The sequence below is a fragment of the Anticarsia gemmatalis genome, chromosome 27 (genome assembly GCF_050436995.1).
Source record: "Anticarsia gemmatalis isolate Benzon Research Colony breed Stoneville strain chromosome 27, ilAntGemm2 primary, whole genome shotgun sequence".
NCBI classification, from domain to species: domain Eukaryota; kingdom Metazoa; phylum Arthropoda; class Insecta; order Lepidoptera; family Erebidae; genus Anticarsia; species Anticarsia gemmatalis.
The window spans coordinates 4,566,333-4,771,415 of NC_134771.1; the positions used below are offsets into that span (position 1 = coordinate 4,566,333).

The window sequence follows — 205,083 nt, forward strand, 5'->3', positions numbered from 1 at the left end:
GGCCTTGAAACCACGGCAAGTCTCTTCTCAAAAGTAGAAACGGATTGGCCTTCGAGACCACCACGCTGACCAAGTGCAAGTTAGGGACTTTGCATTCCTTCATAGAGTAGTTTTTATACGAGCAATGCCAGATAATATGCATAATATATACCCCTTACCCAACTAGCACACAAGCGCTATAACAAGCTGTACAATGGCCGGTTAAAGGATTTTTATAACGCCTTAGGCTCCTTAGTAAGAAGTATAGTGGTTCTATAAGCGGCTACAGATCTCTTGTAGCGTCAAATAGGCCCATACTGTCCAGCTTATAGCTCGACATTGGATCTACAGTGGTCGTAAATAGTAATTATAATAGTACGTAGTATAGTAGTAATACAGGAGCGCTAAAATAAGATGAAGGTGGTATAATCGCGCTACAAGAGCTTTTTCGCAGCTTCGTGGCGCTTACCAGCTGTTGTACAGAGGTGGTTAGCGCCACGAGCGTTCGAAAAAGCTCTTGCAGCGCGATTATACCACCTTTACCTTATTTTAGCGCTACTGTGTAACGGTTATAAATGCTAACGCTCTAAATTAGTAATATAGTCGGTTTATTATGGTGTAAACTAAATATATATTTTTAAAATGAATCATCAGTGACAAATGAGGAGACATTTTATTTTTACGGATTGGATTATTAAAATAACAAGTAGTCTATCGCTTTTATTTCTTTGTGTACGTGATATGAAAGTGCGAGTTCAAGTTTGCTGTCAATATATATGTATATTATCGTCAATATTTTCATGCGCCCTCAAAATATTCAGTTTTAAGTGCAAAAATTATATAGATATGTGGATTTGGAAATTGTATTTTAAACATAAATAAGACTTTGAGGGTTACAGATAATTTAATTAGGGTTATAGGTAATAAAAAATGATTTTAATTATGTTAACGTTACCAGGCTATAGATTTATATGATCTTGAAAAGATCGTAATAACCTCAAAAAATATGTTTACCAAATGCTATAATGGCGTCTCGATCAAGCAGCTCTCAGAGTTGGTTACATCTGCTCTAGCGCCTTAAGCTGTACAAAGGCTCTAGTGTTTGCTGTTGTAGACCTCAAGGTTTTGCAGTTGTGGCATAGGAGTGCTTCAATATAACTGTTTTGGTCGCACACCAGCATTTTACTCGTACTTTTAGGGGTCAGTCGTTGAATATTAAAATAGTTTGAATGAAAATGAGTTTTTTTATTTTATTTTATTTTATTTTATTTTATTTTATTTTATTTTATTTTATTTTATTTTATTTTATTTTATTTTATTTTATTTTATTTTATTTTATTTTATTTTATTTTATTTTATTTTATTTTATTTTATTTTATTTTATTTTATTTTATTTTATTTTATTTTATTTTATTTTATTTTATTTTATTTTATTTTATTTTATTTTATTTTATTTTATTTTATTTTATTTTATTTTATTTTATTTTATTTTATTTTATTTTATTTTATTTTATTTTATTTTATTTTATTTTATTTTATTTTATTTTATTTTATTTTATTTTATTTTATTTTATTTTATTTTATTTTATTTTATTTTATTTTATTTTATTTTATTTTTTCTTTAAAAACAGTTGACAGACTGAACCACCACTGCACCTATGTAAATATATTATTATAATAATTTTAAGCTTTAGTATAAAGGTACATTACTCGGTTATAGCGCTTTAGGTGCTTAACATAATTCTGTAATCCCCATGGCTGTAAAAATGTTTCGAATGATACCTTATACATCTATTTGCCGTACAGAAGCCATATAAATATCTGATATAACGCTCAAGGCGCTATTAAAGACCTACGCAACTCTTTTATAGATGAGTAATACACTAGCCCTAAAAAAATCTGTTATAGAACCTAAGGCATTACAAAAAGCTTATTTACGCTCTTGAGCGCTATAAGCGCAACGCATAACTCCGTTTAAACTCCTTTATCTCCTTAAGTCCCCTTATACAGTTAACGGTGTTATAGAAGATTCCATTAACTCAGTTATACTTCCCTAGGCTGTCTAGCGATGCAATTACATGCTCATATATCACTATAAGTCATTAGTTTCCTACTAAACGGCTACTGTCCCGCCTAGCTGTTAAAGGGTTTTTTAAATAGCTAGTATACAACTTATAGAGAATTGTACAGCATTTGAACGACTCTTATGCAACTATCAGGCTGTATAACGACTGTATAAGCAGCTTGTGTGCTAGTTGGGTAATTATTAACACTTTTAAAGTTACCGTCCATAACCAAGAATATTTAAAAATATTACTTTTTCATGACATTACTAGCGTTAAGTTAATTTCAGTTAAAATTTTTAAGTTTCTTTAGAAGAAATCTTTTACATTAAAGTGACATTACATGTTGTTTAAATGACTAAATGCTTTACTATAACAAGGAATCCAAAAAGTGAAATCCTAGATGACATAATTGACACTTTGGCCTTTGGCATAACAGGCATAACAAATTGCATTCAGTTATGATAGTTTAATAAACATAGATGAAGGAAATTATTTAAAACCTAGTAGTTTCAAGTGGAAACCTGTGTATTCCTTAATAATGGGTAACTTAATTAGAAATATAGTTCAACAACTAAGTACAGAGTCTTGTATTGACTTGCAAGGTTCGCTGCTGTCGAAGGTAACATAATAATATTTAGGACTTAAAAACCACTGAACTGCAGGAATATGCAGCTTTGTTTCAGCTGTTTGATAGATAGCTACCTTATTTTGAAAATACACAGTGTTATTAGTTATAGCCACGGCACGCCAAGGCTCTCTAACTCTTTAAGTTGTCAGACTATACCATTTACTAATAATTTAAACATAACAGAGTAAAATAAATAGTAAAAGAATATGAGCATTTAGATATTCTATTAAGGCTATTCAAATCTCGGCAGTCAGGTGTAGTGATTTTTCGCTCCGTAATATGAAGCAAAACTAAAACAAAATATTTCAAACATCCGCACGTCTGTCTGCTAAACCGTTGTACCGATTGTGATGAAATTTAGCATTCTGATAATTCATGGCCCGGACTCAAACATAGGTTACCTTTACAAACATTCGCACCTGATAACTTATACTATACTCAAAATGGTAGCTGAAACCGCACGGATCAGCTAGTAAAAAATAAGATTTACATAGCTAGTGAGTTTTAAACTCCTCTAACTTACTCTAACTGGGATTACATTTAGAAACACATAATTAAAACATTAAACCTAGGGCTGTCAGTAATCGCAGAGAGAGCGATACTTATGTACTGTACACAGTATATACTGCTATGTACATATTGTACATGCATTCAACTTACAGGATATGTTATATACGGCACGCACTTTTCAAGACGAGTGAGCATGTCCATAATCCAACGTTTTTTCTAGCAGATTTTTGCTTTCAGAAGTCGAGATTTTTGCAGGACAGATCCCATAACAATATTATAAAATGAGAATGAGTGTTTGTTTGGCCTTTCTTCACAAAAAAGGGGATACAAATTTTCAGAAAGGACACAGTCATTTTTTTCTTTATGTTTTAGATCTACTACTTTTACCTTCACTTAATGGCTAGAATTCGTTGATCTAAAACAATCTTTTAAGACTTCTTAAACAATAAATATTTTAAAGTGTAACCATAACTACACAGCAATTGGCTTAGATTGACAAAACAGTCCCTCATTTCAATGAGTTTTACGCATTCTAACATTTCTTAATTAATACCAATTCTCGTAAAAATATAAGTACCATTTCTGATTATCCGATAACAGTTGTTGCATAAAATTATTTCGAGTTAAGATGACCAATTCACCATTATGCCTTCACTTCACCACTATTTCACAATTCACCACTATGTCTTCACTCACACAACCTTTAAAGTCAAAAGTTCAGCCAGTTTGCCACGGCTAGTGTTATCTACGGTGAAACGTTCTCGTTTAATAATTAATGAGATAAAAAATGTTGGTTAAAAAATCACATGAAAATTTACTTGTCACACGACTTTTCTTCAAGACAACGGACACACACACCAGTCATTCTTAACGAGCTACCTACGCTCCCCTCTCGCACACACAAACGCACGCACTCATGAACACATACGCACTTTACAGACGGGGGACATTTCAGTGCGTTGACTTATGCAATATTCACGACCTAGTTCTTCATTATTTTCACTTAAAATCTAGATATTTTTCTTCTATTTTTAGCTAAATAACAGTGTTTTTAAATAATAACGGCCAAGTGCGAGTCGGACTCACGCACGGAGGGCTCTGTACCAAAAAAATAAGAAACAAACGCGTTTATTGTATGGGAATCCACCTTAATGTTTTTTTTTATTTGTTTTTATAGCGGCAACGGAAATAGGTACATCATTTGTGAAAATTTCAGCTTTCTAGCTATCGAGGTTTATGAGATACAGCCTGGAGACAGACAGACAGATAGCGGAGGCTTAGCTTTAACCCTTTGGGTACGGAACCAGGGAATAAGGCCTTGTCTATTTTTAAACCTAGGCCTTTAACTACCTCCAAGAAAGACTTCATTCAATTAAGCCGTTGGGACGTAACAGACAAAAAGCTAGATTAACACATGTCATAAAGATAAGCGAAGACTTGGTATCAAAAATAGGTAACTTTTTTCAAAATCTTTTGACCGACTGAAATAGGAGCACATACTTTTTGCATGTCATCTTGTTAGAAATAATTGGTCACTTGCTTTAAGTAATCAATAACACCGTGATCTGCATCTTGCATGCCTGAAAGTTTCTTGAACCAGTTATTGAAGGAATGTAAAGTCCCCAACCTTCACTTGACGAGCGTCACGAAAGTCTTACGTATGTATTTCTCATAACGAGATGGGCCTTGTAACCAACAACTTTTAAATACATATGTATAATCACATCTTTTACCCACATAGCTACGCAGACACCAAAGAACGTCACTTGCCACGATCCTTACAATCTTTCTTCGATTCTCTCACATCCATACATCTTGTCATACAGGACCGCCAGTCACATTGGTGGGTACAGACCAAAGAACACAACTTGTTACCTTACAAACTTTTCTTCGCTTCATTCACATCCATAAATCTTATCATACAGGACCACCGGTTACGAGTACTACGTACCTGAATTTATAACTACAAATACCTAAGTAATGTTTCACAAACTGCATATTGAACCAGCAGTAGGTTTAAAGTCAAAGGTACGGGCAAAGGTAAGGCTCCAATTGCGTTTGCCGTCGGTCCTGCATCCTGTGAAGTCAACTAGTGAGCGCGCACCTTTATATTGACTTGTATTTACACTGAAATGTAATTCTTTACTTTAATATTATTTATTGCGAAAATCTCACTAAAATGTTAGATGCGAAAGTATAATATTATGAAAATGAAACAGGCGATGCCTGGTGTGGTTTAGTTACTCAATTTATTTATATACAATTACGAGTACTTACCTATGGAAAAAATATTTGCGAAAGAAGAAAAAAATATTAACAGTAAATTACTATAATTATTTGTCTTTTTAATCTGCATTAAGACAGAATCATTTTTAGCAGTGGTTTAAGTTGGTACTTTCCATGTAAGTGGTCACGGTTGGTACCCAATGACTTTTTCAAGTTATGTGTGTATTAGAAATAATTATCACTTGTTCTACGTGAAGTACGGTGAAGGAAAACATCGTGATGTAACCTTACATGCCTAAAAGTTCTTTTACGTCCCGCACTGGGTGGACTCAAGGCCTAACTCCCCCCTCATTCTGGAGGAGACCTTTACCCAGCAGTGGGACAATCATGAATTAAATGAAACAAACACATAGTTTAATTTAGATATATTTTTATTACTTTTATGTTACGCATCGGTGTGAGTGGCAGCCCACTTTCAGTATATCGCGTGTAAAATGTTGTTTGAACACATTTTTCATTGCAAGCATTGACGGAACTCATCTACTCTACCGAGATGAGGTTCCGGTTCGACTCCCGTGCGTGTTATTACAAATACATCGTCGTTATTCTGCATTTTTCTACGGTAAGGTAAAATGGTATGTTAGTGTGAGTTTGTATGGCGCAATGGTTAAGATCGTCACCACATCACTACCAGTGTTTTGAGAGGTCGTGGATTTGATCCTACACTGAACAAATATTGGTGCGATCCACAATTAAATTGTTGTTTCGAGTCTGGTTGTTCTTTATGTCCGTTGTTTGTATGTTTGTAAAAGTTCCCACGATACAAGATCTATTTTAGCTACGGGAGTTGTCTTTTAAATAATAATAATTTAACTGCTGCAATGGTTTATAGAAAACATAGATCGCAAAGTCTCATATTCGAGTCCCAGGTTTAGTATTTTTTCAAGTCGTCATTTTAACCTATACCGATATTATAAAATTGTAGTTTGTTTGTTTGGTTGAACGCGCTAATCTCAGAAACTTCTGATGCGAATTGAAATATTTTTTTAGTTTTGGAAAGTCTTTTAATTAAGGAAGGCTATATGGCATCACGCTACAACCAATAGGAGCAGGGTACCAGTAAAACATGTTACTAAAACGGGGAAAATTTTGACCCATTCTCTCTTATGTGACGCAAGCGAAGTTGCGTTGGTCAGCTAGTTTCTTATAATCATGTATTATTTAATACCATATTGTCAACGTTACGCCTATTTTAACACAACAAAAAACCTATTTATCAAATAATACATAACAAGGAAAATCTTTACGAATTACTAAAAATACATGAGTTTCGAAGTTAACAATATATGTTCTGAAAATTAAATTTGATATACCATAGTGATAATATTTACAGGGAGGTATTTACTAACACATTAAGGAATACATAGACTGTCGGTGAGGTAGGTAGCGTTTCCGAATCTCAAAAGGTCTCGGGTTCGACTGCGTGTCGTGCTAAGTGCTATAGTTCTTTTCGAATAAGGACTACTCTACTTCCATTTACCGGGCACGTTACCAAAGTCCGGACTATAATTGAGAAATATTATAATGTTATTTTGAGAAGACAAAAAGCATTTGATCTGACCCAGGATTCGAATAGTATTTTTATGTTGGATAGCCTATTTATTGAGGAAGGCTATATAACATCATGTTACGACCAAAAGGAGCAGAGTAGCAATTATAAAAATTACAAGAATGGGTAAAATTATGACCCAATCTCTCTTATGTGGCGCAAGGGAAGTTGCGCGGGTCAGCTTGTTTTAAATACACACATAACTTGGAAAAGTCATTGGTATGTGCCTCAAGCTCGAACCTGCAACCACTTTTATGGGAGGTACCAACTTATACCACTCAGACTATAGCTTGATATAAACTTGAATGCCTCCCTGTTAACAATCAGTTGCATTATAATATAACTGGAAATCGTTTAGTTCTTTATATTATTAGCATCTTTGATTCTTTACTAGTAAGACGTTACTTTAGTAAATATAAAAATGAAATATATAAGTTTTCTGTTCTTTTTGGTCGCTGCTATTGTAGTTAGTGAAAGCAAAGGTATGTATAAATTACTTAAAATCTAATAACTTTTTGACTTAAAAATGCATTCGTCGTATTGTTAGTGGTCAACCTGGAGTCAAAGTTGTTCAAGACGCGAGCCAATTGTTGTTTTAAAAGACAATTCACGCACTAAGAATTGTTCTTGTATCGCGAGGACTTTTACAAACATACAAACAACGGACACAAAGTACAACTTGACCTGGAACCACAATTTGTGGATCGCAGAAATATTTGATCAGTTTGGAAATCGAACCCACGACCACCCAATGCACTGCTAGTGCCATGGCGACCACTTTCACCACTGCACCAGGGAGGCCGTCAATTTGAACATGGCTTAACAAATTTAGAAGAAAGGCTAGGCTGATGGAATGTACAGTCTCCAGTACACACTCGATCGGCGTGGTTTTTTTTGCTAATTAGGGTTGCCAGATGGCCGGGATTGTCCCGGAATTTTGCGTATAGTCCCGTGTCTCGTTATTTTACTTTTATGTCCCGGAATGAAAACATACTGGCTTTAACTAAGCCACGATGCTTTTTTATAGGTCATCCTATTAATGAAGTTTTGGGCCGGAGACCAACACTCTCATTTCGTCCGTGGCCCCAGAAATGTCCCGGAAATTATCGGCCTGAATCTTGGCAACTCTAGTCCTAATCCGCGCCATTCCATTATTATTTGCCCAACAGTAGGACAGGTATTTTAATTTTCTATGTGTATTTCAGAAGAAAGATGTTATCTGCCTATTGACGGAGGAATCTGCATGGCTCACATGGAAAAGTAAGTATTTATTTATCTCATCATACATACATACATGCATACAGACAAACACACATACATGGATTATGGCCGTTATATGGATACAGGCCATAATTCTATAAAGTTTGAAGTAGGTAAAATAGGCACTAAGTAATATGTGGGTACTTTTTCCTATATGGGTAGGCAGGGAACAGAGAACGCCACTTGTCAGAATCATTATAAACTTCCCTTGCTTCATTCACATACATACATTGTCATGTTGTCATACAGGACCGCCGGTTACGAGTAGCACCTGATCTTTTTGCAAGACATCACCGATATGATCTGTGTATGTCTTTCTAGGGCGTCCCCTCCCGGCGTTTCTATTTACAATTTCCGTAAAAGTAAATATAACCCATTATTGTCCCACTGCTGGGCAAAGGACTCCTCCCGTAATGAGGTAGGCCTTGAGTCCACCACGCTAGCCAAGTACGGGTTAGTGACTTTGCATACCTTCAAAAACTATTCTAAAGAACTCTCAGGCATGCAAGGTTGCATCACGATGTTTTCCTTCACCGTTGGAACAAGTGATCATTATTGCTAATACACACATAACTTGGAAGTCATTGGTGTGTTGCCTCGGGTTCGAACCTGCAACCACTTTCGTGTGGGGTACCAACTTATACCACATGGCTATCACTGTACATCTTTGTTAAACCAGTATCAATTTTATGTATTATTTTTTTGTTTTTAGATACGCCTACGACGTAGTTGAAAAAAGGTGCAGACTATTTGTCTATGGAGGATGTACTGGCAACGATAACAGATTCGATTCTCTTGAAGAGTGTCAAGCTGTGTGTGAACTGACAGATTAGTGCTGGGTAAACTATTGCGGCTTGTATTAATATTAAAAATGGTTTTAAAATATGTTATAGTATTTTTTCTTGACATCTCGGCCCATCTGATATCTGGTATTTCGAATGTCACAATAAACTAAATATTATATCACTCTAAGGTAGACTGGAAGAAAATTCCCCTGGCATTAAGTCCGCATTTATACAGCAGTATAATAATATAAAGTATAAAATAAATAAATATGTCCAGTCTCACCGGACTGCTTATCGGACCTCCAAAACCCAAACTTTCAAGCTTCTGACTACTGTTAACGACTGTCAAAGATCTTTGAAAATGACAGCTGGGACCCACAATTTTTCGTGCCTTCCGAAATACAGAGGAACTCAGTATGTAGGTATATGATAGATAGCCGATTTATCGAGGAAGGCTATAGGCTATATATCATCACGCTACGGCCAATAGGAGCAGAGTACCAGTGAAAAATGTTACAAAAACGGGGAAAATTATGATTCTCTTATGTGACGCAAGCGAAGTTGCGCGGGGCAGCTAGTGTAGGTATAATATGGTAGTTTAACACGAAAGTTGAGACTAAGTCACTTTCCCCGTTTTCTGAGGTACATTTAGCGGTAGTTTATCTATTAAAGCGTTTAAACTCATACAAAAAACGCAATTAAATACAAAAACCACCGCTAAATGTACCTCAAAAACCGGGGGTTAGTCACTCTTCAGAAAACCTATTTTATATTTATCAGTAAACAATAAATAACAGGGAAAATCTTTCAGAATTACGGAAAATCCGATGCTTTAAGAACTGTTGATAAATATATGTTATCAAAATGATCTTTGACATAATATGACCCCAGAGATAATGTTTACAGGGAGGGACTTACCAAAGTATAGAATACTGGTCGGTCGAGTAGTGAGCTAATAGCTGAGTGGTCTATGCTTGCAACCACCACACAAGCTGTTGCAGGTTCGAACCCAAGGCAACACTTCAATGACTTTACCTGGGTACACGATACCCTTCGGTAAGACTGGTTGTCAGACTTTCAAGCTTCTGACTACTGTTAACGACTGTCAAAGATCTTTGAAGATGACAGCCGGGACCCACAATTTAACGTGCTTTCCAAAACAACCGGAGGAACTCGATATGTATGAGATGGTCACCCATCCACAGGAAAACCTCGGCAAACGTGACTCAGCTTCAGAAATCGATCCGCGTGGCTGTTGTTAACTAAGTCACGAGCTCTTCCACGAGTTAGATAACAATCTAAGTGCATCCCTGATAACTAGTAGTTGTATTATATTACTTGCTGACCCGCGCAACTTCGCTTGCGTCACATAAGATAGAATGGGTCAACATTTTCCCCGTTTTTGTAACATTTTTCGTTGCTACTCTGCTCCTATTGGTCGTAGCGTGATGATATGTAGCCTATAGCCTTCCTCAATATATGGGCTATCTAACACTGAAAGAATTTTTCAAATCGGACCAGTAGTTCCTGAGATTAGCGCGTTCAAACAAACAAACAAACAAACTCTTCAGCTTTATAATATTAGTATAGATATAATATTAGTATAGATAAGTACTTAGAACTCATTTCCTTATTCATATTATTAGAACCGTTGATTAGTTTACAAGTGCGACGTAATTATCGTAAATACAACATGAAGTTTATAAGTTTTCTGTTGATTTTGGTGACTGCTATTGTATTTAGTGAAAGTAGAAGTAAGTAAATTATTGTAATTAAGTATATCTAATATATAAACTTCTCGCGTCGCAGTTTTCGTTGCCATACTCCTCCGAAACGACTTGACCGAATCTCATGAAATTTTGTCAGCATATTGACTAGGTCTGAGAATCGGCCAACATCTATTTTTCATACACCTAAGTGACACATTTTTTTTATATGGCAAAGCAACTTCTGCTGCGTGAGCTATTAACTTATAGTTATTTGTTAGCCTAGTGTCAAAGTTGATAAGGCGACTCGCGCTTTTTACGTGGCATAACGACTGTTGTCTTAATCTATACTAATATTATAAAGCTGAAGAGTTTGTTTGTTTGAACGCGCTAATCTCAGGAACTACTGGTCCGATTTGAAAAATTCTTTCAGTGCTAGATAGCCCTTTTATCGAGGAAGGCTATAGGCTATATATCATCACGCTACGACCAATAGGAGCAGAGTACCAGTAAAAAAAATACAAAAACGGGGATAATTATGACCCATTCTCATGTGACGCAAACGAAGTTGCGCGGGTCAGCTAATTGACAATAACCGGGGCCAACTTTTATATTAACATTATTTTATTAGCACTTATTCTTACAGTGAAGGAAAATATAATGATATAACATTTCTTGAAGGAATGCAAAGTCCCCAACCCGCACTTGGCTAGCGTGTTGGACTCAAAACGTAGCTCCTCCCTCATTCCGGGAGGAGACTCTTGGCTAGCTGTAGGGACAGTAATGAGTTTATATTTTTGTTGTGTATTTCAGATGAAATATGCTACCTGCCTATTGAATCAGGAATGTGCTACGCTTACTTGGAAAGGTAACATAAAACATAGATAACTTTGCATATTATTATGACCTCCTCCTGGTCGATATTGTGCCACGGTGGCCAGTTTTATTGAAACCAGCCATCGAGACATTGTTTTTAGTGTCAAAGTGTGTGCACGGTACACAGGTACACTCTCTATTCCTTTACTCTCATAACCCGGTGGGACGGTAGACACGACCAGTGAGGATTCAGGCGCAGGACCGACGCTTTTACGTGCTCGCCGAAGCACGGTAGACTATGACCTGAAACTTCACTAAGCACTTCTTTTCAGAAAATGGACATATCTTTGGTCCACGTCGGCAGTGCTATACATTACTTATAAACGTATATTTATGTACTTATCGCGCCACGAAGACGGTTCAGAAAGCAAATACTTACCCTCTTATTCATAACATATATGAAGTTATAAAGTGTTTTGTTTCGTTCACTCCTTAGCGAAATGAAAAAGAGAAAACATATTATAGTAGCTTATTAACTAAAATAGGTTTATAGTGTGTTTATGAATAAGAGGGTTAGTTTAACCTGGATTAACAAAAAGAATACTGTCTGCCGCGAAACTACTTCTGTAATCAAAAATATACCTAAGTATGTAAACCTACTTATTTAAATTTTATTTTTATTTTTAGATACGCTTACGATGTCGCTGAGAACAGGTGCAAGAAGTTTGTCTTTGGTGGGTGTCAAGGCAACGAGAATAAGTTCGATTCTCTTGAAGAATGTCTAGCTGCATGTTATGACTAGTTTAACCACAGTTAACGGCTTGCAGATAAGTACTGGATAAATTACGACGACGCATAAACGTATATTCAAAATGGTCTTCTACAATATTTTTCGAATGAAACAATAAATGTACATATTGTTTTATTAAATTTTTAACAAAGCATAACCTTGTTGCATTTATTTATTTTAGTTAAAATATTAAAACGCATAATCTTGCCGTAATTATATTCGTATTAGCGCCATCTATCCAACGTCTGCATAACTACAAGCGGCATGATCGTAACTGTTCTGTATAATTATTAGTATAGAGACTGGCCGGTAGATGTCCCTAAATAAAGAATATTTAAAAACTATTTTATCCTAGGATAATGTGATGTTTTGAATTTATTATGCACTGTATATTTTTTCGACCTCGCAATAGTTACCAATAATGAAAACTATTTGTCCGTCCGTAGAACTCACTTTTGCAGTCAATCCATCATCCATTTATAACCGAAATACTTTTTAAGAAGCAATGTAATGTATTTGCTTATTTGTAGCAAAATAAAGGACGAAAAATAAAACACAAAATACATTTTTCTAATGGTATATTTATTAGAAACATAGCAACAATATCTTATTATAATCTACATAATTACAAATGGCGGCGGCTACAGGGCCTAAGCTTGCTCGGGTGCAAACTGCAACTTTTTGCACCGGGTGCTAATGTAAAACTCAATTTCATTATTAAATTTGGTGCAAAACAACTTGCACTTGTTATTTCAACAGTATTTTTATAATATTGATGGGATTTAACACACCAGATGCCCTTTAAACTTGCGGCTGTCATTTTCAAAGATCTTTGACAGTCGTTAACAGTAGACAGAAGCTTGAAAGTCTGACAACCAGTCTTACCGAGGGGTATCGTGTTATAACCCAAGTAACTGTGTTGTGGAGGTCAGATAGGCAGTCGCTCCATGTAAATACTGGTATTCAGCTGCATTCGGTAAGACTGGAAGCCGACTCGAACATAATTGGAAGAAAGACTAGGCTGATTTTATGCTCTTAAAAACCTTTGTTTTTAATTATATTGGTATATTTTTTGTACATTGAATATATTGGGTGCAACTCATAGCACTCAGTGTACGTACTTCGACAAACTTAGAACCGTAATATTATAATGTAAAGGGTCTTAAACACGATTAAAAATTAAATGGAAATGCCTTAATTGTTTACCCGACGTTTCGATCGAATTGCATCGACCGTGGTCATAGGATGACTCATTGAGACATTATAATATTATGTGTACAAGTCGTGAGAGTTTAAAATCGTTAAAGTTGTAGTAAATGTATGAAGAAATCTGTCCATTTTACAGTTGTTAAGTTAAACTATACTTATTCAGGTATCTTAGTATACTGGGTGCAAAATATTCAGTACACCGAGTGCTTGAGCGCATTTTGCACTTAAGTGCAAACATAATAATGATATTGTAATTCAATAAAAACAATAATACATTAATCATTCGTTAACATGGAAATTAGTATTTATATATACAAACATAAATAAATTATAAAGAACAAAATAATATAATATTTAATATACATGATTATAGTGTATTGCACAAAATAAAAACTTTTTATCTATTTAATTATAAGTATGGTAACATATTGGTAACTAATAAAATCATAAATTTGGTTTAGACCAGGGTTTCCCAACCTTTTCTTAGTCCGGGACCACTTTTATATTATTCTTGTTAGCAGGGACCACTACGTAAGCATATGTTCCTCCGAGTTACGGAAGGCACGTTAAATTGTGGCTCCCGGCTGTCATTTTCGAAGATCTTTGACAGTCGTTAACAGTAGTCAGAAGCTTGAAAGTCTGACAACCAGTCTTACCGAAAGATATCGTGTTATCCCAGGTAACTGGGTTGCGGAGGTCCGATAGGCAGTCGCTCCATGTAAAACACTGATATTCAGCTGCATCCGGTGAGACTGGAAGCCGACTCCAACATAGCTTGGAAGAATGGCTAAGCTGATATATGTATATATTTTGACATCCACGGAACACTGGTTGGGAGCCATTGATGTAGACAATCATTGTCTAAATATAATAGTGGCTTTAAAGGTATTGCCAAACTAAAAAAAATAATGCGGTCGATTTGACAGTTGTTCTATAACCTATACACTTAACAACTAATTTTATACATGAACACAATACGAATGTAACATCTAAATTATAATAGCATACGATACATTTAAAATATAATTGTATTTTCAAAATATACAAACAATTTTTACTAGGGGCTTTTGGGTAGTAAAAAATATACGTATAAGTCCACTAATTGGTCAGCGTTGTGGACTCGAGGTCTTTTTTTCGTCAGGAAAATGCATTACTGCATGTCCCGCTCCAGGGAGGTAGCGGGGGTCTATCGGGCTCTCCCGCCGGCTAGGCGTTCCGGCTTTTAAATTTGGCCATACCGCTTAAAAACCTGACGGTGTTCCTTCAACTGTCACCATAAAGTGGCCAGGACGCGGTACCTCCAATTGGATACTCCGCGTCCCAGCCGGTGTGGACTCAAGGCCTAAAACCTTATACCGAAAGGACCTTTGCCTAGCAGTGGGACAGTAGCTTCAGTTTTTCATTGATATAAACGTTCAATGGTTCGATTTACGAGTCAGGCAATTAGTGTTTTCATATTTCTTATAGATTTTTTTTAAACGACTTTTATCCTTATTGACAACAACGGGAACCGACTTTTTACGTGCCCTCCGAAGCACGAAGACGCCCAGCTCAAATACCACGATGCGGTCACCCATCTACGGAATGACCGCGCCGAGGGTGGCTTAGCCTACAGATCGTTTACCGACCGGTGAGCGCATATACGTTTTATAATATAAATTGATATATATATTTTACTACCCAACAATCACTAGTAACACAAATACTGATAATTTTTACAAGCTAATTAAGTCACACATTTATTTTTTTGTTTTTGCTTTTTCTATAACAACAACATATTTAATTATAGACATCGAAATAATATCATATTAAAATAACATTGAATTTCAGTTTCACGTTCATATGTACAGACAGTATATAAGACAGACGTAAGTATATAAGCAGTGATAGCCGAGTGGTAAAAGTTGGCACCTCCCACGCAAATGGTTGCAGGTTCAAACCCGAGGCAACCAATAACTTTCCAAAGTTATGTGTGTATTAGAAATAATTATCACTTGCTCTAACGGTGAAGGAAAACATCGTGATAAAACCTTGCAAGCCTAAAATATATTTATTGAGGGCATGCAAAGTCCCCAACCCGCACTTAGCCAGCGTGGTGGACTCAAGGCCTAACCCCTCCCCTCGTTTAGGAGGAGACCCTTGCCCAGCAGTGGGACTAAATGAAAAAAACTAATGGATTAAAAAATGTATATAAGACGGATAAATGTATGTACGCGCGGTACGGCTACGTGCATATACGTAATGTATGTACATATGAACAGAACATCACAGATAAGTGAAAATTAACGATTTTAATTAGTTTTAATGTATAAATTTCAGGTTTTGGTCAAAATATAGTTTACTTTAAAATGGTACTTCAGAATGGCACGAACGGATCCAGGAGAGAGGCTTGAGAGGGCGCAAGAGTACTCCATTTTTCTAAACTATCACACCCAAAATATCCCTAGGACAGATTAATTTCACTATACACTCTCTCATCTCTTTATTAACCCTTTGACCGCTTAATCGGCTATACTAGACAAACGACGCTTTTGTCGGCAATTGTCGACAAAAATATAGCGTCAAAGGGTTAACTTTACCCCCTCCACCCTCAAGCATCCCCTTCTCTACCCCTCTCCAAGGAAAAATTCAGGATCTACCGACGGATACAACACAATATCGGCTAGTAACCAAACCTATCTAAGTTTAACAATATAGAAACCGGCAGTAATGTTATACCAACTGAATATTTATACAAGCCTTGTTTTACAATAATTTTGTTTATAATACAACGTGTATAACCGCCATTATTCAACAAATAAATTGCATACATACAATTACAAATTTTTAGGCCAATTTTTTCTGATACGATTTTGTGGGAAATTAATGAATAAATAACAGGCGTTTCACTTTTGCCCAGCAGTGGGACAGAAATCGTCTAGTTATTTTAAAGTCAAATTATAAATTTCATTGCCCTTTTTTAGAATTAAATTTTTGGTTTACTCTTATAGGAAAATGCATGATTTTATGTATATTGTATATCAGAATTTATAAAAGACAACCCCCGAACTAAGAATTACCCTTGTGTCGCGGGGACTTATACAAACATACATACAACGGACACAAAATACAACCCGAAACAATATTTTTTTCGGATCGCAGTAATAATTGTTCCGTGTGGAAATCGAACCCACGACCTCCAAATGCAATGGTAGCAGCTTGGCAACCTGAACCACTGCAGTACAGAGTCAGTCACTAACCTTTAGCTGACTGTGAATAAATTGAAATTGACCTTAAGGTCATTAATTTCCCACAAAATCATTCACATGTTATGCCAAAACGATTCTATAAGTGCACATTTCTTCTACATGAAACATCGGCTCTATAAACTTACAATCTTTGTGATTTATCTATTTATTGACAAACGTTTTTTACTAGCATTTTTAATATTTCGCATTTGTATTTTGTATAATACAACACGAGTAATACAATTGAGTTGAGTTAATTTGTCTTTCACTATTCTTACGCCGGCCCCAACGCTTGTACCAACATTGGACTGCAATCTCGGTGAGGTGTACACACGTTAGCTTATAAACTAGTTCTGTCCCGTCAGATCGCGAGCGTTGGCGCAGATTCCTTTAATGAAACCGACACGGGCCGGCCAACTACCAACGGTCGCCCCAACGTTGGGACCAATGCCATTTTCTAGATTCAAACGTTGGACGAATAGCGTTGGGGCCTATATTGGGGCCAACGTGTGGCGCCGGCGATATCGTATGGTTAGTGGTCAACCTAGTGTCAAAGTTGTTCAAGCCGCCCGAAGGATATTAGTTTAATGATTGTGTAAAACCGTATTGTATTATACGAAATTCTTACTAAGTTTAGAAAATCATCATCTTTTTGGTTAACTCTTCACAATGTATTTGTTTATCGTATGGTTAGTGGTCAACCTAGTGTCAAAGTTGTTCACCTAAGGCCTTAGACATGGCTTAACGACTGTTATCTTAATTGATAACAGCCGCGACCGAATTTTACCTAACACGCAGACGCTTAAAACTCAAATATCATTAAGCGACCACCCATCTATATAATATCTGCGGCGAAGTTTACTTAACCCACTGATTGTTTAGAGCGCAATGATAAACTCTTTAAGTTACCAAAAGATAATGATTCTCTACGTTTCGTAATTTTATCATGTCTGCTTAGAAAACACGTTTTTATACCAAATAACCGCGTTTGAATAAAAACCGAATTGTGACGATCGGACAAGAACTACCCTATCGGCAAAATATTGTGCCAAAACTTGTTTTTGTTCTTTTTTAAAGACAACTCCCGCACTAAGAATTGCTCTTGTGTCGCGGGGACTTTTATAAACAAACAACGGACACAAAGCACAACCAGACTCGAAACAATTATTTGTGGATCGCACAAATAATTGTTCCGTGTGGTAATCGAACCTGCAAGCACGACGCAATGGTAGCGGCGTGGTGACCTAAACCACTGTGCCACGGAGGCAGTCAAAACCGAATGTAGTTATTTGTGAATTTGACAAAGCGTGTTTTCTAAACAGCCAAAATAAAAATATGTTCTACAAAAAAATAATCACCTTAAATTTATTTGTACCAAACTATTTTAGTGTCACTATAACTGAACAACACTAATCGACTAGTAACTCTCTCTCAGCGTCTACACTTTGATAAGAACTCCACCAAAGCGGGTCAAGCATTTTTATAGTATATCTTTTTAAAAATCACCGGTTGATTTAAAATGTTGGACGATTGCGTGTATTTTGCTGTGGGTTTTCATAATCTACTGACGGTAATAGAGAGGTCTACTATAGTTTAATAATTAAGTATTTTACATCCTTCGAAACAAGTAAACTATAGTAAATTTGTACCTTACTGGCGATAGATTATAGAAACGGGCCATGAGATTAAGTAAACAAAAATTGTGTCGGTTTAAGTAAACTCTCAGGATTCATATATGCCAAGCATATAGTATGCAACAAATTTATTTGCCAAGTATACAGTTCGCGACAAAACATTTGCTAAGTTGCAGCAGACTAAATGCCCTAGACACAGTGGTACATCGTTATCAAGCTTACAGTTTGTCACAATCGAATTGCCTAACATAAAATCTGCCGCAAACTATATGCTCATCTTACAGTATGCCTTAAATTTAGGGGCGTCTCAGGGAAACTTCCACAGCAAAATACTATCACAATCGCAAATTGCACTGCGTTATATTTTTCATACATTTTTTTCCATACAAATTCACCATAATTATTACCCCATACATACATTTTACCTTTCATACATTACATAAAGCAACCATTTTGTCTAACACTAATAAACGCCGCGGTTCGTTTGCGTCGCAACTGCGGGGTGTATGCGTCGCAAATGCGTTGATGTTGCGTGGTAATTGCGTTGTATGTCGCTGTTTTTTTATTATAATACAATTGTATTTGCTATAGTAATGTAGAAAATAATATAATTTATGTGATATTTACAGTCCCAATACTGCGAAATTTTTGTTTGATATTACATAGTGGTGTATGAACTATAAAAAAACTTCGATTAAGTTTTATTGTTCAACTATGATTTTTGTTTTATAGTTTAAGGCGAATATACCAATCGCTTATTTAACTCAAAAACAATTGTAATGACAACTGCGTGACAGCTGCGTATCTACAGCGCTTTAATAGCGTGTCAGATGTACCTACATTAACTTATAGCGTTACCACAACATTTCGTCGACGTATCAATAGCTAGAGTATCCACTGGAAATCAATTGCATCACAACTGCTTGGCTACAACGTGACAACGACGTATCAACTGCTTGTGACATGCGTGTCACCTGCGTGTCAACTGCGTGTCATAAGCGGGTCACGTGCGTGTCATACGCTTGACAACTGCGTGTCATACTCGTGATAACTTCGTGTCACAAGCGTATTACATGCGTGTCATCTGCGTGTTACTTGCGTGACATTAACGTTACAACAGCGACACTCCAACGCAACTACCCACAATTCAACGTTTACTATTATTATTACGATACATTATATGCTAGTACCTATAGTAGTTAGGTTTGAAAGGGCCTACTTTGTTAAGTCCTAGGTATTTGGCCTGCTCGTCCGTTAGTTCTGTGAGGTGAGCGTCGAATGTGGGCAGGTGCAGGCTCGCTACGTACTCGTCCATTTTTTTCGGTAATAGGTATACGTCAGCCTGTAACAATAAATAATTTTAGCTAAATAACGTCCATCATTAATGTGGCTAGAAACTTTTTGGACTGAGCACTGTCTCCCAGAACACAGGCTTTTGTATCGTTGATGTTACAAACGCGGCAAATAAAGGTTATTTTGTCATTTGAGATATTTTTCAGTATAAGTATTGTAAATACTGGTTCAATTACATATGGAAAAAAACATAAAATATTGACATGACCCAGATCTCTATGAATAAACTTTCGAAATAAAAAATGACTGTCTTCAGCGACCACTTTTATTAAAACCAGCCAACGTTCCAGGCTTTGTTTATGTCGTGTGATAATTGTCTATGTTGTTCTAGTGTCAGGCCAGGAGGTCTACGACATCAACGGTCATTTAATCTGAACATATTATATAATACAGTGTTATAATTATATATTTTAATTGTTAATTTATATATTTCTTCGTGTACGCGTTCGCTCAGCACGCGGTGTAACCTAGTTTCAATGAAACAGAGAGCGTTGTGAATGAACAGAAAAAAAAACAATCAAACTTTTCATACCTAAGAGCCATTTAAACAAATCTGGCAATTAGCAGGTGATCAAGTGACCTAAACCCTCTCTCATTTAAGGTCAATTGCCCACCAGTGGGCTAGTGGGTTGCATACCTTGTACCGATGGTGCGGCGCGTTGTACAGCTCGATGAGCGCGAGCGCCTGCGTGGCGGCGGTGACGGACACCACGAAGGACGGCAGCGACGAGCAGCACAGGTTGGCGAGCCGGCCCTCCGCCAGCAGCACGATGCGCTTGCCGTTCGCCCAGATTATGTGGTCCACCTGGGGAACAAATATACGGTTTGTTATACCCGAATTTTAGAAAAGAAGCTACCTCCACGGCCCCGTGGTCAGAATAATTGGACGTAGTATGTAGCGGATCGCTACATACAGCGACATCTACTGGGACCAGCGCACAACCAACCACTACGCGCAGTGTGACTGACGTCACAAGTCCTAGATCGCGCTATCGAAGTTTGCACTGCAACTGACTATATATACAAGTTCCCGACTACAACAGTCGGGCAGCCTAGGCCCACCAGGCATGATCTCCTCGCCTGGTCGGAGGATCCTTCCTTTGTGTTGGAGGAACATGATCACCTCGTTCTTCCACAAATTATTTGTGGATCGCACAAATAATTGTTTCGTGTAGGAATCGAACTCCCCACGCAATGGTATCGGCGTGGCGACCTAAACCACTGCGCCATGGAAGCAGTCAAATTATTGTCAATTTAAAATTTTATGAGACTGCAAGCTGACTCGCGCAACTTCGCTTGCGTCACATTAGAGAGAATGGGTGAAATTTTTCCCCGTTTTTGTAACATTTTTCGTTGCTACTCCACTCCTAATGATCGTAGCGTGATGTTATATACCCTAAAGCCTTCCTCGATAAATGGGCTATCTAATACTGAAAGAATTTTTCAAATCAAACCCGTAGTTCCTGAGATTAGCGCGTTCAAACAAACAAACAAACAAACACAAACGATCAATCAAACAAACAAACAAACTCTTCAGCTTTATAATATTAGTATAGATAGGTAGTATACCTGACTGCGAACTCTCTCCCACAGCAGATCAGGAGTACGTAGCGCGTGTACATCTATCTCAGTGTTACTATGTCCCATGTTGCAGACGACGCAGCCGTTCTTCATGCGCTCCATGTGTTCCCTCGTCACCACGCCCTTGTTGCCCGTGGCTGTGATCACTATGTCCACTTGACGGATCACCTGGGTAAATAAAAAATATATTTTGTTAAGTTAAACTATCAACGTTTGTACATATTATACTAAAGGGTCTAAAATTTTATGTGTCAAATCAGCTTCTCTGTATGTCAAAAACATTTTAGTACAGAAATATAGTGTAATGATATGACACGCCCGTATTTTTGTTGGGAGTGCCTGACATCCATTTTCAGTGAGTACCTAATAATTTTAATTTCATAATAATTATCGATAAAAATACACAGTATTTTGGATGAACCTTATACGAGTACAAGTTATAGAGAAACACAAATTTCACTTACCGGGTCTATCCCACTAGTCCCGTTGAGTTGTCCCGTGACGGGACAACTGGCACTATTTTGTCTCAGTTGTCCCGTGGCGGGACAAGTGACACTGTTTTGGTGCCAGGTGTCCCGTTGCAGAAAAATCACGGGACTAATGGGACAGACGGAAGGGACAAAACAACTGGTTCCATTGAATTGTTGTGTGACAACAGGTACTACTACAGGGACTACTGGGATAGACCCCACTTACCTCATTCAATTTGACAACTCTAAAACCGTCCATGGCCGCTTGTAACGCGCATATAGGGTCGATTTCTGTTACGTATACCTGAAAAATAAAAACACATTGTTACAACCGAAATCTTATGAACGACGATATTGACAATATATCGTCACTATTCAAATAATAGTGAACGACATGAAATCGTGCTATTCTGTATAAAAACCTTCATATAAATATACAGGCCATGACTATCCGGGGTGAATATAGAAAATATTATTAGTGAGTATAAAAGAAATAATTCCTTTTCAACGACGTTTAGGGCCATTTTCACATCTAAAAAGACAGTCAGGTAATATAACTGTTTAGTAGTAACGGTGAAGGAAAACATCGTGATGAGACCTCGCATGCGCAAACTTGTTTTACACATTTATTGACATGCAAAGTCTCCAGCCCGCACTTGGCCAGCGTGGTGGACAGCCTAACCTATCCCTCTTTTGGTACCCTTACCCAGCAGTGGGACAGTAAAAGGGTTAAAAAAAACAGTCAAAAGTATGATACTTATTTCAGTGGAGTAACTGGATGTTAGTATTGCAAGTTCTCACCACACATCCTAAAGCTTTGAGTGCTTGGCAGCACCCCTTCCCGACTTCTCCATACCCGCACACGACTGACTGCTTCCCGCCGAACATCAAGTCTGTGCTGCGTTTTAACGCGTCTATTATACTCTCCCTGAAATTAATAGTAAAAATATATACTAAATAATAATGGTTAAGTTGGATCCCATGTCAGAGACAGTTGTTGTTGCTTTGGCGTTAAATTCTCCACCATTTGAAAGCCATATGCTTAAACATACGGCTCAGTAATAAATTTTAAATATTTAAACATATTGGTCTCATTTTCTAAAAAAACTTTGCTATGTAGTAATAATGACTTTTTTTCAAGTAACTCATTGTGTTAGTAACAATATTCCTTACTTCTATAATAGTAATTCTATTCTAATCTCTTAACCAAGCCACAAATGTATATGAATCACAGCAAACCGCCTAACCGATGTTGATCTTATATTTAATATCTACAACTTACTCTTTATAAAAAAAAATGCGGTTCTTCTTGTAATATCCTAAGTTTTCTAATTCTAGTAGCCCCTAACCCGCATATTGTCAGCGTGGTGTACGCAGAACCAAGTTCCACCCCCAAACCCGGGAGGAGTATTTGCCCCAATAGCAACACAGTAATGGCTTACAGTTTATATATTAATAATACAGGTTAACATTATAGTTGTAAGACTCACCGACAAGAGTACAGATTATCAAACTTGGTCTTGGTAACGGAATCGTTGACGTTCATAGCGGGCACGCACAACTTGCCCGCTTTACTCAGCTGGTACAGTCTGTGTACGCCCGTCACGCTCTCCTCTACTATACCTGAAAGAGACAACAATAGTTAAGATAATCAGTTTTATGTGGCTTTAGTAGAGTTAGCTTGGCCATTTTTGTTTGAAAACCACTACCAGTGAGGCTTTATAGGCCACAGATTATGGAAGATCGACTTTTCGCTATAGGTGTTAGGGTCTGTATGATGGTACAATAAGCCCTTTCTGTCATTTGACATCTCATCCTAAGTTACTCCTTAGATTATCAACCAAGTCCGTATATTTCCTTAAATTCTAAATCGCTAGTGTCTACTATGAATTTCAATTTTAGAAAGAAGTTACGGTCATAGACCACCTTGCCTCGAATAGCTCGTACAGCAAGCAAATCTCTCACTGGTCGTGTCGGTTATCCGTTAAACGAAAATTAATTTTTTGGACTACTTATTTTCTCAGCCAGCAGAAAATTGCCAATTGTCATCCAGGGAACTGTTCTAGAAGGAACCAATGGGGATTTTTTTTCCTAAGCCTGTTTGAATGTCCCACTGCTGGGCAAAGGCCTCCACCCTTCGGCGGCAAAACCCAACATCGGGCATGTTTAAGAAAAGGATAATTACAAAGTTGCCTTCCTCTGTTACTCACCCTTAATATGTTTGAAGGCGGCGGCATGTTTCTTAAGCATGAGATGCGTGGCGTCTCCGCCGTCGTCCAGGATCATGTTGGGCTGCCAGCTCGCCGTGGGCGTGCAGCACTGGTCTATGCACCACCAGAACGCCTCCTCGCTCTCACCACGCCACGCAAAGATCGCGTACCCTGGAGAAGACGAACAAGAAATTGAAGTATAATAAACCACCTATAAACTTGATCCCCTCAAATAAGATAAAAAATTGTTAAGAATCTACAGACTATCAAAAGACTATTGCCTAAAAAAGGTAACTTAAGTTTGCAAAGGGGCACAGAATATTAAAGTTTTAAATCACTGAAAAATGTTAAAATTCCATAATACCTGTTAACTTTAAGAAAGCATAATAAAATAAGTAAGTAAGAAGTAAAATAAAGGAACTCATACTTAACACTAAGCAAGCAACGATCAATAAGCAAACCTAAACTACTACGGAAAACTTTGGCAAAAATATGATTGTAAATTAGGAACAAATACATGTGTTTTAATTTGTGTGCGTATTTTTTTTATTTAACAACCTGTTGAACCAAGACAAAAAGATACCCGTAGGCCGTAACCACTCACCAGCATGTGCTAAAGCAGCGGCCACCTCGTTCTGAGTGCTGTAGATATTGCACGCAGCCCAGCGGACCGTAGCTCCCAGCGCGGCTAGCGTCTCGATCAGGACTGCCGTCTGAGCGTTTATGTGAGTGCACCCTACGATCTGGAAAGGAGGAAGAAAAGCTTTAGAAAATATGTTAAAGAAACCGTAACAACCATAAGGAAAGGAAGGAGCTCTCTCTCAGCTTTAATAGGAAGCAGCTCCCAGCGACGGGTACTCGCGCGGGTGGCCGCAATGGAGCATTTTTGTATGAGACCGCGCGGACTTTATGTAGTTTCAGGTCTTAAATATAATGTAAACCAGCGGAATCGTGGCGAAAATTCTGAGATTTAATCAATTTAAAGCAGCTAACCTACCATTTTTTTATTCACATGTAATAGGAGTAGAGATTTGAAAATGATTAATAATAATCAGTATCTTTGCGCGCCTTCGATGGTATGCGTTGCGCCTTGCATGTCCATATCTAAATTCACACAATCCATCCATCTTTTTTTCAGTCTTCCTCTACTCACAACGCTACAACTTTTTTCTGATGAAGTAGATGGCTATCATCTACTTCATCAGAAAAAAGTTGTAGCGTTATAATAAAAGAAAAACAAATTTTACTTCTCATTTCCTGCAAAAACTACAAACGCAAAAGCTATTCTGAAGAAAGATAGCCTTATCCCGCCTTTAACACGGTCTCAAGACCTTCATTTTCGTTAATATTAAATAAGGAAATCTTTAGTAAGAAAAAACTGTAGTAAGTATAAGTAATACTGTACCTAAATGTTACTAAAGATACGGCCGGGGAACTCCCGGAGGTCGTAAAAGTGCCTCCAAACGATTGTAATCAGTAGTAAATCGGGCAAGTTCATATATTTTTAACAAAAGGGAAGTTTTTTGTGTTGAAAACTTGTTTTAGAAGTATTTTTGAACCTTAATTTAGGGAATAATAACTTTGAAATGCTACTAAGTATTGTTAATTAACTGATTCTTGATCTTAGACCACCGTACAAAACCGTAAACATATTGTGCAATACGTCAAATTGTGTCATATTATTAATCGTCTAGGGGGCCTTGAATAGACAATAGTTAACTTGGTTTTTAAATAGTCTCTGAAAAGGTGCTCAAACATGAACCTTCTGCCAAGCAGTATTGCGCGGATAGAGCCAGACCAGTAAGCCTTTTTTTTCGTCAGGAATATGCATTACTGCATATCCCGCTCCATGGAGCAAGTGGGGGTCTGCCGGGCTCTTGCACCGGCATGACATACCGGTTTTAAATTTGGGCATACCGACTAATAACCTGACGGTGTTCCTTCAAAAGTCACAGTAAAATGGCCAGGACGCGGTACCTCCAATTGGATACCAGACCAGTAAGTCCTAGCAATGTGACAGAGTCCTAGCAATGGGACAGTACAAAAAAAATAATACCTTAGCATCCTTCAAAGGCTTATCATCCTTAGCCCTGGCCCTCAGCGCCATGATGCCCGGCATCTCCTGCTCAGCGATCTCAATCTCCCGTCTCCCGAAGGCATGTTGTTCGATGTTGCGGACACAGTACGCTGGGTTCGGTTGTCCTCCTGCAATGGCCTTCTCGTGGGGCTGGACTCCTTCATCTTCGTCTGATGATGACCCTGGAGACAAGAAGAGGAGGAGGTTAGAAGGTGGATCACAGAGAGTTCCTATTGGTAGTCATGGTTTTCGCGAAAAAGAGGTAGACCTCGCAAGGTAGACCTTGCAGAAGTCATTAGCAGCAAAATAAAAACGATTTCTAATTCACAGTGGTATTGTGGTAAAAATCAATGAGGTATAGATAGAGTAGCTTTTTCATTCGGTTCAGTCGGTTCCGGTTGATATAGAATATTAGCTACTGCATTTACAGTAGTATAAAAGTAAAAAAAGTAATTAATTTCGCGAGCTGCTGCTGCCAAGGCGCTCTCTATCTATTAAACATGTATTTGACAAGGACATTCTAAACGCGAGAAATAAAGAAAAATTCTAAAAAGAAGGTTTTTTTCACTATTTTCACATACTTACAGAAATCACTTCTCCCAGATATAATAGAATGTCGTTTCTTCACTTTTTCACCTTCTTTAGGCTTTTGTCCTTCAGAAATTATCTTCATTTCGGATGACATTATATTTCTTACTATTTTCTATACTTCACAAGAAAATATATCCCTACCAAAATAAACAACGGTTTTTAAAATTTACTATTCCGGCTTGGTTATCGATTTCATTTATGGATGGAGTAAATACGGTTTTTTATTACTTTTCGTCATTCACACTTAAGTGTATGTAATGTAACGACTACATACGAGCTGCATCGTGACGAATTTCATGACTGAAATATATTTAGGACTGCACATATTTGTGTAATGAGTATATAATTTTAGAGATTTGCTTCCGGAAGGTACAAGTGTCATATATTTATTTATCTATTTGTACAAACAGACATTTCAGTAAGCGTTGATTGCCAATAAACTCGCCAAACTTTGACGTTTGATTTAGAGAAAGCCCTTGCAAGAAGTCTTATGTATTTCAGCGAAAGAAGAATATGCGTGTTTTTTACGACTATTTCATTAGTAGCGAAATTTCTTTGAAATTATAATATTAATAAGGTAAGCTCATCCGCTGCTGCCATGCCCGAATTCGTGTACAATCTAGTACCTTTTTTTTTTTTTTTTTTTTTCGTCAGGTAAACCCGTTGGAGTCGATTAAAACGACCCACCGGCTAGGTCCCCGCTGCACTGGGACTGCGCAAACGGGGTATGTGGTCCGCCGTAGAGCCCACTAAAAACCTGACGAGTGTCCAACCGCTTCCGCAAAGACGTGCGCCGGGATAGCCGCTATGAGCTAGTACCGCAAGACGCACGCCATGCGCGGCTCGCCCCCCTGTATGAGGGGCCCTACCCTGGGTGATGCCGCCTGGGTGGATAGTGACGGCATCAAACACCATAGACGATGGACGTGACACCATCCGCCCATCACCTATCTTGGGAACCTCACCTCTCCTGTGGGCGACGGAAGTCCCATTCCGCCACCCGGAGGTTCCAGTTAAGGAGGAAGGCGGCGCAGGTGCGCCGCCCGCCTGCGCTCGACGCGGCGTCGGCGGTTTGGATCAGCGAGGAGAGTACAATCTAGTACCTAATGACTTATACGGATAATTCTTTCTTTAAGGTTTTTTTTTATTGAACAACGACCTCTACATACGGTCGCTAATTTTGGGATCGGGGGCCTTTGGGACCAGGCATATTATGGTCCCTGATAATCTTTGTACTGTGACTAATAACAAAATGTTTGGTACAAAATACCAGCATACTACCATTACCTAACTGCTAAATAGTTTTTGATATACTACAAATGAAATCAATAATTTATAACCATCAGTATGCAAAACTTCTAAAGCATGCATAAACAGACACAAGGCTAGAAGAGAGACCGGAAGGGGGTAGTTAAGAGTGGGGGGTACTATTCAGTTAGTTAACTAACGAGCCGCGAAGGGTAACGTGACGTCATATTAATATCCTCTCAATTTACATGTTAAATAATGTTTGTGGTATCATCCTGTATAAGGAGGAGATGGAGAAAAGGTTATGCATATATTTATCATGAAAATTGTTCTAAGACCAGCGGACCTAAAAGACAATTAGTCTAAATTCGCATCCCACTATAATTTTTCATTTTAGTGCCTAACAATTTACAAAACATTTACCCCCGGTTTCTGCGTAAATTTAGCGGTGGTTTATCTATTCAATAGCCTTTTTTATGAGTTTTTACGCTGTTGAATAGATAAACTACCGCAAAATGTACCTACCTCAGAAAACAGGGGTTAATGATTTTATAACGAAATCTTTTTAACAAATCAATCAGTCTATAGGTGGAAAGTTGTTGAAAATCCGGTCGACTTTGATATTAACGCAAACATACCAAATGATAGTCAAAAGTTTGAATTTGGTTAGCAAACTATCATCGTAAAGAAGTAAAAAATAGTTAAGACAAAATCACGGACATATGGATTCGTGAATACCTTCAGCTCAAATCTACACTAATATTATAAAGCTGAAGAGTTTGTTTGTTTGTTTGATTGATTGCTTGTTTGTTTGTTTGTTTGAACGCGCTAATCTCAGGAACTACTGGTCCGATTTGAAAAATTCTTTCAGTGTTAGATAGCCCATTTGATAAGGAAGGCTATAGGCTATATATCATCACGCTACGACGAATAAGAGCAGAGTACCAGTAGAAAATGTTACAAAAACGGGGAAAAATTCACCCATTCTCTCTTATGTGACGCAAGCGAAGTTGCGCGGGTCAGCTATCCCATACAAAACGATAATCCATCTAAATACCAACCTTGCAAAGCTAGCTTAACTAAATCGTTTAATAAACGAGCTCATTTAAAATCAATCGTATTTGATTCATAGCCATGAACTCGGCTCCATCGAATATTATCTCGTGACTCATTTATAGAGTATATAATACACCATAAATCATAGTCCATTAGGGTTGCCGATACTGTTGACCTAATTTGTGTGAGACTAGTGTCTACCCGCAACTATCTGTTATCCCTTGACATCCCTATTTATTTTGATAGGAGATAGGAGAATAGCCGCCTCTACACACAGACTCTATCACACGTTTTTAGGAGCGTACAGGATTATGCGTGGGAATGCAGATCTCCTCAACAAACTAGACCGTCTTCTTAACAACTGCATTCGATTCATCTTCAACCTCCGCAAGTATGATCATATATCTACTTATCGCTCCCAACTTAGGTGGCTGCCTATTCGTGAGCGTCGTCACTTACGTGCACTCACGACTCTCTTCTCTTTTCTCTCTTCTTCTACTCCCCCAGCCTACCTAACTCCCTACTTTCAATATCTGTGCGACAATCACAACCGTAACCTCCGTTCCTCAAACAATCTTCTTCTTCTATGTCCATCTCACACTTCTGGGTTTGTCAACTCTTCCTTTCCTGTCCAATCGGTTTTATTATGGAATGCGCTCCCTCTTGAAATCAGGATGTCCACTAACCGTCATACGTTTAAGAGCAAAGTGCGGAATCTCTTGTTAAAACAAGTAGCAGAATCGTCACACTCGTCTTAGTTTTTATTTATGTATATTTATTATTCACTAGCTGACCCGTGCGGCTCCGCTCGCGTGTATTTCGTACTGTTGCTTATTCGTTTGAGCACGCGAATTGCGAAGCGCTCGATACACCTACACATAAAAATGCTAACAACTCTTTTGTCATCTAATGGTTATTTACGAAAGGGACCCGAAGGGCACTCAATGTGACACAGGCTCAGGTAGGCCTGATTTCCTGTGGTTACCTTCTTTTCCGCTCTCGTCTGTATCCGTACCAGTTTACAGTGTAAAATATAATACCTTATTATAGACTGACCATTGCTTACCCGTCTGGATTCAGAATATTATTATAGCTACAGACAGACCTATCTGCGCCGGAGCTCTTCACACGCGTAATAATGTATACTTGAGATGATACGTCCGAAACCGCGTAACCCGTAATTATTTTATATACAGGGTGTCCCAAAACTCAACGATAATCCGAGACAGGATGAAAGGCCAAGTCATACCGGCTATAGGAAAAATAAAAAAAAAAATCCATATCACTTAGTTCAGCAATAATAGACACTTTTCAAAAAAGTTGAAAATCCACACCCTTGGTCGCATTTTCAAGTCCTGTGATCACCAATTTCACAATTTCGCTGTGTTTTTTTGAATTTCGTGATCTTAATTAAATATGCTATTAATCGTATAACAAATTAATGCACAAAACATTGTTAATTTAATAAAAAAAGTTAAGTTTTAGTGAGTCATCTTTTTCAAAAATATCGTTAGTCAACTTTGACGCTTCATACTGAAAAAAAAATGTACTACACTACCCTTGGCAAGTTGTTTCAAAAGTTGGCGCATTTAATCAAAATTTCAAAATAGTATAACACTTGCCACTTTTCTTGCCATTAAAAATGTTATTTTTATTTGAACGAAGAGTATCCTCGCAAATGGATCGGACACAGTGGTACAATTTTATGGCATCCTCGTTCCCCCGAGCTAAATCTAGTAGATATTTTTTACTGGGAATGCATAAAAGAAAAAGTCTATTCAAAATCAATACAAAATCTATCAGAACTTCGCCAGAAAATTGACACAGCGTCAGAAAAAATAAATGCAAGGATTTTGCTTGACTGGTGAAAAAATCTTTTGTACGTCGTTGCAGAGCCTGTATTCGTGCCAGAGGAAAGCAATTATTTTTAGTAAAGATGTAATTGAGTCAGTCCATAACAAATATTTAATGTAATAAACATAATAGGTTATAATAATTTAAAAAAAAAATGAACGATCCATCGATCTTATTTAATTATTCTCCTGAAACTAAAGTAATTCCGAATTGTTTTCCTCTAGCATGAATTCAGGCTCTGCAACGCCTTACAAAAGACCTTTGCACCGGTCAATCAAAATTCCTTGCATTTATTTCCTCTGACGCTGTGTCAATTTTATGGCTAAGTTATGATAGATTTTGTATTGATTTCGAATAGACTTTTTCTTTTATGCATTCCCAGTAAAAAATATCTACTGGATTTAGATCGGGAGAACTAGGAAACCATAAAATTGTACCACTGCGTCCGATCCATTTGCGAGGATACTCTTCGTTCAAATAAAAATAACATTTTTAATGGCAAGAAAAGTGGCAAGTGTTATACTATTTTGAAATCTTGATTAAATGCGCCAACTTTTGAAACAACTTGCCAAGGGTAGTGTAGTACATTTTTTTTTCAGTATGAAGCGTCAAAGTTGACTAACGATATTTTTGAAAAAGATGACTCACTAAAACTTAACTTTTTTTATTAAATTAACAATGTTTTGTGCATTAATTTGTTATACGATTAATAGCATATTTAATTAAGATCACGAAATTCAAAAAAACACAGCGAAATTGTGAAATTGGTGATCACAGGACTTGAAAATGCGACCAAGGGTGTGGATTTTCAACTTTTTTGAAAAGTGTCTATTATTGCTGAACTAAGTGATATGGAATTTTTTTTTTATTTTTCCTATAGCTGGTATGACTTGGCCTTTCATCCTGTCTCGGATTATCGTTGAGTTTTGGGACACCCTGTATATCATCATCATAAAACTTACCACATAGTTGTTTCATAGCTATCCAATTTATTTCCTTATTGCAACCAATTAATTTGGTTATGTGTTTCGAACAACAGCGCCATCTGTTAGTTGCGGCGAACAACGACAACAAACGAAATTACTCGATTTGCCATCTGATCAAGGATATCCCGACCGCACCGGACCCACGTAAACCAACATTTTTGTGTAATATATCATACAACATTTATGTTTGAAAAATGTATAGCATGTTTCAAAGGTATTTTTTTTACAATAAAGCCATTAAAATTAATTAATTAGAAACAACATGCTTTGTTGCGCACTATAACGCCATCTATTGGTTGGTGCGAACAACAGGTATCGATACGGCGGGCGCCGCGTTTACTTTATTTATGCGAATGTTGTGAAATGGATTGTAAAGCCATCTATGGTCTCTATAGAGAAACGCAGGTTCAAACGATTTAATTACGTATTTTTTGCAATTTTCTAAAAATCTTTGAAATTTTATGCTATAAAAAGTATCCTAGAAACTGCTCCACTACTTATTCTATGCATATACCAAATTTCAGTGCATTCTATTCGGTAGTTTTTACGTGATAGCGACACATACAGACGGAGGACAGACAGACAGACAGACAGACAGAAAAGAAAATTATAAATTGCAGATAATATATATTTATATATATATTGTATAATTCAGTATATAGTTTATTTTATTATTTATTTATGTATATGGGTATATATATGTATTTAATATTTCTTATTTGTTAATCATTATGTATGTATAAACCTATCTATATTTAAGTACACGTACATACATGACCTTATTTTTATTTATTGGTCAACCTGGTTCTTAACGTCCTTTATTTTTATTTTTTTTAAACACCTACTTCTTTCAATCTCTGCATCACCCTAAGGTAGACTGGTAGATAATGCCTTTGGCATTAAGTCCGCCTATATACACATGTATATGAAGTTTAAAATAAATAAATAAATAAATAAATGCAGCGCGCTCTTCGCTCGCGATTTTCTTCGCGGGCTTGACAGATGAGCGCGTTCAAACGTACATATGTAGTTGTGTTAAAGTTATGTCATTTAGTATGAAGCATAAACGTCGACGTTGTTATGATAAATCAAGAAAGATGTGCAGGAAACCGCTAGATATAGAAACCGATGAAAGAAATACCGAGATCTTGGTCTAACAATTGATAATGTCTTATGCACAGCTCGGCAAAAGTCTCACAAATACGTAGGCTTTGTACTGCGAATGGGACAAAGTACCAATGGGATACCCCAAAATGCTACAAACTGCGTATAGGACGAACTGCAAAAGGACGAACTGCGAATGGGACGAAATGCGAATGGGATGAAATGCTAACGGGACGAATTGCGAAAGGACGCACGACGCATAGGACGAACTGCGAAACAGATCAATTTCGAACAAAGACACAGAGTGAAAAGGACATATCTTTTTCAGAGGTATTTCGCAACTGCGTCTAGCTGTCTAACGGCCAGTTTATTTATCAAACTTAACAGTAACTGTAACTTTTGATAAAAAAAATCTTTGTAAGTGTAATAATTACAATAATCGACGGAACGGCAAAAGATTCAGTACCCTATAAACATTGGTTAACATGAGCATCAGATATTCTCCAGCCCTATGTACTGTATGACGAGAGCGGCACATAAACAAACAGTCAAGGCCGAACTGAAAATAACTACAGAGTAACTACCAGCATGAATCAATATCACGCTATTTCCATCGTTACGTACTTCTGTCACCTAATTCGTAAGCCGTGTGGAAATGCAGCTGGGAAATGGATATTAACACATCACACACGACTTATGAAGATCCATGCTATACTCAAACGGTTACATTACTCGCTACGTCATAATCAAAAGAATCTTAGGCATATGACAATGTGTAAGTGGGAGCGACTCTGATAAAACTTAGCTCGTACGTTTGAAATGGTCCCAGCATAACGAAAATTGGCGCTTCACACTAGTACCTTCAGGAGAAATGGAAATACATACATAACATCACTCATGTTATACCCGAAGATGTACGCAGAGGTGTATAAAAATCACCTACGTTTCGCCATTAACAATGTTGGTCTCGTAATATTTTTTACATTAGATTCTTCTCACATTGAAACCCGTAGTTTGGTAACATTGCCCAGAAATTAACTACAGAGTAACTATCAGCATGAATCAATATCACGCTATTTCTATCGTTACGTACTTCTGTCACCTAATTCGTAAGCCGTGTGGAAATGCAGCTAGCAAATGGAGATTAACACTTCCTTCACACAAGATTTATGTAGATCCTTGCAGATGAAGATTGGAGCTTGAAACTAGTACAGAAAGGATAATTGAAGTACTTACATACATACATGCCTGTTATTAATAAAGGTTCGTTTATTCGCCATTAACACTGTTGGTCCCATAAAATGTTTTATATTAGATGTTTCTCAAATAGTAGCCCGGAGTTTGGTAACGTGCCCGGTGTCCATATGGCAATAGACTCGCCCTCTTTTATATAGACTAGCATCGTCAAATGCGAAACGTATATGCATGTCGTACACCTCTGCTAACACCTTTGGGTACACCGGGCGTGACATTAATTATGTATTTATATGTATATGAACTAGCTTTTGTCCGCGACTTCGTCCGCGTGGTTTGTGCCTTAGGGCAGAATTTTCATACAAACTTACATTCCTTATTTTATCCCCTTGGGGGTAGAATTGATCAAAATCCTTCGGATGCCTACGTCATAACATCTACCTGTATGCCAAATTTCAGTCCGATCCGTCCAGTGGCTTGGGCTGTGCTTTGATAGATCACTATGTTAGTCAGTCACCATTATATTTAGATAAGTATTAAACACTTAATTGAAGGGCAACAAATATTATATAAAATGTAAATAAACAAGTCCGCAGCCCTGTGGTTACGTAAACTGTCACAGTGACGGTTATAGGTCAAACAGATTATGTGTAACTAGGCATTTATAAACGACCACTAGCGAAACTGAATCAGCCTAGTTCATAAAAGGTGTTAATAGCATTTAGTAGTTTGTAAATATTATGCAAACTTTTCAATTAAATTTGAAATTAATAAGAGCTTTTATCTTAGTTTATAGGGATACCGCGGGAACCGTAGCGCCGCGTGTGGTGAGTTCGAATCCCACCCGCGACAAATCTTTGTGTGATGAGCACGAGTATTTGTTTGGACGAGTAGTTGTTAGTATGTTTTCTTAAATTTGATTTTCTAAACTGTCGACAGCTTTAAGCTGTGACAACAGAGTATTATAAACTTTGGATTAAACAAGTGTACAGATCTTTTATTTGCAAAAATTGTCGACTTGTCAGTATAATAATCAATATACTTATATTTTCTTTTTCATATTTCTATTCCTTTATCTCGCTAAACAAACGTTATCAATATTCTAGACGACGCCAAAGTGTATTGACCCTGACCGGATTAGGTCTACGACCGCCAAAGCCGGCGTCAAATTTTTTTGAAAACTTTTTATAGCTTATCTATGTTTTTTCTATTGATTGACGTATGGTAATGTACCGAATTAAAATAAGAAGAATAAAACAACTGGTTTTAGTATTGCGAGTGGCCGAAAATGTAATTCCCCTAAGTGTAATTGCGTAAAAAGAATACACCTTTGGTCTATCTAAATGTGTACTTAACAAAAAGTATGCTTCATAGAATACATCTTAAAAGTATGTACATACATATTATTTCATATAATATCCGTGCCTCGGAGAGCACGTTAAGCCGTCGGTCCTGCGCCTGACCTCTCCCTGGTCGTCTAGGTTTTGCGCTCCCACCATAAACAAAATACAGTTGGCTGGTTTCAATGGTACTGGCCGTCGTAGCCATAATCGGCCAGGACGTCAAATCACGCCTGTTATACTTGAAGCTGGTAACCGATATGTATTAAATACCCCACGTTTCGTATTTAATAATGTTAGTCCCATGTATTTCAGTTAAGCTCCATTGCTCCAGATAGGTATACGACTGCGAGTTATAAGGTCCTATGTTGGTTACTGGATTGGTCATGTTATTGGATACTTAACCAATAAATCAGCCTAGCCTTGTGCCAACTATGTTACAATCAGCTTCCAGTCTCACCAGATGCAGATGAATACCAGTATAATATCACATTACATTATATACATGAAGCGACTGCCTATAGAACCTCCACAACTCAATTACCTGAGTTATAACACAACACCCTTCGGTATGACTGGTTAATGAAAAACACTATCACTAAAAGTAATACCTTTTTAAATTCGTATCCGTAGCCTTAATTAACACGCTTTAATTACTTCTCCCAATAAAATAAGATCCACTTAAATTGTTAATACCGCCTGAGGGGTGAAAAACACTTCGAATTTAATCCAGACACGATACGTGTGAAATACCAACGCCTTTTATAAGCAGAGTGATTTTTCTCTTTTAGGTACTTTCCTATACGCGGACTATCCAATTGGAGGCACCGCGTCCTGGCCACTTTATGGTGACTGTTGAAGGAACACCGTCAAGTTTTTAGTCGGTATGTCCAAATTTAAAAGCTCCTTCCTCCCTGGAGCGGGACATGCAGTAATGCATTTTCCTGGCGAGGAAAAAAAAGGTACTTTCCTATCAATCCAATTTTCTACTGTACAGCATGAATTATAAATGTTTTAAAACCTCCTGTGGTGTAGAAAAATCTTTAATGACTGGAAGTCTAAACCCTTAAGTCACGTTCGGTTAAAGTGGTGGACTAATAAAAAAAATATTCTTGGTAACTTTGAGGCAAAATATTTAATATTATTATTATTAATCATCCCTTAACTCGGAAGGGTCCCCAACCCACACTTGGCCAGCGTGGTGGACTCATGGCCTAACCCCTACCCCTGATTTTGCAAGAGACCCTTGTCTTGCAGTGAGACAATAAAGGAATAAAAAAAATCCCTTAACTGTCAAACATTTACCAGAACGAAGTCTATCAACATAGTTATAATAACCGGCGGTCCTGTACAACAAGATGAATGAAGCGAAGAAAGTTTGCAAGTATCGTAACAAGAGGCGTTCTCTGGTCTCCGCCTGCATGGGAAGAAGGCGCGATTATATACATATATGTACGTATGAGGTCTATCAAGTCGGCTAGTAACTAATAAAATGTCACTACAGCTATCTGGTCCTCCCTTGGCCCTATTCATTGAGGAAGCCGTTATCTAGGGCATGTTAATTAGACCAACTTGAATGGACTTCAACTCCTTATAAGTTAGTTTTAAATACCAACCTTTGCCACAAGGTGGTCGAGCTTATAACTTAATCTAGCATTCATTAACTTTAATTTTATGTAATAGTTTTCCCTAGCAACAAACATTGGTATATCGAGTACCTATCTGAAAATACAAGCATTGAGGGCAATCTCATTGCTCTAGTCTTTTTCTTGTCTTTATCCCACTTTACGTGGCATTAGCACAATAATGTTTTATTCTGTCGGCTGTATAAGATATAATTAATTATTCTAGTATGAAAATATTTATTCTTCTGCTACATGCTACCATAAAATCCAGCCATTTTCCCTTAAGGGTAGGCAGAGACAGAAGAACGCCACTTGTTAGTACCCTTACTTCCTCTCAAATAGAGAACTAATTAATTTTGTGAAAAAAAAAACAAAGTAAAATACACACACACACACACACACAATTAAAATTTGGGCACCCCTTGATTTCGATTTTAACATATCCAGTCTTTTAAAACAACTATCAAGCTGGCTTCCTTAAGACAACAAGACCGGAAAAAAAACATAATTTATCAAACGCTTATAAATATTTTACTCACGTACAAATATTCAAAGTAGTTAGTACGAATTTAACAATGCAAATAAGATAAAAAAACCTTCTATACAAAATACGGTGAAGCACTAAAACCACAAAACATTATGTATCGCAAAACATTAATGTGTTTGTTTTTATAAAACGTTAAATCTACAATGATCTTAACGCAAAAAAAAGGTTAACGGTTATGGAGTTGAAGTACTATTAATAAAAATAATTTATTTTAAAGCTGACTCCGTGATCTAAGCCGTAGTCTATACGACTGCCAATCATGTTTTCGATAACCGAGACAGGCAAGGACCTATAGGATTTTTCAAAAAAGTATTGGGTCTAGTACCTAGCCGGCTACATAATCTATCAAGCGAAACCTAAAAAATTGAGTTGCTGTAAATAAAATTGGGCATTAATTGTTCAAGTAATCCCTGAAGAAAGACTCTGCTTAACGACTTCCATCTTAATTAAGAGAACCGTAAATAAATATGTAACGACTTTTTACTTCTTGCATTCTGAGCTCTGATTTGAAAAACTGCGGCCACCCATCTATGTCTACTCCGCATTAAAACCCGCTTAACCTACAGATCATTTACCGACCAGTGAGTGGAGTACTTGGAGAGATATTCGTTCTAGATTTTAAGTAAATATAAGTTTATTTTTCCTTTTTCCTTTAGCGACCAAAATTGACATAGGTATTCTTAGAAGGATCAATCGCTTCTAACTAAATGTTTGTGTACAATTCAAGTGCGTTTAGTATGTAGTAGGCATGCAAAATAATATGCCTTGTAAAGGGTATCACAGATTACATTATGAACGACCGTTTTCAATGATTATTCTTTAGTTATTAAGGGATAGAAACATTTAGTACCAAATACTGTTTTAAACAGCTCGGATCAGCTTGCAGGCTTGAAATCTGAATGGGTTTAATAGGTCCAATGCATGGCATCTTAATCCACGGACCTCTTGGTCTCAATAGCTATAACAATATCTCAATCTCAGGCTACAGCAGAAGATGAAAGCAACCCAAGCATCTAATTGGAATCAGTCAAAAAAACATTGCCCTCGAAAAAATGTACCAACATTTTTATTCCAGAAGAAATGGGGACACTATAAAAAAATCTCGCAACACGAATGAAATAAACAAAAGCTATCAAAAATACAGTGTCATACACCAAAAATTAACAGAAACAATGAACAGTCTCTTCAAAAACATACATGCTGATTAAAAACAGTGACAAAAAGCAACAAAAAGTCTTCATCAGATATTACGAAACAGGTTCGCTGAAATATTAGACATAAATAAAAGACTACTTAAAAAGCACGCGCTTGTTTGAACTGTGCAAAAAATGACGAAATTCGTATTAGGGTTCGTTAGAAACTTATTATTTTAAAGCCATATAAAAGACTTTTAGGCAGCAACAAAGTGGTGCAAGCTGTGCCGTCCTCTAACTATAATGCCGTTATCTACAAAAACAATTTTGTAGATAACGGCATTTTGTTTCGAAATATTCGCGAAAAGACGCGAGAAAAGAAATATGCAATGCTGTTTCCAGATGCTGCTAAATATAGTTAGAGGACGGCAGAGCTTGCACCACTTTGGTACAAGATTCACCACTAACTTTAGAAAAGAAAAAGCATAATTAAAATAAACATTTTAATCTTGCGAGCGAATGTTCTAAGTTCAAGGAATTTTTATGTTCATCGTTGTCCCTAAGACTAGTTTCATGGAAATTGGTGATGGTTGCTATTAGTTAGTATTCCTTTACAATACTCATAAGTGCATTCTGTCAATAGTCTACCACCTTCCATAGCCCCAATTGGACTCTTAAACTATTAAATGTAGCGTGGAACTGAGTCTAGATGATGAACAGGGGAGCCTAAGACTAAGGTGTTCCTTGATTAGAAAAAGAGACTGTTTGGAGAAATTGTTGATCTCAGTAAAGTCAAAGTAGCAAAAGGAGACCTTACTTGTTATCTCCAAAAATCATTTTAAAGAAACTCTCAGGTATAAAAGTTTCTTCTCGTTTTCACCGTTAAAACAAGTGACAATTCGATATCTGTCGGACATTACATTAAAAGTTTAAAATTATTGTGTCCTGGATTTGAATACGATGCTTCTTCGAGAGAAACTGATTTGTTTTGGGGTTCAGCAGAGCCGGTTGAAAAACGGATAAAGCACGGGTTGCCACGGGGCGCTACCATTCGTCGGGAGGTCCTGGGTTCGATTCAAATTCTATTTGTAGGTTGAATAAGAGTTTTGGGTCTGGTTGTACTTTGTGTCCGTTGTTTATATGTTTGTAAAAGTCCCCGCGACACAAGAGCAATTCTTAGTGCGGGACTTGCCTTTCATAAAAAAAAATAACAAAAAATAACTCCATTACTGAGTGACTGGCTGACTGATAGACAACGTACAGCCAAAACTACAGAGCGTAAAATTTGTTATTTAGTATGAAGATGATGATCCTTTAGAAAGTGTAGAGGAGCACTAAGAGACGATTTTTGGTATTCCACCCCGAGGGGGGTGAAATTCGGAAATTAACACGGGATAGAAACTAGAGGCCTATATATAACTTAACTTATCGCCATGATACATAGGCAACATAAAAAAACTTTATACTAGAACTCTCGTTAGGTAATCTAATAGAACATAACTCGTTATAATAAATAGAAGTAGGTACACGACAGAAACAGAATTAAATTATAATGGAAAATCACGTTACAAATAACAGCTAACAACAAGTGACTGCAATAAAATATGGGTATTGAAACCTATAATTAATATTTTTCCTAGCAAGTTACATCATCATCGATTGTTGAGATATTCATCTAGATTTACCTACCTAGAAATGAAATAGCCTATAGACGATACGGCGTTTCTGTCGGCTTTCCCCCGGTTTCTGAGGCACATTTAGCGGTAGTTTATCTATTCGATAGCGTTTAAATTCATATAAAAACATCGCTATTGAATAGATAAACTACCACTTAATGTACCGCAGAAACCGGTGGTTAGAAATCTATTTTCCTTCACTATAATATATCAGTGTGGTTCTTCAAAAAACGTTCAAATTGCGCTCACCAGTTGGTAAACGATCTGTAGGTTAAGCAATACTTGATGCGGTTATCCTAGATGGGTGATCGCATAGTGGTATTTGAACTGAGCATCTCCATGCTTTGGAGGTCACGTTCAAGATGATCCCGTGTGTATTATAACAGTAGTTAGGCCATGTCATTGCCTTTCGGAAGTCCACCCATCTATGGAATATTCGCGCTAAGCTTGCTTAACCCACTGACCGTTTACCAAACAGTGAGCGAAATTTGCCATGAGCGCTTTAAACTGTTATCGACTTGGACTATAATACCAAGAATTAATAGGTTTTGCTCTACATGAAAAAAATGTTGTAAAAACATAGGAAAGAACATCGTCCAAAGATCGCGTACTATACAAGGTCCAACGGCATAAAACGGAGTTAAGTATTGGACATAAATAAACACCTTTTACTTCCAAGTACATTTAAACAAATTTCCATGCGAATTATTTTTATACAGGCTTTTTTTAGATGTCATACCTTCACCATTTATGTTTAAATGCGTAAGCATGCGAGTAATACAATATAGATTTTAAAAGGATGCTGGATTCCCTAGCCCTGCTTACGCGCATATACCACTTTTGGTAACTATTCTTTTTTTTTCTTGCAAATAAATTACTTCTACGTGCGTCATTCTTACAGCGCTAAGTTTTTCTAAAACAAATCTCACCTTTTTTAATAACATAAGGTTAGCCCTGTGTAAAAGATATTAGCTCTCATGAAGAGCCAAGCGTCTGAATCTACACAGCCTAACTCTACCGACACTAAATTCACAAATGCTACAAATCAGCAAAAATGTATGGCTTTGTCGTTTCGCTAACGTCGTTGAGGTGATGCGAAAATTTAGTTTTTGAAGGAAGCACCTATTCACCCTAGTAATAAACCCTTGCCAAGCAGTGGGATATGAAACAATTAAATTTATTTTCATTTACTAAGTATGTACGGAACCGTGTAAATGTGTTGTCGCGGCCACAGCGCGGTGTCGCCGGTATATAAAGAGTGTCGCGCGACACTGACCCACGCACTCTCGCACAACACACTCACGATGCAAGCCGTACTACTCATCTGTTGCCTCGCCGTCACCGGGATTGCGGCCCATGTGAGTTATATACTATATACATTACACTAGTGTCTTTAAATATTTTTTAGTCTTTATTTTGACGGTAAACCTATTCAATGTGTCAAGGAGTGTACTTTTAAAATTAACGTCCATAAGTAACATAACAACAAAAATACCTATGCTACTGCGGGTGAAATGACATAGGACAGGCTGGGGTTTATTAAAATTAAAAACGGGACTCTTTCTATGGCACAGTCGGGTAAATACACTTAAATAGGCGCTCGCATAAGGCAATTAGAAACCTAGTTGCTGTCTTAATTATCCGAATTCAGTCGCTTTAAATTACACGGGATGTTGTATATCGTTTTTTAAATACTAAAAGCCTTTTCAATATGAAATCTTAAGTATAAAAAAGCCTATAACAAAGTAGAGTATATACTATACGGAACCGTGTAGCGGTGTTGAGGCGGCCACAGCGCGGTGTCGCCGGTATATAAAGAGTGTCGCGCGACACTGACCCACGCACTCTCGCACAACACACTCACGATGCAAGCCGTACTACTCATCTGTTTCCTCGCCGTCACCGGGATTGCGGCCCATGTGAGTACCTCACTGATTGTTCCGGCGATTTTTTAGTATTTACCTAAAGAATAATTCGTTAGAAAGGGGGTAATTTTGGTTTCTATCAAGTGTCCAAAGACTTTACTACGATTAAGCTTCCGAGATAACAGGTCAATAAAAACTAAAAGTAATTGTTTTCACAATTTTTTAACATGTATAATGTTTTAATAAAAAAAATAACATTTGCGCTATCAAAACATCCTGTGATATAAAAATTACCCGGATTTTCCCTTATTTTTAACCGACCTTAAAAAGGAGGAGGTTCACAATCACTGAAAAAAGGAGTAGAAGAGGTTGGAATACGGAATTAAAGATTGTAAGAAAGCTCGTCATTTGAGATCAAACCATTAAACTTTGTATTTTGAGCACTTGATATATTCGACAGGTCTGCTCAGTACATTATTAGGACACATTTTATAAATTCAAATCGCGAATTGAAAAACCAAACAAAAAGTAGCCTTTTGACAGAGCATCAACTTCCTTTAGGTTAATTCAAAAATTTTCAGTTTCTGATATTCGCACGACTAATAATAATTAATCAAACAATCTCTCTAAAACATTTTAAGTGTCATTAATTAATTCTATTATTAATGATTATTACTGTCATTAACGTCCCGCTGCTGCGCAAGGGTCTCCTCCCTTAGGGGTTAGGCCTTGAGTCCACCACGCTAACCAAGTGCAGGTTAGGAACTTTGCATTCCTTCAAGAACCGTGTTAAAGAATTCTCAGAAATGTTATATTGAAATCTATACAATTTTAGCCGAGTAGTATAAGTTGACACCTCCCCCACTCAAGTGGTCGCAGGTTCGAACCCGAGGCAATACACCAATGACTTTTCGAAGTTATGTGTGTATTACAAATAATTATCACTTGCTCCAACGGTGAAGGAAAACATCGTGATGAAACCTTGCATGTCTAAAATTTATTGAGGGCATGCAAAGTCCCCAACCCGCACTTGGCCAGCGTGGTGGAGTCAAGGCCTAACCCTTCCCTCGTTACGGGAGGAGACCCTTGCCCAGCAGTGGGACATTAATGGGTTAAATTTATTATACAATATACTATTTCCACCACCTGGCACTGTGTCGATGAACACGTGTAATATAATTAAATATTATTATTATCTTAATTAAGTCATTGTTCTTCAGTTATGATATCTATAAACAGTAATATATTAACTACTAAAAGAGAACTTTAATTACATTTGTATTGTAATATACACTGTAATGTAATTTATTTGAAAGATTAGAAATTTAATTTAATTAACGGGTATGCAAGTCTATTAAGTTTCCATAATTTGTTTCAACTACTATTATTCTACATTAAGGGCTAACCTCCTCCCCCAAATCAAGAAGAACATTGCCCGGCAGTGAGAATGACACGGGGAAATAAAAATGAAACCTTTGATTTAATCCATTTCCATATACCTAGTTTTAATAAACTTTTGAACAATATTTCCACAATTAAATCATTATTAATGTTGCATATTACTGAACTTAATTGTAATATCCCGGAAATATATCTATCTCCTTGCATTTTTGTTCAGCTGTTTAGCAGTAAAAACATTACAGACAAACAGACTAAGAATTTGTTTTTTAACCCATAACTGTCCCATTGCCGGGCAACGGTCTCCTTCCGAACGAGGGAGAGGTTAGGCCTTGAGTAACAATTATTTTACAAATTATAACAATAATGCAAGTCTTATTTATTTATTTAAGTTGTTAGGTAGATATCGTTACGGATATTTAACTGAATTTAATTCAACTACGGCTACCGGGATTTAATACAGAATTTTTTTTTAACTATAAACTCAGATATTATTTTTTCATACACTCTTGAAACATGAAAACATTTGTATATCTTTTCATATTCTTCTTCTATTCATATTTTTATATAAAAACAACTAAACACTGAGTTTCCGAGTCAGTTTCAGTATACATTATAAGATTGCTTATTTTCAGATTAGTTAGTTAAAGTTAAGTATTTTATATTGTCAAAATTATGCATAAAACCAGCCAAGGATGTAATTACTAATTACAATAAAAAAAAAATTTAATGTAAACATACACATATACATATACACATGCACATATTTGTTTATTTGTTAAAATAAAATATAATAGTGATGTCACGTATCACTTTTCTCGGAAAACACCGGTTTTTAAAGATGTTACGATCCTTAAAGCCGTATCAAACTTTTTTATTTTATGAGGCTTGTGCAATATTTGAAGAAGCCCAAGTTTGACTGTATAAAGAGATTGAATAAAAAGTTTTACGTTCAACGCAATAATTGTCACCATTGATTAAATTTTATGGGAATATAATCTTGGAATTTTATGTTTTAGGGACGCGAAATGAGTTTTAGGGGTTTCAATTATCGATTAAAATTTTATGAAATGTGACCACGGTCGGTGCATCTCGATCGAAACGTCGGATAAATACAATTGAAAATTAAACGTGTGATACCTTATCTTAGACCCGTGGCGTTATAATAATATGTATAACTAGCTGACCCGCGCAACTTCGCTTGCGTCACATAAGAGAGAATGGGTCAACGTTTTCCCCGTTTTTGTAACATTTTTTATTGCTACTCTGCTCCTAATAGTCATAGCGTGATATATCCTTCCTTTAGCCTCCTCCTTTAGCGTATAGCCTTCCTCGATAAATAGACTATCTAACACTGAAAGAATTTTTCAAATCGGACCAGTAGTTCCTAAGATTAGCGCGTTCAAACAAACAAGCAAACTCTTCAGCTTTATAATATTAGTATAGATTAGCAAAAACCAGACAAACAAACATTTTAAAGTGAATATTAATCTTTAATTAAAGTAAAATGCAATCAAAATAAAAAAGTCAAAAGCAATACAAAATTGAGAACACAAACACTTCACTGTGATTTTTAATTCAACATCCATCTAAATTAATTATTTACCGGTTATAAAATCCTCGAAGCAATTAATTTTACGGTTTTAGGATAGGTCTATTTGTAGTTTGTGATCCCGAGAGGGCCTTTATTCATGAGCAGAGACTGTTCGCGTCAGGTGTCGGCCTCTCAGGACAGTTTTAATATAAATTCAAATAATATTGTTCATTGTACTTTATGAAAATAAATGGCTGTTGTTGTAAGGAATATGGTATTTGCTGACTTTATCAATGGGTACATTAAATCACGCCTTTTTGTCTGAGGCACACAGAGACCAGAACTTTAACTTCATAATGATTACTAATTAAATAGAATTCACAAGGAGTAATATTTACAACGAGTGTGTTTATCTACTACTAGTTAACCCACACAGCTCTGCTTAGGATTTTTTCGCATTTTTTTTTATATTCCTCTACATAAAAACCTTTCTGTGTCATAAAAACAATTTGTAGAATTGGTTGAGCCAATCCTGAGTTTTGCGCTGAGCAACATATTTGGCGATTCATTTTTATACATACAATTTCCTGGGACACCGTAGAAAAAATCTAAAACACAGTATTTTTATATAACCTCCCAGCTAGGGCACAAAATCGGTGCAAAAATTTGTGTAGACATTTTTAACCGATATCAAATAAAGCACGAACTACTTGAGAGATTTACTTTTCAGAATCTCTTCACTATCAGGCCTTGAGGGTCAAACATTAACAAAAGGTCGTAGCTCCCATCTAGTCCCTCACAAAAGGACCACTAAAAGATCCAAGATTTGAATAACACTACGTGATTTGCCTAAAAAAATACATTGCGATTTTGTCTCGATTTCTTTTGATAATGTAAATGAGCAAGCAGCAATTTTTGTGTTTACAGTCGAAATTGGCATTTGCATTAAAGTTAAGAGATCTTTTACAAGAATATTACTATAGTACTACATAATCTACATATTATTATAATCAAGAGACGTTCTTTCATATTTGTGCATTTTTCATAGTATGCCTGAAAAGCAGTCTTGCCTAAGGGTATCGTGTTATAACCCAGGTAACTTGTGGAGGTTCGATAGGCAATCGCTCTATGCTAAATACTGGTATTCAGCTGCATGCAGTGAGACTGAAAGCCGTCTTATTTTATTATTTTTATGTACTTAAATTATATGCTAACAGAAAGCGCGGGTCAGTTAGTTATACCATGATTTGTACTAAAACAATATTCTGTCTCTATCATTATAACATTTAGTGGCATTGTGTATCAATGAAATATTTATCGTACACTCTCATCTGCCCTTGATAACTGTCCAGTTACCTTAAACTCAATTGATAAGAAACACCTTATGTTACTCAATAATGTTCCAATTTTCTACCGGTTAGAAGTATTGTTCAAATCGAGTGGTATTTTTCATCTGCCTGTTACATTTTCATAGCTAAATAGTTAAACAGATTTTAAAGAAAATTTGCAGGATGATAGATTGTAACTGAAGGATATATGTACATAGATTTGTTTTTCACAAAATAGTATATATGAACGGAGCCATTATAAAGGCTGTTTCTTTTCATTGATTTTGAGATACCTAGAATTTGTAAAGTGCTTGTTGGGTTTTACAACTATTATATACCGTTACATAGTTTTATGCGCGCTTCGAGACTAATTGCCCCAACATAAATGTCCAATTAAATATCATAAGCGTTTTGTAGGTATGCGAATTAGATGGTCATAAAAATAATGGTTATTGTCTAATGGGAGGCTTAAGTGGTCTGCAGAGTATACTAAAATAATAGTCTAGAGAGTATAGACCAACCCTCTTATTCATAAACACACTATAAACCTATTTTAGTTAAAAAACTACTAAAATATGTTTTCTCTTTTTCATTTCGCTAAGGAGTGAAAGAAACAAAATTCTTTAAAAGCCTTTCATAACTTCACATATTTTTATGAATAAGAGAGTAATATTTTAACACTAAATTTCTCGTTTAGTTTTTTTGGAATTGTAAGCATAGAGGCTGCCGTAGTCGTGGTTCGGCGCACCTACATTTCCCTATGCAGCATCTTTCACCATTTATCAATGTCTGAAGTCCAAACGGTAACAAGATTGTCAATGAAACGAAATGGTTCTAGTTCGATAGCCTAGTCTGCAATCGTAGTTATTAAGTATTAAAATAATCATTGCAGCCACGCATAGAATACTTTTTACATTGGAAAGTCGCAAGCCAAATCTTGTGTACAATATTATTAACTAGAGGCCGCCCGCGACGTCGTCCGCGTGGAAACCCTTCCCGTGTAAACCCCAATCCCTCGGAAACTCCGGGATAAAAAGTAGCCTATGTGTTATTCTGGGTCTTCAGCTACCTACATACCAAATTTCATCGAAATCGGTTTAGTAGTATTTGCGTGAAAGCGTAACACACATCCATATATAAATACTAACAAACTTTCGCATTTATAATATTAGTAGAATAGTAGGATAAAACTGTTTCATAAACGGGTACTAGTTTAACAACTTAATTCAAAATCATAACAGTTCAAAATTTCCACAGCAGAAGTGTAAATAGTTTGCCAAATTGCATTAAAATCGCTCGTTGACTGCAAACTCTGCATCGACAATAATGGCGCAGTTTTGTTCCCGGCTGCAATAAGCAGCAAATACGGTTCATTTTATTTGGCCATTTCAAAGGTTATTTGGTCAAGCGTTCTTGTGGGATACATAATAGTAATGTTTTCTACCTTTTTCGCATTTGGGTGATCTTTGACCGTTATAAATAGTTAAGTAGGTGTTTATTTTGGCTAGTAAACTCAAGGTGCCTTTCATTCCAGAAGACTTGTAGCCGACATACGGTTTCTGAGGTACATATAGCGGTAGTTTAGTAGCGTTTGAGCTTATATAAAAATGACACCTTAAAAAGATTAGAGAACTTTCTGGTGACAAACAGGTTTCTGAGGCACATTTAGCGGCAAATGTGCCTCAGAAACCGGGCAATTGAGACGGTAGTAGGTGATTTCTTTTTTGCTTATAAACAATATACATATTATACCGCCTTTTCCCCATAGGGCTAGGCAGAGAACGAGCAAGAAAGTACGATCCTTATAAACTTCCTTTGCCTCATTCACTTCCATACATCTTGTCATACAGGACTACCGATAACTACAGCGCTTTTTGCTTATAACTACGCCATTTTATTCGTAAATAACAATGGCTCAACTGTAACACGGCCTCTGTCGTCCGATCGGCATTGTATGTAACACAATGATCACGAGGTCTCGGGTTCAATTACAAATACGACCATGGATGCATAAAGTATACATCAACTTATACAACATGAGTGTTGTTTTAAAGAAAACTAATAAAATTACGCCTTTTTTCCTATAGGGGTATAAGCAGAGAGCAAAGAACGCCAATAGGTTCGATCTTTACAAACTTCCTTTGCCTCATTCACACCCATACATCTTGTCAAGACTTAATTATTCTTTAAAAAACCCTTTAAAAGATCAGTATTACCATATAATAATATAATAATAAACAATATTCTATCTCTTTCACAGACCGTCCAGCTCACCCAAGCCCAGAAAGACAAAGCGACACAAATCTCAGCAGAATGCTTGAAAGAATCAGGAGTTAAGCCCGAAGTCATTGCCGAAGCCAAGAAGGGACACTTCACAGACGACGAGGGTCTCAAGAAGTTCACATTGTGCTTCTTCCAGAAGGCCGGCATCGTAGGATCTGATGGAAAGCTGAACGTGGAAACAGCTCTATCCAAATTACCCCCTGGTGTCGACAAAACTGAAGCAGAGAAGGTTCTCGAAGGCTGCAAGAACAAAACTGGCAAGGATGCCGCTGACACAGCCTTTGAAATCCTCAAATGCTACCGTGCCGGAACTAAAACACACATCTTCCTAGGTTTTTAACTTCAAAACACTACAAAAAGCTTAGCAAAGCTCCTAACGACCTACATTTGTGACGCAACGTAATGACCTGGATTTCTCTGGACTAGTAAACCTTTCCTCGCATTTCAACTGTTGGAGATACTAAATTGTGTTATTTAAAACACTAATATCACAGTTCAATTCCTATAATGGAATAAACACATTATACAAAACAATTTAGGAGAATGGATACCCATATTTATAATTCAAACTTTTGTTTTACATAACACAATGATATCCAACAAAAATGTTTCTCAATATACGTTAATAACACGCGATTAAGGCACTTTATTAGCACGCAATCGCGAATGCGTGCGTCTAGCGTCGCGGTTAACGTGACACTAACGTATGTGATGCATCTCTGTAAACAAACGCGTGCAACGCGTGCATCTTTCTGTGTTAAAGTGATGAATCGCGTGTTAATTAATGTGAATGCATTTCTGTTACTGTTAAAATTTTAAGTTTATTTTCAGCCTTTCAAGGGCGTCGGGATGTTTAATATTAAATTACTGTTATGTCAACTTTTGTTGTAAGTTATTTAAATGAATTTATTAATATCTTTCATATTTATGGCTTTTATTTACTTCCCAAATTATGTATTATATTACGAATATCGTTTTTTGTAGATTATGTAGAAAAAAATCATAAAATGCAATTTATATTCTGGTAATTTCGTTAAATAGCTACTTTTTTATCAAATTGGTAGTTATCGTAAGTATTTAAAAAAACCGTATAAAATTATAAACAAAGCACCGATGCAGTATAATTATATTCGTTCCACTTTCACACTGGTCTCACAAATCGATTTACTGCATAGTGGACAAACATATAGAGTTATATATTCCCATTAAAAACACATATTTCCAGGAAAATATGAATACGTAACCATAAACGACGTGCTGTCTCTTTCACTCTTACCAAATACAGGGAATCACTGTTGTACTAATACTGCTTAGTCATAAATGTTAATGGAATATGTCGTACATCAATTTTTGACATTAATTGAGACGGACAAAGAAGACACATTAAGTGACAAGTAATAAAAATGTATATCCATACGTGTTACTTTTTAAATAATTGCTGAAACGTGACAGAACTTGCAATAAAACTAAAATGTAACAACTATTTCGCTGACGGAACACTGTAAATAGACCAACTAAAATTAACACGCAAATATTAATTTAAACACTCAATAAAAACAACAAAAAAACCGTATTTACGATTCACCGAAATCGATATCACATCACTAAACACTCACAGACAAAAAATAATACGCGAGAAAAAAATAAAAAACGTTCGAAAATCAAACTTTAGAATACGTTCGTCGCGTTTAGCGCGCACTCCAAATGTGTGGCGAGCTCGTCTCTATAATCACGTGTGCCACAATATGGAAGCGGCTTTTTTAATAAAAAATATTATAGGTATAGAAAAAAACTGTAATAATATTGCATTATGGATAATTGTATTTAAGTGCCTCCGTAAATAAGTAGTAATTACGATAACAAAGCATGCATGATGGTATTCAAGGTTCGATGCTCGAGCCGAGCAAAATGTGAAGTAGAAAACTTTAAATTACACCGATTTTCTTGAAAAGATTTTCTTTTACTCCAAAAATATTTTTAAAGAAAATTAGGTTTAGCTATTTCGAGACCCATAAACATATTTTATGTCTTTATAAAATCAGTCGTAGCATAAAAACTACTGATCCGATTTTAATAAAAAAAATACAGAACGTAAGCCTGTAAAACGGTCTACAAACTGCAACATATTCCATCAAAATCGGTACAGTATTACCAGAGAAAACAGACAAAGTCACGTACGTCAACTAGTCGCAGAGAAATGTGGACGGTAATAAAATTTTAATTAGTTTATCTCGACGTTTTTATCTGAGTTAGTTTAGGTGGCTATTTTAATAAAATACGTATTCAAGGCCGTTCGATATGCATAAATAATATTTCTTTTAACTCCACACCTGCTGCATACAAAGGTGTAGGCAGATGTGTATCGAAATAATTTAATAATTCTTTATATTTGTTGTTTAAAATCGTTAGTCAGGTCAAAAAATAAGTCTTTAAGCCATGTCAAATGCTTGAACCACTTTCACACTATAACCACTAACCATACGACGGCAAATATACAAAAAATCACACCTCTTTCCCATAGGGGTAGACAGACGCCAAAGAACGCCACTTAGTACGATGCTTACAAACTTCCCTTGCCTCATTCACATCCATACATCTTGTCATACAGGACCACGATAAATCTATACTTCTATACTATAATATTATAAAGCTGAAGAGTTTGATTGTTTGTTTGTTTGAACGCGCTAATCTCAGGAACGACTGGTCCGATTTGAAAAATTCTTTCAGTCTTAGATAGTCCATTTATTGAGGAAGGCGATAGGTTATATGTCATCACGCTACGACCAATAGGAGCAGAGTAACAGTAAGAAATGTTACAAAAACGGGGAAAATGTTGACCCATTCTCTCTTATGTGACGCAAGCGAAGTTGCGCGGGTCAGCTAGTAAATAACTAAATACATAAATGCATCGAGTTATTATGTTCTAGATTTTAAATTGCATTCAATTACTTCATATTGACCTACATGTCTCGTACTACAGCTGTGACATTTAACAACATACTATGTCGCCCTGCGGCATTGCTTGTTGTATACTTTTTTCTATTTTCTGCTCAGATGAGGTTATTGGCTGACCTAGATAGCCAGTTCAATATGTATAGCTGTTATTATCTGAACATTTTTATGTAAATTTCAATAAGCAATATTCTACTGTTTAAACACTTAGATCTATACTAATATTATAAAGCTGAAGAATTTGTTTGTTTGTTTGAACGCGCTCATCTCAAGAACTACTGGTCCGATTTGAAAAATTCTTTCATTGTTAGATAGCTCGTTTATCGAGGAAGGCTATAGGATAGATATCATCACGCTACGACCAATAGGAGCAGAGTACCAGTAAAAAATATTACAAAAACGGGGAAAATGATGACCCATTCTCTCTTATGTGACGCAAGCGAAGTTGCGCGGGTCAGCTAGTAAGTAGATATATTTGTAACATTACAGATTAGTTTCATGACTTATGAATAAGTTCAAGATCTAATAGTTAAAGCCAAAACAAATGTGTCAATATTCCTCTGGATAACCTAACCGATACTTACTTAATACACGTAATGTATGTCGTTACCTAGTTACTAGTTTACAACAAAGTTATCTAAAACTGAATTTTGGCCGTTAGAGAGCCTGCTATCGATTAAAATTAAAATAAATTAAACCCATTAATGTCCCATTGCTGAGCAAGGGTCTGATCCCGGAACGAGGGAGGTGTAAGGCCTTGAGTCCACCACGCTAGCCAAGTGCGGTTTGGGGACGTTGCATACCTTGAAGAGCTGTTCTTAAGAACTCTCAGGCATGCAAGGTTGCACCACGATGTTTTTCATCAACAAGTGATAATTATCTCTAATACACACATAACTTTGAAAAGTCATTGGTGTGTTGCCGCGGGTTCGAACTGTCGACCACTTACGTGATAGGTGCCAACTTAAACCACTCGGCTATCATTGTTCCCGCGGATAAGAACCTTCGACCACATGCGTGTGGGAGGTGCCAACTTAAACCACTCGGCTATCATTGTTCAAAGTATTAACAAGCAATGAGGAATCAAAAAGCCCTTCGGAAAATTCAAAATAATCCGCCAATGCAGTACCTCTCAACATACAACATAAAATATTCGTGTTGCCATGGCAACAATGGAGAATTCGAGAAGAATTGCTCTAATCTGTTGGCAGTGTGCCACCTAACTACTTCAAATACATCCAGGTGTCGTATGAAAGGTTTATCGAGTATGCGCCACTTTTATTGTGGACATTTCTTCTTATAAAATGAGTGATGAAATGTTACTTGAATAATGTTCATTTATTTTACTGTCTCCACGGCGCAGTGGAGCCAGTAAAGGCCGCAGGCGAGCAACGACACTACCATTGCGCTGGGAAGTCGTGGGTTCGATTCCCACACGGGACAATTATTTGTGCGATCCACAAATAGTTGTTTTGGGTCTGGTTGTACTTTGTGTCTATTACAATAACTATTTCAAGCTTAATATTATAATCTAACGGGTCTTAAAACCAATTAAAAATTAAAGTTTAGGGTTAACGGGTCTTAAAAGCAATTGAAAATTAAAGTTTACACCTTATTTGTTTACCCGATTTCATATCAAGCTTAATTATTTACGCAGGTAATTATTTTAAACGCCTAGGGTGCCCCGGTTTAGATAAACAGACCCGAGGCCAACACTTGTCTATGTATTGACAAAGTTGCTCACCTTTAGCTAACGTCCGGTGATTGCAACTAGTTAGCACTAAGTAACACGATTGGGTACAAACCAAACGCAAATGTATCTTGGTAGTCCAAGGAGCAGTGTTACATGGATTTGGTCAAATAAGACACATGAAGAAACTAGCACTTTTTGGGTGGTAAAGTAGAGAAAGAGGAGTACGTAGAAGAAATTTGAAGAAACTTCTTGAAGAGGCTCACCTTTATTATAAGAGATAACAAAAAAAACACTTCTTAAAACTGCGGGCCAGGAAGTAAAAGAAATTAGACGAATTTTATCAAAGGAGCTCATTTGTACTCACTCATGTGTATAACAATAAAAAAATAATTACAATTGCGAATTATATTTTAGTACTGCTTCCTGCTTTTCGTAAGCAACATCGAAATACAATCCCACTTAGTTATAATAAAGTTAACGCACACGCGCGACACTAAAAACAAACTCCCGCGCAGTTGCAACATCTGTCAGGACATTACCCAAAAACCGGTGTTTTTAAAAAACCGTAACTTACCGTCAATAAATTCCAAATCACTGGCATCCTCACTAATCACTTTTAGAGTTGACACTTTTAATTTGGACATTGGCATTTTCACGAGTTGCCTAGTCTAAAGTAGGCTGCAAACTAACGTGGTCGTAGCCTTGTCACTCACTGCTTAAAAAGTAAATGCTATTAAATTATGTTTGAATTAGTAGATAGTGTGGCTTATGTAACATATTTTGGTAGGTGTTGTGATGCTCAAATATTGTTTTGACCCCATGGGGAGCTATGGTGTAGGTTGCAAAATAGACGAACTTTGTTTTATCCTATAGCAATTGCAATTTTCTTTTTTTAATGTGACATTACCTTTCCCTAGAATCTAAAATTGTAACTTAAATTCTTCTCTTTCTGCTTCTTCTTTTTGAACAGTTGTAAGGATATTTAAGGGTAATATTTACTTAGCAAGTAAGAATTAAGGCTTAATTTACTTTTATTTATTTTAATTCTATTACAGCATTATCTATTAAAGCCTCGCAAGTTTAATGATGCCACTTTGGCAACCATAATAGGTAACAGACTCTATTACGGGGACAAGTTGAGTCTCTTAAACCTTCATCATTCCACCATCACCAATCAGTACACTTATCAACCAACAGTTTTTAAAAGGGGGTCAAAGCAGCTTAAACTTTGAGTACCACCGTCACGCCTTTCTAATAAACATAGTGACGTCACAGCCCACTCTCCGTACATTTGCACCACATTCGCACATCTATTCAAATCTATACTAATATTATAAAGCTGAAGAGTTTGTTTGTTTGTTTGTTTAACGCGCTAATCTCAGGAACTACTGGTCCGATTTCAAAAATTATTTCAGTGTTAAATAGCCCATTTATTGAGGAAGGCTATAGGCTATAATCATCACGCTACGACCAATAGGAGCAGAGTACCAGTAAAAAATGTTACAAAAACGGGGAAAATTTTGACCCAATCTCCCTTATGTGACGCAAGCGAAGTAGCGCGGGTCAGCTAGTCTAATCATACATACATGCTGGCACTTGACCCGTTTGAAGGACTTAGCTTGCGTTTAATTGCTATTAACAACAATTCATTTGCAACAGCAAAGTACTTGGGCTGACATCTTGTCTAGGAAACTATTTGGATTCATGGAGTAAAGCTTTAGTCATAACTAGAGACATGATCACATGTTACAGAAAATACATAAAACTATTAAACATGAGCACAGGTATCATACACACACACGTAACATCACGACTGTTATACCCAAAGGTACAGGGAAATGTGTATGAAATACACCCACATCTCACCATGTACTGTTAGTTCCAAGAAACAGGGGGCGAGCCTATTGCCATATATAACTACAGGCTACTTTTAACAATATTATAATACAAATCACAAAAGATCAATACCTTCGTTCCCGGTAAATGCCAATAGGCTTGCCCCCTATTACATGAGACTCATATTGATATTGGCGAAACGTGGGTGTATTTTCACTTTGAGGTAAGTATTTACATATGCATGCAAAATAAGATGTAATGTCCTACAATCCTCTGCTGTCTGATACATATTTTTGTTCAGCCTATCAACCAATAGTACTTATTTATTGTTAGGTAATAAATTTCATAACTCCAAATAAAAGACTTAAGTACTGTTTAATGAGTGACAATCTGTAAACTATACATTAAATATTGTGTTACGGTAGCAGCAGAAGATTTATAAGATAAGATAATGTGTCATACGTTTATTTTAGTAATTATTTCAATGAGATGTGTTTACATTTCCGCTGTTTAAGGTTGTTGTCACAGCAGGCGTATTTTTGGTGGTTACAGACAAATAAGTCTTTATCACTGCCCACGAACACAACACCATAGGTATGGAAAACGTCGCGTCGTGCCATATCGCACTACCTAGAACTTTTTTTGCATTGTTACCTATGCCGTAAGGAGCATGCTTTAAATGTGTGTAAACAAGTATAATGGCTTAGTTAACAGTCAAACAATACATAGGGTGAAACACTACACTAGAATTTGATAGGTACTACGGTAAAAATAATTAGAAAATAAGCAAGAAATACACTCTGAGAAAGAAAATTTGCACGAAATGCGCACACTAACTGACTAGGCGTATAGATCTGAATTGTCGGCAGAAAATCATACACGCGCAAGAAAACTTATTTACCATATTTATTGACTTAACACCCTTATATAATATACAAGATTATTAATATTAACATAAACATTTACTATAAACCGGGCACATTTCCAAGTGACGAGCTGAAACTCCTTACAGATTCTAATAGCACTTCGTCTAAACGAAAAATCTAGCTCAAATGTCTTCTGGCGGTAACTTTTCACTTAGAAACACTACATTTTATATATGTAAATACATTGGTACTACTATTGCCTCCGACTTTGCGTATGTGGCGTTGAGGTATGTGGATAAAAAGTATCCTGTAATTATGCATTATTTTAAATAAAAAACAGTGAAATTCGTTTAGCCGTTTTTGACCTATTATCATTTGTATATGATGTACCTTTACAAAAAAACACTTGTACGTCGATAAAATTTAACTAATATAAATACAAATACATAGTCGTATAAATAGTCGAGTAATTTCGGGTTCTGGTTGTACTTTGAGTACGTGGTTTGTATGTTTGTAAAAATCCCCACGAAACAAGACGAGTTATTGTTATTCTTAAAAAAAAGTATACAAAAGGGCTTCAGACGCTTTATGGCAATTTTGATCTCTAGAGGCACTTTTCAGCATTTAACTGATATTAAAAACACGTATAAAACCTTAAACAATGGCCCCAAATAACTATCCATTCAGAGACTAGAGGTATACAGACTATACAGTGCCAAATCGTTTAGTATCTAAAGGATACTAAATCTTCTTACTGCTGTGCCAAATGCCTGAATTCTGTGACAGTCCGTGCACTCCTAAATACGATTTTCCCAGTTTTCAATGAAACTCTCTACACAATATTTTTAGACCATCTTTGTCCTCGTAGTTTTAACTATGAATTGAAAACATTGGGAGAACTTAATATATATTTCTTTTATTTTTAGTATTTGTTGTTATAAAGTGGCAACGGAAATACATAATTTGTGAAAATTTCAGCTTTCTAGCTGTCATGGTTTATGAGATACTGTCTGAAGACAGATAGACAGACAGCGGAGGCTTAGTAATAGGGTCCCGTTTTACCCTTTGGGTACGGAACCCAAAAAGTACTCGAAGGATTGGCAAATCACCAGCCTCGATTTGGTAAGCATGGTACACCCAAGGACGGCTTCTGTCTTATTCTGGATTCTAAAAGACATTCCCACGCTCTTATTGTCATTTCTCCCTTTCGCAAATCGCATCAGTGAACGTCCCATTGGCTAAGTGATGGATTAAACATTGTAACTAACTACCTGTTTTCAGCACACGCTTGGAATCTAAACACGTCATCACTTCTCATTACTATTACATAGTCACGTTAATACAAAAAAAAACCCAAATTGAAATCACTGCATCCGTTCGGAAGTTATGATGCCACAGACAGACAGACACGTCAAACTTATAATAACAGCCCTATCGTTGTAATTTAGTTCACGAAGAACATTTTTATCTAGAACACATAACAGTGTCTTAATTTGCTGAAATGTAATAATTACTACTGATGATGTAATTACTATTGAATATCGAGCTTCGAGCTAGGGAAGAACAATGCCATAACAACGATAACCCGACCCACAATCGCTATCAAAAGCTAACAATATCTACTACAGATTACTGTAAACCATCTTAGCTGTATATAAGCTGTATAAATCTTTATATACGATGTAACTGAGACTATTGACGTTCAACAATGTACCATTTGTTTGTATTATGGAGTGGTGGATCCGTTTCAATGTGTCGGATTACGAAGAGTATTTGAATATGAAATACTCTAGATAGGATATACAGTAGACTAGTACTATTATTGTATGGACTCTCAGATTCTTTGACCAGAATTTCTTGGTGATTATCCGAATTTCGATAGCCATAGACATACGGTTCCTAACCTTTTATGGACTACAGCCCCGGTACAAAGAAATGAAACCCTTATCATATAGGGGTATGAAAAATAGATGTTGGCCGATTCTCAGACCTACTCAATATGCTCACAAAACTTCATGAGAATCGGTCAAGCCGTTTCGGAGGAGTAATGTAACTAACATTGTGACATGACATTTCTCGGAAAACACTCTGAGTAGTCTACTTTTTGTCAGGTAGTCTATTTATCGTGCCACCAAGTTATCAACATGATGGAATAGAGACTGTACCTGTTTTGCGAACTCTGAAGTAAATGTCCTAAGCATCCATATCTCGGAAACCACGTTGAGTCGGCTGCTTTTCATCAGATCCCTCGTCTATCTACCATGCCATCGGCTTATCAACATGATAGAATAGACACCTGTTTATCAATGCGAACTCTGGAGCGACACTATTCACCACGGATCAACTGACACGCAGTTCCCTAGTTTCAATGGAATTGATTTCCATGACCGAATAGCAGTTTTGCATCTTGTGACTTTTGAAAGGTGATTTCAACTTTGTAAATCAACATCTAAATACTGTTTTAATACATACATACATATCACGCCTTTTCCCATAGTGGTAGGCAGAGAACTAAGAACGCCACTTGGTACGATCTTCACAACCTTCCTTTGCCTCATTCACATCCATATATGTTGTCATACAGGACCGCCGGTTACGCGTAGCACCTGACCATTATGCAAGATATCGACGATGATCTGTGTATGTTAAAATACTTCAAGAATATATAGAATTTTCGAAAAATATGTTTATAAAAATCCTTCTATATACTTGAAACGTAATCTCAATATATCTTTCACCGTTATATCCAAGTTGATCCTCACAATATTTGCATAAGACTCGAAAGCTTCTAAAATTGACGTATAGGAGCCAATATTTGCTGAAAAGGTCAATGACTGGACGTGTCGAAGATAGTATTATCTGCAGTGGATAAAAATGTATATCTTATGTAATATCGGAGTTAAATGCATCTGCAATTTTATAAGGTTGCTATAGTATTTATTTTCAAAACGAAAGTTTGCATCTTAAACTATAATAAAGTCTCAAAAAAGGACGAAAATGTATCTAAATATTGACCGATTGAACGGAAAATTGCTTTATTATTGGCCGTTTTCAAACTAGGAATCTCAGTAAAATTTGATAGAATCAAAGAAATATTTTCCATAATATTAATACTCTTCAAATTAAGCCTTTCAATTAATCTTTAGTAACTAACTACTTTCAGCATGGGATAAACTTAAGTTAAATTTACTTGAGCGATATTATCTGGCTTACTAAAATGTATTATACTAATCCTACTAATATTATAAATGCAAAGTGTAACTCTTTCACGGAAAAACTACTGAACGGATTTTTTAACGCAATTTAATACATAAATAGTTCATAGCCTAACACGTATGATACTTTTTATCACGAGAAATTTCCACACGAACGAAGTCGCGGGAGGAAGCTCGGTGATAAATAATGCCGTTAGACGTTAAAAACGTTTGTAATTAATCAAGAGATCTTTTCAATTAAACAAAAACCCATTGATCTCTCATCCAGCTTTTACAAAACCTCCCAAAAAAACCCAATTACCGTCGATTACATTAATCAAAGGCCAGCAAAATAACATGTTTGTGTTAAAACATTTTAAATTGAATTAATTGTTAATCCATCATAGTAGCTGTTATACGTCCACCGGGAACAAGCCTTCAAACTTTGGACTTTTCAGAGACAGTTTACTATCAAAAGTTTTGTAGGTCATGTCTCAAGTATCTGCGAATAGATTAGTTTGTTAAAGGTCAGTTGGGGTCCAAATATAAGTGTAAATGGTGAATATTTAGGGTTTCGTAGCCAAAGGGTGAAAATGAAACATTGTTATTGAGACTTCGCTGTCTTTCTTTTACTAGGTTGTATCTTATAAACCATGATAGTTAGATTAGATTAGAGTTGAAATTTTCCTAAGTGATGTATTTCTGTTGCTATAACAACACACACTAAATAGAATTTTGGTTTGCCTAATATAATATTTAAGCCCCCACACAAAAACATGATTTTTGGATCATTTTTAAATAACGGTACGAAACCCTTTGTCTTCGAGACCAACTAGCACTTGAACAAATTTTGCTACTTTTTGTGATCCAGTCTCTAATGTTTGTTACAATACGATGTGTGCTGTGTCTATATTAAGGTACTAAAATACACAACCATCACCACACATGCTTGTAAAAATCTTGCGCGCATCTATCCCATTATAATTACCTATCATTTTCAGTGTCAAAAATAAACAGAGTTCCTTTTGATACTACTCAAACAGTGTTTCTTTATTGAACTATCGCTGATCAATGCACTTGCATCTACACTGATATATGAGTTGTCAATAGGTTAATAGAAACCAATCGCACAATTATTGGCCTGCCATGAGCAATAAATATAAACAAAGTGATCATAAATTATATAGGTACAATGCAAATTACGTTACAATACAAAATATACTATTAGGTACTAGCTTTTGCCCGCGACTTCGTCTGCGTGGTTTGTGACTTAGGACAACATTTTCATACAAACTTTCATCCCCTACGTTATCTCCTTCGGGGTAGAATTGGTCAAAATCCTTTCTTAGCGGATGCCTACGTCATAAAATCCATCTGCATGTCAAATTTCAGTCCGATCCGTCCAGTGACTTGGGCTGTGCGTTGATAGATCACTATTATTCACTATGTCAGTAAGACACCTTTGAGTTATATATATTTAGATATGGACAGAAACCACGGAAACAGCTCATTGGCTCCTCCATTAGGGCTTACCAGAATCTTCAGCAATGCATAGAAGATGAACAAGCATATGAACTGTAGCGCGATTCTCTCTACAGTCGGTACTGTCGAGTATCGAAAGTTTGACATTTAAAATGTACTGCCAAAATAGTTCCTACGACGCCCGTTAGAGGCGCTGATTAGATATCCATACAAAATTTCTCGATAGCTAGCCGGTTGTCGATTGTCGATAGTAGTAGAGAATCGAGCTACTGCTCAGCAAAGTATAGCAAAAAATACTTCCAACTAGTACGGCCTTGTATAATCAACTTTATCAAGATGAGTTCAAATATTGATATCAGTTTTTTTCGATTATTATTCATTCTCATTGACATTTTCCATGTCGAGTGTTACAATATTGAATACTGAAGTGGTGTTTCAATACAAATTGGCACAGATATGCTAATCAGCTGCAAATTAAGTCTAATGATTGCGAAGAATATTGACTTATAGAATGGACAAGGAGGCATTCATGTAGTCTTGAATATTCGAGAGTAATTGTACTTATTACTTTTACAGATCTCGTTCCTTTTCTTAGCTTAAAATCAACTTCACGTTCTTTTTGCGGTAAAACCAACTCCCAAAGTAGTTTGAGCTGAATGTAGTTTTTATGAATACACGTAATAGATATAGAACCTAATGGTTAAATTAAGCAAATAACTGTTCTTCTCCTTTGTTAGATTCCACAGTAAGTATTAAAAAAAAGTCCAGCCCTGATGTTACAGTAAACCAACATCAGACAGGGTGTGAACGTAGCTGACATATAACGCAACAACATTCTTCAAAGAAAGAAAGAAAAAAGGATCTAAAGCAGTAAAAGCAGGAGTCCCATGGAGCGTAAGAACTAAACCTTTCAGGCCCAAAAAAACCTCCCCAATCCACGTTATAAAACTTGGTACTACAATTTATATTTCATGTATTGCTACTCCATAAGTTACTCTGATTATCCCCCCAGCAACTTTTCTATTGAAGCCTGGCAGTACTTTAGCAAACTCTTTCAAAAATCTTTGATCTCCATTCTGCTACTCTTAAATCCTTCACAAAGCAGCAGCATCATAAACTCAAACCATTTCCACAATTTTACTACAAAACCCAAAAGCCCGTAATAAACAAGAATATAGTCAAATACCTTTGTTGCCCAACTGGTGAGAGATCAGATAATCTGTACAAATAAACAACACTACAGTATACGGTTATCTGTTAAGATAACAAGTGTTGTTGTGACTTATGTATTGATACAAGATGATACGAAAAATAAAGTTTTATATCCGAGATTAAGAAAGACTACGAGTAGCTTCTGTCTTTTGATATTTTTTCCTGAGGTTAAAGATAGGTAGGATTATCTCCAAATACATAGATAAATCGCCAAATGTATTGCTTAGGGCTAAACTAAAGAACGGCTGAACCGATTTTAAAAATTCGCAAATACACAAATTTTATACTTAATCTTAATGTTTTCATACAAAAACAACACAATTTCTACAGTGTAGAACGACTGATAAACTATCTGTCAAGTATCAAGCGCCTGTCAAAACCGTCTGCGGATTAGAAACAAAACGATAAGTTGTTTGACCCCATTTAGTTAGAAAACAAAATGCTTCTGCTACTTTTATCAAGGGATTATATATTTTGGGTGCTTTCCTACTTGGTGAAGTCATCTCTGGAACCTCAAATAGCCATTAAGCGAAAACTCTATCACTATAAGAACATAATACCAGATGCATATTAAGTATCTACTGCTAAATTAATTAACTAATGCCCGGTTTTTGAGGCACATTAAGCAGTAGTCTATCTATTTAACCGCTAAATGTACCTCAGATATCGGGAGATAGGTACATTAGCAAAAACAAACGGACATTGTTGTACTTATATACTTAAAATAAATCAATGAAAACTGAAAACTATCTTAAAATCTGTTTGATAGTTTTTGAGTTTCTCGCGAACAGACAGACGCCGCAGAAGACACCATTTTATAATATGAAAGTCATTTAGAATCTGGTGTATTTTGTGTCCAAATTATTTTAGCTTTTAAGCTTCTCTCAACGGAATAATTTTATATGTTTCGTCCGCAGCAACGAGATAGTTAACTAAGTATTTTAACCATTTACGTATGCTGCAAAACTGTCTATATGCCCACTTTTGAGACATTTGCAGGTGCCAGAAAATGTTGAATATAATAATATAGCTTTTATACAAAATAACAACAGCTATGTCTGCCTCTGTAACCCAAGAAGTAAAATGTTAAATAGCAGAAAGACTATTCTAAATAGTAAAAACGGGACCTGTAACGTGCCAATAAATGGGCAACCTTTGAATTCAATGGTAAGACTTCGATATCTATAGTCAAAACTGCATACGTTGGACTGAATAGAATCCTGAATTAGGGCCAACCATTAAAATATAATATTTTCAATAAAGCTAACAATTTTTTTAACTGTTTTTGATGACTCTTCCATATCCCTCCATAGGAATAATAGACAATCCCTATTCCCTTCAGACGATTATTCTAGTACTATGTAGACCAATAACCATTCTAAAATGGCAATGGGCATGGCACTTGACTAGATGTGAAGACGGTAGGTGGACCAAACGGACTGAGAGCCATGGAACGGGCGAAGATCGCAAGGAAGGCCTCCAACTAGATGGTCGGATGACATCGTGAAAAGTGTAGGTCTGCAATGGATGAGAGAAGCGCAGGATCATAAAATAATGGCGTACTGAGAGGTAGGCCTAAAGTCAACAGTGGGTAGAAATGGGCTGAATAGATAGATGAAAAGTCTAGACATAGACCTTACACACTCGTCAAAACGACCTACATAGAATATATTAGTCAATAAACAATTTCATAATAGAGCAGAAGCTATGAAAATACTTCCACACATCCATTGAGTGCGTGACAGCATTCGACATTGAACTTAACCTTATGTAAAGCTGTATTAAATACCTCATTTATTATTAAGAGACATACATTCTTTAATGTGAAATGGCTATATTTATGCGTACATTAGGTTTAAATGTTTATAATTATAAAATTCATACAATATCAGGGTCTCCGACGAACATATTTATGAAAATGATAGAAGTGATATAAACATTACCTACCCTACACATATTAAAAGACGATTTTTATAAAAACGGTTTCTTAGGGATATTTACTAGGGAAAAGACGTTCTCTGATCACTTGTTCAGCACGGTGAATCAATACCCGCAGTAAATCATTAGTGAATCCAAGAAAGCCTCTTAAGCCTGGAACCCATCACGTATAACCTAGGTTTAAGATAGATTCTAGGTTCTAGTTATAGGTTATAGTTATAAGAGCTTGCATTAAAAGCCAAAAATAATCCTGGATGCACCAGTCACTACTTAACTTACTATTTCATCCGTGTACTACGAGTACTTTCAACCAAACTTAAGTAATAACCATTTATTATAACTATTACTATTATTCCTGAACTACTAACATGATTACATCTATAGAATATCAATGAAAAGCAGATATAATCGACTGAAATGTTACGCGGGTACAATGTGTATGAATACTGCTATTATTTCAAGTGGTGTGAAGGGAAATGTGTCTAGCTGTTATATAAGTAAAGTGTTTAATAGAATGTTGCGTATATAGAAATTTAGTTTTTGAGTGTAATGTGGAAATATAAACAAAATTTCGTTTCTTTTCATTGAATTGTTACTTTGTTATGGAGGATTCAAATTCTATTTCATAAACGAATAGAATTTGAATATAAAGCTACTACCAGCATATCGCATATTTGGAGTTTAAAGTACAACTTGTACAAAATTCTTATCAATATAAATAACAATGAATCACCGAAATGTATGTACGCGCATAACTTTTCAAAAACTAAACTAAATTGAACAATTCTTTTTTTAATACGTTTGTAACTATCGGCACAAGGTTTGTATGGGATCGACAGGATTAAAATTCTCACGGGAATGGAATCAACGGGATAAAATTGCACTATACCCAGACGAAGTCGAGCCAGTTCGCTAGTAGCAAATAAATAAGTAGTTACGAATTCAAATTCGCCTTCAACAAAATAGTTTAATAATCTTCTGGGCACATTATAAACAAAAGGTAGTTATTGAACATCACTTAGCTGAAAAATACTAGGTTTGTATTCCCTTTTTGCATAAAATCGGTTAAACGTATGGTTAATCAAACCTATAGATAAAACAATATCAGTTCGTTTTGAATACCCTAAATAGCTAACTCTCAAATCTTGTAAGTGGAAAAATTTCCATCAAAAGATTACAAAACGGATTACGGGTATCGTACTGGATCAATACGTCCGGTGAATCAGCAGTATTTCTAAAAGCGGTATTCACGTGCTCTGTAAGACATTAGCTTTTTTAGGTCCAAACTACAGAGGAAAAATATAAGGTAACATAGCAACACAAAGTGAATGACGAGACTTAATGAGTAAAAGATTATTATAATTCTTCCTCCTATCGTATGGTTAATGGCCAACCTAGTGTCAAAGTTGTTCAGACCGCCCTTTGATGTGGCTACAATTAAAACAGGTCTTTATATAAAAAAACCGTAGCGTTGCTGTCTTAAAGGGTAAAATCCACGCCTGATCTATTGTAAGCATATTCTGCATTTTTTTAATATTTTAAATCAAAGATGCCAAATCAGGACCTCCTCTCCGCCGTCTCTTCATAGCTTACGACCAGCAACTTTAGCTTCTAATCGTTCTTTTAACTTCTTCAATATGAAAATCGCTTTCAATTAAAAATACGCCGTCTTGTTACTTCACATTGTCATTCCGGACCGTCTCATACATCCATCAATTTTCGAGACACTAAAAACAATTGACAATTACCCTCCCCATTTAGCAGAAAGCCATCCCAGAGCTCACAAAAACATTGGGGAAAAAAAGCCAAAATGGGTAAAAACGTTGGATAATTCCACCCAGAATCCATCTCCACATTTGGCTAACATATCCGCAATGCACTCGGCTGCATATAAAATTTATTGGCTCCACTCGGACACATACTGTACACTGTTAACGTAACAAGGGCCCTATTTGTAGCACGATATCGTTACTGTATTTATGAACACCGATATTGTACCGGGAGGTGTGACCCTGAAATATACTTTACTAGCCTACTAATAAGGCGTCTATAGCCAGTTGCGCTCACCAGTCGGTAAACGATCTGTGGGTTAAGCAACCATTGGCGTGGTCATTCCATAGATGGGTGACCGCATAGTGGTAATTGAACTGGGCGTCTCCGTGCTTCGGAGGGCACGTAAAAAGTCGGTCCCGGTTGTTGTCTACTAAGATAACAGTCGTTAAGCCACGTCAAAGGCCTCTCGGGCGGCGTGAACATCTTTGACACTAGGTTGACCACTAACCATACGACAAACAAATAAACAACTAATAAATACGAAACTTTTACGCATAATCCAATGATGGATTTTGACTAAGTTTACGCAGATAGATAGCATACAAACAAAACCTGGATAAGATATATTTACTTTTTATGCTACGTGGTATACTTATTCCACCCCAATTATTTTCATTCAGACAAAGTCGCAGGTAGAAGCTTATACAAAGTGAAACGCAGTATCAGTATCATAATTATCAAACATCGTGATACAACCTTGCATGCTTGAGAGTTCATGAAGGAATACAAAGACCTTAACCTGCACTTGGCCAGCGTGGTGGACTCAAGGCCGATCTCTCCCTCATTCTGAAAGAAGACCCTTACCCAGCAGTAAGACATTAATAGGATAAGTTTATTTTAAATTTATTACTACTCTTATTTCTTGACGTTTCGGTCGGGATAAACCAGACATTAGACCTTCTTACCTTCAATAGTGTGAGTCCTGATTCGAAAACACATCCCCTAATCAGATTAGTGACAGTGTAAGCAGACTCGTCCAACCGGTTTTCTGAACCCCTATGAATACCAAAAACTGACTCCTGTCCACAAATTTCACACCCTTACAAACTACCCCTTTAGAATTTGTTTTTTATTGTGTTATTCTTTCGTACTATTTAAATGCAAAAATTTCAAGTTTTAAAATTTAGCAGTGAAAGTCCAACGTTACATAAAAGTTAAACACTTTAAAATTTAATTGCATTTAAAACCATTTTGAATTGTGAGTGTCGACTGACGAATTTATTTTTAAAATGAGCTTTAGGGATTCGAATTTCAGCTGGTAAAACAGGGACACCAACCCGCTATGTCATATTATCATCAACATAATCTTTAGTCTAGCCTATTTTCCATCTTAGTTGGAGTCGGCTTCCAGTCTCACCGGATGCAGCTGAATACCAGTATTTTAGATGAAGCTACTGCCAGACCTCCACAACCCAGTTAACTGAGTTTTAACACAATACCCCTCGGTAATTTTGTGAGGCTTAAGCTTCTGAGTACTGGTAATGACTGTCAAAGACCTTTGAAAATTACAGCTGGTACCCACAATACAACGTGCCTGCCGAAACACGGAGGACTCGGTAATCGGAAGAACGTCAAAAGTTTGTACGGATCGTAGCAAATGGCGTCCTTTGGTAAAAAGACATAATTTTATTTGTATCATGTTTATTAGTAAGTTCGTCAAAATTACCATATTTACTCCGCAAACACAGCTAACAACCTCAATGCCTACCCTCTACAAAATAACGTAACGAGCCATGTCCTGAATACATCCCGCATAATATTTACAAATACAACAAATTGTAATAACTGATTATCATAATGTGTTTCGTCAAAACAACTTTCGTGACGAATATGAAAATGTTGAGGTGGATATAGATTAGAGCATTACGCAATAGATTATTCGCTATACTTTTTTCGTTGCTTGGAAAGGGTCTCCTCTCGAACAAGAAAGAGGTAAGGCCTACGACGCTGGCCAAGTCCGGATTGGGAACTTTGCATGCTCTAAAGAAATGTATTAAGACTTTTAAGCATGCAAGGTTTCATCACAATGTTTTACTTTGTAAACTTTCAAGCAGTTCAGAGTTCGCTAAGTAACTTGGGTAAGTAAGAAAAAGGTAAATATAAATAGCTTTATAGAAAGCAGCTGGATGTCTTTTATGCTCAACGGATACCTCAAATTGGCCATGGATAGATGGATACTAAATAAACTGATCTTGAGTCAATCAACATCAAAAATATTTCATAATTTTGAAAGAAATTAGTTGAATTACTGTTATTTGCTTTTGTAAACGTTGACAAGATATATTTATGTTAATGAGGCGAAAGGCGTAAGTAGGGTTAGCGTAGCAAGTGGGCTTTTTTGGTCTCTCCTCACCACTAAAAAGAGTTTCGTAACTATTATATCCTGTCATGAACATTGATTTTAGTAATTCACTGTGATCTCTAAAAGTGACGCATAAAACAGACGCTCGCTAAGTCGCGTGGATAAGACTCGACCCGTCTAACGAACCGTATAGTGAGCACGACTTCACTCTATCAAATATAAGGAACGGGAACGAAAAGGAAATGGTACATGCTTGGGAATCGCCACTCAACACTTTATAATAGACTAGCTGACCCGCGCAACTTCGCTTACATCACATAAGAGAGAATGGGTCATAATTTTTCCCGCTTTTGTAACATTTTTAACTAATACTCTGCTTTTATTTGTCGTAGCGTGGTGATATGAAGCCTATAGCCTTCCTCGGGCTATGTAACACTGAAATAATTTTTCAAATCGGACCAGTAGTTCCCGAGATTAGCGCGTTCAAACAAACAAACTCTTCAGCTTTATAATATTAGTATAGATTTATGAATACGAAATAGCATTTAAAAGTACATATTCTAGAATTCGTAATCAAACATCAAATACTATGCTCGATTCTCGGCTTATCAAGGCTATTCATAACAAAGAATGCTCATATCTGCACGCACCTCAAACAGTTTATGAAGTAAGCCGTTTTTGCGTAAATCGATCTGTCTATTTATATACTAAACGACGTTTCCTTTCGTGCGGCTGAAGAATAAGACCTTGGGTAGACAAGGGTAGCTTAGGACCATAGGACAGTAATGACCGTACTAATTGTTTGTGGTTGAATCGCTAATTATGGATAACTAGCTCACCCGCGCAACTTCGCTTGCGTCACATGAGAGAGAATGGGTTAACATTTTCCCCGTTTTCGTAACGTTTTTTACTGGTACTCTGCTCCTATTGGTCGTAGCGTGATGATATATAGCCTATAGCCTTTCTTGATAAATGGACTGTCTAACACTGAAAGCATTTTTTAAATCGGACCAGTAGATTCTGAGATTAACGCGTTCAAACAAACAAACAATCACTCAAACAACCAAACAAACAAACTCTTCAGCTTTATAATATTAGTAGGTATAGACGTAATATGTCCCATTACACCTACATACGTAATCGTGGTTTGCTAGAGGCCGCTCGCGACTTCGTCCGCGTGGAAACCCTTTCCGTGTAAATCTCGATCCCTCGGAAACTCCGGGATAAAAAGTAGCCTATAGATGTGTTATTCTGAGTCTTCAGCTACCTACATAGCGTGAAAGAATAACAAACATCCATACATCCATACATACATTCTCACAAACTTTCGCATTTATAATATTAGTAGGATAGTAGAATGCATAATAGTGTAAAAGCATCAATACAATACAAACTATGTTTCGTATTACCTATAAACTATTCTGGGATATATGTATGTACAGTGTAAACACATTTCCAGCTTGCAGTGCGCGGCCGCTTAACAAAAATAGCCCATGAAGATGCATATACTGCACATGGCTTCTAAACGATTTTGACACCATTCTTCTATTGCATTTGCATTAACGTGGTTAGTATTTATTTCTTTACAGGGAAATTTCAGTGAGCATTCAGTAATTTTTCACATACTTCTACATGCTTCTCATTATAGATAAAATACAATCTCTCTCTCATCGTATGGTTAGTGGTCAACCTAGTGTCAAAGTTGTTCAAGCCGCCCGAGAGACCTTTGACGTTGCTTAACGACTGTTATCTCAATTGACAACAACCGGGACTGACTTTTTACGTGAACTCCGAGCACGGACACGCTCAACTGAAATACCACTGTGCAGTCACTCACAGCAGTCAGATGGCTAAATTATGATGAAATACAACAATGAAAAGGCATATTGCGACGAAAATACGCTACGTGCTAATATACGTAAACTACTACGAGTCGTACAAACATAAAAGCTTTTTTCCGTAGTGGTACGATCCTTACAAACTTCCCTTGCCTCATTCACATCCATACATCTTGTCATACGTCCTTATACTAAATGCCAAACAAAAACAATCAAAACTGTCGCTTTTCATAGCATATTCTCAATTTATGCATAACATACCACAATAAGGATCCCCATCGAAACTCTGATACTTCATCACTTGAAATCCTCACTAAAGTCCACGTTACGAAACTTTCAAGCAAGCAGTTCTTTCAACACTATTTTAAGCTTGAAAACTCCACGATAGCGTAAGCTTAGCTTAACAGCTTACAGCGAGCTTCTGCTTCTACAGCGCACGCTATACTAAAACTTTATGCTGTAACCAAGCCCTTAGAAAAACCATGGGTTCCCAATCTTTTTGAACTACCGCCCCCATTTTCTAAAAAGAAGCAAATACAGCGCCCGTTTTACTCGATATTTACATACATTTTACGTGATTTACTGTTCCGTACCGAAAGGGTAAAAACTTATAGCTATTACTAAGCCACAGCTGTCTGTCTGTCTGTCCGTCTGTCACCAGGCTGTATCTCATACACCGTAATAGTTAGAAAGCTAAAATTTTCACAAATTAGATATTTCCGTTGCCATAAAAATTAAAAAAAAAATACATTAAGAGGAGGTCCCAATACAATTAATGTATTTCTTTCGTATTTTTTTTGTACAGAGTCTTTGTCCGCGAATCGGACTGGCAATTGGCCGATTTTTTGTTATTTATCATAATAATACCTATGTTTTTGGACTCCCTCGTGAAATGCTTCAGCTCCCCCTAGGGGGCGGTAACACCCACTTTGGGAACCTACGCTTTAAACGGTAGCTCGTCAATATTTTACGAGCGGAAACGGCAAAGCAAATAAAAGTTTACTATCCTATTAGTTCCGTTCCGCACTACCTGATTGAAAACCGTTTAACAACGGAAGACTCGTGGTAAACGACGCGGGTAATTTATTTACTTATGAAGAGTATTATGAACTGCCCATAGCTAGTTGTGCTCACCGTTCGGTAAACGATCTGTGGGTTAAGCAAACCTTGGCGCGGTCATTCCATAAATGGGTGACTGCATAGTGGTATTTGAACTGGGCGTCTCCGTGCTTCGGAGGGCACGTTAAAAGTCGGTCCCGGTTGTTGTCTTTAAGATATCAGTCGTTAAGACACGTCAAAGGCCTTCGGGCGGCATGAACAACTTTGACACTAGGTTGGCCACTAACCATACGATGAGTGAGTGAGTACTGCCTTTCTGGCGCGGTCAGTAGTCTATCCGACAGCTGACTGTAGATCTCGTGTTCGATTTTCAGGTCAGGCGACTATGGGTGTTTTAAAATTTATACAAGAATATTCCTTAACAGTTTTAGGTTTGGTAATATGTCCAAATTTATATGAGGATATTTCTCTAAAGTAGCCCGGTGTTAGGGAATATGTCTGGAAAATAGCAATAACGTGGGACCAATTTGAGAATGCCTAAATTAATACCTTCATTTTTTTTTATTATTTCCGTTTTAATTGCCAAGGTCAAATATAGGGGAATATTTATGAAAGAGTTATCAGGGGACCCCGAGCATCCCTAAAGTAGATATAATAGGATATAAAATATGATCTCCAAGACTGAAAACTATACTTTATTGTGTCATAACAATCAATAATTTTTACTTAAATAAAAGTTTTACCCACAGTTTCTGAGGTACATTTAGCAGCAGTTTATCTATTCATTGGCATTAAAACTTATACAAAAAAAAACGCTATTGAATAAATAAACTACCACTAAATGTACTCAGAAACCAGGGATTAGTTCATTACATATATTTTAAGTACATATACAGTTATGTTAAAGGTGACCTTCGCAGTGATGGACAAAACTTAATAATGTTTTATAAGTAATAAAAAGAGCTCTATCAGAAAAACAGATTGCAAGTACCAAGAATATCCATTAAATATTATTAATGGCGCTTTTAATTGCACTTGGCAATTAGCCATAGTAATGTTAAATTTAATTATACCTAATAAATGTATTTCTAGGATGAAATAATAATATAAATCATATTTGTAGCTTATGTAAACCTTATACTTGTTATTAAGAAACTTCTAATGTACCCTTACATGTGTAATAGATACTGTTAGTGTAAGGTAGTTATAAATACATAAATAAAAAAATACAGGTTTCTTGGAGCTTAATGGCCCTAATTAAATATTTTAAAAGCTACTAAATAATAGAAAATTATATATAAATATATGTAAAAATTATTAGCATCCTACTGGAGCTTTTTGGATACTGTCCAATCGCATAGAATTTAATCCTGGGTGAAAATGTATCTCTTAAGTTAATCAAAGTATTAAAATGCTTCATTCCTATAAAAATTCTAGCTCTAAGGACAGTCTCAATAAAAAATAATTAAAAAAATAAAATCTTATTTATGGTTTAATTTTTTTAATTATTAAAACGTCACATCCCTAACTCTATGATATTTTACCACCTCTATATCAAAATGTGATTAAGTCCAGTGCTAAAAATGTCCATGGATAAATATATTTTTTTAATCAAAAAATCAGCTTATTTTAAGGGGGCCCTTTAGGTATCCTCCAGGTCCATGACCTACGAGATTCTGCATCACAACGGTTCCGAAACGATTTCTTGGCAGAATACTATAAACATTGGCATACGAAACGTAAACAAATGTATAACTCCGAGTTTTTAATTAAATTACGTACAACGAAAAAAATTCCTCATTCACGAAACATTGGTAATTAGATAACTAATTAAATTACTCACCGGTATACGATGTAGAGCTGTAGGAATCCGCTGAGGACGCCGAAAGGGATCTACTGCGATAACGAGCAGATTTTTTCAAAGCGCCTGATTTCCCGCGCTGACCCTCGAATTTTCCTGCAGCAGCGTCAGTGTTCCCGCCTCGCACCTGCCCAGGGTCCGTCACAGGACTATCGCTCGGCACATTAGCAGCCGCAACACTCTCCTTTCTTATTTGATTCAGCTGATTGGGCTCCCCGTGGCCGTCAGACATATTTGAATTTTATTTTTTTAAATATATTTTTTTCACCTACTAATCCTATTAGATTTTACGGTTTTTCTATTTTAAACCTCCTTTCTATATAACAGCTTCGATTTTATGGATACTCAAAATAAACGGGCACTTGAACGGTGAAATAAAAATATCAATAATAAAAACAGCAGTACAAACAACCGCAGTGGCGATTAAAATAAATTTGAAGATCGGGGGAACACTCCGCGGTACAAAAATAATTTTATATCATACTATGACGTTATTTTGTTATCAGCAAATACACGGAAAATTTAAAAATTAAATAGAACAAGAGAAAAATACAATTTCTTCAGTTATCCGCCCGAAGAAAAACGCACACCCCACTTCCATGCTTCACCCCCGCAACTGAAATGTCATTTTTTCGATCGGCTTTCAGCTAGAGATTGATCAAATTGTACACCGAAAGCTTACCGGAAGAGTTTCGGTCTTTCAGAATTGCAAACATACTGGCTTAAATACTAAAGAATATAAAATACGCCTCTACCCTGATTTAAATCCTTTTATTAAAACCCTTTCATATATTATTAACATACTATAAGAAAAGAATAATATTTTGCATATCTATTGTTTCAGCGACCTCTTTGATAAAAACCGGTAACACCGGTTTTAGTCAGGAGAATTCTATTCGAAACTCTTTGTTCACAGCACTATTCGCCAATATGGAAGTGAAACGTATGTCAACTACTACGCGACCAAACAACTAAGAAATAAATAACTCGGGAATACTTTCTATTATTTAATTTGGTGAGTAAATATTTACGATTTTTATATGTAAACAGTTGCATTATGATTTTTGTCATTTGTTCATCATTTTTTATGCGATGTTAGCAAACGGGAAGATACGCGATTCTCGTCATCAATGTATTTGCCGGCGAACAAAGATATTTTTAAAAGATACATAGCCTATAAATATTTAAATTGCATGCAAAAGTGTTGTAAACAAATTGGTCTTATGATATCCGTTGAGTTTTCATTGATGGTTTTCCTGTATATTTTTGAAAACATAGATGTGTGACATATATAGTAGATGTCATGATGTTTACATGTCATTTATGTGTATCATTTTATGTATTTTAACTTAGCGCAGAGGTGTTGAAGCGTATATTTTTATCGTAACGTGTGCTATATTGTATAAGTTATGTGATAATGTCGTGTAAATACGCGTATTTGTGAGATATTTAGTCAAGGTTGGCGATCGTATAAAATACGACACACGATGCGTTGTATGACATGTGGGCAATGTATTTTTTTTTTAATATGACGCAGGAAAGACGCGGGATTCAGCCTATACTTTCGAACCTTATGTGAAACTTTTTTGTTGTTTATGAATCATCTTTTACTGTTAAGTTTGAAGTGAGTAGTAGGTTTGTCATATATGTGCTAAATTTTCCTTATTGGTATTGCTAATATTGTCTTGACCTAAATTATGGTGTACTTTTACAAATATCAGATATTATAAGTCCACATATTGAAGAGATTTCCATTGTTATTTGTACTTTAAGAAGTAACAGGTTGTTGTTGAAACATACAATCTCTTTATAATGCATTGACTTCTATAATATTACATTTTAACCATTTCAATGCTTTATAAACTAACTCCAATACAACTTATTTCTATACAACATTAAAAATGTACTAAAGTTGCACTGAGCCTTACTTTCAATACTATGCCTGCATTATCATGATAAACTAACACACTTACAATTAAAACAATAATAATAAATTTTGATAAGATCTTGATATGACTTGCAATAACTTTAAACAGAGAAAAAACATATAGCAACTAAAATAATTATTAACTTAAATGATTATGTGACAAAAATATAAATATTGTTGATACAGCATGATATGTAATATATCAAATTGCTACATTATACAAGACTTTATAAACACAATTTCACTTTATTTCACATACATTTAGAAAGTTGTCAGTTTTAGGAAAGCTAAATGTTATTATTCTTTTATATTTCAAAGTTTTAGAAGATAACTATAAAAGTATTTTTATTTGTTATGTGAAAATAACTATTACTGTATAGATATATTTATTAGTTGTTGTGGGGCTGACTGAAACTAAGTTAAAAGCTTTTATAATATAAAGGTAAATAATAAGTTGTCAGTTGATACAACTTCTTCAATACATTATATTTAAACAGTAACTCAACAGGTATGAAACACATCAGATCTAAATAACTGATATACTTAATCAATTATAGTGTTAGAAAGCAAAACAAATTTAAATAAATACATGACAAAACTTTATTTATATATCTTCAGAACGATGATGAATTGTAAACAGCTAGTACAGAACTCAGCATGCATGGATATATAATCACATAATAAGTCTACACTCCCCAACCTTCACTTGGCCAATATGGACATAAGGTCTAAACTCTCCCTCATTCCAGGAGGATACTACTAACATTAGGAGTTATATTGTTTAAGAATGATGTACCGGAAAACATGGAGAAACAAGCTTGACTTCTATATCCTTGGCTAAATACGCACACAGTGGAAAGTTGTGTGAGAGGCCTTTGCCCAGCAGTGGGACAATAATTGATGATGATTATAACAACATTAATCTCTAGATAAATGATTAACACAAATAATTTTTACAGTAAGATGTAGTATTATCTATTTAATAGCCTTTAAACTTATATAATAAAAACGATTTTTTTTTTTTTTTTTTTTTTTTTTTTTTTTTTAATAACCCATATCTGTCCCACTGCAGGGCAAGGGTCTCCTCCCAAACGAGGGGGAGGGATTAGGCCTTGAGTCCACCACGCTGGCCAAGTGCGGGTTGGGGACTTTGCATGCCCTCAATAAATGTATTAAACAAATTTTAGGCATGCAAGGTTTCCTCACGATGTTTTCCTTCACCGTTAGAGCAAGTGATAATTATTTCTAATACACACATAACTTCGAAAAGTCATTGGTGTGTTGCCTCGGATTCGAACCTGCGACCACTTGCGTGGGAGGTGCCAACTTAAACCACTCGGCTATCACTGCTACTAAAAACGATATTGAATAGATAAATTACCGATAAATGTACTCACTGTCCAACAGTGGGTCTCTCCCACTGTTGGACAGTGAGTACATTTATCGGTAATTTATCTATTCAATATCGTTTATACCATAAATATTGATGATTATAACAATATTAATCTCTAGTGGTAATCATCTGATTAACAATTAACACAGAAATATTTTTTAGTATAAAATGTAGCATGTAAAGTAATTCAATACACAAAAGATACTGTTATTGTTGTTATTATAGATTTGAAGTCAATGTCATGCATAGTTGTAACAACTTTGATTATAAGTTGCATATAAACAACTTAGAAAATGTATGGATGTGAATGAGGCAAGGGAAGTTTGTAAGTGATTATGGAGATAAGGATTGGTTTTGTATTTGCAAAAGTAAACAAGAAGTTAGTAGAAATTGTACAAAGTGACGGTTCTTATGGAGAAAAAAAAGTATTATAAATTATTTATTTATTTATTGGCTGTTAGGCAATATGAAGTTTGTGGAGTCAGCTAGTATTCAATATTTGCTGGTATATACATTATATGTGTATTGACAGAATGTCCTCAAATTGCTTACTAAAACATTATTTTATATGACCTACAAAATAATTGTTATGAGTTTAATCATATTTGGTGTCTATCTGTTTGTACACCTCTCGATACAGGGATTATTATTTCTTAATGCAGTTTCATAATGTTGTCTTTTATGATAATCTTTTCCTGTGAGTTTTTAATTACTGATCTTTACTTGAACATTGAAATTGTACTTGTTGCATGTCACTATTCTTTGTATAAATTACAACACTCACCCCCGGTTTCTGAGTACATTTAACGGTAGTTTATCTATTCAATACCGTTTTTTTATATGAGTTTTAACGGTCCTATGTATGCTATTGCAAAAAATAGATTTTAGTCATTACAAGTTTGGAAATGATATGGCATCAAAAGTGCAATATTTATGCCATATACGAGGCCAAGCACTAGACGGGTAGTCTGTCTCAATTTAGGCATCCTTATAGCAAACTGAACAACTTTGACAGTAAGTTGACCATTGAAAAAAGTCATTGACCTCTATAGAGAAGAGTTGAGAAGATTTATTTCCATTGTAACTACCCCTGTCATTAAATAATAATAAATAAATATCATTGGACTAGTCACACACGGTCATTTGATTCCAAACTAAGCAGAGCTTGTACTATGGTAACTAAATAACTGATGAACATACTTATATACTTCTAAATACATACTTATATAGATACATTAACGTCCAGGCTCAGAACAAATACTCGTGCTCATCACACAAAGATTTGTCCCGGGTGGGATTGGAACCCACCACACGCGGCGATTCGGTTATTGCGGCGAGGTGACCACTTTAACCACTGCGCCAAACGTGCAGTTAAGTCATTAATCAGTTATTCATGGTCAAGCACCTAGAACTTGCAAGTCTAACCTCGCTAATTGTACGATATAATTCCGTCACGGGCCTCTGCGCACATAATATTAATAAATTCTACATAATATATTACTGAAATTACGAGTAATTTACGTAGTTATTACGTCAAGTTGCTATGCAAATAATCTTTGTTCGGATAAAAAAGATATACACATTTATACAGGCAGTATCTAAGACTCAAATATCTAATAATTTAGAGGCAGAGACTCCCTTAGCCAGTTGGCCACCGGTCGGTAAACGATAGTGAGTTAAGCAACCCTTAGAGTGGTCATTCCACAGATGGGTGACCACATAGTGGACTTTGAACTGGGTGTCTCCGTGCTTCGAAGGGCAACTAGATATGGGTGCCTTATAGTAATCTGCTCCCACTATATGAAGTATATAAGTATGTTATCCAGTTATTTGGTCACCATAGTACAAGCTCTGCTTAAGGAATCAAATGACCATGTGTGAGTTGTCCAGTAATATTTATTATTATTTTTTAAAACAGCTAAGCAGCGTTTTAAAGCTATAGTTGTATCTTTGCCTCTACTTATAATTTTCGTCTTATATTACTCCTAAAACAAGCCGATAAAACGCAGTTACTCACTCCATAATACGTCCTTTCTTCTTTAGAAAAAGCTAAAAAAATACTTAATCTCTTTATAACAACACTTTAAACAATAACTACCTGTATGTCGTTTTATTTGTTAAAACCTGTTTTGAAATAGGGGTCGCGTTCAAGTATTAACCCTTTCAATTATAAACCTGCACATTTCACTTACCTGTCTGCACCTGTTCTATAAAGAATTGCAAAACATCCTGTTTATAAAACTGTCCAGTTACGAAAGCTCAATAATTTTTACAAAAAACGCAAAGAAATAATTTAAAAGTATATAGATACTACAGTTTATATTTGTTTATTTTTTAAAGACTACTCCCGCGCTAAGAATGATTGCTCTTGTGATTTTTACTAACTTACTAACAACAGACACAAAGTACAACCAGACCCGAAACAATTATTTGTGAATCGCACAAATAATTGTCCCGTGTGGGAATCGAACCCACGACCTCTCGATGCAATGGTAGCGGCGTGGTGACCTAAACCACTGCGCCACGGAGGCAGTCACAGTGTTTTTATTTTTGTATTATAAATATAGTTTTTTTAGTACTAGGTGACCACGCAGGTCCATTCAAGCATCCTCTCGAGGGTTGCTGATGGGCTGTTGTGTCCGGCCTATCGGCATGTGGAAATAGGGTGCTTTGGGCAGCCTCTGTGAGGGACCCCTAAATTGGGGTATCCGCGTGGCGTGCGCCTTGTGGTACATGCTTCGGCAGTTATCCCGCCGCACGCCGCCACAAGCGGCCTTGAGGATACACGTGGCGGTTTAGTGGGTATGCTCGCTGTTTTGGCGGGTGAGTCCCACATAACCCTGCACTCCACCCAGAGTGCAGGTGTATGCTTAATGCATTAGCCACGTTAAAAAAAAAAAAAAGCTCCATTCAACCACACTAACAAAAAATCATAGCTTCTTTGACCTTTAAAGGAGATAATTTTTTATTATTATATCGTCCCACTGCTGGGCAAATGCCATAGCTTTCCACTGCAAATTATCTTCGGCGGTCCGTATCCATTTCGGGCTGTAGGAGTCAAGCTCATCTCTCCATCTTTAATGGGGGCTGCCTCGCCGCCGTCTCCTAGTGGGTAGTCCCACTTCTTCGCTATTTATGCCCATAAGTCATCTGGCATTAATTATATTAAGGGAGATAATTTATTTAGAAAAAAATCTTGAAGTCTATGGTATTCCCCAGGTGTCACAAGTTCACAAGGTCTTCACCATGCTCCATGTTAAATTTTGTCTTTGTCGGCTCAACTGTTTAGGAGTGAAAGTGTAATAGACATACTTTCACATTTATGATTATTATAGGTTTCCTTTTTTATATTGCAAAAGGTGGCCAATTTAGATGATCTTAACAATTAATAGTCTTGATTGATCTATTAAAAGTTTTTATTTAATGAAACAGAAATATTTAAGCATGGAATTAATTATTCGCTTAATTATTGATGAGCCTACGTGCTAATATCTTAATGTGTCATTACTCCTGGTTTCTGAGGTATATTTAACGGTAGTTTATCTATTCAGAAGCGTCTAAACTCGTATAAAAAAACGCTATCAAATTGAAAAAAAATGCTAGATAAACAACCGCTAAATGTACTCAGAAACTGGACATAAGTGTGTCTTTTTCATAAACTATTTAACTATCTCTTTCATCCTAAACATTACAAAATACGAGTCTAGCGCTTTCAAAAACAATACCCGTATTTATAAGGGTTTCTGTTCAATGACCAACCTTGGTACCTGTTCTACAGGGTGTATAACAATTGCAGGTAGCTATAATGTCGAGTGTGGGCCGCGGGCGGGGCTACACCGGTCGTCATCACTTGCGTGAGAGCCGGCCCGGGGAGGACGTGGACGCTGACACTGACGCGGCCAGGACACTGGCCGAATTGAGCCCTAGGTCTACTGGTAAGTGCACCTACTGTAAATACCTAGTTGATGTAGTAAGAGTAACTGATGTATGTTGATGTGATATTACTGCAGTATATATTAGGTCGGGGAAAAAGTCTTTTCGCATTATAGTATGTATGAACTTGTAATAAAATTTATTCTCTACACAAAAAAAGCTTGATATTTGGGTACCTTACGAGCTCACTGAAAGAAACCTAATGAACTCATTTGTAATTCTTGAAGCCAAAGAGATTTTACTACAAGTTCATACATACTATAATGCCTAAAGACTTTTTCTCCGACCTAATATTTTGAGTGTGTTGTGAAATTCCCATAGTTATGTATGTTACTATAGTTTGATGTAAAGTTACTATGGTTTGATTTGTACTTGCTGAAGTGTGATGTCTAATTACTATATTTTCATTAAAATTACCATGTAATACTCCTGTCAGATTGTGTAGTTAGCAACAAGGTTTAATGCAAAGTGAAGTTACCAATGTTTGACGTGCGGTTAATACAAGTTGGATTTGTAATTCATTGACTTTGATACTTAAGTGATGCTACCATATTTAAATGTGTAAGTGTTAAAATTTTGTGTAAAGTTAGCCGTTTGTGCAGAAATTACCACAGTTTGATGTGAAATTACTATTTTTGCAAAACAGTCAATTAGGTAGCAATTGATAAGAAAAAAATCAGAAAAGTCTACCTCAAAGTGAATTTAAAGCAATAAAATAGTGCTAAGCGTGGTCTTTTCACAGAAGAATACCAAATAAAAGCGTACAACATATTTTTTCCATTTAACAATCGTGGTACTAAAATAAACCATGTTTTATTATTCCTCTAGTCATCTAGTTTCTAAATGTCATACAACTATTATTCACAGATCCAGCCAGAATGGAAGTGAAAGAAAAGATGGAATCGGAGAAGGAGTGCGTGGTGGAGAAGCCAGAGAAAGTGGCCGGAGAAGATGACGTCACACTTAAAGAACTGCTCCGAGTTGACGAACAGTACATACCACTGCTAACTTTGGTAAGTTATTGAAACACTTTATAAAAGGCTGTAGTAGAAATAATATAAGCTCCCTTTATACACACACTCTATCGCGCATGAAACAACAATCGCGCTTGTAAGGGGAAAGGAAAGACCACGCGCCGCGCTCATCTGTCAAGTCCGCGAAGAAAATCGCGCTCTCAGAGCGCGCTGCTTTCCCGCGCGTAATCCTGTACGCTCCTAAGAACGTGCGATACAATGTGTGTGTGTGTGTGTGTGTAAAGGGAGCTATTGTGTCGAGGATAATATGGTACTACCACGGTACGGTTCTACCAGTCGAATTAAAAACGTCAAAAACACATATTATTTTGTATAGAGAATACAACATAGTGACGTCACGACTTCTTATTTTCGTTGACAACAAATGTTTGCATAATATTATGTGTCAGTCCATTATGAATTTAATTTCAAAATATATAACGAAAAAATGTACCCGACCGCTGATCATGCGGTCTGGGGTTCGATTTCCAGATAGGACTATTAAACTATTATACTATACTATTACATTTTAATATTTTTCAATAGTTGCCCGAAGGTTGGTAAAGTTCCCGGCAAATGGGCATAGGGCAATAGGATCGTCCCCTATTACATGGGACTAACATTATTCATGGTGAAACGTGGGTGTGTTTCATGCCTCTCTGCCTACACATTAGGATATCACAGGCGTGATATTATGTATGTAACGCCTACATAACTCTTTCGGTCATCAAGCGACATTTAATCCTATTTACGTCATAGTTATATTCGCAGTACATAATAAAAGGTTATCGCGTCATCGTTATGACGTAAGCGTTGAACGATATAACTGACCTTACGTATCTATACTAATATTATAAAGCTGAAGAGTTTGTTTGTTAGTTTGAACGCGCTAATCTCGGGAACCAGTCTTTCAGTGTTAGATAGCCCATTTATCGAGGAAGGCTATAGGCTATATATCATCACGCTACGACCAATAGGAGCAGAGTACCAGTGAAAAATGTTACAAAAACGGGGAAAATTATGATTCTCTTATGTGACGCAAGCGAAGTTGCGCGAGTCAGCTAGTTATTTATATACTTGGGTTATTACATTGTTTTGTTGCGTGGGATTTATTTTATTTATCTCTATGATTTATATTTATACGATGAGCTTGATAATTATTGTCGATATAACCGACTGTCAAAAAAGAGGAAGTTCTCAATTCGACTGTATTTTTTTATTAATTTATATTATGAGCAGTGATAGCAGAGTGGTTTTAGTTGTGCCTTCTACGCAAGTGGTCGCAGGTTTGAATCCGAGGCAACACAACAATGACTTTTCAAAGTTATGTGTGTTTTAGAAATAATTATCACTTGTTCCAATGGTAAAGGAAAACATCGTGAGGAAACCTTGCATGCCTAAAATTAATACATTTATTGAGGGCATGCAAAGTCCCCAACCCGCACTTGGCCAGCATCGTGGACTCAAGGCGAACCTCCTCGGGAGGAGAACCTTGCCCAGCAGTGGGACATTAATGGGTTATATTATTATTTATGAGTACTGATATAAAAAAATTAATCCCCTGCAGCTTATGACTGTAATTAACATTTTTTTTATTTGTTCACAGCTAGAACAGTTCTCTCCGGGTGAAGATGGCATCCAGTTCAACAGGAAACTACGTCATTTTGAAACTACAGTCACTAATATGTGCCCCGATGAACAGAGACTACAGTAAGTGGCATTTTAACTTTTTGCTAGTCTCCGCACAGGACCGACAGCTTTACATGCTTCCCATTTAAACCATTTATTTTTGTTACACATAAAGAAACATCACAAATACATCTATACTAATCTATACTAATATTATAAAGCTGAAGAGTTTGTTCGTTTGTTTGTTTGTTTGAACGCGCTAATCTCAGGAACTACTGATCCGATTTGAAAAATTATTTCAGTGTTAGATAGCCCATTTATCGAGGAAGGCTATAGGCTATATAACATCACGCTACGGTCATTAGGAGCGGAGTAGTAACGAAAAATGTTACAAAAACGGGGAAAATTTTGACTCATTCTCTTAGGTGACGCAAGCAAAGTTGCGCGGGTCAGCTAGTAACTTAATAACTAGTCAGTACATTTATGTGCAACAAAGGGCTACAGCTCAGTATACGCTGTGCTAGGCACACCACTGATTTTCAGCTGCCCCTAACAAAACCTTTAATATTGCACGCGACAAAAAAGAAAACAACACAGTACTTTAAGAAAATAATAATTCCAAAGAAGTATGCTCTAATACTAAGTTCCTGGGTTGGCCCAAAAAGTCTTTTCTGTGGTTTTTTATCAAGAATTTGTTGGAGATTCGATCGTTTTCCACCTATACCTACTAATTCTGCGAAAGGCTCATACATTCTACTCATCTATTTCTACTATACAAATAATAATGGATAAATATTTTTGATAGCCGGGTGGTTTAAGTTGGCATCTCTCACGCAAGTGGTTGCAGGTTCGAACCCGAACACACCAATGACGTTTCGTAGTTATGTGTGCTTTACTTCATGATCACTTGCTCTAACGGTGAAGGAAAACATCGTGAGAAAACCTTGCAAAATTTGTTTTATTATTGAGGGCATGCAAAGTCCCCAACCCGCACTTGGCCAGCGTGTGGACTCAAGGCCTAAGCCCTCCCCCTCGTTTGGGAGAAGACCAATGCTGTGCAGTGGGACAGAAATGGGTTATTAAACAAAATATATATATTTTTGGACAGCTCACACACGGCCATTTGATTCTAAACTCAGCAGAGCTTTGTGTATATGTTACAAATACATGAATATCTCTGTTTCAGACAAGCGTTCGCCACGTTCCGCGCGGCGGGCCTGCTCAACCCGGTGACGGCCCGCAAGCTGGCGGCCGTGGGCGCGTCCTTCACCCGCCAGCAGCGCCAGCAGCTGCTGCGGGGAGCGCTGCTCAACGTCGTCATGCAGGGGACTTTCTCTAGTGAGTTTACTTTTATTATTATTTATTGGGTAAACTAACGATATCACAATAATGTTTAATTGAAGTAGTGTGCAGTTATACAGTATTGCCAATAGTGGCATCCACTTCTTTTACCACGGTTAAACAAAGAGATGCATTTCAAAGTTATCAAAATAATGTCCAAGTTAAACAAAATCCATACTAATATTATAAATGCGAAAGTAACTCTGTCTGTGTCTGTTACTCAATCACGTCTAAACTACTGAACAAATTTGGCATGGAGATATTTTGGTACCCGAGAAAGGACATAGGCTACTTTTTACCCCGGCTAAATAAAGCATTCGCATGGGAATACTCAGGTGGCGGACGAAGTCGCGGGTAAAAGCTAATAATTGATAAATGTTCATGTAACAATTTTATTATAACTGGCCAGTGATGCTAGAGTTTGTTTATAGGACTCAAATATGTGCACAATATACAGGTACACTCGCTATTAATTCTCATTACCTGTTGTGACGATCAATCATGAAACACAACGGCAATAAGACTTTTTTTAAAGGACTGGCTGACTCCCTTTTCTATGTATCTGGGTTACTCTAAATACAAACTATTAGAAATAACAAAACTATAGGATGAACGGTATATTCCCAGTTTCCCTCTAACACTGTCCTCTGGGTGACAGATGGGAATAAAAGTAGGAAGAATATTCCCAGCTGTCACCTTGGGGTGACAGCGTAGAGGTGACAACTGGGAATATACAATATGAACTTACTTCTGGTGCCATTTCGTACCAAACATATTACCGTATTATTTTAACTACATATTTCATTCTATTGTCGAGTAATTTTAATAAAGTATTCTCATTTATACTTATATAATCTTAAACTATTTCTTTCTTTCTCATACTCACTGACACATATTATTTTATTATAAAACTCAAACATCAAACTAAACTTTTTGATTTTACTCATTTGTATTTCAGACTACTGTGTTAGCATTAAGATAAAATTTTTGTAATTTTCTCTTACAGAATTGGACATATTGGAGAGATCAAATCCCCTCTTTCTAATAAACGCAGCTAACCTTATGGGAGACTACTTTGCAGGTATGTTCTGTCTCTATAATTCGGCATATGAGTGAATGAAACAGCGTGACAAACATACGAAAGCGAAAGCTGACTATACAAAAAAAAATAATCTTTATTACATTTTCTTTGGTCTCTGCCTACCCCTATGGGAATAAGACGTGATATTATGTATGTATATGTATGCACGTTTCTTACTAGGTTTTCTCTGAGAGTACGTCAGGAAAGTTTCCCAGTGAATCCAAGTTTTAAAGTTTCTTTATTTCTACGTTTAAGCAGTGTACTACCTCCGTGGCGCTATGGTTTATGTCGCCACGCCGATACCATTGCTTTGGGAGGTCGTGGGTTCGATTCCCACACTGAGCAATTATTTGTGCAGTGCACAAATAATGGTTTCGGGTCTGCTCGTGCTTTGTCTCCGTTGTTTGTATGGTTGTAAAAGTCCTCGCAAAACAAGAGCAATTCTTAATGCGGGAGATGGCTTTAAAAAAAAAGTATTTTAATCATTCTGTTTGTGTTTTCAGAGGCGCGTTTATGCAACGGCAACAAAGTGCACATACTAGCGAGTCCGCTGCTACAGTACCTGCGGGCCTTGTTGGCTAGCGACGATATTAGAGCACATCGCAGCTTCGCCACACAGGTCCATCACTTAATTATATTATCTTGTTCTTCTTATCGTATGGTTAGTGGTCAACCTACTGTTAAAGTTGTTCAAACCGCCTGAAGGCGAAGGCCTTTGACGACTGTTATCATGATTGACAACAACCTGGACCAAATTTTAACGTGCCCTCCGAAGCACGGAGACGCTCAGTTAAAATACCACAATGCGGTCACCCATCTATGGAATGACCGCGCTAAATGTTGCTTAATCCACAGATTGTTGACTGACCGGTGAGCGCATCTGATTATGGTTGCTTTCTTCTTGGTAGCATGCGTATTGCATGCATTTTTGGATAAATTTTGTCCTACTAGAGCAAACCTTGAAAATGCTTGTATTACTTTACTTGCGTAGTGCAAGATTACCCGATGTTGTATGTTGGCAAAGCATCGATATTAAAGATGCAAGGTGCAAGTAAATGCATAAATAAAACCACGACCCGCGTTCATGAGAGTTATTTCCAACTACGTGTTTTCAAACCTAAGTTCTGGCTAAAAGAAATTTAAAATTTTCTGTTTAGTAGCAAAATTGATGCAAATTTTTATTATCTTCACAGCTAATGCAAAACGGCCGCGAGCTGCTCTCAGTGCTATCTCAAGAAATAGACGAGCTCTCTATCTCGATCCGTCTGCGCCTGCTCTCCCCTCCACCAGTCAGCACAATATGGCTGCTACTATCAGCTGATCTCTGCCTCAACAAATTCCTCCCACTACCCAACACACTACAGCAATTCTACGCCGCTCATCTCGAACTAACCTCCGAGGAAAACTTCAGCGAAGTCAGTTACGGCTCATGGAAAAATAGCCCGGAAAAAGAAGACTGCAGACACGAAATGGCAGCCGACTCATCCGACAAAGTTAGTGTAAATCTTTCTCAGATAAGTTTGAACAACAATGACGACACTAAACCGAAATTGAGACCTATTTTAGGCGCGGGCGCGGGATTACTGAGGCAGGAGCAAGCCCTCTCCGCTAGCCAAGACAACTTTGACACTTGGACTACTAAGAACAATTTGAATAAACGGTATGACCTGAACTCTTGGCGCCAGCAGGATGAGGAGAAGAAGGAAGACTTGGAGTTCAGCCAGACAGTTCTGCCACCAAATTTCACAGTGCCCGATTACCCTCCACCGATACCAAGATATAACTATCAAGAAAATTTCGTCAACTACTTGCAGCAAGGTGATGGGACGTATATACAGAATCAGTACAGTAACGTACAGTTCAATCAGCAAGGGGACTCTTTCCCTCAGTACTCTGAGAGGACACCGGTGCCCCCTACAACGGAACGTCCTCCACCCATGTTGGAACGTGTCAATTCTGACCGTTCACTACCTCAGATGCCTGAACGTGTCAACAGTGAAGTACAGAAAAACAGCTGTCGTAGACCTGTGGAGAATTGGAGAAAAGAAAAAAGCGACTTGAAAGAAGACCCTAATAGGAACAGACAGAGGAATTGGACTAGGCAGAAATCCAAGGACAATATAAACGATGAGAAAGAAGAATTAAAAGACAGGTCTTTGTCGAGGAATTCTCGAGATGCGAGACCTGGGAGGATGACCAGGCGTAACAGTGGGGAGGAGGGGGCCCCTACTAACGGCTCATCAGGTAAAACCCCCCCCAGGAGACACGTGACGGAAGTCCCGAGGAATACCAAGTACTGGGACCACGACGACCGGTGCGACAAAGACTATAACAGTTAGTACCTACAACTGATATAGTCTATAGATGGTGTTGCCCACATATGGGCAGACGAGTGGGATTAAATGTGTAGTTTTGACAAAACAACGCCCTGTTGATAGATTCGTGTGTGGGCTTAATGTTCAACAGTGGGCAAAGTTGCCCACGATTTTTGAATAGGTAAAATTAGGTTTGGTTGTCGAATAGGGCGTGGTACTTTGTACTGAAATTTGAGCGCCATCTAAGACTTGAATGTGGACTTCAAGTTGGGACTATATAGTGAAATTATAGTGGCATTTTGACACTAAATAGTGAAGTGACATAGTTTAAAGTGAGTTAGTTGCAAAAATAGATTAGGAAAAAGTACCTACGAAAAAAATGGTGATTTTTTTTTATTTTGGTTCAAAGATACATGTATCATGTATAAATTTTTAGCTAAAATACTTGAAAAGGGACATAATTCCGAAACATTTTTGTACAATTTTTGCAATTAATTCAACTTAGAATAAAATAAAGAAGTCTAGTGCTAATAAAATTACAAAATAAAATTACAGTTTTTTCTGAAAAATTCCCGAACGGAATGTATATGATTTTAGATTTAGTGGAATTTTAAAGGAAACTATTTGAAAGATAATTTTCTCAATAATTATTTAAAATTAGCGAAATGACTTTGTTATACAAATAATTCGCTAGAAAAATTCTATCGGTTTTCTAAACACGGCTCTTATTTTCAATATGCGTGGTCAGACTGCGATTTTAAATTAAACGGTTGCTTTTACCACCTATTAGATAAGTATTGGATAACTTATCAGAGGGTTTTTGGCAGATTTCTTTCAAACATTTGCTGTCACTTTATTTATTGGATAGATTATCCAATACTTATCCATAACCCGTGCAAATTGTTCTGGGACTTGTTAAATTGATATATAAGTCCAAAATCTCTGCTAAATATTGTGTAGTAACAGTACTACGACTAAAAATCTTACGTTTGTAGTTAAAAGTCTAATACTATTAGAAATGCGACAAACAAATCGCATCTCTGGAGAGACAAATCGCTCAGTTGCATAACGAAAGTCGCAAAAAAAAGTCGTCCAACTACAAAATTACGTCAAAAAAATCGCAAGTCTGCCACGCTCATATTCTTTGTTGCTCAAACTATGACCATTACACAACTTTATAGATAAAAAATATCTTTGTGATAAACACCCTCTAGCGGTTTGTTAAGGAACTACAAGTAAAAAAAAACCTTTCGAAAAATTATGTACTTTTTAATACAGGAAATGTGCAAAATATGAATTGAAAAGTATTAAAAGTTCTTTAGGAAAGCGAAGAAAAGTAGTAAAATTGTTATTGGGCTTGTTAGTTCCTTAAAACTACCGCTTGGGGGACCTAGTACATGTTTTAAAGTTTGAAGAAATAGTAGCAGAAATCTAAGGAAAAGATAAGCTTTTTAAAAAGCCTTGATAACATTTCAAAATTAAAATATTACTAAATAGAAAATGTCTTTCTAGCCGTCATCTGTCTACCGCAGTCGACTTCTTACTGGCCAACTGTGCAGGACTTAGTTTATAGTGTCGCGTGTGCACAATACACAGGTACACTCTCTATTCCTTCACTCTCATAGTCCGGTGAGACGGTAGACACGACCAGTGAGAGGTCAGACGTAGGACCGACGGCTTTACGTGTTCTCCAAAGCACGGAGGTCTTTAACTTCCTAACTCCGGGCAATCTTTAAGAAATTCTTAACAGAAAACTCAGATAAGACTTTTTGGCCCGGGATTTGAACCCGAGATATCTGCGGTACAGTCGCATACACTACCGACCGCGCCAAAGAGAATTTGAGGCGCCCGTAGCCAGTTGCGCTCACCGGTCGGTAAACGATCTGTGGGTTAAGCAAACCTTGGCACGGTCATTCCATAGATGGGTGACCGCAAAGTGGTATTTGAACAGGGCGTCTCCGTGCTTCAGAGGGCACGTAAAAAGTCGGTCCCGGTTGTTGTCAATAAGATAACAGTCGTTAAGCCACGTCAAAGGCCTTCGGGCGGCTTGAAGAACTTTGACACTAGGTTGACCACTAACTATACGACAAAAAGAAGAAGAAGAATAGTTAAATGTACTGATTTTTGCTACTATTTCTAAGAACAAAACCTTTTATATGAAAAGAATTGAAATTGTGTGAGATAGTTACAAAAGTTGATGTTTTCTAGTGAAATTGTATGTTGGTTGATTATACTCAAGTTGACCTATTTTCCTACTGGGTTTAGTGCCGTGATATTTTGTGTACAACTTATATTTGACAGTGGCCAGTTTCATTGAAACTGCGCGGGAGTTTATAGTGTCGCGTGTGGACAATACACAGGTACACTCTATCCCATCATTAATTATTATTGATACAAAATTCTCGGGTCTTATTAAAAATATTGTCTTCCTAAACACATAAAATAATGTGTCAGTCTTCCAGTAATTTCTTATTCTGACTTATTGCTAATAAAAGTAACCCTAAAATTTTCAACACATTTTTTTCATACAAGCTTATGCTATGCTGCTTCGACGATATACTTCCCTGGGTCGTAAACTGTCACCCTGTCAAATAAATATATATCGGACTAGCTGACCCGCGCAACTTCGCTTGCGTCACATAAGAGAGAATGGGTCATAATTTTCCCCGTTTTTGTAACATTTTTTACTGGTACTCTGCTCCTATTGGTCGTAGCGTGACGATATATAGCCTTCCTCAATAAATGGGCTATCTAACAGTGAAAGAATTTTTCAAATCAAACCAGTAGTTCCTGAGATTACCGCGTTCAAACAAACAAACAAACTCTTCAGCTTTATAATATTAAGTATAGATTAGCATTTTAGTCGTCAAAGGACAAATACGAGATTTCGCGTTTATAATGTTAGTCATGCCCGGTTTCTGAGGTACATTTAGCGGTAGTTATATTAAATGGCGTAAAAGCTGGTATAAACATGGCAATTCGAATAGATAAACTACCGTTAAATGTGTCTTAGAAACCGGGGATCAGTGATATAACAGAAAAATGAGTAATATTTCCGAAATGGAAAAATCACTTTTTCGCTTTTCCTACCACATTTTCATTCGTACCAAAATTTCTCTCTAACGGCACATAAAATATAAGGTACTAGCGGACCCGACAGACGTTGTCCTGTCTAATAAATTAAAAATTAATTAAAAAAACATTGTCCAGTGGACAAAATTGTGAATCTAAACCATTCTCAGATCACCTTGAACACACACAAAAAAAATCATCAAAATCGGTCCCGTCGTTTAAGAGAAGTTCAGTGACATACACACTTACAGAAGAATTATATATATAAAGATATTCTGCCTACTCCTTGCTTGAAAATAATAGGATGAAATAGTAACTTTTTTTGTTGTATTGTCACAAAATATCACGGTACCCCCAGTTAACAAGTAATGGTGCCTCTGACTATCTGTTCTTGTCTCTTATGGTCGCTAGATCCATGTTGTTCAAAAGGTTTCATTGCTTTCACAATTAATACTGCTTTATACTTTTTAAGGTCAATGTGGGTAACTTTGAATCATTTGGGTAACATTGACAGTGGGAATATGAACTAAATTTCTTCAATCTGGGTAACTTTGAATCATTTGGGTAACATTGACAGTGGGAATATGAACTAGTTTCGATTATTTTTTCATTTAAAACCAACACAATTGATAAGAGTTTATTTTAGTTTTGCAAACTTGTACTATTCTTGATGTTTTTAAGTCAAAATATTGTAATTACTCTTCATAGTTTCGCGATAAATGACGTAGTTGCCTACCAGTCAAATCAGCTACTCTTTATGAAATGTTAAAAACACATTTTAGTATAGAAATACGACATAATGACGTCGCAGTTTCATATTTTCGTCTATCAAAAAAATGCGTAATAAATGTTTCAGTCTGTAATAATTACAATTTCAACATTATATACGAAAAAACTACATAGTCTGAACATTTTAGATGAACCTTTTACGAGTACGAGTTTAATAATTTTTCGTTAACCCAGTCAACTACCCAATTTAGTAACTTTAAAGGCGTATTAATAAGAAAGCAATGAAATCAAAAACCATTTAGCTTATTAATATTAGAGTTGTTTATTTACATGATAACTGATAAATACAATTAAATTTAATTATTATAAGAAAATAATATAGTTGGGACGTTATTGGTATAGACAATTGAAGCTTTGAATAACCTATTTGGAATTTTTATCAACATATTATAGTACCCTGGATTCACTCACAATTTACCAAATTAATAATCAAAACAATTTAGGAAAAATCTAACTTTCCATTAGTAAAGTTTTATACAAATCGGACTAGTAGTTTCTGAGATTATGACACTCAAACATACAAAATAATCTCTCTATAATAATTCAGAAATAAAAATAACTTTTCAAAGTTATACTTGTTCTAACAGTGAAGGAAAACATCGTGATGAAACCTTGCATGCCTGAGAGTTTTACACAGTTCTTGAAGGTATGCAAAAGTCTTGCCGCTTGGCAAAGATTTGTAGTTCAATTACTATCTCGAAATGAGAGGAAAACTAGTATAGATAAATAAATAACTTGTTTTACTTACCTGGAACCAGCTTATGACTATAGGATATAATATCACTTGCTCTAAAAGTGAAGGAAAACATCGTGATGAAACCTTACATGCCTGAAAGTTTTAAACACATTTCTTGAAGGCATGCATAGTCCTTAACCTGCATTTGACCAGCGTGGTGGACTAAAAGCCTAGCCCCTCCCTCGTTTAGGAGGAAACCCTTGCCCAGCAGTGGGACAGTCTTGGATTATATAATACTAGCTGACCCGCGCAACTTCGCTTGCGTCACATAAGAGAGAATGGGTCAGAATTTTCCATGTTTTTGTAACACTTTTTACTGTTAGGTACTCTGCTCCTATTGGTCGTAGCGTAATGATATAAAATATGCTTTTTTTTCACGAAAACTATTCTCAAAATTATTTACATCTCTTAGTATAACGAAGTCGCGCTAAGGCATATCCGCCATTAAAACAGTTGCCATGGCAACGGAATTTTGTTAATTCAATGTCATTATAATATTGATATTTCGCGACTTCGTTGAATTTTCTGAATTTTCCCGGGAAATGCGTCATTTTCCCGGGGTAAAAAGTAGCCTATGTCCTTTCTCGGGTATCAAAATATCTCCATACCAAATTTCATGCAAATTGGTTTAGTAGTTCAGACGTGATTGAGTAGCAGACAGACAGACAGACAGACAGAGTTACTTTCGCATTTATAATATTAGTATGGATTGTAGAGTTATGTTATATATTTATATCGCTCTTCATACATTTTGTTGACTGCCTCTGTGGCGCAGTGGTTTAGGTTGCCACGCCGCCTACCATTGCGTCGGGAGGTCGTAGGTTCGATCCCCATACGAGGCAATTAATTGTATCGAGTCTGGTTGTAGTTTGTGTCCGTTGTTTATAAAAGTCCCCGTGACACAAGAGCTATTCTTAGTGCGGGAGTTGTCTTAAAAAAAAACACCGTTTACTATATAACGTTTCGCGATAGTTATTTTCATTGAAACTCAAAATACATACATAATATCACGCCTGTTATATCCAAAGGTGTTGATAGAGGTGTAGGTAACTGAAAATGTAATATAATATCATATCCTATAGTCAAAAGCTGGCTTAAGAATACTATTCTTAAAGGTATATGGACTTTGTGCAATATTATAAGCCTTTAAATGTACCCAATTTTTGGTGAAACGATCACCGATCTATATCTTTACCTCGAGATAGTACCTTACTATATGTTGAATAAATTTCCAAATCGCAGTCGGTTAAAAAGCTGATTCGTTCTATTTTAGTGGCCTAGTAGAAAGACTTTGTTTATAGTGCCGTGTGTGTACAATACACAGGTACACTCTCTATTCCTTCACTCTCATAGTCCGGTGGGACGGTAGACACGACCAGTGAGAGGTCAGGCGCAGGACCGACGGCTTTATGTGCTTTTTAAAGCAAGAAATTCAGGCTCTTTTCGCTACCTCTGGATTACTCATAGATAACTTAACAGGCGGTATTTTAACCTCCGGATAAGTATTAGATAGCCTAACAGATGGAATTTTAAGTGATTTTAATACAGTCCTGTCAATCTAGCAGATTGGTTATTTAACACTTAGTAATTAACTGTTAAACTGGCTTTTCAATGTTATTTTGTTATCGACTTATTTATAAATACTAAGCAGTAGTTTGAGATCAAAATTTTCTTCCTTATTGACTTATAAAAGGGATATATAGGCACAAATGATTTTAACTGCTATTTAGATTATGAATAAGTGGATAACATGAAACGCTAAGGTAAAACCTAGCATATTAAAAGCTAGAAAAATCTGTATTCTAGCTTACATATAACGAATTAAAATGTTTAAAAAAAGCAAAATTGTTATTTATCTAAAAATTTAACAATTACTTTGAATGCCTAACTTTTCGGCGCAGGTCACGCTCGCCGTGGTCGCAAGCCTTGTAGAATACGGGAATTAACGCGGACACGCATTTTACCCTGTACCCAAAATTAAAATCTAATCATTTATTCATTTAGGTCAAATATTGACACTTATGATAGTCGTTACAATTACTGAATCTACCACTAGCTCGGAAAGTAGAACCTTATGAGAAGAGCTAGCAACAAACTCACGGCCACTCTTTTTAATCGCCAAAAGATTTACAATGTGGTTGATACAATACTCTAGGCCACTAAATAGAAATGAAAGTTTGTAAGAAAACATCGCTCGGGATATAGTACCTGTATAGTTATAATAACATTGTGAAAGCGCAATGTCTAGTTTAATATGTATTTTAAATAAATAATATAATTTAGTCATAAGCCTCGGGCTGTAGCCATTTTTTGACATTCATCATTTTCTACCTACAACTTGGTCTATTCTTACTTGAAGGAAATTATAAGAGAGTTATAAAAAATATTTTGGATTTACACTGGTGATAAAAATTTGTAAAAATATCAGCAACCAATATCAACCATGCAACTGGTTGCCAACTGCAATGCGACTAAAATGTTGGTATGAAACGTTAGTATAATTTGTCGTATATTACAAAAGTTTATAGAGATGTAGACTTATATAAAACTTTTTAACATAGAACAAAAAAAAATGCATATATTGATACCCATTTGATAATGGTTCAAAACCATAAAACCAATGACATTTCTTAGTTATCCATGTATTAGAAATAATTATCACTTGTTCTAACGGTGAAGGAAAACATCGTGATGAAACCTTGCATGCCTGAGAGTTCTTTAACACAGTTCTTGAAGGTATGCAAAGTCCCCAACCCGCAATTGGCCAGCGTGGTGGACTCAAGACCCTTCTCTCATTACAGGAGGAGACCCAAGCGAAGCAGAGGGATATTACTGACTTAAAATTAATTAGTCTATATCCCTATTAACTACACTGGTTGCGTACACGTTGCAAACCAGTTATCAACTCATACCAACGTATTTCAAGTTGCATTGCAGTTTGGTTGAAATTGCCAAACAATATTTGAAAAATTTAATTATAGCTACAGGCCTGAGTTTGAAACGAGTTTTATGCAGAATTGTGACTGAAATTAGGCCAGTTGTTTATCTTATAAGTTTCTATATATATTTGCCATAATACCCAAGCTTCATCAGATTTTCTTGAGATATACGCAACATCCATAAAGGTGAAATCTAAAGAAAAGTAATGACTATTACTGATCTGATTTATCTCTTGTTGTCTTAAAATAGACAAGGTTTTATATTTATAATACTACAACTTAGTAGAGAGCCTTCTGTGCAAGGTTCGCGGCTGACGGAGGTATACAAAACTTAAGCCTACCAGTATCGTAATGTGAGAGTCTCCATACAAATGTATGTGAGATACTTCGTGGCGACTAGTCTCCGAGACTAGAGTCGCGCGGGCGTATCGTAATGGGAGAAGGGCTTAAGAATTTTGAACATCAGTGACCCGTAGGCTAACGGTAGTCTATTTAATATAGCTTCTTTACTTTGAAAGTGTAAAACTATAAATTGTAATTTAATTCGATCGTGCATGCCAAGGCTCTCTAGAAGTTAAGACAGTTGTCAGAAAACATAAAAACTGTTTTACCAGATAGAATAAAGATAGTTTTTGAAGTTACTCATACAAAATACTATTTTTATTAACAAATGTTCTCGAAATAGGATATTTATATTACACTAATTTAGTCGCTTTATAGAATTATAACGAAATATAATTCTGCTTAAAACTCGTATACTAATGTTAAGGCGTTGTAAAATAGCTGCAAATATATTAGATTTTTCTAAGAATTCGTAAAGAAAAGTTGTGGATTTGTTTTTTCTTTGAATTAATTAACAAAATGTGTAATTATGTTTACTTGGGGGTCTTTTTTTTACTTTTCGTTAGAAAACTAGACCGTTATTATTGTTTAAGATGATCACAGGTATTTCCATATCCCTTGAAAAAATAACTTTTAACAAAATCTCTAAGATAACTGAAATTTCATGAAAGTTTCAGTCGACAACTCGTTGCAAATTTTAACGAGGTTGCATCACACTAGATTTTCAATTGTCTAACGAGATTTTTCTATAATAATAAGATAATTATTAAAGTCCACAATTTTCAGAAAGATCTCAAAATGTAGTACATTTTTTAATTTGTATATTAGTTAACTGCATGTCATGTCAAAATGTGTTTTTGAAAAACTTTAGTTCCTTTTATTTAATACAAAATTGTTAAGAATTAAAACTGTTTGTATAATTTCGTCCAAGTATTTTATAATGTTGATCTCTTGCGTGCTTTTGAAAGCAAATCTACGCAATTTAACATTTTAGGTGCAAGTTAAAGGAAAAATATGGCCACATACCATTATTCATAACACGAAATATTGTAACAGGACCATAAATTGTCGCTAGTGTCTTTTTTCCGAACCGTGTACCTGTAAATCCTTTCAGCGCCTATTACATGTACATTGCTGCTTTCTCAAACTGGGAATAATTTATTTGTTATATCAAAGCAGCAATGTACTGTACAGTGGCTATTAAATCAACGTACAGTAGTCTTCAACTGAGATACACAATACGCATACTGGTTTGTAAAAGCGACCCTGAAACCTGAAATTAGTAGTCCACAAAAAATGCAGATATTTCTTGCATTTTTGTTACTTGCGTAGATTTGTATGCATTTTTATATCATCACGCAATTTATGTAAATTGTATAAGGGTATGGAAACTGTGTGTTCTTGTAACATTATTTAGATTCAGACGGCTCGAGTCGTTCATTTCGTTATTAAATTATGTAATCTCGAATAAATTGAAATTTAATTTCGTTTTGACATTTTATTTTTACCCGTAAGTAAGTAAGTAATTAACAAAGTTCTCATCACATTTTTAGCGTAAGGCTTGCAATGACTCGGTTCGACAATATTTATCAAACAACAAAACCGACTCTTCTCTCTTGTTTGGTTTGTGCCGATCGGGATCATCTCCACACATTCGGTTTTGCCGCCCGGCTAGATCAATTAATGCTACATGTGTGTAGCAAGTCTAATTTAACGCTATCAATATGGCCACTACAATGCCGGCGTCAGAAAATTTGAGAAGTAGAATAGTTTCAGAACTGAACTTATTAATTATTCAATATTTAACTTATAAATTATTCAGTAAGTATATAACTTATTAATTAGTCAGTATAGATCTTATTAATTATTCAGTGAACAACCAATTAATTATTTAGTATTTAACTTATTAATTATTCAGTATTTAACTCATTAATTATTCAGTATTTAACTAATCAATTATTCAGTATACAACTTATTAATTATTCAGTATATCACTTATTAATTATTCAGTATTAAACTCATTAATTATTCAGTATTTAACTTATTAATTATTCAGTATTTAGCTTATTAATTATTCAGTATTTAACTTATTAATTATTCAGTATAAAACTTATTAATTATTCAGTATATCACTTATTAATTATTCAGTAGATAACTTATTAATTATTCAGTAGATAACTTATTAATTATTCAGTATAAAGCTTATTAATTATTCAGTAGATAACTTATTAACTATTCAGTAGATAACTTATTAATTATTCAGTAGATAACTTATTAATTATTCAGTATAAAGCTTATTAATTATTCAGTATTAAAGAGAGTAAAGGAATAGAGAGTGTATTGTGACACTGTCTGTGACACTTTAAACAAAGTCCTGCATCGTTGGCCAGTTTCAATGAAACTGACCACCGTAGCCGCATCGGCAAGGACATTATTATTTAACTTATAAATTATTCAGAATATAACTCATTAATTATTCAGTTTATAACTTATAAATTATTCAGTCAAACTAACATTTTTATGCTGGACAAAAACATAGATACGTGTCATGTCTTTTTTGGGTGGTAAAGATAGTCATACAAATAAAAATCCATAAATATTTAAAGACGTTTATTGAAAAAAATGCAATATTCTAAAAATAAACTTAACAATTATTAACTAATTTAAATACGGTGATATTTAATATTTACAATTACAATAACTAAGTACAAACTTAAACTAATCAATTCTTCGCAATTTAGGAATGAAATAACCCTTACAATCTTGCAGAGACTATAGACTTACTATCGACAATAATTTATAAACTATCGCATTTATATCAAGACAACTCCCGCACTAAGAATTGTTTTTGTGTCGCGGGGACTTTTACAAACATAGAAACAACGTAAGCAAAGTACAACTAGATCCGAAACATTATTTGTGGATCGCAGAAATATTTGCTTCCCTTGAGAATCGAACCTACGACCTACCAACGCAATGGTCACGTGACGACCTCCATAATCACTGCGCCACCAACACCAGTTTTAAGCGTAGTACCGACTAGTAAATTGCTAGTTTGCGCCCGACTTCGCCTAATGAAAGATTTCCCGTAGCAAAAACTATCTCATGCGTTATTCCACGCGACTATTAATGAACCAAATATCATCAAAATCCGTTCAGAAGTTTTGTCGCAATTGAGTAACAAACATCCATACTATCCCATTTATAATATTAGTAAAATTATTCCATAGAAAGTCCATAGTCTTGCAAAAACAAAACAACGATTTATATATTTCCCTAAAAACTTTAATTACAAAGAAAATAAAGCTTTGATATTCACTAAATATATTATTATTATGATTTTATGACAGATTTGTAACACATCAATGTGGGGTTCACGGCATTACAGTGCGACAACTTAGTAGAAAGCCTTGGTATGCTTGATCGTGATTATAAATAACTAGCGGCCGCCCGCAACTTCGTCCGAGTAGTTTTTCATTCCTTCGGGAGGTAATTTCCTAAAATATTCTCTTAGTTCTCCTCTATTCATTCTAAGGAATCTTCATAGCAAATGTCAAGTTTCTACGCTCTGTAGTTTCGGCTGTGCATTGTCCATCAGTCAGTAACGGAAGAGTTTTAAGTATATAGATTGATAGTTAATTTTATTGTAAGTGAAAAGAGCTCGCGTTACAGAAGGCTCCCGGCTGTCATATTCAAAGATCTTTGACAGTCGTTACCAGTAGTCAGAAGCTTGATAGTCAGACAACCAGTCTTACCGAAGGGTATCGTGTTATAACCCAGGTAACTGTGTTGTGGAGGTCAGATAGGCAGTCGCTCCATGTAAAACACTGGTATTCAGCTGCATCCAGTGAGACTGGAAGCCGACTCTTACATAGTTGGAAGATAGGCTAGACTGATGATATACAAAAATTCTGTATATTTTAAATATAAAGTAGCCATATCAAACAGGCCACCGTCAGCTGTATAAGTCTACAAGTCAACTGATGTTCTAAATTCTGAATGTTGTATAGGTATATAGTCACGAACCTTGTACATAAGGCTTTATACTAAGTTGTCGAACTATAGTACTGATTCACATAATTTTTACTGGATATCTACAACTAACATTTATCACGGCTAGACAAGCAATGGTTAGTTTAACAAGTGGAATTGTAACTATTTTAACATTCATATTATTAATTTTATGGCATGAGTAAATGCGACAATTTCAAATAAGTTTCAAGTTGCAGATAGCATAACAAATAGATTTCTACTATTTTTGTATATATTTTAACTACCAGAAAGTCTATATATCTGAAATTTACAATATTGAAGATATTTGATATACTTATTGTGTAAAAGTATACTGGTATATAGAGGAGTTATATACTCAGGTCAATACAAACATGCGAATTACGTTATAATCAAAATTATCATAGGAATGTGACAATTAAGGAAGGTTATATATCATCACGCCACGACAAATGGGAGCAGAGTACCAGTAAAAAATGTTACAAAAACGGGGAAAATTATGACCCATTCTCTCTTAAGTGACGCAAGCGGCGTTGCGCGGGTCAGCTAGTGACATAATATGACGTAGCTCGCACGTTTGTAATGGCCCGTTAGTAAATTGAAGACCAAAAGATAAGTTTAAAAGCATATTTGAGCAACTTTAAACTAAATCATTTTCTATATTTTTTTCTCTTATTGGTTTATCTTCCTGGGCCGTAACAGGGTTTTCATTTTGGGTAATACCCGGTGGGTTCACAGATTCTAAGGGTATACCCGATGGGTATAAAGACTCAGGTATAATTATATGTGGGTGTGTAGATTCTCGAGTTATAAATTCTAGGTTAAAAGCATCGGACACTCTAGTCGCTGTTTTAACGATTTTAAACCGAGAAGTAATAGACCCAGGGTTTTGGGTTGAACCCGTTATAACGATAGGAACGAAATTCAAAGCGTTTAAATTATTACGCAGGTTTTCAGAGTTTTTAGATAAAAGGATATTTGAGGTTATTACTATGGGGTTTGAGGTTTTAGGGTTGGGGTTATCGATGACGGGTTCGGGTTCTTGAATAGTACTTGTGGGTTTTGTATATGTAGTGGCTTGTATATTTTCTTTTGTAGAATAAGGTGAAGTGGTAGTTACAGTGTCAGCGCCGGGGCTGCTAGGTTTCCTGAAAACAGAAAAGAAATATTTTCAACTATATATCAGCTTAGCCTCTCTTCCAAACTATGTTGGAGTCGGCTTCCAGTCTCGCCGGATGCAACTGAATACCAGTATTCTACATGGAGCGACTGCCTATCTGACCTCCACAACCCAGTTACCTGGGATAACACGATACCCTTCGGTATTAATATTTTAAACTATAATATTTTTTTATTTAACTAACAAATTCAAAGACATTCCAATAGTTATTAGAAGTCCATAACACTCTGTTTAATTTAGGAATCTAATCAGTAGTTCGTCATTGGCATCTGGCTAATAAGTAATTAATTTCTGCTTTTTTTTATTTCGTGTATTTTTTGGGTTTTCTCTTATGTTTTGCCGTATGGTTAGTGGTCAACCTAGTGTCAAAGTTGTTCAAGCCGCACAGGCCTTTGACCTGGCTTATCGACTGTTATCTTAATTGACAACAACCGGGACCGACTATTTATGTACCCTCCGAAGCACGGAAACGCTCAGTTCAAATATCACTACGCGGTCACCCATCTATAGAATGACCACGCCAACGGTTGAAAATCAAATCATTTATTCATATAGGTCAAGTGCTGACACTTATGATAGTCAATGATACAGAGAGTGAATTTACCGCCAGTTCGGAAGGTAGGGCCAATGAGAAGAGCTGGCTAGAAACTCCTGGCCACTCTTTTTAATCGCCAATTAATTTTAACAATATTTTCTATTAGTTCTGGGTTGCTTAACCCACTGATCGTTACCGGTGAGCGCAACTAGGTATGTAACAAAAATTAATATAAAGGTATAAGTAGACACCTCTCACGCAAGTGGTCGCAGGTTCGAACCCGAGGCAACACACCAATGACTTTTCGAAGTTATGTGTGTATTAGAAATAATTATCACATGCTCCAACGGTGAAGGAAAAACATCGTGAGGAAACCTTGCATGCCTAAAATTTGTTTAATACACTTATTGAGGGCATGCAACGTCCCCAACCCGCACTTGGCCAGCGTGGTGGACTCAAGGCCTAACCCCTCCCTCATTACGGGAGGAGACCCTTGCCCAGCAGTGGGACATTAATGGGTTAAATTTATTTATTTTAAATCACTCACGGTCAACAAGTAGTGGCTCCATGCTCCTCCTCTATATGTTTTCGGAAAACGTTCCTGGAGCCGGACTCGAACCCGCACGCGCCGCACACTAACACGTCGGCTGCTTCCACCTCTTCAGTATTCAGGTGAACCGCGTCTATGCATGTTGGTTAAAAAAAACATATTCATCTATTTTTTTTATTCAATAGGGTAGTTGACTGGCCTCCGGTTTCTGAGTACATTTAGCGGTAGTTTATCTATTCAATAGCGTTAAAACTCATACAAAAAAACTTAAAAACTATTTCATTATTCATCTATTTTTTATTTAATAGGGTAGTCGACTGGCCCCTGGTTTCTGAGGTACCTTTAGCGGTAGTTTATCTATTCAATGCCGTTGTTTTTGTATGAGTTTTGACGCTATTGAATAGATAAACTACCGCTAAATGTACCTCAGACACCGGGAGTTAGTTAAGGAAAGATTATTAAACTTGTACTCTTATAGTGGCGTCCAAAAATAACGTAGGTGATTTTTTAATTTTCTGTATTAAAATTTTAAACATGTACAACCTGGATTGAATGGACCAAAGTAATATAATTTCTTTTTATTTCAATCAGATAAAAAATTGCGTGATATTTGCGGGACCCAACGTAAGATTAAATGAAATTTGACTTGATTCTATACTAAAATGTGTTTTTGACTTTTCATAAATATTATTTGACTGGTAGTAAATTACCCTATTGTAAATAATATGTAAAGCAACTTACTAGTTATTTGTGTGTCCAAATGTGTGTCCTGAACGTGTTTCATTAACTGAAAAAGAACACATTATTTTAATGATACTGCATTTCAACGTCTTTAGTTATAAGATATTATCTGTATATTTCAAAGAATATATCTTTTTTGTCTTCTTCTTATCGTATGGTTAGTGGTCAACCTAGTGTCAAAGTTCTTCAAGCCGCCCGAAGGCCTTTGGCTTAACGATTGTTATCTTAGTAGACAACAGCCGGGACCAACTTTTTACGTGCCCTCCGAAGCACGGAGACGCCCAGTTCAAATACCACTATGCGGTCACCCATCTATGGAATGACCGCGCCAAGGGTTGCTTAACCCACAGATCGTTTACCGACCGGTGAGCACAACTGGCTATGGGCGCCTTGCCATCTTTTTTGTGAACCTTATAGTAAAGTAGAATACAATGAAAGAGTAATAATGTTCCGAGTTCAATGCTCGGATCGGTTAATTATTTTTGGAATTAATACAATTTTTGTTTAGTCTAGTTATTTCTATCAAAAATAAACGCTGAAATATTTTATTTAATGAAATTAAGTTTACAATATGACTATAAATAAAAGAAAATTTATTCTTACACTAAAACCATATTTTCAATATTACGATGAAGAAATTGAAACGTATTTTAAAAATCCACCAGTTACAATATAAAATACTTATCGAAAGGTAGAGAAGTTAAAATATCAATTTTGTTAAACATTATTAAGTATTTCTTTTTTTTTTAATAACCCATATCTGTCCTAATGCAGGGCAAGGGTCTCCTCCCAAACGAGGGGGAGGGGTTAGGCCTTGAGTCCACCACGCTGGCCAAGTGCGGGTTGGGGACTTTGCATGCCCTCAATAAATGTATTAAACAAATTTTTTAGGCATGCAAGGTTTCCTCACGATGTTTTCCTTCACCGTTGGAGCAAGTGATAATTATTTCTAATACACACATAACTTCTAAAAGTCATTGGTGTGTTGCCTTGGATTCGAACCTGCGACCACTTGCGTGGGAGGTGCCAACTTAAACCACTCGGCTATCACTGCTTACTATTAAGTATAATATTGGTATATACCTGTGAGTGCACGACCCCTCTGAAGGGACATCGGGCACACTGTAGTGTGGCCGACGAGCTACGCCCGCTGCCGGGCCGACCGCGACTCGTGCAACCACTATGTTCTGCCGCCTGCACATACAAAACAGAATAAATAAACTGTATATATCAGCTTAGCCTTTTTTCCAAACTATGTTGGAGTCGGCTTCCAGACTCACCGGATGCAGCTGGATACCAGTGTTTTACATGAAGCGACTGCCTATCTGACCTCCACAACCCAATTACCTAGGATTTAACACGATACCCTTCGGTAAGACTGGTTGTCAGACTTTCAAGCTTCTGACTACTGCTAACGACTATCAAATATCTTTGAAAATGACTCCAACTCTTTGAATTTAACGTGCCTTCCGAAACACGGAGGAACTCAATAGTATAAGATGGTCCATCCATCCACAGAACAACCTCGGCAAGCGTAGCTTAACCTTAAAGATCGATCCATACTTGTTGTCATACAGGACTGCGGGTTACGACTACTACGCACACACTGACTTTTTTTTAAGACATCACATTTATTTTAATAATTTAATAACTTAATTTACCCTACCCTGTAAAATTGCAATACCTGAAAAAGGTTACTAAGTTTGTCACTACCCTAATATAAGTTTAATGACTTAGTAAGCAATAAATGAATTGAATTTGAATATCATCTATACTTATAAAAATCTGTAGAGAGGTCAATTCTGTACATTGAATATATTTAAAAAAAAACCAATGGGGGATGTTTAGTAACGGATACTGATACCGAATCTGCAATTTATAATTTTCTTTTCTGTCTGTCTGTCTGTCTGTCCTCCGTCTGTATGTGACGCTATCACGTAAAAACTACCGGATAGAATGCACTGGAATTTGGTATATGCATAGATTAAGTAGTGGAGCAGTTTCTAGGATACTTTTTATAGCATAAAATTTCAAAAAAATTTAGAAAATTGAAAAATATACGTAGAAATCGTTTGAACCTGCGTTTCCCTATAGAGACCATAGATGGCGTTACAATCCATTTCACAACATTCGCATAAAGTTTAACGCGGCGCCTGCCGTATCGATACCTGTTGTTCGCACCAACCAATAGATGGCGTTATAGCTCGCAACAAAGCAAGTTTTTTCTAATTAATTTGTTTTGATGGCTTTATTGTAAAAAAATACCTTTGAAACATGCTATACATTTATAAGATTTTTAAACATAAATGTTGTATGATATATTACACAAAAATGTTGGTTTACGTGGGTCCGGTGCGGTCGGGATATCCTAGATGGCAACCGAGTAATTTCGTTTGTTGTTCGCCGCAACTAACAGATGGCGTTGTTGTTCGAAACACATAACCAAATTAATTGGTTGCATTAAGGAAATAAATTGTATAGCTATGAAACAGAGTACGTGGTAAGTTTTAAAAAATAAACAACGGATGATATATAAAAAATAATTACGGGTTACGCGGTTTCGGACGTATCATCGCAAGTAAACATTATTACGCGTGTGAAGAGCTCCGGCGCAGATAGGTCTGTCTGTACCTATTATAATATTCTGAATCCAGACGGGTAAGCAATGGTCAGTCTATAATAAGGTATTATATTTTACACTGTAAACTGGTACGGATACAGACGAGAGAGGAAAAGAAGGTAACCACAGGAAATCAGGCCTGCCTGAGCCTGTGTCACATTGTGTGCCCTTCGGGTCCCTTTCGTATATAACCATTAGATGACAAAAGAGTTGTTAGCATTTTTATGTGTATCGAGTGCTTTGCAATTCGCGTGCTCAAACGAATAAGCAACAGTACGAAATTCACGCGAGCGGAGCCGCACGGGTCAGCTAGTTATATATATAATTCTTCTGTAAGTGTGTATGTCACTGAACTTCTCTTAAACGACTGGACCGATTTTGATGAAATCTTTTGTGTGTGTTCAAGGGGATCTGAGAATGGTTTAGATTCACAATTTTGTCCGCTGGACAATGTCTTTTTACTTAATTTTTATGGCAAAGCAACGTTTGCCGGGTCAGCTAGTTTAATTAAAAAGCTAGTAAGTATATATTACCTTATGTGCGGACATTTCTTTAACAGCATTGCACTTGAAGGAGCACATCTTGCAGGAGTACAGGTACAGCTTGAAGTTGGGCGACGCCAGCAGCTCGTGGGGGGGGGGCAGGTCGCTCTTGCGCTTGCGACCGCGACCACGACCCCGCGACGATGATGATAGAATTGACCTGGGGAATTATCAGGAATTTAGAACTAAGAAAAAAAATATTATTAAATGTTTTTTGAAAATAACCCGTTTCTCTCCCACTGCAGGGGTTTTCTCCCAAATGAGAGAGGGGTTAGGCCTTGAGTCCACCACGCTGGCCAAGTGCGGGTTGGGGACTTTGCATACCGTCAATAAATGTATTAAACAAATTTTATGCATGCAAGGTTTCATCACGATGTTTTCCTTCACCGTTGGAACAAATGATAATTATTTCTAATACACACATAACTTTGAAAAGTCATTGGTTTACAAGTTCATACATATAATGTGAAAAGACTTTTTCCCCGTCCTAATATTTAACGGGCGTTGTAATAATCATTTCTTTGTAATAATTACCTCAATGGCGTAGAAGACGGTGAAGCATTCTTTTCTCTGTCCAAAGCAGCAATATAACAAATTATTAGAAAAATATCCATTTATATATTTTTCTAAAGTAAAAAATTATCTACTTAAGTATGTATAATTCATGTATTTATGGAATACCTATATAGGTAGTTTTATTATTTATTAAATACAAAAGTGTTTAAATAAAATGAATACTTACTTAGCTTTCTGTAATTGTTTCGCTTTTTCTAAAATTTCAGCTGGTGTTAACGCCTTCTGAAACAAATAATATGTAAGAAATCAAATATGAATATCTGAATGTTTCGATAAATTTAACAAAATTAAACTTGTTAAATTTTGTTAAAAATTTTTGTTTAAATGTTTTCCTTTCGGGTTACACGTAGAAGACGTCGAATGGTAGAATTTTCAGTGTAGTTCTCATGATGAAGGTAGAATTCTCCTGGAGGATTTCATGTGGAAGTCGTCACATGGTAGAATGTTCCTGGTAGTTTTCACGATGACGTCGTCAGATGGTAGAATTTTCCTGGTTAATTTCACGTAAGAGGCATCACTTGGTAGACTTTTCCTGGTAGTTTTCATGGTGAAGACGTCACGTGGTAGAATTTTCCTGATGGATTTCACGTAGAAGACGTCACAAGGTAGAATTTTCCTGATGGATTTCATGTAGATGACGTCACATGGTAGAGTTTTCCTGATGGATTTCATGTAGAAGATGTCACATGGTAGAATTTTCCTGATGGATTACATGTAGAAGACGTCACATGGTAGAATTTTCCTGATGGATTTCATGATGAAGACGTCACATGGTAGAATTTTCCTGGTAGTGTTCTTGATGAAGACGTCACATGGTAGAATTTTCCTGGTAGATTTCATGATGAAGACGTCACATGGTAGAATTTTCCTGGTAGTGTTCTTGATGAAGACGTCACATGGTAGAATTTTCCTGGTAGTTTTCATGATGATGACGTCACATGGCAGAATTTTCCTGTCAGTTTTCATGATGAAGACGTCACATGGTAGAATTTTCCTGATAATTTTCATGATGAAGACGTCACATGGTAGAATTTTCCTGGTAGTTTTCACGATGTCGACGTCACATGGTAGAATTTTCCTGGTAGTTTTCATGTAGAAGTCGTCAGATGGCAGAATTTTCCTGGTAGTTTCCATGATGGAGACATCACATGGTAGAATTTTACTAGTCATTTTCAGGATGAAGACGTCCCATGGTAGAATTTTCCTCCTAGTGTTCATGTTGAAGACGTCTCATGGTAGAATATTCCTGGTAATTTTCATGATGAAGACGTCCCATGTTAGTATTTTCCTGCTGGATTTTATGTAGATGACGCCACGTGGTAGAATTTTCCAAATTGTACATAGTAGAAAAGTTTGCATAATTTACAACTAAGATTATTATGGAATTTCGCACAGGCTGTTTATGTAATAGCAAAAGCCTAATTGTATATCAATAGTACCTTTTCATCCTTCTTTTTCTTTTCTTCGGTGTTATCCAAGCTGGTGGTGGCCTGTTGGAGCGAGGACTTGAGGAACACGAGGGGACCCTGGCCGTTCTGACCCTCCACCATCACGAATGAGTCTTGATTGTCTGGGTCTGGAATATACCATGTACTTAATTAGTGTGGTGTCACAACATGTCTCAGTTTCAGATTCCAGGACAGGCAATTTATTCATGGTATGGTTAGTGGTCAACCTAGTGTCAAAGTTGCCGCGTCAAGGCTTTTGAAATAGTTTAATGACTGCTACAGAAACATTTTACGAGCCCTCCAAAGCATGGAGATGCTCAGCTCAAATCCTACTATGCAGTTACCCATCCATGGAACGTCCGCGCTGAGGTTGCTAAACTCTCGTTTGCTGACCAATGAGTGCTTTAGTTGGTCTACTACCATCCCAACCAATACATTTCAGAGAGATGAAACTTTTACTGATTTTTCACATGCATTTCAAATACAATGCACATTATAAAAAGTAGTTGTATAATGGGTATATACTTATTATTATATGGTAATCGGTTAAATACATTAACAAGAGTAACTGTGTATCTACTTTCACAGTCAGGCAATCAGTCAGGCAGTCAGTCAATCAGGTTAATTATAAAGTAATAACTACATACCTTCGTTATCGCTAGACTGTAGCACACAAGTGACAGTGCCGTCTGAGGACAGATCGTCTGTATTGCCAGTGTTGGCTACGAACTGATACCCGTCTTCGCCGTCTGGACATCTGAAATAAAGTAAATTATTTATTGAAAATGGATACATATCATAGGATTTATTGTCAGTTCCTTCGCCGCTCTTCCGTTGGCTGTGTTGGCCCTAAGGTATCATGGGGGAGTTTACCAAATGACAGGGAAAGGGAGAATAGTAGGATCTCTCGTAACTATTACGTATATAATAACTGAAAAGGGACATTTTCAAACTAAAAATGTTGTGTGACATTGGCTGGCAATTTAAGCACAGAATGAATATTAATGACTAGCTGACCCGCGCAACTTCGCTTGCGTCACATAAGAGAGAATGGATCAAAATTCTCCCCGTTTTGGTAACATTTTTTATTGGTACTCTGCTCCTATTGGTTGTAGCGTGATGATATAATATAGCCTATATCCTTCCTCAATAAATAGGCTATCTAACACTGAAATAATTTTTAAAATCGGTTCAGTAGTTCCTGAGATTAGCGCGTTCAAACAAACAAACAAACAAACAATCAAACAAAAACAAACAATCAAACAAACAAACTCTTCAGCTTTATAATATTAGTATAGATTTTAGGGTGCAGGTCGTTTAAAATCTCACTATATAATATATAATAATATTCCACTTAAGGAGAAATGGGGGAGGGAGTTTAAAGGAGGCACAGAGATGTTGGTACAAAGTTTCTTGAACTTGATTCGAACCCGTGATCTTCGCAAAGCATACACACTCACCACTGCACCACAAAGCCACTAAACTAACTAAAAACAATACTAAATAGTAATTAATTACCTGACTAGTGTTAAATTAAGTAGATCCAATTGCACTAGTCCCTTGCTTGTGTCTAACACTTGCATGTATTTAGTAGGTTGATCACTGCCCGAAGAGATTGGTATTAGGGAACTGTTGTTCTGAAAATTGAGATAAAAACAATATTAAATTAATAAATGAAACATTAAATAAACCTGTTACTGTCCCACAGCTGGACAATGGTCTCCTTTGAAAAAAGGGTTAAGCTTTCAGTCGAACACACTGATGACATGCAAGTTTAGGACTTACATTCTCCCAGGAATTTAAAATATGGCGCGTAAGTTTGCATCAAGATGGTTCCTTTCGCCATTAGAACAAGTGATAATTATATTATCTGTAGTACACCCATAGCCAGTTGCGCTCACCGATCGGTAAACGATCTGTGGGTTAAGCAATCGTTAGGGCGGTCATTCTATAGATGGGTGCCCGCCTAGTGGTATTTATACGGGGCGTCTCCGTGCTTCGGAGGGCACGCAAAAAGTCGGTCCCGGTTGTTGTCTACTAAGATAACAGTCGTTAAGCCATGTCAAAGGCCTTCCGGGCGGCTTGAACAACTTTGACACTAGGTTGACCACAAACCATACAAGAAGAAGAAGTACACAGATGACTTCGAAGTTACTGGTGTGCTCACATTAGAACCATAGACTGCTCGCGTAGAACACCAATCTTTACACCACTATCACTGCTATGGTGAAGCAGTTAAAATTAGTTAAACTCAATTCTTACCCTTTCTTTATCAAAGGGAGTGACTTCCACTATCTGAAGTTGACCTGGAAGTAAAATATATAAATTATTTAATAGATATTTATAGAAAAAAAACATTTTAGCTTCAGTATAATATTAACTCTTGCCGGCGATTCTGTCCGCGTGGAGGGCAGTGGCTCGTTACTATATTTCATCAAAATTTATTCAATAAATTTGGAGTGAGAAACAATTATCAAAAATTTTAATATTAGTACTAATTTAATGGAAACTTATTATTCATATTAAGGCAGATATTACTTACCATCTTTGTACTCAGCAGCCAAGATCTGACCTTCAGAAGTTTCCACTGTCACCTCCTCATCAGACATGGTGGTTCTCACCTGCACATAATACATTCCTTTTAAAAAAACCATCAATAGAGCAGTAACAGATGAGCTGTATAAGTTGGCACCTACCACGCAAGTGGTTAGAGACAACACACCAATGACTTTTCTAAGTTATGTGTGTATTAGAAATAATAATGACTTGTTCCAACGGTGAAGGAAAACATTGTGATGCAACCTTGCACGCCTGAGATTTGTTTAGACAAGTTCTTGAAGGTGTGTGTATGGGCCTAACCCCTCCCTCACCACAGGAGGAGACCCTTGCCCAGCAGTGGGTCATTAAAGGGTTAAATATAAAACCACCCCCTTAAAAGGTACCAGCTGTACTCTTTGGCTCACTAGGAATATATAATTTCTGACTACCTACTACTGAAAAAGAAGATTGCACTTTGCTTCACCAGAAATTAGAACCTATTGCCTAGCATCTTTTGGACTGCAAAGAGAGATTATAGGTGTCAGTTTCTAATTGTTTTTTATTTCTCTCCTATCTTTTTTCATTATCAAACAATTTATTTAAATTGATTTCTTTAAGGCTACCTATCAATCAAATGTTTGCAAAAATTTTATCATAATGCCAAGTTGGTCCATAAAGCTCAGATATCATAAATTACTTTTAATATTACTCTTATGATTACAGACTGAAACTAGAGATCACTTTGACAGAACATTATTTGATGATGATGATCTACCCAATTGATTTCGACCACGGCGACCACTTGGACTCCTAAATAAATTGGCGCTGATGCTTATGCAGATGGCTTATGCAGGGAATTTTATCAGAAAACTCACATGGCTAGTGGGGGTACATGAGTTTACCCCCTATATAATTATATACAATGGCAGCAGGTGGACAAACCTTTAATTTGTTGCATAAAAAAACTTTATTTACTGCTTTTCTTGTAACAGTCTCTAAATAATACATACATACATACATAACCCTTAGAGACCAAAGAAGGTAATATGTAACATTCTTGTTAATTAAATTTAACTAATAATGTGATTTATTTACATTATAAATATATTGTATAATTGTAAATATTTTGTTTTTTATAATTATTTCTAGTTTAGTTTAGTTGTCAAAAGTTATTTATAGTAAGTTTTATTCTAATAAATTTCTATATTTAATGTAATAAGCGTAATAGGTAATTATCATTAAAAAAAAACAATGAACGAAAAATAAAATTAAATTTAACTGGGTATTTTAGGAACATATTGTGGCATACTGAACGGGAGGCCTATACTCAACAGTGTATATTAGATAGATAGGTATCATAACTTTGTGATTGACTGCACATTAGAAGCTATAAAAGTTTGGTTGAAACATAAGTTATCCTTTATAGAGATCTTGTATTATGATGATCATATAAATGTTGTCATTACTTGTAATTAAGAAGGTAGTAGAGTATTATTCAAAATCTTTGATTCTTTGCTCTTAATGATACAGTCTCCACTTTTATAGATGCTTGTAAGGTAGGTACCCACCATGACTGTTAATCTTACGATATAATAGTGTAACTAATTTTATTATCAACAATGTATTAGCAGACACTCGATATTCTAGAAAATTCCTTAGTTAATGCGACAAATGTAAATGACTAAATTGCAAGGCATTACCAATCGTATTTACATACAGAAAATATACGAGATGTAGGATACATTCATGTAACTAAATGCAAAATACCACGGCAGAAGGGGATTATACCTACAAAGACATACAATAGGTAGGCATTGAACAATCAGCACAAGATGTAGGTGGATTTTTGCTTATGGAGGCTGTTGTTAACTAATAATGTGATTTATTTACATTATCACAAGAAATAAACAAAGACTATAATCATACGTCAATCGTAATGTCTTACAAAATTCTTGCAACACCAAAATAGTTTTAGCGGTGTTTCTATTCTATGGCGATGACTTTTTAATTTTATTATTGCAACAATCAATACTCACGTTTGATGGCAACAATGAAGTTTTTCAATAACACACACTTGAAATATTCGTCCACAAGGTGTTATTTCACTGTTTTAAATCTATTTTACTGAGAGAAAGCAGTAATGGCGACGCTATGAAATATAATATATTTTTCTACGTATTGTAAAATACGAGATGAAGACTTCACGGCGTTCTGCCAGGGATGCCAGTAGCAATTTTGGTTAGATCAAATTAATATAAAAGTAAATCATTTTTTATTTAATTTAAATTAAGTTACGTTTTGTACATTATTTATCTTGTTTTTTGGATATATATTTTTCTTTTTAAATAATAGTATTTTAGAAAAAATACATAAAATTAAAGCTGAGCTTGATTTTCCTTAATGGCAACATTGACTTTTGCGATTTATTTAAAATATTGAAACTTTTTATTTCTATTCCTTTGTTTTAGAGATTATAATATTAGTTTCTCATGAATATATTTTTATTTCGATTTTTTAATAAAATTTTGCTCTGAAGTCGTTTCGTGGTGGCAATGAACTTAAATGCCTTCGAAATGACATAGGAACTGATAAGGTATAGCCGTCTCTTTCTAATGTAAGAAAAAAATATCGCCGTTCTTATCACGGAATCAATGCCCTGACGTCATGTTGTAGAGAACGTAGAGCCAAAAACGTATACAGTGAGCTGGCTCGTGCAAGTTTATGCATGCGCAATGAAGGTGGGAGGTAATAGCTCTTCGTCCTCCTCACACCAATAGGATTCGCATAAGAATTGATAGAAATATGAAACCCTAAATTACTCAAAATAGGGTGCACTGCAGTCCATTTAAAAAAGCTTAACCATAACTTTTTGGCGCTCTTTTTCTTTTGGCTATCGAAGTTAGGCGTTGCGTTTAGCCTACATTAAGATAATAAATGATAAAATTAGAGTTCTGAATCGCACTATTAGAGTTTTCCAGCGGTATTAGGAGGTGTACGGTAAATTGGTAGAGTTACGTCGGGAGGTCCGTAGCTACTACGTGGACCGGTGTTGACAGGGAGCCGGTCTAATTCCTTGTCATCAGATATGTTGAAGCGTAAGCAATCATATAATGGTAAAATATAATGTCAAATATGTCAAGAAAATGATAAAGAGAGACTAGGTCTCATCCACACGGTAGTAGCTGATTTGACCTCCTTTTTTAAAGAAATGTAGAGTCGAAAAAGTTGGGCATAAACTTTTTTCAACCAAACTTCTTTTTGATATTTTTCGATGATTAAAAAACTATTTGTCTTTACATTTTTGAAATATTTATTAGAAATTCTGAATTTGAATGAAACATACTCCAAACTTATCGTTATCCCGAAAACAAAAGACGTATAATGTGGAAAGATAATAGTAAAATTAAGTTTGGCTCTACCACTGCTTATTCCATTAGGAAAAGGGCGAGATAATGCGTTAATTTGCCAAATATTAATCCTATATTGACGAAACACTAGCGCCTGCACGATTTATTATAGAAACGATCAGGTAGAGTCTTACTGCGTGTTAGGTGTTTCTCTTGAAGTTAACATCTTTTAATTCCTGTTATTTTATGAGCTGCATTTTAAAGCAAACTCTACGGTTTGTTTTTAATATCAATATTAATAGGGTCGTGAACTGAGTAGGTACTCAGTAGAATTTACCGTATCGTAGAAACAATAAACGGCCTGGAGTTTGCTCTACATTTTTGCGTATTAAACAAAGAGTTCTTTGAGAGTTCCTTCAGATTCCGCTAGATGTACTCAATATTAACATAAAATTTACCTACCTAAATAATTGTAAATTGACTCTACATAGATTGATTTTTTCAGTAACAAAAATAATACAAAATGTCCTAAGTCTCAAACACTACGAGAAATATTTATCCTCACTACGAAAACGCACTTTTGACAGGAACTATTTATTGGTATTAATAAATTGAACGACCAAACTCTACATTTTAAAAACAACCCCTTATTTTAACTTAACCAAAATTACTCTTTAACAGTTTGTTAAACTATTATAATAGGGTCTCTAATTAAATAATTGAATAAAAAGAAAAGAAAACGATCGACTCTACATATTTTTTGACTTAAAAAACGCAAAAAAGGGAGTCAAATTAGCTACTAAGGTGTATGTGAGAAGAACTCTCGTTTTCATTGATCAGAACGCTTGATACTTGTTTATTCTCATTTATATTGGTTTAAACTCATACGTGAATATTCAAAGGCAATACCACAATGTAGTTGACGGGGGTTTAGCCCGGCCCCCCGCCACGACCGGCTTCCCTTGAAGCCACGGACTCCCCGAGAGTACAACAAAGTCCTTGGTATATATGCTAGTAAGGGTGCAAACTTTGATAGCGCGATTCAGGATCTCGATCCCCATTGGACGGCTGCTGTGACGTCATAAGGTAGAATCGAAAGGAAAAGTGGATAAGTCGGTTTGTTAGATTATAGGGCGGTGGGAATTTGTGTGGGTTGGAGTTGCAGGTAGAGTTTTGGATGGGTATAAATTGTATTTAATAAACAGGTTGTACTTTGTATTAATTGTTAGTAGATAGAGACGAGGCTAATTCTTTGTATAGGGGTTGTTTTTTCTAAAAACAATGAGCGAGCATTTTATGTAGAGTCAAACATAGAGTTTAGAGTTTTAGAGTCAAGAGTTTTTAAGCGTTACACAAAGAAATCACCCTTAATATAGAATCAATTTCATCATATCAAATTGTAGAGTACAAACCACAATAGTTTTTGATCAATAGTTAACATAACACAGAGTTACAGACCATTTCATGTCGATAGATTCCCCTAACGGTTACTTAATAATAGCTTAACAATTGAGGGTCGATACACGGATACAAGAGTTCATTGAACTTACGGCTCTACTTTTGTAAGGTACGAATGATAGAGTTGCAAGATTTGGGTACATTCGTTTAATGTATAGGTAGAATCGTAGGTAATGTAGAGTTCATTTACATGCTAATTACTGTCATGTAGAGGTCAGATTTAATATCTTACTCTTATATGTACAATGAGTTGTTTCTTGACTCTATATTAAATAAGAAATTATTTATATAGAAGGTATAATTTGGGTAATAAGATGACTCTTGAGTTCTAAATTTAGAGTAGTAGTTAGGGAAGTATCAGTAGAGTAGAGTCCTCGTATTTATTATTAAAGAGTAAAAAAACAACGTCCCATCTTTGTTAACACTGCTCCTTGATGCTTAACTTTATCATACACAGTCCACTAGCTAATACCTCGGGCTTCATCTCCTTAGTCTTTTCGTTAAAACGATTAATCATGTCTAGTATCTACTATCATCCCACGCAATTTTATCAAAAACTTCTCATCCATTTTACCACAAAAGAGAGCTAATCAAACACACTTCAACATTTATAACGTTAATCAATAAAATGCTGGTAACAAGAGACTAGCTTCAATAATTGCAAGCTGTATAAAGGTTAGTTTTATAATATCTCTACCTTAATATTAGGTCGGGGAAAAGTCTTTTCGCATTATAGTATGTTTGAACTTGTAATAAAATCTTTTCTCTACACGAAAAAGCTCGAATTTGGGTACCTCACGAGCTCACTGAAAGAAACCTAATGAACCGTGTACTCATTTGTGATTCTTGAAGCCAAAGAGATTTTTTTTACGAGTTCATACATACTATAATGCGAAAAGACTTTTTCCCCGACCTAATAAAAGTGACGCAAAAACGTATTTTCGTCAGGTATGCACCTTCGCTCTCGGTAAAGCCGTATTGATGAGTCAGGAGAGTGCGCGAGGAAGCGCGGCACTACGACACCGGCTCTATGTAGAGCGGGACATGTATACAGTATAAAAATAACATATAACGTACTTATTTGTACTATAATCTTATATTGTAGAGAGATTATAGCGTTCATGCATCTATACTTTGTTTTTCTTTGCGATTTCGCCCATTTTCTGGTTGTAGATCATGTTTTATGCCAGTTACTTGTGTTATTAGAGTAAATCGGCGTCCATATAATACTAAATATAATAACAATATTGCAACACAAAGGTTCTAAAATTATATAATAATTATAACAATGACTCTACTCTAAGTCAAAACCTGCATGTCTTGAGAAATGGCCACGATAATTAGCACATAGGTACATGAAATAATAAAAATGAATTTTGGAATTATATAAGGTAAACAATAAAAACGTTTACTATTCCTGACTGTTGACCACGAGGTTCCATCTTCGATTCCTAGGTTGGAAAAAATGCCATTGGTCTTTTACATAATTCAGTTTTTGTTATACGCTAACTATGATTGCTACCGATTGCTGTAGTGTCAGTATTACGACAAATACTTATAGTAGTCTTTGTTATATTATTAATGATTTTATGAGTCACTTCCTGTGATTAAATAGTACAAGGTGACCTTTAATGGTTACAATAATTACTAGTGAAACAGGTGATGTAGAGACTATTACAAAATGATACGGTAATTAGCTGGATTGGATAGTTTTGTCCTAAATTAATTAAACAACGGAACTTTGTAAGTATCGCAAGTGGCGTTCTTTGGTCTATTCCTACATTTACTACCTTTAAGGGGAGAAGACGTGATTTTATGTATATTGTTCGTCCTAGGCAGTTTGCCGTACATCTCCATACAAAACTGAAACTAAAAAATTTATACACATATCCATACTTATATCTTGTCATACAGGACCGGGTCGCCAGATACAACGGAACAATAAAGATTACAATAAAAAATATTCATTTTATTCACCAAAAAAATTCCCTCCTGTCCAATATTCAGCTACGGCGGCCAGTTTTATCGAAACTAGACAACTGTGTTTTAAATCTATGTATATTATAAAATTTTAGAGTATGTTTGGTTGAACGCGCTTTTTGAATCGAAAAAATATTTTAATGGTGGATAGCCTATTTATCGAGGAAAGCTAATACTATAGGCGATATATCATCACGCTACGACTAATAAGAGCAGAGTAACAGTAAAAAAATAAAAAAACGGGGAAAATTTTGATCCGTTCTCTTTTATGTGCCTCAAGCGAAGTTGCGCAGGTCAGCTAGTTTATTTTATAGACTACCTACGCCTTCAAGTACAACAAGCATAATATTAAACAAAAACGACTCTACCGTAAAAAGTCATGTTAATTAAAAAGACGATCATTATACATTGATGCTTATCACGCGAATCGATATTTTCTTACTAGAGCTGTAGCGTAAATAATTACTCAATGAGGTATCTCTATGTGCTCTATGTAGAGCTTCATGCTCTATCGCCTCTATTAAGGCTAGGACGCTAGACTGAAACTTGTATTTTTCAGAAAAACTATAAAATAAAAATTTGGTAATTTTTTCTTTCTAGTATTTTTTATTTAACAACAGGCATGCCAACTGACATATGTGGCTGTAGTTTGATACATCTCTGCTTATACCGTAGAGAAAAAGTGTCGTTAAGGTTTTTTAACATATACATAATGTGAAAGATAGACAAAAATATAACACTATTTCTTTTAGTTTCTAAGAAGCTATTTAGATAACCGCTTTGGCTTTAGATAGCTTTATTTAGAAGCGTCATAAATAAAATTACAGAAATGGGGAACTAGTGACATGAACCAGATGTCCTGCTAATTTCTGGTTCTGGTTGTAGGTATCTCCAAAAAAGATTTTAATTTTTCTTGAGTAAAGCAAAATTGATAACTCTACCACTTAGAACTTTTTGGACTTACCTGGAAATTTGAGATAGTGATTTTTTCATTTGTATATGTTGCTTTTGATTCTGGTGATAGGGCTGATTTATGACGAAAAGGGCTATGGGCCTTTTTGATTCGTTAGTGTTTCTTCCCAACCATAGAGCATAACTAGTCTTTATATTCATACTGATGCTAAATATCTTTAAATGCGAAAGTTTCTTAGTCTATCCATCTGTCATACTTTCACGTCTAAAACGTGGAATCGATTTTGATTAAATTTAGCATTGAGATCTGTTCCTAAGACCATAAATTGCACGATCGGATCTGCGCTGATCAACTAGTTTTGTAATATATCTCTACCTACCCTCTTCTACCACAAGCACCCGCATTTAAATCTCAAAACAGGTTCAACAAACTGTTACGTAGAGTTCAAGAGACGCTCTCAGTAGAGTCTGAATGTAGGTCATAGTGAGACTTGACCTTAAGAGTTGCATACAAGAAACCTGATTCCACCCCTCTGCTGCCGCCGGAACAGCACAGAGTAGGTTTATGTAGAGACTGTAGTAATGTAGAGTTACTTTAAATTGAAATTTTACTTAAAATTTTTGACTGTTATATTACTAGGCATTGATCTACCTCCGAAAAGAGAGAGAGTTACCTACAATTAGTCTACTATTCGCTATAAGTGCCAAATATGCATTGCATTTTCTAATAACTGTTTAAAGGACTCTCAGTTAAGTGAAGTTCGCTTATGATATTTTCTCTCACTATTACAAAGGTGATGATAATTTCTACTATGGTGTGGTAGGTGTCAGAAATACGCATTTTATGTTGCTTCTAATGTTTCAATTCCTTGTAATTAGTAGCGAACGTACGTGTGGACTACTACTTAGATGATTCGAATAGGTATTGGACTAGCCCAGACAGAGTTTATGGGACATAGGAGTTGAACACGAATCGTGGTTCACGGTTATAAAGAGCCAGTACTTATAATTTCTGAAAATACTTATCACAAAGCATTTTTATTAATTCTAATTTCTTCATATTTATTATTATGTTAGTTCAAATGGTTCGTTGCAATCACAAGGTTGTTGAAGAAACCATAAGAATGAAAAAGTAGAGTTTATTTAATCTAATTAAATTAAGAGCCGGTTTCCAGAGAGACCGATGGCTTATGAAGTTATAATATATCTGTCAAATATAGTACAATAGTCCATTGAAATGTTACATGAGATTTACATTTATTAGAGGACGCAATTTTATTTTTGGAACATGTAGGGGGGGTCAATAGAAGCTTAACTTGAAGTTTGTGGGGTCGCCACCCTTGTCCGCCGGCCGCCATCTTGGAAAAGGGGGTGGAAACACTTTTTTCGCTATATCTCGGAAACTATGCGTCTTACAATAAAATTGTAAAAGCATAATTTGTAGCAAATTATTTTGCCTACAAATATGTTTAAGAACTTTTTGCCCTAAATTAACAATTAAAGAAGTTATAAGCAAAAAATTGCAATTTTTTTTATAATTATTTTCTTTATTGCTATATAACTTTTTTTAGCGACAGCCACGCGGATGGATCTCTGAGGTTAAGCCACGCTTGCCGAGGTTGTTTTGTGGATGGGTGACCATCTTACACGTATCGAGTTCCTCCCTGTTTCGGAAGGCACGTTTAATTGTGGGTACCGGCTGTCATTTTCGAAGATATTTGACAGTCGTTAACAGTACTCAGAAGCTTGAAAGTCTGACAACCAGTCTTAACCAGGGGTATCGTTTTATATCCCAGGTAAATGGGTTGTGGAGGTCAAATAGGCAGTTGCTCCTTGTAAAACACTGGTATTCAGCTGCATCTGGTGAGACTGGAAGCCGACTCCAGCATAGTTTGGAAAAAAGGCTAAGCTGATATGAATAAATTAAAAAAAATAACTCAGACCAATCTTGTAGAGTATTTTTCGAGGAAAATTTTGCCTTATATTTTTTTTAATTTCATTAATTTGAAACTCACTAACAGCGCTCCAAAATAGACCGGATTTGGAAAGAAATTTTTTCTAAAAAAAAATTCACTATTTTGCTTATAACTTCTTTAATTGTTAATTAAGGACAAAAAATTATTAGACATATTTGTAGGCAAAATAATTTGCTACAAATTATGCTTTTACAATTTTATTGTAAGACGCATAGTTTCCGAGATATAGCGAAAAAAGTGTTTCTACCCCCTTTTCCAAGATGGCGGCCGGGGGACAAGAGTGGCGACCCCACAAACTTCAAGTTAAGCTTCTATTGACCCCCCTACATGTTCCAAAAATAAAATTGCGTCCTCTAAGAAATGCAATATTCGGCCCTCAAATTGTAACATTTCAATGGACTACAAGTATCATGTCAAAAATACCAAAGTTAGCCCTCAATTAGACTCATCTGACCGTTAAAAATTAGCTGCAAGTTTTATTCAATACTAGCTGACCCGCGCAACTTCGCTTGCGTCACATAAGAGAATCATAATTTTCCCCGTATTTGTAACATTTTTCACTGGTACTCTGCTCCTATTGGTCGTAGCGTGATGATATATAGCCTATAGCCTTCCTCGATAAATGGGCTATCTAACACTGAAAGAATTTTTCAAATCGGACCATTAGTTCCCGAGATTAGCGCGTTCAAACAAACAAACAAACAAACAAACAATCAAACAAACAAACTCTTCAGCTTTATAATATTGGTATAGATTGAAGTTGTATCCTGAAAATTTGGAATGTTAAAAAAATGTTAGATATGTAACCAATCTCAACCATGCAGAATTATTTCTCAATATCTGCAAGTGAGTATCGTTTTCTTTCATTAAAATTGTAAAAAAAATCGTAATTTCTCTGCCTACCCACACTAACCTACAATCCTGAATCGCGATATCGAAGTTTTCACGACGTTTAGAACGCGAGCGAGTATTCGCCGCATCTCTTCAGGGAGTCCGCGCCACAAGGTAAAGTGGTACCGTGCACCCACTTCAATGAAATGCACTGCACAATAAACTAGACCTTATTCCGTGATGCATAAGACACAAAACAACTTCAACATTTGCCATTCTGTCGACTAGATATAATTGCTAGACTGTATTCGAAATACCCGCGACGCCTTAGAATGACGAATGCTTGAACTTACAGAATGCTTACAGCACCTGTGTGGTAACTTTGACTCCTCTTTTTACGGTTTTTCTACGTTTTTCGGAACATTTTACGGTTTTTTTTCGTAGTTTTTTTTCGATGACATTTGAGAACGATTGACTTGATTGCACTTACATAGCTGATGGGATCATGACAATTAAAAAAAAACTTGTTGCTTAAAAACTTTTTGGTGACAACTTTTTGACCTATTTATTATTTTTTTCACATAAATAAATTGCCTGTCTTAACAATGAGCAAAGTTAGCCGAACTGAATCTTCAAAACTATCGTAAATCGTTATCAGATTCTTTCCAGATTAATTTATTAACATGAATTATAAAAATATGTCTAAATCTAATGATATTTTCATCAAGGAAGCAATGAGGAATACTTTATTCTCTACAACGCCATCTACTTGCGTTTTATTGTACTTAACAAGTCTAAGAAGTTAAGTATTAAATATCTAATTCTTATGACACTACTGGACTCTACCTTCAATGTAGAGCGAATCAACTTGAAATCCGCTAGGCAGCGTTTATTATAAAAGATACTTCTGACCCGTTTCTAGGTTTTAATTAGGTCAGTTACTGTATCATTATCTATCCCTATCAATATTTTAAAATTAGGTAGGTACCTACCTACCTGCGGTTACTACTATTCTTCTTTTTTGTGCGTAAGTCTAAAATACCTATAACCGAAGTATATTTTCAAATCATTTTAGTTTTCAACACGAATTTTATAGAAAAAGTAATTATAGCAATACGTTTGGGTGAAAAAAAAAGAAAGGAATAAAAAAAATCTTGACGAATATTTTTGGCGGGAAATTCTAGATTTGTAAATTTACAGACAGCAAAATGCAGAGCTTAAACAATAACAAAAAATGATACGCTAAAATGTATGTTACGCAAAGCATTTCCAATTTTTTTGCATCAAAGAAATTGCATTTTGTCTCTATTTCGTATCGTCTAGGCTGAATAGATACTACCCGAGCCAGCCGCGCCCCCAGGGGGCAAGGACCTCGGACTCCACTGCGCAAGTCATAACAACGTCAATTTTTACTTTGTCAAATTGTTCAACGCGACAACAATTATTACAAAATGATTTATTATTAATTTAAAACGTGTTTTATTGTTAAAAACGTGTAGAATATATTTTAACACGTGCCCGGGGGAGTTGTGGAAAAAAGGAGTTGTGTTGAAGGTAATTTGACGCGAGTGTAACAAAAAAATATTCGCAATGGTTTTGTAGTCAAGATTGCAGTTTTTTATTAAATTAAAGCCAATAGTTTTGCATTGAAATTGAAACATCCATTGTTTAGAACTAGTAAAAAGTATTTGCATCTTTTAAACCTTTATTTATCTGGAATAGGGGCAGATAGCTTAATCTTTAATTCCTTCCTTGTTGGTCCGGCTGCATAATACAACTACAATCTTATCAACTGCATCTATTTCCTTGTACCTATATGGTAATAGTTTAGGACAGTATCCAATAAAAGTAGTTTGAAAAGGTCTAAAAAATAAAAAAATAAATAGATCAAAATAATTTAATTAGAAAGAACGCTATTTTAATAGCATCACTTCCGATAGCAAAATAAAAGAAAATAGGGTAGTAGAGGCATTTTGGACATAAAATACCTGTGTAACTATCATACCTTCCTGTACAAATACTATTCGGCCTTTCTTTTATTATAGAACACTAGACTTAATAATATGTCCAATTAAATATGCAGCCAGATAAATAATAAAAAAACAAAAAGCACAATGCAAAACTTTTTTCTATTTCTTTTCAGATAAGATGGCCACCGGTGGTTCCGGTGCAGTATTCTTTCTTGGAACACGAGCGCACTACCAGGTAAATTATTAAGCTATAATCAAACAAAACTGATAATGATACTAAGAAAATATCCTTCAAGCGAACTGTTGCTAAACTATAGGTACAATTCCGGTAGCCTGAGCGACAGAATTTTATGTCAATGTAGGGAACATAGATTCGATTCTTGCTTATGGTATTTGCTCTCCGCTCAATAAATCCGTGATTTAAAGAAAAACTATTTAACTGATTAAATCTGCCAGGTCCTTTCGGTAACAACAAACAATTCGTTAAATCAATTATTAATCCTAAATCGCATTGATTTAAGTCTTTGCAGCATAACGCACAAAAATCAGATACGAAAACAAACGCTATTGGTTCCTACAAATATTAACTTCAAGTTGGTATCGAACCCTCATGAACTATTGCGTCCTGAAAAACGTTCAGCCTCTTTGACATGAGCCTCAAAAACTGCAATTTTACGCCATTAAAAATCCCATTTTCTTTCACAGGTCCTAAACCAGCCAGAAACCCACTTCGACGTGGAAAACGGCAACACATCAACCGAAACCATATACCAGAATCCCTCAGTTCAAGAACTTTGGCCGCGGGATCAGGCGTCTGTCACCTCGGTCCAAGAACTTTGGCCGCGAGACCAGGCCTCCGTGACGTCTGTTCAGGAGCTTTGGCCGAGGGATCAGAACGCTTCTATGACGTCTGTTCAGGAGTTGTGGCCGAGGGAACAGAAGCTCGAGGTGGATAATGAACGCTGGGGGTATTGTGATCAGACGGAAGTCACTCGTGAGTAGTTTTATATGCTTTTTATTTGGTATTTTCGATTTAATAGCGTTTAAGCTGATATAAATATGGTAGTTTGACCTAAATGTCGCTAACATTTAGCGCCTCAGAAACCGGCTAAACCGTAATAATTGTGCTCAGCCGGTGTTTGCTACTCATAGCGTTATATCCTTCTTACTGAGGGGTATCATGTTATAACCCAGGTACCTGGGTTGTGGAGGTCAGATAGACAGTCGCTTCGTATAAAATACTGGTATCCAGCTGTATCCGGTAAGACTGGGAACCGACTCCAGCATAGTTGAAAGAAGGGCTAGACTGACTTATCAAAGAAGTCATTCATAATCTCTTCCTCCTTGTTACAGTGACCACGGAGCGAGAGAAGCCAGAAGGGGCAACTAAAAGACTTCGTCGTCGTACGAGCGAGACGGCACTATGTGACAGAGACGACATGAAGCCGGCACTTCTTAACTCTGTTAACGACAGGTACCTATTCTAATTCTTTTTCTTTATCTTCTTTTAAAAGACAACTCCCGCACTAAGGATTGCTCTTGTGTCGCGGGGACTTTTACAAACATACAAATAACGGACACAAAGTTCAACCATATGGTATGGAGTCTGCTGAGTCACTGCATATGGTGTTTCATGGCTATAGTTAGTTTCTTTAGCTGGTGTAGAATGATTGAGGTTGGATCAAAATCTAAATTTATTATCATTTTTATAGTAAAAATAATGATAAAAAATGTTTAAAATATAGTAATTTTACCATTCACTCGAAGACGATGTTAAATACTTAGTAAGTATAGCTTATATTTATCCGCATCGAAAAAAAACGTACACAAAAACCACTCATTATAGGAGTAGGTAGTATAGTTACTACGGAATTTTGAAATTTTACATAAGCTATTAAGATTAACTCTTAGTAACCTGAGTTCCGAAGGGTCTTAAAGAATATAAATTTCACCCATGACTGTCCCAGCGATTCTCTACCACTATCGACTTTCGACAACCGGCTAGCTATCGCGAAATTTGTATTAAAATATGATCAGCGCCTTTAACGGGGGCTGTAGCAACGATATTCGCAGGACATATTTTGAAGTGTCGATTTATATTTACTATTGGCTTTTGAGAATCGCACTACTGATACAAAGAAATCTATAATGGATACAGTCAATCTGGGTAACTTTAAATAAAAGCAACACAATTGATAAAAGTTTATTTTAGTTTTGCAAACTTTTACCAATTGTGATGGTTTCATATGAAAAAATAATCGAAACTAGTTCATATTCCCACTGTCTATGTTACCCAAATGATTCAAAGTTACCCAGATTGACGTTACAGTTTTTTCCCGTCTGTTTGTATGTCCCGTCTGCTTCCACCTGGATTCTCCTACATGTAAATAGTGACTTTTCTAAATAATCCCTTTTTTTTCACAGTCCACCACAAAAGAAGTGCACAAAAGCGCCATTATTCACGTTCCTGATGTCCCTGGCGCGACGCAAGCGCAAGTTAGACACAGACGATATACAGTACCTGCACCACATCGACAACGCGCTCGGTGGGTGCACTTATAGAGAGTCTTGCAGGTGTCTCGATTGTCAGGTGAGTGATGTTACTGTAGTTTAACGACCGTTGTCGATAGCTTATCTTTAGTAGCTACTGCTATCTATAGGATTATCCAATTGGAGGTACCGCGTCCTGGCTACTTTATAGTGACTGTTGAAGGAACACCGTCAGGTTTTTAGTCGGTATGCCCAAATTTAATAGCCGGAACGCCTTGCCGGCGGGAGAGGCCGACAGACCCCCGCTACCTCCCTGGAGCGGGACATGCAGTAATGCATTTTCCTGACGAAAAAAAAAATCCATAGTAAAGATTTTCCATATATTCATCCGACGTAGAAAAAAGGGTTTTTTAAAGACCTGTTTCCAGTTAATATTTAGTGCTAGTTCGGTAAGGTTATTGAAAACGGTCTTTAATTTGACCGCCACGGTCGGCTATACTCGACAAATCGGAACGTGCTCCCGACACTATGTTGTAGTCGACATTTGCCGACGAAAGCGTTGTGAACAGTTTCTGATTTGTCGAGTATAGCCGATCATAATAATACGAGGGAAGGGGTTAAGCCTTGAGTCCACCATCCGGCCAATTGCGGGTTGGGGACTAATAAAACTAGCTTTATCTGAAGGAAATACGGTCGATAAACGTACCTACTACAGGAAAAATAAAATTGACGCAAATAAAAATAATGAACCGAATATTCCGACTGCGTTATTAATAGTGACGCGATGCTTATCTAAAAATATGTAAATCTAAATGCGGTAATATAGGTAATTCAAACCCGACTGACTGACATACTGATCTATCAACGCACAGCCAAACCACTGGACGGAGCGGACTGAAATTTGCCATGCAGGTAGATGTTATAACGTAGGCATCCGTTAAGAAAGGATTTTGATCAATTCTACTCCCAAGAGGATAAAATAACGGATGAAAGTTTGTATAAAAATTCTGTCCTGACACAAACTACGCGGACGAAATCGCGGGCAAAAGCCAGTTTTAAGATAAAACGAATTAGTCACAGGTATTTCGAGTATCGTACGAGAGAGATATCGAATTAATTCGGCCACTGACCTAGAACTTAGGTCATCAATGTCATGCGTGATAAATATGACGAATCGCGAAATATTATGATGATAATAATACTTTTTGTCTGATTAATTTCGGTCGGATTTCGTGTCATAGTTGTTTTACTTGTAGGTACTACTACCAATCATATGGCAACCTAGTTTCAAAGTTGTTCACGCCGCCCGAAAGGCCTTTGACATGGCTTAACAACTGTTATATTAATTGACAACAGCCGGAACCGACTTTTTACGTACCCTTCGAAGCATGGAGACCCTCTGTTCAAATAACACTATGGTCAACCATCTATGCAAAGACCGCGCCAACGGTTGCTTCTCCCACAGATCGTTAGATGTTATGACGTAGGCATCCGCTAAGACAGGATTTTGATCAAGTCTACCCCTAAGGAGATAAAAAGTTTGTATGACTATTCTGTCCTAAGCCACAAACCACGTGGACGAAGTCTCTGGCAAAAGCTAGTTGGTAATAAAGATCATGTATATGAATGACTATTACTATGGCAAATATCGCCTATTATTGTAAGAATATACTGATGCATATAATGATGTAATACTACATAATTAGATCATCTATTTACTCAAAGGTCATGTAATAAATTTATTTACATTTCCTTCTTGCTTACATCATGGTTAAAAGTTATTAATACTTTTGTTACAGTACATAAGTAAGGTTCAGATAAAAATAGATTTTTCCTATTTCTTATCGTAAATCGTAAAATGATAAAGTATATGAATAGGTATTTTTATCAATGAGTAAAATGCCTCTCTGAGTCCGTATGACTGTTTGTGATAGCTCAAAAACTGCTCAACTGATTTTGATGAGGTTTTCACAGAGCGACACATTGATAAATGAGGAAGGTTTAGGTATGTTATACGTGGAGTTTTGTGTTAATTCCCTGAATTATGATGATTGTAGAAGATTTCGATGTATGTAGAAAAAAACTTCAATTTAATATAATGTAATTTCGATTTTTATTGGATTTTTAATAATATATAATAATAGATTTTACATGTCTTGAACTGGCGTTAGGTTAGTCTTATACATACGACATAAAAGTCGGCGCGTAGTCGCAACATAGCTATAACACAAATTATTCAATATTAAAGCTTCTTTGCTTCGTTAAACATACATTAAAGCCTTATCGTAAAATCTGAACACATTAGGCTGGTTGCACAGTTGCGATTTTGTCGCAAGATTAAAAGAAGCCTTAGCAAAAGACTAATAAAGGCTAGAAAGACAGCTATGCTGTAAACAACATGTACAACCAGCCTAATGTTTAAAACTTAACCGTAAAAAACAAAATCAATCCACAAATTTGTCAATATCGTACTCTAATGTATCCGTAGAGTCAGTCTCTACAACGTCAGTTGTTTTCTTCCGTTCCTCCAAACGCAGGCACTTAAGACATTTCTCTCCCTTACGTAGCCAACAACCTCTGTGGTACATTGAATTGCACTTATCGCACATCAACGCTCCACTGTCAAATGGATATAGAATCTCGTTATTCCCACACACTTCACAGAGATATCCTTTACCGGAACATAATGCGCAGTTTGTTATATGTGAACGACAAACTTCTGTCAATTCTGTCAGTTGGGTCTCGAGAGAACCATCATTAATGGCTTGTAGATGAGCCATACTGTATTTCTTGTTAACGTCTCCAAGCTGTACGAATAAAGGTGACAGTAAGTTTGTACCTTCAGTGCAAGCGCACAAGTATCTCCGCATCCATTCCAAGTCTCTCCTCATCTTATGAACCCATTCTAACTCAGCAATGAAACTGAATAATCTTGAATTTATGCTCTCTATATCTATGTAGGGCCTCGACCATGATAAATTCAGCATTTGGAAGGCTAAACGTGACACATATCGCTTCTCCCAGTCCCAATTGTGGACTACTCTTGCTGGGATCGCAGATAAATCATTCCAATGACATGTAGCACAGAAGTAAAGGCCAGTGTAATCACATAACCGAGGTTCATTCCATGTGTCTTTGAAGGTTAAAGCAGTTTGACACTCAGCACACTTATAATCTTGAGCTGCAAGACCTCTCTCAGGACATATACTCATTTCGAAACTGCCTTTCTCTGTCATAACAACATGAGCACACACTCTACATATATGATCCACGCATTTATAATGACACAGGTAGCCACAGTCATTGCATATGTAAGAACTCTGTACAATACTCCAAATAACACCACTACAATGATCGCAGTACTGTTTCCTGTTTGTAGGATTGATTTGCTGCTCGAAATGATGACCTTTTATCGATACACGGACTCTAACCTGACCGTCATTGTCCTTAATATCTTCTAAACGTAATCTCAGTTCAACCAAGTACCTCACCAACCATTTTCGTTCGTCTGAACACTGCGGGCTGCTTAAAACGAGTTCCTTACACTGATTTATCGCTTTCTCTATCTCCTCTTTCGTCGCTGAGCTGTGTATCTTCAATTTCTTGTTCGCAATCGACTTCGGGATATAATTCGAGTCGTAACTTTCGTCTGCCGAAACGCAACCCGAAGTAGAGGAAGATGAAGCTCTCGATGTTATTTCCACGCTGGGACTGCAGCATATCAAACTGTTTTTATATTTAGGCGAGTCATTAGCTATCGCTGCCGCCATGGTCAAATAATTTGCATTTATTTTTACACAACAAAGGAAGTATCAGTTTGTTTCATTTCAATGGTAAGACGTATGTTTGTCGATGACACTGTTGTTTTTCACGTTATGGCGTTGGTCCGTCACTGCTATCTGACGTTACGTAGCATCTCAAATAATGATTCGTAAATATTATGATTGAATTTATAATTATTTTTTCACAATAAAAATAGTGTCGTCATTTTTGACAGATGAAATAATTATCTCGTATTCGATGTTGCGAGGTTGGTGCTACTGAATAGAACGTTCCGTTACACATTATCGCACAGACGTTTACTTTCGTTCTTAATATTCTCAGTTTTTGTGAATAATAAATATGTATCACTACATTAAAAAAGCAATCTATTTAAAATATTCAGTTTTCTTATTGTAATTTCAAACAATCAGTAATAATCACAAAGTTTAAAGCGTGAAGACCCTTCAAAGTTTGGTTACGCCTTGTAGCGGGACGTTACCGCGCAAGCGTACCAACCTAACGATTGATTTCTTGTACTTCTGTCAACAGGGCTACGTTTAGTTGATGTCAAATACAAAGTTAATCCTACGTTTCATTGTCTTACAAAATTACGATATTTATTGTCGTCATATGGCTTAATTAGGTATTTTCTATAGATTTCAAAAGCCCTATCATGTTGATTAGAAACTGAAACACACTTTTACTTACATAAAAATCAGTTAATCAACAAAGTTTTACATATAAATCATAATATAGGTAATAATTTTAAACAAATCAGAGTTTATCATAAGTTACCTACAATCTATGACTTGGTTACTAATGAGGTCATCCGCTATATGCGTTGTAATAACCTAATTGACCACATTTAATGAGAATGACCTACGATTAACACGTGCAGTAGGAAGACCCTTGTTTGGATATTACGTAGTACTAGAACTACTTATCTAATTAGTTTGAGTGACTTAGACCTGTAGTAAAGAGTAGTAAGTTCAAAGTTTGATTTCATGATTAAGCACAAATTTTATGGATTTCTCGCTCAAAAACTAGGTACATAACCTTTAGCGTGTACCAACTGTGCAAAAACCTAATTGTAGGACTACCCCATTTTCAGTTAAAAATGGTAATAAAAGACTTTCGATGATAGGGAGTGGAGATTTTTGAGCCGTTAATTTTATTTACTTTGGTATTCCCTACTCTGATTGAATGAGCGTTAATAACGTTTTAAATAGATTTGCTTTTGTAGTATAGTAACTTATTTATTCAAGATTGAACAATGCCTAGTTAATTAGAGTTTATCGCGTCTAGACCGACGCTACGTAGGGACTCTGTTTTATAATATGTAGGTAAGTAGGTATGCACTATTCATGTATGCCTCTTTGGCGAGATCATAGGGTCTCAGGTTTCGATTTTCAGGTCGGACGCTTTGCCCTGCTACTTTTGTGCCGGCTATTGGTGTTTTATATCAGAACATTTCTGAATAGTAGCGATTGGCTCGCCTACTATTACATGAGACTAATATTGTTAATGGCGAAACGTGGGTGCATCTATACACCTATTCTACACCTTCGGATATAACTGTTGTAATATTATGTATGTCAAAAGATCAGATTAGAAATGGCAGAAACACGTTCTCCTCACTTAATTATCATTCTACATTAATCAAAGGTCGCCTGGCTGTCGGTCATGCATTCTGCGTTAAGGTTATCGCCGTTGCCGCGTGTTGGGTTCGATACCCGGGTGAAATTAAATGTCTGATTGTATGACTCATGTTGTTTTGGGTCTGGGTAAAGTTTGTGTTTTTGTGATTATCTTTAGTTTACGATATGGTGGGTTTTTTGTTAATTTATTTACTTTGAAGTTTGGGATTTTTACATGGCGATTAGGTACCTAAGCTCTGTTGAACTTACTTTCGGATATTATCTATATTTTTAGTAATTATGTCCCACTGATGGGCTAGGGTCTTTCTTTCCAATCGAAGGAAGGGGTAGGTATACCTGGAGTCAAGTCCGGCTTGGGGACTTTGCATTTCTTCAAGACCTATGTTAATAAACTCTCGGATTTGAAAAGTTTTATCACAATGTTTTCCTTCACCGTTAGAACATATTATAAGTATTTCTAATACACACATAACTTTGAAAAGTCGTAAGTGTATTGCCTCGGATTCGAACCGTGTACCAGTTTCGCCAAAAACGCACTCAGTTGTTACAGCGTATACATGAAATTTAAATTACAACTAGCTGACCCGGCAAACGTTGTTTTGCCATAAAAAAAAAGTGTCACTTAGGGGCATGAAAAACAGATGTTGGCCGATTCTCAGACCTAGGTACTCAATATGCTCACAAAGTTTCATGAGAATCGGTCAAGCCGTTTCGGAGGAGTACGGTAACGAAAACTGTGACGCGAGAATTTTATATATTAGATATATCTTTGTACAGAGCCGCTACTTCGAGTGCGACGACAGCGATGAGGAGGAAGACTACAGTTCAGACGACAGCTACGTGCCGCGGTACATCGCTCAAGTGATGGAGGCCCAGGAGACGGTGCAGCCGCCACCCCCGCCCGAGGAAGACGAAGATGATGAGGTGAGGTTTCCATACCAACACTAAGTGCAGGTGACTCTATGACACGGTTGATGGCGTATAACAATCTGAGTAGTGTTTGGTATGACTCTAGATATTTCCTTTTAAAACACTATTCAGTCAACTGAGAGTATGGTGTCTAAGTGCGTATGTACATAATACACAGTTAACTTTCGATATACTCATTCTTATAGTAAGGTGGGACGGATAACCGATATAACCAGGTCAGGAGCATGACCGCTGGCTTTACATGCTTTTCGAGGCACGGAAGTCTACATTTACTACATTAAGAATTTATAGCCAGAAAAAAAAACTCCATTTAGGATACGAACCTGAGACATCTCGCGGCTATCGCATATAGTTTCTACCAACCGCGCCACAAAGGCGATCTCAATTTAAGAGACAATAGAACAATTTCGTAAATTGTTTTTATATCGTTGTACAAGCCAGTCAATAGCTGTACAGTCGGTACTGTCGAGTATCGAAAGTTTGACATTTGGAATGTACTGCCAAAATAGTTCTTAAGACACCTGTTAGAGGCGCTGATTAGATTTTCATATAAAACTAGCTGACCCGGCAGACGTTGTTCTGCCATATAAAAAAAGTGTAACTAGGGGTATGAGAAATAGATTTTGGCCGATTTTCAGACCTACTCAATATGCTCACAAATTTTATGAGAATCGGTCAAGCCGTTTCGGAGGAGTATGGCAACGAAAACTGTGACGCGTGAATTTTATATATTAGATTTCTCGATGACAAGCCACTTATCGGTAGTCGATAGTGAATCGAGCTACAGAGCTGTCTAAAGGTAATAAATTCTGTTCTTTCCCAGGTGTTCATAGACACGGTCCCCGGCGACAACACATCGACAGACCTACTCTTAGACACGAAGATGTCGGTCTCGAGCGACGAGACGACTGAAGCGACGGTCTCTGAAGCGGAACACAACCTTCAGCTCGAGGTGGCCGCCGGTACACCGGTACTCTTGAACTATCTACTTACACATCCTATTACTTGTGCTATACAGTAGATTGTAAAGGACTATTAGAAAATCTGTAGCGCGGTTTCCTAGTCTTGATACTATTGAAGAACAAAGAGTTAATGAAATTCTGACTAGCCTTTTTTGTTATAATCCATTACTGTCCCTTCTGGGCAAGGGTCTACTCCCAATCGAGAGAGGGGTTAGGCCTTGAGTCCATCACGCTAAGTGCGGGTTGGGTTATGACTAGTCATACATATTTAAAAAAAATTGAGACGTGGTTTTTCCTTTTCCGAATAAAAGATGTCTTCAAAAGCATTCAACTTTGGTTATTACATTTGCGTCAGAACTCAAATTAAACATAGTCGTGACGACATGAGACGTTTCAAATGATTGAATTTTTATAGACTACCTTTGTAGCCTATGGTAGTATATTATAATATGCGTAAGCTAAACACACAGTCTCGAGTTCCATTCCCGGGTGAGGCAAAGTAGTATTTTCTCATTTCTATTAGAACATTTCTCAATAGTCGCCCGAAGTTTAGTAACGTGATCAGTAGATGACAATAGGACTATTACATGGGACTACGTTTTTATAATTTATATATATTACGGGCTGATCAATAGTCGATAGTAACAGGAAATCGCGCTTCAGGATACGAGTGGCACCGGGCAGGGGAGACTGGCGTAAACGGGTGGAGGTTATATTGTCCTCAAATGGGTAGAAAACAGAATGGTGATGCGGTAGTTTGGTAGTAGTTCTTTTGAAGTATGGATAATCTGACCATATTTTACGTGGGATGGGAGAAGCGGAACAAATGATTGGTTTATAAAATTTATTTGGCGCAAGGGCAATGCTAGACTTATTGTTTCATAAGGGATATTGAAAATGCGGAACTTCGATCTAGATAAACTCAAATAAATAAATAAATTAAACTCATTACTGTCCCACTACTGGGCAAGGGTCTACTAACGTAATAAGGGTTAGGGCTCGAGTCCACCAGGCTGCCCATGTGAGGGTTTTGAAGTTCAAATAAGGGTATGTATTTGGGGTCAATATTTATCCATACTTTAAAAGAAATTTATGCTTTTAATGAAAATCGTAGGTCTTTGCCTTAAATCTCCATACGCCATAAATGTCCTACTAAATAAAAAAATCCATTTATCCGTTTTTTTAATTAATAGATTAATCAAAATCAGTATTAAAATGCTTCAAACTCTCTGTGTCGGTTTAACTCGAAAACTGCTGAAATTACTATTTTAAGCTTAGAGCCTAAATGTGTACGAATTTTAATCTTTAATAGGTATTTGTGTAAAGAACCGTTTCAGAATTTATAAGTATGAAAAACAAGAAAATTTTATTATTCCTGATTCTTATGAGTTCGATTTCTACTAGCCACCAGCCTAGCCTTTCTCCTAACTATGTTGGAGTCGGCTTCCAGTCTCACCGGATGCAACTGAATACGAGTGTTTTACATGGAGCGACTGTCTATCTGACCTCCACAACCCAGTTACCTGCGTTATAACACGGTACCCTTCGGTAAGACTGGTTGTCAGACTTTCAAGCTTCTGACTACTGTTAACGACTGTCAAAGATCTGTGAAAGTGACAGCCCGGAAACCACTTTAACGTGACTTCTGAAACACGGATGAACTCTGTAATTCAATGAATATTGGGCGAGCGTTGCTTAACTTAAGAAATCGATCCTTTTAAATCTATATTTCTTCTATATCTCTGCTTATAAATACTGAAACGTACGCCAAATGTAATAAAAAGTTTGCATTAACTATCTAATTGTAATAAATATAATTAATAAAAAAAGGGTAATCTATGTATGTATAGTTGTACGATGGTAATGGGCTTGCGTCCTTATTAGGAACTGAAAATGTATGGGTGAAAGGTAAAAGAAGAAAATAAAGTTGGTATGTTCGTGTAATAAATTTGAGTTGCCTTGGTCTCTCGCCAAATAGTACTGCATTTTTTTTGCAGAGAGAAATGAATTACTGGCAAACAGTGGAGTAGCTAGGTCGTCTGGGGCCCTAGTGCAATAATACTAGCACTCTCTTCACCTAAACTACAAAAATGGTTTGTAGATTAGGGGCCGAGTGCCTTCTGAGCTCGAGAACCTAGCGATATTGTAGCTTAACCACTGTTGACAGAAGAATATTACAAAAGTAAATAGTAGTACTGAAAATACGATTTATTGTGGCTACCAATAGTAGTTGTGAGCGCTGAATACTTTGTGGTGGGCGCTAGCTGTCCCCAAAGACAGTTATCAAATAATATAAAAGTATAAGTGTGTATAGGGGGCACTAGTATTAATTCTACCTTGTGCCCTCTTTTAAAAGGAACAAATATTACCAGAACTAAAAAAAATGGTAATTTAATATTATGTGAACCAAAATAGAACATTTTTTTTTATGTGCGGCCCAAGAATTTGTTCTTGTGAGCATTTAAAATTACTTTAGTACGATAGGACGGAGATCTACTCAAAATTGGCCTAAAATATTAATTAATTAAAAATGAATGAAATGAAGGTTTGGATGAAAATAAATGTTGAGAATATTGGAAAAAAGTATGTGTTGTATTTTATAATATCTATAGCTTAACTGTTTTTTATATTATTTATTTATTTTAAGTCACATTGTACCTGTATATTAAGTTATATTGTATATATACACTATTATTAAGTTTTAAAAGTCAAATAAGTACCTATATATATATTGACCGATTGTAACAAAAGTAAGTTCCTCTTCCTAGGTATCTACATATTTATCAACTTACCATTTTCAATAACTTATTATTACTGTCAGTAAGGGATAGGCCCAAAGATTAGTTGCCTAGATATACTTGCTATTTGTTGAAGATAGCAGTTGTTACCTAGCAACTAAACTACAGTAAGCCTAACCTTTACTGGAGTTTATTTATTGATTTGGTGGGAAATTCTTGTTATTCAGGATAGATTATATTTTTCAGTGTTATTTAAAAGTATTGTTGTCTATTTTAAAAGAGTATTAATCTTAGATTAAGTTATAATTCCGATTAGTTGTAGTACGTACCCTCCGAAGCACTAAGACGCTCAGCTTAACCCTAAGCGGCCACCCATCTATGAAAATAACGCGTCGTAGTTGCTTAACTTGGCTGATCATCTAGAATTCTAGGTTTTTTGTATGTTTGTTTGTAATGCATATACTAAAACTACTGTATCAATTTCAAAACATCTGTGAAAACTGTATTTAAGTTGGTGCAGTGGTTTATGCGTAATTCTGATATTGATTTTATTGCTACTAGTGTTATAAGGATCCCTTAAATTTCTAGTTCTATATTATTTTCGATATTATAGGCATTTAAAAATCTTATATGTGTTATAGATTAATTAAAATCCGTAGTATTATGTAGTGTAAGAAAAATGCGCCTACTATGTTTTAATAAACTCAAATTTAGCTTTGTAGAAATTATTTAAATAACAACTTCAATAAAAAGTTAGATAAAATTTAAACACCTGAAAAATTATAAACTATATTGTGTTTTGTCTCGTTCTTTCATAGGGTAAGTACGTTATGGGAGAAAGAGAGAAAACATAATTTAGTTTAACTGTTTCTGGGTGTTTAAAATGTAATTTTTTGAAAGTAAACTCTGTGTAAATGTATTAAATGCTTGTAATATATTTAGATGTAATAAATAAAATAAATAACAACGCTGCTATTTCTTTCTTCCATTTAAGTTTTGATAAAATTGAACTACATTAATGAAGCCACGAAAACGTTGGTACAACGATTTGAACATTTATCTAGGTGGGCAGATATGGCGGCGATGTTTGCCCAAAAATTGGGCAAACTAGAGATTGACCAAAAAATAACAAACTTCATTAATAATGTATTAAACAGTTAAATCACCCATATTAAATGCTCTGATTAAATTGAATGAATTGCCAATTTCATTCTGATTTAGGCAGACAAAATCTGCTTGGGTAAAAATTGCTGAGAAATCTCAAATTTTTTCACGATTCAAAATTCAGTTTCAGTCCGCAATAATTGCAATTTCAACACTGTTTACGAAAAAAATTGCACGGCGTGAACTTTTTGGATGAACCTAGAGTACAAGTTCAATATTTTTTCGTTAAGTCAGTCAACTACCCAATTGAGCATTTTTGAGATGTAACAGAGAAAATAAAACATATTTATTACATACTTACATCTATTTATTCTCAGTCAATAAAAAAACATCAATTATCATACACATAATCATTCACACGACGATATATAAAATTTATTATATCACTATCACTTATAACTACAAGGGTAGGCAGAGAGATTGGTATTGTTAGGGCAATATCGAATACGCGTAAAGACTGAAGTAGAATAAAATAACTTTAAAATCTATGCTTGACATGTCAAAAACCAATTCCTGTATAATATTGGAAATTGGTGTTTTTTTCATGTAGTGGAATAGGACTCTAAAAATATTTCATAAAAAATCTTTTTAAAATTGACCAATTTCACTGCCTATTAATATGACGGGAATAGTGTAAATGTTTTGAGTTTTTTCAACTGTATTTATACGTGGATAAATAAGCTGTGTATTTCATATAAACTTTTAACACATGACAATCGTACTAAAATTATAAATTTCAAAATTTGTGAGGACGTAGGGATATTTGTTACTCTTTCACGCAAATACTACGGAACCGATTACGATGAAATTTGGTATATAGGTAACTGAAGACCCAGAATAACACATAGGCTGCATTTTATCCCGGAGTTCCCGAGGGTTCGGGATTTACACGGGAAGGGCTTCCACGGCCTCTAGTAAATTATATCTTGGAGAAACAAATAAAATCATTTACATAGTCTTCGCGCTATTCCCGTCACCTAACTGTTTTAATCAGTATCCTAGGGGCACTTCCTTTCCAGTTGGCCCTTGCCGCCTTCGTCGTACTCTTGCGAAGAAATCCACATCTGCTGGAACGAGCCTATTGACGCTAAGATTGAACCACCTGGAAGAGAAAACATTTTTAATTATAATTATTGCTTTAATGGGACTTGAATGTGAAGATTTTTGTGGAGTTTGAAGTGGTTTCTATATAAAAATAATAGAAGTAATGGTATTATGGTGGTATAATGGTAAAGCACATTTTCATACAAAAGTATTGTGGTTGAATATAATCTAAAAACTGTAATAGAGCAATATATTCAGGGAGACGTGTGTGTGAATATGGTCGTCTTTTTTTGTTATTTTATCAACTGCATTTTTATTCAAATTTTTGGTTTTAATTATTTCCTGCGTTTATGTATAAATTGATAGTGACTTAGCGTGTAATACACCAAAGCATGTTCACATGACAAGGGCTCAACGTACCACGCGTTTACAGTTACAAACATTTTATTCAGGGCGTACACAAACATGCGTTATGCCCTGCTTTGTCGTTTACAGGTGTACAATTTCGACTACTGTTGTTGTTCTTAAAGCGTCTAATATGGATTCGTTTGTCAATTTATTTAGCTGTATTTAACAAATGTAGTGGTATATATACCTATCCAGGCGGCGAACCGTCGCTCGGTGGGCGAGGGTGCGGCGTGGCTCTTGAGGCGGTGCGAGGACGGAGCCCGCGCCGCCAGCTCCTTGGCCACGCGGTCCAGCCAGCCCGGCGTGCTCGCCACCCCGCCACATGCTACCACGGAGCCCCACAGAGCTGGTCGAGCGTCCGCGTCACAGCCTGCTGCGGCTGCACATACTGTGGGGGAGAGGAAAATTTATTACTAAAAAACAAAACATACAGTTCCGCAATATATTGACTGCCTCTGTGGCGCAGTGGTTTAGGTCGCCACGCCGATACCGCTGCAACGGGAGGTCGTGGGTTCGATTCCCACACGGGACAATTATTTGTGCGATCCACAAATAATTGTTTCGGGTCTGGTTGTGCTTTGTGTCCGTTGTTTGTATGTTTGTAAAAGTCCCCGCGACACAAGAGCAATTCTTAGTGCGGGAGTTGTCTTTTTAAAAAAAAAAAAAAAAAATATCTGCTTTACGGAAAAGCAGTTAACAGATGATTCTGGAAATGAATAGCAACATGATTCTATTGAATTTTACTTTTTTTCTGGTATTTTAAGATTTGTAATCTCTGGCCTCTGCCTACACCTATGCGAAGAAGGCGTGATTGTATGTATGTTTGTATCTAAAAACATTTTTGGATATAGCCAAAACACAGAAAGTTAAACACCAAAATAGAGAATTCTGTAGTAAGTTTGGTAAAATAAAACTTTCAGGTAGGTTATATGAACAGGTGACTCATTCCTTTACCGAATAATGATAATATAGAAATAATAGTTAGTCTAATACAACACCAAATCCTCCTTATGAAGATGTTGACCCCTTATTCACGTTAACATGTAGTAAAATAACATACCTAAATGTGGTGCACCCAGCGTCTGTTCGAAGAGGCACTCGGTGAGCTTAAACCTCTCAGGGCCGAAGTCCTGGTGGTATCCTCCGGGGAACTCGTAGTGGCTCATAGGCACTGACGCAGCCTGACGCTCCTCGTACGGACTTTCTGATACCTGTAGCAAAATTATAATACTTTTATATTTCACGGCACTATTTCCATTAAGAACTTATTTTATTTTTCCACTGTCATATACTTTAAATCATTTATTACTTACTAATGATTATAACTTTGTTCAAGAAATTATTTTTTATGTTTGTTCAGTATACATAGACATATTTTGTCCATAGACTTTCTGTTTAAAACGCGCGAAAAATATCTTATTATGGAAAAATCTGTCGCATATATTATAACAATATGATTTGGCAGTACAGTATACAGTTATCATGTCACGTGCTTCCGACTAATGGTCTGTGTTTCCGATCCTCACGTCAAAGAAGAATTTATGTCATCCACAAGTAGTTGTTCCACATCTTGCATTTGTATGTTTATATCCTCACATTACAGGAATGTAGCTATTAGATTTTTACACCAAGTATATGTTACCTGTGCAACACAATGACAGAAGTCTTCATACTGTCTTTTAAGCATGTACTGCTGCCAGGACTGCGTCAGACCTGCAGGTAACGTCTTCAACGTGTAGCGACCACGCTCGCGCTCTCTTATCACTTCTTTACTCTGAAATATTGAGAAAGGAGATTTATAACACAAAGAATTATTATTAATAATATGTCAATTGTTGGTGGCTCTTCTTGATGTCTACCTATGGATCTGTTTGATTATGGAATAGAGTAATTCGGGCCTTGATCGCAATCTACTCGAGCCACTGCAGCCTTCACCAACTCCTTTCCCTCTGCGGTAGTATAGCCGGACACCCAGACAGGTCTTTGACCTATGATTCAGTCAGTCCAAGATTTTGTGATATAATTATTTTTTTTTAATAAGCATTTTTTCAAAGCATTTACTTTTTTTTTTACATTAAATGTATGGCAAACTCATCATTAAAATCTCATTAAACCTTGACTACATTAATATGTAACCTTAAAAATACAAAACTGATCAGCTCTTTGGCTTACTGACTAACAGGCAATACTTTTAACCTGAACCGAAAAGTGCCAATATTGAGCCAGTTCAACCCCATGGCTCTCATGCAATGTAAAATTGTTTGTATATACTAACCTGTATACTGTATAGAGGTAACATCTGTATGTGCATGCTGGCAAGCATGTGTTTGGCTTGAGCGGCGAGGTGATCACCGCCCACGGGGGACCGGACGGCGGCGTTCACCAGCGCATATCTAACAACAAACATTTTATTAGAAGTGCATTTGCACAAAGATCAAAAAAGACTGGGTGGTTAGTGGGTAGACATAGAGTGGTAGAGACGCCTATTTCTTGCTAGATAATTTCCAAAGTAAATCCATCTTGGTTAATGCCTTGCGCCTAGGGGGCTAGTCTTTATAAAATTGGCGATATTCTTATAAAACCTCTTTATTCTTGAATTTTACAGGTGCAGCATGTTTGGCGTATAAAGGTTCTGGAACATGAAAGGATTCAGAACAGGATGAGATGTAGAATTTCAGGACAGTTATAGATTTGCCAGCCATCTGGCAACTGTAGTTACAATCCTAAACTTAACATATAGACAGTGCCTCATACTCAACAAAAAATAATATGATAAGTATGCTCACCCATCTATAACAGGTACAGCAGACGTCTGACTGGCCCCAGCATCGACCACCAATGCAGTAGACTTGCCGTTAGCAAACGCAGCTAACACCGCACTCTTGACCAAGAAGAATGCAGGTGCTTGGTACTTCTCAAACAGTAGTTCAGCTAGCTTCTCTCTAGCCGGTCTTGTGGTCCACACCGCTTCAGTGAATAATGCTGGGTGGTGTTCAGAAGGTGATCGGATGACCTGGAAGTAGAATGATATACTGATGACTTTTAGTATTTTACATAGTGCTAGTAAAATCGTTTAATATTTCAAATTGGAATAAGACTAGTTCCTTGGTTATTTTCGTGGGTTTTATCAATATGACCTGATATTAGGTTTGTTCTTAAAAAGAACTGAATTTCACAGACTTACTCCATATATGAAACAAGAAGTAGTTTGCAATAAAACATGTGAAAGTCTGACTGTAATACTTTTACAGCTTAACATCTGAACAGATTTTAATGACATCTAGCACAGAGATAGCTGATCAAACATAACAAAATTTTTATTTCAAAAATCCACCCATAGGCTGCTAGAACAGGGGATGGAATCTTGGCCAGCTAATTCAATAAATATATATTAAAGAACAAACTTTCTTTCTTGATTCACCATCAAGAATACCGCATTGAAATCCATTGCATACTTCTAAAGTTCTAAGCATAGATAGGGACAAATAGAGGTGTTTGTTTTCTTTGAGGTGAAGTAGCAATTTAAGTACCTTAGCATAACAATAATCAAGCATCTTTTCAAACAGGTCCCAGTTGTCAACTTGTCCGTCTTTCATGTAGGTGTGCACTTCCATGCCCGTGCGAGGCACGTGTAGTTCTGTGACATCGATGTAGTGGCGCAGTTCATTGCCCGCTTTTGTTCCTGTTGGTTATAAAAACTAATTTTAGTTATTACTGATTATGATGATGTTTATTTTTCCTACTGAAACCAATGTACTGTATCTGAACCATTTTTGTTTTCCTTGATACTAGATGGAAGTTATCCATAGATTGCAATATTTATATTACAATCACAACTGGGCTGAATTTTACCCGTATAAAACAACTATTGAGACTTCAGTACACTACTACAGTGTAAGACATAGGTATAAATATATAAAGTTAGTAACAAAGAGTGCCCCAAGATATGGATATGTGCAGTCAAGAAAAGATTTCTAGCCAGTAAAGAGTATAAGTCGGTTATAAAGCAAGCTGTTAGTGTGATTGTCACAAGCTTAAAATTACGAGTTTACAAGCATCTAAGCTTGTCAATAAACAATACGAAACAACCCATACTGAAGGGTTATCCATACATTTAACAAATGAAGACGATGTTTTGGTGAAAACATCAAATAAATACATGATTCTATTGGCATTCTTGATCGAATGTGAAGTAAAATTAGAACAAAAAGCAGCGTCACTTAAGTGACACAAATTCTATCAAAAATCCTACCGCTTTGTGTAACATTTCCATCGGGAACCTTCTCTTCGGGCTCCGGGACGTGTGTAGCAGGTCCAACGCCAACTACAGCAGGAATATCAGCTTTCGGAGTATCTTCTTGGGCATAACCAACGCGCAACGAATGATGACCAGGATCAAACACTAGCGCACCAATTTCGTCGCCGCCGTACAACATACCGTTAGGACCACTCATTGTTGTAATCCTAAATGAATTTACACGTTTATTCAGTTAATTTGTCCCAACATAAGCGATTTCGGCGCGTTATATTTTGTTGACCGTAAACTAACTACTCGCAGACTTTTTTATCTGTGGTATAAGTGTTTAGTGTTGGCCCTATTGCAATTTAAAGCATTTTTTTTTTTCATAGAATGAGACAACCATATACTATTTTATGGAGTGTGAGTGCGATCACACCACACCCCAAATCTATGAAAAGTTATAAGTTGGAACGCGATAGCATTATTCAGCGTGTAAAGGAACGTTTCAATTTCATAAAATTCATAAGATTCATTAAAAAAAGAATCGTTTTTGGTAGATTAACTAAAATTTTATGAAATTTTTTGTCTTCTCTGAATTCATCACAAACCTTCACTAGGCGTAAAAAGTGAAATTTCATGTTCACTCATTAATGCTAGGATTGTGTCGGATAAAATGCTCGTTTTTTAAATTATGCTAACGTTTTGACTAGTCTGAATACTCATGTTTTAGATTTTGAGAAGGTAGGTACTAAATAAAACATTTATTTGCTAAAAGAGTTTCGAAATACAGGCAGTTTTTTCGAAACTAGAGCTAGAGCTACAGCTGAGTAAGCTTTTAGCTTTGGTCACCGGACCGTAAAGTGAGTACTCAAATAATAATTTATTATAATTAAATTCCAAACAGTTGCGAAAAAGTTATAATGAATATGTGCATTAACAAACGTGCTGACATCTAAGTATAATTTATTTAATAGTATACTCAGTGCAACTAGTGTGGACGGGTTTTCTGCTTGAAAACTCATTACAACACGTTAGAAAAAATATTATAAAGTATTCTAGCTTTCTAATAAATTGCCTAAAATTGGAAAGCAAGTTACCTATTTTGTGTATTCCACGCAACGACGCGTTTATGACATGCCGGTGGAAATAACAAACTGGATTTTAACTTGATAACAAGAGCAATTTCACGTATTTGGTAAGCATTTAATTAAATATACATGTTTTGTAATCAACATACCATTCCATTGGTTAAAGGTGAAATAATTAATTGTTGGTTCAAAGTTTGATTCCCGGGTTATGCATCTTCGCTATTGTAATTGTTTTATTAATGGAGTTTTCCGTTACGTTGCTGCTAAAATAAAGACAACAATTTGTTATGTTATGTCAGAATTAAGACTGGATGTCGTGAAAATTATTGCTTTGTAGTATTAAACAGACGGTATACCATGTTTGAACCAAGATCTGCGTTTAATGAACCGTAAATTTGGCCTAAATTCGCATATTTTATCATGGCAGCACCGACCGTGGGAACTTTGTAGATAAGCGTAACTTTCGATTTGTATTGTTGTCAAATGTTTTTTGCCACTTTAATTAGATTCCAATAAGAACCGCTTCCTCGTAGAAATCATGTAATATTGTCGCACGGGGAAGATTATGAGTTCGGTGCATTAATTCTCAAGTGATATTTGATAAAACTGATAACACTGAAAATAAAATGTCAATAACATTGCAGTGACGTTTCGCATTCGGAAAAATCGTATTTCGAATCTACCTTACATTAATAAAATGGATTATTTAAGTTCTGAACTCGTGGTGAAATAATAAAATAATATATAATATTTATTTATTTAATCGAGATTGTTATAAAATAGCAAAATGACAACGAAGGAGCTGTATACTAAGGTAATTAATTGAAGTGAAATGTTTTCGATTGTATTTTGTTTTTGGGCTGTCTTATTTCGATATTCGTAATTAAAAGTGATTAAACTTTTTCTTAAAACTTAAGACAATCGTTTCGTGACGTTGTAATTATAGTTCTTATAAGTTATTTGTGAATATTTTAATAAAATTCGTATGTTGATGTCAATTGACCTTTTTCGTATTGCGGGCACGTCATAAAAGTTGTTAAACACCTGAATGCCAATTTGTTCATTGTATCATCGTTTTTTAGGTGTCCACATAGTTTAGAGATAACATTTAAAGTTCCGGAATGATGTCACATACGTTTATAATGCATTTAATTGGTCAAAAATTCATGTTTTCGTCAAAAAACGCCCCTAAATATATTTATTTTGGTTAGTAACTCAAATAATAGAGTATTGTCGTTTGTTTTAAGCTGATATAATAAATTATACCAATCACTGGCTATCTAGGCCAGTGACATCATAATTCGAGGCTTATGAATTATTAAAATTTAATCATTATTTTCATAGTCTTTTCATGTAATAAAGTTTTTTGAAATGCAAAAGTAATGAACATAGATTTTATCGTAATGTTTTAATTATTTTATCAGATTGTGGGGAAAGTCAGCTTATCTTGGAAACAATAATTGTATTTATATTGGTGATAAGGAGATTTAGGTATTGACAAGTTATTTATTGGTCAAAAGTATGTCCAAATACTGTATATCTAATACTTTCTTAAATATTTTTTAGCTAGCTGTCATTATAGTATAATGCATGCAATCAATGCTTGAGGGGCCTACTAAAGGATTTACCTTAGTAGTTTTCAATAAATGCAACTACTGAACTATTTCAGGCAGTTTTAACACTAGATTGACCACTAAACATATGACAAACAAATTACTAATAATATAAATGCATTGCCTGTTTGACTGCCTCTTCTTCATGCCACAACCGCTGAACTGATTTTTAAGAAATTTTGTATTAAGGTAATTTGAGATCTAAAATGGTCATGTCATAGTTTTTGTCCTAGAAATCACTTAGAAACAGAAACTATGTAGGTAATAAGCCATATAAATACAGTTCAGGCGATCAAAATTACAGGGATATGGTAGTAAAAGATAATTATGCATTCTGTTGAATCATATTTCATAGAATTATCATATTTCCTGTGATAATACTGAATTGGAATTGCCATAGATAAATGGAAAGACTGGTTGTTTGATTTATGTAATAATTACATTTATTCTGAATTGTACTATATTCCTGTAATTATATACTACCCCTGCTATATAAATATAACACCCACAGAACCTAGAAGTATGATATAATAGTAAAATCCCATGATATGTTACTGGGTAGGTTCCCAGGTTGGGTTATGTGTTAAAGGTTTACATTTTTGTGATCATGCAGGTCATCAAGGTTTTCAAAACTAACGCTACAGTAATAACTTTCTTAAATTGTGTTTATTCAAAGATATTATTGAAGGAATACATAGTAATAAAGCCTTCCAAGCCTGAAAGATTTTCAAAACAGTTCATGAAGGGTAAAGTTCCCAACTTATACATGACCTGAGTGGTGGACTTAAGGCTTTACCCCACCCATAGGAGAAGATACTCTTGCCCAGCAGGGGACTATAATGTGCGAAAGTTACTTATTTATGAGTTCATTGCTGTTTTATATATTTTAAAATTGTGCATTTTCATTACATAGAACTAAAGCCTATATGTCTACTGCAGTATGAGGGAGTAATATACCTATGTTTGTATACAGGGTGCTCGGATATGGGTGGAGCACCCCGAGAAGGTGTGGGAGAGCGCCACGGTGACGTCAGACTATCGCTCCGGGGTCCTCATCGCAAAGATCGACCAGACTAACGAGATACGACAGATTAAGGTAATATTTGTGTGGATTTTTATCAATATACTGTTTTTTTCGCCATTTTGAACCTTATTTAGACGTTTTATCTACAAAGTTCTTGAACAAGTAACAAGTAAATATGTACTTAGTCGGGAAGCACACAAACGCGTTTCTTCGTAATAAAATTCAATTACCTAGGTAACAGTAGCTTCAGTGGAGGCTACGATTTGGGACACTATATCCATCTATTATTGTGATTATTTAATATTTTGATCAATAAATAATTGAGGGATTAGCTTCACAAGAAATCGCATTTATGTAGATATTCGTAGTGGCCCTTGATTATATTAAAGTAAATTAAAATGCCACAGTTTATAACAATCGGGACTGGAAGGCCTCTATTTTTTATAGTTATTTTTCAGCTGCGTATTCTTTTTTGAACTCATAGATTAAAACCTACTTATAATTCAGCTCTATGCAATAAGTTTTTCTTTCGATATCGTCCACTAAATTATATGTAAACTGATGAATGTGTATGATGTAGATCACAGATGAAAGCAAGATGCCGCCCCTCCGGAACCCGTCGCTGCTCATCGGACAGAACGACCTCACCTCTCTGTCGTATCTTCATGAACCTGCTGTACTCCACAACTTGAGGGTCAGGTGAGTCAACAAACCTCTCACTACATATTAAACTGTCTGTTTGTCTGTATGTTAGCTATAAAGACAAAATCTACTGAATCGTATTTTTCGTGGGTTTCGGGTTAAGGTTACCAGGTTAAGGTCCCGGTTTTACTAAGACGAAGTCGATTTGACTAATTTCTGCTCGTAATTTCGCCCTTGTAGAAATATTACCTAGGTTAAAATGTAGCCTTTGTGTTAATACAGGCTTTAAACTATAAACATGTGTGCAAAATTAAAATCAAAATCCGTGTAACATTACGTAGTAGGTTGTAGAATTTTCTCGAGGAGTTTTCTTCAATGGTCTAACTTGTAGGAAAAGGTCTTATTGTCTACAAATTTCTGTTAATTAAAGTAAGACTTACATAAGTACATATAATTACGCCGTTTTCCCACAAAAAAACGTCATTTTGTACGCTCCTTACTAGTTTCCCTTGCTTTATTAAATTATAGTTCTATTTTAGATATTCATTTTAGGTCTTTAGTAACCCAACGATTCCGATAACGGATATATGAAAACAAATTAGTTGCTAAAATAGCGTTCGCCCGTGCTAAAAATACCTTTATAGAAAATAGGCAATACTAAAATTGCGTATTAAGTATTGGGTAGAAACAGTCGGTGTCAGCGCCCGCGTTATTAGTCAAATGATCCGTGGAGATTGACCTATTAAGTACTTATGCCTGCCAAGTCTACGCCCATCGATTTTGTAGCCAAGGAAATGAATAGGGCGGGAAAAATATTAAATTTCTACTCGTAAAATTATCATCTGAAGTATTCATGCTGAGTAATTTTTTTTTCAGTAATGATAATGAAATTAAAATGATTACAAACTGTAACTTTTATTAGGCAATGTCACTACACCGTATTTCTATACTAATACTAGCTGACCCGGTAAACGTTGTTTTGCCATAGACATTAAAAAAAAAGTGTTACTTAGGAGTATGAAAAATAGATGTTGGCCGATTCTCAGACCTACTTAATATGCCCACAAAATTTCATGGGAATCGGTCGAGCCGTTTCGGAGGAGTATGGCAACGAAAACTGTGACGCGAGAATTTTATATATTTGATATGTTTTTTGCAAGAGTATCTGATTTGATTAGTGAACTACTTTATTGAGTGTGGATCGTAATCTATACTAATCTATTCTAATATTATAAAGCTGAAGAGTTTGTTTGTTTGATTGTTTGTTTGTTTGTTTGTTTGTTTGTTTGTTTGTTTGTTTGAACGCGCTAATCTCAAGAACTACGGGTCCGATTTGAAAAATTCTTTCAGTGTTAGATAGCCCATTTATCGAGGAAGGCTATAGGCTATATATCACCCCGCTACGACCAATAGGAGCAGAGTAGCAATAAAAAATGTAACAAAAACGGGGAAAATCTTGACACATGTCATTCTCTCTAATGTGACGCAAGCGGAGTTGCGCGGGTCAGCTAGTAATATTATAAATGCGACAATAATTAATGATATTATTATGCTTTCTCAGCTAAACCGGTAATCATACTTTCATGACATTTAGTATGGGGTTAGTTTAAAGACCCGAGGTCAAATATAGGGTATACCTATCAAAAATCTTGTCCTAAAGGGTTTGAAATATCTGATGAAATTTTGCCACGTGAATCTAAATGGTTAAGTACAATTATTGACACTTTACTTATTTTTGAGTTTATTTATGTGCCTTACGGCGGCACGTTTTTAGAAATGTTGATTACAGGCAGAAGTGCCTTAATCGTATTATCCGTATAAGCTATTAAAATGAATTAGGAACGACAAACGATACACTACTGCCTACCACGTTAAATGGTGTGATATTATTATGAAATATTGTACAAGATGTTCTTGTTCATGTTAGTTAATTATAATCATTTGTGTTTTATAGGTTTTTAATTAAACTAATCGATTTGTATACGAAATTAGCGTTTACTATAAATAAGCGATAACATGGATTTTCTTTTGTTAAAACTGTGCAGGACTTTGTTTATAGTGTCCAAGTGTGTGCACAATACACAGGTACACTCTCTATTCCTTCAGTGAGAGGTCAGGCGTAGGACCGATGACTTTACGTGCTCTCAGAGGTCTACCACCTCGGTTTCCTTATTCCTAGGTTACCTCATGGTTAGTTCTTAAGTTCTCTCTGGGAAAACACTGCTAAATTTTTTTACCGAAAAACTCAGCAAAGACTTTTTGGTCTGACCCAGAATTCAAAAAAGGTTTTTTAAACATACCTCTGTGGTCTAAGCCGTAGTGCACATAACTACTGATTAACGTGGTCTCAGATTCGATTCCCGCATCGGGTATACTTAAGAACCAAGCCTTTTTCAATAAATAGGTCGCCTATCGATGAAATGTTATTACAATGTGTCACAATATTATCTAAACTAACCTTTTATAAACAAAAGAAAACGTGTGTTACTTCATAACTTTAAACTATGTAGTGGAAATATCACTTGTACACACATTGACTCATATAGGATGTCACTACCTACTCATTACTTACTGAGGCCGCCCGCGACTTCGTCCGTGTGGAAATCCTTCCCGTGTAAATCCTGATCCCTCGGGAACTCCGGGATAAAAAATAGCCTATGTGTTATTCTGGGTCTTCGGTTACCTACATACCAAATTTCATCGTAATCGATTCTGTAGTATTTGCGTGAAAGAGTAACAAACATCCATACATATATGCAATATGCATACTCACAAACTTTCGCATTTATAATATTAGTAGGATATAGTAAATGCGATTAGTAGGTATGTATGCTTGTTACTAAATCACGCTAAAACTGTACTGAATGGATTTTTATGAACTTTGTTATAGACATCGTTTACAGCATGGAATACATTTTACCCTGAGAAAACTTTCCACTATTCCCTGCACGTTTATCTAACTCGAAAATTACGTACTTAGTGGATGCTCATATGGCTTTCCTGAAATGAATAAACAAGCATTTATTTTTTATTTTTTAAAGACAACTCCCGCACGCAATTGCTCTTGTGGACTGGACTTTTACTATCATACAAACAACGGACACAAAGTACAACCAGACCCGAAACAATTATTAGCGAATCGCACAAATAATTGTTCCGTTGTGGGAATTGAACCCACGACCTCCCGACGCAATCGAAGCGGCGTGGTGACCTTAATCACTGCGCCACAGTGGCAGTCTATGTCTTTTATAAGGAATATGTTAGTGTAGTTCGTTAGTATAATTAATTAAAGTTTTGTATAAATTGTCTAATATATGATTATGATGGAGCATGTCGAAACAACTGGACTAAGTTCGGACACAATGTACAACTAAAAATATTAATATACGAACTAATATCAATCTTACACACACAAAAATAAAGTCCAAAATTCTTTTGGCAATATATTATAAGCAGTAGTATATAACTCTGTCCAATTGATTATAGCTCTTATAACCAAGGAAATAAAGTTGAAATTTATATGTTTTGTTAGATAAGTATTTGTTATCATACTATCCTCTCGATTGCTATAAAATCTCGGTAATGGAAAGATTAAACCATGATTCACTTGGTTTGTAGTGAATCAATACTAATCTATACTAATATTATAAAGCTGAAGAGTTTGTTTGTTGGTTTGAACGCGCTAATCTCAGGCACTACTGGTCCGATTTGAAAAATTCTTCCAGTGTTAGATAGCCCATTTATTGAGGAAGGCTATAGGCTATATATCATCACGCTACGACCAATAGGAGCAGAGTGCCATTAAAAAATGTTACAAAAAACGGGGAAAATGTTGACCCATTCTCTTATGTGACGCAAGCAAAGTTGCGAGAGTCAGCCGGTAATGGTTATATTGATAAACGGATATGGGATTTTATTGTGTTATTTAAGATGTTTTATTTATTTAGGAATTGAAATCTAAACATAGGTTTACGTGTGTCAATATTTATTGTTATTTTTTTGTTTGTTTGACGTTGATTTATTTTGCTTTTTACCGACTTTTAAAAGAAGGTGGTTTTCTATTCGATTGGTTTTTTAACCAGTTTAATAGGAGTTAGTAGTTTACAGATAAACGAAGAAGGGAATTCCTTTTAGGAAAAATGCTGACTTACTACATATCTTCCTATCTTTACCTACTTTTACCAACAAATCTACAAACACTGCAACTCGATTATAACGAGTATTATTTCAAATAGACGGTTAAAAATCATGCACAAAATATGCCACCCTGACTATATGTTAAATTATTTTTTCTACAATATGGCGCGGTGTTTAAATCGAGATAAATATGAGGACAGACAAAATAGAAACGGCATTGTTCTTTTATTTTTTTATAGCCTCTACCTGTCTTTAACTTCGAGTTATAATAGATCTAATTAAAATACCAATTTTTATTTCCTTCAGGTTCTGCGATCGCAACGCCATCTACACATATTGCGGCATCGTGCTGGTTGCTATCAATCCTTATTATGATTTACCTATATACGGTAAGTAATTAATTAAATGCTTAAAAATATTAATGTACATCTACTCTAGTAAATAATATAAAAAAGAACCATTTCTGCCCCACTACTGGGCAAGGGTTACTTGCAATAATGAGCGAGAGTGTTTGAAAAAACAGTAAGAGTTTTTGAAAATTCCACGTGAAATAATTTCTTGTAATTAAGCAGTGGGTTTGACAATAATTAGTTGCGATACCTTTCTTTTTACCCGACATTTCGGCCTAGTTACATTGGTCTTAGTCACGGGATTGTTTAATCGCGTTTAACACATTGCATTACAATATGTGTACGAGTCATGATAGTTTAAAAATAATTAATGTATAAGTAATTTTCAAAAATATGGACTGAATATTGACAAATTGCGTAGGAACCTTTTTTTACTTAATTAATGCATAAAATTGCATCCCCTACGCCCGGGAAGCGCAGGGGTATGTAAGGCACTCCTATCCAGAAGGGCTAGACCGAGGCTGCGGGAACGCCTTTAGGCATACGTCCGCAGCCCCGACGCGGCTGTCTACAATGTGGACCCGTCCACGGGGGAAAACTCCCCCGAGTTTGCCGGCCAGGGGGATTGCGTACCTAGCGTGCATCTATCGGACTTCCTAACTTGTAACAATGGCAACTCGATAGTATCGAACTAATGTCATTAATCTGTGCAGGCGATGAGACCATCATGGCGTACCGTGGTCAGGCGATGGGAGACCTGGACCCTCACATCTTCGCGGTGTCGGAGGAGGCCTACACCAAGCTCGAGAGGGAACAGAGGGATCAGAGTATTATTGGTAAATATCACTTAGAACTTTATAAGACTAACCCCCGGTTTCTGAGTACATTTAGCGGTAGTTTATCTATTCAATAGCGTTTTTTTTATATGAGCTTTAGCTATTGAATAGATAAACTACCGTTAAATGTGCTTCAAAAACCGGGGTAGAACATTTGGTACGTTTGATATTATTAGTAAATATCACTTTATTCTTTTAGAAGATCAGAATTTTTTGTTCTTTGGAACAGATGACTGGTTTTACGGCACCGTCGGTAGTGTATGGTAGGTCTTGGGTTCGAATCTTGGGTGTAGCCAAATAGCTGTTTCCGAGTTTTTCTGACAAGCAATTCTCAGTGATTACCTGAGGTTAAAAAGTTGAGGTTGTAGATCTCTGTACTTCGGGCAGCGACCTATTTGGGTTTAAACCCTCAATAGCTAGCGTGACATTTCATAGTTTTGTCTATTAGAAATAATAATCACTTGTTCCAACGGTGAAGGAAAACATCCTGATGAAACAAAACATGCCTGAGAGTTCTTTAACCAGTTCTTGAAGGCATACAAAGTGCCTGTCTAGCGCCGAGCTTAACTTAAGACTTTAGGCTTATGACCCCACGCAAATCAGCGGCACAATATGTATAAGATGGTCACCCATCCAGAGAACAACCTCGGCAAGCGTAGCTTAACCGCGGCTGTTGTCAACTAAGCCACGAGCTCCTCCTATGACATATGGATTTAAAAAAACTCTAACGTTGATAAAATATAATCAATTATTGCGTTGGACCTTACTCTTCTTTAATTCTGGGAGGAGACCCTTGCCCAGCAGTGGGACAGTAATGTTGAAATTGTTCCAGTGAGCGGTGAATCAGGCGCCGGTAAGACGGTATCAGCTAAATACGCGATGAGGTACTTCGCAGCAGTGGGAGGCAATGCCAGTGAGACGCAGGTGGAAAGGAAGGTGCTGGCTTCCAGTCCTATTATGGAGGTAAGGAGACAAAATATATTAATCTGAGTTTATGATTACAAATCGAAAACATTCCGGAAAATAATGGCGAAAAAGTCGCAGCAGCTCATTATATCATTAATGATTTATACCTAATACAAATATTTTTAAAAAGATTTAGAGATTAAAAAGAATGGCCAGGAGTTTGTTGCCAGCTCTTCTCATTGGCCCTACCTTCCGAACTGGCGGTAAATTCACTCTCTGTATCATTGACTATCATAAGTGTCAGCATTTGATCTAAATGAATAATTTGATTGATTTAAAGGATTTGGGGTAATTTGACCGGGATTTTAGACTTTCTATGTGTTTTATTTTGGATGGCATGCAACATCCCAAAACCGCATTTGGCCATCGTGGTGGACCCAAGGCTTAACCCCTCCCTCGTATAGAAGGAGACAGAAATCAGAAATAATGATCATGTGATGTAAAAGTGTAGCAAAAACATCGTGACACTGCCTTTTTTTTCATTTATTTTTAACCAAAAGCTCGTGGCTTAGTTTACAACAGCCGCACGGATCGATCTCTGAGGTTAAGCTACGCTTGCCGGGGTTGTTCCGTGGATGGGTGACCATCTTATACATATCGAGTTCCTCCGTGTTTCGGAAGGCACGTTAAATTGTGGGTCCCGGCTGTCAATTTCGAAGATCTTTGACAGTCGTTAACAGTAGTCAGAAGCTTGAAAGTCTGACAACCAGTCTTACCGAAGGGTATCGTGTTATAATCCAAGTGACTGGGTTGTGGAGGTCAGATAGGCAGTCGCTCCATGTAAAACACTGGTATCCAGCTGCATCCGGTGAAACTGGAAGCCGACTCCAACATAGTTTGGAACAAAGGCTAAGCGAATATATATATATATATATAAAAGATCTCGGATTCGATTCCGGAGTAGGACAAAGTACTAGTATACAGGGTGTCCCAAAACTCAACGATAATTCGAGACAGGATGAAAGGCCAAGTCATACCGGTTCTAGGAAAAATAAAAAAAAAATTCCATATCACTTAGTTCAGCAATAATAGACACTTTTCAAAAAAGTTGAAATTCCACACCCTTGGTCGCATTTTCAAGTCCTGTGATCACCAATGTCACAATTTCGCTGAGTTTTTTTGAATTTCGTGATCTTAATTAAATATGCTATTAATCGTATAACAAATTAATGCACAAAACATTGTTAATTTAATAAAAAAAGTTAAGTTTTAGTGAGTCATCTTTCTCAAAAATATCGTTAAGCAACTTTGTCGCTTCATACTGAAAAAAAATGTACTACACTTCCCTTGGCAAGTTATTACAAAAGTTGGCGCATTTAATCAAGATTTCAAAATGGTATAACACTTGCCACTTTTCTTGCCATTAAATATGTTATTTTTATTTGAACGAAGAGTATCCTCGCAAATGGATCGGACGCAGTGGTACAATTTTATGGCCTCCTCGTTCTCCCGATCTAAATCCAGTAGATATTTTTTACTGGGAATGCATAAAAGAAAAAGTATATTCGAAATCAATACAAAATCTATCAGAACTTCGCCAGAAAATTGACACAGCGTCAGAAGAAATAAATGCAAGGAATTTTGCTTGACTGGTGAAAAAATCTTTTGTACGCCGTTGCAGAGCCTGCATTCGTGCCAGAGGAAAGCAATTATTTTTAGTAAAGAGGTATTTGAGTCAGTCCATAACAAATATTTAATGTAATAAACATAATAGGTTATAATAATAAAAAAAAAACAATGAACGAACCATCGATCTTATTTAATTATTCTCCTTAAACTAAAGTAATTCCGAATTGTTTTCCTCTAGCATGAATTCAGGCTCTGCAACGCCTTACAAAAGACCTTTGCACCAGTCAATCAAAATTCATTGCATTTATTTTCTCTGACGCTGTGTCAAATTTCTGGCGAAGTTCTGATAGATTTTGTATTGATTTCGAATATACTTTTTCTTTTATGCATTCCCAGTAAAAAATATCTACTGGATTTAGATCGGGAGAACGAGGAGGCCATAAAATTGTACCACTGCGTCCGATCCATTTGCGAGGATACTCTTCGTTCAAATAAAAATAACATATTTAATGGCAAGAAAAGTGGCAAGTGTTATACCATTTTGAAATCTTGATTAAATGCGCCAACTTTTGTAATAACTTGCCAAGGGAAGTGTAGTACATTTTTTTTTCAGTATGAAGCGACAAAGTTGACTAACGATATTTTTGAGAAAGATGACTCACTAAAACTTAACTTTTTTTATTAAATTAACAATGTTTTGTGCATTAATTTGTTATACGATTAATAGCATATTTAATTAAGATCACGAAATTCAAAAAAACTCAGCGAAATTGTGACATTGGTGATCACAGGACTTGAAAATGCGACCAAGGGTGTGGAATTTCAACTTTTTTGAAAAGTGTCTATTATTACTGAACTAAGTGATATGGAATTTTTTATTTATTTTTCCTATAACCGGTATGACTTGGCCTTTCATCCTGTCTCGGATTATCGTTGAGTTTTGGGACACCCTGTATATTTCTGCTACAACGCCAGCTGGCCGGATTTTGATCACATTCATAGTGTGTGGTAATAAACTCGCCTAATATAAAAAGCTACTAACATATAACTTAGCTCCAACACTCTGTATTTTGTCCCCAGGCTATAGGCAACGCAAAAACAACTCGCAACGACAACTCCTCACGTTTCGGCAAATTCATCGAGATACACTTCGACAGCATGTACCGGATATCCGGCGCGAGTATGCGCACGTACCTGTTAGAAAAGTCCCGGGTTGTGTACCAGAGCGCCGGAGAGAGGAACTATCACGTGTTCTATCAGCTATGTGCTGCTGCTAGACATATGCCTGAACTGCACCTAGGTGAGGTTTGATTCCCGCTTTGCTCACGCTTGAAATCTTGAAATTGTGTCAAAATTTGAGGTAAAGGTCATTGACCTTGTGGTCAAGATCTCGAACCTCTCTTTATCGGTGCTCAAAATTCATGAAAAATTGTTGAAAGTCAATGACCCCTCGATGAAGCTCACCGACCTTAAGATCAAGGGCATTGACCTCCCCCTCTTAGTGTTAAATTCGATAAAGTTTTGTTCAAGGTCACTGACCTGTAAATCTAAAGTCACCGGTAGAAAGGTCATTGACCTCGGAAGATTCCCCTATTAGTTACCTACCATATAAAAGTCTTTAGTCCTAGTGTACTAGTTCTATCTCTAGTCTTTAGATGTGTAATTAAATATGATTGTTAATTATATTATGTTTGTTTCAGACCATCAAGATTCATTTCACTATTTAAATCAAGGTGGCAGTCCGAACATCGACGGTGTAGATGACTTGAAAGCCTTCAATGAGACTAAAAGTGCACTCACTACTTTAGGTAAGTAATTAAAATATATTCTGTGATAATTCTACTATAATAATATTATAAATATGAAAGTTTGTGAGGATGGATGTACGTTTGGAAGGCACGTAAAATTGTGGGTCCCGGCTGTTAATTTCAAAGATCTTTGACAGTCGTTAACAGTAGACAGAAGCTTGAAAGTCTGACAACCAGTCTTACTGAAAGGTATCGTGTTATAAACCAGGTAACTGTGTTGTGGAGGTCAGATAGACAGTCGCTCCATGTAAAATACTAGTATTTAGCTGCATCCGGTGAGACTCGAAGCCGACTCCGACATAGTTTGCAATCATAACTTTTGAACTCTCGCGTTGCATATTTAATGTATAATGGAAAAATATGAATTAACGCGAACACGCATTTTACCCCGTATTTGTAAGAAAGGTTAGACTGATGTTGTCTCTTTCATAATGTTTTGCACAGGTGTGACAGAGGCGGAACAACAAGATATGTTCGTTATTCTATCAACAATACTTCACCTGGGTAACGTGGAGCTAAGTGCTTGCGATCCGGAGGCTCCTCCCGCCTCCGAGTGCGAAGACGGTGCTTATATTAGTGTGAGTATTTAATTAAGAGTATTTTATACACCTATTTAGATGGTTGGCAGAATTACAACTTAATAATACGATTGAAGGTAATAAAATGCATTCGACGTGCCTTGCCTTTTTCTCCTCTTCTAACACAGTCCCCCGGGGTGACAACTGGGAATAATAGTATTAAGAAAATTTTCCAGTTGTCACCGCGGGTGACAGTTTAATGAGGACAACTAGGAATATACCTTTCTTTCCACCAGCGAAATGTTAAATCGATACAAAACTTTATCGAAAAGAATACTTTAATATTGATACGTATCCTATAATTGTATCTAGATTTGTGCAAGCATACTTAAGCGTATATATCACGATTGTGATACTCAAAGGTGTTGACAAAGTTCATACGTTTCGTTTCTTTTCGTATACGTTTCGTTTCTAACAATACTAGCTGCCCCGACGAATTTTATATCGCCCAATTTTTTTTGCTCTTTTTTGTCCATAAGAACCATCCTTGTATTTCAAAGGATATTATTTAAAAAATAATCAGTGAAATCGGTTCTGCTGCTCTCGCTTAGCACTAAATTTAGCGATTCATTTTCATATAATAGATTAGTTTCATTTAGTAGGTTATTGCTAGTGGGCACGTTACCAATCACCGGGTTTCTATAGACAAATTATAAAAGTTCGAAAAGATTTTAGTATTTCCAGTATTTTGCCAAGCCAGAGGCCTTTGAAGCCATAGGTTAGCCGTCCAATACACCATGCACCACAGAGGCAGTGTTTTATCTAATCAAGAATTTCCCCCCAGTCGTCCGACAAGCACCTGTCCACCGTCTGCTCATTACTGGGAGTATCTCGAGCGGAGTTATCCCGCTGGCTGACTCACCGGCGCATCTCGTCGGCGCACGAGGTGATCGTGTCCCGCGTGGACGTGCAGCGAGCCCTGTTCGCCAGGGACGCGCTCGCCAAGCGCCTGTACGGGGAGCTGTTCGCGTGGCTGGTGCGAGCTGTTAATAGGGCGTTGCATACTAAGCATGATAATAGACACTTTATTGGTAAGTGGCATTACTTTTTTTATAGGAATTTTGTGTTATTTTGGAATTTTACTATCTGTAAAGAATTCAAACGTGTAGGTGGCAACTGTGTCAGGAGCGTTTTAATTCACAGAAACTAGTGTTTATTTATTCTTATACAAACATGTCTTCCAAAAGTCATTATTATAGAAGTCAACACACCTAAATATCTAACCCGCCGACACATATTATAGTGATATTTTGAAGTCAAAGCACTTTTTTATATCGATGCAGTGTCCTTTGCGATTTGTAGAAACAAAAGTCGCCTATACAATGTCTGAATCTATCAGATTTAAGTGCTGGACTCCTCCAATTGCATTAAAGATTAATAGGTCTGTGCCTGTAAAATACGTAACTACAGTCATATATGTGAATGCACAGCGGAAAAGATTAGCGGCCATCTTAGTTCTTGGCGCTTGGAGTGTCAGTTTTGTGAGGAAAAAGTTTCGCTACTTTTCGCCTTATAAAATAATGGTATTATATGTATTAACGACATAAATCGTTCCTCTTTTTAAACAACTTTGACCACTAACCATTTAATAAATAAATAATTAATTTGTTTTCACCAGGTGTACTAGACATCTACGGCTTCGAAACGTTCGAGATCAATTCGTTCGAGCAGTTCTGCATCAACTACGCTAATGAGAAGCTGCAACAACAGTTCAACTCACACGTGTTCAAGTTAGAACAGGATGAATATATTAAGGTAAAAAAAACATACAATTTAGTTTTATACAGTTCAAAACCTTGTTGTGAACAATACGGTAGTTACCTACCAGTCAAATCAGCTACTCTTTATGAAATGTCAAAAACACATTTTAGTATAGAAATACTACGTAGTGACGTCACTATTGCAGATTTTCGTTGATATTCAATAAGTGTCTAATAAAATGTCTCGGTGCTGTATGTTACTCAAGCACACTTAAACTACTGAACCAATTTGCATGAAATTTGGTATGGCGATATTTTGATACCCGAGAAAGGACATAGGCTACTTTTTACCCCGGAAAAATAACGCATTCCCATGGGAAAATTCAGGTGGCGGACTAAGGTTTGCTTAGTTTGGAATCATTGAGTTGTCAAAAGATATTAATTTTAAAAATTCGTAAAGATATCATACCTATAAACTGTCCTTTCGGCATTGATGAAATACTAACATTACTAATTCGTTTGTAGGAGGAGATATCATGGGAGATGATAGACTTCTACGACAACCAGCCGTGTATCGACCTGATCGAGGACCGGCTGGGGATCCTGGCGCTGCTGGACGAGCAGTGCCGGGTGCCGCAGGGCAGTGACGCGGGGTTCGTGGCCAAGCTGCACCAGACCTGCCACACGTACCCGCACTTTATGAAGCCGAGGTTCGGACACTCTGGTCAGTATTATTATATTACTTTTCCTATTAGTTTTTCCAGCTTTCCAGTCTGCCACAATTGATTCACCAATCCCACTGATCCCACAAATCCTGCCAATCCCAATAATCCCATAAATCCCATCGAACCTAACAATCCCACCAAAAACACCAATCCCAAAAATCTCACCACTCCCACCAAACTAACGAATCCTACCATTCCTGCCAATTCCAACAATCGCGGCTTATCCACCAATCCCGCCAATGCGCCCTCCTACCAAACCCGCAAATCCAGCCAATCCTGACAATCCCAACAATCCCACAAATCCCAGCATCTCCACCAACCTCACCAATTCGATAAATCCCATCAATCCGTTTCGACATCGGTGCGATCTAGGCAACATGACATGTCAGTCACCTATTGCAAAATAAAATAATGATAATAAACAATAATGAATAATGCTAATAATTAATGCAACCTAATACTATTCCACTGTTGGGCAAGGGAGATTCTTGCCCTACAATGAAATAGCATAAGGTTCCAGAATGACGAAAGTATAAAATAAAATGACTTATGTAACATTTTTCTTTCCAGCCTTCATTATCAAACACTTTGCCGACAACGTAGAGTACCAATCAGGCGGTTTTCTAGAAAAGAACCGCGACACCGTGTCCTCAGAACAGCTGGAGTGCATAAAGTCGGCGACAAACTGTCGGCTCATACACACTATGTTCGCGGCGGAGGCTCAGAGTGAGCCGACCTCGAACACGCTACCCCCGCCGTCGAAGAGACGGACTACGCCTTCTGTGCCATTGACTAGTTTAACTGTAAGTATTATAGCTTGGACTCCATCCCCTAATTCAGGGGTTGGACTAGAAATAAAGAAAATAGAAATAAAAATATTTCTGTAAATGTTTCCATATGATTGAAATCCTGATGTTTTTGAGTTTATGCAACAGAAATGATTTTTGTATGTTCTGATATATTTTAAATTTTGAGTATTTGAAGGACTGTAAAGCATCTACGTTAGGTTTCTTTCAATAATTTTCGTAGTATAAGTTTCCGAGCTTATCAACCGTATTTGCTTGATTGAAATGAGTTTAAGTACTAGGTTCGAGTAAAGTACAAGAATTTAAACGATCTCTCAATGGATTTTAGTGTTACTGGTGTTATTAACCGAAAAGGTAGTGTTTTTTGTCATCCCTTAACTTTAATAGGGTGGACCGATTTTTATGGTTCTTATTTGAAAGCTAAACCTGACAAGTAGTTCTTTTTTTTTCCAAGAAAATATCTTAACATCCATACTAATATTATAAATGCGAAAGTAACTCTGTCTGTCTGTCTGTCTGTCTGTCTGCTACTCAATCACGGCCAAACTACCGAACCCATTTGCATGAAATTTGGTATGGAGATAGTTTGATACCCGAGAAAGGACATAGGCTACTTTTTACCCCGGGAAAATGACGCATTTCCCGGGAAAATTCAGGTTTCGCCACCGAAGTCGCGGATAATCAATATTATAATGACATTGAATTAACAAAATTCCGTTGTCATGGCAACAGTTTTAATGGCGGATATGCTTTAGCGCGAGTTATATGAGATATAAATAATTTTGAGAATATTTTTCGTGAAAAAAAGCATATTTTATTGTTAAGGAATAATTAAGCTTTGTATTAGTAAAAAAAAAATCATTCACGCGAGCGGAGCCGCACGGGTCAGCAGAGTACCAGTAATTAATGTCACAAAATTCTCTCACATTCTCTCTTATTGGACGCAAGCGAAGTTGCACGGGTCAGCTAGTATAATAATATGTTTATTGCTGATGACGATCTGTGGGCTTATCACGTATCTCAGTTGACAGGTGGTTTATGTCAAAATGATGATCACTATAGAGTACATTGCTGCTTTGACGAGACGTGTTAATCACTATAATCTAAGGTAGAAAACAATGTACAGCACAGTGGCTTTCAAATAGCTGTCAACTGAGATACGTGATAGCCCCCATGTCATCATCATCACAGGTCATGTTAAGGTTTTGCATTGAAATCTTTTTTTTTTGACAAATATTGTAATACTGCATTTGTCCGCAGCAACCCCCCCGTCGTGCCTCAGGCCACAAGCAGACAGTAGGGTCCCAGTTCCGCGCCTCGCTGTCAGCGCTCATGTGCACGCTGTCGGCCACCACCCCCCACTATGTCCGCTGCATCAAGCCCAACGATACTAAGGAACCCTTCAACTTTGACACCGTACGAGCTGTCAACCAACTAAGGTCAGATATTCTATGCTATTTATCTATCTAACCAGCCCAACACCCACTGTTGAGTATAGGCCTCCCCCTCAGCACGCCACTTTATACGGTCCTCCGCTTGTCTTATCCATTTCAGCCCTACACATTTAACAATGTCGTCCGGCCAGCTAGTTGGAGGCCTTCCTTGAGACCTTCGTCCCACATTTTTAATTTTTAATATAATATAAATAAGCGAATCATAACATAAAAATTATGTCACAACGTAACATTACCTCGTTGAATTTGCTTTTAAGTGTTATAATTTGGTTTCAGAGCGTGTGGAGTATTAGAAACGATAAGAATATCGGCAGCTGGCTTCCCGTCGAGATGGCCATATCAAGACTTCTTCCACAGGTAAATAAATATAATATAATACTACTTTTATTGAACTGCTTCTATACAGTAGACAGTGCTATATACGAACTTCCACCACCAGGATAAACACTTATGTGTTTATTCAGAATAGATGGTAAATAAATATAATACTAATTTTATTGAATTGCTTGTTTAGCGCAGTGGTAGTTAATGTATATACAAACATCTAACACCAGGATAAACAAAAATGAAATTGATTTTATGTTCAGTTGTATGTTCTTATTTGATCTTTCTTTTTATTGTACCTTACGAAAATTTGTTTCTTTTTGTTATTATTTTTAAGATATTTTCATTTCTCTACACTGGGTATCTAATAGGTGCATTTTTGTTATTTATTATAAAAATATTTTTTGTATCATTCTTTAATTTTCCTAATTGTTTGTTAACATAAACTATATTTTGTGTTATTGTCCTCGAGTACAATAATAATTAAGTTATAGTGTTAGCTAATATTTTCTTTATAACATTATGAGAACTATGTATACTCTATGTTTAAATAAATAAATAAATCTTTACCCAGGTACCGTCTCCTCTGTCTTCACAAGGAGATAGACCGCGCGAACATCAAGGCGACTTGCGGTAGAATACTCACCAGACATGTCAAAGATCCAGACAAATATCAGTTCGGTGCTACCAAGATATTCTTCAGAGCTGGTCAGGTGAGGCTATGAAGACATTTTTTTAGTTAGTTTTATAGTTATGTTATGCTGTTATTACCCAATTTCGTGTATAGGTACTATGTTAATTTCAGTTTTCTCTTAAAAAAAATAAAAATTATTGTTGTACAGAACTTAAAATCTATACTTCTATACTAATATTATAAAGCTGAAGAGTTTGTTTGTTTGAACGCGCTAATTTTAGGAACTACTGGTCTGATTTGAAAAATTCTTTCAGTGTTAGATAGCTCATTTATCGAGGAAGGCTATAGGCTCTATATCATCACGCTACAAACAATAGGAGCAGAGTACCAGTAGAAAGGAGGTTTGAGGTCAGATAGGCAGTCGCTCCATGTAAAACATTGGTATCCAGCTGTATCCAGTGACACTGGATGCCGACGCCAACATAGATTGGAACAAAGGCTAAGCGAGTATATATTTACAAAAATAAATAACTTGTTTGTCGCAGGTGGCGTACTTAGAGAAGATCCGTGCAGAGATCCAGCGCGCCTACTGCGTGCGCGTGCAGAGCTGCGTGCGACGCTTTGTCGCCAGACGCAAGTACCTGCGCCTGGCCGCCGCGCTGCGGGGCCTGCAGGCCGCCGCCAGGGGGTACCTGGCGAGACGGTGAGTAGTCTATGATGCACTTGCTTTTACCCGCGACTTCATCCACCATTTTCCCTTGGAAATGCGTCATTTTCCCGGGGTAAGAAGTAGCCTATGTCCTTTCTCGGGTATCAAAATATCTCCTTACCAAATTTTATGCAAATTGGTTCAGTAGTTTAGGTGTGATTGAGTAACATACAGACAGAGTTACTTTCGCATTTGAAATATTAGTATGGACTAGCGTGGTTTGCGACTTAAGACAGAATTTTCATAAAAACTTTCATCCCCTATTTTATCCCCTTAGAGGTAGAATTGATCAAAATCCTTTCTTGACGGATGCTTACGTCATAACATCTACCCGCTTGCCAAATGTCAGCACGATCCGTCCAGTGGTTTGGGCTGTGCGTTGATAGATCACTATGTCAGTCACCTTTGAGTTATATAAATATAGATTTTAGTTATTGAAAGTGCTTGTGCAATTGTTATTGCAGCATCGTACTCATTTGACTACTATTAGTACAAACTTTCGAGCTTAACTGGAGGGGTTTGGTAGTTCAGTTTCAGTTATACGAAAATTTCTTAGAATCTACTTACTGTAGTGTATCCCATACCCTATCTATTATTATTTTTACCCATTACTGTCCCACTGCAGGGCAAGGGTCTCCTCCCCAACGAGTGGGAGGGGTTAGGCCTCGAGTCCCCTGGCCAAGTACGGGTTTGGGGACTTTGCATGCCCTCTATAATTGTATTAAACATAACTATCTTAATCACGAATATTTGTTACAAATTGAAACTTTTCTTTTAACTTACAGCAAAGCCCAAGAGATCCGTCGCCGCCGTGCCGCCATTAAAATTCAACGCAACGTCCGCGGCTGGCTCTGTAGGGTCAAGTACCAACGGTTGCGGCGTCTCGCGATCGGACTGCAAGCGCACGCTCGCGGGTTCCTGGCCAGAAGACTGTATAAGGACAAGAGGATGGTGCTAGCAGTAAGTACAATCGCAACATTTTGCGAGTAATTGCTGTCAATCGTAGTCAATCGCAATCAATCGCTGTCAATCGCAGTCAATCGCTGTCAATCGCAAATCATAACAATATCTTAGGATGGGTTAGTAGTCAATATTTAAACAGTCTCTGTTTAAATATTGACTAACCGGCTGTAAATATAAAGTGATCGGCTGTGCAATCTCTATTGATCGCGCCGAATCGCACAGTATTGCAAAATGTCGCGATATCTAAATTTGGTTCAGTTTAGTTAGCCTTCAATCCATCGTGAGGGATTTCAATAAATCGCAAAATAATGCAATAATCAAAGGTTTGCTCTCTTCAACAGAGTTTAAACGCTATCGTAATATAGATAAACTACCGCTTAATATACTTCAGAAACCGGCGGTTAAAGGTTATTATTACTGTGTATTATATTAAAATTATTATTTGTTGTACAGGTAATAACAATACAACGCTACGCCCGCGGCTACCTCGCACGCAAACGTGTTAAGAAGATCAGAAGACAGATTATCATCGCACAGGCTTCCGTAAGTAACAACTAAATACATTATATCTTCGTCTCATAGTCTGTGAGGTCATAAGTACTAATATATAGTAATTCTATTTAACTTAATCATCTGCAATAGATGAATACAGGCCAAAGATTGATTGAAGTATTATTACGGAAAAAATCGTTTGGTCCGGAATATACAATTCGGTAATTTAATTGCGGAGAAGGAATTTGTAAAGCATTGTTAATTATTAAAACTGATTTGACTCCCTCTGTTGTCTGAGAGGTATGAAAGCGTCTGCTGATCTTAGGCTAGATTCCTAGGACGAGCATTGAGTTTATTTTATTTCTATTCACAATAGTAGCCCGGAGTTTGATAACATGCCTGGTATATGGCAATAATCTCGCCTCCTATAACATAGGACTAACATTGTAAATAGTGAATTTTCAATCATCTTTCCCTACACCTTCAGATAAAACATAATAGCTTTTATTGAACTACTTGCTTTTGCCCGCGACTTCGTCCGCGTAGTTTGTGACTTATGACAGAGTTTTCATACAAACTTTCATCCCTTTAGGGATGGATATATATTCCATCCCTAAAGGGATCTATCAAAATCCTTTCTAAGTGGATGCCTACGTCATAACATCTACCTGCATGCCAAAATTGCTCGACCCGTCAAGTGGTTTGGGCTGTGCGTTGATAGATCACTATGTCAGTCAGTCACCTTTTAGTTTTATAATATACTAGCTGACCCGGCGAACTTCGTACCGCTTAAAATATGCAAAATTAAATGTTTATTTTTCAATATTTATTTATTTTGTTAATATTTTATTCCGTAAGAACCTTCTCCTAATAATAACAAATACAACACAAAAAGTATTAGTAAAATCGGTCCAGCCATTCTAGTCCGTAAGCCAAACAGATTTTCAGACAGAACAACAACAGACGTTTACAACGCGTCATAATGCGACTCTCTGAGGCATTTTACGAATTATCGACTGAGAGGAAATGACTGACGAAAATTAGCGCCTGGCTTACGGACTATTCACGCGTGATGCCGTGACCAAGGAAAACGGGTTTCATTTTTATATATATAGATTTACATACATTTCAGATCCGTCGTTTCCTCGCCCGTCGTCAATACAAGCGGCTCCGCATCGAGGCCCGCAGCCTGGACCACCAGAAGTCCCTGAACAAAGGTCTGGAGAACAAGATCATCAGTCTGCAGCAGAAGCTCGGAGACGCCATGGAGAAGGCTAAAGGCATCGAACCACTGTTACTGCAGATAGCTGATCTTAAGTAAGTGTTAATTATCGCTTGGTTTATAGATAGATAGGCAGATGTTTGTAGTTGAGGCGCGTTTCTTTGCATCCCTCCTGATTCGGTGGAATGACTAGCTATAGGACCTTAAGTAAGTGTTAACTATCGCCTGTTTCATAGATAGATAGATGTAGAAGTTTGTTTTCTACTCTGTGTACGGGTACACTCATTATAACCCGGTGGGACGACCGACATGACCGACAAGAGACTAGAAGCAGGACCTTAGTATGCTGTCCGATATTGTTATAATTTATCCTTAAAAAAAGTCAATTTTTTTGTAATTTCAGTAGGCTGAATTTTTGAGGCGGTTTCGATATCGGTACTTCTGAAATTTCAGTCTAGTTCACTGCTAAACTGAGACTTACTTTTTGCTTTGTTTGATCCGAAAATTGAATTCTATTTCAAGACAGAAATATTAATTAACTTAAAATGCATTCTTAAAATTCAATTACCAGCAATAACGTCCAATTCAGTCGTTTTATTTCGTTATTTTGTAATATACAACTACTAAACCTTATATATTTATCCACAGAGCGAAACTAGAAATCCTAAGACACGTGGAAAGCGAAGCGAAATCTCTCCGAACAGACATCGTAGACAAGGACAACATTATATCCTCGTTACGAGAAGAGCTAACGAGTGAGCGAGACAGCAACAAGGTGTTGCAACAGGAGAAGAAGCTTCTGCAACAAGAGTATGAGAAGCAGAAGAAATTGATGGAAGATGAGAGCGAGAAACTAGCTAATGAGTTGAGAAGTACTAAGGAACATTATGATTTGGCTATTGAGGGTGAGTTTAGTTTTTTTTATGTAGCCGTCTTTTTTCCCATTTTGTCATTTCTAACTTAAGTGATATAAAGTTAACAATGCGTTGTATCTGTCCCCATTTGCCGTTTCTAATGTTGTTTATATAAAGCAGGCGAATAATACCAATGTCCTCTTTTCACGATATGGCTGCCAAATCAGGGGCCGAAATTGGTCAGTAAAGTCAGTAAAAGTCAGTATTTTCGGACCTGGTCAGTAAAAGTCAGTATTTTCGAAAATCGGTCAGTATTGTCAGTATTTTTCCGAATTCAAATTTTTTTGGTTTTCCTCTGCTGTTGGCCATCACATGACTTCAATAGAATAGCAAATTAAAATCCATACTATAATATTATAAATGCGAAAGTAACTCGTCTGTCTGCTACTCAATCACGCCAAAACTACTGAACCAATATGCATGAAATTTGATATAGAGATATTTTGATACCTGAGAATGGACATAGGCTACTTTTGTTCCCCGGGAAAATGACGCAATCCCATGGGAAAATTCAGGTGACGGACGAAGTCGCGGGTAAAAGCTAGTTTTCTATATTTTTGAAATCAGTATTTTTGAAGTGAAAATTCTTTAGCGGCGTTGCGCACTTTTTGGGATGGGTAAAAACTTCTAAACCCGCGTCAGAACACGCGTCCTGATCGAAAATTCCTAAGACGGGAAGTTTATTAGAGTTTTTGGTGTTAATTGGAGTTTAGTGGAGTTTATTAGCGTTTCTGGAGTTTATTGGAGTATGTCAATTTTGCATGAATGCGCATGACTCACTTGTTATACAATCTATCTATGTATCTTTTGTATGGTTAGTGGTCAACCTAGTGTCAAAGTTGTTCAAGCCGACTGAAAGGCCTTTGATATGGCTTAATGACTCTTATCCTAATCGACAACATCCGGGACCGACTTTACGTACCCTCCGAGCACGGAGACGCTCAGTTCCAATACCACTATGCAGTCACCCATCTATAGAATGACTGTGCTAGCGGTTGCTTAACCCGGAGATCGTTTACCGACCGGTGAGCACAACTGGCTACGAGCGCATCGTAATACAATAACAATTACTAAAGAAATGACAATAGAAAAAGATTATTAACACAATAAAAAGGCGGTGCTGGTTGACTATTGAGATGGGGGAGACCAATAACCGAAAATAAGCTTTTTAACCGACTTCAAAAAAGGATTTTGACCTCTGAATTCGACTGTATTTTTTGTTATTTCACACCATTCACCCGGAAAAACGGTTTTGAAATGGTCAGTATTTGGTCAGTATTTTTGAATTTTTCGTCAGTAAAATCAGTATTTTCGACCTTGGAACTTGTTTCGGCCCCTGCCAAATTCATTGTGTCGCAAACAACTTTTAATGCCCTCGATCACACAGCGTGATGTGATGAAAATTCAACGCGACCGTAGAGAGTTTTACGTTTTATCTTTTAACTCCAGGCAATTAATATAAAACACTAATAATAAAGAACAAGGCAGTACAACAAAAGATTACCTTTTTATTCCGAACTGAGAACTGAACCCTAGATCTCAGCACAGAAGCGCTACTAGAAACAATTACTGAGGCAGGTAGGCTTAAAGTCCAAAACAAAAAACAATACCTTGAAAATCCTTTAATAAACAGACATACCTCCAACTGTATAAAGCTCAATATTGATAACACTGATAACAGAACATTAGTATGATAACCACTGATAATAGATAAGCGATTATTTCATACAAAATCAATTAATACAACAACACGTACATACATTCAGCGTTAGTTTCAAGGTTATATGTGTAAAGTGTTACGAAAATGCTGTGATTATTTTGATGAAAATTTGTTGAAAATATAGTGTTATATTTTGTGTTTGTGTTAGAAGACATTTTATGAGTACTTTTTAAAGTAATATATCAAAAATGTCGCTATTTATTTAAGCGGTAAATTGTGGTTTTCGAGTAGTATAAGTCTTTCACGCAAGTAGTCGAGTGCTTAAGACTTAGTCAATACATCGATGAGTTTTCTAAGTTATGTGTGTATTAGAAATAATTATCACTTGTTATAACGGTGAAGGAAAACATCGTGATACAACCTTGCATGCCTGAGAGTTGTTTAACACAGTTTTGTAGTGATTTGAAGCCTCTAACAGCATTTGATCAGCGTGGCCGGGAATAAACTCTGGCCCTAGTGGTATAATGGGATAAAAGTACGATTCTTCATGGAATAAAAAGTTCACAATACGCCCGTTGTCATCGTGGTAGATTTAAACCTTTCGTTTCCTCACTTTCGACTTACTAAATTCATTTATCAATTACCTATGTTATTTTTTTGTTTATGTTATATTTTTTAAAAAGATAACTCCCACACTAAGAATTGCTCTTGTGTCGCGGGGACTTTTACAAACATACAAACAACGGACACAAAGTACAACCAGACATCGACCTCCCGACGCAATGGTAGCGGTTTAGTGACCTAAACCACTGCGCCACGGAGGTTATCAATATGATTGTGTGGCAAATAAAAATAAAACAAGTTCCTCATTCACTGAAATTCAGTTTTTTAACAACGTAATCAATTTCATATTGTTTTGGTATGTTTTCCGGGTCCTTGATTGAATCTAGACTATAAATAATGTAGCAATACGATAAAAATAATTATTTATTATGAGTAGATATCAATGATAAATGTAATACTTCAGACTTCCTTTCTTTACAAAACATATGAATAGATACGTGTATTATAGGATTAAACACCTGAATAACATATAACAGTATTACTGTCCCACTGCTGGGCAAAGTTTTGTCCAAAAACTAGGGTACAAAATTCTAATATATTGAAAATTTCAGAAAACAAATCTATTTGATATCCCACTGTTGGGCATGGGTTAGTGATTTTCAATAAAATGTTCTGAATAGAATATCCGAGGCAATGAAAATAATAGGTTTTCTTAATGAATGAGAGGCTTTCAGTCCACCACGCTGATCAAATATGAGATGAAGATATTGTTTCCCTGGAACAATTGTTGTATTAAAGACCTCCTAGACTTGTAAGGTTTCATCACGATGTTTTCCTTCACCGTTAGAACAAGTAACCATTTCTTATCACACATAACTTCTGAAACTAAATTAATATGTGCCTTTAGTTTTGAACCCTCAACCACTTGCATAAGAATGGCTGACAATCTCTTGATAAATTTATTCAAAGCTGTTATTAAATCCATAATATCGTAAAGATTTTAGATTATACCAATGATTCATGAACAACGAATATGGCAAAGCAAGCATTAAGTTGCAATAATAACATTTTATCCACATATAATATATTCAGATAATAAACAAAATTATGCAGTGATACACAAACTCATTGCCCTACACATTTTGAACAACTGTAAACAAATGAAAACAAATTTAAACCGATGTAAACAAATGAAAACAAATTTAAACCGATGTATACAATTAGGTTTAAACAACTTTAAAAAGGAAACAATGATTAAACAAGTGTAAACAACTTTAAAGCAATGTAAACACATTTTAACTAAGTGTAAACAAATGTAAACATGTTAGTGTCGAACAGAATATCGGAGGTGCAAAGCTTTGAGCCTAGCACTAAGAACTTTGAAGCTAGCTCCATTGATCAGTCTATAGTGCTGTGGTCACACGAGTTTGAGTCTAGGGCTAACTTTTGGAAAGGTTTGTTTGTAAACTATTATATGTTTTCTAGGAAATAAATAATATTAGACTTAAGACCAGTTTCAAAGTTTATATTTTACTGTCAGATTACCTATCTGCTAAAGAAACTGACAATAAATACATTATTCAACTGCCAATATTCTTTCTTATAAGTCTGTATCTGGTAGATAATAAGAAATTTCGAAACCGGCCTTAGTCCATAGTAAGAAAATAAATACCATAACGTCGTCTCTTAATGTGGACTTTAATTCCGGAGTCGGAATATATAATTAGAGAGAGCATTATTTTAGTTATATTTCTCTCTCATACGTCTTTGATACTCGAGAGTATTAACCGTGTTCATCTTTGATGCACGGTCAAAAGATAAGCACGATAATAATGGACGATCTGGCACCACAAATTATATTTTATTTCGCTTATAAGCACTACAAATAATTATAGTATATTTTATTAGTACTAGGTGTAGTCGGATCGTCTCCAAATTTGAGACACAGATATTTATAGTTTTGTACCTTATTGTGTGGTACTTTTGTAAGTCCCAACACAGTTAATTCAATCCTACCTAGTACCCAACAATACTTGGTGAACTAAATACCACATTTGTCTCCAGAACGCGACAAAGTCCACGAACAAGAGAAGAAGGCGTTGAACGCAGAACTAGAGGCAGAACGACAGAGCAGACAGAAGCTGTTATCAGCACAATACGAGTTACAAGAGAGAATAGACTCTTTGCAGAGGTGAGTACAGTATTATTATAATATCAAGTACATAAGTACCCATAAAGGAATGTAACGTGACAATTAATAAAAAAGGTCCCAGGCTTTCTTTACAGTTTTATAGCCAGACTTATTTGCAATTGTTATTTCAAGATACGTCCAAACTTTATTAATATATTAATTTTTAATATTATAAATGCGAGAGAAACTATGACGGTCTGCCTAAAGGACATAGGCTTTTTAACCCGGTGAAAAATGACGCATTCCCATGGGAAAATTCAGGTGGCGGACGAAGTTGCGGGTAAAAGTTAGTTTAGAAATAAAATGGGCCTGGCTTTAAATTCTAATTTTAATCATCTTCTTAAATCCTTATTTCATGACATTTCCGTTTTGGTTCGCTTCCCGCGACTGCACATTTTGATCGATGTATAATAATAATTATTTTTATTTCAGAGCGCCTGCGCCTAAAGAACACAGAAGATCGTTATCAGATGCCAGCAATAACTCACAACAAGAAACTACCGTTGAAGATGTAAGATATACCTACTGTTTTATTTATTAGTCACAAAAGAAATACATTTTTACAATATATGAATAGAAAGCACCAAAAAACCACACAGCTTTATATCTTACTAAATTCAATTACTTACCACTTAAGTGATACGTTTCATGGTGCTTTGTGGGTTCTGTTTATGTCAATTGGCTACAAAACTTTAAAAATAAGAGATTGTAGAAACATAATCACTACATAGTATAAAACAAAGTCGCCCATTTTGTCTGTAGTCCCTTCGTATGCATAAAACTTTAAAACTACGCAACGGATTTTGATGCGGTTTTCACTAATAGAAAGAGTATTTTCTCCGACAGGTTTTTATATATATTTGAAATACATTGAAACTATATTAGCTGAGTTATAGCGATTTATGTCCAAGAAGTCAGAAAAAAAATCTAATTGAAGATTGCATTTGTGCGTGCGCCGCTTATACCGTTGGATACAAGTAAGAACAATGTATAGCAAAAACATTGGTCTTTATTAGTTCTACAAAAAAGTCCGCGATGACATATATCCAGCTTTTTTATTTAAGTCACAAAAACTACTTTTCTGTATTAAAAAAACATTTAATTCGTTGGGTGATGTTTAACTGGTGATATAACCAATAATACATATATCCTTATCAAAATAAGTAAGTTCATCATCACGAGCATTTAATTTACATTATTTTTGTAGTTTACAGTGTGTTATTTAGACATATAGTTTAGGAGATATCACGGTATTAGTATTGCGGCACGGTACGGGCCGGCCGCGGCGGCGGGGACTAGCTGACCCGCGCAACTGATGACTGGCATAAAGAGGGGAAGCGTTAGTTTGAAACAATTATGTCATTATAAAGACATATTTTATCTATACTAATATTATAAAGCTGAAGAGTTTGTTCGTTTGATTGTTTGTTTGTTTGTTTGAACGCGCTAATCTCGGGAACTACTGGTCCGATTTGAAAACTTATTTCAGTATTAGATAGCCCATTTATCGAGGAAGGCTTTAGGCTATATATCATCACGCTACGACTAATAGGAGCAGAGTGCCAGAGAAAAATGTTACAAAAACGGGGAAATTCTCTTATGTAACGCAAGCGAAGTTGCGCGGGTCAGCTAGTCTAATATATAAAATTCTCCTCCGAAACGGCTTGACCGATTTTGATGAAATTTCGTGAGCAAATTGAGTGGGTCTGAGAATCGGTCAACATCTATTTTTCATACCTCTAAATGACACTTTTTTTTATTTATAGGGCAATAAAACGTTTGCCGGGTCAGCTAGTAATATATAATAAGGCTATCTTGCTAAATAATTCCAGTAGCTTCAGCAGTTCACTCGTTAAAACAGAGCTACCTTTCCTTTACCTACATTAGTATGGATAATAATTTATTGTATAAAATGTGTATGTACTCAGGACTACGGCTACGGGTCAGTCAGATCAGTGGAGAGCACCCGTCCCGCGCTGGAAGCTGTCAACTGGTCAGCCGGCACACACAACGGATCTAATGTACCGGTGAGTCTTAGATACCGAAAATCCTACTACCAAAAAATCAAAATTCTGAATGTAACATATGACGGTCTCGCTGCCGGGCAAGGATCTCTTTTGGAGAGGGGTAGCGGCTAGACCAAGCGTCCACCACGCGGACTTATTGCGAGTTGGGGATATTAAAAACTTCTTCTTCTTATCTTCTTATCGTATGGTTAGTGGTCAACCTAGTGTCAAAGTTGTTCAAGCCGCCCGAAGGTCTTTGACGTGGCTTAACGACTGTTATCTTAACTGACAACAACCGGGACCGACTTTTTACGTGCCCTCCGAAGCACGGAGACGCCCAGCTCAAATACCACTATGCGGTCACCCATCTATGGAATGACCGCGCCAAGGTTTGCTTAACCCACAGATCGTTTACCGACCGGTGAGCACAACTGGCTATGGGCTACTGGCTATGTCGATTAAATAGAGTGGTCAAGAGTTTCTTGCCAGCTCTTATTTAATCGACAAATGTCGGCCCTACCTTTCGAACTGGTGGTAAATTCACTTAGGTACTGTGTTTGACCACCATGAGTTTCTGTACTTGACCTAAATGAATAAATGATTGAAAAAGTCATTGGAGTGTTGCCTCGGGTTCGAAACTTAGGACTCTCGACCATTAATGGGGGAGCCAAATCTGCTATAACAAATCGAATAAACAAATATCGTTAAAAATACACATATAAAAATATATTTTTAGGCAATTCACACGCGGTCATTTGATTACAAACTAAGCAGAGCTTGTACTATGGCAATCAGAGACAATTAATAGACATACTTATATACTTCTAAATACTACCTACCTATCGTATGGTTAGTGGTCAACCTAGAGTCAAAGTTGTTCAAGCCGCACAGGCCTTTAACCTGGCTTATCGACTGTTAGCTTAATTGACAACAACCGGGACCGACTTTTTACGTGCCCTCCGAAGCACGGAGACGCCCAGTTCAAATACCACTATGCGGTCACCCATCTATAGAATGACCGCGCTAACGGTTGCTTAACCCACAGATCGTTTACCGACTGGTGAGCACAACTGGCTAAATCTAAATACTTACTTATATAGATAAATTAACAACCAGGCTCAGATACTCGTGCTCATCACACAAATATTTGTGGGATTCACAAGCACCACTCATGTCTGAGTTATTGTTTTCAAGTGAGGAAACATTATAGAAATTCTCTCTATTATAAAATTGTACTATCTATACTAATATTATAAAGCTGAAGAGTTTGTTTGTTTGATTGTTTGTTTGTTTGTTTGAAGCGCTAATCTCGGGAACTACTGGTCCGATTTGAAAAATTCTTTCAGTTTTAGATAGCCCATTTATCGAGGAAGACCTAGGCTATATATCATCACGCTACGACCAATAGGACAGAGTACCAGTGAAACATGTTATAAAAACGGGGAAAATTATGATTCTCTTATGTGACGCAAGCGAAGTAGCGCGGGTCAGCTATGAATTATAATAATAATAGGCGAGTAAAACAAAGCCACTGGTCTATTAGTCAACCGTGACGTTACCTCGTGAGTTAACACAATATAAATTCAAATCATTTATTGCTTACTAAGACATACATACAAAAGGATCTTATAATAGGGTAGTAACAAACGTAGTAGCCTTTTTCAGGCATTGCAGTTTTTACAAGGCAGGGTAAGGTAAGTTATTATTATGTCTTAACCATAGCTTTTATATAATGTACATTTTGTTCTATTCACAGTTAATAGTAGTATATTATATCTTACTAATGTATCTTTACGTGCCTTGGAGAGCATATTTCACGGCGGCCTTAGTTTTTTATTAATATGTAGTTATGCTTAAATTGACATTAATCTAGAAAAAGTAAAATTTTACACTTATTTATTTCTTGATGTTTAATTTACCAACTGCACTAAAACTTAACTATGTTGTTAACTGAGACGCCCATAGCCAGTTGCGCTCACCTGTCGGTAACTCATGGTGGTCAAACACAGTACCTAAGTGAATTTACCGCCAGTTCTAAAGGTAGGGCCGATATTTGTCGATTAAATAAGAGCTGGCAAGAAACTCTTGACCACTCTATTTAATCGACATAGCCAGTAGCCCATAGCCAGTTGTGCTCACCGGTCGGTAAACGATCTGTGGGTTAAGCAAATCTTGGCGCGGTCATTTCATAGATGGATGACCGCATAGTGGTATTTGAACTGGGCGTCTCCGTGCTTCGGAGGGCGCGTAAAACGTCGGTCCCGGTTGTTATCAATTAAGATAACAGTTGTTAAGCCATGTCAAAGACCTTTCGGGCGGCTTGAACAACTTTGACTCTAGGTTGACCAATGACCATACGACAAAAAGAAAATAGCATACGAAGCAGTGGAGTATAGACAACAGTTCTCTAGGTCTTGGATTCGATTTCTGGGTGTAGCAGTGACAGGATCTTTTGAAATATTCAATAATTATACAATTTTTGATTACTTAAGTTCTAAATATTAATCATAATGTATTTTTTTTGTCACCAGGTAGCGGACGCAGGCTTAGTGCTGCGCATGCGTAACAGGATATCAGCGTTGCAGAGCGAGTTGTCCAGAACTACGAAGCGAGCTAATGATCTAGAAGAGAGGATTATGAGTAAGATATATCTCAAATATTTTTCAAAAATGATACAGTACGTCGATTAGTCCATTGAAAAGTTACATTTAAGCCCAAAAATTTTAAATTTCAATGAAGTATAAAAAATGTTTTTTACTTGTTTCAAAAGATATTAGTTTTGATATATAATTGTATAAGAATATAGTTAACTATGTGGTACATTGAACATATAGCAGCAATTGATTTCAAGTCAATGTTTGAAGATTTTTATAATTAAAATTTGCTTAGAACAGTCAATTTTACGGTAAAGTAATGTCCCACTGTTGGGCACGGGTCCATTCCTAGAATGAGGGAGGGTTTAGAACCGAGTACACTACGCTATCCAAGTATCAGTTAGAGACTTAAATAAAGACTATATTTATTTTGACAATAACTTTTTGTTCCAGACCGCCATTCATCACCACCAACTAACCCAAACATAGATCGCTACAAGCTAGAAGAGTTAGAGATAGAGAACAAGAAGCTTCGAGAACATCTAGACAGACTGAGAGCCGCCGCCGACTCCGTGCTCGTGTCTAAGGAAGTTATCGGTAAGTTATCTGACAGATAACACACAGAGCGACCGTAAATAGAGAACAAGAAGCTTCGAGAACATCTAGACAGACTGAGAGCCGCCGCCGACTCCGTGCTCGTGTCTAAGGAAGTTATCGGTAAGTTATCTGACAGATAACACACAGAGCGACCGCCGCAAGCTATTATACAAGAGTTAGAGATAGAGAACAAGAAGCTTCGAGAACATCTAGACAGACTGAGAGCCGCCGCCGACTCCGTGCTCGTGTCTAAGGAAGTTATCGGTAAGTTATCTGACAGATAACACACAGAGCGACCGCCGCAAGCTATTATACAAGAGTTAGAGATAGAGAACAAGAAGCTTCGAGAACATCTAGACAGACTGAGAGCCGCCGCCGACTCCGTGCTCATGTCTAAGGAAGTTATCGGTAAGTTATCTGACAGATAACACACAGAGCGACCGCCACAAGCTATTATACAAGAGTTAGAGATAGAGAACAAGAAGCTTCGAGAACATCTAGACAGACTGAGAGCCGCCGCCGACTCCGTGCTCGTGTCTAAGGAAGTTATCGGTAAGTTATCTGACAGATAACACACAGAGCGACCGCCACAAGCTATTATACAAGAGTTAGAGATAGAGAACAAGAAGCTTCGAGAACATCTAGACAGACTGAGAGCCGCCGCCGACTCCGTGCTCGTGTCTAAGGAAGTTATCGGTAAGTTATCTGACAGATAACACACAGAGCGACCGCCACAAGCTATTATACAAGAGTTAGAGATAGAGAACAAGAAGCTTCGAGAACATCTAGACAGACTGAGCGACTCCAAAATAGTTGGAAGAAAGGCTAGGCTGATGATGATGATGATGATCAAGTGATAATATTATTTCTAATACAAACACTTTGAATAATTTGTATGTTGTCTACAATTTGCATCCTCGATCAATTGTGAGGGGAGCCAGTGCAAGTACCACTCGGTTATTACCCCTCAAAATATCTAAATATATATAACTCAAAGGTGTCTGACTGGCATAGTGATCTATCAACGCACAGCCCAAATCACTGGACGGATCGGACTGAAATTTGGCATACAGCTAGAAGTTATAACGCAGGCATCCGCTAAGAAAGGATTTTGATCAATTCTACCCCCAAGGGGATAAAATAGGGGATGAAAGTTTGTGTAAAAAATCTGTCCTAAGTCACAAACAACAAATTATAAGGTATTTTTTGTTGCAGAACAAATGAACGTGATGCAGAAGGAATTGGATAGGAGAAGAGACGAATGCATACAATTAAAGAGCGTGCTTACTAACCAGGTGAGTTTACAACTTATTACAAACACGCTCCACACGTTGGCCCCAACGCTCGTACCAACGTTGGACTGCAAACTCGGTGAGGCGTACCCACGTTGGCTAATAAACTAGTTCTGTCCAAACAATTCCTTTGATGAAAATGACACGAACCGGCCAACTACCAACGCTCGCCCCAACGTTGGGACGTTGCCATTTTCTAGATCCACACGTTGGGATAGTGTTGGGGCCAATATTGGGGCCAACGTGTGGAGCCGGTGTAAGCTACACATATTAATATATTCGGTTCGGCATTAATCGGAATATACCCGATCGGTACAAGCCGAAAAAGTCAAGTCGGTTTTGTTGTTCGATAAATATTGCCGCACTCAATAATGACTGCCTCCGTGGCGTAGTGGTTAAAATCACCACGCCGCTACCATTCACCGGTCGGTAAACGATCTGTGGGTTAAACGAACCATGGCGCGGTCATTCTTTAGATGGGTTTTTTCATTTTGGTATTTGAACTGAGCGTCCCCGTACTTCGGAGTTCACGTAAAAAGTCGGTCCCGGTTGTTGTCAATTAAGATAACAGTCGTTAAGGAACAAAGGCCTTTCGGGCGGCTTGAACAACTTTGACACTAGGTTGACCACTAACCATACGATAGATAGTAAATAACATCAATCTATCTCCATTCGGGGACGAGTAGATATCGTATTGCGTATACATTACATATATGATATGTATAAATGTTATCTAAACTGAGATATACACTATCAGTGATGTGTTGATTTATAAGATAAAAATGTGGCGTGGATTTTTTAGTATTTGTGTAAGATGTATGTCTGTTTGTTTGTTTGAATGAAAGTGGTATATTTTTGTTATTTATTATAAATAGGTGTTTATATAGGGAGTTAGGAGGTTCCTAGGTTAGGTATATTAATAAAGTTGTTAGTCCGAAGCTTAGGAGTTATAACCCTAAAGTGAAATTGGAAGTATAAAGAGTTCTTAGTTTTGGTTCCAAGTAAGATTAGTTAGGAGATAAGTAGAATTCCTGGCTAATAATTATTATAAATATCGGAACATAGGTTTTAATTAGTATTAATTATTATCAAGAAATTAAAAGATTCTGAAGGTGTAAAGTGTGTTGTAAAGATAGCTATTATTCTAAACCCTGGTTTTATTATAATCTGCCATTACATTCGAATATATCGCAAATGTTATATTATTAAAGAAAAAATGCCAAACAAAACCACAGTATACAACTAGTATAATGCTCCAAATATTTCTTCAACAACATACGTCTGTTTGTATGTGTCTGCAATGTGACACATTACTCGGAAACTGTCAGTCCGTTTTTGATGTTATTTTTCTTAATCGTTATTTAATGTGTTCAATATTTGAAGATATTAGAACTATTTTTATAGTGTCATATAAACGGAAATAGTAATTGAAAAATATGTTAAGTGGCTTGTGATAAAGTGAACTGAGTATGTAGTATGTAGTGGTTTTAAAAATATCGATATTTTAAAATAATATTTGTCTAGTGTTTTTATTGGATAATATGATATGGGATGATTAATTAAAGATAATAATAGTTTCATGATATTAAGTCCAATTGTTTTTGACAGTGGACTTTTGCCCAGCAGTGAGACAGTTATGAGTTAAATTTGTAGTATTATTTTCTTATTGAATTAGACTCGTATTGAAAAGTGTAACAGTGATAAGTTAAATAACGGTGATTTTAGAAAAATTAAGTAAAATTTCTAGTCTATTCCTTCATTTAATCGCCAATAAATCGCCTGATTCGTTTTTGAACGTCTGTCGAATAAGTAAAAAATATGGACAATAATTTGCTTGGCATTGGGAAAGTGAAGTATATTTGGAAATAAAGAAGAAATGTCGTAATTTGAACCAATATTGGTAATAAAGAATGCAAAAATCTGTGTCTTTGTGTTAGTGAAAGTGAGTGTGTGAGTGTAAGATGGCGTTACCTATGACAGGTATAAGAATATCTAAGAAGTTATACATGGACAACCCGGTGCATAGAAGTAATTTCTATTATTGTCAGAATGAGGTATGACTACAGATATATATTATATAATCTACGCATATTTTATTTATACTACTTACTTTAAATAAGGCCCGCATATGTTTTAGTTCTCAAAAACCTGCTGCACAGAAATTTGGCGGATTTTTACGGCCTGCTTAACCCTTTTACTGCGCAAGACAGTTAACACATTAAAATTGAACCCGCCAATTGGGTTGTTGGCAGCAAAAGGGTTAATGTCGACCTTTTTTAGGAATCCTACGTTTAACAAGAAATTTAGAAGGGAAGTACAGTCTTGGTAATGCGGGTTAACTATAGGAATCTAGGATATAGGTGGGGTCGGAACTGGTAGAGGCTTCAGTGCCTCGGGTAGGTCGTGATAGCATGCTCAAATGTCTTTGTATCATGTACGATGTCTGCTGATATGAATGAAAGACATTTTGGCTCAGGCAAAGTTGTCAGATTTCATAGTATTTTTGTAATGAATCGTTTAATTTCACATGTAATTAAATTTCTTGTACTTCAATGTTAGTATTATTATGTATTAAACAATATGTATTTTGTTCATGCTTCCCAAAGAAACCATGGTTCCAAGCTCTGAAGAATGTCGTGAGTAAACTCTCATGTATGGTACACCGTTGTTAGTTTCACAACGCTTTTTATATTATTTTACTTAGTTCCTATCACACCTGAACATATACCTTTAACCTTATAAAATACCAAACCAATTTGCCCCACTCTCATTACGGTAGAAGACCCGTACCCATGACACTAGAACCATAGATTTTTTAGTATCTGTATTTTTAGTTATCTTCTTTTTCTCTCACAACGTGAGGATATTCGTGTACCGTTAAGTTACATATCTCTTATTATGGAAAGAGACCTATACTCAGCAATGAGACTATAATGTAATTACTTTTGTTGCCTGCATTTTAAATTCGAATTTTGCTATAAATAAATTTAGTTTTACGCCGATCTCATTTTGTTGCTAACGTACACGCCTTACGTATACGTCCTTATACGTGCACGTTTATATTTAAGGAATCATCAAATTTAATTTTACATGCACTTCACATATACCCAGGTTAAACACATAATACACTAAGCTAGTAGAAAATTGACCCTTTTTATTTTAAGTTTAATATCACTACCTATAATGTTACTTATACTTACAATTTAAATTGTTAATTTAATTTTGAACTCTGTTCCTATAGACGGTGAACTTAAAGTCGCTCGCCACATCAAACTACGGGTCGGACGTGGACATTATCAACGAAGATGGAGAGCTCGCAACGGCTTACGAAGCACAGAAGGGCATCAACAGGTATGTCTTACACTAGCCACTAATATTATAAATATTTTAAATACAACTACGGAGTTAAAAATTAAAGGTTATACAATACTAGCTGACTCGCGCAACTTCGCTTGCGTCACATAAGAGAATGGGTCAAAATTTTCCCCGCTTTTGTAACATTTTTTACTGGTACTCTGCTCCTATTGGTCGTAGCGTGATGAAATATAGCCTATAGCCTTCCTCGGTAAATGGGCTATCTGACACGGAAATAATTATTCAAATGGGATCAGTAGATCCTGAGATTAGCGCGTTCAAACAAACAATCAAACAAACAAACTCTTCAGCTTTATAACATTAGTATAGATTTGTTTACCAGACTTTTCGATTGAATATCTCTCAGTCGTGGACACGGTCGATGTAATTAGATCGAAACGTCGGGTAAACAAATAAGGTATCCTAACCTTTAATTTTCAATCGCGTTTAAGACTCGTTGCATTATAATATTACTAGCTGACCCGCGCAACTTTGCTTGCGTCCAATAAGAGAGAATGGGTGAAATTTTTCCCCGTTTTTGTAACATTAATTACTGGTACTCTGCTCCTTTTGGTCGTAGCGTGATGATATATAGCCTATGTCCTTTCTCGGGTATCAAAATATCTCCATACCAAATTTCATGCAAATTGGTTCAGTAGTTTAGGCGTGATTGAGTAGCAGACAGACAGACAGAGTTACTTTCGCATTTATAATATTAGTATGGATTGGTACCAGTTGCGAGAGTTTAAAAATGTTAACAACTACGGGGTTTTTACTAAGGGAGTTCGTTAGAAGGAGCTATAATGTGTCAAAGTATAGAGAATCGCGCTACACATTTCAGTCACTTTTGTAGTATGTTTTTTAATAAGTAAATTTATTGTTATTTTAGTAAAAAAATGTTTGTACGAATTCGAACTTTTTACCGAACGCAGTGAAGGTATATTATACAACTCGGCTATTTACTTGTATAATTCGTTACAGACAACTACAAGAGGAATTAATAGCAGAAAAGAAGTTCTACTCAGAACACATATCCAAGTCTAAAGCGGAGATAGACAGGCTTAGAGAAGAGAACGAGAAATTCCAGAAGTAAGTCTTCTTTTCTTATTGTTTCTTTAAAAAACACTGCCTTAGTAATCTGCCTTTTACAGGCGAGTCAAGTTTTGGCAGTGAAAGATTCAGTATTTTGGTTAAAGATGATGTTTGATGAGATGGAGGAGGGGGCGGGGGGGGGTGTAATGTTTCAGGAATCGAGACCGATTTTTGAAATTTCATTTGCCTAGAGCTTGACTGTACATTGTGGGACTCGATTATGACAGGCAATATGCATCCCCTAGTGAGTCTTGGGTTCAATTCCACTACTCAAATTGAGTGTCTCACCAATTTTTCTTGTGAATTTTTGTTAAAACAATAACACTAACTGGGACACTGGAGTGCATGGGGTTCGATTCCCAGTATAGTTGAAGTATATTATAGGTGTCATTGCATCACCATAGTACCATGTACCATTGCCTTTTCGTATAAATAAAATTCTAAACGGTTACATACTTTAAAACGAATATGTACGCATAATAATTCCACCCACACGATTTTTAGTTGTTTATTTGTTCCATCTTTTTCGCCTCTAAGAGGCATGTAGTAGCATATTTAAATATTTATATTCCAGTGACGACGCTAACACACAAGTGAACAGAAGATATTATATAACGAAGGAATATATTAAACATATATTATTTACTTCAGACATATTCATACAATTGACTTTAACTGTATTAAATGTATTCTAAGATAAATGTATAATTTAACTATTTAAATAAAAATTTAACTTAACTTTTGAACAACTAAATTAAATTGGATCGTTATTATTTTTGTAACTGTTAGGATAAAGTTTGTATGGGATCGATGGGATCCAAAATCCCACGGGAATAGTATCAATCTAAAACTGTACTATACCCAGACGAAGTCGGGTCAGACCACTAGTGATAAATAAATCTAATAATTAGTTTTAATGAAGAAAAAAGCAAAAATAATTCTATCCATGTTAAAAATTGCACCAATTATTGTAAATAAACAAAAAATAAAATCTGTAACCAACATTAACCATCGCTTTGTCAAGTCACGATCATCGTAACCACAGTGTCACCATCACAGTAACCAGGTAACCAAAATGTAACCATTATTGTGACTAACATACAACTCTTTTCAGAGCTTGTCGTTATAAATGTCATTGTTCTAACCAATGCACTACATTGTAACCATTTGTAACCAAATTGTAACCTGCACATTTAATACTAACCTAATAATATAACTGCTGTGTAACCATTTGGCAACCAACACGATTGTAACCGCAATCAACCAGTATCTTTGTAGTAACCATCTTACTTCTCAAACTCTTGTTAACCTTTTGTAACTAGCGACAACCAGCATCAATGTAATCCAGTATCAGCAAAAGTAACCGTCGATGTAACCAACAGCAACCATTATTATTGTAACCAAAGAGTAACCATGGTTCTTGTCAGAGCTTCGTATCGTTTATTATGCCTATAATTACCACAACCAATCGCAACCATAATTAGTGTAACCAACAAGTAACCATAGCTCTTATCAGAGCTTCATATCAATCCATTGGGACCATAAAACCATCAATCGTCATAGTAACCTACAACAACTAACGTCATCGTAACTAAGGAATAACTATAGTAACCACAGAGCCATCAATAATAACCGTCTACCAACTAGTAACCATAGCTAATTTCAGAGTTTTACGTCATTTCATAGTGACTATATTGTCATCAATGACCGTCGATGTAACCAACTGCAACTATCATGAATGAGTAACCATATCGTTCAATGGTAACCATAGTACCACGAAGCGTAACCAACAGCAACCACCGTCCTTGTAACCAACGAGTAACCATTGCCACCGAATCCCACCGTGACCATAATGCCATTAACAGTAACCGTCTATGTAACCAACAACACCCCGCAACATTGTAACCAACAAGTAACCATAGCTCTTGATAGGGCTTTGCATTATTTCATCGTGATCAAAGTACCATTAAGACTAACCGTCAATGCAACCAGCAGCAACCTCCATCATTGTAACCAACGAGTAACCATAGTAACCACAGTCCCATCAACCGTAACCAACAACAACCTGTCATTGTAACCAATTAAGTAACCCTAGCTCTTGTCAGAGCTTTATATTATTCCGTCGTAACTATGGTTACATCAATAATAACTGTTGATGTAACCCATTGCAGCCATCATCGTGTAAATGTGTAACCGATAACAACCAGCATCGATACCTCAAACATCTAACCACTGCTCTTATCAGAGCTTTTCGTCACCATATTGTAACCAGCAATAACCACAATGCAACCATTGAGAAACAGCACCAAGTTAACCAACATGTAACTCTAGTTAGTGCGCCATGTTACCATATTATATTCAGCAGTAGCCATCCTCGTTGTAACCATAAATCAACCGCATCCTTGTAACCAACATGTGACTGCAACTTTACTTGTAACCAACAGTAACCATCACCGAATTAATAATACGTAACCAAAGTCACTGTAACCAAGTTTTAAACAGACTACAGTTATTGTCAGAACTCCACATCATTGCAAGCAGTAACCTCAATGTAACCAATGAGTAACCAGAATCACCTAACGTGTAACCACAGCTCTTTTCAGAGCTTCGCTATTGTAACCAGCGGTAACCTTTTATTGTAACCAATGGTAATCTATCAAAAACAATGATAGAATGGAGTTTAAAACTTATTTTTATATATGTTATTAAACAATATGGTTGTTATAGGTTACTGAGTGCAGACTTAAGTCAAGAACCCAAGAATAAGTCGCAAGAGTTCGCGCAAAATGAAATTATTAGACTCGCGTCGGAAAGTTTGGCGTTACAGGTAAGAAATTATACATTTTAGCTTAAGTTTAAATGTAACACTCTACTACTGCAGCTAATAGAGTAATAGCCAGTTGCGCTCACCGGTCGGTAAACGATCTGTGGGTAAAGCAACCCTTGGCGCAGTCATTCCATAGATGGGTGACCGCATAGTGGTATTTGAGCTGGGCGTCTCCGTGCTTCGGAGGGCACGTAAAAAGTCGGTCCCGGTTGTTGTCTGCTAAGATAACAGTCGTTAAGCCATGTCAAAGGCCTTTCGGGCGGCTTGAACAACTTTGACACTAGGCTGACCACTAACCATACGACAAACAAACAACAGAATCTAAAACAGACCTACAAAGTTATTTTAGTTTTTATAATGAAGTCCAGAATATTATAAAGTTTCGTTAAAATATTTAAAGCTTAGTTGCTAAGCCATCGAAGATAAGATTCGAAAGTCATAAAACTGCACGTTTGGCGCAGTGGTTTAAGCGGTCACCTCGCCGCAACAACCGTAGCGCCGCGTGTGGTGGGTTCGAATCCCACCCAGGACAAATCTTTGTGTGATGAGCACGAGTATTTGTTCTGAGCCTGGATGTTAATGTATCTATATAAGTATGTATTTAGAAGTATATAAGTATGTTTATCAGTTATTTGGTTACCATAGTACAAGCTCTGCTTAGTTTGGAATCAAATAACCGTGCGTGAGTTGTCCAATAATATTTATTTAATATTTATTCATTGCTTTACTGTCCCAGATTTAAAAAATACTTGTTTTTTCAAAGCTACGATACTACGACGTATTTTTTTGGTTATTTCTACTTAGTGCAGCCTTGGACCGGAGACCAAAACTCTGATTTTGTTCGTGGCCCCAGAAAATGTCTAAGAAATGTTCAGTCTGGATTTGGATATTTAAGTTTAACAAGAGGAGTAAACGATATTTAAACCATTTTGTTTTATTTCTTTTTTTTTACAACTCATTACTGTCCCACTGCAGGGCAAGGGTCTCCTTCCAAACGAGGGGGAGGGGTTAGGCCTTGAGTCCACCACGCTGGCCAAGTGCGGGTTGGGATTTAAACTAGTAATCTTTATAAAAGTATTGATCTCAAAGAAAGTAGATCTTTTACCACCCTTCTTAAATTCAAGTCTTTATATAACTATTAATACTATTAATCTAATATTCTACAATATTCTTTCCCCTTTGTTACACAGGAGCGCGTAGACAAATTATCGGAGAGTTGTCGTCGATACAAGAATCAAATACGACTGCTCGTCAACAAGCTGAAGGAGGTCGGCATTGAAGATGTTAACGATATACTTGAAAATAATGGTAAATATATACAAAACAGTTTAGTCTTTAAATCAATAAAAATGTAGTAAATATATGTATACATATTTACTAGATTTTCGTAGCCGGATATGACGTACCAATATGTTTTTGCGCTTCAAAGCAAAGAAGCAGTGGTTTTAATTCACCACACACTCGAGCAGTTTCCGATTCAAGTCGATTTTCAGACATATTATTATTCCAAGGCAAGCATCCTAAGAAACTTTCATGAAGAACTTTAATCAGTCCTCTATTGTCTAACTACTCATTGTCTAACATTATACAGATATTATTGGCCTGCATTTTACATTTGCTTGACGTTTCTTCACAGTTTAATAATAATAATCATTTATTTGCAGACTTATTGTCCAAAAAATATTAGTAACACATTGTGCTTAATAATTCTAATGTTAGTAAAATTATAAATTACATAATATAATTTTAAAAAATCCTTTTTATTTGAATTAAACTTTTAAATTAAGTTTTAACAAGCTGATTAAAACGATTACTGGAAATTCATCCATTGAGTACAAAATTCCTTAGAAATGATAATATATTTTCATCATAATTTCTAGACCCAGTGGCGCCTCCAAACGCGTCGCTCACGCTAGAAATGGCGCCCGTCACTCGCAAGAAGGAGAGAGAGTACCTCGGCATGTTCGAGTACAAGATACAGGATGAAGGACTTATTATCAAGAAACTTATTAGTGGTGAGTGTAACTTATTATTTTTAATTACACTACTACAGGAAGACGTTATACATAGGAGACAGCAGGAATCTATACTAATATTATAAAGCTAAAGAGTTTGTTTGTTTGTTTGTTTGAACGCGCTAATCTCGGAAACTACTGGTCCATTTTAAAAATTCTTTCAGTGTTAGATAGCCCATTTATCGAGGAAGGCTATAGGCTATATATCATCACGCTACGGTCAATAGGAGCAGAGTAGCAATAAAAAATGTTACAAAAACGGGGAGAATTATGACTCATTATATAGCCTATAGCCTTCCTCAATAACTGGGCTATCTAACACTGAAAGAATTTTTCAAATCGGACCAGTAGTTCCTGAGATTAGCGCGTTCAAACAAACAAACAAACAAACAAACAAACTCTTCAGCTTTATAATATTAGTATAGATTCTGTCTTATGTGACGCAAGCGAAGTTGCGCGGGTCAGCTAGTCTCATAAATAAATGATAATGTCGGTCTCCGTGGTCGAGTAGTTAAGTGGCTACAACATTGTATCGGGAGGTCGTGGATTCGAATCCTACAAATAAATATATTTTTGCAATTCACGGACATTCTGAGTACTTTGTGTCTTGTTTTTTCTGAAACAGAATGAATAACATAAAGTTTGTAAGATTCAGATTCTATATAGCGGTCGGTGTATCCGACTACTGACAAGCTCTTAGGTTCGATTTCAGGTCGGTCAAAGTGCAAATGTTCTATCGCTGTCAATAGTCCTCCTCCCCTGTCGATATCTGGAGGTTTCTCGGGACCCTGGGTATTGGCAGACATCAGAGTAACGACTTACATTGCACTGTTGGTTTGGATGATATAAATCGCCATTTCACTTCCACTACACCTATCGATCACCAAACCAAGTGCAATACTGTCCGTTCCATTTTAGATTTACCCCGCCCAAATCTTGAATCCTTCTCCTTTTCTCCAGTAACGCCGGAGGATATAAAGAAGATAATCCTGTCCATTAAGTCGAATGCAGTAGGCGCCGATGACGTCAGTCGTCGGATGATTGTCTCTGTTTTGGATCACTTGCTCCCAGCTATTTCCCATATTATTAATTTCTCCCTTACCGTCGGTTCCTTCCCTTCTCTGTGGCGCAAGGCCTACATTATCCCTTTACCTAAAATTCCAAATCCGTCGCTTTCAGCTCACTTCCGACCTATTTCCATTCTCCCTTTTCTTTCCAAAGTGCTCGAGGCCTGTGTGCACAAACAGTTAACACAGTTTGTGTTCAACAATAACCTTCTTAGTCCATTTCAATCCGGGTTCAGACCAGGCCACAGCACTACTTCGGCACTCCTTAAAGTGACTGGCGATATTAGGGCGGGGATGGAGGATACAAAAGTCACTGTGATGGCTTTGGTAGACTTCTCAAACGCCTTCAATACCGTCAGTCATGATATCCTCCTCTCTATCCTTTCTCATCTTAATATATCTTCCGGTGCAATAAAATGGTTTTCCTCATATCTTCAAGGACGCCAGCAATCAGTTCACTTCGGTGAATCCTCATCGAGCTGGCGTGAACTTGATTCTGGCGTCCCGCAAGGCGGCATTCTTTCTCCCTTATTGTTTTCTTTCTTTATTAATCTGGTTACCCAAAATCTTCAAGGAGCGTATCATCTGTACGCTGATGACTTGCAGCTTTATTCGCAAGGAACTGTGGACTCCATATCCACAGCGGTTGATGTCGTGAACGGCGACCTCGAACACATCAAGTCCTGGTCCGAGAAGTTCGGCTTAGCCGTTAACCCTACCAAATGTCAGGCTATACTGGTAGGCAGTCACCGTAACATCAGCAGGCTTGGTCACGTTCACGTTCCACCTATAGTTTTTAATGGCTCTACTATTGAAACTACGTCTGCTGTGCGAGATTTAGGATTATACATTGACTCAACTTTAAGCTGGAAAACCCAAATAGCCAATGTTTGTCGCAGAGTCACTAGCACATTGCGGGCTCTATATCGCCTCAAGAACATGCTGCCATGTAGGACGAAAGCGATGCTTGTACAGACTTTAATTTTCCCTCTCATCGACTATGGTGATGTGTGTTACTTTGACTTGAATGCAGATCTCCTCAACAAACTCGACCGTCTTCTTAACAACTGCATTCGATTCATATTCAATCTTCGCAAGTATGATCATGTATCTACTTATCGCGCTCAACTTAGGTGGCTACCAATCCGTGAGCGCCGTAATTTACGCGCTCTCACGACACTCTTCTCTTTCCTTACTTCTTCTTCTCCCCCAGCCTACCTAACTCCCTACTTTCAATACTTGTGTGATAACCACAACCGTAATCTCCGCTCTTCAAGCAATCTCACTCTTCTCTGCCCATCCCACACTACTGGGTTTATTAACTCTTCTTTCCCTGTCCAGTCAGTTCTGTTATGGAATGCGCTCCCTCTTGAAATCAGGATGTCCACTAACCGTCTTACGTTCAAGAACAAAGTGCGGGATCTTTTGTTGAACAAAGTTGCAGAATCGTCACAATTATCTTATATATCATAAGTAATATTTATTATGTTTATGTACATATTATTTATGTTTATGTATTTACACTCATATAGCTTATTTATCTTATTATTTATTTGTACACTCTTTCTTAACTCACTTTCCTTCCTCTTTTAAACACCTTCGTAATAATCTCTGCATCACCCTAAGGTTGACTGGCAGAAAATGCCCCTGGCATTAAGTCCGCCTTTATACAAATTTGTATATTAAGTTTAAATAAATAAATAAATAGTAGTTCGGAGTCTGGTAAATGTCAATAGACTCGCTACCTATTACAGACAGACATTGTTAATTACGAAACGCGGATGTTTTTTATACCTCTGTCTAAACCTTTGTGTGTAACAAAAGTGCAATTATTGTTATAAAATTTTTCTTTCTCCAACAGACTTGAAACCCAAAGTAGCAGTGACTCTCCTCCCGGGTCTGCCCGCGTACATCTTGTTCATGATGCTGCGGCACATGGACCACGTGGACGACGAGCCCAAGATGCACCAGCTCATGAAGGCGGTCCGCACGGCTGTCAAGAAGAGCCTCAAGAAACGCGCCGATAGCGTCGAGTACAACGCGCTGTGGCTCGCTAATATGTTGAGGTGAGTGGGAGTTAGCTTAGGGATGGTTTAGGGGACGGTTTAGGGGACGGTTTAGTCTCTTAGTCAATAGCGTCGAGTACAACGCGCTGTGGCTTGCTAATATGTTGAGGTGAGTGGGAGTTTACTTAGGGGACTGTTTAGGGGACGGTTTAGGGGTCACTTTTATTAAACTGCGTCGAGTGTTACGTGCTGTAGTTGACTTATGTGATGAGGTAAGTGATAGTTTACTTAGAGGATGGTTTATTGGGTGGTTTAGGGGACGGTTTAGGTGTCACTTTTTCTGAACTGCGTCGAGTGCTACGTGCTGTAGTTGATTTATGTGATGAGGTAAGGGACTAAACCATCCCCTAAGTAATTACTTAGGGGATGGGTGACGAGTATAACACGATGTGACTCGCTAATATGCTCAGGAAAGTGAGTTTACTTAGGGTATGGTTTAGGGGTAAGTTATATAGAAAGTAGCAGTGACTCTTCTCCCGGGGCTGCCAGCATGACACTCACTCATGATCTGAAAAACATTCATTTTAACTATTTCGGAGCGTGATGCTCGAAAACTGATGAGAATTTTGATAAAGCGTGTATAACAAAAGTTGTAGACTATTTTATCATCTTTCATTATGTAGAAGACACTTTTTCTCTACGACGAACCGTTTTAAAGATATTAGTGAAGAACTAAGTTATGGGTACTTTAACCCCCTCCCCCCACTCCGGCGCCCCCCCTAGAGGCGGGGATTTTTAGTATGTTTATCCTCTAAGCATCCTGAACCAATTTCTGAAGAAATTGCTCAGGATCCCTCTCACGCACTCTACACTTGCTTTTTTGAATGGACTATTTATCAGACAAGACATATATGCTTAAAGCTGTTACACATAGTGCCGGCGGTTGTTAAACGATCTGTAAGATAAGCAAACATTGGCGCGATCATTTCATAGATGGGTGACCGCAAAGTGGTATTTGAACTCCGAAGGGAAGGCCTTTCTTCCAACTATGTTGGAGTCGGCTCCCAGTCTCACTGGATGCAGCTGAATGCCAGTATTTTACATGGAGCGACTGTCTATCTGACCTCCACAACACAGTTACCTGGGTTAATTGTCTCTCTCTATAGCACGATACCCTTCGGTAAGACTGGTTGTCAGACTTTCAAGCTTCTGACTACTGTTAACGACTGTCAAAGATCTTTGAAAATGATAGCCAGGACGTACAATTTAACGTGCCTTCCAAGACACGGAGGAACTCGATAGGTGTTAGATGGTCACCCATCCATAGAACAACCGCGGCAAGCGTAGCTTAACATCATATAGCTAAGCCACGAGCTCTAAAGCCACTACTAACACTGGTCTTGTCCACAGATTATTGAACAATCTGCGTCAGTACAGTGGCGACACGATCTATCAGTCGGCCAACACGCCGCGTCAGAATCAACAATGTCTGCGTATATTCGACCTGTCCGAGTACCGGCAAGTGCTCAGTGATATCGCCGTCTGGATATATCAAGGTAATAATTATACTCGTATGCTCTATACAATTTTTTTATCTATATATTAATACGTGAAGCAAAAACTTTGGGCCCTTTTTACGAACAACGTCCGGACGCAGAAGCAGGAGCTGAGAATGCAAATATTTTTTAATAATAATTCTTCTTCTTTTTGTCGTATGGCTAGTGATCAACCTAGTGTTAAAGTTGCTCAAGCCGCCCGAAGGCCTTTGATATTGTGACATGGAAATTATATATATAACATAAATAACTGAAAGCACCTTTTTATATTACTATCATTATACCATGCATTATATTGCCAATTTTTAATACGTTGTCGTCGTGCAAAGAGTTTTTGGGGTAAAAATTATTTGATGGCAAAATATAATATAGAAATTAATCCGCTCAGTAGTTTTTTAAGACACAATCTTTCCTGCCTAAATATTACAGGAATTGGTATGGTAATGCAATTTTTTTAAAACATCTAATAATTGATGGGGAATAATCAGTGACGCTCAAATCTGTGTTAAGAAAATAATTAGTCAAAAATCATCAATCATCAACTATCTTAAAAGTAGAAATAAACATACTCAAGAATTATTTAACGTTTATTTCGTCTCGCAGGCCTCATCCACCTGCTGGAGCGTCAACTGGAGCGGCTCATAGTGCCGGCCATCCTGGAGCACGAGGAGATCTCGGGCCTGTCGGGGCCCAGCGCGCGCCCGCCGCCCGCCGGCAGCCTGGGCGCCGGGCCCGCGCGCCTCAAGCTGGAGCTGAGCGCCACGCACGACCACCTGCACACCTACGCCGTCGACCAGCCGCTCAGACTTATGATATTTAAACAGGTCAGCCATAGACATTGCAACCTTTATCATGTCAGTTCTTCTCTCACAGTTGTAGTGTCCCACAGCCACAGTGTCCCACAGCCCCGCCCCCACCTATAGTTATTTGTTCTAACGATAAAAAAATCATCATAATGGTACATGGCGAACTCAAGGTGTAGCTTCTCACTTATTATGATGCAGCCACACTTCATCGCGAAGGTTCGTGATCACGTTATCGCCTCGCGATAATCAAGAACTGTAATTCATTTCACGCGAAACATGAAAGGTGCTTTTCGCGATGTGTAGCCAACAGCACGAACTTTGTCGCTACAAAGCTCTTTGATGTGCGGCAATTTACTGACAAAGGCGCGTAAGGCATTCGTATTCCAGAATAAGATTTGCCATAGAACAAACACTTCAGCCAGACGTGTCTCCGGAAATCTCTGTAAATCTTCGCGTTATCCCAATAGTGTGGCCCAGGCATCACGGGAAAAGACCCTCACCCAACAGTGGCAGATAATTTTCTTTATTAAGAACTCATAACCATATAACAAATGCTACTTAAATATTGCATATTACTAAACAAGTGTCATTTCTTTTCTAGTTATTCTACTACATCTGCGCGTACAGTTTGAACCAGTTACTCCTGCGCAAGGATCTGTGCTGTTGGGCTAAGGGCTTGCAGATCAGATACAACATCTCTCATCTCGAGACCTGGATCAAAGAACATCTCGCCGAATATGGACAGAAGAGCGTAAGTAGCACAGTACTAAATTAAATTAAAATATTGTGTGTATTAGAAATAATTATCACATGCTCCAACGGTGAAGGAAAACATCGTGAGGAAACCTTGCATGCCTAAAATTTGTTTAATACATTTATTGAGGGCATGCAAAGTCCCCAACCCGCACTTGGCCAGCGTAGTGGACTCAAGGCCTAACCCCTCCCTCATTACGGGAGGAGACCCTTGCCCAGCAGTGGGACATAAATGGGTTAATTAAAAAAAATAATTAAATATGACTTAGACAACTACTTAGTAGAGAGTCTTGTATGCAAGGTTTGTGGCGGAAGTATAATATAAAACTTTAGACTGCGTACGGTGGCCTGTTTGATACAGTTACTTAATTTAGTGAATACATAGAATTGTTTATTATAGTCTAGAGAAATGGTGCATGCCAAGGCTCTATCCTATGTTGTCGGACTATAGTAATTTTAAATGTTTTCGGAGATGCCTTCTAGGTATTGTGAACTACCTCTGTAACAGTTTTTACTACTAATCACCGGTTCGATTCTCGGATCGGGGTAAAGAATATTTTCAGCTTTTCTTTCAAGAAAATTTCCTAGTGGATTGCTCGAAGACAGGAAGTCGATGTTCTAGCCTTGGTCCTTTGAAGCATATAAAGTTGGTCCTGCGCTTGACCTCTCACTGGTCGTGTCGGTTAACAGTCCCACCAGACTATGAGTGTACCTGTGTATTATTCACACGTGGGATACTATAAACAAAATCCTACACCGTTGGCTAGTTTTAATAAAACTGACCGCCGTAGCCGAATACTGGTTAATTGTTTGTTTGTTTAGTTTTAATTTTAGTTTTAGTTTTACATAATGTTTAATGCCTAATATTTGCATGTCTTAATGACAAAATATGTGATACTGTATTGTTTTGATAACCAACTTTTGTACCATATTTTCTGCGAATAAAAATAATTTGAATTTGTTTTTATTGCCAGGTGGAAGAGATCCTGGGCGTGCTGAAGCCGATCACTCAAGCGGTTCAGCTGCTGCAAGCACGCAAGTCCATGCAAGATGTGCAGTCTACTGTAGACATGTGTGCCAACCTTAATGCCATGCAAGTTTGTAAGGTAAGTCAAGTTAAAAATCAGAAAATATTTATTTTGACAATTTTTTTAGAATATGGACATCATATACACCTGCACCTTTGAATAATTCCAATAATAATTTAAATACAAATAGTCTAATTAAGCAAGGTCCCCCCAAACCGACGTATTTATTTAAATTATTAATACATTCTTAGGTACTTTAAGATAAAGTTTTTTTCTTACTTTTTAAAGGGAAATTAAATTCTTGTCTCAGAGGTTTTAATTTTTTTTTTATTTTATACTTCTTAAAAGTAAGTTAGGATATATTAAGCCATTCAAATTTTCCCACCACCAACTTTATCTTCATACGAACCTATTTGAGTCCCCATCCGAGTATATTTGCAGACATTCGGTTAATCTCCCCACTTTCAACCCCTACAATTTTTAAACGGCTCAACCGATTTTCATCAAACATGTCATCCTTAAAAAAAAAAGTTATAAACTAACTAAAATCACTGCATCCGTTCAGGAGTTATGATGCCACAGACAGAGGGACATGTCAAACTTACAACACTTCTCTGTTTGCGTTGGCGATTAATAAAATCACCGAATATCGATAATATTACTAAATGATATTTGTGTCCTTAGATCCTGAACATGTACACGCCGGCCGAGGAGTACGAAGTGAAAGTGACCCGAGAGTTCATCCACGAGATACAGAAGAAGATGCAGGAGAAGGCTGGCACCAACCCTGATAAGGAACCGGTAAGTTACATTCATAATAATTAAATAGACCTATTACTGACCCACTGGGAGGCTAGGACCTCCTTAGGGAATAAGGGAGGGGTTTGTACAAAGACCTGTTACTGATTACTCGTCGCATTGCTGGGCAAGGATCCCTCCTGGAATGAGGGAGGGTTAGGTACAATGACCATTACTAGTCCCATTTCTGGACAAGAGTCTTCTCCCGGAATGAGAGAGGGGGTACTAAGACACATTATTGGTCCCACTGGGCAAGGATCCCTCCTGGAATCAGGGAGGGGTTAGATAATAAGAACCATTACTAGTGCCACTGTCGGACAAGAACCTCCTACTGTAATGAGGGAGAGGTTAGGTACAAAGACCTATTACTGTCCCACTGCTGGGCAAGAGTCTCCTCCCGTAATGAGAGAGGGGTTAGGTGCTTAAGACCTGTTAGTGGTCCTACTGCAGGACAAGGGTCTCCTCTCTCATTCTCTCCTGGAATGAGGGAGGCCTATAATATATAGCGGAGGAGGCCTATATAGAGAAGGAGAATAAGCCTTAAGTCCAGCACATTGGACCATAGGACCCTTTCTGTATTGTACAATACTGCTGACCACGTGGTTTCGGGTTCAATTCCTGAGTCGGGCACTATAGTACCTCAAAGTTTCGTAACGTGGCCGGTATATGGAAATAGCCTCGACACCTATTACATGGGACTGAAATAGTAAATGGCGAAACGTGAGTGCAAAAACCGATTAAACAAACCTTTTAGACTTGAGTTAAGCGTCTTCGTACCGCGGAGGTTACGTTAAAAGTCGGTCTGGGTTAATGATACGGTCTTCAAGGCATGTCATATGTCTTCGAGCAACTTTGACACTATCTATATAAGTATGTATTTAGAAGTATATAAGTATGTTTATCAGTTATTTGGTTACCATAGGACAAGCTCTGCTTAGTTTGGAATCAAATGACTGTGTGTGAGTTGTCCAACGATATTTAAGTTAGTACGACAAATAAATTAAATGATCTTTTTTATTTTCAGCAAAATCTTCTAATGGACTCCAAGATGATATTCTCAGTGCAGTTTCCATTCAATCCTTCGCCCATCCGGCTAGAAGCCATCGAGCTGCCTGAAGTCCTCGAACTGGACGGTCTACTCACCAAGATATAAGACCAGTAGACCAGAAGACCGAAACACGAAACCTACTCAAAGTAGTATGTAACTATAGCTAGAAACAAAATAGAATTTTCTACTCACCAAAAGACCAGATTTTAGAAAGAAAATAACGGCTTAAATGACATAGATGGTATTATTAGTATGTTTTTCGTTGAAATACTAAACGGTCTTTTTGGTCTACTGAGAAGACCGAAAAGACCGAATAGACATTCCATTAAAATATGTTTTTTATATTAATTTAGTTGTTAATTTTATGAGTTTTTATGTATATAATTTGAATAATATTTATGCTAAACTAAGTATTAATAGACCAATCAGAAGAGAGTAGTGAATGTTGATATTTGTTATACATATATATAGAAAATATAATAGAATCAGTAAGTATATAGTCAAATTGAGTAGAGAAATATAGTATTTCACTGTTAAAATAAATAGTAAAAATCATTATATTATGTACTTCTATGTATTAAAATTATTTACTTAAAACATTAAAAATTGCCTCTTTCGTTCGATAGTTGAAGGCTTGGGAACGGAGTTCTATTCCCGGTTGAAAAATATGCGTAATATACCCAGATATTTAGTATACAATAGATAATTCGAACCAGGTAAATGGGAATAAACCATATGAAATACCTATAGTCGCCATTTGATTCCCGGGTCAAGCAAAATATTGAAACAAAAATGGAATCGAACACAGTCTCATGGTATTATTAATTAACTAATTAATATCTAACTGAAAAACCTCTGAAATATTTCTGGGTATAACAAATAAAAAATGAAAGAGCGAGAAAGAACTATATCAAAAGAAAGAGACAGCTTATCGAAATGTACTTAATATATATTATTGCCATACAAATTAATTAAAATTTTTCTTTATCCGGTGCCATTTAACTATATCGGTTTAAACACTGTACTTAAAACATTTTACTTACAACGAAAACTTTTATTTTAATTATTATATTTTTGTTAAGTTTATTATTCAATTGATTATAACGGAAGCTTAGGAGAATTATTTTATTAATTTGAGTAGTTAACTATAAATACACTATTTGTGACATTTTTGTTAAAACATTTTACGATAAAATTTAATATATTTTCTGAAATACTGCCTAAATTAGTTTTGTAATAACTGGTTAGCCAACTATAACAAAATGTCTGTCAAGTCTCCCTAAAACTTGAGAACGACTGGATGATTTCACTGTCTCCGTGGCGCAGTGGTTTAGGTCACCACGCCGCTACCACTGCGTTGGGAGGTCGTGGGTTCGATTCCCACACGGAACAATTCTTTGTGCGATACACAAATAATTGTTTCGGGTCTGATTGTACTTTGTGTCCGTTGTTTGTATGTTTGTAAAAGTTCCCGCGACACAAGAGCAATTCTTAGTGCGGGAGTTGTCTTTATAAACAAATGAAAATTTGCTATCAAAGGAAAAGTGGGTTTAACACCAGCTCTGCTTACACTTTCGGGTATAACCGGCGTAACTAAGGTTTTATTTTAAATTTTATCGTAAAATGTATATCAATCAAATTTAGACCAAAACCACGAATTAATACAGCCTATAATAGCTTGAACGTAGCAGAAATAAGGCATAGTGCATAATAGCGTAAGATTAGTTGATTTTATTAGAAAATGAGTGCTGAGATATGACAATTAGTTTATTTGTTTTATTGTTCCTAAAATATCGTCAACATTTTGTTGGAGTGGGTCATTTTGAGTTGTCGTCAAAACTTGGACTAATTTTGACCCGTGATTAACATTATGGCCCATTACAAAAATAACATATTTTTCTTTTAAAAGCTATAGTTTAAATAATGCTCATATTCTCCAATAATTTTGCTGTCAACACTTAGACCTGTCAATTTTCCACTAGCGGATCAATTGACTCCTATATAAGTATAAAAATTAAAATAATGTACACCGTGACTGATTTTGTCAAAATATTCTATTTATTTAATATTTTTAAGTGTAGCTTATTTTTTTTATGCATTCCTAAATAATTATATTCCATATTTCATAATTATTGGCTTCCTTTTGTCTTCCATTTAATTTTATTATAAAAATATCTCTTTATTTGCCAATGTAATTGCATTTTTTGTCTCTTTTACACTAAGTCTATCTCAGCAATTCCTATTTAAGGCTAAGTTTTAAATCAACGAACTTTTTCTTTAAGATTTATAATTTTTTTTATAATAAAATACATTTTTTTGTTATTATTTACCGATGAGTTCAAAATATTCACCACTGAAAAACCACAACACTACAAAAAATCTTTCAGAAACCTTTTTATGTGAATATAAACACAAGCATTAGCTAACTGCGAAAAGAATGAGTATTTTATGTTTTTGGCGCTTATTATATGTTAATATAGGTAAATACATTTTTAAATTAGGCCCCAACAAAATATTTGTTTCTTAACAATAAATAGATTCAAAAATCTAATTAAAAATTAACGAAATTATTACAAAAAAATGGCATCTTTTTAAATTTAAATATCAAACTTTGGCATTCACATACATACATAAAATCACACATTTGGTCTTTACCTACCCTTATGGGAAAAGACGCGATTTCATGTATATTTAAATTGGCATTTAATTTCAACAAAAAATAATTTAATTTCGTTAAAAAGTGTTCTAAATACGCTAGGCTAGGCAATAAAAAAACTGCCAGTGTTAAACCTATATACATATGTACTTAAGTAAATAATAATGTATGAAATATATCAAAATTAAATGTGGTTATAATTGTGGTGAAAATAATTTGTCTTAAAAGCGCTGATTATTGAAAATAATGTCCTTCAAAGATTTCTTTGGTTTAAGCGATATTGTATACTATAAGACGCCCGCGACTTCGTCCGCATGGAAACCCTTCCGTGTAAATCCCGATCCCTCGGGAGCTCCGGGATAAAAAGTTGACTATGTGTTATTCTGAATCTTCAGCTACCTACATACCAAATTTCGGCACAATCGGTTCAGTAGTATTTGCGTGAAAGAGTAACAAATGTCCATACATACATACTCACAAACTTTCGCATTTATGATCTTAGTAGGATAAACTAGCAGACTGGCCCGACTTCGTCCGAGTATAGAACAATTTTATCCCGTTTATTTTATTCTCGTGGGAATCTTGATCCCATCGATCCCTTACAAACCTTGTCCCGACAGTAACAAACATATAAAAAATAATTGTCTAATTTAGTTTAGTTGTTGAACAGTTATACGCGTACATACATTTCTGTCATTCATATTTATTTATATTCTTATTCTTAAATGTCGCATAAACCAAAAAGTCGTTCAAGTAGGTGGTTCGCGCCGCGTCTGTGACATGAGACCGCGCCGCTATACCGTTACCGTGACTTGACTATACTGCTCCCGATAGTTCAAAAAGACGCATCTTACAAGAAGTTGGAACGGAGAAATGATTTAATCTACAAAAACCTGAATAAGCGCTTTATTTCGCTTTAAAACTGTAACAGAGCGACAAAGACAATTAAAAAAAAATGTAGGCGACTTTTTTTTTGCTGATTCCGGAAACATTTATAACTTAAGTTTGGCAATAATCTTCGATGCGTCTTTTCAATTATAAGAATATGAAACAGTTCGCCAGCGAGACCGAGACAGGAGGCAGATCGTAAGTAAAGTGACGGTTTTGGTCTCGTGTCTCGGTCTCCTGCCCCCTGTCCCCTATCTCCTGTCTCTTGTCTCCTATATCCCGTCTACTGTTTCCTGTCTCCTGTTTCCTGTCTCTTGTCTCTATCGCAGCGCGAACCAACGCTAACATATTTCAAAGCTTCAGCTGCTTTGAGACAAATAAATCGTGTCATTCCATTATGTATAATTTAATGTTATAGAGAAATGTTAGATTATGAGAGTTTTAATATAGAGGAATTATATAGAATATATGTTTTTGGGAAAGTTACAGTTTTGCAACAAAAATGTACAGTAATATGAGGTATTCGGACACTATAGCAGAAATGAATACATTAGAGGCTTCCTAACCCGAGTGGCTTCACTCGCGTTTTCATGAACTATTTCAGAAGTGAAGGGGTGATTAGGTACTGAAAAAAGCAATTTGTTGTTTATTTCAAGCCTCATACTTTTATTGTTACCCTCTTTATTTACTTTTACCTTGCTAAATTTCATCAAATTCAGGTAAGCGGTTTAGGCCTAAAAGGTTAACAAACAGACTAGGGCATTTATCATTTTAATGTCGAAAAGTATAGACTATGGAATGTCTCTCACGGACACAAATATTAGCGTTTTCTATAATTTGTGTTTGATATTTAAACATTGCTTAATGACCTCGCAATAAAGTTAATTCACCTTGAAGAATTTTCTTTAATAAAATTACCATTTCTAGAGTCTCTAACCCCCGGTTTCTGAGGTAAATTTAGCGGTAGTTTATCTATTCAATAGCGTTTAAGCTAAACGTGCCTTAGAAAACGTGCATAAGAGATTCAAGTTACTTCATAAACTGTACATTTTCGTCAAATAATTGTAACTTTCCCAAAACAGCTGAGGACTCAATAATAAATAGAGAGTATATAATATATTAAATAGATATAAAACACTGTTACCATTACGCTAGGTGCTTTGGGAGCTAACTTGTACTTAAAACAACTCGATACGAGATAAATATATACAAATGTTTGAGAAATTGGTCAGATTTTAATTAAACACCTTAACTATACTGCCGTCCTCGAACTATAATGCCGTTATTTACAAAAACAATTTTGTAGATAACGGCATTTTGCTTCGAGATATTCGCGAAAAGGCGCGACAAAAGAAATAATATATGCAATGCTGTTTCCAGATGCTGTTAAAGATATTTCAAATCGCAGTTTCCAGATAGTTACGATAAAACATTAAATTTCTTTTTTGCGCCTTTTTATCGAATATCTTGAAACATTGTTTTTGTAGATAACGGCATTATAGTTAGAGGACGGCAGTATAGTTTAAGGGACAATTATATGCCTCTAGTAAAAAAAGGTATTTTGTCGAAAATGAATCAATTTTGGAGGCAGTTTCGATTGAAACCCAACAAAAGATTTGATATATAAATTCGGCTCGGAAAAAGAATTTATTTCTGACCAATTTTTCAAATGTTTATAAAACTACCCTGTTTAGTATCACAAATGCTTTAAAACTTATACATAGTAAAAATGTCGTATTATTTTGGTCGGGGAAAAAGTATTTTTGCATTATATTATGTGTGAACTTGTAATAAAACCTTTTCTCTACACAAAAAGCTCGATATTTGGGTACCTCACGAGCTCACTGAAAGAAACCTAATGAACCGTGTACTCATTTGTGATTCTTGAAGCCAAAGAGATTTTATTACAAGTTCATACATACTATAATGCGAAAAGACTTTCTCCCCGACCTAATATAAAAAATTTCTTAAAACATCATTTGTAGTATTTTCTTATTTATTTGAAATATAACGCTCTTTTCACACGTCATACAGTTGACTGTACGGGAAATACGCCCGAAATATGTAAAATCGCATATTTTATAGATTTCGGATAATATATCGCGGCCCTAAGTACTTAATTAGATTATTAAAACAGTATTTTGTATGTAATCTGTTCATGTTATAAATGTATAAGATAATATTATTTATTAGTGTTTTTTCTTACTAAAATGTTATTTTTGCGTTAGTGTCTGAATATAGTAACAAGCTCAGCAGACGGATGCCGCCGTGGCGCAGTAGTTAAAGGTCTCCACGCCGCATTCATTGCGTTGAGAAGTCATGGATTCGATTTCCTAACGGAACAATTATTATTTGTGCGATCCACTAATAATTGTTGCGGGTCTGGTTGTACTTTGTGTCCGTTGTTTGTATGTTTGTTAAAGTCCCCGCGACACAAGAGTAATTCTTAGTGCGGGAGTTGTCTTTTTTAATACGAAATATAAATACAAGAAACATAGACAAGATGTGCGGGTGACGAAATTTATAAATTTGTTCCTGCACAGGGGTTTGTTGCTATATTCAGACCAACAAACTTAAATGGCGCATTCTATGTCTTTCATTTAATCCTATGTGATGTCTACTATAGTGAGATGTTCATTCCGTTCCTTATATATAATCTAAATTTATAGAAAATTCTATGTATATTGTGTTGTTTAATATATAACTATTTATTAGGTGCTCAAGTTATTCGAGTTAATATATTTATTGTCAATTGTATGAAATTTTATTGTTATGGAAACCTTAGGCTCAATTCACACCGGGACAGCACAGGCCAGCGGGCTTATCACGTATCTCAATTGACAGCTAGTATACGTCAAATCTATGGTCACCATTCAGTACATTGCTGGTTTGACGTAACGTGTTAATCACTATAATCTAAGGAAGAAACCAATGGACAGCAAAGTGGCTTTCAAATGGCTGTCAACTAAGATACGTGATAGCCCCCCTGGAAAACTTTCCATTTTAAATAATACTAAACTTAATCAACAAAATGGCTACTACACACAAGCCTTCAAAATCATAAACTGTCGCACTTTTCAGACATTTTCATTGATACCTGGCTTATATGCAAAGATAAATAGCATTACTAAATAAAGCATTTATGAAGTGTTTAACATAGCAGGGTAGCTTTCACTGCTGTTCAAATAAGCTATATAGCATAATAATGTAGACATAACTTAGAAGTTGCATAGCAAACAAACAAACAAACATATTACTTATATTTTGTTAAGCAATAGACTATATTATCTTGTCTATGTTCGCGTTCAGTAATCCGATTCTCTACTACTATCGACTACCGACAACCGAACTGTCATCGAGAAATTTTGTATGAAAATCTGATCAGCGCCTCTGACGGGTGTCGTAGGAAACATTTTGGCAGTACATTCTAAATGTCAAAATTTCGATAGCTAGCCGGTTGTCGGTAGTCGATAGTGGTAGAGAGTCGAGGCACTGTACTCCGATTCTCTACTACTATCGACTATCCACAGCGCCCATAGCCAGTTGCGCTCACCAGTCGGTAAACGATCTGTGGGTTAAGCAAACCATGGCGCGGTCATTCTATAGATGGGTGACCGCATGGTATTACAATGTTTTTTATTATTGAACTATTACGCACTGTCTTGTAAGTCTCTCAGTTAAGAGAATTTTGTGATTTTACGTATATTTTGCAGGATAATATAACAACAATCGTACGCATGTTATAAATTTTTCACCATTTGAATGGTTGTCACACTTTCTAGATGGACATAGGCTACATTTTAGGTTCAAGCCGTGAAAAACCAGACTAGAGTGGCTAAACTATAGACTAGTCGTCTGGATAGTCGACAGTGCGTAGTGGATCTAAGTTGAGACAATTGTCAAAAGAATCGGTCAAAACGTTAACGCTTGTCGTAAAACAGCTAAGTTTCAAAATGTTTTAGTTAAATTATTTCATTCAAATATGAAATTCCACTAAAATAATTATAAAAAGCAATACTTAGCATATCTATGTTATTGTTTGTTATCAAATATGTTTGAAGTATCTTGTGATTGTTGAAATATTTATGGATTAAAGTAAATGTTATTTTGAATTGTATTGCATATGAGCACTATACATTCCTTATAGATGGCGTATGTTATTAAATCGTTAAATAAATACAATTTTATTTGTGTTTCTTTAATTATTTATGTTTGTTTTGACCCTTTCCTTTGGCTGATTTTCAGGAGAATTTACAAGGTAACTTACCTTGTAAATTCTCCTGAAAATCAGCCTGAGAATAAGAACTCGATATAAATTGCTTTTTTTTTTTTAATAACCCATTTCTGTCCCACTGCCTGGCAAGGGTCTCCTCCCAAAAGAGGGGGAGGGCTTAGGCCTTGAGTCCACCACGCTGGCCAAGTGCGGGTGGGGGACTTACAAACTGCTTATACTGAATTATTTTAATTAGTTTCTGTGCATCGCTTTTGCCCGGTTTCTGAGGTACATTTAGCGGTAGTTTATCTATTCAAACTGTCATTTCTATATGAGTTTAAACGCTATTGAATAGATAAACTACCGCTAAATGTACCTCAGAAACCGGGGGTTTTTCGCGTTGAGTATGTTATCATCCGATAAAATGTATTTTAGTCCCTACGAGTACCTATGTGTTAAACTAAGTCATACAGTATCTTCAACCAAATAAATAATTGTAATTTCAACGAATACTTAGGCGATGAAATAAAACGGTTTATAAGAAACTAGCTTTTACCCGCGACTTCGTCCGCCACCTGAATTTTCCCATGGGAATGCGTCATTTTCCCGGGGTAAAAAGTAGCCTATGTCCTTTCTCGGGTATCAAAATATCTCCATACCAAATTTCATGCAAATTGGTTCAGTAGTTTAGGCGTGAAATTTCGGATGCAACTAAATATAATTACCTTCTAGAAAGATGCCATCCATGAATATTTGATATGTTAAGGAGAATCTGATGCCAATCATAAGTATTAGTCTTCAGAACTTATCATAATTTAAATATTAATAAGCAATGTATTATGACATTTATTGAAGCACGGATTTCGCGAAGTCACTGTGACGTGAGGCATTTCAGTAAAACGGTTTAACGGCCCGAAGCACAGTGATTAAGGTGGTCGCCATGCCTATTATTGCATTGGGAGGTCGTGGGTTCGATTCCCACACGAAATAATTATTATGCGATCCATAAATAGTTGTTTTGGATCTGGTGGTACTTTGTGTCCGTAGTTTGTATGTTTGTAAAAGTCCCCGCGACACAAGAGCAATTCTTAGTGCAGGACTTGTCTTGGAAAAGTAAAAAAAAAGTACCTAATAATTGGTTGGAATTATTTCTTTATAAGAACCACGGGGGTCCTATCAGCTATCAATATGCAATATAATAAATTCTCAATAAAGAATATCGCAATCTTTAAGCCATTTATATTAATTTATTGTCTAATATCTTTATCGTTTGATAAATAATCAGGTAATCGCAATAGAAGCAAGTAACTACGCTTATTCGATAACACTATTGCTATGGATAAAATTGTGACGAAAGCAAAAGAAACAAGTTTTTTTTAAATTCAATTATTCAATGGAAAATAAATGAAGAACCCTCTCCTGCTCCTAATGAA

At 36.5% G+C, this 205,083-nt stretch overlaps 10 protein-coding genes across 21 annotated transcripts; 6 read left to right on the plus strand and 4 right to left on the minus strand.

Moving 5' to 3' along the window:
- Positions 1-7,362: 7,362 nt before the first annotated feature.
- LOC142984597 (trypsin inhibitor-like) lies at positions 7,363-9,163 on the plus strand. Its single transcript, XM_076132335.1, has 3 exons — positions 7,363-7,500; positions 8,224-8,278; positions 8,991-9,163. The coding sequence occupies exons 1-3, from the start codon at positions 7,440-7,442 to the stop codon at positions 9,109-9,111; spliced, it is 237 nt and encodes a 78-aa protein (XP_075988450.1). The 5' UTR covers positions 7,363-7,439; the 3' UTR covers positions 9,112-9,163.
- Positions 9,164-10,701: 1,538 nt separating this feature from the next.
- LOC142984445 (trypsin inhibitor-like) lies at positions 10,702-12,532 on the plus strand. The gene is made up of 3 exons (XM_076132043.1): positions 10,702-10,817; positions 11,583-11,637; positions 12,273-12,532. Exons 1-3 carry the CDS (start codon positions 10,757-10,759, stop codon positions 12,385-12,387), a joined length of 231 nt encoding a protein of 76 aa, XP_075988158.1. The 5' UTR covers positions 10,702-10,756; the 3' UTR covers positions 12,388-12,532.
- Positions 12,533-12,938: 406 nt separating this feature from the next.
- LOC142984444 (adenosylhomocysteinase-like 1) lies at positions 12,939-73,572 on the minus strand. Of its 3 annotated transcripts, none has more exons than XM_076132040.1 (10): positions 72,947-73,572; positions 26,116-26,318; positions 24,664-24,802; positions 24,060-24,230; positions 23,340-23,472; positions 22,651-22,777; positions 22,076-22,153; positions 21,368-21,547; positions 20,436-20,603; positions 12,939-19,787 (listed from the first exon to the last, which is right to left on the minus strand). In XM_076132040.1, the coding sequence occupies exons 1-10, from the start codon at positions 73,194-73,196 to the stop codon at positions 19,629-19,631; spliced, it is 1,608 nt and encodes a 535-aa protein (XP_075988155.1). In that variant the 5' UTR covers positions 73,197-73,572; the 3' UTR covers positions 12,939-19,628. The 3 variants fall into 3 exon arrangements, with proteins under 3 accessions (XP_075988155.1, XP_075988157.1, XP_075988156.1); XM_076132042.1 differs by lacking the exon at positions 72,947-73,572 and adding an exon at positions 54,118-54,243; XM_076132041.1 differs by lacking the exon at positions 72,947-73,572 and adding an exon at positions 26,722-27,713.
- On the plus strand, positions 41,743-49,822 carry LOC142984429 (B1 protein-like). 2 transcript variants are annotated; one of them, XM_076132003.1, is made up of 2 exons: positions 41,743-41,848; positions 48,876-49,822. In XM_076132003.1, exons 1-2 carry the CDS (start codon positions 41,795-41,797, stop codon positions 49,236-49,238), a joined length of 417 nt encoding a protein of 138 aa, XP_075988118.1. In that variant the 5' UTR covers positions 41,743-41,794; the 3' UTR covers positions 49,239-49,822. The 2 variants fall into 2 exon arrangements, with proteins under 2 accessions (XP_075988118.1, XP_075988119.1); XM_076132004.1 differs by lacking the exon at positions 41,743-41,848 and adding an exon at positions 42,250-42,409.
- A 315-nt stretch (positions 73,573-73,887) lies between the features above and the next one.
- LOC142984420 (uncharacterized) lies at positions 73,888-96,961 on the plus strand. Of its 2 annotated transcripts, none has more exons than XM_076131984.1 (8): positions 73,888-73,979; positions 80,081-80,219; positions 81,085-81,230; positions 82,837-82,940; positions 84,046-84,197; positions 85,207-85,281; positions 85,785-85,900; positions 86,475-96,961. In XM_076131984.1, exons 2-8 carry the CDS (start codon positions 80,090-80,092, stop codon positions 87,618-87,620), a joined length of 1,869 nt encoding a protein of 622 aa, XP_075988099.1. In that variant the 5' UTR covers positions 73,888-73,979; positions 80,081-80,089; the 3' UTR covers positions 87,621-96,961. The 2 variants fall into 2 exon arrangements, with proteins under 2 accessions (XP_075988099.1, XP_075988100.1); XM_076131985.1 differs by having other exon boundaries at positions 73,923-73,979; positions 80,063-80,219.
- Positions 96,962-98,069: 1,108 nt separating this feature from the next.
- LOC142984526 (uncharacterized) lies at positions 98,070-112,422 on the minus strand. Of its 7 annotated transcripts, none has more exons than XM_076132219.1 (13): positions 112,252-112,422; positions 110,220-110,298; positions 109,940-109,983; positions 109,196-109,314; positions 108,325-108,434; positions 107,669-107,805; positions 106,396-106,448; positions 106,188-106,223; positions 105,645-105,813; positions 103,575-103,685; positions 102,491-102,537; positions 101,748-101,888; positions 98,070-100,633 (listed from the first exon to the last, which is right to left on the minus strand). In XM_076132219.1, exons 2-12 carry the CDS (start codon positions 110,284-110,286, stop codon positions 101,750-101,752), a joined length of 1,032 nt encoding a protein of 343 aa, XP_075988334.1. In that variant the 5' UTR covers positions 110,287-110,298; positions 112,252-112,422; the 3' UTR covers positions 98,070-100,633; positions 101,748-101,749. The 7 variants fall into 7 exon arrangements, with proteins under 7 accessions (XP_075988334.1, XP_075988335.1, XP_075988331.1 ...); XM_076132220.1 differs by having other exon boundaries at positions 101,748-101,883; positions 102,492-102,537; positions 106,396-106,451; XM_076132216.1 differs by having other exon boundaries at positions 106,396-106,451.
- Positions 112,423-122,131: 9,709 nt separating this feature from the next.
- LOC142984644 (uncharacterized) lies at positions 122,132-136,188 on the plus strand. 2 transcript variants are annotated; one of them, XM_076132393.1, is made up of 7 exons: positions 122,132-122,273; positions 122,863-122,924; positions 123,395-123,683; positions 124,043-124,163; positions 125,114-125,279; positions 131,377-131,523; positions 132,353-136,188. In XM_076132393.1, the coding sequence occupies exons 2-7, from the start codon at positions 122,868-122,870 to the stop codon at positions 132,548-132,550; spliced, it is 978 nt and encodes a 325-aa protein (XP_075988508.1). In that variant the 5' UTR covers positions 122,132-122,273; positions 122,863-122,867; the 3' UTR covers positions 132,551-136,188. The 2 variants fall into 2 exon arrangements, with proteins under 2 accessions (XP_075988508.1, XP_075988509.1); XM_076132394.1 differs by having other exon boundaries at positions 122,868-122,924.
- Positions 127,269-129,193, minus strand: DEF8 (differentially expressed in FDCP 8 homolog). Its single transcript, XM_076132270.1, has one exon. The coding sequence runs from the start codon at positions 128,947-128,949 to the stop codon at positions 127,624-127,626; it is 1,326 nt and encodes a 441-aa protein (XP_075988385.1). The 5' UTR covers positions 128,950-129,193; the 3' UTR covers positions 127,269-127,623.
- A 494-nt stretch (positions 136,189-136,682) lies between the features above and the next one.
- Bap55 (Brahma associated protein 55kD) lies at positions 136,683-142,412 on the minus strand. Its single transcript, XM_076132340.1, has 8 exons — positions 142,098-142,412; positions 141,376-141,527; positions 140,632-140,858; positions 140,121-140,238; positions 139,488-139,619; positions 138,906-139,056; positions 138,033-138,233; positions 136,683-137,495 (listed from the first exon to the last, which is right to left on the minus strand). The coding sequence occupies exons 1-8, from the start codon at positions 142,297-142,299 to the stop codon at positions 137,392-137,394; spliced, it is 1,287 nt and encodes a 428-aa protein (XP_075988455.1). The 5' UTR covers positions 142,300-142,412; the 3' UTR covers positions 136,683-137,391.
- Positions 142,413-143,692: 1,280 nt separating this feature from the next.
- On the plus strand, positions 143,693-203,639 carry didum (dilute class unconventional myosin). The gene is made up of 40 exons (XM_076132414.1): positions 143,693-143,987; positions 145,760-145,882; positions 146,391-146,509; positions 150,896-150,978; positions 151,653-151,775; positions 152,608-152,738; positions 155,391-155,610; positions 156,011-156,118; positions 156,563-156,696; positions 157,481-157,727; positions 158,315-158,451; positions 158,922-159,120; positions 159,692-159,924; positions 161,188-161,366; positions 161,658-161,738; positions 162,280-162,418; positions 162,885-163,042; positions 163,834-164,008; positions 164,465-164,554; positions 165,636-165,820; positions 166,374-166,630; positions 170,928-171,054; positions 171,487-171,565; positions 172,983-173,081; positions 175,592-175,700; positions 176,108-176,251; positions 177,467-177,546; positions 180,150-180,179; positions 180,785-180,894; positions 181,879-181,986; positions 184,717-184,816; positions 186,007-186,124; positions 186,697-186,831; positions 189,760-189,964; positions 191,315-191,460; positions 192,064-192,284; positions 192,868-193,017; positions 193,994-194,125; positions 194,732-194,848; positions 195,870-203,639. Exons 1-40 carry the CDS (start codon positions 143,961-143,963, stop codon positions 195,996-195,998), a joined length of 5,487 nt encoding a protein of 1,828 aa, XP_075988529.1. The 5' UTR covers positions 143,693-143,960; the 3' UTR covers positions 195,999-203,639.
- Positions 203,640-205,083: the final 1,444 nt, after the last annotated feature.

Coding starts and splice junctions, on each gene's coding strand:
- LOC142984597 (XM_076132335.1), top strand. CDS start 7,440: ATGAAATATATAAGTTTTCTGTTCTTTTTGGTCGCTGCTATTGTAGTT. Junction 7,501..8,223: donor TGTAGTTAGTGAAAGCAAAG/GTATGTATAAAT, acceptor TGTGTATTTCAG/AAGAAAGATGTTATCTGCCT. Junction 8,279..8,990: donor TGCATGGCTCACATGGAAAA/GTAAGTATTTAT, acceptor TTTTGTTTTTAG/ATACGCCTACGACGTAGTTG.
- LOC142984445 (XM_076132043.1), top strand. CDS start 10,757: ATGAAGTTTATAAGTTTTCTGTTGATTTTGGTGACTGCTATTGTATTT. Junction 10,818..11,582: donor TGTATTTAGTGAAAGTAGAA/GTAAGTAAATTA, acceptor TGTGTATTTCAG/ATGAAATATGCTACCTGCCT. Junction 11,638..12,272: donor TGCTACGCTTACTTGGAAAG/GTAACATAAAAC, acceptor TTTTATTTTTAG/ATACGCTTACGATGTCGCTG.
- LOC142984429 (XM_076132003.1), top strand. CDS start 41,795: ATGCAAGCCGTACTACTCATCTGTTGCCTCGCCGTCACCGGGATTGCG. Junction 41,849..48,875: donor TCACCGGGATTGCGGCCCAT/GTGAGTTATATA, acceptor TCTCTTTCACAG/ACCGTCCAGCTCACCCAAGC.
- LOC142984444 (XM_076132040.1), bottom strand. CDS start 73,196: ATGTCTGACGGCCACGGGGAGCCCAATCAGCTGAATCAAATAAGAAAG. Junction 24,803..26,115: donor AGCCTTTGAAGGATGCTAAG/GTATTATTTTTT, acceptor CCTCCTTTCCAG/ATCGTAGGGTGCACTCACAT. Junction 24,231..24,663: donor CGCTGCTTTAGCACATGCTG/GTGAGTGGTTAC, acceptor CGTCTTCTCCAG/GGTACGCGATCTTTGCGTGG.
- LOC142984420 (XM_076131984.1), top strand. CDS start 80,090: ATGTCGAGTGTGGGCCGCGGGCGGGGCTACACCGGTCGTCATCACTTG. Junction 85,282..85,784: donor TATGGGAGACTACTTTGCAG/GTATGTTCTGTC, acceptor TTGTGTTTTCAG/AGGCGCGTTTATGCAACGGC. Junction 85,901..86,474: donor ATCGCAGCTTCGCCACACAG/GTCCATCACTTA, acceptor TTATCTTCACAG/CTAATGCAAAACGGCCGCGA.
- LOC142984526 (XM_076132216.1), bottom strand. CDS start 110,286: ATGTCTGATGAGGAGGTGACAGTGGAAACTTCTGAAGGTCAGATCTTG. Junction 109,984..110,219: donor GGCTGCTGAGTACAAAGATG/GTAAGTAATATC, acceptor TTTTACTTCCAG/GTCAACTTCAGATAGTGGAA. Junction 105,814..106,187: donor CCGTCTTCTACGCCATTGAG/GTAATTATTACA, acceptor ATAATTCCCCAG/GTCAATTCTATCATCATCGT.
- LOC142984644 (XM_076132393.1), top strand. CDS start 122,868: ATGGCCACCGGTGGTTCCGGTGCAGTATTCTTTCTTGGAACACGAGCG. Junction 123,684..124,042: donor TGATCAGACGGAAGTCACTC/GTGAGTAGTTTT, acceptor TCCTTGTTACAG/TGACCACGGAGCGAGAGAAG. Junction 124,164..125,113: donor CTTAACTCTGTTAACGACAG/GTACCTATTCTA, acceptor TTTTTTTCACAG/TCCACCACAAAAGAAGTGCA.
- DEF8 (XM_076132270.1), bottom strand. CDS start 128,949: ATGGCGGCAGCGATAGCTAATGACTCGCCTAAATATAAAAACAGTTTG.
- Bap55 (XM_076132340.1), bottom strand. CDS start 142,299: ATGAGTGGTCCTAACGGTATGTTGTACGGCGGCGACGAAATTGGTGCG. Junction 140,239..140,631: donor GCTGTACCTGTTATAGATGG/GTGAGCATACTT, acceptor GTTTGTTGTTAG/ATATGCGCTGGTGAACGCCG. Junction 137,496..138,032: donor ACGGTTCGCCGCCTGGATAG/GTATATATACCA, acceptor TTTCTCTTCCAG/GTGGTTCAATCTTAGCGTCA.
- didum (XM_076132414.1), top strand. CDS start 143,961: ATGACAACGAAGGAGCTGTATACTAAG. Junction 146,510..150,895: donor CTCCACAACTTGAGGGTCAG/GTGAGTCAACAA, acceptor TATTTCCTTCAG/GTTCTGCGATCGCAACGCCA. Junction 186,125..186,696: donor CGATATACTTGAAAATAATG/GTAAATATATAC, acceptor CATAATTTCTAG/ACCCAGTGGCGCCTCCAAAC.